The 288358-nt window shown below is 39.3% G+C and overlaps 3 protein-coding genes and 1 long non-coding RNA gene across 5 annotated transcripts; 3 read left to right on the forward strand and 1 right to left on the reverse strand.

Annotated features, from left to right (window-relative positions):
- Window positions 1-57100: 57100 nt before the first annotated feature.
- Window positions 57101-71942, forward strand: LOC124158541 (MICOS complex subunit Mic10-like). Of its 2 annotated transcripts, none has more exons than XM_046533681.1 (4): window positions 57101-57242; window positions 57421-57468; window positions 57548-57672; window positions 71684-71942. In XM_046533681.1, exons 1-4 carry the CDS (start codon window positions 57170-57172, stop codon window positions 71690-71692), a joined length of 255 nt encoding a protein of 84 aa, XP_046389637.1. In that variant the 5' UTR covers window positions 57101-57169; the 3' UTR covers window positions 71693-71942. The 2 variants fall into 2 exon arrangements, with proteins under 2 accessions (XP_046389637.1, XP_046389636.1); XM_046533680.1 differs by lacking the exon at window positions 71684-71942 and adding an exon at window positions 57776-57957.
- On the reverse strand, window positions 57944-90249 carry LOC124158542 (probable elongator complex protein 2). Its single transcript, XM_046533682.1, has 13 exons — window positions 90115-90249; window positions 89817-90003; window positions 89141-89266; window positions 88848-89063; window positions 88239-88478; window positions 84855-85078; window positions 82385-82537; window positions 79549-79732; window positions 77365-77499; window positions 71679-71844; window positions 69366-69523; window positions 65964-66327; window positions 57944-58120 (listed from the first exon to the last, which is right to left on the reverse strand). The coding sequence occupies exons 1-13, from the start codon at window positions 90235-90237 to the stop codon at window positions 57985-57987; spliced, it is 2412 nt and encodes an 803-aa protein (XP_046389638.1). The 5' UTR covers window positions 90238-90249; the 3' UTR covers window positions 57944-57984.
- A 393-nt stretch (window positions 90250-90642) lies between these two features.
- On the forward strand, window positions 90643-210909 carry LOC124158543. The gene is made up of 2 exons (XR_006864825.1): window positions 90643-90875; window positions 210146-210909. It is a non-coding gene; the product is annotated as an uncharacterized LOC124158543 (long non-coding RNA).
- A 68344-nt stretch (window positions 210910-279253) lies between these two features.
- Window positions 279254-281123, forward strand: LOC124158544 (piggyBac transposable element-derived protein 3-like). The gene is made up of 2 exons (XM_046533684.1): window positions 279254-279416; window positions 279513-281123. The coding sequence occupies exon 2, from the start codon at window positions 279514-279516 to the stop codon at window positions 281110-281112; it is 1599 nt and encodes a 532-aa protein (XP_046389640.1). The 5' UTR covers window positions 279254-279416; window position 279513; the 3' UTR covers window positions 281113-281123.
- Window positions 281124-288358: the final 7235 nt, after the last annotated feature.

Consider the following 288358-nt stretch of genomic DNA (forward strand, 5'->3'; position numbering starts at 1 on the left):
CTTCCCTTGTGCCTTTGTTTTTCCTGAATCCAAATTGGTCCTCATCCAAGTACTCTTCTGCTTTTCGTTCTATTCTTCTATAGATGATCCTATATCAACAGCATAGAGTGCAAATTAACTAATATAATAAAATTGAAAATTTTTCAAATAAGAAACGATAACGACTTAAGGACCTGTGTAAAAAAGTATGCACACTAAGTTAGCCATAGCTATAAAATTTTGTCTCTTTTAGGAGTAAGTTATTTGGCTAGAAACATTTTATGAGCATATAACGTGAATTCATTGAGTACAATTGAAACATAAAGTCGAATTTTATTCGCAATGAGCTAAAAGGAGAAGAAATTCCAATTGAGCTCGACCAGGAGACTCATACTGGAAGAAAGGATCTCGCTCGAAGAAAATTTATGAGGCGGCCTCGAAGAGAATGGTGTGGATTTGAGGAAATTAAAGCTGAATTAACACAAAGCGGAAGAGAAAGGAGGAGAGAAGCCAAGCTCGAGTACCTTACCGCTAGAGGACCGAAAGGAGAGATTTGGGGGTTTTTCGTGGTGATATAAGGACCGTTGGGGTAGATAGAGTGAGAGAGAAGGGCACGCAGCAGCTATTCCTTCGTGCGCTCACGAGGTTCGCTTAAAAATTTGCACGCGGAGAGCGCGGTTGGCACGGTGGTGAAAGTCAAGAAATTTCACCAAGGCAATGAAACTTAGAGATGTAATTAAATGAATGTGAGGGTTAGTTCTTTTGGTAGTTCCGCGCTTAATTTGATCCCTTAATTGATATTAAATGAAGAGGTCGTCGAAATATCCACAATCCTTTGAAAAATAAAGCAAAGTAAGCTGTTTTCACCTACATTAACCGCGTCTTCAATTCTTAATTAATCATGACCCTGATTCAAAACGGAATACTTGATTATCAAACCTTTAAATTCCAGACCAAAGTATAGAGACCGCTCGTTACTACAGCTTTTTGAAGCGCCAAAAATCTAGATACAACTCAGGTCATAATAAAACTCCGCACTGAAACTGGAAACGGGATTACGAAATGGCAGCAGTTATAAATCAGCTGTTAACACCGTGCTAAAATAACAATCTATACTGATTGATGGAAAAAATTATGGCCGGCCATTTGCGGATATGTAAACGTGAAAATTAATAGCTCATCAAAATCAACACGTTTTCTCGTGGGAGAACTCGTGAAAAAGTTACTACATCTACGTGAGTAGCGAATTAGCTGGTAAGACGGAGAATGGAATGCATTTGAAGATATTGAAGTTGCTGGTGGGTGAATTAACTTTGTGGAAGTTATAAATGATAGAATAAAGTAATAGAACTTTGTACTTTCCACACAATTTTAATATTTTACGACCGGTTTCGACGTGTTCTATGTCATTTTCAAGCTAGCCTGCGACGTCATTTTAAATAAAAGGCAGTCTAGCCTGAAAATGACGTGAAACACGTCGAAATCGATCACAAATTATTAAAATTGTGTGGACAGTACAAAGTACTTTTACTGTAGGTATTACAGGAAGATAATACGAGACGCTCGTAGACGCTCAGCCTGTACAGAATGTAGTTACAATGAACACAGGCAATCCTCAAGCACTTTTTCAGTGATTTTTAGATGGTGACAGACCTTCCGCTGTACTCTTTGCCACCTTCGATGCCCGGTCCATTTTCTGTCCGTCCCATAGCAACGCATGAAACAAGTATTATGACTTTTGTGCCTTCGTTGTTCGGTAAACTCAGTTTGAGATTCGCGTTAGATTTAGGTGGATAAGCAGTGCAATTAGTAGCATGCCTGACCGGCAATACGAGAACATATTCTGGTAAATAATATCTATTTAGTCTAAGTAAATGCTATCCTTACAGTAATTTCTTTTTATCCTTTTGCAATTCAAATTAACTTTCTGATCGTATAAATTCAATGCATATATACTATTTCACCGATGACGGAATGTTCCACAGTGGAAACGAGACTCCAGGGTGGGCTTGCAAGGTTACACTCCTGGGGCAGGGGCTGTAAGCGCGAGCTTTTCACCTCTGCATCCAGAATGGGGGAGGACGGGAAGGAGAAAGGAAGGAGGCGCCGCCGCGATAGGAGCCCGACGACGCGACGCCTCCTGGGAGTGGATACGGAAGGAAGGGAAGGGACGAGGAATCCCGCACCGTCACAGAGGTGGGCGGGTCCTGCCATCCTAGTGAAACCAGGCAGAGCCATTAATATTCTAACGACCTTGGAGGATTATTCCATGAGGAAGAATAATCCAACGATCAGATCGTTAGATACGGAATGTCCCACAGAAAACAATAAAGAAAGTGAGCATGGCATCCTACCGAAGTGTGCACGAAAAGACGGGTATCTAACTGAAAAGCAATCAATAAAACGCCAATAAATATTCCAAAAGATATTATTACCTACCTTCGGATGGTTTTGAATTAGGATTGTGACTTGATCACTGGAAATAAAGAACATTCAAAGAAATACTTTGGGTCCCGCATGCACGAAACCCTTTTCAAAATCAGCACATCTGTGAATAGAGCGGCGGATCTGTTGGTGGAGCGTGTCAGTGCAAAAAGCCATTTTATACAAAAATAGCTTTAAAGCAATGCTTGAGACACCAATTTTCAAAGGTACCAGGGTGTGAGACCCTCACGAATTGACACAATTAGTGAAGTAAAAAGAGAAAAAGGCCACAGACACAAATTCAGTCAACATTGGAGAAGATATCAAATCAAAATAAAAAGAAGAAATAAAATCAAAACAAATTTTTGTCATAATGATAATTCAAATTAGTAAAATGCCACAAACTTTAAATTACCCCGACCCAGGCTTTCACTGCGTTACGGTCATATTTTAAGTAAGGTTAAACTCGGATGAAATCTGGGAAGTTGAATAATTTCCATGGGAAGAGTAATATATAATAACTGACTAAATATAATATTCTTTTGAAAATACTATTACGAGGAACTAGTTCCCTTTGGAGCAATTTTTAGTCATAAGCAAAGTCACTTATTTTGGAATCTTGCTTTGACTTGAATAAAAAAATAACTCGCTTAGTGGCAAAAAATTGGTGAAAAGTTGTCAGTATTAATTACTGAATAGCAATACTTACTGTAACAATCTGTTTCGATACTCCCAGATACCCAAAGGAGGTAATGCATTCGCATTAATGATATCGGGAATGAAGATACGGTACATGCATTTTTTATCTTTCCTCTCCTTAAAAATATCGTAAACGACCTTTAGAGGGAAATGCCCTTTTTTGTTGGCATTGTTCCGGTGGTAATAGGAATGCGAAAAGAGGAATCAGATTTCAATTCACAACCAATGCCTCTGAATACATGCTCGGCAAATGACATCGCTTACCCCGAAAAATCATTTCGGCAAAGAAATAATCCATTGAGATACGACATGGCTACATCGTCACTTCAAAAGCGTCAAGATCGTTTGGGACCAAATGAACGAGACCACATGACCCGGAATGTGCTCTTAGCCGATCCTGCCAAAATCGTTTTCCAAAACTGACGAAGCCGTATGGGGAACAAACACAATAGCAACAATAAGGCACACAATGGGAGACTTTGCGAGGTTTTCTTTTCCGAACGGAACGCCGAAAGCAGACACGGTTTCGCATTGAGTCCGGAGGGGTTTGCCCGGAATTTACATAATCGCGGTTAAGTAATGGGTCGAGAACGCCCGTCGGATGCAAATGAAGTCCCTTTTTCGCGCATAAAGGCTCGAGCGAGACAGGGAGTGAAAGGGAACTGAAAGTGTTAAAGAGAGAGAGGCGAAAAGGGACGTAGAAAAGAGGGCGTAACCAAAGCACCCAGCGAGAAATAAATAGATTGATAGCCTACGTAACTAGGGAATACAACAAAAAGAGGTACCCAATGACAGCCGGGCAAATAATGGCATTGAAGTAAGGAAATAATTCATTAGAACTTACGTCAGGAGTATTGCTTCTTTATATCAGCGAAGCATGAACTGTGATAGCAGCAGAGAATTAAATAGAGTGGAAGTGTTCAAAATTCGGCACTACAGAATGATGGTGAAGGTAAATTGGATTGATCGTGAGAGCCATGAGGATATCCTAAGAAGAGCAGGAGACAACACTAGAGCTCTGATAATACTGAGAAAAGATGGAACAATTTTACCAGCCATCGAGTGTAGAGCTGCGCCATACCAGTTTAAATATATTTCTCCCATGATTTAAAAAAGATGCATGGCAACGCCGGAATTGTTAAAAAAAAAAATGCAATACTACGCTTGGAGAAAAACCGGCATTGTTTCTAAAAAAAAGGATTGTTTCTTCGTAGTTTCTTCCGAGATACGATTGAATGCCGTTTCGATTAAAATTTTTAAGAATTTATGCTCTTCTCTTGACATTTATGATAATTCTGGGCTACTCACTTTATATTTTATAGATTTGCGATTGAAAATCATAATTTCTTATGAAAGGCTGTTACGCTAATAATAGTCTTAGCACACGAAAAAAGTTAAGAATCGAAATTCTCTTCTCCGTTAGAATATAAATTCAAACATGTGCTCTGATATTGATGAACTGTTGCAATAATTATTATTTATATTGTAAAACGCATCTTTTTTCTGATATGCAACCATTGCAAATGGGGAGGGAAATTTTTACGTCCGAAAAGTCCGGAAAATAAAAAGGAAAAAAATAAAAAAGCATAAACATAAAATTTTTATAAAACACTGAGTTTCATTAAAAAGAAGAAATTAAAGGCCTACGGCCCCTTATATTAATAATTTTTCAAATTCGATCGATGAGAACGCTAAAATAAATTTTAGAGGAACATTTCGGACATTTAAAAGAAAAACGAGGTGCGTATGTGACATTGTATTCACTTTCGCTGAGACACGAGTCATTGACCAGAAAGTATAAACTTTTATACGGAAGTGATCGAAATTTGAGACGCAAGATTTTGCCCGGAAGGACAAATAAGAAAACGAGTACAATAAAACGTGGTAATAAGATAACAGACGCTCAAAGATTTTAATAGTTTATAGAACTTAAAGAGGAGGGAATGTTGAGCGGAGAGGCCGACGCCCATGGTGCCCCCGAGGGAGGGAGCGTTGGAGTTGAGACGGAAGAGCGGAGATTAAAGAGAGGCGGGGGTGGGGAGGAAGAGGGAGAGATAGATGCAGATGGGAGTGGTTGATGCACGGACGACGACGCCGGCTGGGTGATGCACGTATCGATTGTACGAGGCTGCACAGTGGTATTGCACCGCGGTGAACCGACAAATACCATCCACGCATTCCAACCACTGCGGAAACGCAACGTCCACATCCATCCATCTTTCTTAAGTATTCGAACAAGCCGTCTTTCACAGTCAACGAATTCGAAATTTTTGAGATTTCAATATACGGAGCACCTTATTGATGAAGGCACTTAAAAAAAAGGATTCAAATAAATTTATGAGGTTACGTATAAAAATTTTTCACGCATTTGTACCTTTAAATTAAAATTTCGAAAGAAGAGGATACTTTTTGAATGCTTAGGCTTTTAAATTGTATGTACAATCTATTTCTTGAAGATTAAACAGCTGAACAAATGGAGGAAAAATGTCAACGGTTATAATTTTTTTTGGCAAGCTGCAGATAAGAGCAAAATTTCCATAGATGACGCTTCGACAAAATGATAAATCGCCGTCAGGGTAAAGCCATTTGGAAAAAAGATCAAAAATTGTTAAAACTTCAAATTCAAGCATCAAAATAAGAAGTATTAATGAAATTTGATGGATTTAAACGCTTTTCTTTTTCTTGTATATCCTAAATCCCGTAAATTGCAACAGAATTTCATGTTTAAATAGGATCAAAGTGAATTGAACCACAGATACATGGCAGCTATTATAATAGCCATTATTAACTAAGCGAAAGCTTGTCTCCCCTCAAATAATATGATTCATATTTATTTGAAAAAAAGTTTTGATCGAACAGAAAAAATATTTTTCTAACGGAAATTGGTCCAACGTTTGAAATATATGTTAAAAAGCTACCATTTTTCCTGATGTCAAGTCAAAATGCACTGTAAGTAGGTATTTGTCACAATTATATTATCCATACTCAACTTACTTGTAATTAAATACAAATTATTGGCGGGTAGCTTGCTTTAAAAAAGAAATAGAACTATATAAGATGCATAACTATTTTATTTAATTTTAAATATTTGGCTAATGTATGCACTCTGTTAATTAATTTTACTTTTATATTCAATATATTTCATACATTTCGCCATCCTCTGATTCGCTGCAATAATAGAGAGTATCTTTAAGTGATACTTAAAAATATTTTGGATTATCACCCAAAACATCTCTCAAAACTATTTTATTTTCCTCATTTGATTGGTGAATGGGTGATTTGGGTAAAATGATTAAAGAATTTTAGTTAATGACATTCGAATATTTTGCGAAAGCATATCTAAGGAGACGATGGGTCTTGAATAAGAATATTAATATTTAACTCAGGAACTACTTTTAGATGACAAAAAATTTTCCTCCCTCACACTTGGCCAAAGAAATGGTAATGCCAAAGTTTACGTAACCCGGAGAATAAAAAGTAAATAACGCAATGAAAACTGCGATATTAATTACATTCATTCCAACATAGCTCTCTGCAAATATTTTAATAATTTACCGACTATTTTCAGAAGAAGCCAAGATTTTATTGAAAATTAACTTGGGCTAATGAGGTTCACCGGAGTACATAAATTATTAATAACGGGTATAAATTTTTCTCCTCAAAATGAACCTTAGCGTCTCAAATAGACTTTCGAATTATATTCACAAGTCTATTTGGTTTATTTCGTTGATGCTACTCACCAAACTTTTCGGTCTATATCTGTAGTATACTTGGTCTGAGATAAGAACTAAGCATGAACGTGAAGCTAGCTGCTATTTCTAGAGTTGCCCATCTTCATTAAGAGAAACCAGTGTGGTCTGGATCAATCTGGTAAAGACTATTATTTCCATCACAATCAAGTTTATTGGATAGTAACTGACACAAAAAAACCTGCAAGGGCCACGTTTTTTCGGGGTTATAGTTCAAATATTTGACTTTATGGCGAAAATATTTTGATGAAAACAGTTTTTTTTTCAATTGAAAGGCCATCTTCGAAATCATATAATAGGATAGTATGATGAAAAAATACGATTTTCTGATAGAATAAAATAAAAAAACAAACCCTCTTTAATAGGAAATCGGATGAGGTTCGGGGATGGAATAGCTTCGGGTTTAAGAGATAACTGAAAGGGAGACAAAAAAAGAAGGATCAAGGAGGGTGGAAAGGGTTCTTTTTTGTGGCGGACGTGAAACGAGAAAATGGGAAGGAAGAGAAGGGGGTGGTGCGGAGAGAGAGAGACTGTGGATCGAAAATAAGGAAAAATAAAGAAAGGGAGAGAGAGAGAGAGAATGGCGGAGAAGGATGTGGAGAGAGGAAGAGGGGGAGAGAGAGAGAATACGCCGACTATTGAAGATACGGTCGATCAGCATGGGATGTGGTTTCCGCACGCCACGGCATGCATACAAGTGGTGGAACGCCACCGCGCGTGCAAGAGCTGTCACTGGTGGCATTATACGCCCTGAAAGAGGACAACAAATCATTCCTGGCCCAATAAATATGAGAATACGCCAATGAAAAGGTCACGCCACACAAGCGATGCACAGAACCCTCTAGATTGCCATGTAATAACTAGACATGGTGAGGGAGTAGTGTTGGGAGTGCAGTGTAGATAGATGATGTCTATTTAAAACGTAAATGTTAGCACAATTGAATCCACAGCTTATCTTTCTAGTGGACTACATAGACCATACCTCAGTCATTCCAGTAGAAGCTTAGGCATTATAATTGAAGCATTATAAACACTCAATTACTGACGATGTTAGCTGATGTATATTCAAAACGTAAAATGTCAGTATAGTAAAAGCACCAGCTTATCTTTCCAATGGTTCTACGGAGAGTAGGCCTCATTCCTTCTTGTATAAGTTTTCACTTTATTTCCACTTTGGACGCATTATGATAATGACACATATAGACGCATTGGGTTTATAAAAAATTTCCGCACCACGGTGATAAGTGCCAAGCGATCCTTATTATTCTAAATATGTACAGTATATTAATTTCTGGTATGAGGAATATCACTGAAAGTTGTGAATTTGATGCACCGCATCATCAGGAAAATAAATTTCTGTTAACAGCCCTAGAATTTGCTTCTCTATCACCGTTACATTCGGATAGCTCTGCCCATCTTCGACGTGAGTGGTGACTTCTTTGAACCAAATCAAATGCGCGATGGATGACAACATGCATAGAGGCCGACCGGAAAATCCTACAATGTAATATTCTTGTTTTCTTGTCGAAATTTTTAATGGGAAAATCTAGGTTTTAAATTGTGTTCGGAATTAGATGAAATACATCTTCATACTACCCCGCGAGCCGCCACAATAGGTGTGTTGCGGAGGTTGCTAAGACACCAGCCGCCAAAAAATGAAAAGGAAGTGCTCTAATAAAGTTCCGTCTATCATTTACTTAAGTTTTTCATTGTACGGGGGAAAAAGAATTCCCATACCTATCCGTTCGGCAAAATATCTATCTTTATTTATCATTTTTGTTGGACCTGGAACTATTGTGGGGTTCCCATATAATGCTCTACGTGTCACTCTAAAAGATATGTTCGCAGTTGCTCATGCAACATAAGCCTAACGCGCAGCCTCCGAGTCTCTAGCGACTCCTAGCCGAATCTTTGAACATTTGTACAACGCCTTCAGTACACCGGTAGCAGTTTTTGACGGATCGTGCAGATTTTTGAATTTTGTTTATTTCACAGTTTCAAAGTCTTTTTGCGCCGGATCCCATATGCTTGCTGCACAGGGGCATTAAGGGCAAGAGTACATTTACTAAAATATTGTATTTGGGGCTTACTAAAAAAATTAAAAACTGCCGTTATTCATCAAAATGTAAGAGAAAAACAAGTAGGAAACTTGCCCATCACGTGGAGCAAGTGCCTTCCCCTCATGGGGCCAAATCATTTCCCCAAGAGTCCTAATCACAGTTTTCACCTGTAATCTCTCTCTTTTTCCAAAATATTTGTTGCAAGGTTCTTTCCTCCATATTTTACATTATTAACACATTATCCAATCAACGATTGGTGGATCTGAGTACAATTTTCACAACCTCCATAGTCATAATCACTTTTTCCGGTGAAGTGATTTCACAAACCGCGACTTGGTACTGTAACTTTTTACCATATTTTTAGATATCTTCACGTTTAGTTCCTGGGCGTAGGTGGAGCTCGTAAGAATTTCAGACCACTTGGAGTTTTTACGCCGCTTTTGCGCTTACAATGCTTTTGGATATGGACTAATGCTCTCAAGACAGACATATGCCTCCCGATGTTGCGAGGCAAAGCATTCTAGGAGGAGGAGGGTTGAAGAGGATTGAATGGACATGAATGTGCCAAATGAAATTTTTGGTTTTTTTCCCGGCGAACAATTGCAATAAAGTTTTCTCGGGTTTCGCACCGAGTCAGGTCCTCCATGTCTCATTCCAACGCGTTGCAAGGTTTCGATGAACAACTCGCCCGTCGTCATCAGGGATTCAGGTATCCAATAAAACGCTGGAGGGAGATATGGTGGACTTCACCCGGTGCGAAACCCGAGAAAACTTTACTGCAATGTGGTAAATGAGTTAGAAAGGAATATTTCAGGGTAAAAAGCTTCTCCACCTTCTAAATTCATTTTCACTCCCGGAGGCTCCTCTTGACTTCCATTTCATTCTCTCCTTGATTCGGATTCAACCTATTTGTAGCCAATGAAGGTAGGAAATAAACCTCTCTAAACTCGTAAGGACCAAGTGAGTAAATACCGCAAGTCTGTAATCACTTTGTTGCATTCCCGATTGTTGCTGCTTTCTCGAAAGCCATCCCACATAACATTGCTACTTGGTACTTGGTGAATCCTCTTCCAAAGAGGCATATTTACAGATAAAACGCACAAAAAATTCTTAATTCTATTAAATAAATTGATATTTTTATAATTCACAATCATTAAATGATATATTTTCCATTGCACATACCGTCGTAAGACGTTTACACAGAGACAATTCATCAATTTCTAGACCAGCTGCAATAGAATGTACGATTCTCTTATTCTCCTCCTCATTGTAGCTACCTCCAAATTTTGTTATCCTTATGCTTTCCAATCGGTTTTTCTCTCACAGTTCCGCATTTTCTTTCAATAAAATTATCAACAAAGTATGTTTAATATTTATGGCAGAAACAACGAGGTCATAGAAAAAATAATTCTATAAAGGGGGCAGGAGTATGCGGCCGTGGGGCAAGAGTCCTCATGTGGAAACTTGCCCCAGGACTCTTGCTCAACGGCACTTGCTACACCTAATATGCCATAACACAACCATGTGGTGAGCTGCGAACCAGCTAATTGCATGAATTTTTAGGCAAAGAATACATATAAGGGAACGCTTGGCAAACATAGTTGTTAAATAAACGCCCAAAGTACAGATAACAATTACACGGTTCTAGAAATCAGATAAAATTATTGCATGAAAAATAAAAATGAGAAAAACTCACGTTTTACTCTGTTCCAGGTGTTGCCGGACGAGTGTGAATCAGCACCTCTTATACTCTCCCATCCAAAAATTTTCCCACAACACGAATCCTAGCTTCTTCGGGGCTTGACCACAAATATTTCTTACAAGTAATCCCCTCGATAGGCTCGAAATGAGCGTAGGACCCAAATACAACATTTTGATCGAAACCTAGGTTATAAACATAGCAATACGTGAAATACCATTTTAAAGATAATAAAAAAATACATAAACCCTCCTTTTCATCCAAATTCTAGACGGTTTTTCGACCAAAAAGGAGTATAATGGGTTATATGATCGTTTTGAGTGTAATAGATGCATATCAACAGTTTTCAATTACTAAAAATAGTTCACCCCCCTGATGAAGACGGACGAGTCAACCGTAGAAACTTTGACGAAATATAAGAATCTTTAAAGACACTATTAGAAAAAATTAATTATGATAAGGGTAAAAATGTACCATAAAATAAAGAAGTAACCATCACCCTTTGATATTTTTGCATCCCTATTCACAATTTTAGTTCTCTCGTGAATAAATTTTTTTGTCTTGCAAATCATATAATACCCGTAAGAAAATTGAAAACTGATGTCCATTCTAAGTGAAAATAACACTAGTTAATGCATAAAAATTAATCAATGAAAGCAACAGCCCCTGAATACCTTAAAAAGTTGTCGCGTTAAAAATGAATGTCCTCATTTTATTAACATACTTAAATAGAAGCCTAGAAAAACAGATCTCATGATAATGCCGAATCAATATCTTTGCTTTGGGTTGAGGGCGGTTTTACAAGTGTATTCAAAGGAGAAAAATAAATAATCCCTAACTCAGGCCAAAAATGTTACAAAATCGTTTAACCAAGGCTTTTCATTCCCTAAAAATAATACCATAATGTTGCGAGCGTTATGGATTCAATAGCTTATGGTCGTTTTAATAATTAGTCCAAAAGAATGCGCAGGTTTGAGCAACCAAAAATTTCATGACCGGGATGCTGGATAGCATCAAGATACGAACTAAAAATAAAAGCAGAAAAAGGCAATTACATTACGGTTCTGCATCATATTTTCTCCTTTTCTAATGGGTATCACGAAATTTAATATACTTATATTCATTACATGACTGTCGATTGGCAGCAGATTAAAACCCCAGTTCTATTTTTAAAATGTATGAGTACAACAAGGGCGCGGGGAAATGAGAAAAGAGAAAGGTCATTCGCAGCTCACGGGGAGAAAGTAAGAGTACAGCTCATAGCAGCAGAAAGGGATGAAAAATAGATATAAAGCACCTACAATGGATATGCAGAGACCCATTCTGAACAAATGACCCGTTCGCTCAAGAAAAAAGACATGGAACGGCCATCAATCCGGTGCAAATATTCCAATCACGCATGCGCAGACAGAGAGAGAGAGAGAGAGAAACGACATTTTATATCCGCGCACTCACTCACCGCCGGCTGGAACAGACGTGCGTGAGTGAGAGAGACCGCAAATCGTTCCTCATTTTTTTCGTGTTATCCCATCTCTCGACCGTGGAGATCAGAGCCGCGCACAGACACACGCAGACGCATGTAGTGGATGCAGCGAGGGACCTCTTGCACGAGATCACTCCACCCGCGCAGGCATTTTCGGTCCGCTGGATGCATCATGCAAGCGAGCGAGGCCGGGAGGGAAAGAAACGGACGCATTCCACAGGGATGCTAGGATACCCACGGAGGTGGCGATGCTGCTGCCAACAGGAGGCAGCGATATGAGAAAAAATCTTGAGATAAAAACAACAAGAAAAACTCCGATAACATCGTCGTGACAACCGTCCCACCCCGTTCGAATTTTCGCATTTAAAGTTCTGTTTTGTATTTTTTTTTTCATGAGCAAACACACACTCTCTTGTGCTTTTTTCTGCGTTCCGTCAAAAACATCCGACCACGCCTCCAATAGGGTGGTTTCCTATTATTTTTTTTTGCTTTAATAGAAAGATTATTACTCCTGGAGTACGTATTTCACGCTTTTAGATTTTTAAATGACAACATCTATTTTTCGCGATTAAATGAAAAGTGAAAATTTTCAAGCGCGCGAAAACGCGACGCTTAAGTATGAATGACGGGAAATATCTCCGTGCGTCGTATTTCTGGTTCCCCCTCCCGCCCGGTGAGATGACCTTGAGGCGAGGCTTAGCGCTGATACGTCGCAGGATGCTAGCGGATAGCTGAGTACCTTGCTGCAAGGTAGCGCTTGGCTTAAAAAAGGTTTATTAATACCTTATCAAACGAAGAAAACTTTCCGAACCTAGCCAGTTTTAATAGGTGATTATTAAGACATGTTTCCCTGAGCTCTGTGCCTCATGCATGCATTGGTAACCTCAGACGATGTATAACTCCTATCCTCTCGTGTAGAAACTAGGTCCCTGTGACGTCATGCGGAGTGGAATCGCATTGGCGCCAATCTGGCCTTTTTCAAATGAGGATAAAATTTGACCCTTGCCATTCGTCAAAACCGGTATTTCAAAAACCAAAAAATTTGTGTATTATGAATACACTAATGGTGGGTAACGAATCGCAATCAATGCCTTTCGTTTTCTTTGATGAAGGAAACTACCCTATTGGAAGCTACGAGCGGGCTCCGGCCACGCACATTTACGTCTCCTCCCACGTCGAGAGTGGGCAGAAATAATGCATTCGGTTGCGGAATGGGGACGCGGCGAGGGTCCATTTCATGTTGTTTGGAGCGTGGGAAAGTGGGACCAGCCGGAAAGAAGAGAATCGCAACAGACAACCCTAAGACAAAAGCCGATTGGAATATATTACGAAAGCCTATCTATTGCGGCCGTAATAATTAAAGTATTCTACCGATTAAGGAAAGCTTCCATGGAGTATTTAAGCAATGTGGCAGTCTGGCAGTCTCCCTTCATGGACCTCCCTATTCAATTCATAATAAGATCACTCACTTACATTACATCTAAAAACTTCTATTCCCTTCCTTCCTCTCCTTTATTTACGCAACATTCTACCCTCTAACACTGCTTTCAACATCCTCTTCCATCCCAGGATTCGCTCCATACACACCTTCTGTCTCCTCTCATCTAAAAGCTGCATCTACTCACCCGCCATGTCTAGCACTTCGTCGTTCCTACTGATCTCCGTCTACTTTATTTTCTCCATTCTCCACCAGACCCACATCTTGAACACCTCCAGTTATCTCTGGTCCTCCCTCCCATAAAGTTATGTCTAAAATAAGATTGATGCTAAAATCTTAAAACACTCGGGAAAATAAAACTGGCATGTTTAGTAAAAATGTGCGAAAATGAATATTTCAAGCCTTTGTAATATTTATTCCTCCTTTACTTGTTGATCATGCCACCCGAGAAAATTCCATTTGTGCACGTCACTTCCTGCGAATTTTGCACGTAAATAAAAACGCATTGATTAGAATTGAAATCGAAAATTATAAAAATAGCGGAAGGCAGCAGGATTTTAATGAAAAAAGATAAGAATCGTAAATAGCTCCATATCCAATAACACTTACATTATTATTAGAGAACTCTACATAGAAACAAGGAATTTTAAGTTTTCATCACAATATTGCATTTTTAAGGTCATAAACATCCATTTTATCGGCATCTATAAATTTCTGAAAGTTAACAGAGGCTGAAAGTTATTTATTTGAGCAGTTTAAATAACTACCCACTATGTTTCCCGGATTAATTGTACGAAGCAAGGTTCTAAATTGACTTTCAAGTAATAAGTGTGAAAGGAGATGAAGCCTTAGATTGTGAATTTTAAACGTAGGCCTATGCTTTTGGCGTTTCCCGAAATCTTTTTCAGCTACTTAGTCTGCTCTCAAAAACAGACGAAAGATTATTTTAAAATGAAGAAGCGTGGGACTTGACAAAAATAACTCCGTAGCAACGTTTAAGACTGTGCCACCACGAAGAGAAATGACTCATATCATTATCCAAGCAATTACCCGCAATTAAAAGTCGTACAGTCATTGCAATAGGCGTCAGCACTCATAAACTTAAGCGGAAAACAAGTGCTACTGCCATAATGGAATTCAGTTTTCGCAATTCCGTGTTCTAACAACATGACTTTCTTCTTGAAAAGGGGGGGGGTTGCAAACTGCATATCACGCGATGAGTATCAGTCTCAGCAGCCGTAAGTGAGAGATATGAGGTTTCTTGAAGATATGAGGCATGAGGTTTCTCGCATAACCTGACATACATATCGAACACTCAACTATAACACACTCAACAACTTATTACAAATCAGACCAATTAATGATATATGTCGTCAATGACAGCCAATATTGCGCTTCAATATCAATCAATAAAATCAATTTTTCAAGGAATTAAGATGTAGGTAATAAATTTCTATCGATAGAAAAAACTGTCTCTCTTTCTAATGATTAATTTCAAGAGAAATTTGAGCTTTTATCAATACCTAATACGAGTTACGTCATAGAAGTTGTTTTGCACCAAGACTCGCTCTTTTAGAGACTTCAAATCCATAGTTACGCCAAGTTAAATAAATGTGAATACCACATTAATTCTGTGAAAAAGGTAAAATATTTACGCAACAGTTCAAATATGCTAGCGTATTTCATAATTTTGCGATAGACTAAAAACTCTGATCATCTTAGATCTTCGAGTAAGTTCTTGGTTTATGTTTATTTTGTTTAATATAGGTACTAAAATATGCGAGTAATTTTCAATTCTATAAGTTCAAATATAAAATACTGTCCTCCGAGGCATTAAAGTGGAACCTTAAATTTTGAGGGACATTTTCACGACTACAGTAGAAATAATTATGGCATGTTAAGTGCAGAATGAGATACTTCAATGAGGTTTAAATCAGTTGGATACATACTCAAATTCTAGATATTACGGAAGATTAGCGGTAAAGTACTGAAGACTACGATGAGACTAATGCACAAAAGAAAGTATAACGAAGTGTTAACGACACAAAATAACTGTGAATTATCATTAGATAGCTATGACATCTACGTCAAGAATGAAATCCATATAAGTGGAGCAATATTTGTAGTCGAGAGGGTAAACGCCCCACAACTGCATCACGCAAGAACATCAACCGGGGAATTGCTCTCATTAAAGTCTATTCTTGATGAGAAGATTATTCTCTTAACCCCAATAACTCAAGCAAAAAAAGCTAAGAGTAGGAACGAATACACTACTCTCGCCAAACGAGTTATTTAAAGTGTTTATCGGACTCTCCTGGACGTTGGCATAAAGCTTGGTGATAATTAAATAAACGTAAAAATCACATTTAAGGAATTGAGAAAAATAGCATTATTCAATTTTTCAGTTAATGAATTCCGATGATTATAAATATCAATGGCCAATTTCAAAATTTCCACTAACAATTTTAGATATTCAGCTTGCTAACAACGTTCAAAAGGCTAGTTTAAAGTATATCGGGACTAGCCGCGGTGATAACTTTTACGGGAGTCACCCGCAATGCACAATCGTGCGAAAGATCCACAGAGAAAAAACCATTCGCCTTGACCGGTCAAGGCGAATGATTTTTTTTCTCTGTGGATCTTTCGTTCAAAAGGCGTTACGCAACCCCGAATACTGACATTCTTTCTTCAAAGCTTGATCCCTGAGTACAAAACATTTAACAGTGTTCTCAGTGTAGTACTTCATTGACAATGATTTTCTTCGATGCCTTACGGAGGAAGAAAATTAGGAGCAACAATCAAAAATCCTTTCTTCTCTCTATGTATCTTTGGCAAGACTTTCGTGAAAATCTCCAGTGGATGGCGTTTTTCTAGAGACTCTTGATTGCATTTCAGCTTAGTTTATAATTTAGTTCATATTCGTAGTCTTAAGTCAGTTTATTTTTGCCAAACTCGAATTGAAAAGACGTAGAACAACGTTTTCCACCGCCGCGATATCATTGAACCCGCCTCGTGCGAATAAATAAAATGCATGACTACCTGTATCCAGGTAACAAGGAAATGGATTTTTAGAGTGACGAAACGGGAGAATACGATCGATCCACGTCAAAATATGGAATGTTAGAGAACCCACATATAACAAAAAATCGAAAACCCCGGAGCCTCTCCATCTCAGAAAAAAAGAGAATCTCAGCCGTAACGTCAGAGTGGCGAGGATGGAAAACCGTTGCGCTTTTATCCTCAGGCGTACGTTAGTATGAGGTTAGTGATACTCAAGTATCTTATTCCAACAGGATCACGGCAGCTTTTGAGCTAACCAAAGGAAATAAAGATTTTCCCTGGTTCCGGTATCTAGTAGAATGAATAAGCTCAGGCGCGTTTTAGTTGTTTGCTGGCCAAGGGTTCAACTAAGTGCCTCACGGTATCATAGACTCAAAGGGTCGTCTTTGCCATCACTAAATACATATCAAAATCTAAAACTATCGCACAAATTATCCGGGTCTGGTAAGCAAGGTTAATTTCAGAAAAGACCAGCTTTTCCCATTGAAATAAAGTTGTACTGATATATTTAAAACAGATCTTTGGGAACATTTACTTAAAACACATTTCCTTCATGGTGTATATATTTTTTCACTATTTTCTTGTAATTTCTTGATTACTTTCACTTAAGAAATTCACATTATTGTGAAAATATACTTCATAATTAAATTATTACATGAAGAAAAAGCAGTCAAAAAGAAGCAACCGAAAAGTTTTGTGCATTCAGGCAGTAATTTCAATAACTTACATCTAATATCTAATCCAAAATCCTGGATAACTGGAACTGGTATTGTTTTTTACCAATAATGAACATTAAATATTATATCAACTTATTTCTTAAATCTACTTTTACTATAAGTTGTTCAGAACTTGAAATTACTAGAAAATCACAGGAATATTCGAATATGAGCAAAATTTTTAGAGGAGATTTACCCTATCACTAATCACCACAGCGTGAATGTTTTCTCTTGCCCAAAATCGTGATCAATTAACAAATCCAGTGAATTAATAGATACAAATATTTTTATCGCAAAAATTTCTGAATTCAACCATTCAACGATAAATTAAATTACCAAATCCCGGAAAGGAGTGCCTTACTTAAGAAGTCAGAATAATCGCGGCTGGTAAATACAAACATTCTGAGTTGAATTGGCTTTAATATGATGGAGTGTCACGAATTCATACCAGCCAACATTAAGTCTATTCGTACTTGCAATCTCAAGCTGCAGCAAAATAACTTCAAGACGCATAATTAAATACATGCCTCCTAACGCGTGGAATGAGAATGCCATGAGAATGGAATCTTTTCAATGCACTGCACTCGCATTTCGCCGAAGTTGACAACCATGGGAATCACGCCTGTAACCCACACAGAGTGGAGAGACCCCTGACCCTTGGGTATCAAGTTCTGATTTTTTGTCACAAGCTGCTCACTCAACTGAATGCTTAACTGCCTCCGTCAGACGATGTCGCAGAAGGATATTTTTTTCACTATTGAAGCCGGGCTGCACTGAAGGCCAATCAACTACAAATGAAGGACTTCAGAGCATTTATTATTTGAAGATCACAAACGCCTCCAACAAATACATTAAAAGAAACATATTTTAAGTCCCCCACAGAAAATGTTGACGATAAAATTTGGCCTCATGAACGTTGGAACCTCTATGAAGGTGAAGTTCTTTTCGAGTAGGATATAAGCGTAAGGAAATGGAATATAACAGAGAGACTAAATAAAACGATTGAAAGGAAGAATTAAAATAAATATATGTAAATTGATAAATGCTTAAAATTAACAAAGATAGTATCAGTAGATACATATTCACAGATATAGGAATATTTTCCATATTCTGCTACTTTCCCAGGAGCTTCTGCTAACTGTATGGCATAAGCATTCAAATTCCGTTAATGAGAACTGAATTCAGGAACAGCATTGATTAACTTAGCAATAAGTATGGTAACTCAATTAAATTTTTATCGTGACTATATCATGAATATTCCTTTTCTCACGGTTTAGCAAAACAATATTTATATATAAGTTTTAATCTACTTGTTTTCTTCTCGAGGACAACTTTCGCTACTGAAGTCTTCAGGAATAGCATTGATTAACTTAGCAATAAGTATTGTACTGTTCACTCGATAATTTTTTTATGACTGTTTTATCAATATTCCTTTTATCACGGTTTTTCATAGCATATTTATATATACGTTTTAATCTACTTGTTTTCTTCTCGAGGACAACTTTCGTCAACAGGACACTGCAGTCTGTAGATAACTAAGATTTTTATTGGATTTTCCAGAAATATTGGATGGAAAGCCCAACTTTTTAAAAGGCATTCCGAATAGAATGAGGATTAAAGGTGAATAATCTGAGCCACCAAAAATGACATTTTCTTCGTTTTGACGAGGAACTATCCAAATCCGTTCTTTCATGCACATATTAACATCCTCTCCTCAACCTTAACTCCCTGAGTTCGATCGCTAGCCCCACACAAACACGCGCTCGCTGTTTGTCGAGCACTACTCGCATGGCTCGAGACACACTTCGCCCGGCAAGAGAAGAGCGACCTAAGCGGGATTAAAATACGGAGACTCCGACGGCGAGGGCTCAAGGAGCTTACCGGTGAGTCTTGCAGACGCGCCGCGAGCCAAACACTTGGGCGGAAGGATGAAAACGGAGTCGTAAGGATAGAACAAACACTCGGGAAGCAGCCGCCCGCGCCGCACGGCAAAAGGCTGTTTCCTCCTCGGGAATCGGCGGAGAGTCCATTTAACGCCATAACGGCGCTCTAATGCCCAGATTAATGCGTCGGGAAACAGTGTCGAGATAATTGGGTGGCTTTGAAAAAGGAGGAGGAGGAAAATGAAAAGAACCAATGCACTGAAAAGTTCGCTCGAGTGCGGAAGATTTCGAGAAACTACGGCGAACAAATCCGCACCGTCTGTTAGCAGCCAAACAAGAGTGCGATAAGATTTCACCGAGACAATCGCTAAAGGAAGTTTTCCGAAGGAGAAAGGAGCAGCGCGACATTATTTTCGGTGGAAAAAAGGGAGTGGGCTTAAATTCAATGGAGTTATCATTCATGAAACTTACGAGAAAATTAGGAAATCACTTTTTAAGTCATAATAGAACTTAGTGATGCAATAAATCGACTGGAAAAGCAACAAAAGCCAGGAAGAAGATGAAAATTGTATGTAATCCTCAGTTACGCTCATAGAATGTTTCACAGCTTAACATCTTCTTCGACGAAAGCAAAAACATGGAAAAATAAAACATAAGTCGATAAGTTAATCTCCCTAAATAAAATTTCCCCCAATAATATTAAGGAAAAAATAATGATTACTTTTTAAATTACGGACACAAGATATTTCATTATTTGCGGTTTAGTTATTTCTCCCAGGATATAATTTAGTTATTTCTATAACTTAAGCTTAACTTGTATTTTGATGTGGGAGAACGAGAAGGTTCCATTCTCTATTCCTTTCCTTATGAGCTGCAAAACATAAGAGAAACTTGATTTAATACGTTTATGCTTCCCTACCAGTTTTCTAACGAAGCTTCGCGAGTTAAAGTTTATTAAAAATAATTTTAAAAATTGGAAGCTATGAAAAAATGTTTTGGAGCAAGCATATGCAATATCCATGTATGTAGCATGTATCATGTATGTATCATGTATGCATGCATCATGTCATATATACATATATGATACATGCATGATTAGAAAAGCACAAATGTTGTCAACTAAATAAAATACGAAGTATATACCTACCAAAAACTTGGAGAACGAAGTAAACTTGCTTACACTTAATTTAAAGGCAAGAAATAAAGGAGGATTGAGCATTAAAATTCAGTATCAATATTTAGAAGTACTTTTCCGCTGAGTAGATATAGTTAGGGAAATACATATCCCAAACAGACAAACAAAAAATCCTCCAATGCGCCAAAATATGTCACTTTGCTCTATTTTTTTAATGTTTATGAGTCAAAATTCCAATGAAGCGTAAAAAATAGATGCAATATCATAAATAATTTAAAAGAAAATGGGTGAAATTTAATAGCCTACCGTCATTCTAGGATGTTTAACATCTCCCCCTTTCCTATGTTAATTGTAATGTGCATTATTCCGCCATTTATTTTCATAATACGGCCCAGTTCACTCTCTTTCATCTGATCGATAACGATTAGGTGTAGAAACAGTATTTGTTCTAGATCTATCGAATAAAGTGAAAGAAGCCACCTGTCAAGAGGATAATGCACTCAGTCCGCGGGCCCCAACGCTATCTGTGAGATGAACAAGCCCCAGTGAGCGAGGGATTAACCAAAAATTAATTCAAACTAATGGCCCAAGTCGCCCAAAATTTTCGTCGACTTCCTCAGGCAGCAAGACAAAACGAGTGCGAACAAGCACCCCCGCTGACTGAGATAAAGAGAAAATGACGTAAAACCGAGAAGGAGAAGAAGAATAAAAACGAAAATCACGTCAAGCACTCTCTCGGGTTTCTTCGCTTCCTTTTTCGGCCACTTCATTCCTTTTTCATTAAGGAAGGCTCTCGACTCACTTTAAGAGAGAGAGAAAAAAAACACGGGAAAAGCAGTCTCTTGCCGCCCATTCACAACAACTGCACCCAGCACACGAAGAGGGAAAGGCAGGGGAGAAGGGAGGGGATCGCGGCTGAATACGACGAGGAAACGTGCCAAACAAATGTAGGCACACTCACCGAAATATAAGCACCACTGGCAATTGAGATAAATTTACTAGCGAGAGGTACTCGTTGAAATTCAACGGGTAGCAAAGATTTAGCTATGACTTTACAATTTTAAAGCAATGTTTTGATGTTTACATACATTGCCATAGCCATGAAATTTAAAAATACTCCCAATGTTGAGACGACTGGAAAAGTTTTTTAAACACTTGGCTCGGGATTGATTTGATAAGCAATTTAAATATCCACAATTTTTTTTAGGAATGATGACTCCCATTTTGCTGTCATTTTGCAAAGATTTTGATACGTATGTAATAGCGAACACTTTTTGGTTCATGAACCTGACATGTTGCTTAGCTATTTTTGATTGTCTGTGCTGCCACACGTATCGGACGGCAGCCCCATTAAAACAGTGATCCTCTAAGGTGCCTTATTTCATTCTATTTTTGCTGCAAACCAGATTGTAAGTATATGCTATGAATTATGTAAATGGATGAAATGAATTCGCATATTATATTACTGTTTACGTTAAAGCAGACTTATCCCACCATTTATGCCATGCATAGATTGCGTACCTATATTACACATATTTCTAAATCAAGGAAAATATCTTGCCACTCTGGCTGCATTTCATTCATGGTCTTCTCTTCCTCCAATTTTAAGTAACAGTATCTTTCTATTGACCTGGGTTTTGTGAATCCCCCACACTTTTATGCGCCCTTTAATAATTAGCTCCACCAGTTTCACTCTTATGGTTAATTGATGTCTTTCAGAAGTATTCTTAGGAAAAATCAAAAAGAAAGTTCTTGGGGAAATTATTTTTAAAAGTTTTTTAAGGAATATGCACTGAAAATTTCACGTCTGTATCTCCATTAGCTTGGGCTTGGCGTTAATGAGTGAATAAGTCTTTCAGTCAGGATATCCTCCCTTATGTGAGAGTCGACAGGTCCTCAGAATATCTCAGAACTTGTTAGCAATTGATTTTCATGCCCTTCTTTACATTTCAAGATTAGCAAGATGGAATAACTTCAGTATCCCCTTGGTTAATATTTCGAAAATTTTAGCCATGACTTGTCGAACACGACGACGATTACAACTTTTTTGACGTCTCCAAGTAATACATCACAATAGGGTTAGCTACTATAGAAATATAAAAAAGAATAGCTTCCCACTGCCTGAAAAAGTGACCCAAAAGAAGTGCCACACCAAATCAACGAATCGGTTAGAAAACAGGCACATAATAAGCAGATGTAATGTGACCATTAATCACCACTTGACCAGAGATAAAGGTCAATATACCTGAAAATAATTTAAAATTCATTTTTTTGGCACAAAGTCATAGATTTTATGGAAAAAATAAAATCGTTTAAATCGCTTACACAATTTTTTAAATTACACTTCCGGGGTTCTCGATCCGAGGTAATTTTCCATTCAAAAGTACTCAAACTTTGCTGAATAAATCCGAGAATCCAAAGGAAAATTGTTTTTTCTGATGATTTGGATTGACCTTCGTGTAGACAAGTTTCAAATGAAATGCGACAGTCACTGAACGGCGATTAAGAGCCATGAAAGAGGCTCAAACTCATTCTTAACGCGATTCTTGGACAAGAGATAACCCGAGGGTTAGTGTAACTAATGAGGACTAATCGCTCTCGCTCGAACAGTCTTACTTGGCCTATCACTCGCTTAAAATCCATCATCCTAACGCTTCAATAGTATTTAGAAAAAAAAACCTAGTCGGCTTATAACAGTAGGTACCTTAAATTTACAATAAATCATCACCTAGTTTTCAAATTAAATATGAAATCAAATGTTGATACGAGTCTAAAAATCATATTTCAAGGTATTTCGTAAGTTTTAAATTAATATTGCATCACGATACTAATCTATGCGAGCAAGAGTGATTCGTCCTCATAATCGGATAATATGAAGCTAAATTTTACAGTTTGTTTTTTTATCATAAGATGGCTTGAAATATTTTTTAACAAATATAGATAATAAAATGAATAAAACCTATATTTATAATTTCAGAAGGAAAATGATTGGTTTTTATAATTCCGCAATAAAGTGTCCAGTAAAACTGTCCCATGTTAACGTATAACAACAACAATCAGATCAGAAGAATAAATTAGTTTCTAAAAGGTGTTTTGCGCTCAATTGTAATGGACTTTGACTCGTAGTTTTCCGCTTCGTTGATTTTCAGATGTCCCCATGGCTTCACCGCGACAGATTTGTTTGTTGACGACAGTGTCGCCGGTATTCCAACAAGCGACCTCAGGTCGAGAGCCGGAATGAGGCTTTTTCGACGACTCTTTATAGGACATATTGGCGCCAGTTCCTTCACGCTAGAAAATGATAGAATGCAATGGAAATTACCATGGCCACAAAGCCTACAAAATTAAACCATATATATTTTGGGAGTACTTCTACACTTCAGTGATGTATATTCATACGAATTGCTATGCGGATGGGACGGAGTGAAAGGGGTCCTATTGAGGGAGGTCCTCTCTTCATTCAACACGTGGTGCTTTCACGACGGACACCCAGAGGGTTTTTTGGGCTCTAAGAAGAGAGGCGGTGAGAGATAAAAAGGATGAAAGAAAATGAAAGGAAAGGCGGAAAAGAAACGAGAGGAAGACGACACCACGCACGCTTATTCATTCTCCTCGGCGACATCACGTCCGCCACCCATTCCCTCTCGACTCCTCAAAAACCCTCCCTTCCATTCCCTCAACCCCGGAACTCACGCATCCGAAGACCGAAGACGCATGCATGACCACCCCTATCGCCACCACTCGTAGCTGTAACCCTGAATCACACGATTATTTTGTTAAGTATTTGAGTAGTTGTACCTGTTGTAACTCAATCATCAATTCGATGTGCAGTTGTCTAATATGTTACCATCGTTATTCCTTTTTTTTTGTTCGTTATTCGGCCCATGCCTGGTCAGCTGTATCACATCTATTCTGTCTCTCTTATACGTTCTTGCAACCAAGTCTTTTAAAATGCTTTTCGTTTTCTAAAACTGTGTCACGATTTGTGCCACGGCCTATGACATATTTTTTCCGTCGCTTCCGGGCGATAGTTTCAGCGATCGCTCCAATAATGACGGAAAAATGACCGTCTCACGCAATCATTTTCCACGATAGCACCAAGGATGGAAATCCCATCCATTTTTCCATCACTCAGCACATCCTTTTTTCCTGACACTCTGTCGGGTGCCGTCTTTCACCCACTCAGAACGCACGGCCGCCAACACCGATGGTAATGCCGCGCATTCAATTGAATGACGTCTGTAAATAAGGAAAATGGCGTAAAAAGCGATGGGGAAAAGAGCGGTGAGAATGACTGTGTGATTCAGTAAATGGTGGTTCGAGCCATCAACCTTTTGGTAGCTGAGAATCTATCGCTGAAGCTGTCACTCTGGAGTACAGGAAAAATGATCCTGGTCTTTAGGGATGCAGGCAATCGGCGAAGTACTAATGATTATGGTACCTTTTTTACTTAACACAGTTCATTTTCAGAACAAAACTTAGCCACCTCAAAATATCAGTCGGAAACCAAGTCCAAAAATTGTCAAATCAAGATGGCGGAACATTGGCTACGCAAATCACTCGGAAACAGCGCTTCCATATATTTACGACCTCCTTGGATGCAGGCGGGATTCGGCATTCCAGCTTCCTTTTATGGACTACTCACAAGTATGTATTAAAGCGGCTAAAAGTATCTGAAAACTGTATAGGGATACTTTCTTCGCCAACAGTACATGCATGATAAGATAGTACAGTAAATTCTAGTTAGCAAGACCAGCCTAAATCACTCGAAGACGTGACCTCTTCCTTGCTACTCGTCCAGTGATTCAACCTGGATGTTATTTGGATGACTATAGATCTCTCTCGGCACAAAGCCAAGGCGGTAAAAACGTCACACATCAGAGTGGGGGGACTACTAACTTTCCCTATGCCACCTCTTGCTACGAGGCCTTAAGTTTGGGGGAGTTCGAAGACTTCATCCGAGATTTGAACAAGGAACCCTACGATATACCGCCAAATGCACTACACACTACACTACTAGGCTCCATTATCCTCGTAAAGATGAGTTTCATTCAAAGATTGGGCGACGAGCGCTAGCGATAAGTACTCTCTCCTTTACCCTCATCATACTCCTAGGAGTGATAACATTGCGAATTTTAATGCCATGAAACTTGAAAAAAATCCAAGAACCAAGTACCCACCCGATTCCGTAATAGACTCACACTTTTCTAATATTATCTACCGAGTTAAGACTTTATTGTAGCGAGAATCCAAACCTTACATTCAAGTCAATTGAGAGCATAGTTCAAGAAATTATTATTTTATTGAGAATGAGCTTTGGAATGGCATAAAATTTTGTAATTTGATAGGTTAGAGAATATTGACAAGTAAATAAGTCATAACAGTTGAAGGTTAGACAACAAGAATAAGGCCCAATCCCATCAAGACCTTAAATATCGTTCTTAACCCTTTCTTACCCTGAGCTGCTTCTGAGAGAAATTAAATTTCTAGACTCCTCATTTTAAAAATAGAAAAATTTTCTACTCAATCATAATTATTGTGGCAGCAGCATATTTCTCTATTAAACTTTACAGCACAAAAGAAGAAATAGTTTTAATCTTTCCTGAATAGAGATGAAAATGTATACATTTTTTATGTTACTTAGAAGCAACATTGGGCTATAATTGGTTAAGGGCGATTAATGCATCGATGCAAGCAATCAAAATTTACTCGCTGATATATCAAGCCAGAGCAGCGGTTCCCAACCGGTTGTATGCGTACCCCTTGGGGGTAGGTGCACGACGAACAAGTCGGAGGTACGCCGAAAATAATCGGTGATGGCTGACACCGGCAACTATGTAACTCTTAACCAGGAAATATGTATACAAAATATGCTCGTTAAATTTTTTGGGGTACATTATGAGTCATATATACATGTAGGGGGTACGGGAGGAAAAAAAATGCCGGAAACCGCTGAGCTGGAAACATGTCGGAGCAGGCGTGTAGGTATAGAGAGAAGGGAGAGCATGAATAAAGTAACAAAGTTAATTCACGCACTGATATGAGTCCCTGCCCTTTTCCAATAAGGGCATGTTAGTTCGATTCTTCGTTCATGTTCATTGTTCATAGATAGAGTAATTTAAATTGAATCCAACAACACTATCAAAGAGATACAAAGCTCGCGGAAAAATAGCCTTTAATTAAAAAAAAATATTCTAGTGATCCGGAAATGGAATATTTCCATTTCCAAAATATGCATAAACATGTTGTGGTGTAACGTCTTAGAATAGCCTGCTTGGTTAAACTACGCCTCGGGATTCGTACCTTTTCACTTTCAAGAACGCCTTAACCTTCCTTTTCCCCTTCCTCTTTGACGAAAACATCCTGATTCCACTTCCCTATATAATGGCACGGTGGAGATGCTATTGACACACACACTCACTTACTTGACGCAGTTACTCAGTCACCAGCAGACTCACCAGTGGTCAGTCAGCAATGTAGCCGTTGGTCGGAGTTGAAGTGCGGGCCGTATGGCCCGTGCGACCTAAGCGCCTTGCTACCCACCTGTGTCATCACCAGCAGCTGCTCTCCTTCCCGAGACTTTGGTAATATCTAAACTTTTGGCTGTTCAGGACGCACAAATTCATTATTACTTTATGTTTTTTCATTGAACTGATTTGGAAATTGGGATTCTGAATGGAAATAAACTTTGGGGTAAAAACTTTAAATACTTGTGTGTGATTAGACAATTCCCGACACCAAGGGCAATAACCCACACAATTTAAAGCGTGCGACCCGCGACTCAGGTGGCGGGCCGTACCCTTTATAATATATCCTAATATATCTGAAGAATTTTTTCATAAATCGGAAAACAGTTTTGGAAAAAAGTAGTAGTTTTAATTTATCAAGGAGATAGAAATTAAGGAAATGCCTAATCGTCGCCATCGAATAGTATTACTCGGGTGGAGACTGAATTAAATGAAGTTAGCGTGACCAATGGGTTAATTCATTTGGCGAATCCACATTGTACAAATTACGGGCGCTGATTGCCGCGTGAGAGTATCTTGCGATTTGATCGTTGGATTATTCTTCCTCATAGTATAATCCTCCAAAATTGTTACAATAGCAATGGCTGTTGCCTGGTTTCGCTGATTTTAGGACCCGCCCGCCTCTGTGACGGTGCGGGATTCCTCGTCCCATCCCTTCGTTCCCTATCCCGTCCCAGGAAGCGTCGTCGGGCTCCTATCGCGGCGGCGCCTCCTTCCTTTTTCCTTCCAGTCCTCCCCCATTCTGATGTGCAGAGGTAATAAGCTAACGCTTCCAGACCCTGCCCCCGGAAGAGTAACCGGCGAGCCCGCCCTAGGGTTTCGTATCCACTGCCGCGTGAGAGTAACTTGCGCAAATATTACGGACAGTAGCGTAATTTTTTCATCAAGCGATCGAATTTTTCATTGGCAACTCACCTTCACTGCGGATGAGCCAATAGGAAGTGGACCATTTCAAACGGCTGGCAAAAATTCCTGGAGGTTTAATTCGCCGTCTTTTCAACTTAGCATCGGAATTGAAACTCAAGAAGTCCTATGTGTCACCCACGCCAAACTAATGAAACCACTGCATCTGGGCCTTAAAGTTACGTCGCGCCGGTCTTCGCAGAATTCTTCGGAAGAATTTCATATTCCTCGCGATAAAGAAAAAAATTGAGTCACTAATTCCTCTGAAATCCCGAGAAAAAGAAACTAAGAACTTTTCTTAGCCACGGTGGCGTCGTTAAATCTTAAAATTATGGCTCATGAAATACTGAAGAGAAATTACATCACTTCAATCAATTCGTCAAGTTCCATTTCCATTAGAAGATTACTGCAAAAGACAGCGTTCATAAGCAGTTGAGTAAAGGAAACTGATTATATTTTCTGAAGAAGACTTCATAAAATTTATTAATGATAATTACGACAAAAAAACGCATAAATAATTCACTGGTCACCACAAAAATCTGGCAGCTACCAAAACATTTTACATGGACAATTTCACTGTAAATCTGTGATTTTTGTGTGTAAATCTGTGATCGTTTCCGTAGCTAGTTTTTTATTACTGCAAAACTAAGTACTTCGTTGTTCAATGAAGGCTGGATTTGAGCTCACATCAGTTGCTAGCGGTTACATGTGCTTTTTACAGTTTTCTTCAAAATAATCATGCATAAAAGTTAGTGCATGCCGACGACCTATTGATTCAAATAATTCATTCATAAAAATACATTTAGGTTTAGTTGTGAAAAATTATATATACATATATCGATGGCTAAGTTCTAACAAGACGTATCTCAAGAAGACTTTTCATGTGAGCAAGGAAACAATTAATTTCTTGTACTTGTACACTGAAATTAAAAACCAAAAGTTCATAAAACTGAAAAAGCAGCATTCATTTACAAACAAAGAGTTGTTCTTTGCTTGTATTTTATTTTTTATTATAACAATTTCTCTTATATACCTGTCTCAAACCAGTCGATTTTGAGACATGTTTTGCTAGAACTTAGCCATCGATATATCTATTTCATTCCAGGAGCAGTAAATAAGTTAGCATGCCTTTAATCTTTTTCAGGGGTATATGAAAATGTATGCCCTAGTTAGTGAGCTAGATAGAGTTTTATGCATGTGTATAATATTACAAGATCTCTTTGCAGCTCAAGGGAACTCCTTGCGCGACCTATTTATGCGTAGAGGCGTGCTGCTTTTCGCTCTGAAGGCACGAACCCTTTAGCCTCCGCTTCATCGCCAGGTACATACGTAATGCTCCCCGCGCGCTCCCGCCCACTCCTACCCCTGCCTTCCTCGACTATTCACTCAGCATCCATCACCTTCCACATCCTGGGATTTCAGCACACCTCATCCGTTCCATATCGAACGCGGGGGGAGGGCGCGTCATCTGAAAGCACTTATTCAATTTCCTGCCCGCCCCTTGCCACCTCCTTCGCCCTCCACCCGAGGGGAAGGTTCATCTCGTTATTATTATGTTTGCACGGCAGCGCCGGAAAGATAGGATTCCCTCCTGCCACGGCTAACATCGGTTAAGGGAAGTCGAAGGTCCCTACCTACTCTACCACATCCCTTCTCCATTTTCCCTCCTTTCGTGTCTCCGTGATCGTGTGTGAAAAAAACGAGCAAAACTCCGAGGAAAATAATTTATAGCTCACAGCTTTTGAATCTCTAAAGGGCGCCTGTACACCCCCATGTATAGTGACTCGGAAAAAAATACTCCAAATTTTAACTTCTCTAGAAAAAGTTGTCAGTGGAAAAACTGATATAGAGGACCTTATGGCAGTGGGGTAATAAAAATGCACTCCGTTTTATTCAGCATGAACTAACGCCGAGTTATGTCATTTTCAAGTTACTAATACGTGACAAAGAATCAATAACATATCATCACCAGATAAAGGCTTTAGATTGGACTTGGGAGCAATCTTTATTTATCTGTATTTCCCTGGGTTAAGGCTCAAATAAAAATTACTGTAGACACTGTTGTCCGACGTCTTGGAATATAGTCAACTTTTTATGGAGAGATATCAACTCAAAACGGGAATTTTCATTAAAAATAAGGGCTACATAGGATAACAAAGTATATTTTTTCTATTACGCCAAGCTTACACTAATTGGATTCAGCGATCGTTGATTATGCACATGAAATCTGCTCTCTTTCATATATTTAAATTTCAGAATTCTCGCGTTACTTTACGAACGCATCAAAAAACGCCTGCTTACAGCCGCATTTATAAAATCGCACCATTGTTGTATTTGCATAAAAATGGAGTATCTTGCATAATGCACGCAACTATTGACTCATATTCTGGGGCACCATTTGTATCACTTGGTCATTATCACCCGGTGGTGTAACTGGTAGCATGCCTAAGCAGACTTAGGGACAAATGGACCGAGTACAGATCGAATCAAATATTTTTATGGAACATTTTAGTTGCACTGTTTCTCCCGATAACACTCATCCAAACTCTTAGAATATTTACAAAAAGAAATTGTCTAGTTTTTATATTCGTACATTACTAGGGCAAATCAATAAGTCACTAAAATCGATATCTCAGTAACTTCTTTAAATGTATTTTCCTAATTCAAATATCCACACTAAATATTTATTCCCGAAATCCATTTCTTAACAAGTCCAAGATGGCCGCATCAAAGCCGCGTGATTTTTTACTGTAGCAGTCAACAAGTAACCTGTTGGACTAGGGCAACATAATTATGAAAACATCGTCCACCCAATAATTTTCCAGAGGCGAAATAGGCGAAAGTCAGTACTAATTGTACGCTGGGTACCCAACAGTGGATGTTCCATGCTTTCCATAATAAATATTCGTAACGTCGCAAACTTATGACTACCATTTGCGGCTGATTTATTGGCTTGCCCTCGCGCAACGAGCAATGATACGTGAAGTACTACTTCGGAACTTTCAAGTATCTATTATCTGCACACCCTTTGCAATGATGCTGGGAACGTTCTGAGGCAGGGAAGAAAAAGAGGCATTTTTGAAGATGAGGAGGGCGCCGAAATAAAATTCTCGTACCCTTAGCTGTTTTCGCCCAGACCGTCGGAGTGCGTTGATGGGGTTATTCGGTGGAGAGAGAGAGTGAACGCTTTTATATATGTAAGGGTGCCATCTAAAGAAGCCGAGAACGGTTCGTTGGGCGCGTTGAGTTCCCTAGCTTGCTTACCTCCGCCTCCACGGCGCCTTTGTGCACCGCGAGACGCAGCATCATCGCGTGATCCGAAAAAACTTTATGTCCCAGAGAATTCCTCGCGAGGGTTTTATTCTTTCGTACGAAATCGAAAGAGGAGAAATGATGGTCTCACGCACCTGATAGAGGGTTGGCACCGCGGGGTAATGGCCGTTGGTGTGCCCATTTCAAATCACGCGTTCGCCAAATGCCACGTGCAAACAAAGTTATACGCCTTCGCGACTGGGGTGGAAGAAAAAACACCATATAACTTACATCCATTCCTGGCTTCGAAAAATTCACTCGCGCCTTCATGATCTCCTACCATCTGGTGAAATCGTAGGTAGCACTGCATTCAATCAGAGCAGCCGGGTTTAAAGAAAGAAAGGAAGCAGACAAGAATGGAATATTTTTTAACGAAGCCCTGTTAAAGCGATCGATGAAAAATTTATTTTACCATTCAAAAATATTCTCTATTCTCAATGAAAATTATGCAAAAAGATTAACAGCGAAAAAGGGTTGTTTTTTATATACATTAGCGAAAATGAATAAAGGAGATCGAGTTGCACCAAAAGGATTAAAAAAATTTAATTATATCGTCACCTTCTTCTCTCCTAATTCTATTTCCATAAAAATAAACCATTCGACTTTAGAAAAGAGCAATAAAATGCAAATGAGTCAATTAAGGTAAGATAAAATTTATCATTTGTTAATTCATCAATGGAAAAAATTGCATAGACAAAACTCATATCTGTTCAGCAAATAATAGTATGGTGAGCTACCTACGTTGGTTTATTAAAAATTTCAAATAATGACACATTTTTAGTGCTTATGAAAATAGGCTATTTTGTGATAACAATCTACATTTCAAAGACGAACAAGAATCAATTACCTAAATATCCGACGTTCCTTAGGAATTTTCAATAAAATATTGAAAAATTCTATTTCTTTGAGAGCCAAATTATTTTGAACGAGTCGCTCAAGTATTTTAAGAGGGTAAAATTTGGAATTTCTTAACTGAGTGTACTTTGATTTTCTTCTCCGTGGTACCTTAGATGGCAAAAATACTAAAATCAGTATTTCCGAATATGTTCGTCGCAGAGCTGCTCAGCTAGATATAAATTATTGATGAATGAATGTTTCACAGGCACGAACAAAGTAGGATTGGTTAAAAAAGTGTCAGTACCTCGTACCCTTTCCGTAACCAGCTATTTTTATTATCTCTTTACACCTCAAGTTAAGCAATGTTATATTTCAGTAGGTGAAATATATACATAAGAATATATTAATATTTTTCCACTTTTACAAAAACTTACTATTAATCTTGGGAGGCCTGGTAACACGTATTCACTGAGCATTACACGCACAAAGTTTTATAAAAACGGAACCAAAATTCATTTTCTATGAGTTGAAATATGTTGGAATGCGGATATTAAAAATTTTGGTAAGGTGATGGATGAAGTGGCGCTTTCCCGGCGAAACTGTTGGAGTAAGGCTTCTTTCAAGATTCCAGCCAAATTATAGTGCTTACATTTTTAAGGTTAAACATTTCCTAAAGGAGGCGAATTCACATCTAATCAAGCTTGAAACTCAGAAATCCTCTATCTAAATGTCGATATGTTTTGCAATTATTTCAGTTTTCGATATTTTAACACTTTTGGAAAATAAAAAGGACGCATGCCATAAGTTTTATGTACAGTGTACACTGGTATTTTGCTATAAGGGGTTATGCATAATCTCTAATGTTTAAGCTCAGGCTCTCTTGTTTCCAATGATAATAGTGGCCAGCGAAGCTTTCATTTCCGCCACTTTTACTGTGGAAATGGTCAGAGTTATCTCATGTTTATCTCATTCACCGCATCATATTCTTTTGAATTTAATTATTTCCTTTTAAATTATTTTCACGAATTAATGCACTCACTATCATAATCATTGGAATAATTGTCTGTCTTTGCACGGGTCCTAAGTATGCTACGTGGGTAAAATACTGATCTTATTGTTATTATGTAATGTCACGCGGTGGGTGTAAGGATAGACGATATAGGTAATTAAAAGTTATCATGCGTAACGTTCTATGCCCCCAGTACAGCGGAAAAGTACAGCGTGTTTCTCCAGATGGGTATCCCATCACATGCAATTTGCAAAGAAAATATAAGACTGAGGAAAGCCGTACACGCCAAGCGGCAATGTTTTTTAGTATTTATTATTGGTAGTTAAGGAGGTGGATGAACGAAAAAGGCTATTCGGGCTTCCAGCCGTGTGGTCTCCCTCCATTCTGCAGAATGGAGACATTTGGCAGAATGGAGGGAGACCACCCGGCTGGAAGCCCGAATAGCCTTTTTCGAATATATTCGCTGGGAAAGCATCAGATTTTACTTCAGGTGGACGAACGGTGGGCGGACAGCATTTACCTTAGAAATTTTTGTGCTACAAGTTGCTGTAGTTATTATTATGATAAAAATTATAACGACCTACAAGCCTACATATCCATGCTCAAATAGCCCGAAATCTTTTCCAAAAAACGCTTACGAACCATCTCACCAACTATAACGAACGAGCACGATCGCATACGAAGAGCGCCTCGTGTGAAAAGTTTGAGGACCGAAGGTATTTCTAAATCTCCACCATCGTTTGATGCTTTGCGAGGGGAGGCGTCGCTTCCCCGGGAAAACAGCCCAAAACTCAGTCATCAGCCACGCCCAGTCTGTGTTAGAGGATCGATTCCCAAGCCGAAATATGGAGCAGACGGACGACTATTTGCTAAGAGAAGTTTGGCACAATCCGAACCCTCTCCGTGAGGCGAATCAGTGCCATAACTCGTGACTTTCACCCGAATTTCTCTCTTTCGCCTTTTTTCCACACGAGGCATTGATCGAGTGATGCCCGCAAACGATCTCACGTTCAGTAGCTGTGGGAGTGAGGCATCACATGGAGATCTCAATCTGAAATGGTTCTCAGGTGTAGCAAGTTTCTAGTGGTCTTGTCGCAGCAGGAACATGGTTTGCAATGCTTAAATAACTTTTCACGTCCTTTGAGCCCACTTTGACAAATGACGAACACAATCTTTAAGCAAAATCAACAAAAAAAACTTACGGAAAAGTTTGTATCGCAAACAAATAAAAGAGTTGCATTTGAAATACGGAAAAAAAATGATTTACTCAATGGGAAAAATAAATGTTTTCCCATACCTTTGTAAAATTGAAATCTCCTCTTCATTAATACAAATTCCAGGCAAAAAAATTATAAAGAAATCAAGGAATTCCATTCAGATTACAGAGCGACAAAAACGTGCCATTAAAGCTGGAAATCTTCGTACTAAAGTCGGTCAAAATACTTAATGCCTTTCTTACTTTTCGTTTTGCAGGCAAGTCATCGGCAACATATCCATATTTAATGGTAGGTGATTTGAGAGCATTTCATATTTTTGTGTAATGAGGGCATCTTTAGCCTGCGTAAAAATCCCTTGCTTTAAGAGGCACTGTTACTTACTCGCACTTGAGCAACCAAAGTTTTGAATACGAACGCGGAGAACGAATAAAGAAAATCATCGCAAAAAATGCGACGTAAAATGCAATTTTTTCCAACTTCCTCGTATCCTACATATCACCACCAAGCTCTGCCAAATTTGGAGATTACTGGCGAGATGTCCCAGTCAAGTATTTTTTTATTTTTAGCACTAGGCTCTGAATAACAAAAAAATTATCTCTACCACGGTCGGATGTTGTAGTAAATATACCCCATATTTACTCAAAAAGAATGCGAATATAAAAAATAATAACCGTTGTCAAATAAAGATATAAAAAAATGCTCAAGACTTATATGTTTTTAAAGTTGTAACCGGTCAGTTTAGCGGAAAACAATAACCCAAGATAGCCTTCTCTAAATTTGTATTTTTTAGCAATATTAAAAAAATGTTTGACGTTATATAATTTCCTAAGGACATCAGTAATAGAGGAACATCAATATTGTAAAACTATATTCATAACAGCAAAATTATATAAGTTAAAGCCAAAGTAAAGCCAAAAATATTCATTTTTCGAAGTTCATTAAGAATGGTAACGCATTTAACAGTCATATTCTGAGGCCCTTTGGCATATTTGAAAACGCAAAAAGGCAAACCGTTAAAAATATGAAATGTTTATTTAAAACCTGGTATATTTTTACGTTTTAACTCGATTCAAGACAGGAAGAAAAATATTTCAGAATCGTTGAAATTAATAGCATAAAATTTAATAATAATAATAATAATATGCCTTTATTCGGGCGAGGTTGAGACTAAGAAGTCCCCTCTTCCACCTAACCCCTCGATAGCGTCAATGCAAACATATTAAAAAATGCTAGACAAAAGTTTAAAATACAAAGGATATACAATTTTTGTGAAATGTCAAAAATATAAAAAACCATGTGTGAAAATTTTGTGTGGGAAAAAAATATGAGGATAAGTGTGTAGTAACCTTCAGTGAAAAAATCCTCTGCAGGAAAACGCCCACATAAGGGGGGCGTGAAAAACCTGCGAAAACCTACTAAAAAATTTAGGGATGCGTCGCGAAAATTGTCAGAAATTATCCGCGAGAACGGAATCGGCACTGGAAACAAATGATGGGGAGTGTTGATTTTCTAGAGAAGTGGATCGATTATCGTGAAGAAGATGCAATGGAAGAGCTGCATCAAACCAATATCCGGATTGATGACTGCTGATGATGAGAATGAACTAACGTGAGGACGCAAGCCTTGAACCTTTCGGGAGACTAATTAGGCCCTGAGATCGTCAACGTACTTGATGGTATCCGGCCATTAATACTGCAAACGCCCAAGAGGCGGAGCTCGTTAACGAGATTTTAGCCTCAATTGGCGTTTAGACAGTGCGCACACTGCGCCGGCCTAACCTACCTGTTAAGTACTCACTGCATTTCGTAGTACCCGCAGGTGTTGCATCGGAATACATATGTTGGTGTGCCAACGAACGATTAAAATTGAAAAATTTTAAAACGGGACTTACCTTATAGAGTGACACAATTTTCCCCTATTTCACGAAGCGTTTGCTTGTCATTTTCATCCAATTCCCAAAAACTACGCATACCTACTAATGCGAAAATAGCAAAAACAATGAGCGCATACATGCCACCTATTACTTTTATCATATTTCATCGCTTTTCATCAAACTATTCAAGCATGCTAACACGCTACATCTTGATCCTGCGATGTGAAAGAGTAGAAATTGCCTCAATGATGTCCTGCCAAAATATTCTCTTTAAATTAAGTCCTTCCTTAGCAGAGTTGATACGCTTCAATTCGAATAATTTACATGGCCTTTACCTAATAAAGGCTATTTTCTCTCTTATTTAAGATATGACAATACGGTATCTACCGTATTGTCATATCTTACGGACACTACCTTGACTAGATTTTTGCATAAATACCTCATTTTTAATATCTAATATAAAATATTTATAGCTAGGATTTAACGAAAAAGAACTGCACTGTGCTTAAAAACCCTTGAGTAGTTACTGAGAAAACGTCCGTTTTTCTAAAATGTCCCACCATTTCCATTTTTCACTACATTTCGATGTAATATAGACTTTCCACGATAAATGCCATATGTAACTTCATTTCATTTCAAGGAAATAACGGATATTACGTAGATACAAAAAATGAGCGAAAAAATGAGTGAGTGACGGTGATTTAATAATCCTGTACTACCGACTTTCAAGCACCGTTGTACACGGTTAGCGGTAATTACGGGTATCGGCTCACTAACTCCTTCATAGATAGTTGGAAAATGAATACACGTTCGCACAAAGAGCGAAAAATATCACTACATTTAATTTAATTACTGAATGCCATTTCTGAATCATGAGATCAATAGATGCGATAAAATTTATACTGCCAGTGCGCTATCTCCTAATTTTTCAGGAATAAATATGTAGAAATTTAAGCAATGACGAAAATAAACTGTGTTAAAACTTGGTTAGGCCAATTACACGCCCAGAGTTTGAATTAAGTGTTTCATGGCAAAAAATAATTTTTAAATTTTACAGTAAAATATTTTCCTCCTCACAGTATTACATTAGCTTAGGCAAACAAACCACAGATATTTGCAAGACTGAGTGCAAAAAGCGAAACTCTAAAAATAGTCCACTATTAGCATTTCAGATTTTTAAAAAAATAGCTTCTTGCAGAACATAAATGGAATGGTATATGTAAAATAGCAAGGAATGAGAAAAATTGCAATGCTTATTTTTATAAATCCACTCTCTTTTTTATGGCTAAATACAAAAATATTAATTTGAAAACGACTCTGAATGCTAGATCCAGATTAGTCAGGAATTGGAACTCTGGGAACGAAATATACGGTTTTAAGTTGTTTGTTTAATTAATTTTTCTGATACGATAGTTCAAACAAGTGGGGCTCATGACTTTCATTATATCCTAAAATTTCAATTACCGGACGCAAAATAAGGGAACCCTCAATCACTGTTTTTTTAAACTAAAAACGAAGTTATGCACGGGTAATTACTTTCACAATAAATTCTTTGGAAACCCTGTTCACTTTTTTAGCAGATACATTTGATTTGGTAATATGAGACATTACCTGCACCACAAAGAGCTAACATAACCTAGGATTGTATTCATGGACACTTTTCAATAAAGTCCCATGTAAAGCAAACGTACTGTACTGAGGAATTAACACATTGTATTTATATTCCTTGTTTGGATATCACAAGTCACTACGTCAAAATCCCCCAGAAATGTGAAATTCTTGTATTTTCGACGCATCCCAAAATATTCTTCACTTGAAAGAGTTAAGTAGGTTTGATGGGAACGATATCATCACCTCCGAACTGGTATTGTTATACCTTTTAGGGATTTTATATTGATACATAAAAAATAATTTAAAATAAAGAAAAACAGCATGCATTAATAGGGCGCTATAAAGACTTCCAATTAGCAAATTCTCTACGGCCAGCCGCATGAAAGATGATTACGGAGTAATGTTAAAAGAAAAACATCGAAGGCCCTCCACCAGATATTCGATAAAAATGTCTATAATGTCAGGTGCATGAACTTCGGTTCCCGAAATACTAACACGGATGAAATCGCAAGGGTAACTGTAAAACATGTCATTTCTCGCGCAGCGGATGATTAAGATCGCAGCTTTGGAGGGAGTGGATCAAGCGGTTTCTTGGCGCCTGGGAGGTATGCACTTCTCTTAACAAAACGAAGTTTTTTTTAATACGGTCAATTAATAGATATGAAAAACATTATTATTGTTAACGTATCCTACCAATTAAGGTAGGTTTCTATGGAGTATACAAGATATTTTCTGCCAGTTTCCCCTCCTTCCATGGACTTCCCCCTTCAATTCACAATAAGGTCTACTCCCTTTCATTCTATCCAAAAATTCTATTCTCCCACTTTTTCCAACATTCCACCCTCTATCACCGTTTTCAACATCCTCTCCCCTCTCATTATTCGCTGCATCCGTACCATTATCATAGTAAATTGAACTCGTAAAAATATAACTTATGTACGAAAACAAAGTTCATCATCGCCATTTTTGTATTTTCTCAGTAATTGTGAGTCGCCCGCCCTCCACCAATGTGTTTCAGACGGAAATGCCTCATTCTACGCTAAACTGCTTCTATATTGCATGACCATCAAAAAATTTCCGATGATGAGATGCGATCGTTGGAATCAGAAGCACAAACTAATTTTTTTAGTCTCCGCCGGGATACTGGACGTATAAGAATAATAATTATGTATTCTTCATTCAATTGCATTTAATTTCAGAATTGGTACGACCACTTTTTCAATTTCCCCGTTGAAAATTGACATACACTCGACGCCCAGACAGATTAAAAACCAACACAGGAGGAACACACGTGACTTGATGGCTGGAAAACAAACCCTGCCCCCAACGAAGCCCTAGACACACAGAAAAAACATGAAAAAGCGGGACAAATTTAAAAAAAGTTATTTTTTTGTAAGGAAAGCTAAAATCTCAACAGGCCTGCGCATGGTATTACGTGACCCATTTTTCCAAGTTCACTTTCATTAACAATTTGCATGAGATCGAAGTTCATCTAATTCCACAAAAATGATGCACACCCAATTTTTCCACGATAGATTTACAATAAAGCTCTAGCCTAAATCTAGCTATAGCTCTAAATAAATGGGATGAAAATTATATAATTTCCTGGAACAGTCTCATAATGTCGGGGAAGGCAAGACATTGAAATTCTAACCAAAGTTGAAAGGAAGTTATCTCAAAAACCCGTTTATCGACTGCATTAACGCCGTTTTACACTATGAATGATCATTCGCATGATCTTGCGAATGAGTATCATTCACTGTATAAAATGGAAATTTCCTGTCATTAGAATGGCCATTCTAATGAAATTAGAGCATGTTCTGTGATCAACAAACGTTCGAATCAAGGCAATCATCACGGGGATGAGGGGCGTATTCACCCACCTAGGGCTCGAACTGAAGCTGAAAAAAAATACATCGCGGCGAGATTAAGCGATCGGTATCAGACTAAACAGCTGCTCTGAGCCACATGCCTGGCTCTGTGTCATCCCTCTCATCCTTTCCGAAAGTATCAATGATGTCATGTGCACCACGTTCGCATTCTCCCACCCTTCATTGCGTCAAAACCATGACATCAACATCAGTGCTGAAGCACTTTCGCTGATGCTGATGACGTGATTTTGATCAAAATCACATAGCTATTAATAACTTTTGCGATGAATTATCCTTTAGCCGCGTGATTTTTAATGAATCTAACATAGAGAGCGCACGCAGCGTACATACGTGAAGCTATTTCTACACAGTAAACGAAACTGCACGTATTCCATTGCACCTTTTTCTCAATCGGGTGATCAATTATTATATATGTAGAGCAAGGGCTATTTTTTCACTTTGCATTCATGCAATCGCGGATGCAATATACAGCAGCACACGATACACATCTAAAATGCATGGTCGTACGTGCATTTGGCAGCTCTGGAACGTGCCTCGTGCAAAATGGGCTCGACGCTAAAAAACGGCCTGCCCCGTTCGATGAGCATGGCTTTCACTTTCCTCCGAGACGTCTTCGGCGGCAGTCACAAACCTTGACGAACACGGAAGACAAGGCGCCCGAGACAAATGGTCCGAGGGAGCCACTCGAGGGAAACAAAGAGCAAACGTCCACTCCGAGACAGGGATAGAGGACGCCTCGCGGCAGCAGGTTAAATAGAGCGAAGCGGGGCTCCAGCACAATGCCAATAAACTCCGAACCATCTTGCACCATTGCATAACTCATCCGTGCTTCGCTTGGTGGAAAAGTCAGGCATCGAATGAGACCTGCATTATAAACGTATTGTATGTTTTTCGATTGGAAGAGCGGAAACGTCGTGTGGAAGAAAAGCGCAAATTCTCAGGTATATATAATTTTAAAACGCATGAATGACGTACCACAAAATTTATTTTTGGAAGTGAAGTACGTAAGTATAAACTATAAAACATACGTCACGGCTCATTCTGAGATGGAGTACTCAAGAGGAAGGTAACATTTTTTAAACACGTACTTAACGTTAACAATATTAATTGGAATTCAACAGATACTAAAATAATCACATTTACACACCTTGATCATCTACCGAAAAAATACTAAATATAGATTTTAAAAATGTAAACCTTTTGACGAAAAAAAAATTGACCCAAAATTCAATACTCATATCGAAATAAATGTAAACACGCAAAAATATCCATTAACGTACAAAAAATACTACAATAAATGTTGTGGTGAGGCATGGGTAATTGGAACCTAAAAGAGTTATTTGCTCTAACCAGTGGCATAACTATAGTCCTATCCCCCACTAAGCATATTCCTTTAGGAATATGCACTGTGGGGGATGGAGATGCTAGGGAGAGAGACCCTCCCCTGGCAATGGGGGTTCCGGGAGATTTTTTGAAAAAGACATACCTTGTAATACATTTTACATCATGTTGGCACTTATAATTTAGCTTTAAGGAGATGTAGTTAACATGCGTAAAAAAAATGACAGCAGTTTTAAATATTTTTTTAATTTCTCTGAGGCTTTGGGGAGGGGGGATCTATCCCCTCGACCCCATCCCCCATAGTTACGCCACTGGCACCAACCAAACTCTTTATTATTCACAATATGCATACATATCACCACATGTGCCTAAAAAGTCTTTTATGATCTCACCCTCTCTCTCTTCTGAAACTGTTGATGGTTTGATTCCTGTAGCCCAAGCTTACTTTTATGCCTAAAAAATATCTCTGGTGCCATAGGCTCCGTTCTAATGTCAGCCAACTGTTCTTCAGGGGGAATGTATTTAAAGCATACAATATCCCTTTTATTTAAATCATTGATGAAATGATACTTCATGCCCACCAGTGGCGGCTTATGAGTCAAATGCTGGGAGGGGCACACTCCACCAGGGGTCAAAATATTAGAATATTTTGTGTATTTTAATGAGTTTTTCAGGCAATCTGCAAAAAAGCTGTTTAAAACGCGATTCATGGGCTTTAAAAACGATTAAACCTTAGATTATGGCATGGGAAATCAAATAGCCAAGTAAAAACATTGCCCACAATGCGGCAAAGTAACGTTGCCATTAAACGTTGTCAAAACGTTGCGTCAACGTTAACATTACAATGCAACATTTGTAACGTTGCTACATCGTTGAGACAACCTTCTCTGCTGCTGGGGTAGAGACCACTAATACAAAAAACAATCACTAACACTAAAACACTAACAATCACTAACTTGATTGACTCAACTACAACTAGGCCTATTTACATTAAAACAATTTACACATAATAAGTCAACTGGCCACCAAAACAAGGTATTCTGCAACACTGCAACACCAAGATTATACGGGCGCCAGGTGGCGTGGCGATATCAACTCACTAGATACATCGTTCTGCACATGCTCGGGCAGCGTCCCAAGACTTCCATAAGGCACAAGCTTAGGCGCGTCATAGCACCAGCAGCCCCCACCACTACCACTCTTCATATAACTGCATGATGATGTACTGGGACGTTCTGGCCAGCGCCCCACGGCAACAAATGCAAAATTCTCGTGCTATTTTTGCGTGTTTTTCCTAAATTTTCCATGAATGGGATTGAAAAAATACCTTGGTTAATGGATGCGTAATTAGATTTTAATGGGTAATTAATTTTTTTTCCTTTTTCAAATCTTTGGGAAGGGCGGCATCCAAGAGCCCTTATGGGCAAGCCACCACTGATGCCTACGTATTCCATTCTTTTCAGATCCAAACACTCATGTGCTTTTATGCATGATTTCTTACCCTTGTAAAGTTATTCTTTCATAAAGCATCACATTAATCTCAGAAAGGAGTTGCTTGAACCACATCATAACCTCAGCTATAGCTGTAGCTAATGCTAAACATTCAGCCTCTGTGGTGGTCAACAGCTACAGACTTCCACTGTCTTCTCCCCCACATTTCAGTGATGCCATAAACCTAAATCACAAAACCAGGCATTGATTTTTAAACAAAATAACTTGCAAAGTCTGAATTAACAAAGCATAGTTCAGGTTATTCATTCATTATTCTCATACAAATTCTGAAATCTAAGTTCCAGCAAATGCCATAAAATTATTTTCAGCCCTTCCCATTGTTCCTCAGTAGAATTCTTTTGAAACTAGCATTATAGATAATCAATTATACAAAGATCAGGCCATGTGGCCATGCAAGCATAAATAAGACTACCAATTAATCCTCGATAGTTTTTTTTTCCTATGATACATGGTTTCTCATTACCTATGTACTGCATGTATCAAATTTATAACTAGGGAGTTTTAAAAGATGCACATTTCTTCATTCTGTAGGTACTTAGATAGGGCTCTGTTTAGGTTGGCAGCCTGATAGAAAAATATCTGATTACCAGATCTAATAATGTTCATGCCTAAGAAGTACCACAGTTCACATAGATCTCTCAATCTAAACTCTCTTATTAACTTTTTCTTCAACTGGTCGATTAACATCTTATTGCTCCCTGAGATTAGAAAATTGTCAACTCCTAGGAGTACACAGGTGACATCATTACTGAAAGTTAGTACATAAAGACACCTGTCAGCTATACACTGTTTAAAACCCATGGCTTCTACAGATATAGCAAATCTTTTGTTCCACTCAATATAAACTCATATAGATAGAGGGAGTTCTATTCACTTTGCAGACAAGATTGGAGTTGAAAACCATACCTCCAGCAGGGTACATGTATATATGCTCCATAGATATGAATTCTTTACATCTAGCTGGTTATATGAAGATAACTTTCATTCCACAGAGAAGAGCTTTAAATGTGGGCAAGTGAGCAACAGGAGCATAAATCTCCTCACAGTCTATACCTTTCCAATACTTTCAAAGATTAAGGCATGGCAACTTCCTTTCCTGCCTTGACCACACTCTTGTTTTGAGGATTGTCAATCACACGATTCCCACTCTGTAGATGCTGGAAAGAAATATTGCCCTGGTCTTAGTGTAGTTGCTATATCATTGGTAACAAATCCTGAGCCGATAAATTCATCAATAATTCGAGTGGATTACTTCTAAAATCTTCAAAGAATGCATGACGGGCCAGGGCATGCAAAAATAGACATGCCAAGGAATGTGACTAAATGTGTTACCTTTGTCCCCCAAACCAGTAGTACTGTATTTCTCCGAATGCAGTCCCCCTCTGAGGGGAAAAGTTTAAAAAAGGCATTTGAATATATGTAGTCCCCCCCTTTACTTTTACCACAGGCATTTTTGGAAAAAAAGGGGGGACTATATTCAGACATATACGGTATTGATACCACCATAAGTAATGAGGTTAATCAAGTTCAAGGTGAAATAAAACGAGAAAATCCTAATAATGTTAATAATTTCATCAAATTAAAATTGAGACTTCGAAGGAGAACCCCACTGGCCATTGGAACAAAGCCTCCTTCAGTGTGTTCCCTGTCTGCAGTTCCATAGAAGACTAGTCTACGCATGTGGAGGTTTCTTCCACAGACCACAGTTGAGGGTTTACCTGATTTTATCGTACAAATAGCTGCTGGGATATAGAGCAAAGATGCAGACATTGAATAGCTAAAGGTAAGGGATAATAAATATGCTTCCTTTTGAGCATGTGTAAATCCTGATATCGGCAATTTCCTAATTGATAATGATATGAGGCCACAGGATGTTGTAGAGGACAGATTTTTTTGCAATGCTACTACAAATCCCCCATGTGGATAGACTTGCAAATGTAAGCACTCCATGGGAATGTACAATCCTTTAGTAATGAACTACAGGAACTTGAAGTGCTCATGAGTGAACATAAAGTAATGTTATGTGTAAATGAACACTAGTTAAAATAAAATGAAATATGTTCCATACAACTTCCTGGTTATCGCATTGTCAATGTTTTTTGCCACATGACCCCTAAAAACAGGGTTGCAAATTTATGGACGATTCTCTTGGCCACTCACCACTTAAAGATGCAAATTTTCCGAGACCGAGTGACAACGTTTTGAGTACAGCATGGATGAAATAATGAAAAATGGGTCGAAATCCATTGTAGTATCACTACATACATATATAGATCTCCCGACACTGATTTCCTGTTATTTCTGGACAAACTTTACCGTTTAATTGAAGAAATTCATTTTAAGAATAGCTACTCTAAAAATGTAATACCTGGCAACTTTTTGCAATTTACCCATGAAACTAGTGACAAAACAATTTTTTTTAGATATTCTTGACAACTTATGGAAAAAACTGGAAAATTATATTATGTAGTGTCGATGGATACCAACTGCTGGTTCCATAGGCACACAGACTTAGAGTATCCCAGAATGTTGAGAGCCACGCTGCCCGGTCCATAGGATGAAGGCTGGCCATCTGGGGGCTGAGGAACCACAACAGGTCATCCTTGGTCACCAGGGACTCTGAAGCTGGTCATGAGGATGGTAGAACAGGAAAAGATAAGTATATATATAAGTATAAGTAGTAGCAGAATTCTCATACCACAACAATTTCAGTCAACATTGAAATATTGAAAGACTACATACGTATGAACAAGGAAGAAATCACAGCAACTCCATGATGTAATCCCTCTTAACCCTCCCTTCCCAATGCCCCCTTTCCCTCACATCTGCATCCACTTCTGGCTCCTCATATGTACACTTCATCCTCCTCTTACACACTGTCCACATCTCTCGTGGCCTTTACAATAAAACTGTGCAGAACACAGCAAACTGCCACACTCCTACAAAGTAGCCCCCTGTTGGTCATGTGGAATGGCTTAAGACACCTAAATTTCATTTATTTATTCATTTCCATCCCACCGAAAACAGCTCTATATGGTCTTTCACATCAGGGTTATTAACATGTTAACAGTTTAATGTAACGTTTTCCTTTTAGTAGGCCAAAGGTTCGCTCTACCAAGCTCCGAATAGAGCTAAGTCTTTGACTGATCAACACCTGAGCATGGGTTAAATTTCCAGTGTTCTTGAATGGTGTCACTAGGCATCCCAACAGGGGATAAGCAGCATCCCCTACTAGGCACCTATCAAGCCCCAGAGCCCTCTCAACCACCAGCTTCTGACACAAAAGGACTGTTGTGGTAGACCCAGACATCATGCATTCTCCTTAGCTTACCCACAGTGATGCCGACAAATCTCTTTCTTTCATCGCAAGCACCCTACAGAATGATGGAATGGAATCTCTTCCTATTAATAGTTGATATGGTTTCCTGCACAGTGGCGCCGACTCCATGGGACCTAAGGGGGCCCGAGCCCCCTCAAAAATTCGTTATGGGTGTGAAGAAAAAATGTGCCAGGCTTGTCGATTTCCCCCTGAGTGTCCAGATATCGAGATTCGAGTTATCAGGGTTCTAATGTTGATCATATTAATCTTCTAAAATGCTTAAAAAAACTTAAAACTCACTACTTATAAAATTTTCTGGGGCAAGGTCCCCGGTTTGGGCCCCCCCCAATATTTTTTGTAAGTCGGCACCCGTGTTCCTGCAGGTAGTAGAAAAAGAATGTGGCACCCATTGCTGGCACCCACCACCCCAGGAATGCCCCTCGATCTGAGTAGGAAGGCCTAAAAAGTAAAGAGCAATAACATTAATGATTGCCAAATCCTAAACAACATCCTACACTACAATATGCTAAACAACAGCCTACACGTCCTACACTGGCAAGAACTCTGCCCGACATGAATTTAAAGCCTACTGGTGAAATTCAGCAAGTATTTATAGCAGCTGAACAACCAATAATAAATTTTTCTGTAAATACAAAAAATTTTTACAACTTCAAGTGACTTCCTGGTGAAGATGTAGTAGCATCGTATGTGAACCATTTTTCTGAGGTGAAAAGAAAAAAAAATAACTATAGGAGGAGTCGTACTTACCTCCTTTGGTTTGTCAGCTAGGCATGTTATCCATTACACCATCATGTCAGACGACAGTGAATGGTAAAGGTACCAATTTAAAATATAATTATGTACATAGCAAAACTTAAATGCAGCATTTAAGTTTTAAACAAACTTACTTCATTCAAGGTTCACATCCCCGCCAGCACATTATAAGTCATTGAGATAAGTTGAAAGGAAGTAATAAGGAAGACACTTATCAAGTAAGCTTGTTATGGGTTTCTTATGGATGGATGCCAAACTTTCAGCACTTCCGTTGATGTTGTTTTCATTCCATCGTTTTAGAGTATCAATTAAAGGATTTATGTATGAGAACAATTTTTCCATTCTTGGCACATCTATAATATGAGTAGAAATAACATCATATGGCCATAATTTGAAAATCATTCACATTTTTAAACTGAAGGCGAAACGATGGTCGTAGGAAAAACACATAATTTCACAAGTTTAGCGACGTAGAATAATATAAAAATTCCGGAAGGAATATCTGGTACATATATTGCATTCATCGGGTTATCAGACCATAAATTAAAATTCATAAATGTTATATTGTGCGGACCTTGAATAATTTCAGTTTTTCATGCACCTGCCAGCCAAGTTTTTCTACATAACTGGATTTTGAAGTGGTAACTACGTTATTCATAGTCACCAGTTGCCGTGGTGTAGAAGTTAGCGTTGTGGCGGAGCCCTTTGTTTCGAGCGCCGTCACCAAGGTCAGCCACCTGGCTGAGGTCATTGCCCTGGGACCCTGAGGTCCCTGCCGCTGCCACCAGGGTACGCGGGACATAGCGCCAGCAAGGCGCTGCGAGATTGAGATGCTAGAGAGAGGCTCACGGAATGGCAAGGGAGAAGGACTTGAGACATAGACGAACTGAATCGCTAACCATCCAAATAAACGTGGTCTGATTTACTTCCGTTTAATTTATGAAGTGAGGAGTGATACATATCCCTAACCCCTTCAGCGTGAAGAGCTATTGATGCGTAGGTCATACGATCAGTTATCGCTGTAATTAATTTTTTTTTCTTTCTGTCACAAGGATAAGGTACTTTTATCATGCTTTGTATCTTCACCAGCCGGTCGCTTGCAGTTGTTAATTTTTTTCTATTTACGGGAAAACCTTTTATCAGTTGTTAAAGTCTTATAAAGACTCGTTGAATTTCACTGGTAGGCTTTAAATTAGTGTCAGGATGAGCAGCGTAGCATAGTCCGCTGTACAGCTGCCTTTAGCACTCCAACAGAAGCGGCTTACGTTGTCAGAGGATATTTGACAGCATTCGTTACCTATTCTTCCCTACATCTTACCCTTGCCTTATATAAGCCCCTCAGCTTACGATAAGCTGCTTATCAATTTTCTCCGTAAGAAAACCATTACCCACACAGCACACGGACACCTTTCGGACATCCGGTGATTGTCCGCCAAGTGGCCTATGGACATCCTACGGACAGCCGAATTCATACAAAATGATGTCCGCTGCAAGTCCGCATGTCAGTAAAAAAGGTGGCCTATGGACGACCTGAAATTGTCCGCTCTGGACACCTTCAGGACACGTTTAGGTTAGGATTGCATTTTGTTCGATACTAATAAATAATAGGTCCAGACAAGAATTTAAATAAATAAGGCATCAATTTCATGCACAATATTTATTTGGCTTCTTAAAACAGTACAATGCCAGAAACTACATACGATTTATTTAACTTTCTTCTTCCCCTGTAACCTCTCCTTGGCGTGCCTTAGCCAGCTTTGGATGGCAACCTCCACATCCTTTTCAGGGGCTGTCTTGCTCTCCTGCACTGCTCCTGTAATAATGAAGTATATAAACATTTCATTGTAGCAAGAAATTGTATCTTGTACGTAACAAGCAGATTACATAAGACAGGACGCTACAGTCTTATTAGTCACATGTTTAACATTCTTAAGGTTTCAAAATTAGGAAACCTGTCCATTACAGGCTGAATACATTTTACAAACTTTTCTTCGACTTTTTCTTGTTCTTAAATAAGAAAAGATTTTGAGTAAAATTATTAATGTGTTAGTAATGTATATATTATGATTAAGAACATTTTTCATAGAACAATTGTTGAACTAGATTTTAATCCCAAATATGAGAAGACTGTTGCCTGTTAGACCCTGGTGCACCATCTAGAAAAAAATTCTTTGATCCATCCTTGCCAGACAGCTTAGTAGAGGTCTCGAAAAAGATATTGGAAAAAGCATTCAAATGGAGGATAATATTTCTGAACAATTGGTCTCCCCTTGAAGATTATGACTACACTAGAGTGAATTGTGGAGGTGAAGAAAAGTGTTACATAAGCTGGAGCTAAGGAAGACTAATGCAGAAGAGCTGAATATGATATAGGAGTAAAGGAAACTAGAAAATTTAAAGGAGGAAGTTTAAGTGAACTAGATCTCTTGGGATTAGTGTGAAAACAGCCACACTGATTTGGCACACAAACCACTTAGCTGCATTGGCCGAGATGCAACTTAAAAAAATAGAAAACTAGCAAAAACTTGCTGTAGTGAAGGCCATTCCATGATTTAGATCTCCAAATTCTTCCAATCTTAATAATTAAAATAGATCTTCTAATGTAGTCTGGTATCAAGGCAAAAGTGACAACCTAGCTCACTGGCAATATTCACATTTCGACAGAGACATAACAGGGGAATAGCAGCTAAGGCCTGCTGTGAGCTACTGAAATTTCTATAGCTCCTACAAAAACACCTACTTCAAAACATCTTAGTTAGCTAGAGCTACTAGAAAATAGTAGCTTCTGTAGTACTGTGCAACTACCATCCCTGTTGAATAAGTTATCCCATTCTTAAGTTCTACAGGTGCTATACATCGAACTTTTATAGAGCATGAGATCCTTTTCAACCACGTTTTTGGTAATTATACCTCCCATATGCAGAACAAAAATTGTTTTCAAATGTTTGCATTACTTGGTAGTGGAATCTGCATCTGAAAATAATACATAACAATACTATTTTCTCTACCTTTAGCATGGAAGGGTGAACCTTGTATTACAAGATGTTTAATAATTATTTAAATTTACTTTATATGAGCTCCCTTTACAGGAGCAACTTGCCAAAAAAGTATCCAGACCAAAATTATTCCTCCTTGCTCAAACCTATATAATAATCAAACGAATACTTACACCTCTCTCACATGCCTCGCTTTAGCATGTTCCAGCCAACTCTTCACTGTAACTTCCACACTAGAATTGGTGGCTGTATCGTCCTGGTTAAATGCAACATCTGTAAAGAATGAAGACAAATAAGTATACAGACAATTATAAGAAGAGAGACATACAAACTTATAAATAGAGATAGGAAATAAATAAAAATACAGATGAACTATTTTTATTCAACTCCACTACATGAAAGCTATAGTCAGTAAATGCCTCCAGGTAAATATATCAGGTTCACGAAACTCTACACCAAAATGTGTACCGATGGCTGTACGAAAAGATGCACAAGTTCTATTTTCTGGGTATAAGATTTCATGCAGCAGTTTGAGCAAATAAATGAACCATGAAACATAGCCTTAAGGTTTGTTTACACAATATATCACTTACAATTAGACCTTGTTTAGATTCATCCCGAGTTTCTTACAGTCGTCCTATAGTTTCCACTAAATTAAATGCATGGATGACTAATAGCACAGTTACTTAGTTTGTAGTTAAATTAGTTTATATTTTATTAGGTTAGCAAAGTGTAAAAAGGCTAAACATTGGTGGTTATCCTATCATAACATTATTGTTCTTTTTCGATGCGTGCGTAACTATACATATCGAAAGAAATCACACGGTGTAGTCCGATTTCAAAGAATTAATAATTTACGTGAAACCTATTAATCATACATGCGTGTTGCAAAATCCCCCGGTTACACGTAAGTACAATTCCTAGTTATATTTATTGCCAAGAACCCTACTTGATTTGATTTAGGAACGGAACCAAACGGACCGTCGGGACTTCCAACAAATTCAGCCGTAGCCTACGCTATCAAAACAACAGGTTCTATTTTATGCGCTAGCACTTACATTATTTCCTATAAGTTCTCGCGTACAGAGACTATAGTACAAGAACTTCCACTTTAAATTATATCATGTAAACAAGGAACAAAAGCGAAAATTTCACCATGAACAACGGAAAAAGACGCTACCTTTAGTTGCCAAGTAACGGTTTTACCAAGACGGTAATGTTGTTCCAAGCAGAGCCATATTTTTCCTCGAGATGTTACAGGCTGAGTTATAAGAAATATAAGGAGCATGCGGAAACACTATACTGCCGCCAGTGAACGCCAAGAAAAAATTATTTAGAAATCACATCAAACTTACTTGCAGCAGCATCTTTGTAACCGCCAAACCACCATGCTGTCTCCGGTGTTCCGTTCCGGTTCCTCTGTTGGAAAGGAGGAACGGAGGAATGTGGAGAACCATGGTAGAACACCTGAATCGCGGAGTAGCGGTAGATTCAAAATTCGTTCGCCACCAAAAAAACTAGAATTTCGATATAAAGTAAAGGTACGGCAGTACTTACCTTCTATCTTCTACTACTTCTTCTACTTGCCTATCCTTAAATTGGACAATTACAATTTCTAATCTGGGAATGAGGCCATCGATGCCGTGATAATTTTAGGAGAATTCTTACCATTAAAAATTAAAATGAATTTAAAGCGTTATGTTTCATTAAAATACTTTCCAATCAATCGCCTCTGAGATTTTTTAATCCCTAGAGAGTAAATATTAATTAATCAATAAGTTGAAAGAGTTCATTTAACCTGTAGGAATGGAATGTCCCCGAGACGGCTACGCGACGTCCGCAGGACATTGGTACATAATATAAAATTTCAGTAAAAATCGATAAATTCCATTATTCCTGTTGTTAATTTTTGTAAAAGTTGCTAAATTTAAGTAATTTTTATAATCATGAAAGAGTACGGGTTTATTGTTCATCCAACGCTTCTCAACCGTACAACATGCGGAAATTTTTAATTTTTTGAAAGTTTCTAAAATTGTTGCTAAATTTATTTAAACTTTAAAAATTGTTATAACTAATGTAGAGAGTCATAAGTTCGTTCAATTGTTGTTGTTTAACCCGTGAGGCATGTAGAAATTTTTAACGCTCGTAAATGTTACTTAAATTGTTGCTAACTTTGTTTAAACTTAATTAATTGTTATAAACAATATAAAACTTAAAAATAGCGTACATTTGTTGTTCTTAAACTATAGAAGCGGTAAAAATGTCAATTTTTTTTTTGTTAAATAGTTTATAATTTCCTCCGAGTCCACACTCCAACAAGAGGATTACATTTGGTTACCTAAAATAATCCTCAAAATATCTCTTCCTCCACGAAAAATTTCCTCTTCCTCGATCGGGAGGAAGTATTCTGGCTTCAGAAACGAGAGAGAGTTTTTTTTCTTTCTCCCTTCTCCTATACTCCCTACTCGGAGGAGGATCACGAGACTTTCTCTCGGAGTTCCTCCTTGAGGAGGTGAGTGTTTTAAGAGGAAACCAAAACTCCCAAACCCTGCGTAATGGGACACTAGCTGGACGTCCGCTGGACATCCGAGATAGGACAGTGTGCGGACGGATGGCCAGGACAGCCGGCGGATGTCCTCTGGCTGTCCTGAAAATCCGCGGACACTGAGAGGACGCGACGGACGCGCAGCGGACGTCCTCTGGCAACGATGTGCTGTGTGGGTAGAAACAGATAACTCTCTTACTTTGTGCTATCTGGGATATTCTGTCATTTTTTAATTTAATTTTTTTTCAGGTGACCCAATGAATAAATCATCGATAATAAAAAGTTTTCTTCCCGTCATTTTTATATCCTGAGTCACTATTTGTGTTAAAACATGTTTCTTTCTTATGACCGCGGTTTTGCCATCATTTTATAGATTTGAATGATTTTCAAATTGTGGCCTTATACTGTTATTTCTCATGGTAATCTGGAAGCGCCAAGAATGGAACTATAATGCCTTAATAAATACTGTAAAACGATGGAACAATAACAACTCGGGAGGTTCTGAAAGTTAGGCCTCCATCCTATCATTCATCAGGATGTTAGTCAGCCTGGCAGAAAGAAACCCATAAGAAAACCTATTTACTTTAAAAAAACCTTCCTTATTTTTCCCTTCCACATTATCTCAATGACTTATAATGTGCCAGCTGGGAATTTTCAGGATAGCCTAGAAAAACAAATTCTTTGGCTCCAGCCCCTTATGTCTCAGCTTCACAATGCTCCTCGTATACCCAAGCACGACACCTGAACACCCTCAATCAACAAAGTTACTCATCAAACAATTTCTGATTGAACCGCAACCCGTGTAAACATGCCTAAAGATGCTGCTTTAAAGCATGCAAGTTCAAGCTCAATGTAACAACCTCCAAAGAACATGGATTTTTCTAAAAATGTGGCTACAGTTCAGTCAGAGTGGAAAAATTATGTCTATAATTAACATGTTATGTACCTCTATACAATTCCTCGACATCTAGAAATGCTTCTTGAAACCCTCAGGTCAGTTTCTTCGTAATATGGCTCATTCCTAACAGGAGGACCATGCCGCTCTACTAGTTCACCGTCTTAAAGAGGGTAGGCAAGTTGAACGATAATGCCCATAATTTTGTTAACGTTCTAATCATCAAATAAAATCACCTGAATCATAGCCTCCATTTCAATAATGTAAAATTAATCTAGTGATCATGTGATACCTCGGGACCAACTGGTCACTTGGAGTTCGAACTGCCAATGAGGGAGCTATTAACCTGTACGACAAGGTCCTGGCATATGTCTCTCTTCATTTATCGCAACAAGAGGCACCTAAGAGGCTAATGCTCTAGGTTTAACTTTGCAGTGCTGCCCTGCCAAGCCGTTTGAACTTCAAGGGAGTACATATGCATAACTCATATTGCACTGCATTATGATTTGCATTTATTTGCATTGCAAATGTATTTGTAGTGATCCAGAGATGGAAGATTTCCATTTCCAAAATATAAATATGTTTTTGTGTGACATCTCAGAATAGCCAGCGATGTCAAACTATGCCTCGGGATATGTACCTTTCATTTTCAAAAACCATTAAACCTTCCTCTTCCTCTTTGTTAAAAATATCTTTGTTTCACCTTCCCTATATAATGGCATGGTGGATACGCTATTGGAACTTAGTTACTTAGTCATCACTCGAGACTGGTCACTCGTCTATCATCAGTGGTCAGTCACAATGTAGCTATCAGTTGGAGTCAAAGCGCGGCCCGTGCTACTGAAGCGCCTCTCTATTCACCTGTGCCGTCACCAGCAGCTCCTCTCCTTCCCTATACTTTTATAATATCCTAAATTTAGGATATTCTAGAGACACAGATTATCGCAAAAAATTTTTTTCATTTATGATATTATTTGGGAGTTTAAAGGGACATAAAATTTGGTAAAAACTTCAAATGTTTGCTTGTGATTATTCGCTTCCCGACACCAGGGGCAAGAACCCACACTTAAAACGTGCGACCCACAACTTCGGTCCTGGGCCACAACGTTACATATTTATGAGTTATATGTAGTTCATTGAAGTACAATAAGCGGCTTGGCAGGGCACCACTGAAGTTAAACCTAAAGCATTGACCTCCGTAGTCAGATACTCACTCATTGGCCTCTGCACCCAGGGACTCACTCATTGGCAAAGACAGTGGGTGCATTCAGGGGGAGTGATCACAGCTTGATCAGTGAGCAGACTATGACGCCACCGCTCACAGAGTGATCGCATTCCCCCTGGATGGTAAATGCTCTGTGAGCACTTCTGTGGGGAATTTGACATTGTAAATACAATGGCGTACGGTAGGCAACTTTAAATAATTGTTTAATGAAATAAATAGGGGAATAACTTGATAATGGCAGAGATTTCTGCAGACATTGTTGTTAATATAAGTTAGTTTGACAAAATAAGCATAGCGTTTTGTACTCTTGCTGTTTTAAGAAGAAGCTTACAGAACTATTAATGAAAGAATGAACCAATCATTATACGTACGTGTAGTATGTGTAATCTATAATACAATACCCAACTAGCACATTATAAGTCATTGAGATAAGGTGAAAGGAAGAAATAAGGAAGGCGCCCATCAAGTAAGCCTGTTATGTTTTCTTACGGCCAGGCCGACAAACATCCATAGTAATGACAAAATGGATGCCAAACTTTCTGCACTTCCGTAGATGTTGTTTTTATTCCATTGTTTTAGAGTATTCATTAAGGGATTTATGTATGAGAATAATTTTTCCATTCTTGACACTTCTATAATATGAGTAGAAACAACATCATACGGCCATAATTTGAAAAACATTTACATTTATGAACTGATGGCGAAACTACAGTCATAAGAAAAACACATAATTTCACAAGAGTAGGGTCATAGAATAATATAAAAATGCCGGAAGGAATCTCTAATATACACATTGCATTCATTGGGTTATCAGGCCATAAATTAAAATTCATAAATGTTTTATATTGTGTGGACCTTGAATAATGTGAGTTTTTCATGCACATACCGCAGCCAAGTTTTTCTACATAGTACCTTATATGTCTGAATATAGTCCCCCCTTTTTTTCCAAAAATGCCTAGCTGAGGTAAAAGTAGAGGGGGGGACTATATTCAAACATTTTTTTAACTTTTCCAGAAACTGAAGCCTAAAAATTAGGGGGGGGTGGGACTATATTCGGAGAAATACAGTAATTTGATTTTAAACTGGTAACTACACCCCTGACACTCATCAGTTGCCATGGTGAAGTAGGTAGCGTACAGTGCTGCGGATGCGAAGGTCATACGTTCGGTTGTCCCTGATATTATTTTTTTTTCTTTCCGCCGCAAGGATAAAGTACTTGTATTATGCATTATATCTTCACCAGCCGGTCATTTGCAGTTAATTTTTGTTTTAACAATTGTTAATTTTTCTATTTATGGGAAAATCTGTCATCAGTTGTTAAGCTCTCATAAAGATTCGCCTTACATTGCCTGAGGATATTTGACGGCATTCCTTACCTATTCTTCTCTAAAATCTTACCCTTGCCTTATATGAGCCCCTTAGCATACAATAAGCTGCTTATCAATTTTTTCCGTAAGAAAACCATAAGAAACATATAATTACACACAAAAACATATTTATATTTTGGAAATGGAAATCTTCCATCTCTGGATCACTACAAATACATTTGCAATGCAAATAAATGCAAATCATAATGCAGTGCAATATGAGTTATGCATATGTACTCCCTTGAAGTTCAAACGGCTTGGCAGGGCACCACTGCAAAGTTAAACCTAGAGCATTAGCCTCTGCACCCAGGGACTTACTCATTGGCCTCTGCACCCAGGGACTCACTCATTGGCAAAGACAGTGGGTGCATTCAGGGGGAATGATCACTGCTTGATCAGTGAGCAGACTATGATGTCACCGCTCACAGAGCGATCGCATTCCTCTGGATGGTAAATGCTCAGTGAGCACTTCTGTGGGGAATTTGACATTTAGCTATTGCTAGAGCAACTACCTTACTTTAAAACCGAGGGAAAATATCCTGGGAAAGAAAAGGGCACACAATTTCCAATATAGAAAAGTAATGACTACTTACATGATAGGAAAGAAATGATAACTTTCAGAATGCTATGAGTAGATTACAAGTAATAGTTACATTGTTATTTCAAATGTAACCATCGTAAGTAAAATATGTATATCTGAATTGTAATACTTACCAGTAACAGAGTTACTTTTAGTCAGTAACTCCCCAAATCTGCACATAACATATCTATAAGCAATTCACATGCTATTCAAGGGAGTAGTCTTTTGAATCCATGAATGGTTAAGGAAAGAATCGACCTTGATAGCAAGGAAAACCACCACAAACACTGTTAACCAACTGCTACATATATCTGTGTCCCAAAACTAGCCTCATCATTAGTGCTACATACCTTAAAGGAATGTATTGATAAAATTACTCGATAGGCTTGCCAAAAAACAAAATTCCCCTTTTCTGAGATGGTGATTATCATAATAGTTTAAGTAGATCCTTCATTTGCAAGTTCAGAAAAGTTTGCCTTAATAAAGCAAAATTAGCATTTCATGAAGGAAAACTTGAAATAGCAGGAGACTACTATGTTTTAAAACCGGGGGAAAATATCTCAGAAAAGAAAACGGGATACAATTTTCAAAGGCAGAAACCATTTCAATCATTTAGTATACACAAATTTTATCAGGTGTCTTAAAGAAACCTTAATTTGATGGTGCTTAACTAAGAATGACGCCATTTGAATCAATTATTGAGAATTGATACCATCTTCCGGCTTTGAGAACAATAAATACGCAAAATATGGGGAGAATATCTTAATAAATATCCTTAAATGCTCCTTCGCGAGACTAACGTGGCAGGAGATAATGACCGATAGTGAACTTACTGACCCAGGTTCTACTAAGGATTTCCTCAATATTGTACATTGACGCCCATCATGGTAGATACCATCTTAGTTGAGACAAAGGTATGAAATAGAGGAACAATGAATGTGCAGCGATAAAAGTTAAAGTAAGAAGAGTCTAATCAACCACGACTTCGACAAGAACTCAACTTTCAATTTAACCGCTTTAAAATGACTATCGATAACCGCGATAGAAGCGCTCTCTGCATTACTAGTAGCGAACTTGTTTTCCTTTCTTAACAATTGACTTCACCGAAAATGGCAAGCAGAAGCGAGGACGAATTAGGAAAAAAGTGGGATAGGTGCATAACCGATGCCCTCATAAAATTTGGTTCGTATTAATCGTAATAAAATTTCCCTATGTTTTGAAGTACTTAACTTTATCGCGATGAAACTTTGATGCCTGCGTCTGTGGCGATTTGTACCACACCGGCTCTTCTTCAGTTCGCAGTGTAAAATTCATGTATTTGTACGTAATTCCGTGTTAGTAAGGATTTTTTCTCTTGCAGCTGGTGGAGTAGTCGTAGGTGCAGCATTTTCTGTTGCTGTATTCAAACGTAAGTGAACATGAACGCTGATAGAATGCTTAAATTCCGAGCTAGAGTTAGCATTGAACCTGTATCTTATTTATTGTAGGGAGAAAATGGCCCGTCATATTTGGTACTGGATTTGGAGTTGGCATGGCGTATGAAAACTGTCAACAGGACATAAATGCAACTTTTAAAAGTTTGGCACCTGCTAAACCAGTAGTAAATACGAAGGTAGGTGTCAGTGGCTAATTTGGCCAGTACGTATAGTGAATGTGTGTGGTTTTCGTTGATTGTAGACCATTGTTTTCACCCCGTGTTTATGTCATTTTAATAGGCGAATCCAAAATCAACTGCCGACTGCGTAGATGGATCAGAAGCTTAGTTATTTTCAGGGATATAAATATATGGACTCTTTTAATGCATCGTCGATCTCGTGTGCATGTGTGAAGTCATGTAAATTAAGATGTAAATATTAGTAGGGCGCTTCAAAATAAAAAAGTGATTAAAGAACGTGAATTTATTCATCTCTGGGAGATTTTTATTTTACATTTTTAGGGTAAGGTTGTATATTTTAACTAGGTTATCATCACCGCAGCTTGCGAACTGAAATTCTCCTTCTGTATGATTTTTGTTTGTTGGACGGAATGCTAATCTTCTCACAGTTTTGTGGTGAGCAGATCTGTGCATTAGTTAAGGAAATAAAACTGAGTAAGAACAGTACACCCTTTTTATACTTGAGCGAACCATGGACCCTCGAGTCATACTCTTTGTTTTTCATCAACGATATCAATCTACATTGCTTGATTTGTCACTTGTCAGGATGCAACCCTAGGCTCTCACAATTTTGGAGATTCACTGAATGACTAAACGAACATTACTTTTTGAACAGCATTTACGATTTTCATCCCAGTGCGGAAGCTATGAATGCATCGTAAGCAAAACTCAACATGTGAATGAATATTCCTTATCAGCGTCCAGTTTTCTTGCCAATCAATAAAATACCACCTTCTAAACCCCAGAAAATGTTATGCTAACCGTGTAGGTCATTTATGCATAAAATTGAGTTACAGGTAGCTGTCGGCTAACCTTTTGACAAAACATGGAACATGTCATCTCATCAGTGATGAAGGAGAAATTCCAGGTAACAAAACAGCTTGAGCAATTATTTAGGCTGTGAAACTTTTACATTTATTCCATTGAGAGATACTTCATTCTCCTAGCAAATAATCGAAATGCCTAATATTTGAACCTGAGGGGAACAATTAACCTCATAAAAACAGTATGTCCTTGATAGCATTTTATTTTGATGCATGCCCTAAGGTGACCTTTTTCTTTATAACTATAAAATCATGCTTAAGGCTTTTTTTACTTAAACTGCGAACTAACACACTTGTGAGAGTGGTTTTATCTACCTCTAATGGATAGTTATTTGTCTTTAAAATGCTTTTAGACCTTAAAGATGGAGAATTTTTTGACTGGGATACATTCTATGCACAGTTACTCAATGGGAGTTAAAGGAAATGCAATCTCAGTCTTGAAGCAAGAACAATGATAACTCAAGCAAATGTGTGCATACCGAGAGCACCCAGACGACCAACCAAAAAACATTCATTGTATAGTCCCATGAGGCCTGCTATTCATGTGGGAAAATAGTGCATATGATCTGGTAGAATAAAGAAGAAAAGGCAAAAACAAGAAAAGTATGTTATTAGCATATTTATGCCAGTGTACTCTACATGCCAGCTTACCAACTGACACAGCTTACGTATGGTCAAATAAGACTGCTTCCTCTTCCATTCCTGTATTATAAATATAAAAAATTGCAACTCTGGAATTTTTAGATTCCACAAGTGGAATTATTTTATCTTTCTAATACAGCTGATTTTAAGACCTGAAGTTCCTGCCAGTGCTGATATATGTAATAAAATACCAAGTAATAATAATGGTAATTTAATATAGTATTTCTGGAGTCCTCCTTTTTGTCCTTATCTTGACGCTCGAGTTTGGTATGTAAATAATCATGAACAAATGAGCCTCAGGGTCCATCATGAGAAAATTACGCTGTACATATTAGTACCAAATATGATCAAACCAACCAAAAACCATTAATTATTTCTGAGGATGAAAATGTAAATGTGTGTAATGCAAGGTTGTAGTGGACAGTTTTTTTTCATTAGCTCAAACCGTTTGGTCATGTGTAATATCAAAAATGGTTTACCATGCTTTGAGGCCTGGTTACACGATACATTAACACGTACGGGTTAATGTCTAAATGTATGAATGCGAGAATGAACACCAAAATACACCGTGTAACCACCCAACTTGTGCGAATGCATGCACAGGAAATAGAACCTGGTCTCATTTGTTGGAGGAAGAGTTCTCGGGTTTCCAGCCGGGTCCTAGGGTTTTTCTGCACCGACGTTTCGAAGGCTAAGTCTGCCATCGTCTTCATATTCACCCTGCAGAAAAATCCTTGGACCCGGCTGGAAACCCGAGAACTCTTCCTCCAGTCTATTCACCAGGAAAACCTTAGATCCATCATTTATTCTCATTTGGTTCATGCATTCGTACATTTTCCGTTCCACCAAAGTCATTCCCACAAACATACATTAACTTGTATGTGTTAATGTACCGTGTAACCAGGCCTTTGTTGACAGAAAATATGAGAATAGGAAAATTATTTAAGAACTGGAACTTGCTAACCTAGTGGACAGTACATGTATGTATACATCACAATAAAGGAGTTATGTACAGTCACTTTCAAAAGTTTTAGGACAAAGTCTGTGGCACCACTTCTGCATCCTGGGAAATTTTAGTTTCCCTTACTCTTTTTGTTTTCCTTGATTACTCACTGAAAGTTTTTAGCTGGCGGGTGAAGATATTTGAGGTAGTTGTTACTTGCACATTGAACATTCTGTTTCGATTTCCGTCGAATTTAAGGTTTATTTCGTGTGCAATTACTCCATACTTGCTCTGGTTTTGACAATAGGTTTTTATAGTATGTATTAAAAGACCTTTCCCAGCAGCAGTTGCTCTGGCCTAGTGGAGTGCAAGTGTGACTGTGAAGGTGATAGTTTCCAGTTTGAGTCACCAATGTGGAAGTTTGGCTCACAATTTTTTTAATCGTTTATTTGCTTTGTATTTCTTTACAGGTATCAAATCATTTTAAATATGCTGCAACAGCATCAAATGCTATTTTATAACTGTAATGAGCCACATGATACTTGAAAATAGGGCAAGTGTGGTTTTATCCTTTATAAGAATGACTACATTTAAAAGACGAGGGATTCGGAAAAGAAGGTCAGCCGGTGGTTAAGGGCGGATAAAACCCTGGTGTTAGTTATTGAACAGTTTAAAGATTGGAGCAAGAGTCACACATTTTGTGTTATTACTAGAAACTTAGGTACTATTCTTTTTCGATTAATATCGACCTTAATTATTTGATAGAATAAATTTATTTTGTACTCTCCTCGGTTTTCTTGGTGCTGTGAGATTTGAAAACTTATTTGCACCTTCATGGAGTGTGCACATTTTGTGATAGTCAATATTCGTCAGTTCACATTTTTGAGCATCATTATATGATGCCTTAATTGATTTATACACAACAGCCTTCATAATGATCATTCAGAATAAGCCATAAATAGCTTTTATAATCATCACGTACTACTTTACAAGGGTTTCGTGTTGAATGTGTTCGTATATCTCCGAATATAGTCCCCCCCCGAATATAGTCCCCCCCCCCCCAATTTTGAGACCTCAGTTTTGGGAAAAATTTTAAAATGTAAAGGAAGGCAATTTTTCTGTGGTTAGCAAGTTAAGATTCTAGATTCGATAAAAACTATTATTTTCTGTGAAGATTAAGAACAAATCTGTTCACATATTTTCCATCACAACAAAATAACTATTCCTAAAACATGTTGTGATCCATTGCATGTATCAGTAATTTATAGTTCCTTAACCAGATGTAATGAAGAAATGAGAAATTTTTTAAGTATCCAAGGCTATTGTATTTTTTAAACCTTCACAAATTATTAATATTTTTGATTTCCAAATGACTACAGACAATGTCAATATATAAGCTTTAACTTAAAGCCCATAAACAGTATTGCATTTGGCCCTGAAACTTCCTTAGATCCAGTGTAACACACCCATCAAGTCATCACAAATCCAAGTGACCTGAAGAATTTAGGAAATCTAAATAAAATTGTGTTAAATAAATTATAAATATTATAAAAATATTGCTATCAAATGCCTGCTAAGCAAAACAATTAAACTACAGGACTTACAAATATCAAAGTAATAAAATTAAGAAATAAACTTTTTCCAACAAACATTAAAACTGAAAAAAAATTATATCAATTTTCAATGCCTCGTCGCGAATCATTGCATAAGTTACACAAAGAGCTTCTGCTCTGCATTTGCACACAAATTCGACGATATTTTCCTCTAATTCTTTGAATTGCCGCATCGAGACCCCCGAAATGACTTCCGCGATGTATTAGCGCTTTGCTAGCGCTGTAAATACTATGATTTACGGCGTATTCTGCAACGGCTATTTTTAAATTGGCATCGAAACTCTGTCTTTGAAGGCCTCTAATCTGCGGCAGGATTGATCCTCATCTTTCTACTTGATCCATCACCTCACTGTTGAACGTAAAATTATTTTTAATAAAGAAAATATCGCGGAAATAATTGCGAAACGTTATGCGACGTAATTTATCGATCCTATTTACCCTGACGAATTGAAGATATTCCTCAATAAATTGATTACACTTTCGATGCTGAGTCGCTGTATTTCGATCAAATGCAGTAATGCCGGCGCTTCTGGTTTAAAGTCGTCGATTATTGCGCCTTTTCAGAAACAAATGCATCACCTATTGCGCATTCTTGTTCTGTGAAGGCGGTAAAGGCAGTGGTTGTAAACACGAACCGCACGGACGTATAGTAGCTACGGACGCAATGAAATGCTAAATCGTCACGAAAGGTTCACTTTATCTGTTTATTTTTCGCAATTATTTAAATCGTGTAGTTATTAAATGAGCGACGGGTACATATACTATTGATTCAATTCTATTGTTCGATTAATGTAATGATAGTGTGTGTTTAGTTTTCATTTTAATTATTTACTGTTTTGCGTCATTAAGTGATCAGTGTCGATTGAATTATTCTAACAATTCTTTTCCAAGAAAAATTAGCGGCTACCCGATGGATTCCGTGAAAACGCATATTCGATATGCTATTTGAATCGGAATAATCGTATCTGTACAACATTTGTGGTAAAAATTGTCTTAATTTCCGGTAAAACGTGGCAGTATTTACTAATATCTCCGATTATAATCCTCATAAATATACTCAAATAGAAAGACTACGAGAACATTAGCCATTATGCCGTTATTTATTACTTTATGGTCACCTTTAGTATGCTAAATTGGATTACACTCGATTATAGTCCCCCCCCCCTTACTTTTCCGCGGCCATTTTTGGAAAAAAAGGGGGGACTATATTCGGAGATATACGGTATAAATTAATGCAACAATCCAACTTATCTCTCACAATGGATTTGTCCTATTAATCGGTCTGCTGAAAAAAAAACTTGTTGATTTTATACCCTAGTGTGAATGCAAAACCTAGAAGTCTTAAGATATCACCACTAATTATAGTGGCACACCTTTATATTGTCATTGAGTTAGGTCGAATGCATTTTCGAGTATTTCAAGCATCATTGTCAATATGATCATTAACGAATAATTAACTTTTTTATATTTTAGAATATGTTTCTGGAATTATTTTAAAATCAATAAAGTTTGCTTTCTCATTCTTGGTCTATTGGAAGATTTTTCAAGATCCTATTCATAAATTTTGTAAAAAAATTAATCTTTCTTTTAAATATGCAAATTAATAAGCACAATTCCATTTTTCTCTTTAATAATTTAAAATTTTCTTCGATTGAGAACATGTTTCTTGAACAAATTTGTGCACCCTGGTATTAGAACTTTGAATCCAGGTAATAAATCAATATGCATACCATGTCACCATGTTAATTCATCGAATGTTAATGCATGATTAGACAGTAATTTTCTAATCATAACAGTGAAATCTTGAATCGTGGAACTGCAAACAATGGCGAAGCGAGCAAAATAAAAGCGTATGAAAAGGCACATTCTAATATTCATTTTCACTGTTCTCCCTTTGACGAGTATTTATATATGTATTGGTATGAAAACACATTACAACTCTTTATGAACTATGAGTAAGTACTGTATAATAATTATGACAGTCAATACTTGAAAATCATAGATTCTATATGAATATATGATTTTCATGAGTAAAAAACCTGAGGATAAAAACCTGAGATTTCATCAAAGCAATCTTGCGAGCGTTCTTACTACTTCCCCATGTAATGAATTACGAAGTCTGTGAAAATTAAAGATTGCCATAGTTTTCAAGTGGTAAACATGGGAACAGGACCTGAGCACCATGAATAATGGAACAGCGAACTAAAGAAATGCATGTGGTTCACGAACCTTTCTGAGCTACGGAAGAGCAAAGGAGTCCAACCTGCACGGACAGATAATGGACATGGTGGAGGGTGGCAAAGCAGTTGCCTTAATAGCTGGGATGCCGAATTTGTCCAGGAATACTGTTTATTACTGGGTAAGGCATTTCAAGGAGGGCGACGAGTCGCTGATAGATAGGTGAAGGACCGGCAGACCTCGAGCCACCTACAATTTCGGGGCCATCAGGATTCATCTTTTGATCGAGGATAATCATTAGTGTCAGTAGAGTAGTTGCCTTATCCAGAAAGGCGCAATTTGGATGCAGCTACACAACAATTAGGAGGCGGGTGATGGAGCTTAGTATTCAGCACCACAAACCTGCCCACAAGCCATTCTTAATAAATTGACAAAAACATTCAAAGCTGTTATTCAGCTTCAAATGCTTTAGCCCAAATGAAGCTGTTATTCAGTGGGAACAATATAGTAAGCGAATAGGCTTTTTGATACTTCACCATTTTCGTTAATGAGAAAAGTTTTGCAGCATACTATAAGGAAGAATAGAATTTGTGGAGAACAAGGAACACATGAATCAGTGGTGCAGCGAGGGGGGGTTTTGGGGGATAAAACACCCCCCAGAGCTCAGAGAAATGTTTAAGTTTAATCCATTTTACTTAATTGGATTAAAATTACTAATAGAATAGTGTTAGGATTAATCAAATATCCCTCAGAAAGCCGTAAAACTCGCCATTTTGAACCATTAACCTTAAAAATTTTCTGGAGAAGGGCCCCCGCATATCCCGCTTACCCTGGCGGGTATGCAATACCCCCACACCCATATGTATGTTTGTGCCTAAACCCCCCCCCCCCCCCCCCCGCCTTAATTCTTAGCTGTGCCCCTGCACTGTATGATACAAATTCTTTCCTTTCCTTAACTATTAAGTCCTGAGGCTAATTTGTCCATCGCCTTGTTAATTATGATATAAGGTGATTCATAAGTGTATTAAATCACATGTGGTATATCTGCTAATACAGCCAGTGAACGAATGCTTTGAGAAATGGAATAATATTTTATATTGTTAAATTAGGTTATTATATTTCCTATTAAATTACCTATGACCCATTGAACTTCATTTACAAGGCACAGCTAAATCAAGAAAAATAGTTTAAGCTTTGCATTTATTTCTAAATAACCCAGAACAGAGTGTAGTTAATCATGAAAGGAAAAGGACTCTTTCTTGCTGGTCTTTCACGAGTATGTTAACGCCGAGGCGAGGTTATTATCCAATCTTTACCGAACCCCTTGCTTGAGGTTTGTAGTGCTGAATACTATGAATGACCCTTTGTCACCAGTGTTAAATGATGTGAAATTAAAGAAATACAAAACGAGTGAACGACCAGGAAAAAAGTGAATGTTTGCACGCGAAGGACTAGATCTCACAATCTTCAGCATCACAATAGCATGTTTACTCCACTAGGCCACCGCAAATGCTTTCAAGAGAGGCTTAATATATGTACAATACAAACCAACAGTCAAAACCAGAGCAAGTACGCAGAAAATGCACACGAAATAATCATTAAATCCAACATAAATCGAAATAGAATGTTCAATTTGCAAGTAAAATCTTCCTCCAAGTCAATATATCTTCAGTCGCATACAAAATACGTTCATGAGTAACCAAGGGAAACGAAAAGATTAAGAGAAACTTAAATTTCTCAAAAAGCATAAGTGGCGCAACAAACTTTGTCCTAAAACTTTTGAAAGTGACTGTACATCAAAATTGAATATAGAGGGTGTTAGTGTAATTAAACATACAGGCAATGTCCTCCTAATGGCATATCTGTTAGTGTTTTGGCTTAAAACTGTTTTAAGTCTAGCCGTTCAAGCAACATTTAAAGAGATTTTTTGCATAATTCCTATTTTCTGGCCTTGTTCCTAATTTTTTTTTGTCTTCAGCATAATCATTAATTGTCAACCTTTTTAAAGCACTGATTACTACTAGTTATTAAATCAAGTTCAAAGGATACTCATTATTTAACGTATTAAGGTGTTTCCAGCTCTTCTCAGTCTCATTTCCTGCTGTAGGTTGCCAACTGTAGACATAAATCAACCCTCCTTCTGTTCCAAGAGTAATCAAATACGCCTTGATATCTCCTTCAAACAAAGGCTGACAGGCAAAGGCAGCAGCCGTCACTGACTCAGGCAGTTTTAATGGCCACATTTTTGGATTTTGCCACTCATTGTCACAGCTCATTCCCCAAACAATGGCTTTGCCCTCACGAGAGCAAGTGACAAAATACTTGGAGTCATGAGACCATGAACAAGACCAAATGATTCTGGAGTGAGAACTTTGGACCTTTGGGCTGGTGGCTGCTAGTTGGTAATTTGTACCTGTGAAATAAATGATAGGAGATTTTCAGGTTCAGAATAAAGGCTGTGTTTATGATAAAGAAATCTTTTCAAAAAGGTAAAATTTGGCTACAGTAATTGAAAATTCGCACATTCACAGTCCTCTTATTAGCACCTCAATAATTGCCATAGAAATAAAAAAGGACCTATTTAATTTTAGTATACTTTACTTCGTTAAATTATAGCCATGGATGATAAAGGACACGAGCTTATTAGATAGGAATGACCAGTTTTCATGATTAATTTTAGGGGTATTGGAGATGTTGCTTGTACTATTTTTCTATAAATGGATATTACTTAGAGTAACAGATCAATACATGTCAAAAAGTGAAAGAGACAGCTTTGGTACCTTCGTAGGTGAGCAGAAAAAACAGATGGTACACTTCATAACTTAGTTTCATAGACTGGAGCTGCCTATTGCCAAATATTTGATATGATCCCCTTTAATCTTTAAAATCTATTATTTTCATTACAATTAAGTAAATGTAAACTAGTTCAAGAATAATTTATGCTAAAAAGTCATTCAAATTAAATAACTCTCATTTAAAAATTTGGTATCAACATCCATTTTTTCCTATCGTAATAAAAATTCATGCAGCACTGAACACCCATTCAAATTCAGCAGATGAATAGTATTAAAATAGATTAAGACATTTCTTATATAACTTGAAAGTTCGTCAACTGTGCTATTGAAAATATGCTACTGCTTCCACATTTGGGATTGAAAGGGTCTCCTGGCTGACAGAAGACTGTCGATATTTAAATTTTAAACTAAAATCATACACCTTCGAAAACCTTTCATTTATTGTTGCACGGAGGTTTGTTTGTAGATTGCTGACTCATAATCACAAAATTGAGATAAAAAATGTTAAGAAGACTTAAGTAATGGTCAAAAAACAAGTAAGGGTAAGGGGAGTTTTTCCATCTGTGGCAAAAAAAGTGAAAAGATAAAAAAAAACTATGAATAGGTTTGCTTGTTTTGGAGCATCTATGTTAGAGGATATTCCACTCCCTCATCTCACCCTCGTCCAATACTTCCATGGAAGATGGTCATGGCATTAAGGTAGGCTAGTCATCACTGAGGCTAGATCTTTGAGGCCATGGTTGGCACTTCTCCAGCAGTAATCCTTCACATAAATATTAATTAAATTCATGAAGGACAAAGTCAGGTTTATAGCATAACTTAATCTTTTAAATTAGTTTCCGGATATCTGATGGATACTCGCAAATAAAATTTTGCTTCCATCTAAATCAAGTGTTAAGTTTGAAAGTTCTGGGGAAAAAATAGTATGAAGCGGCCAAGTGTGCGGTGTTACAGAGTGCGGTGTCCAAGAATAGGAATGGGATGTAATGGGATAAATAGAATAGGAACTACAACAGCATAATTTTGCTTGAATTAGCATACTAGTAATAACATAATTTCCACTGATATAGTGCATGATGAAATTAATATGGATTGCACACAATAATTAGAAAAAGTAGGTATGTGCACATTACGTTGTATATCACACCTTAGTACACATGTAATTGTGCATCTAATATTTTCGATTTTCTTCCATATATGACAGTTTAGAAATTGGCAGATGGCGAATTTAAAAAAAGCTCCGACTCAATCTAGTAAAAATAAGACATTTTTCCGATTCAGTGCATAAAAAATAAAAATATATGGCACTCCATCAACAGACCTTGAAAAACAGTAGAACCGTAAAAATGCAGGCGAGTGTATTAGCATTAGACCCAAACAAGATGAAATAGACTGCAAACTCAAACAGCACAAATCACTAAGCTCGCACATTTCTGCTTAGAGAAAAGGCCTTCACAAAAATTCATGATATTGCACACAGGCGGGTTTAGGGGAGGGGCATGGGGGCACATGTCCCACCCCAGATGCTTAAAAACTGGACAAGATTTTTCATACAGTCGTCATTATGTTCGTTTTATTTTGCATATCACGGAGCCTCAATCAATTACCTTAATATTAATAACTTTCACATGAAAATAAAGAGAATATTTTCTAAAGTAATTGTTGTGTTTTGTTTTTTATCACAAATATGGGAAGACCTAGCCCCCCCCCCCCCCCCTCGAGAAATCCTGGATCCACCCCTGACCTTACACGCTCCTCTCTTGCTTCCGTTCGTATTCTCTCCAGTGCCTTGCTGCTAGGAAGGCAGAGTTCCCAAACACCAAGAGAACACTCTCCTTCCCCACCTGAGCTCCTACCCTCCCATGCTTTCTCAGGCCCCCCTTCCTCTCGCTGAGCGGATGAGCCATTCCAGTTCCCCCAACTTGCTGCTGGCGGTGACCTCCGACAGGTCGTGTTTTTGTAATTATTATTATTAAATTTATTACTTTACATCTGCATAATTCTTGGTTTTAAAAGTCGCATTAGAATAGTAACTTGGCTAGAATTCTTTTGCTGTGACTTTTTTTCCCCAAAAAAATACAATCAATCAACTACGACATGTAAAACTTACAATTTCCAATTTATGTCAATTTCGATAAGCTAGATAGAAACAATGTCGTAACTTTTATGTATTAGAAAAGGTTTCACATCGATAGTATCGCACTCATCACTCAAATTAGGAAAATTGTTTGGTGGAGGAATCACCTTTCGTCTTAAAATGAGAGAACTTAACTGAAAATAGGGAACTTGGGCCCTAATGGCTCACAATGACCGCACAATTTTAAGAATTAAGCAGGTTAAATTTCATAATAAAAGGGGACCTTGGAAACAGGCTAACCACCACACATGCAATGACTACATATCAACGCCACACTTCACTACAGTATAAAATGCATTCATAGCTCAGCCTTCAAGAGAAATATATAATTAGGGCCCACAAAGCTATTTGAATGAAGAATGACCAAGGTGTAAATTACATTTAGATGGAAGATTAAACTCTTCATTATTGGAACAATCAAAATGCACAAGAATTCTTGGTGCATAGTCAGGAAACTTTTTTAAATGACAAAAGGATTTTTCCTTCAACTTAAGAATATAGGCAAGCCAATTTACTCACAAGCATCACCAGATCCTTTTTCATTTCTCTCAAAAATACTCCAGCGTCGATCTCGGGAGACAGATAGCAAGAACTGATCATCAGGAGAGAAAGCCATCTGGGTAACTGTCAAAGAGTGAGATTCCAGTTTATGCAGCAGTTTCCAGGTCTTAGCATCCCTGAAATATCCAATACAGAATGGGCTAGTACACTAATTTGGTGTAATTTTTAATTTTTGGTAGTCCACATTAATTACCATGGGGAAAAATTCCCCTCGATCATTCCCCAGGCCTTGAGAATTCCAGGGCCTATGCAGACCACTATGCTAACCAGGCTCCATAATTCCCATGGTAATTTTACCAAAGTTAGTCACACTATGTGTTAGGCCCTTGAGGTTTCTCAGATTGGCGACACAATGAAATGTGGGTTTCCAAGAATCCACTATCAAAGGTAAATAAGCCATTTATTTCTTAATTTTAAACCCTGACTTTAGGCAAGGCCTGTTCTCTCCTACCAACAGATAATGAAATATTGGCATGGAAAAATTGGTATTTCCATTTCCCTCAAATTTTTGGTTGCATCACCCTGACCCTTTCATCAGGATTTTCTTTCCCTCCCATAGTCTAATGTCAATTTCCCTACACATGACCCCTCCAGCTTTCCTCTGTGTCTACTGTCTTATCTTCATTTTTGTGAAATTTTGTCAACAAAGCTATGATTTGGAATTCAAGATCCAAAACCATTAAAAGGGCAACAAATTAGAACTACTCCATTATCTTCAAAGCAAAACTACTTTTTGACTAGTACATACCAATAATCTGCATTAAATTATTGAAATATATGTGGTAGGTGACAGAAATCATATTTATGTACATTCAATATCAGTTTGACTATCTATCACTTTAAAGGTACATTACTGCAATTGATTTCCCTTACTTTTTCTACTATGCCTCAATTCAACAAAAAAACCACCATGGCACATGGCTTGAGAATAACTGGATGAAGAAGGATAAAATTGCATTTTTGAATCCAAAGCTGCAGAGTTGAATCTTGGCGTCAATAAAGATCTTAAATTTAACAGATCTGACTTAAGTTAACTTACATCAATCGTATGATTTTTGGAAACAACAGAACTACTCTTTGAAGTCAGAAGATAGCTGGAAACAACAGAACCCTTTGACTTCCACTGATCACATCCGGAACTTGGAGGGTGACCTTTCACACATAGCATATAGGAAAGACAGGAAAATCTATTTCAGAAAATATAAATGCAAATTTCATGGCCTAAATAGATTAAGGGGAAAGAACTAATGGATGGATTTGTCAACCGACAGGATTCAGCTGGCTGCCCCCCATTGCAGTTGGTCTTGATCAACTTCTTTCAACTTTCTATATCTTCCACCATTTTTTTAGGTCAAACATCATTTTCCCTTCTGTGATTCTAAGGAGGCAATTCCAATGTAATATAAGCCCAAGCCCAGTTTCCTGCCAATTTTTCTTTTCCGTTATCGGTTTTATTTACCCGCCCACTCTAATGACTACTGTCTCACAAGTTACTCAAGTCAGTCCACTTCACCTTTAGTATTTTTCTTCACAACAACATTTCATAACTTTCTAGATACCTTTCATATCTCTTTATTACTGCCCATGTTTTGCAGCCATATAACACCACACTATATACAAAACATTTGGCAAATATTTTCCCGCGCTCTATTGAAATTCTACTTTTGTTAGTCTTCTATCCTTCCAGTCAGAGCCAATATGTTTTAGAAACCTCAGAAGCACATCAATAACACTGTAAAATGTCTTTTCCAAGTCAAAAAACACACATACATAAAATGTTAACAATAATTAAGGCATGCAAATAACATCAGGTCACTGCAATTTTTTGGAGGCGTGAATGAATTCAGTTGTACTTTTTCCATGGGTTAGCAGGAGGAGAGTTTGAAACACATAATCCCACTATCAGTTATACTCCCATGTGAAATGAGAGAAAATTTAGAGCATTATGAATGTTGATGAAAGGGGAATACCACATACTGGGGAAAATATTTAGAGCTTTTACTGCTTACATAATCTTATGCTGATGAGCAATTCATTTCATGACGTTCTCAGCACCATTTCTGTAGCTATGAATGCAGTATTAACAGAGATATTATTTAACACTTTTATTTTCCTTCATGTGCAATGAAGTAGATACTCAAAACTGGGAGCTAAGAAATCCAAATTAAAATGTTTCTGATCAATTAAGGTGATGAATGAAATAGTAATACATTATTATTAAGAGTCAATGAATGATTTATTGATGTAATACTTCTGCTTTGTGTATCTTACCACAGAATTATTGAAGCATGCTGAGGGGATGTTGATTTGCAAGCAGAAGCAAGAATGGAGCCATCATGGGAAGCAGCCATGCAGAATATCTCATAGCCATGCCCATACAGCTTCTGAACCTCTGGCCACAATGTGTTCTGCATCAAATGCTCCTCTGTTGGCGGCTCTGTATCATGATTAGGAACAGAAGTTATTTTTGAAGTACCTTCAGTTACAATGACGTGTAGTGATCTCAAATAAATAAAAACTGACTTGATTATTTTATTAAGTGTTTTAAAGAAGAAAAATATCATTTTCACCATACAACATGACTCCAAGGATACATGAACAATAAGACCAGAGATCAAATGGAGATAAGAAAATTTAGGCCTAAGGTTTCCTGAAATGTGATCATACCTTATTAAATTTCACTTTGACTGGATAAATTAGCACACTAATTAAAAACATGAAATATGAAAAATATCAAGAGAAAGTACCAATTCATGGATACGTCAATGAAATCATTGGCTTTTTCAAAGAAATTGAAGTTAATGGAAATTTGCCAAGTTTCATCAACTTCATCACAGGATGGTTATTTTCCTGGTCGTGAAGAAGCTGCTCAGTAAACTGAAGTGGCAATAAACTACAGGTAACTTTTCAATGACTTATAAATACAAAAATTACAGCTTTTACAAACAGCAAACCAGCCATTAGCTGGGTTCTCCACAAGAACAAATTAAATGCTGTAATGGGTGTATCAGAGGATAAATCATTCATCTTGACCTGAACTTGAACCATGATTTTCAGATTTCAATCAATTACCAAGCAAATTAATATTTGTACCAAGGTGCATCTCTCTTCTCAAAAATGAGGGATTGAGTCTTGGATTCCAGTCAGGGTTAATGATGTCTTTCTTGGTAGAATGTTCACATTAAACTTATAATCACATGCATGGTAATGAGCTTATAAAAATTATAACAACGATAGAGATGGGAAGTATTGAAAATACATATGTACATGTATTTGAAATAAGTATTTTCAATAACATTTAAAATGTATTTCGAATCAAAAATACCACTTTTGAAAGTTTTTTCTAATATGTATGCAAATAAAACACATGTAATAAGTATTTGAAAATTTTAAAAGTTCAAAAAATTCAAAATATGTACATAATTTGTCAACTACTATCCTGTTGCCAACCCTGGGGCTTCTTAAAATTTTGATTATGTATTATTTAAGGTAATCATGGTAGGTTTTAATGGCTCATTACGTGAATCATCCCACCCATCATACTCGCAAAATTTAACTTATCACTTCAATTCTCAGCGAGGCTTTTTCACTCTAAACATTCTATTCCCTTCCTTCCCTTTTCCACACACCCAATATTCTTCCCTTTAACATTGTTTTAACTCTCAGAACACACTCCATCCAAACCCTCTTTATTCAAGCAAGAATTTCCCTCTCCCACCATGTCCAAACCTTCATTGATAATCGACTGTACTCTCTTCTTCTTTCCCCACTTCACCTTCTCCATTCTCTTCCGTACACACATCTTGAAAAATTCATATATTTTCTCCTTATCTTCTCACAATATTCTAGTTTCTGCACTGTGTAGGGCTACACTCTCGGTTTATTTATTCACCAGCCTTTTCTTTCAGTTATACAAGATCCTCTCATTAGAACTTTCCTATCCATTTATAAACCTCATTTCCTAAATTAATTTCCTTCCTGATATCCTAATTTGTGTTCATTTTTCCTCAAATAAACGCACAAACAGTGGAACTACTCCTCCAGATCGTTTTTCATCGTCTACCTTTATCTTAGATGTCACATTCCTTGCTTGTGATGCCTTAGAAAACTCGAAATCTTTGATCCTCTTGCAAATAAATCTTCATGCCATTTCCTTCACAATGTTTATCCAATGCACACACTAGCACCCAAAACCCTCTCACCTACTGTCTGATCAACATCGTTTATTTCATCACCCCACACTTTGATTGGATGTGCATACTTAGGCACCATTTTTTCTTCATTCTTGTCATGCCTTGCAAATGAACGCACAGCACATGGGGTCGTTCACTTGGACTCGAAATTGCAATTTAATGAAATAAATATGCAGATGAATGGGAAAGATAAAGTCTTCTCCATTCAGCCATTTTGTCATAACTTGAAAATGAAAATAAGAAAAAGTTTCCGTCTAACTTTTCACGAGTTAAAGATGACATTTTTAAGTTCTAGTTCATCAAGTCATTCAGTTTTGTTGTTAATGACAATGAAACACAGGAGACGCATCGCACGAAAGTGAAAAGTAGCTGAGAAGCAGTGAGTCGCTCGGCAAGTCAGTGATGTCGTGAACTTTTCAGCAAAAAGGGTAAGCCCATTGATATTTTGCCACAAATAACTCAAGAAGAAGGAGATGGATCAAAATTAGAAAAATATGGGTCACTTTATTCTTAAAACTCCATTGCAATTAACAATTATTAAAAAATGGTGAGCAATTCCATTCCACGTAGAGTAAGGAGGGGTGAGCGAATTGGCTTAAATTCACTTCTCGAACTCCCCTCTGGGCCAGAAAGCTTTGCATAACAATTAGTTTAACTAGCAGTTGCATTGCAATAGGTAAGAATTATTGCACCTCCCAATTTTGAGGAGTAGAATGGTCACAATATTGATTTGTAGAGTTATAAAACTTGACTTTCACAGAGCTGAATTATATTCACATTTTAAGAAAGAATTTTGAAGGTATAGGTAATACAATAAACTCTCATCATTACGAAGTTCACGGGACCGAAAAACCAGAGGTTTGTAAGAATAAACTTCGCAAAGCGTTTCTCTTAAGAATCATCGCAAAAAACATTCCTTGCCAAAATTCCTTGTCCCTTCAATCTCCCGTACGAATAGTTGCTGTGGAATAGCTTCAGAGTCATGTGTATTATATACGCAATTAAATTATCAACCCTTTCGAGACGGTGGAGTTCTCACCTCAGCATGACTGCTAGACTGAGCCTTAAGAGAATCTTCCATCTACTCTGTACAGAGCATTTTTGCAGGATATTGTTCAAGAAGGGTCTCGTGGATAGTTACGCACTCTCAGCATCAACCTTTTCCAATGCTTGCGAGCGGGGACTCCGCATTATCTCGGACTCCGAGGGTACATACTTGGGCTCCCTCCTTCCGGGGTTTATAACTCTACCAGCAGCATTGGTTTGCTGTCAATCGTACATTTTTATATGAATTAGCTATATGGTTAATTGTTGCTTGCACGTAAGTTGCAGACTTTGAATCGAATTCCTCGATCCATTCTGAGAATTGTGAAATTTTGAACGAAGCCCTACTGTCACTATTAATTCATTAACAATTTACTTGCGAGCGGGGACTCCGCATTATCTCGGACTCCGAGGGTACATACTTGGGCTCCCTCCTTGCTGCTCGAAAGACAAATAATTCGATTCTTAGTTTACATTTATTGAGAAAGGAACAAATATTTATTTCGAAAACTGGCTGAATGAACAATTGTATGACTGCTGTCCCTTACCACAAATATGGGGTAATATAAGATGAGGGGTCCAGCTACCTGCTCCCGGATTTCGGCCTAAGTCCCACTTTGTTGGGTCCCGAAACTAAGACTTCACGAACTCGTGACCGTCATACAAGGGGGAGAACAAGGAAACGTATATTTCCAGCATTCGTGCGCCTGCATAGGACAATCTGCGATGAAAATTTGCTGCTTTCATCTCCTGGGTCAAGAAACGTCCTGCCGCATATTTTTGTCATTAGTAGCAAAAGGAGTAACAAATGCAGTAAATCCTTGATATACGAATGAGATGCAGTCCAAGTCCTTGTTCGTAAGTTGATAAACCTATGCAAGGCATCGATAAGTGCGGTGTCCTGCAGAATGCAAAACTGCATTACAATGAGTTAACTCATGATTGTGACGAACTGATCAACCTATGCAGACGACGCGGCTGGAGCCAAAATAAATTCGCTCTCTGCAGGAAGGAAGAACAGGGAAAACGCTGAATAATTCCTGGACTTCACAATGGACTATTTGATACTTTGTTCAGACTGTATTCATAGTGCTACTTCCTTTACACCACACATATCTGCATCGCATCGGACAACTCCAAAGGTGCCACACATTTGAAATTTTGGTCTCCCCTTAACTTCTCGAAAATTCATATTTCTAGAAGTTAGTAAATCAAATTTTTACAAGAAAAGGACTCACTCTACGGCTTATTTATGAGCAGTAATTCGTTGGTCCCAACGAAAAGGCCTATCCAATCTATGGTAAAAGAAACATTATTACAATATTTTCGTTATTATGAAATTACGACTTCAGTCCTGGTCCCGGCAGTTACAAAATGAATTTTATTACGACGTTCCTCAAAAAAGCAACGGCATTTGGGTGGATATACACTACGCTACGTTATCATCATTGATGTACGTTTAAGTTCTCTTCTTGTACTGTGCCCAAGAGCGTCAACTTTGGTTCTTTCTTCAGTAGAAGATACTTCAATATGCACACAACATCACATAACAAGCTTCATTCCTGTGGAATCATGGTGACCCACTCATTAACACTCATAAATTGGACGTTAAGTTAGTCACCTTCCTACGCACACTGGATTTACGAACTTTCAGAGGTATGAACATTCGAAAATTTCAAATTTGGCGCCTTCAGAGTTAGCCGATGCGACACGACGTGGCGTAGAGGAACTCCCACTTTGGGCATAATCTGAACAAAGTATCATTTAATCTGGCGTGAAGTCTGGAACTGTACAACATATCACCCATTCTCTCTTCCTGCGAACAGCGATTATTTTCGGCTCCGGCAACTTTGCAAGCTAGATCAGTTTGTCACAATCGTGAGTTAACGCATGACTGTGATGCAGTGTTGCATTCTGCAGGATAATCACTCTCTTCGATGGCTTGTTTAGGTCTATCAACTTAGAAGCAAGGTCTTGGAACACATCTTCCTCGTACACCATGGACTTGAGCATAATTTAATCGCATAGGTGTATTATAAACTTGACTCTGAAGATTATAAAAGTGGGAGATTGAAGAAACAAGAAATATTGACAAAGTATTTTTTTTCCTTTCGATGATTCCTAAAAGAAACGTTCATACGAACTTCGTTGTTATGAACCTCCGGTTTTTCACCCCTGTCAACTTCATAATAACGAGAGTACTGTACATGACACTGCGTGGATACTGATGTATATCCTACTGAAGAAAGAACCATTATCCGGACTTGGGCACAGCCCACGAGGACTGGGACTGAAGTTCGTAATTTCGAAATAGCAAAAATTTAGTAATAATGTTTCCTATACTGTAGCTTCAATTAGCCTTTTTGTTGGGACCAATGATTTGCTTCGTAAAAATGAGAACTTCGTGATAGCGTAGTTTGTATTAATGAGAGTCCACTGTTGTATATTGTACTGAAAATGCAATTGTCTCCAAAAGCTTGTAATTTGAATCCTACATAAAAATTTTTAAGCGTAAGTTGTATTTTGTATCCTAACATAATTTAAATGAATTTTCCCCATCTTTGACCAAAGATTATCCTTCTCATTGAAATTGCATAAGAGGTATGACATTACCTTAATCATAGATGGATAGTTCAATTACATACAGCTGAAATGAAGAAATGTCATGACTCATGAACATAACAACAAATGGAAATTTTCACTTTTTCAGAAAAACATACCATACAGATCAACAGGCATGAAGTAGGGCTCTGGATATTCATTCTTCCCACTTGACTTTTCAGTATGGCCTTCATAAACTGCTTTGTTGGATAATCCAAGGGATGGGATAGATGCACCTTGGGGAGCAGTAATGACTAAATAAAGAATAAAAAATATGACATACAATTAATTTATGAATCACATAGAAGTAGGATATAGGTAATTCATACTTGGAACACACTACCAGATAACACATTTTGTGAGAAAGGAAAATATGAGATTAACTGCAGTATCAAGCATAGTTAATACCAGAATATTCCATTTCAAACACTGAAAGAAAACTAACACATTCACCAAAATAAAATAGTGTCACATACTAGTCTCAAAGAAATACATTTGAAAATTTCAAATGCCATTTTGCAAGAGAAATAAACATTTAAATAACTTATATAATTATTTTAGCATATTTACACAAGCTTCAACTATCAAATACCAACATGGTGAATAGAGAAATAAGAGAAAAAAGTCTTATTACTTACAGCAGAAAACTTCGTTAAAAGTTCAATTAGAAATAAAATAGAGTCTAGATTACCTGTTGTTTAACTAACAGTTTGTTCAATTACATATCCACCTACAACTTCACTTTTTGCTCCTCTAAAACACCCCTACTCTCCATTAATCACCCTTGTGTTATTTCTCTATTGTAACCAAAAATTATGCACCAAGAAGCTGAAGCTGAGGTGAAATACTGACCGTTGGATCTTCACTAAGGGCCAATTTTAATTGTTCATGATAATGGTATGATTCAGTTGTGGAATTTTTAATGTTCTGAATTCAGAAATAAATTTTAACAACAGAATGGAAAAATTTAACCCACTGTTGTTTAACAGCATTCATTTTGATGATTGCCCTGCCAGCAAGTTCAGTGTATTCTTTACTTCTTGGGCCATTTTCGAGTTGTTAGGATTCATAAATTCTCATGGGAAGAAGACTCAAGGCTGCTGTCTGGTTGTGCCTCAGATTAGAGATGAGAACTACCTAATAGGAGCCAGTAAACAGAATTTTCAGAGCCATGACTAGGCAGTTGGAGAAGTTCACCATAAAACTGAGCAATGATTTCAAATTTTATGTGGAGATTTATGACTTTGCAGTGAAAGAAAGGAAAGTGCAGAAGGGTGTCTCCTGTACACAGGTTTATCACTAGCTGGAATTGGAGTTACACCCTCTCCAACCTGCACAGAGTTACCACTTCTCACCAGCCTGGTGGTGTGACAGCATGATTGCCTGCCAGCTGACTTAATGGGAGCCTTGTGCTAATGCTTTCCAAACATTGTGATCAGAGCCTCGGGTACGATTGTGTTGCATAATCTCGAATCCTCATCACACAGCCGTTGCCTCTTGGGCTCCCTTTTTTATGATGCAATTGTGGTGTCTGTCAATTTAGTTTAAGAATCCACGTACATAGTGGTTTGACACGTCCTTGCAACCTACTTCCTTGATTCATGATCATACATCCATGCATCTTGCAGCCATTGATACTTGTTCCTCAGAAACTAGTGCATCAGATTGTGGACATCCCAAAATTTACTCAGTACTAAAAATAATAAATATTTGCTCAAAATTTTGTTCTTCCAATTTCCCAAAGCTCAACTATTAGTCGTCATCATAAAAGAATTCGTGAAATAAAGTTTAAAGAAAATAAGGAATTTTACAAAATTGAATTCATTACTTTCTGGGTCCATTGAAAGTTAATCTAAATAATTCAAGACAACTGCATGCTGTGTTTGCTTATGATCATAAAATGGACCTCTTTTTGGCTAAAAGTAAGGGTGGGAAAAAATTACTCCTGATTAGGGTAATAAATATAATAAGAGATATGCACAGTGAAAATCTAATCATCTCAATGATGATTAGATTTTCACTGTGAATATGAAATAATGAAAATAGTGGCAGGTTTGTGCAACATTCCATTGGTTGCATCAAGCAAGACACACTTTAAAAAAATTAATTTAGAACAATTTGAAAATGCCAGTTCGGAGAGAGAGAAATTAAAACATAGGGAATAAAAGGAAAATTCAGCCAACTAAGAGATTCAAAAAAATTGTCTCCTCGAGAGGAAAAGTTACCATAAGAGGAATTCAAACATATTAGTAATCTCAGATTCAAAAACAGTATTTATGGTGAGGGAGAATTGGTTTACCTACTTTCACTATTTTCTTCTTCCACTTTACAAATTCGATGAAAGTTTTCGATGAAATTTTTTGGTGCTTCAAATACTCGCCCCACTTTTTCTTCTGAACCAGATGCAAATTTGTAACGAGATAGAACAGCAATGCAGGACATGTCATGGCCATGAATTTGGGGGCGAGCAATTTCGTGCCAACTCTCCTGAAATAAAAAAGGACTGACGATAAGATACACTAATAATAAAATACACTAATAAATAAAACAGCACCTCACTAACACTTTCTTAAACTAGCTTTACTAGTGGAAAAGAATCAAGACCACATCACATGCAGCTACTTGTTGAACATTCAAATCAATCTCATTTTTGTCAGATAATGAATTTCTTCATTCAATATAGTCAAAAAGTTTCCAATCAAACAATTTTACACCAAGTAAACACTTTTTGATGCTGCTTCACACAAGGGACTTAAAACAACCAGAGGATAAAACAGCAGTATTTAAATTACTCCACCAAAGGTGCAACTGCATTAAACCAGGTAAAATGTTTCTGATACTATTTGGCAAAGGGGTGACATGATATGCACAAATGATTAACAAAGGAATATCCGCATTGAAAAAAGTATGTACTGGCAGAAACCTAGTTTCTGCCCAGGTGAGTTCTCTTCTTCAAACCATTTCAATAGGACTACACCCTACTTCCCAGGTGAACTAATTCCACTTTCCACTTATCAATTCCTCCACATCCAGAGGACAGAAGACACTTGGAGGAACAAAGGACAGGAGACATGAGGACCTCATCTGCAGACCCAAGGAATAAGCCACAGTGATGGAGTCATCACCATCCTGAATTCCCATCCCCTTCTTTCCTATACCTTAATCCTAGGGCCCCCTTCCAAATGTCATTGGTTAACATAAATGCAATGGCGTAACTATGGGGGGGGGATGAGTGGGGTAGATTCCTCCCCAAATCCTCACAGGAATAAAAAAAATATTTAAAACTATTGCCTATGTAGTTTTGACATTTAATAACTGCTTCTGCACGAAGTTAAATCTTTAGTGCCAAGATGATGTAAAATGTATTTTCAGGCTTGTCATTTCTCAAAAATTTTCCTGGACCCTCCTGCCTGGGTGGGAGGATCGCCACCTCAGGCCATCCCATCCCCCTCAGAGGATATTCCTAGTTACACCACTGCGTAAATGTAAAGAAAGAAAAGAGCCAAAAACACACAGTCGAAAATGATGTGAAAGCATCAAAATGCAGCGTAAAGTGAAACAAGTTTTTAAGAAGGAACTGCCAGATCATTTTCATTAATTATGGTCCGGTTCCACGGTATCACACCTGAAACAACCAGTTTCATCTACAGTAAAATTTCGATTTAAGGCAGTTAAAGGGACCAAATTATGGGCAATCTGTAAAATCAAAGTGTTTAAAATCAAGATTTGTGTTGAGGTGGAGTACACTTTTAAGGATAACTATTGCGCTTTATTTTTAGAACACTCAGTCACATACAGTGTTTGTCTGGATATAGTCCCCCCTTTTTTTTTCAAAAATGCCTCTGGTAAAAGTAAAGGGGGCGACTATATTCAAACGCATTTTTTTAATTTTTCCCGAAACTGAAGCCTCAAAATTAGGGGGGGGGACTATATTCAGAGGGGGACTATATTCGGAGAAATACAGTACTTTTATTAAGCACTGATTTATGGGTATTCATGCATAAAAAAACTTTCTTTTTCCTATAATAACTCATTTTGGTAGAACAATTTGTATTAAATGTAAATGTACATATGAACGAAATATTCACACTCATGGCACGTACAGCGAAATTTGATCAGTGTGTGGGGGAAGAAAAGGAGTGGTAATAGAGGTCACAGGTGTGAACGGTCTTCAATTTGGATTTTACTTTGATCCAAACCCTTCTGAAATATTTTATTCGCAACTGCCGCTAACACATTGATTATTTTCAATATGACCTTCACTTATCTCAGAATATGCATAGCAAAAATTGTGCAAATGCCTAAAGGCTTCTTTATGTCACTACGGGAAGAATGAACTGGCTCTGCATCACTGTCATCCATTACATCACTCTCTTCCTTGAGATCCAGAGTTGATGTGTTGTCAATTCTGCACTCGGTGCTCCTTCATTTGTAGCCAAGTCTTCAGTAAGTAATTGACGAAAACATCTGGGGTAATTGGGCAAACTTGATCGAGTTCTTCTAGTTCTTTAGCAAGTAGATCCAGTAATGATGGAGGACTAGATATGGTCTCCTCAGCCATACTGTCTTCTACCACCCCATTTTAAAAAGATTCCTTTGAAACAATGTACCATGCTCACGAGCTTGCAAGCTATGCTTTTGCATGCAGTAGAGTCCAAGGAGCCAGCTCTGAGATTCTAATGCAGTTTTTTAAATGAAGTTACATAAAAACATAGGTATGCATGATCAACATATTTAAAAGAAAGTAACTTGCCATTGTATTTTATCCTATCTATGCTGCGTACATAATGCTGGACAAAGTACGTGTGACACATAATCTTAAAGTTTTGTATGATTCCCTTGTCTGAAGGCTGTGTCTTACTCATGGTGTTTGATTCCAAAAATAATAATTGAACATTCTTCAGTTGAAGGCCACCCACACGAACAGGAGCATTGTCAATAATTATCAGTAAATTTCCAATTTCTCTGCGACATAGTAAATAAAGGAGCATTACACCAAAATTGGTCTTTTTCATGATAAAATTTCAGTTTACCATAAATATATACCCCTACTAATGCCACCCTCAAAGATTGATAATGTCACATTCTCTTAATGCTGTTTGGCTAAAAGTAAATCAGATAATCATGAATAAGTGTCACCTTGCCATCCTCTCTTTTCCATGGAGCATGTAACCTCGTAGTCTGGTCACAACTGACGGACAAGAGGAATTCACCCTGAGGCTCCCAATGAATATCCACCACAGCATTGAAATGGCCACCAACAGTAACTCTGGGTTCCCAGTTGGCTGTGTCCTGTAAAAATAAACATATTAAATGGGGTTTGTTCAAGACTCGCTCAGTGATTCAACCCTAAGTTTGGTTAAGGTTGGCTTATATAGGCGAAGGTAGCTTAATTTAATCACAGACTAATGAATATCATATACAGTACACTTCCAATTATCCGTGCTAATGATGGGGAGAGACGACACGAATAATTGAAAAACACGAATAATCCAAACTTTCACTTTAATGTCTGGTAATGTTCATAATTTACATAAAACAAACAATATATTATTATTTATGCAATTATTCTGTTATATAAGTGTGCTTCCCGGACTCAGTGAGAGCTTTCTTCGCCAGTTCACGATCTTTTTAGCGGCGATAACATGGTTGTACTTGTATTATTAATGCTCCAAGGCCTAGTTTCGAAAACCACACATCTGTGGCTGTGTGATCACAAATACATAAAAGTGATTAGCACTAATGCTTCAAAACCACCGCTCGACGTCGGAAACTACACTGTAAGGCACCACACCACGTAGTTGCGTCTCGCACAAGTTACCCCGGTCGCAACTGCTGCGTGCTGTGTATCCATGATCAAGGAGCACGGTCATGCACTGCGAGGCTCGGAAAACAGGAACACGGTTCTCCCCTGAATGCAGCTAGTGCGTGATTGCTTCCATTTTACAAAGGGGATTCCAACAGAAATAATAAGCCCGGTGTATCCTAGCATAAGTGCCGTAATTCCAATGATTTTGCAACTGATTAAAAAAAATAAAGATTGCAGAAAGAATTGAGCGAGAGTGAAAATCATGCACTGATAATCCGCAACCTGGATAAACTGCAGCCGGACAATCGGGAGTCAACTGTATGTATTCAGGTTAGTGTGGTCAGCCACTTTCCCTGATGGCTAAGATCTCCATCGCTCACTCTTATAGCAATACAGTGAAACCTCTATTTTACACTTTTGAATGGACCACTTACAAAAAGTGCAAAATTGAGGAAATTGTAAAATAGAGTACCATTGTTTAAAGACGGTATTGTTTGGGACCTGATAAAAAGTGTGCAAAATCAGGGAAAACGTAAAATGGGTGAATGTAAAATCGAGGTTTCACTGTATATGTAGGCTCTTGTGGGTCTACAGACTGTTGTCTTAAAATTTGAAAAGAAATTGCTATGACTGTTGTGGTGGAGCAGACAATTGACGGCAAGAGCTGAAATCCTTATCACGGGCCATTGCTCTCCTAGAAGTGAAAGGATTTTTCACAATGTGGAAAGTATATTATGCTGACACTTATCTGACTTCTTGTTTCTCACTGCCACAAAAAGGAGTCTTCCTTCAGTTTGTACACAGGATTCTGACAACATTTAATTTATATCTAGCATCACATTAGCCATTTTATTCCACTTCCTAAGCCCCATGTCCATGCCACATCCTAATCCATCTCCAATTTTTTGTGAGAACTTAATGAATGTAGGCTTTCATCACTATGTATTCACTTTGATGATTCATTAAGTCAAGATTCCCATGAAATAAAGAACTTGCTTTTATAATCAGGGCCGTGGCCACCAACCTCAGCAGCTAGCTTGCACACCATGAAAATGAGATGAAAGGCAACAACTATAACTGGCACCTTGTCCCACCCCTGGGAACCTCAACTGGCAGTGACAGATAAAAGCAACAAAGCTCAGACAGACTTGCTGATTGCATCACTGTTCTATGACTTTCCTATCAATGCCATGTCAAACTGAAATACTCAAGTGACCCCTTGTATATGAAGCACACCACATTTTTGACATTAACCAAAAGGAAAAATATGCAACCCATAGTAACATAACAATTGAGCCCCCAAAACCAGCACGGCAATATTGAGAATGGAGGAAAACATCTGTTTCTAGGCGACACTAGGGTCATTAGGTAGAAGCGTGAGAGAACGTTAGGAGAAAGTGAGAATCTGAGAGTTTTGTGAAAGACTTGATGGCAATCAGAAGGAAAGTGATGCGTGCTTGAAAAAGGGGCACCACTTGAGGGATTCTCGGTGGATATATGTGTGATTAAGGATCAGTAAGGGAGAATATATTGCTGATGTGTTAGGATGTGTCTAATTCGAATTATTGAGAGAATCAAAACAAAAGAAGGAGGAAAATTTTATGGCCAGCGAAGTGCGAGCCTGATGAGAAGTGAAATATTTGTTTGTTAATTTTTAATAGCAGTAGACAGGGGAAATTTCATACATGTATTGTGCATATTTTGAAATGCAGAAAGGAAGGAAAGTTTCATATGTAGTAAAAAAAAACTCCTTTCCATAGTAAGTATCCATATAAATTCATTCATTCCAGATGAACTAACCTTGTTCAAGTTCCACATGTGAAAGGATCCCTGTTTACTATATGCCAATATGCTAGTGCCTTCAGGCCCATATTTACATCCAAAAAATCCCATACTATTTCCTCCTATTTCTCCAACACGAACACTCTCCAACCAGACCCCAGACTGCGGTTCAGGTTCCCATAAGACCATTGATTTGTCCATGGAACAGGATAGCAGTTTCAAAGGCTGATGAAGGCCTCCATCTAAAAAAAAAAGCAATATTTTTGTAAAATCACCAGTTGTTGCTTTCTTGCCAAATCACTCATGTAAAAAGCTGTATCATTCTCCACTGCGCATAGAACAACATTGGAGTCAACGTTTGGAGACCAAGCTTCTCAATTAAGGCTTTCCATGTCCTATACTAGGACAATTTCTCAATTGCAGCCAATATTTTGTATAGTAAAGTCATCCAATCCACGTTCATCCCTTCCAAGTCATCCATCTAAGCATAAGGAGCACTGGACATATTGACACAAAAGAAATTCCAAACAGGCTCAGGCAATGGTCTGAGCTGAAAAAGCTTCAAATCAACTTAGTAGCTCCCTCAGACGTCATCAACAATACAATTCCAGACCTGAGGGGTTAGGTACTCTGTACTTGCAATTTTTTAAATTTTATTTTAAAGAAAGAGATCCACATACAGCATACAGTTGCCATTTTATAGTGGCCAGGTAACAATACATAAATTAGAAGACAAACAACTAATATAACAAGCAGAAACATGAATTAAGTTGACAAAAACAAGACAACAAGAGTCCTTAGGTACAAGCTACTTTGGTGACAGATAGGATAGGGAGAGGCTTATAAAGGATTTCAATGGAAGTGCAAAGGTGTCAATGTGTGGAGGGAGTGAGTTCAACACAGAAGCAATGTGGTAAAAAAAGAAAGCTTAGTAAGTGAAAGTCTAGGAAAGGGCATGTGGCTAAGGGGATGAGAGTGGGTCGGGCAGGGTGGAACTTTAAAGTTGATAAAAGAGAGCAATTCAGGGCAGTTAATAGTGGAATTGAGAATCCTACAAATATGTTTTAAATCTGCTGCAAGCCTATAGGTAGTGCGACTAGCGATGGAGAGGGAGGAGAGAATAGCATTAGTGGACATGCTACCTAAATGTAGAAATGTATTTTTTACTATTTTAGCCAAGAAATTGCTGTCACAGTCTAGGGATGAGAGGTTGGTTTGTGAAGAGATAGACCAGATGGGACAAGAGTAGGTAAGAATTGGAAGAATGATAGAGGGAAAAAAGTTTTAAGTGCTTGGGGGTCATTAATTTCAGTGAAACGGTACATTGAGGGACATTGCTTCAGACTTGATGGATTGTATGCGTGGGGGAAAATTTACTTTACCATCAGAAATAATGCCTAGGTCCTTAGATGTAGACACACGTTTCAGAGAGTGATTAATAATAGTGTAGTTAAATTGATGAGTGATCGTCTTTAGGGAAGGCATCAAACTACATTTATCTGGGTTTAATTTAAGTTTCCCACCAATTTGATGTTTATCAAACCAATTTGATGTCTGACATTAAGCATCCTGTAGGTCGTGGCAATCGGAAGGTTTTTTTAAGTTAATTGAAAAGTTTACAATCATCAGCATAAATTACCAAATTCAGACATAAATGAAAATTATCACATTCAGAGAGTATTTTGATCATTCATAGCTCAAAGTAACAATGAGGACATGATGCAAATGAACCATTCCCACAGAAAAGTCCTTCAAGAAAGCCATTACTTGCACAATGCATGCAGTCCCTAATTGAACTTTACAACATTGCCTATATTAGGCTCAGTGTAACTCTACTTCTCGCTAAATCTGTAACTTTGAGCCCAAAGTCGGAAATACAGAACAACCCTTCAGGCAGAAGAGCCAAGCAGCCCATTAAGCAAAAATATTTTTAAGGCTTCACAAAAATGAACTACAGATTATTAAATATACATTTTACTTAGAGATTTTACGAGACAAATGTGTGCAGCGATGAATTCACTTGATATGAAAGAAATGCAAAGCCTGCTGTACTATTGTGATAAGACCTTTATTGTTTTGGAGTAAATAATAATTGAAAATAGGCTAAGCACTGCTCTATGATTGGTATTACACATGGCAGTAAAGCAGTTTAATAAAACACTTGATGAAGCACAAGATATAGGATATTAAATATCATGATAGCTCTCCTAGTGTGCTCCCTAGTAAACCATTAACTTGTTATGCCAAGCATTTCATTTTGTGATTCGAACGGTATGTACAGCATTGCTGTTGACACAAAAAGATTTCATTAGAACCCACTTGAAGAGTTCAAGCTCATTAATCAACTTGATTGATGCTTCAATTTTCCAAGCAGCTAGTTGATTGATAAAGAGACATATTTCAGTCATGTGTGTCCATTGTATTGTGTCCATAAGTGGTTCAGCATCAAATGTTTAAGGGATATGGCCCCAAGTCCAACCCTCCAAATGAACCTCCCGAAAAAGAACCCCCTCTCCACAAAAACCCTCACGAAATACTTTTCTCGCTACGGCCATCCTCCATCTCTTCCAAATCTTGTTTACTCGATTCTTAGTATGCATTTGATTTGTAACATCATGTAAATGCAAAAATTGAGCACCAAAGCTTACACAGCAATATTTAAGAATGAATGAAAACATCTATTTCCAGGTGAAGCTGGAGCAAAGAGGTAGAAGTGAGAGTAATCGATGAAACAATGGGAGAGGGCGAGAGTGGGAGAGTTGTGAGAAAGGTTTGGTGGCTTACTTACAGAAGGAGAGTAATGTGTGCTTAAAATGGGGCATCACTTGAATGCTGGTCAGCACATTTGATTAAGGATCAGTGAGGGAAGACATATTATCGGTGTAGTAGTGTAATGTCTGCTTTGAATTATTAAGTGGCTCAAAACAAAAATGAAAGGGAAAAATGTGTATGTCCTGCTTAGTGCTAGCCTCAAGAAAAATGAAATATTTGTTTGTGTGGTATTTGGTTTACCTTGAAATGCAATATGTGAGGATAGTTATGTAAATGATGATGCATGATAAAATTAACAAATGAGGAGTAAGGAAACCTTATAACCATAAAAATTTGGCACCACCCCAGACCTTAGGAAGTATGACCAAGGATGAGGAGCACCTGCTCCTTCCCATAAAAACTGAATGTTACTGATATTTTTTTACAATGAACCTGTTAGAGCATGCTATGAAATGATTTTGTATATCCATCATCCCTTTTCCTCAAGATCCCGAATAAATATTACTCTCATTCCTATGAGAGGGCTGCAACTACCAAATAAGTTTTCTCCAAGTTATATCCCACATAATAGCTCTAGTAGATACAAAGACGGAGCTGAAGAATACACATATGAAAGATTGAAACACATACCAGAATCCACTTTCGGGTGCCACTGCAAACCATTGATCATTCCATCATGGGCAAGAATGACAGACTCAATGGCAATAGAAAAATTTAGGCCATTAACACAGAAGCTAATTTCCTCAGGCTTGTAATCACCACAATGATCATCATCTTTTCCAATTTCCCTTAAAACCTCTTGAGGGGACAATCGCCAAACTCTTATTACTCCTCCTTGATCTCCACTGGCTATGAGCAGTTCCCCTGCATCTATAATGGTTCAAATTTAATGAAAAAAATTCTTCAGTACCTAAGAGTAATTTTATTAAAAAACTTTCTGAAATTTTAATCATTCCTTAATCTATACACAAAATACGCTAAGGCACATTTGTTGTTCACTCCTGATTGATCAAAGAATTTTCAATGTCTAGTAATGCCAAATGGCATCTTAACAGCAAATTCTGCACAGAGAGAGGCAATACGGCTCATTTCAGAATTGAAAAACAAATCATATCCAAATAATTATTAGAAACTCATAAGAAAAATTATGCTAAATATTAATAATAAAAAATGAATCAGTTATCTCTAAACTTTAAAGGATAAGGTACTAGAAAAATGTATAAGGAAAAGTGACATTACCTAAAACAGTGACATCAATCGAGCGAACAAAATCTTCATGTCCTTCGAGTACATTCACCTTCACATATTCACCACTAATTTGTACATAGAAATAAATTTTACAGTCTGTATTTGCACAAATGATTAGAGGAATGGATGTCTTTGGTAAACAGCAAACACGAACTTCGAAGCACATTTCACTCTTTAAGTCCAAAGTTTGAGAGCTGACAATGTCATCTGCAAAAGAAAAATATAGATGTAGCCTTAATTAAACAGAAAAGAGAAACTTGAGGAATATATAAATAAATAAATACCTGACTCTCCAACATGCCAAATTTTGAGTGTGGAATCCAAAGAGGCAGTAGCAATGACAACTGACGAATGGCTATCCGAATCAAGAAATCTCAAACCATCGGCTATAATAACATCACTTTCATGACCTAAAAATGATATATAAACAAACTTACAATTACATAGAAATCATGGCAATTACCTTATATGCGTGACAATTTAATCCAGTCGTAACAACTAGGGAGAGCCAATGAACCAATAGTGCATTTAGCATATGGACTCTTCCGCTGTATGACGATTGATAGACAATTGCCACTGGCAGTGAAAAAGGCTATTAAACAATAGTAAATAAGAATCAAATTACTTAAGCATGCAGTGCCGGAACTAAAATCTTTTCGTAGAAACCAGAGATCCCCCAGAAAGCGCCCGTTTTGAAAACAATTTAGAATGCCGGTAACGGACAATGTACACTATGAAAGATAGCATGTAACATAATAAAGAGAATGGGAATTGTCTTTTCCAGGATACCATCATCTTAGAGTGTCCATCGGTAATATAAATGAATAACAACAGCATGAAATCCGTACAAGGCAATGCAGCAGCAAGCAATTACTCAGTGCCTCACTCATATGCGACAACTTGCACATCTTATACATGTAACAGCAAAATGTGAATATAAAATAAGAGCACTCAATACACCTTTCATAGAGCATATGACTTGATAGTGTCCATCATCATTTCTCCTCCACAGAGCAGCCGAGCAGTCACAGGAGGATGAAACAAATTCTATTTCCTTAGCATCGTTTGCTGTCCGTATCCATCTGACAGAATTTACAGGCTTGCTATGATTGCATAAAGTATGCGTGATGGATGCTGTATCACTTTTCTGCGAATTATTAACAAAATGTTATCAAAACAATGTAAACATAAGAGAACGTGAGCTAACCCAATCACGACTACACGGAATATGAGAGAAAAAGAGCAATTTGTAACTAACCTCTGGATCGTATATAGCGATACAATTACAAGATCCGAAGCAAATTAAGTTATTAATTCCCCAATCAGTTGAATGTCTAGAACTATTACAAGCACATGATGTGTATATCGTTTCTACCGCCATGTTTTTAAGTATGAGAAATTTGAGGTTCAAAAAACAAACGACGAACGATAATATTTAAATGGATGATTTTTGTCGAATTCAGCAATAAATTTTAGATGAAAGTGCCATAACAAAAGAAAATAAAAAATAATAAAGAATAGGTGCATGTTTTTCTTTTGAAGTCGTCTTTGTACCCAAAAAGTGTTCAAGAGTCCGGTCGTTGTATTAATTTCACCATTATAAGGAATAATCCATATAAAATTGAGAGTTTGAGATTTCTTGAAATCTAATACAAATATTTTACTTTACGTTTTATTCAAATAATGCCGATTTTGGAATCAAAATGGCGTGGAGGACTTGGAGTAATAATTTCTCATATAGAAGTCGAGCTTTCTCAAACTACCGTCAGATGGTGGAACTGTAGAAATTTTATTGAACATAAAGTCTGAACCTTGGGAAACCTCGCCAGCAGTGGTCGATAGTGAAGGGGCTTGAGGCCGGTGGGGGAAACGGTGTGATCAGATTGAAAATAGGTATCCTGAATAGCATTATGGCCGTGAAAGATGCAGTTAACACGTAAAAAATGCTGTGGATATACTGTGGACTGGTTCTGTCTCTCTTTGGAGCGTGGGCTGGGACCGCTTCAACATCGAAAAGAGGTTAGTTGCAACTTAGCTCGGTGTGTATTTGTTACCGCCTTTTTCCCCGTCTTGGATGCCGGGGATGGAATGATCCAAGTGAAGTGCTTTAAGAATCTGGGTGTCGATCCCGTGAAAAATGGGAAGCACAGGTGAATCCATGTTTTCTGCCCGGAGGATTTTTTTTAAGAGCGACCGTCTGCATTCTCCCGCCACTCATGTCACAGATTGCGATCAGCATCTTCAACTCGCTCCTCTTCGTGATGTTGATCTGATTTGTCTGTTCAGATGACTCAGTCATAATTCTCTTTTAAATATTGCGGCCTAGTGCGTATTCTTACGTTTTTTTACACTCCGTTGAATTTTATTCTCCGTAAATATACCGCGCACCTCGCTGAACCTGGCGTGCGGCACGGCGGTGTTTACACGTCTGCCCGAAAATGTGCGCGACATAAGGTTCCAAGTTGGTACCTAAGTATGGCTTGTCTTCCTTTATTCTGGTAGATTATTTGATCATCTGTGTTTAATGCTGAATTTTCGGCCAATTGCTTTGCTGTTACCCGATAATAAAGAGGAAAATTGGGCTGAGTGAATGGGACCGTGTAACAAGATGATTCTGTGGTATAAGGCACTGTGGAAACGAACTGATCTGATGTTTTCTTTTATTCCTTTTATCATGGACGTTGTAATGGATATTTCACCTGGAGATAATCTGAATTCATGAACGAGAAGGAGGACCTCTCATATTAAAAATATCGCTGCCCTTCCCGGAAATACATATTTTTATGGGTAATCTATTCTTGGTGGTTATTTCCCTTAGATATATATTGTAGCCATTGGTGCAACTGAAGTTAACTTATGTTCATGATTTGGATTTTGCCGTTGTCATCCATTTATGTGTGTTATCGGCTTATATTTTGGTAGATATAGCGTTAGGGTATCGTTCTATCGGTGCCTTGTTTCCTCCTACTTTCATCTTGAAATGATAAGCATTACATTTCGTGGATATTTTCTCTAGAGAGCTTAAATGTATCCTTTTAAAATGATATCTGAAATCGATGCAATGGAAGTAATTATAGAAAATTCTATAAAATGACACAGGTAAATTTTATGTTCTATTTACTTTCTTTCATGAATTTTTCTGAATTATAAAAAGACTTTGTTTCGGATGAATAGAATATGTATACACTTGCATCTACGAATCGGAAGTTGAATAACTTGGAAGTTATTTCTCTTTATCACTAATTTGCTCATGTGTCTGGCAGTTCTGTCGTTTAGGGCAATTGAAAACATTCATTAGGTACCTAATAATTTCTTTGTTATTGCATGCCAAAGACAACAGCAAACCTAGGTCATTGCTGATTAAAGAGAGCGCATGGTTATACAAATTGTGATTGATGTCGTGAAATTTATCGTTGAGTTCTGTTGCGCCAACCTTGTTGCTGATCCTGATATTTCATAGTAATGCCATCGATTATTACATGGCGGATCTGAAGACTATCTGAATTATTACCTCAGTGTTTGGGTAAGGTTCCATATTCGATTTTATACCCTAAATTTAACCCTATCATTTAGAGAAATTCAGTTTCTCGTTGAGTATGAGCCTTCAGATACGTATAAATATTCGTAGAATCATGATGTGAACACAGCGCAATCTGGGACGTACTAGAGCGTCGTTTTGGACTGTTTTCCGCCGTTACCCCAGTAACCGGGAAAAGGGCGGTTGCTGCGAGGGGTGGTCCATCATTTCAAATGGGGGTGGGGTGGGGTAGAGGTCTTTCACCATTCATTCGTGGGCCACTTTACGGGGATATCAGCCATACTAAATGAACTGTAGTATTTAGCTTTCAGATAGAGGACGGAAATCTACCAATTAACCTCAATTTTCCTTTTATCTTATTGTTAGTTATTAAATCCGCGTATAATCAAAGTAGCGAATTTTTTTAAAAAATTTGATAATTTAATTCTCCTATAAACATTTTACGATTGTTTTGTTACCTTTTGGAGGGTGAAGAACGTTTTTCGTTCCGTTGATTTTAATCCGCAAATCATCGTACCGATACTTAGCCGCTGGATAACAAAGAGTTTTTTTCCATAACTTATGCGAACTTGCCTTTTCTATTAAAACTTGTAGCCGATGCGAATCCGTGATAAGCCCCACTAGTTTTAGGAGTGCATTATCCACCGTTCTCTGATGTTTTACTTTGAAGGGGAGAACAATGGGAATTTTTGGTTGTGAGTACGTGTCAAAATGTGTTTCGGGAAAATAGGAAATTCATTCAGTTCGATTCGGTAATTAGCGAGAGCTCGCACCAGTACCCGAAATGATTTTTAACCTGTTTTGCCGCACTCTTCCCCCGATGAAATATTTAGAGTCCTTTTAGCGGGAAATTCCCCCCGGGCGGATTCTGGCTGGCATCTTGTGATTGTAGGTCGCATTTGGAGCACCCGGCCAATGTAGGCAGTCTTTCCATCACCCCTCTCGACAAGTACCTACGTATTCCTTTTCCATTAAGGGTGGTTAAATTATTCATCAGCCTTCTAACTAACTTATCGCATGGCTTAAAAGCGCACTGCTGGACAACTTTGCCGATGGAATCCGTTTTTCACTCTGTCTCCGGAGATATATGCTGCCTGATATTCGCGTCTCCGGTGGATGAATTCATAATTGCTTATCAACGGCGCGAACTCGTTAAGGATTAGCATGGATTCCCTCCAGATGGTGATTAAAGGAGCTCTGTAGCTCATTTGATTTGAATGTATCGTATTATTGGCCGGGTGTTTTTGCAAATTCGATTTCACCTATCAAGAAGGATGGCAAGTTTTTTGTTGCCTTCTGATGGAATTAGTGTTGTCTTATTTTTTTGCAAGAATCACCGTGCACTTCCCTTAATCATCCCTCAATATTTTCAAAAGTTTCCTAGCTGTGTAAGTTTTAGCAGTTGGATGAAATGAGACAGCAAAATGTACTTTTCACTGTTTTGTTAATAATAACTACGCTTCGACGTTCGTTCGTTTCGACGCCTAGCTTGTTATTTCTATTTAAACGAATTATGACGCTAAGCGTCGAAACTCGTTATTATTTTTAAACCTTTGGACAGTACAATAAGTTTTATCATTTTTTCAGCATGCTGTTCCACAATATCTCGCCAAACACAGTTGGAATTAGTAGATGGACTCTTTTTTTTAAAATAAGCATTGGCTAATATGTTTCCCTGACTATCGCAGTTAGTATTTCAATTCCTACACCATCTCGTGCAGTGGTTCTCAGTTTCTGAAGGTAACTTGCTGTTTGGGCCTCCAAATATCCTAGTTGACCTGCCTAAATGTGAGCGAAATCACAGACATTGCACCACGTGTTGAGGTTGGGTTGTGAAATCCTATATTAGTACCCTTAAAAGTGTAATGCAGCTGCCAATTGACGAATGAAATTCCGGGCAAGAAAAATTCATTGTCACTTTTAAGTTTATGAAATAATTGTGAGCATAGTTACCTCGATTTTTGTTAAACTTAGCTCGGATACTTAGTGCCTGTTTCGATCAAAAGGCATAATTGTATAATATCTCGTTATGGACCTGTGCTATGTATTTAGTGATACAAGTATTTCTGAATTACTGGTTATCTCCTAACGTTAGGTTTTCATTAAGACCGTTCTCTTGGAGTGTCAGCTACATGCCCCTTCTCTGATTATTAAACCTTGCCAATAAGAGTACATTTAGGTCTCATAAGAATGAAAAGTTCGTTGTGGGCGGTGCCGTGCAAACAGATTTAGCCCTGTCTCTCATATTTATCTTTGAAATAATCTGACAACCTTGAGGAATTTGCAAAAATATGTCCGTAAAATCTAACGGCAGTGTCCCCAAGTCCTGAAGTGTATTCGTCGTAAGTGTAAGCGATGACTGCCCCACCCAAATTAGTGGGATGAGTTAAAAAAAAAATTGTGTACCGTGAAGGTGCGATGTTGTGATTGGGTTTCGAGGCTGAGAGTAAGCATTGGGCTACATAGGGACTGGTGGATTAAAATTTTCAATTACTAGTCTCGTTGAGGGGCAATAAACAAACAGGGTAACGCTTCGAAGACCTCGCTCTCTGAAATCCCAAATGATTTAGCGTCTCATGGTGTAAACATTCGTTGAGTTTATTCTAGGTGTCCTCTATTTCACGTTTCCTCAAAATCTAGCTGGGACAGCTCGTTTCATATGTTTGTGATTGGAGTGAATGTGTACTGTATGTGTAGCCCCTAGATTGGTGGGAAACTGTTATGAAAGGATTTATGTATTGACTGATAGACTGGAGAGAAGTAGGAAGGAATATGTAAGAAAGTGAGTAACAGGAGGAGATGAGATGGGAATCTTTATCACTCCTCCATTTGCCGTGAAAATAATTGAGTGATCCATTGTAGACTTTTCCTTATCGTGAGCCATAATTTTATTGATGGAGGGCATTAGCGTTTGTATTTTTCTCTCTAAATTAGCTAATTTTTCGGATGATTGTGTGTATTAAAAAGAGAGGAGAATTTAGGAGAACTTAAAAAAAATGGGGAAAAATTATTCCCACTGACTACCCTGTATTTTTTCATTTATAGAACATATTTGTGCCACTGGACGGAGATATTGTAAGTTGGTGAAAAAATAAGGGAAAAGCGCGGAATTTATTTCGATGAAACGTAAACCACCGTATGTCCTGTTTTTCGTATATTTCTTTCGATCTTATTATGGAGATATATGAAGGTTTTTGGCTCGCATTCCTGGTCATAATCTTACCTAACTATCCATTAGAGGAAATAATTCTGGCCGGCCACCGTTTACAGTTCACTGCAGTCGATGTTATTTGCATCTTGAGATAATTAGACAATAAAGTGAAATCTTATGAATAGTAAACATTTTTTTATAGTAAACCATTACTGAAATGTGCTATAATTATTTTGCCTGTGGTCATAATCACTTCCAAAGAGCTTTTCGGCGGATGGAGGTGCTGCAAATATTTTTACCACCCGCGTAAAAGAGGTATGAATGCGCCATTTTCTCCGGAGATGCTACTAGCAGCGATATTCGTACTTTTATTGTGCTAGAGGACTCGTGTAGTAATTAAAGAAAATGTTGTATATGTACGCTAGAGAGTAACCTTTGCGTTCCGCACCCTATCTTATCATGTGCAAATCAGGAAAGCGCGCAACCCTCACCATTTTCCTAATTAACCTCACCAGTCTTTTTGGAGAAACGGGGTGTGTAGGTACAATTTTCCTTCCTAATTGAGTAGAACGGCAGGAATCCGCCCGTTTTATGGTGATGCTCCCAGCAGCGATATTCGTACCTTGATAGGGTTGGAGATCCGGCGTATTAATTGGGGAGAATGTTGTATTTGTGTGGTGGAAAGTGACGTCTTCTTGCCGCATCATACGCTATCGTGTGTCAGTCAGTCAGGAAACGAGGTACGATGATGACTAAGGATTGCTGAGTGCGTACTCCTGACCAGAGGCCTTCATACCCTCAAGGGGGCTTTTTTGGGGAAACGTGGTGGGTATAACTTTTCCCTCCAAGTAAAAAAAAACAGGAATTCGCCCCGTTTTCCACCTATCGGGTGTCACTGGGTCATGCTGATTTATTTCACCACTCTGCTCTCTCGCGAACGTGTGTAATCGATGTGAGTTCCTTCTTCCCCGAGCGATTGATAGGCCCACCGTGTGTATGTCTGTGCGATGCTTCCAATTTGTCTCCGCCCCCATCCCCCTCCCCTAGTGATCACTCGTGAAGCGCCAGGGATTCGCCCCCTCCCACTCCCCTACACCAACCCCCCCCAGGTACGGAGAGAGGGGGTTGGTGTAGGTAGCAAGAGGGTGGTGTGGGACTCGAAGAGATAGGCCGCCTCCTCTCTCTCTCCGACCGGCCCGGGGTTGCCGCACCGCCCGCCCTACCTGCTCCCCCGCAGTTCCTCATCCGGCTCGTTAAGGGAGGCGCCCGACCGTAAGTTGGTTGGCCGTCGAGTGAGAAGGGGGTGCGGCCCGGCGTCTCTCTCTCAGGGGCCTCTTTTGCCACCCCCGGAGGAGTCCCCGTGTGTGGCAGCCCCCGAAGCGTCCATGGCCCGGGAGGCGGTGGGGTTGTCGCCGGACAATGGGCTGCTCCATCCTCCGCGGCGGCGACGACGACGACACGAGTGAAGCAGTCCGCGAGGCGTTGTGATGTCTCGGTGAGGGCCCGTGATACCTTCTCAGTAACAACCGCCGTAAGGGGCATGCCGTCGTATGCCGTATGGAGATGTTCTGAATGCACTGTTGAGCCTTTGGGGATATTTTGTGAGCCTATTTCTCTTATCAGAGGCAGAGTACCGGTGAGCATAACGCCATCTTTCAGTGAGAGCAACTTATCTGGCCCCTCTGTGGCGAGCAATTGATACTACTAAGAAAAGAACGGACGGGAGATCTTTGTAATGATCTGGAAGGACTGTCAGCATGGTCACAATGCTCCGTTAGATTTTTAGATTAGAATTTTTTAGCCTGATTCACTTAAAGCATAGCAAGTTTTGGTGAGAATATTATATTTTGTCAGTGAAGTTATATTCAGTTGTGTTTGCATGCGGCCGGCATCAATTTATTGTGGACATTTAAAATAAACATCTAAACGAAGTTAATCACTGTTGGTGCTTAAATTCACAAAAATCCTCCCTCTCGGTGGGAAAAGCATACCCAGACGGGAATCAAACTCATGACTTAAAGTTTGACAAAGGAGGACTTCGACCTGTCGCTACCACGGCAAATAAAATATTATTCGAAGAAGTGTGTACGCATTCGTCTTGATTTGGAATAGTCTCATTTACTCTGCCTGTAATTGGGGTCATGAAATGTAGATGTATTTTGAGGCACAGTGTATGTTTTTTTTTTCAGAATTTCAGCTTGAATTCTCAACTTAATATTACGCTTTGCTTGCTTGTGGTCTTTCTTAGTTAGAACGCCGAGATATATTCGTCGGAGGCTGAGAATTTTCATAGTTCACCCTGGTTAGGAGTCTTTGAGACCAAACTCATATTGGAGATCGTATCATCGAGTTCGAAGATGAATAATACGCTTTTCTCTCTTCCTAATTTGATTGGAATCCTTATCTTTCAAATTAAATTATTTTTGTGTTATCTTTCACTAGTAGAGCTAACATTTCTTTTGCTTTGCTACGTATTCAGGTGATTCAATAATTTGAATGTCCGTGCCAGTAAGATTTCCGTAACCATTCCAACGTGAAAATGAATTGATGTACTTTAATGCAGTGGGAGGGTCGCCAGTTTCTTGCGCTTGAAAATGTGTGCTAGTACCCAACTTTGAGGACAAAATGTGGAATTTTGTATTGCGGTGAGTTTGGTTTGAAATGACTTGATTTGAGGTCTACCAGATTGGTGGCCTTAATTATCTGTGTAGGTTGTTACAAACGAGGAGTTGAAAGAAGGTAAGATAAAAAGTCGCCTCAGGTATTTCAAATGATAAGTAATTATTGAACTATTTTCATCGAACGGTGGAATTAGTAAATAAATAATATTTATAACAGCTCAAAACCCCCGAAGCTATGGTAACGATGGATTCGCTTAATTTAGTTCGTTAGATTCAATTATATGGCGTATTTGATTCACCAGCAGAATGACACCAACGGTGCCTCGATCTTACCGAGTACGCCTCGGAAATGAATGCCAAATTTTTGGAAATTTTCGCTTCTTACCGATGCGACGGTTTTAGTGAAAAATATCGTTTATATAAGTTACGGAAGGGCAGTATTAGCTACGCTATCGGCTGGAAGGTTTTTCTTTTATTATATTCTGGAAAACATTTTTGTATAGTGCCTTAACAAGAAGCAGAATAGGGGTTTTGGGACGACAATTGTGCGGATAAGATCTCGATAGATTTGAAGAAACCGGGGTTGGCGAACCGTCGATAGCAGCGGTTGTGGTTAATGTTCTTGCCTTCCGGCGGGCGATGCCGACGCCGGTTCGCTTGGAGCTCTCTTTTGCCTTCAAATCCTGATTACGAAAATTGAACTGTGTGTTGCTCTTTTCAACATGCGTAGTTCAGTACCCTGCACTGCAGTTATCATTCCTTACGTCTCAGAAACAACTCTACACTTGCATATACAGGAGTGCCTTTTTGTAGGCCGCCCAACTCCCTAACCTTATTGTGTTTACTATATTGTTACCGGGCAAGTATTAGTAAATAGAACCGTATGAAAATCATCTTTCGGTCACAGCAGGGTATTTATGCGGAAAAGGAAACGAAAAATTAATGACGCTAAACGATAACACCTTGGATTTTGGAATAGTTAAATATTCTATGCTTTACCGTGCATTAATTTATTTGCAAGCGTCCTGTTTTAATGGTGATGTTTCTGTGGACTGAGTGATCTTCCTCTTAAAAATATGTGCTGCTATAAGGTACTATAAATATTTTATGCTAGTGGCGGTAATATGCGGAAAGAAATAGACGGACGTATTATGTGTAATCGTCGTAGAAGGTACTACTGGGTCCTTATGTCTTAAGTACGCCGCACTATTCCAGACTGCATAAATATTTAATTTTCCGGAGTCGTTTTCTTCAACAATTTAACATTTCTTGTAGAGTTATCTAATTCGTTAATCCTTCCGCTGAAATCTTTGTAAACGTGTTACCACGTTTTTATTTCATGCCAACCATCAATAAATGCCATTTGGTCCAGTTATTTCATCATCTAACTTATGACAAGGAATATGCGAATCTTATTGTTTAATGCTTAAAAAGACGTACAAAATATTTCAGTCTTTTATTAACTTGGTCAGTTTGTAGGAACATAATAGTTTCCTTAGGCCTATATTCGTGCAGGATTTATTCATTGTCATTAACTTATTTGCGTAAATTGATTCTTAAAAGCTTTTAAAAATTATCACAAGTTATTACCTTGGGGAAGCTGTGGTAAATAACTTCTTTTTTTTAGATTTTTTGACATTTAGTACTGATAATTTAGGCCACCATTCACTGGCAGACTTCAAATTAATTCAACCTAAACATAACCTCAGCTGTACAAAATTCCTCTTCCACAAAGAAAGATGAATCGAACAGTGGATGAAAACAAAAATCTCTCGGTTCTGGCCTCGTTGAGCATTTATCCGTTTTATTACTTCAATGATGCGTAAACTGTAATTGATGATTACATTTTTTTCAAAGCGTGATATTATAATTATTTAATTGCTGAACAGCCGTACTACAGAACAGTTAATAAATCAAGTGTAGAATAGAGCTTTCGTAATTAGAAATTATATTTTGGTCCTGCCCTTGATTTTTGCTCGCATTGATGAATTGGTTCAGAGTTCCGTTCGTGCTGATGCTGATACATCTGCCGTACTCTGGTAGTTTCCATTCCTCAAGCCGTCGTAGCGGGGCCGTCACCTCCCGTTTATTTCTTCGACCCCTCTCGCCTAGTTTTTGCCCCATGTCGCACTGGTTGTCGCCCGGGCGATCCCCCGACCCTCTCAGCGGGAACTCCGCTCCCGGCGACTGGCTGCGTCTGCTCCGACGGCCTTCAGGGGATCCTCCTTTTTCGCGTCTTTTCTGCTGGATGGGGGTGCAGTTTGCAAAATTGTCGTTGGGAGCGAGTACCTACGGTGAGCGGGTCCATCGGGAGTGCCGAATTTGAGCGGGAAGCTCGCGGCTTTTTTAAGTGCTGTCCGGCGGAGGCGGACTTTGATGATGTTGTTTTTAATTTTTCCCCCTCACCCCTCCCATCATTGTTCGCCGAGTTTGTGTCACTGGAGTTGATGCGGCGTGTTAGTTTACTGTCGTAACTGGGTCATTGTGACGGTGAGCTGGCGACTGGTTTGGGGGGCCACCTTTGGGACAGGGATTGTCGTTAGTGTGTCGTTTACTCGACTGCTTGGTTTTTTATGCATTTTTTCTAATTTCACCGTCATCAATCTTTTATTTTTTCCTCAGTTCCTTGTTTAATATTTTTGTTACAATATGTGTAGAAATTATGATAGTAGTCTAGTTTTCTCGAGTGGCCAATTTTTGTCGGATGTTCACCAAATTTAGGATTTTCGCGTATTAATTTTTATACTATCTTGTATATTATGTTCGTTTTGATTAATTTCATCTATTGCAGATTTATGGGTGATAGTATACTTTTCATCAGGTTTTATTTATTTTCTTCTTTTCTCATGCATTTGTTTCGTAATCAACAAACATCATTGGCCTGGAAATGTCGCAACGTATCGTAACAAATAGGCCTTAGTGAGATATTTCCTTCTATATATGAGAACATGTCCTGATGTAGATATTAATCCTCTTTTGAGTGTAATTTTTTCGGGCCATTGTAACCACCTACCTTATGAGCGCATTTTTCGTTTTCGTCGACGTTTTGCTGAAGTTCGCCCATAAATCGACCTGCAAAATCCGCTGCATCTTCCTTTTCTCTTCAGATTCGGGAGTGTTACACCAGAGTTTATGACGCGATCGAGAATAGCCAACTGGTGACAACGCTCCCTTAAATTTCAATGACGCATGTGCTATTCAGTGCAAATACGCGATCTTTACAACGAGCGGACACGAGCCAACGGAGTCGCTTCCCGCGAGTTTTGACTTGCTTTCACTATTCGCTAGTTACATGTGTTACTTGGACGATGGAAAAAGAGACTAGGTTATTGGTGTAACCCATCACGCATTACATAATCGCTATCAGGATGATTTTTATGAGTGAAGGAGAATAGCGATATTTCATCCTGATAACGTATCTTCGATTTTGGCGATTTGGTGAATAGACTGGTCCGCTATTTATTCAAGGTTCCCACTCAATCTTGAAAACCTTGAAGCCGTGAATAAACCATGAATTTCGTATAGGTACCGTGAAAAAACCTGGAAAAAGCCGTGCATTTCGTCCTAAAGCCTTAAAAATCTCTCAATCTTGATTTTACAATCGCAGAACTACGATTGACAAATAAAAAGAGAAATGGATATTTCGATCACATTTCAAGGTCAGTCATGCGCAGACATGGCCACGGATTTATATGGATACGTATATTTGAAGCGCGATTATTGGTTCGTGTACCCTGATGACACATTGACCTGAAGCCTGTACCAAATCCGGAAGACTGGTAACCACAATGTGTTCAGGGGTCCAGGGCGGGCCCCCGCAAGGATACGCTCTCGAGGACCGGGAACCAAGTCTGAGACTTATACGCCCGAGCCTCTCGAGAGGGGGAGGACAGATAGAAACAAAGGATAGAGGCATCGCCGCGATTAGAGCCCGACGACGCCTCAGGGAAAGGACGGGGAAGGAAGGACGGGACGAGGAATCCTGCACCGTCACAAAGGCGGGCAGGTCCTACTATAAGCGAAACCAAGCAATATGCAATTAATATTCTAACGACCTTGGGGGATTATTCTACGAGGAAGAATAATCCAACGATCAAATCGTTAGATACTGGTAACCACAGTGTTCATTAACACTTGAGAAAATTCAGACACTTCTTAACTTCCCTTGCACCCTGGTCCCTCCATTTTCCCACTCACAACCTTTAGCCGGACCTGAATTTTGCAAACGATATGTGACGTCAGGAGAGATAGCACTTTCATTGCTGCGTTTGCATTCACGGCGTCTGTCGCGCTTGTTAAATTTTTAGTTAACGTGCGGCCTATTATTGTTACGTGATCAATATTTCTGCCTAAGATGGTATATCAACACACCGTGAATTTGAAGACATTTAGACCGTGAAAACCTGGAAAAACCGTAAATTTTATAATTTAGACTGAGTGGGAGTCCTGTTATTGTAACTAATTAATTGGATTGATAGATTTAATAACTTCGGCCCCGGGTTGTTCTGGTGGCTGCAATTTTTCATCCTCGAGCCCTTTTGCATCCTGGAGGTGGCGTAGACTATTAGACGTTGTTGCTGTGAGGATCCTTACAGATGAAATCCGTTCGCTGATACCGGAAGAGGGCAGCGAGGCATCGCTTAGTAATGATAAACCTTAGTCACATGTGTGCATGCTCGATTATTGCTGGTTGGATAGTATTTTAGGGTTGAGTGAGGAAACACAAGATGAGGGATAAATGAGACTTCACATATTCGTATGCCTAACTTGGTGGCATATTTTTAGCGCCAGTGACTGGTTGAAGGTCAAAAATACTGGGATCAAAATTAATTTAATGGTATAATATCCATTACTTTCAAAGTACCTGTACGCCATCGTGAATCGGCTCTTTATTTTTGGGACTTGTCAGTCTCGTGCTGTAGTAGTTCCGCATTTTCTCGTCTTTGATGTGCGTCATATTAGATTCAGCTTGAGTTACGTGATGTTGGGTGGCAAATGAAGAGGCTTACCGAACGTATGTAAGCACTGGATGTGTCTCGGGCTTCCACTTGGGTTAAAAACTCCAACGTAGTTAACGTAACGGAGAGCGTGTTGCTCATCTTCTACAGGGCAGTCTGATGCTGTACGGGCAGCCTGATGGTTGTTCGATGCTTGCATCTGACTGTCCCGAAGACGATGAGCAACGTGCTTTTTGAGACGTTCGCGACGATGGAGTTTTTAACCCGAGCGGAAGCCCGAGAAATATTCAGTGCTAGTGTGTGTTGATTCAGGATGGTGGTGATGGGTCAGAAGGCGAAGTATTTCCTCCGCTGCCAGCCAGGGCGTACAAGATGCACTTTGTTATTCGACATTAGGATGGAATATCCATGGAGGGCCTATGCCAGATTTTCCCTTGGACGCATATGCGACCTTCTCGTCTTGCTGTGTTACGGCTACCCCTCCGTCCAGGCCTTCTCCCAGCGGACGGGGGAAGGGCTTAGTAGAGGGGAGGGACATGGGAACTTATTCCTTCGTCCTTCTAAGCTTTTATCGTGAGCCGCGGCATGTTTCGGGTTGGATGACGAGGCCAGAATGGTACGGGGGCTCCCCTAATGAATGGCCGAGGCCTGACCCACATCCAAGGGCCGGCCAAAGAGTGCAGTCGGGCGATAGGCCGCCCTCCTTCCCCCGACCCAACCCAACCCAACCCCACCTTCACTCCCTCGCCACTTTCATCTCTTTTTCCCTGTGTCTCATTCATCCCGTGTGTGTGTTTCCCTTGCCATGTGGATAATTGCGCGGGCCGTCATTTCGAAAACCTCGCGTATTGTTTACAAAGCGTAGCTGTGCAGCTAATCGCCGCTGTGTGTAGTAGCGTGGGCCCGCTGCCTTCCTTTATTTAGTAGGTTCCGTCGTCAGCGCGCGAGTCCAAACAAATACATACTTGATTCTGACTTTTCAACCAAAGTGTATTGTTAAAAAAACTGCTTTTGTTTAAGAAAACCTTATTAGTTGGAAAGGTAAAATTGTATCCTAGGGCATGCAAGTTAGTCTTGCTTTAGTTCTGAAGTTGCACCAACCAGCTGGCAAAGGTGTTCGTTATATGCGATACATTCATTGATATTCTGCCCGCGATCGAACCTTATTTTGATTCAAGTCCTCATGAGGTTTGCGACCGCTTTGGTACACGATGCACGTTCAAATTTATTTTTTTAAATGTATCTCATTTCAATCGTAATAGCTCATGAACGGTTCATTAAAGGATGGAAGAAAGTGTTAACTATGAGCAAGTTAATTGACTCATATGCTTAAAATTACATTTTAATCGATTTTTAACTGCCTTTCGCGCCAGAAAAAGTGCATTTTAAACAATTATTTGAAATAGTTTATTCGTTTTTTATCTGTTTTCACGGACGTAGTCCCGAGGACTACCTTAATGCCTACTTGTAATAAGCATTGTCGTAAAGGACACCTTTCTCCTTGTGTTATCCATCGTGTTTGAAATAATACTTTTTCCACTTTTGAACGTGACCTTAGGAGAAGTGATTGTTAGTAAATGAAAATGCTGTGTCCTTAAATAATTTGATCGTCCCTAAATGTGGGATAGCTATTAACTCACTTTTTCTTTGTTCCCATTTAAATATTATTTACTCCACATTTGTTCAATGTTCTTTAACCCTTTCTTACCCAGATCTGCTTTTGGGAGAAATTAAATTGCAGCACTTCTCATTTCAAAAAAGTGAAAAATTTCAACTCAATCATAATTATTGCAGCAGCTACATATTTCACATATTAACTTGATAGCATAAAAGAACACATAGTTTAAATCTTTCCTGAATAGCGGTGAATTTAAAATGTATACATTTTTGATGTTACTTAGAGCAACATTGGGTTATAGTGAGTAAATGCACGTGTTTCTGTACTTCCCTTTGTATCGATTTCTCTTTTTGTCATTGTTAATGAGGATTGAGGCTGTCTTACGTAGGTACTTATATTTAGTATCTAGGTCAATCGTCTAAAGTTAAAGATTGTTTAATGATCAGAACTGACCTTATCAACCGTGTATGAACGTTTTTACACTCCTTGCCTACATTATTATTTATTATACTTTTCGCGTATTATTTATTCTGGTATGTGTTCATTTTACGCGTTTCGTGCAGTTTTTGATAGTTTCTTTTTTCTTTACTTCCTTGGAATACAGTGTAATTTTGCCGTCGGCATGTTTCTTCTCTCTGGGGTTTTATCGGTGAGTCTTTTTTATCGTCTACTGCATTTATGACTATCGTGACTCCAGCTTTACAAGAATAGTTTGTATATGGGTTATGCATTTGATGATAGCCCTGAAAGGTCGTCCACCTGATGTTTTGTAATGCAGTTTCTTGGAGTTCTGTAGCTTCTCAAAAGTTTCGCTGGTTTCCCGGTATTAACCATTGCGACCATTTGTGTCCGTGTCCTAGCTCGAAGAAAAGTAGACTAACGAGGAAGCATTTTCATGTGTACGCTCTTGTTCTTGTGAACCGTTAGTCTATGTCCTTCTTGGCTCCCTTCGTTTACAACACCGTAATTTCTCCTCCGGGTATCATGGATGTCACCGTGAAATAGCGTTACTTCCTCGAACTCTGAGGGCGTAACTTTCAATTTCGACTCCAAGTCTCCGCCTTAGTTTTTTTGTGATGCAGGTTCATTTTGCTCTAATTTTTTCCCGAATATTATTTTCGTTATCTTTTTAGGTGATACTCGCGTATTATTTGTTCTAGAACATAGGTTTGGTCATCTTTCCATTAATACGTGGTTCAAGTGATTTTCTATATTTCGTCACTTTCCTTACTTATAACTGTCAATCCATCAGAAGCCATGAGTGGCGTCACAATCGCTTTTAGCGGCCGTGAGTTCTGATTTGCTGAAAGACGGTATCGGCGGTGGTTTCAGTGGCGGAAAGAGGGAGGTTCCGAGGGCTGGGAAAAGGGATGGGATTTTACATATCCAGAGCAATCGCGGAAAACGATTGCGTGAAACGGTCATTGGACTGAACGCTGGAGCTAAAACTCGGAAAGGGCGGAAAAATGATCGTGTGCTTTAGGCTCTTAGCCGAGGTCTCTTTGGATCCTTTCGTTAAGAGCGGTCTAAATCCGACGCCGGGTTTCTCTCCGCACTATCATTCCCTACGGCACAAATGACCTCGGCTGTCGATTGTCTCCTGAAACTACCACGCCATGCACTTGGGGACTCCTTTATCCGTCTTTCCATCGGTATCGTATCTCCTTGTATATCTTTCTCCCTCCTGTATAATCGTATCCCCTCCCACCCCCTACCCCCCTCGTTCCGTGTGGTTCCGCAATTTCTCCGGCCCCTGCCACCCTCCCATTTCCTCCCTCCAGATCGCCCTCCCTCCATCCGTCGAAACGTCACTCACCCGCGCCCTCCCTCTCTCTCACCCGCCGCCACTCAAAATCCCCGGGCTCGTCGCTCGCATCAGTCGAGCGCTGGCTCTCCTCCCCGCCGCTCTGCTGTCAATAGCTCCCGCACCCGTGCACCAGCCAAGAGGGAGCAGGGTGCGGCAGCAGGAGGAAAAGGTCTCCCTCCTGCGGCTGCAGGGTGTGCCGTGCTCCCATAAACAGTTCCTAAGGGAATAATGTCATTTCCATGAAAATTTCAATTTGTGCTCCCTTGCGTTACCTTACTTCATCGACCGCCGTTAAAAAGAACGTTGGACTTTCCATCTCCTTTCGGTGATTCAAACCGAAACTAGAATCGGGAATCACCGTACTCGAGTCCAAAATTGATTTTTTTTGCCATCTGATGCTCTCCACAAATATGCAAAAATAATGGCTATTATGAAATGTTATGTCATCTCTATAGGGTCCCACACGTTATTTAGAGACTGAGGCTCAAAAAAATGACAAATTTCCGTAGAAGCGTCGCTCTCATCTTTCGACGGTCGCAACAATTGATTTGAATAGGTGAGGCTAATGGTCTCTCTGAGCCAGGCACGTAAAAAAGGCTAGAAATTTGCTTTGGGAGGTATGCGGGTTGCTGATACTGGTATTCTGTTGCTAATTCGCACGCATTGGAAAGGCACATATTTAATAACTAAGCATTTTATAGTGATGAAATTTAAATTTAACGTTCTACATTGACAGAGATCAGGAATTGTAACTTTGTCGAAAAATGCAGCACCAGAGGATAGGTGCTCCTAGGCTAGTAGTGTCCTCAGCAGGTGTACAGCGGGTAGTCGCTACAAGGGAAACCATTTCGGAGGGGATGGAACCCACGAAGGCTACGGCTACGTCTAATTGTAAGCCATGAGCGTATGAATATATGTATCACATTCAGGGTGAAGGGAGCTTATGTTTTCTATGGGTTACCTAATGCTTCAAGGGTTGTTGTTTGGGGGCGTTCGAAGGCTTCACTCAGGAAGCGAACCCATGACCCTTCTATTGATGGGCCTATGTTCTGCTCTCAGCCACCCCTTTCCCGGTCTTTCCATGCTATGTCATTAATGTCGTTTGAAAATCGCAAACTTTCTTCAACTTCTAATGGCTGTTTGTCTGTATGTAGAATGTAATTTTGGTGACAACTAGAGTATAAATATCATTTTAACAAACTAGATCATCTGCATGGTGCGTCATTATTCAAGAGTCAAGTTAAAAATGAGACTTGAGCTGACCTCTCTGTACGTTTTTTTGCTAGTTATTGGCAGACAAGTCAATGTATTTTAGTTGAATGAATAAGAGGGGAAGCTAAGTTGAACGTACAGGAAAGTGAGATATTTTCAAATTACAAGCAATGTCCAAATTCTTTGGGAAGTTATAATTCTTTCCAATTCGAGTATCTAAGAATTTCGTCAAGGAAAGAAAAGCGTGTTCTAACCATGTTTTTGCCAGAATTGTTTGTTATGACTTGCGCAGCCGCCTCCGCCATTCCAACTGCCGAGGAGCAAAGGACCCCACAACCTGTCCCTTTCCGCTGTCCTTATCTGCCTCAAGGGGTTTTCCGCGGGGCGGGCGTTCTAGGGGGAAAAGGGGATCTGGATTGAGGTGGGGTTCGACCGAAAAGGGTTAAGGGGGTGAGGAGGAGGGATAAAGGGGTGTTTTTATTTCGTTTTCATTTTTTTTTACCTTTGTGGAGCAGTGGGCCGCGCAGCCGACTCTCAAAAGGACCTCAACTTGCCCACCCCCCTTTCTCCCCTGTGGCTGGTCTGTTCCCTCGTTCTCTCCTGTCTGTCTGCGTGTGTGTGAGTGTAGGGGTCGCAAGCGACGTATTTTAGGATTTACGGCCTTATTTTCTGGTCGATATGCCTTGTGTCGATTGGGGGTGCATTATCAGCATTAGGATGCGGGTGTCGCCCCCCTTCCTACCCACCTGCCAAACTCTCTCTCTTTCTCTCTCTCTCTCCTCTTGCTCGTGTCTGCACTTTTCTGGCGATTGAGAAGGCTTTGAGCGTCGTCAGCGTGTTCTTCCTTTCATGTTTTGGACCATTCTTTTCGCGGTCCACCTCGCCTATGCACTTTGGACACGCGAAAAAAGACCATTTGGTGAAATGCTACTCTGCCTTTGAGTCTCTGCTGCGGCTGCTAAGCATGTAAGAAATCCCGTTACTCTTCATCAGAGATGGGCGCAGCTGATTGATTTAGTCGCCGCCAGCGCCAGTTTTGAACATTTCGTGAACCGATGTGCATTCTCGGTTGGAGGCAATTCAGGGTTTGAAGCGACGTTTCGCTTTCTTTGTGGAATTTAACTTTTTTTATGTATATAATTTCCATACAGTGAGAAGGTTTATTCGTGTTCATTACCCAGTTATTTCTTTTCTTGCCATATGACTGATGTTATTTGAGTCGTTACGGAATAAATTATGCGCTATTTTAGACGTTATACATTAATATTAGATTCATGTAATATCAAATTGTCATGTGGTATTAACGGATCCATGTCGCACCGAATAAGTGCGCCCCACGTTTTACCCGGAATTTCTTAATTCTTGATGTTTATATCCAAATGGGGGTTAACTAATGTGTCCCGTTTCCCGTGCAGCTACTAATTATTATTTGAGATGGCATGTAAGCGAAGTAATAAGGTTAATCGACAATAATTACTAGAATATTACAATTTAAGGATTGCAGTATTTGGATTTTATTTTTGTTTGTATATATATTTGTATTTATCATAAATTGCAAGCCAGGGTATATACTTTACTTTCTCCAAATATGCTTTTTCATGCGACGTCTTTCAGGTGCAATAGTGACACTGCATACTCGCAAGGGCGGCTCGCGGGCCTCCTTTCCACTCGCGCGAAGTTTTTCCGATCGCTGGTCAGCTGATGAGAGCGCATATCGGCCAATGCGTATCATTTATTCGGTATATTAATAATCTCTCACATCATGGTGGTAAAAAATATAAGCACGTCTAATTCTAGGGGCTTAAATAGAATATTACGGTATTTGGGTGGCTTGAGGATATGTTTTAAATCAATGGAGTAAGCACTAAGCATTGTCTTCTCTTTCTTATTTTGAATCCAGGGCATATATATTATGGTTACTCTTCCCTCGCATCTTGGTGGACTAGGACTACGACTTGTATTTTCTTCGAGATCTTAACTACGGTAGAATTGTAGGGTTCCAATAGGAAATGCTGTCCTTTCAAAATGTTGGCATATTATGCATAGGAATGTGATAATTCACGTATTATGACTGAACAAGGTTTTCTCAGGTTTCCAACCATATGAGATTGTTCATTTTATCCACCTTGTAAAGGTCAGTATTATTCCCTGATGACGAGGAACGTGTCGGACCTCGAAACGTTGGAGAAAATGGGCCCACTCACCCGATTGGACACCCCAGAAAACCTTATTCACCTATTCGCCGGGAAAGCACCAGATCTTTCTTCATTCTCTAATGATGTTGGTAATAACTTTAGTGCACCTTATACTGGGAGCGTATTATATACGCAGCGGATATTGAGGCCGTTTTACACGGGACACGTAATTGCACAATCTGACGTGTGTACGAAGGCGCAGTCAAAATTGCGACGTGTAAAGCGATGAATTGCTAGAACACGTGCGAGAATGCGTGGACGTGAGATGGTAAAATTTCTAATTTCGTTCATGCATTCGCGCAATTCCACGTCGTTTTAGTAATTAATGCAGTTCTAACCTGCGCAATTCCATGCTCCGTCTAAAACGGCCTTTACGGTAATTCGAATGCGGTGCCGAAAAACCCTTCAGTCCGTTCTGCTCCCGTGGTGGTCAGTCTGAGGAGGGTGGGTTATGGCAGGGTCCTGCCTCTTGTATGTTTCGCTGGTGCGCATGTTCTTTCTGTTCCTCTTCTTCTTCTCGTCTGGTACACGGGGTCGTGCTGGAGGCAGGGGAGGGGGGGGGGGGCGGAGACAGCAACTTCTCCTCCCAGCATCCCCGCCGCGTCTGTCCGGAGTGGACGTCTGCTCCCGGTGTCTGCATTCAAAAACACGCGTCCTCTCACTCTAACATACATACCTGCCTCTAATCCCTTCGCCCTCGTCTCCCCTCTGTCTTTCCCTCGAGTGGGGTCCGCGCAACGGACCGCTCAGATGCGCCCCTGGAGGGCGAATGAAAAAGGGGAGATTTTTTTGCTGGTGGTCGCTTCGGCTGTATCGTGTCCTAGCTCGGAAAGATAGTTGGGGGAAGTCCTGCCGCGGCGATTTCGTTTAAAGTAAATAATTTATTTAAAATATTAGATAGTTCTAAAGGTTATTTTTAAAGATATTTGCATAGGGACCAATATTCAATACTTTTTGTTATACGTTACACATGCCTCACTGTATCAGCTAATTTAGCCGTATGTTAGTGTTGATAGGTAAGGATAGAACTCGCGCCGAATTAAGCCTCCGATGTGTGAATAGCGCGCTGCGTGGGCGTTTGAATATTTTCTTCCCGGACCCGCTCTAATAATTTGCATTTCGTGGCTTAACAGTGGAAGATGCGTCAAAATGCACGAAATGTTGTCCTGAATGGCTGTAACTCGGAAAATTCTATAGGAAATTACTATGATATGTTAAATTCGTCGATTTGTGACCGTCCCCCCACGAATTGGCCGATGAGCAAGGGTCAGCGGTTCACCTCGTGGTCACGAATTTTTTGGCCTATTTTTGATTATTTCCACAACTTTTTCATTGGGCCAGGTTTCATTAAAAAATCGATTTTTTGATCCGCCCTACCAAGTGTATAAATAGGTGTAGTATTGTGTAGATATGTTTTAGATTCTTCAAATATTGTCTTTTTTTCTCTCTCCATCTATATCTCTTCCTCGTGTTGTTTCCCATGATGTGGATGTTCTTTTGGCCGGAGCATTTTTGCATCTTTTAGTTGAGCTCCCGGCTGTTTTCAGGGTGAGACTAATGCGAAAACCCGTCGGATGACAAGGCCTGGATGGATAGAGAATGATGGATGGGCCTATTCCGGTGAAATTGGTACTGCCGGGCACATTTTAACCCGGGAACCTGTATTCATGAGCGTGTTCTGAGAAAAAGGAATGGAAAATGCATGAATACATTTAAGAACATGTCCCCTTTCCTCTCTGAAGCGTTTAGACTTGCACAGTTTTATGTTCGCCTTGATTTTTTCCTAATTTATACCTCTTTTGTTATTATCCATTTTAGTTGTGTACGTGAGTGCACGTATTGAACTGCATATTTTACCCGTATGAATGAATATTCTGTTTTATTTTAATCACTGGATAGGTCTCTGTTTTTACATATCTATTTTAAATTAATATGACTCATAACAATTTTTTATGATAAAGATAAGATATATTTCGCCATTGTAATTAGAAAATTATTATCACCCATCTATGTGTCCCTTAAATAAACAAATTCTTTTCGGTGGCATGATACCTGGGAGCGGTTGGCTAGGTTATAGGTTGTCGTGGTTATGTTTTCAATTGAAATGAATATAGGGAGCTTTTCTGACTAAATCTTGTGGAATTCCAACGTACAATAAATTAAAATTACTTGCAATTTTCCACAAATTCTTTAATTTCACTTTACGGTCGGTTTCATTACATTGTGTGTTTACGTCAGATCTGACACCTGTCAACCTAAAGATAGCACATAATATGTATACTGAAACTCGTCATGAAGTGATATTTAAGTATTTGTGGAAATATTCCAGCATGTTTTAATTCACTATTGAAATGAAATCATTTGATATCAAGGTTTTTAACTTCGAAATATTTCCTTACCTGATATTTGTAAACTACTGGGAGTGTGGTATGTTTTCACTTTGTCACTAAATGAAAATTAAGCTGTCATTTACATACTCACGCTACACGCTATTTAATTTCATGATTTACGTTTATTGGTTCCATTCCAACTACAAGCTAAATGTAGGTCAAACTCGCCCGATTAAATGGGGGGCAACCCGAGACTTAACAAATGTCTAGCAGTCACTCAACCTTCGTTACTTTCCAATGTTTTGAAGGATGTCTTTATTGAATTTCAATCTGGAGAAGTTCCAAACGAAATCTCTTGCAGTTACTAAGAGGTGTTTTCTACTATTCTCTGCGCCTCATTCCCGAATATCTTAGGGATAAAGCCTTGCTAGCCGAATGGGAATGCATGTTATGGTACGTTTGTCACTTTTTGCATTTTACTTTCGTTTCTCATATGCCCAGGTTTAATGACCACATTTGGAATAATCACAGGCTTAGCGTTAAAGGTAGACTGCCGATTGTGCACGAAGCTGGTTGTTATTATTGTCCTTTTTTGTTTTTAGTCAGTCTTTTGTTTCCTGGTTTCATTATTCTCGTTTTGTACGTCCTCAGTTTGTTCCTGAGTCAGATGGAAAGCGTTTTATTTGACCCAAAATACATATCTCGGGATTTAAATCATTCGTTTTTACGACTGTTTTTGTTTTTCTACATAGAAATGTCCTCAATATTATGCAAATGGAGTGCATTATCTGAGCGAGGATAGAAAACTCCGCAATAAATCTATTCAAACATGGCCTGTTGTAGGAATGAGCGGAGCTTTTGGGGATAAACCCTAGTTTCGAATAATGGGGTGCCTTATCGATCCATCGGATGGAATAGATTAAAAGAATCAAAATTCGATCTGATGAATGGGAGTTCATTTTGCATGCAGTCGTCTTCCTGTCACGCACGTTCATTTTATTCAGCGAATGCAGGTCTAAATATAGCTGTGGTAATCTGTAAATCGTGCACTAAAATGAATTGAAGAAGGAAGCGAAATTTTATCCAAACCGAGAAGTTCGTGAAACAAAGGAAATGAGTCCAATAGAGTGGGTAGCCTAGGGTTAAGTTACCATCGTGCTTTATGATTGAACCACTTTGATATTGCAATAAATTTGTCATACTTTGGTGTGAAGAGTGTCGAGGAACTGTATTGAGTTTCAGGAGTGATCCCAGGTTATACCGGCGGACATCCAGGAACATCCTCTTACTTAGTGCGAGGGGAATGGAATTGCTCCCCTATCTTGAATGTGTCATGCACCTGTGGCTTAGTCTGGGGTGAGCTTTACTCCCGCCTAAAAAAGGCCTTTGAGCTGAATCCGTAAGTAAGTAAAAGTAATCTTACTCATTTACAACAAACGTAGAGACATCTTTTAAAATGTCTCATTGATAACGCGAAGTAATAACTGATTCGTCACGTAATTTTGATTCGTTGTTAGTCCCAGAGTTATTTTTTGCATAAACCATTGTATTTTGTTGTGTATTAATCTTGTGCGTAGCAGCAGAGTGATATATTTTTGATTTTCCTTGAAAATAGTATTAGGCCGGACATTGAGTCCTAGATTCGGGGCTATGTTATCCTTAGTGACAATGTTACGTATTTTTGCTTGAAGAAATTTACCGCCTTCGATTCGAAAAAAATTAAGCGAATTAAGTGTCAGAAATTCGATTTTCATAATTTTAAATCTACGCTTTTCAGCTATCCATGGCTACTCATGCATCATTTATTTTTGAAAACATATTTCGGTTTTAGTTAAATTTAGCGATGCCTACGAAAGTTGTGTGGTAAGGTACTTCTTAATTTTAATATGAAGGGTATAGTGTGAAATTTCATCGACATTTAACTCAACTGTATTTCTCTTGGGTGGGAAACCATTCATGATATCGATTTTTTTTAAGCCGGCGAAGCAAAATCGATCGTAGAGAAGAACGTACAAGAAATGCTTTGTGGCGTGCAGTTCGTTCATAATCAATCAGAATAAAAAAGTATTCCGCTTGCTGAAACTAGTGCACCCTTTTGGAAGGAGGCTTTACGAAATGTGAATTTCCTCTTTCCTCCTCTCTGCAGTGTAAGAAATGAACCATTGGCAGGTAGGCCGCTGCTGTCTCTCGGTTGGAGAGATATATCTAGTGGCAAGGTATTTGAGTCGCCCGTCACTGGCTTGGCGGGATACGTGGAAGGAAAGCAGAGGTTGTGTGTCTGTGAGGTGCCCTCCCTACAGTTACTACCACGGAGGTGTAAGAGGCGCGCGCAAGTCACGTGACTCGTGCATACGTATCGTCATTTCCCGGGAAATTCCTTCATTGTTCCGCTGTTTTGCCCATTTCCTCGGGGCCGTGGCTTCAACCGAGCCTCCTGATTGGCTAATCCGTGGTTGGCGTCGGGGGTGCATTTTTTTTTCAAACAATTCGCTCCTTTTTTTAAATTTCTTTGTTTCTTTTTTCTATTTCTTTCTGCCGTTAGAGTGTGGTAGAAGAAGCAAGGGTTGTTTGGTTGAGGGATACGTGTGTGGGTGAGCCTCGGCTTGCGTATATGGCTCATCTCGTTCCTCGTCTATGTGCTCGTGAGTGTTTGTGTTCCGAAGGGAAGCCAGTCTCGTGTATCCCGGTGACGTTCCGATTCCTGTCCGCTTTTCGTTTTTCTTCTTTTTTTATTTCGCTCTCCTTCACTCTCCTGTTTTATTTATTTTTTTATTTTTGCTCGAGCATCGCCGTCGTCGCATCACAAGGCTGGAAGGGAATGCAGCGCCCACTTTTTGTACCTCATTTTTTCCCGCCTTGCTTTCTCCGTATCTTTCTCTTTTCCTACTACTCCCTTCTCCTGATTTTACTTTTTTTTTAGATATTCGTAGTTGTTTTTTTCGTTTGTGTGTTGTTTGTTGTTGCTTCGCTTTTGTTTTCCGCTCGTGATGATGGTCGTCCTCGGGTTGTCGGGGGAACGTACTGGGATATGCGCGGCGGATGGTAATTTGTGCCGTAGCGGGGCGGGGCAGCTCAAGAGCGTCGTTATTTATCTAGGATGATAGGACGCTCTCGTCTGTCCGTGTGTGTGTACGGGAGCATGCTGCATCTTATCGTAGTGGAGGTCTAGTTTCAATCACCACAAATGTTGCATGGCGGTGCATGACCACAAATGTTGCCTCGCGCCGTAGCTAGATATTCCGAATGCTTTAGCGATTGCGGTGGAAACATAATCAACTTCTTCTGTGTCGTCTGCTCCTGGAATACGTGGCAGTAATGACAACCATTCTAAAATGGCTTGGGTGAGAGTATTCTCATTAGCTTTTCTTTTAAAACATGCCAGTTTACATTTATTTTACCACTAACTTTCCCTTCGGCATAATCATTAGTCCATAACTATAATATTAGTTATTTGACCAACTGCTGAGGTCATTTGAGCCTTGAGGGAAGGGTAGGTAGGGAAGGCTGGAGAAGAAACCGGCGTCGGCATTAATCAGCTATTAACGAAAGGCGGCAAGGGGACCACGACTTAATGTCCCGTCCGACGGACGGAGTGTAAAGTGTTTTCGTAAAAGAATGTGATTGCTGTATGGAATGGCGAAGTCCATTTTACTGTAAGTATAATTGATTCAATCATTTATAGACGACATCAGAGGTCATCAAATGCGTTTGATCGGTCGTTATGGTTCATATTGTGGTAAATAATGGAAGTATATGCTTCTTGATAAGCTGGCATGATTGTATTTGTGGTTAAAAATAATCAGTTCTTTGGATTTGCGTTCACAGTTCGCGTATACAGTACATTTCTGATGTCTATGAGGGAAGTATTTGGTGAATATCATCATTGGCGTAACAAGGGGGGCTTCTTGGGGATGTCATCTCTCCATCGCTAAAGTGAGTTGTACAGCCAGGTTAATAAGAAGAAGGCCGTTGTATTGTTATAATTTTGCAAGCACAAGTAAAATTTTCCATATTCGGCGTATTGTTTTAATGTTATCACATAGGAAACGATGGACGTCTCAACGCGAGAACAAGGTTCAAATGGCGTGAGATTTCTACACAATAATGCTTTTAGATAAAATTTCTAACAGTGTCTACCTGCTGTCTAATTTGAAAGGTGAAAACGTGGCGACAATCATTTTGTATTTCTTATGGAGGCTTCGATTCAATACAAAGTTTTCGAGATGACGAGGATATAATGGGACTTCAGCAGTGAGTGGAGAATTCATCGCAGCACAAGCCTATGTAACCGAAGAACATCCGATTGCAAAGTATACTCCCTGTGAATTTCCTAGCTTAAACCTTGCTAAAAGTGCTCCATGTTTAGTTTCTAGAAAAAAAATTGCTGTGGAACTACAATAAAATTCTGTATGTTCTTTAACTTTCCGACACGAATGTAAGCTATTTAAAGAGCGTTTGAGAAACCGTTTTCTTAAGCCAAATCTACCCGATTAATACAGTAGGTCTGTCCAAGTAGAAGTGTTGAGCGCCATGATTCCATATTGCAACTTCAAGAAATGTTACCTGCTATCCACGAGACTCTAGAAGAAGTTTCACTGTGTAAGCATCTAGAATCAGCTTCGATGGCGTCGTAGCTCTTTTGTGCACTTTGTGCGCCGTGTACTTTGGAGTTCATCCTTCATAATCAGTTTACAGGTGATGGGTAAAGTATTTCACTTAAGCTTGTCTGTCAGTTGCTTGATCTTGGTGGCATGGAGGTAACCAACCTTTGGATGCCATTAAAATGGTTAACAATCTTATAGGGATGACAGAGAATAATATCTGACGGTTAAAAAGATTTTTTTAATATGCAAACTATCGGAGACCAGGTAAATTTCTGAGTTTCGCAATAAAAACCCCAAGATGAGTAAGAAGACATTCAGAGGCGCTTTATTGAAACTGACACTCCTGAATCGTATTCTAAGATTTCTATATGTTTGCTATTTTTGGATCGCTTTCTAATGAACCTAATCCTCAGTTTTTAAATATTGAAGAAGTACGGGGAATATTTGTGTATCTGCTTGGAATGAAGCTCCTAAGTTGCCCACTGTCCTTAGGAATCCGCTCTAACAGGCGACTTGCATGTGGCAAAAGTCCCTATTTGGTCCATTTTTACCTCTGCCATCGCCACCCAACTCCTTTCCCCAACCCGTTTTTCCACACCCTCTCTACGTCTCCTCACGAGCCCCGTTTCCTCCCTTCCCCTAAGGCCTGTAATAACTGCGCCAGCCAGCCGAACAATGCAATGCCACCATCCCGCGACTCATTGCCGCTTCAATATTGGGGGAACGGATGCAAATACTCCTCCTTCCAAAACCCTCTTCAACCACCCATTTTTTTCATCCGTCAATATTTTTCCCGTGTGCTCCGTTAGATTTTTTCCCTTCTTTTCTTTTTTTTTATCATTCCGTCATCGTCTTCCTCAACCCTTTTTTTATTCCCGCCCATTCCAACCCCCGCGCGCATCCAAGAGACGAATGCAAGGCTCATCGGGAAGAGGCGAGATTGGATAAATTTTTGCTTTTTTCACCTCTTTATTTATTTCGGGGGCTGTGGGTGGTAATTTGCGCCCCCTCTCTTGCCGTTCTCCTCTCTTCATCCATGCACCGTTCCTCCCCTGATTTTTTCCACTCCCTCACCCACTTGTCCTTCTCGCTTTTTTTCTCTCTCCTGACCGCGGTAAGAGATCTTGATGGTCTGGGTATTATTCGACCGTGAGGAAGTGGAGCTGTGATTTGGTGGTGCACGTGGGGGAATCTATACCTACGTTTCTGTGTATTCGCGTGCCAATCTGGGTCGCCATTTAAAGTGTGCGGGATCAGGTAACACTACGCCGGACACTATTTTTTTTCGTTTTTGCTCTTCATTTAGGAGTTTTCGTCCGTTCAATTCTAGTGGGGTCACGGGAAAGATTTGACCATTCCTGAAAACCACCGTCGAAGTCGTCTTCAAAATGTTTAAAATTAAAATGATTGTCGTTCTCATATGTCATCAATGCATTCTTTCAACGGCTCGGAGATTGAAAATCCGAATCAGATAGAGCGCGTGGTAGATTTTGTTCGAAATGAAAGATGCTCTTCTGAGAGTTCGTCAGGTTTTTTTTATTTCTACGTTTTACTACTTAGGTTAAGTATTTTAATGCGGTAAGCACGTCTAAGTTCATCATCTGTAGTTATATAAGTTTATTTTCAATAGAAACCAGGCATTTATCTGAAAATTATCACCCACCGCTCGTGCTTGGACCCAGATCGTCGGAAGGACTTCCGTCGCTCTAAACTCTATTCCATCCTAGGATATCAATGTTTTCTCGCTAAAAGAGTAGGTAGTCAAAAACTAAGAAAAAAATGAACTTCAGTGATAATTATTAGATTCTATTGTAATTGCATTAAATGTGCAAGATGACTCTACAAAGGTATATGATCATCTGCAGATATCTGTATTCCTTGGTCATCACCAACAAGGGTCAAACAAAACACAAACGAAAAATTTGCTCCATCCAATGGTATGCAAAGGGGCGCAATGAAAACATCTTGGCCCCAACGATATATTAATTGGTTTTATGGCTGTTAAGCATATTCAAGCCTTCGAGATGTGGGTGTGGAGGAGATTGTATAAGGTGAAGTTGACGGATAGGAAGTGGAACAAGAAGTTCATGGTGGGCTAGGGGAGTTTTTTTTACGATACACTAAGGAGACGGAAGTTGTGCATGGGGGGACTAGTGAGAGGGAAGGGGATATCGTTAAGATCCGCGTTAAATAAAAGCGTGTCATAATATTGAGGGGAAAGAAAGAGAATCGGGAAGAATTCAAAGATAAAATGAAAGGGCCTAGGCCATGTTGTGAAATTAAGAGATATATCCAATCTGGGCTGGTTCAGCTAAATCGACAAACGCTCCATGTAAATCTACCTGAATAGGTAGAATACTTTAAAAGTGGATAGTCAACACTTTAGCGCGGATAGGCACGTGCGCTAATTAGTTTGTGAAGCAAAATTTTCATCGCATGTTGGGCGGAAATTTTTACCTGCTCCAGAAATGAAGCGTCAATCTCGCATTATCTCCTCGTGTGTGTGTGGCTTATAGCGTTTCAGCACAGTTGTCGCAACTGAGGAGAGAGATTTTCGGCTGCATACGGCAGCGGATAGACGTCTTAATCACGACATCTAATATTCAATTCCGCGGACTTGGTTTGAACATCGGCAGTCGATAGGAAATTTCAATGTCGTAGCTCTATCGTGGGCGGGCCGGAGTGACGTGTCTGTAATTGACGTTTCCTGCCTCGGTAATTCGCTCGGCGAAAATGGCACTGGAAAATAGGGATGGGGAGGGTGCGTAGGTATTTATGGGTGGGGGAGACCATCTAATGGGCATGCGAGAGTGGAATGGGAAAAAGGAGGGGAAAGGATCGTCTGATTTTTCTGCAATGAAAACGCGCCCCCCCCCTTTATCGTTATTTTTTTACATCTGTGACCGGGTCGTAAAAAAACTGGGTCTCCCCTCCCCCCCAGAAATATATTTTTTTTCATCCAGCGACTGCCCTAAAATTTGATATTTCCGTTTATAACTTGTCAGGCCCTTTCATCTTGCTTGCTCAGCGGTTGATATGGCACGGGTAAACGAGACGTTTTGCATAGCTTGTGACAGTTCGTGAATTGTTTTTCCATTATCTGCGTTGGCGTTTGTTCGTGGTCATAGTGGTTGTCCCTTTGCTGACTTTTTAGCTCGACGTCAAAGCGTACTGTGCGATGAACATGGTTCTGTTCTGGTTTGGAAAAAGATTTACCGCCCATAATTGCAGAGATAACGATATTTCTCTGTTCTATCTTCTCGCAATCACTCATTTGCTTCCTGAGTGTAAAAAATGCTGTTTAAAATGTGTTATTAATCAGGATCGTGAAGGTATTAAGTTTCCTGTTAATTTTTTCCTAAATGTAGGTTATTTTCAGCTTCTTTTACATTTCATAGTATTCACATATTTGTATTTTGCCAGTTTCCTTCTTGAAGATCTGATCTCTTTCACACTGACATGTTAAGCATACTTGCTTATGTGATAGTAGTTGCGTCCGTCTGAAGGTAGGTACTGCTTTAATCTCGGTCACCTGCATTGAATTGTTCAGATATTCCTATTTCGTCTGGTATTGATAGTTTTAGAATTTGAACGAATTGAAGCAGTGAAATTCGATTGTCTTCCTCTTTCCGATTGGCATAAAGGCAGTTAATTGTTGTATTAACATTATCCTTGCCCAAATTTCGCTTCCATGATCGCGATGTGCAGGGATAGAGAGAGATTTACTTCAGAAGTCATCCATTTCTGTTCATTGATTTTTTAAATTTAAGTCCTATATTTTCATCTTCGTACCGTAATATTTATTCATAATTTCATTAGGTGCTTAGTTGGGAATAAATAGTTGAATCGTTAGGGTGCCATTGGAGCATTTTACTGACTTCTCTTTAGTCAAGATACGGGTCCTTGACATTACGTAAGCACATATATTTCTCGTTCTGCTCCGGAGGGTTTTCTGTTAGTGGTATTTCTATGTTGTTCAATGACTATTTTTAGATTGTAGTAGTTACCAGGGACTGTTTAAAAGGGGGATGCAATTAGACATCATTGACCTTGTTTCACTTACCATCAGCCACCAATTACAGGTGTCGTGTTGCTTTGAATTTCAGCGCGAGGTGAGAACATGAGCTATTTATTTTATTGCGCGGAAATCACCGCAAAGACACAAAGATTTTTTTAAGGGCATTTTAACTTCCTGGAAAAATGACTTTCTGTGGAGCTTACCGTCCTAAAATATGGGTATAGCATATCTCTAGAGTTCACTCTTCTACTGGTTGCTGCCTGTAGATCAGTTTGGCGATCGCGTTTTTTCCCTGTGGTTTTTGATGAATTGGCGTGCACTTTTTGAGAGCATTCGATGGAATTGGTTTAGCACTGCCAAATGAAGCTTTCCGTCAAAAAAATACACATCCTCTCGAGGATGTCTGAAATCAACGGGGTGCCATTTATCTTCCCTGGGTGGCGCGTTATCAATTTCCTCGGGCCAAACGGCTAAGTGCATCAATGCATTGCCGGAAAAGGCTTGGGCGCTTTGGTTTTGCGTGATCGATCGTTTGTCGCATCGGTTTCGGACTGCGAAGTTGGATCCTAGAGGCACTACTATTTTGTTTTTAGCCGGTGGGGGGAGGAATCCGTTGCGCGGATTATATGTTTCTGGGTTTTAGTAATCCTGGGCGGGATGTTATTTGAAAAATATCCGACACTATTGGGTTAATGGCATGGTGACCCAGAATTCCTCGCTGCCTCGTTTTCCCGTCCTTCCCTGCTGGACTGAATGCATCGGTGCATTGCTACGAAGTGTAGGTACCAAAGCATGTCATTAGAAAACGGGCAACCACAATGCGCGTTGCTTGAAGCTCAATGGAAAACGTGTGAAAATGCTGAGGTATTTTAATTTTGCATCAGTATCAAATGTTAATTTGTGCGCATTTATTTTTATCGCGTTTCGCGGAGAGAATTTTAAATTTCACGTTCGTTTAGTGGGAAGGAATTATAATTGTCCCTATCACTATATTTTTATTCATAATCCTCGTAAAGCATATGCAATATTTATAAGCATATGTAATTGTGTGTCCCCATCTATGTCACCAGAAGTTCGACTATAATAAACATTCCTTATGCAAGTAGTTACTTTTTGAATTACGCATGTTTTTTTATTTGATTTCATATATGATAGAAAGGCTATTCATTAGATTTCCCCTGAGTGTTTTAAATCATGAGTGGCTAATTATTCTAACCTAACCCGGTGTCTTCAACTCTTCCTTTATCTACCTTCCTTTCTCTTCCCTGGGATCTCAAATTACATTTAATTTATTCCTTGTCTTGTACAATAACTTTTCCATTACTCCATCTGTCGATTTAGGCCAAAGAATATAATGCCCTTAGCCCTTATGAAACTCAACCCTAAATGAATCGGAGGTATCGTCCGGATTTCAGCATTAAAGGTTTCGGCTTTCCTTAAGATCTAGATGACACTCAGGTAAACTGTTGTCAGAATCGGTCATCAAACAATTGGCTCTTGAATCTTAAACAGCCCGTATCTTCGGAAAGATTTTATCCTCGGCATACGTCGTGATAGCTCAATATATCCGTTTTTCATTGTAATGTAGCTTCAACTTAAAGAGTCGGAAATTGCAGTGAAAGGTGTCCTTTATAAAATCAGTGATGAAATTTTATCATTCATTTACCGTGCCATTTGTGTCCTTAGGCATTTCATACCTTTTTAGAAAACTCAATTTTATCTAACGAACAGGAATGCACATATTTCCTTCACTGCACAATTTTTATAGTATCCCTATCCACTCTGTTATTGCCATTCGCGGCATTAAAATGAGTTTTTGTTATTAGGTATTATAAGGTATTTAGTAAACAATAATATCTTAATTGAACTTAGCTGCTTTGCCGGTTATATAGTGGCTTCAAGAAATAGTTACCCCGACGCTCTTTGATTTTATCAACTTGAAATTGGTTTAGTTTTCACGAAACGTGATCTGCGTGTGACAATTACGTGGGGCAAAGTTTTGGAAGTCGTTCTATGCTTGTAGTACTATACTGTATGTAGTTAACTCGTTTTAATGGGTAAAGTATGTGTACATACACACACAGAAGGGGAGCATGGACCCTCGTGGATAACAAAATGTGAGCCAGCGTCGCTCGTGGTCCAAAAGTCTCGTTTCGGTTCTCTCCCGCATCTCTCTTCTATTTCCTGTGGCGGATTTTAATTGCTGACCCATATCTAAGCAGTTTGCTCGGATGCACCGTAGGGAGAGGGGGGAGGGGTCTGCGTGAAGCCGCTACGAGAGAGAGAGGGGGGGAGGGTTAGACTAGGGGAAAGTGGGGAGTTGGGAGGGACGGGGGTTATGAAGGACATCATTAATCTCCGGGGTCTCGTCTCTTCTCCTCTACTGCTATCCGCATTATTTCGTCCACCGCGCCGCGAGACTGGTGCGGCCTTGGGTGCTGTCTGCTCCCCTTCCCCCCCTCCCCCTTTCGGCGCCTTTCTCTCCGGATCACGTCTCCCTTAGGGTGCGGTAAAGAGAGATACAGAGGGAGGCTGCGCTGCTGGAAATATCTCACTGGTTTTGTCCTGGAAGGAGTGTAAATTTATCCTTCTCTGGTAGATGAATTAATTTCATTGATAATTCCAATGAATTTCTTCTGTACTTGGTATTTTAAGCAACATTAAATTTAAAACAAGCCATTTTATCCAGCCATTTTTTTGTTTTCACCACCATTATTAGTGCTTGGTTATTAAGGAGTTCAACATTCAAAAAGTTGAGGCGTAGAAATTATATTCTTCAGTCTTACACATAAGAAAACAACAATTCTATTATCGTAGGGAATTTGTAATTTACAAGAAAAAAAACAACACATTGAATTTAAATTTGTAAACTGATGTGAATTTGGTTGGAAATTGTGGCAATATTTTATTGACTTATGGTGTTCAAAATGATAAAAGAATAACTAAATGACCAATTGGTGAGTTAAATATACATTGTGTGCATTGTTATGTCATTGTAAAAAGTATTGCAATAGGATGTACTCATTTAACCACTCATCAATTAATATTGGTATAGCCGCTATTTATCTGATTCATTTAGTGCCGCGTAGACTAATTAATAACTTGATCATCGCGAATATGTCATGCAGTGTTATTTTTAATATGTGAACGAACAAATGGGACTTTTTTTTGGACCATATTGTCGTGGGATTTTCCTTTGCAACTGGCGGGAGAGTAGACTTCGCCACAAATATTTCCAAGAGGCTGTTTCATACTTGAATTAGCTGCAATTAACGTTCCATCCACATGCAATCAATTATGAATAACATGGTGGAGGCTTCACCTGATTTTGATGCCGGAACGTCAGGGCCAGTAGTTCAGCGAAGGGGCCACATCGTCCCTGGAACCTAAACACCTGCGAAGCCCCTTGAAAATAAGTAAAAATAAAAAGTGAACAAATCGACGAATGGAAATCGTGAACTTTCAGAAGATTGTGGAATCATTTAGAGAGTAAACGAGATTGCTCTTCCAATGCCTATACGCATGCGACAGTGAAGCCCGCGTTATCTCTGTCACTGTTGGGAAAATAGAAGCTTCACAAAAACATTTAAAACATTGAGTTATGGAACAAAAATACTGTCATTTAGATATATTATAGTACCCTCGAGTATAATTTCTTAAATTACACAGCTCTATTAGCCGCATGCTTTAATTTTAGAAGAGATTGCAATATGTGATGGCGCGCCAGGTATCTTTTTAATATTTGTAGTTCCTGGTTCAAATACTTCATGGAAACATTATTTAATGAAAGCTCAATGAAGATCTTCGCAGGTAAATGAAGCTTTTGTTTCATATTTTTCAGTTGGTGGCAACTGGTTCAATGCAATATCGTTATTTGTAGCTCGTGCATACATTATTTTTCAACGATAGACCATGAGTGACAAATAATTATCGTTAAAGTGTCGTACCGCATCGGTTTTACACCTCCTCTTCGACACAGTTTCACCTCGCTATTCTCTATTTTTTAGGCCTGTATCACATTACTTATTAGTTTTTGTGTCCCTTCCGAACGTTAGCTCCAGTGATCGCTCCAATTATGGCGGAAAATTGACCACTTCTAACAATCATGTTACGCTATTGCTTCGGGGATGGAATTCCCTTCCCTTTTTCACTTCTGGCAACATTCATTTTTCCGTCGCTGAAACCATCGCCGTCTTTCAGTCAATCAGACTGTACGGCCGCTATCAGCAATTGTAGCACTACACTTGACGTTTAATTGAACGACAGTTGTAAAAACGGTAAGTGACGGAATAAGCAATGGGAAAAGGGATGATGGTAATGACCGCGTGATGCAGAAGGCCGAGCGATCACTCCTTTTGTCTCTGAAAACCCATCGCCGGAGCTATTACTACTCGGAGGAACGGAAAAAAATGATCGCGTTATTCTGGCTTTATCGTCATCTCCGGAGACGTTTGTAGCTCTACTTGGAATCCACTAGGGTCAGCGGTGTCTCAATAAGGTGACACAGCATTGGGAATCTGGCCCGAATGAGGCTTTAGCTTAAATCCAATAACCCCTCTCTTGTCGTATTATTTACGTCTCGGATTCTACGCTGGTATTTTTCAATATCCTTTGGTTTACCTCTTGATCCTTGATCGAGTATTTATGGTTTCCCCTTCCCCCGCTATTTTCCCTCAGCATCCCACCTCTAAAAAAAATAGAAAACAAAAATAGTATTTGCGCATATATAAAGCTGAAGTATCATCTGTCTCACAGATTTTAATTTTTACAGACTGTTCTGAGATACTTAACATATGGTATGGACACATTCTAATATGAAAACTTTTTCTCACGATCCTAATAATTTAAATTCAAGTTCAATATATGTAAATATTAACGTTTCATGGCTATAAAATACTTAATTCTCATTTGAAGATTATAATTAAAGAAAACTCTTTACCAATCTTTAAAGGACATGCCAGTTACTTAGGTTTGTGCTGATACCTTCCTATTGTCCGATGTTCTCTTATAAAATGAATGAAATAAGTGAATGCGTATATCGAACACACGAATGCCACCCGGGCTGCACAATTTTGAGGATATGGGCTGAAATTCCTAGTCTGCACGGTATGCATAACTTAGGTCTTAACTATGACCTTTATTAAAGCCCATAATTATGGTATCAATGACTTACTGCGCTTAGATACCCATATTATCTATCATGTGATGTAGTTTCGGTACTCATAATTACAAATCCATTAAGTAGGTTATAGTTTGTCAGAAAAAATAGCTGAAATTTGCGCAGTATAAGCATATAATTTGAGTTTTTATGTTTAAACTTCACTTTATCACCATAGCATTATAATAATTATTGCTATGAAATATGGTTTTGAGGTGGACGTGGGTATAAATATAAATTGTCGGAAGAAATTAAAGCCATGATATAAATATTGTAAGTCTTTTAGGGAAGGCTCAATCAGTTATGCAGTGTGAAAGTCCCTTTTCAATTTCGTCTTATTTTTGTAAGAAAATAATTTCAAGTAAAAACAGACTATTTTATGTGAAATTAAACATCTCTAAATGTAGCTATCTATTTTCATTCTCGTCGACTGTTTTCATTCCATTCTTCCTTCTGTCCGTTCCCCATCCTGCGTTCTCTTCCGCTCCTCCCCTTGAGTTTGTTCCTTCGGCCTTATAATCACGTGATCGGAACTTTCCCCACCCCCCTCCCTCTTGCGTCTTCCCCCGACCCTGCTCCATTCTCCGTTCCGAGGGCAAAGTGGGACATTGGCCAAAAAAGGGGGAAGGGAATCCAGCTTAAGGATTCAGTGCGAGTCCCACCATTACCTTAAAAGATTTCCTTTTATCATCTTCCTTTCTCCCTATTCCATCCCCCCTTCTCGCCCCCCCCCCCCCTCCCCTGCTCACTGGATCGCCTCCATGATTGCACCCTTTACATGCTTTATTTAATAGACGGACGATTTTATTTATTTTTTTTATATTGTAACTGGGTCAAGCTCTTTTTATCACGTAGGCTGCGGTGGGTTATAATTGTTTTACCGATATGTGGCTTGGTCCTCCTCCCCCCCCCTACCTCGTCTTTTTTATCATATATTTCCCGCGTGGCATTCTGTTGGCGTGTTGAGATAATAACCGTGTTGGCGGATTTCTTTGGTAACTTTTGCCGCATTCAGGGTTTTTCCCGTCTTTTCCCCAAATACGTGTTTAATTTCTTTTTTTTTTTCATTTGGGCGTGGTTTTTGGACTGGTTGTGGCTAAGGAATACGTGCTAGCCGATCCTTGATTTCAGTAGGTGAGGTGTGTTTGTGGGGAGAAAACTTCATTTTATTTCCTCTGGTCGCGCTGGAGACGAAAGGCTCATGTTTTTTTCTTCCTCTCTCGCCGACACCTTTGTGATATGTGAACGTGATTGAGTTGGCACGAAAAAGCGTTCTCCCCCCTCCACCATCCCTACACGTTTGCACTTTGCCCGTTGCTCTCTCCCCCTCTCTCTCTCTGGCTTATGTGTGCATTTTCGCGCATACATCGGCCGATTCCGCCACAAAAGGAGCGAATTGGTCCAATTTTCGTGAATCTGTCGCGGGAGTCGATCATTAGTACCTACTACGCGTTTTCTCGCTGATGGATTGTGCTTTTCAAAAGTGCATTTCCATTCGCTTACGGTGTACTCTCTGCTCCCTCCTATCTTATGCATTCCCTTCGAAAAGCCGCGAAAAATTGCCTCTCTCTTGTTTATTTTTTTTCTGATTCAATTTGTTGCAGTAAAAAATTATGGCTTATATTGTCAATGAATTGAAGTGAATTTTAAGTTTTACTTAAAGCTACGTTCTGTCTGGTGTTGGCCAGTTGTTAGATCCGATATCATGACGTCCGGCATTGTAATACCAGTATCTAGCAATATGTATCAATAGGCAAGCAAAGGGTATGTAAATATTTAATGTAAGGAAAATTTCAAATGCACCATGAATATTTCCAAAGTAACGTTCACTTATATTTTCCCTTTTTTAGCTGTTCTGGAGTGTTCTTTTTTTATTTTTTATCATGGATTAATAGATCTATGTCTTGAAAAGATGAATTTCCCTTATAAGACTAAATATTCCTGAAATCAAGCTTGATTTTCAAAATATTTCCCCTTTGGCTTTCGTTTATTAGTATCATTATCATACGATACGTATTGGAACTAAGTCGTAATTTGACCTTCGACTGAATTCTTAAGTTCAAGTAGATGATTTGGCGTATTAACCCAAAAAGATTTTCAATGCGTGGAGCAGCAGTACATAATGTGTATTATGTGCTGCTGCTCCTCAAATTGAAAATCTTTTGGGTTGGCATAAATACCTGCTGAAGTTTACTCGACAATATGTGACGCTTTTGGTGGTAGTTAGTGATGAAATATAGGTTAACCATATTTTTTTATTGCTTGGGTCTACGTATTGATTAAATCCTGGAAAATAAAGAACTCTTGCCAGGCATACCTGGATGAAAATTGTCATAAGTATATTCTGTGTTAGTGGAGGGTTTAACGTATAAAATACTTGCGTGCATGTTTTTAAGGTTGTATTTTATTCTTCTTAGAGCGAATTTTACTTTGCTTATATCTGGCAGGATTCGTTGTATTCTTGTAAAAAAAATGAAATGACGATCGCGCCGCAGAGAGTTACATTTTACATATGTACCTACCGTGGTCGAAGGGAAACTGCGTTTGTGTGAATAATATTTTGGTAGTGTTCTAATGCATCGTGGTTTACTTTTGGGGTGTGCTTGAGCCCGAGGGCCCTGTATAAATAGACTCCCTCCTTTTCTCCATCCTTTCCTCGGAAAAGGGCCGAAATGAATAAGCACATCAAGGAAAGGAAACATACTCTCGCTAAGTCCGGGAACAAAGCAAGCAATCTTTTAGGCGCCTCGCGAACTTTGTAAGTTTCTGCCGGAGGAGGGCGTTTTAGGAAGCGGGGATGAGATAGAAAATAAGGAAGGAGATAAGAAGGAAGATGGGAAGAGAAAGATAGAGGAGAAGCAGTGGGAGGCGGGGTTCGGGGGAGGAGTGGTTAGGCAGAGAAAATAGCGTCCACTGGGTCTTCCAGCGGATTTTATTTCCTTCCGAAGTTTCTGGAAAGTGGTCCCGTTGAAGAAAAAGAGAGGGTTTTCCTCAAGTTTCCATGTTCTCTCTTACCGACCCATCTCTTCAGCAGACGAGTCTTTACTATCTTCTTCGTGTCTCTATCGCTACCAGAGGTCTGGGTAATCGCGTGACCAATTACATTTTGGCATAAGTATCAACTCTAGTCCCTAGGGCTACTTTCATGGATGAGTGAAAAATACCTGTACGCGGTAGCATAGCATAGAATTTCCTTAATCGTTAGTACGGAGAATGTTTTTTTCAACCCTTAGAATGCCGGGGAGCGCTATCGGGCTCCTCCTATCTCTCGCTTAAGGTGTCAGGAGCGCTGTCGCGCTCTTCCTGCAATGTCACTCTTAGATGCTGGTAATTAACTAATCATACAATTGTCAATATTCATTTTATTTTAACATTAAATATTTTCTTCAAATTATAAAAATTATCTCATATTACCAAAAATTCGTCAAATAATATAATAAAAAGGTGAAACCGCATATGATAAAGATTTCCTGAAGTTTTTGAACATATACCTTTAATTGTTTTTTAGACCTAATTTTTTCCCCTAGCCTACTGCAAAATCAGCAAAAATGCCTCTGCACTTTTGGCGTAGTACCTAGAAAATCGGATGGCACTCAGAGGGTTTAACACTAACACTGAAGGTGTCGGTTCTTATAATAACATTACTATGCGCCTCTGGCCAGTAAAAATAATTGACCGTGAATGTTTATTCATTGCCAATAATTCAAATTTGGCAGTCATTATAATGCTAAAATACTAATGTAATCAGAGTAATATTTTAACATTGCATTATCTTTCATGGTATGAGTTCTTGTACTGCTTTTATACTTACGAATTCCAGCGAAATGCTACCAGTGACAACCGATAGTGCGAAATTGTCTAAACCTACTTCACAGGGTAATTTGCCCATGGCTACTGATTAACAATGCCCCTGGATGAAATTTTTATGCTTGTTTTCGAATAGCGCAATACGTAGCTTACCTGCGTGGTCAAAAATTCGTGAACGGTGCTCATTTTATCTCTATCAACTAATTGAATGTATTCAGTCACATACAGAAATCATTATCATCATAATTTTCCGAAGGGGGTTGAGGTTCTAACACCATTACCTTTTGCAGGATCACCTATGTGATCATGTCATGCTGGTACCGACAGGTTCCTTCAGGGTCGGTTCACAGTTGAAATGATTTTTATGAGACTAGAAACTAACTGGGAAGCTTACAAGATAAATTTCCATATAGATTTTTTTTGCGCCTTAATTACATTTGCGACAAAAATGAGGAAAGTATTCAGATTATTAAATTAACTGGTTAGGATTACGTTTACGAAAGTTCTTTGCTTTTACGGTTTGTATTTTGATATATTCTCTTGTAAATCTTATACGGTTCCAGTCAACTTGTCATCAGTATTTGATGCGTAAAAACAACTCCTAATTTTATTAATGTGATGGAAAAAATGGGATGAAGTAGCAAAAAAAAGTAATTGAGAAAAAAAGTGGTCCCTTATTGCTGCAAAATTGCATGTTGAGAAATTGTTTTTCGGTTAGGATTAATGTTGTCTAATATACCATTGTCACGATTACCATTGGAAAGAAAAGGATGAAACTTTGATCTTGCGATGTAAAAACGAATATTAAATATTCGAATATTCATTAAGTTCTTGTATATTTTTAACAAGGAAATGAGATTTTGAAGTATTCTAAGAGTTCTGTCAGCTGTCTAATGAAGTCGATTTTTTTCTTGTGTTCCTATAGAACTCCCAGGTCAATATTAGTCATTGGTGGACGGAGGTGTGTTGAACCTCTTTTCTTCTGTAAATTGAAGTTAACTGCTAGCTTTAAGCAGGAGACGGGTACCTAGCGTTTCCGATACAAGTGTCTTTAGACTCGTTTATGGGTAGGCAAGAGTTGGAAATATGTTCGCGCATCACCAAGTGAAACAAGGATCAGCTTGATCTTTAAGACGAAGATCAAAGCTAAAGTGATGTAGTCTTTCCCAGCCTGTGTGAGGGTAACGTCAAGTGAATCTAGTGTAACGGTGACTTTTAAAGTGGTCTCTCTCATTGGTCAAAGTAATACCGGAGTAGAACGAGTGTTAAACGACTCAGCAACGGTGGATGCAGAGTCATCTGAATCTTCCGAGTCATGAGAAAGCGTAGCTTGTTTAAAACTTCATAAATGTAGCATTTCACCACTTAATCGTGAAATGAAGTTATCCCCGTATGATTGAAATTCTTCTTCATTATTGGGGCCGATCGAAAAAAAATTTTGAATTTACCATTTATCCTATCGTGTGGAATATTTTAAGTTTCCGAAGATCCCTCGGGATAAATATTTATTGCTATTCTATTCTTTTCTCTCTTAAAAACAAAAACTCTTGGAATCCCAATTTCGCCTCTATGGTGAAACTTTCGATTCTGTTCAGGTTTACCAGTTCGTGACCGAGGGCGAACCGCTATTGGTCACTCTTAAAGGAACTGAGCGTAATCTACCCCATACTTACTCTTTGAGTTCTACCCTTCATTTGTCGGGAAGTCTTTGATGTGTCAACCGGATATGCCAAGTGGGCACAAATGCCTCGCCTCACATTTCGCATTCCTCTCCGCCGACCTTTAACCCTTCGAGCGAAGAGTCGCGAGGAAGTTACAGGGGAGGCACTACAAGGTGGAAGCCTCAGAGGGGGGACGAGAGAAGGGGTTAGGGTAATTTTTTCCCCTCCCCTTTTCTTTCTTTCTGAGTGGGAGGCGTAGTTAAGAAGTTGAACTGCGTAAGGAGATGATTTCGGATCCGGGGAGAGCGAACGTGAGGAGAGACGTTGGGGACCGTTCCGAGAGGGAAGGATACGAAGAGGGAGGAGGAGAAAGAGGGAAAGGGAGGGAGAGAGAGAGAGAGACAGGCAGATAGAGAGAGAACGAGTGCGGTGTGGTTTTCGGGAAGTTGGACGGGGAGTTTAAGGGTGGTGGCTGTTGATGGGTCGGGGGACATCTTCAAGTTTGGGTCGGGGGGGGAGAAAGGATTTGTGGGGCGGTTAATGTGTTCAGGGGTGGGAAAAGGGGATGAGTGTCTTGGGTGGACCAAGGTAGGGGGGGGCATCTATAAAGGAGGGTTGGGGAGGAGAAGGGTTTTGAGCGCAAGGCATGCGTGTGCCGGAAAGCTCTAAAAAAGGGGAGTTGGGTGTCCCCAAGGGATGATTTTTGCACCCCTTCCGTTTTGTGGGGCGTGTAAAGGACTGGGTTGAGTAGGGAGGCCCCGGCTAGCTGGAGAGGAGGTTGGGGGTGCGATGGAGGAATGCAAGGGTGAGGGGTTAGGATGAGATTGAAGGAGATGTAAGTACGGCAGGAGCAGGTCGCGTGAGTGACAAGGGGTGGGCCTCGAATGGCGGCGGATTTATGGCTCCCAGGGACCGCGCCTAACTTACGATCCTTAAAAGGTGTGCGTGCTTACGAGCGGAACCAGAGCGACTCCGTGGAATAGAGATCACGACCAAATCTATACGCTCTAGGCACTTCTTGTTTGTGACAAAAGTGAAAAGAAACAATCTTCACTTCACATGATTTGTCCAACCAATGGATTCCTCGGGGAGGAAGTATATGCATGTGCGGTCATGCGAACGATAAAATTAAGTGAATTAAGGACTATTCCATAAATAATTTAATTATGTCCACTTATTTCAATGGCTTAGGGTCATTATCAAGACTAACAGTGCTCATAATTTGCGAACAAGCTCTTAATTTTTGTTTCGCTATTTACTTGTTGATTGTGGCATCATTTATTACGGTGAGAAAATATATTAATGCCATCGCCGTTTTTCCTGATAATGACGCTAAGTCGTTGAAACTAATGAACAGCTTTAAATTATTTGTGGAACAGTTCCTTGTTTTTAATAACTTTTCTTTTATCTTTTTTAGCCTCTGGTTAATTTCTCTGACAAATTTTCAGACTTTTCATTTCCTTTTCCAGCCTTCAATCTAATACTTACCACAATTTATTATTTATTTCAATAAGCCCGCAGTGAAAACATCGTCCGTTGGTTATAGACAGTACGAGCCCTAAATTTTTGTTCCGCTATTTATCTTTTGATTTTTTCATAATTTATCTACGAATACATATAATTACGGCGAGGAAATCAGATAATACCAGGAAATTTATATTTGTTGACATTGATATGACACTTAGCGTGCATTTTCAGTTGAAGTGGTGGTGAAAATGTTCATGGCAGTATATTTTACATCAGAAATTACGGATGATGGAATTTTGCTGTATTTAAGCAAAAAAAATCAAATTTCAGTACGGGAACGCCGTTCTTCAAATTGCATTCCTTTGGATATCTATGCCAGAAAAAATATGCGGCAATTTAATGTTGGGACGTTATGAGCGATGAGACCTTTATACCCTGAGAATGGTTTAGAGTGGTATACAACGAACTAGACTGGTACTTAATATGCTTAACTATTCATAGAGATAACAATAGTTTTAGCTGTACTTTTTATGCCCAGTATAAATGAAACTAGATCGAATTTACTACATGTATTAGTCACAGACCCGATTTTATATAGATATCAGGAAGTACGAATCTGATCTTTTTACGATTATTAATTTATTTTTGTCTTCATTTATTTTGTCAAGTTGGAGAAGCTTCTCGCATGCGGTTTCGCATTCTCTGTCGCAATTCGTGTCCTAATTACGATCTGAAAGGTAAGAAGACCCATTTTCCACTGCGCTGTCTAATACCTCAGAATTTGCCACCGAATTCGTTAGTCCCCTTGTCATTAGCAACCTTTTCTCCAATCAGGATTAAAGGCAGTCCTTTGCGAACTCTAATCTCGCCGTATTTATTGGCTCGTTTGTAGTTGCGTCTCTTTTCTTCCGAAGCATTCCTGGGGCTGATCCATTACGGAGGCTCAAAAAGGGCTCGGGATTGTCTCGGTGTGGATGGGAAAATCGTTTAGAAGCCGTTAACGAAGCAAATTAGGCCCTCCTAATTATGTGTTAACGCGGCATAATTCATGATGAGGCTGTTATTGTGGTCTTAACTTCGTCTGTGTGAGTGAGGTTTATTTTCTTTTTCATAATTGTACTATAAGTTACCCATATCATTATACCAAATTCTAACGCCCATAGAAATGTTTTCGAAAATATTTTAATTGAATATCCGTTTTCTTAGTCGAAAAAAATGCTTACACATCGCACTAATACGGTTTATCACTTCTTTTTCGCAACTTATTACGTTTTACATTCTAGTTTATTCCTCCCTGGTTTTTCCATCGCAATTTTTATCGTGTTCAAAATATCATATAAAAAATTAAGAAATGTAAAGATGTGTGACACTGCGATTTTTATAGCTATCAGCAAAGCTTTTCAGGCGTCATGAGCATGAGAAACGTCTTAGGAATTGAACGTGTTTCATTGCCACAATTTTCAGCGGTAGAATCTGAATTCCCGCTCTCATATATGTATGCGTTGTTTTCTATACAAATCTTAATCGGCGTCGAGCAGTGGTAGCTGCTAATCGATGACAGCGAAGTTATTCAATGGAATTCAGTTTGGGTTGAAGTTGAAGCACAACAATGTTTCATTTAGGTGCAGGTTACACGGAGGAAAAAGGTTCAGCGATACCTCACGTACAGCGCTATATAATTATATGCATTTCATCCGGCAGTAGGCTCACATTTACTGCTGCACGCGTCTTTTCCGCTGGTATGAGATACAACCCTGGCTGCGGTATCCTTGAATGACCAGCTTTCGTTGCATGATGGACCGCCGAGGCTCCTCACCTAGCTCCATGAACCATAGTGATGTTGCCGTGAGAATTAATTGAGAACCTGGATTGCGAAGGATTCTGCGAAATGGATGGAAAGAGGAAGACCCTTGGTTCGACTCCTGATCTTCGTGCATTGTCATCCATGGCATTTGAGCCGAATTCCATCGTCGTTCTTGCGGCGGATACGAAATCAACACTGTTGGCGTGAATTGGGACGAGGTGGGACTGAAAGTGGAGCATTGGCTGGGCCGAGGGTCGAGGCCGAACAGCAAATGGCGGTGTGAGGGAACGTCGGAAGTAGGGCAGGGTTCGAGGGATGGAACGGTCCCTTCCCTCCCAAATCCCTACGAACCCTTTTCTTTTTTTTTACGCCGAGCAACACCCACTCTCTCTCTCTCTCCCCGAGGTCTTCCAGGAGAAAGGGAATAGAATAATGCGATGGGGAGGGGGGGGGTTGTTCTCCCGACCTTTTCTTTTTTTTTCATTCTTCTTCAACTGATGTGGGGGTGTGAGGAGCGGTGGTCTAGTGGCATTCCCTGGTGCTCTTGAGCTATCCTACCTCCCCCCACTCAGAATAGTGGTGGAAGGGGGTCGTGAAATGCGTGTGTGTGGGTTGGAGGGGGGTCAAGGAGGGTGAGGGAGGAGTTAGAGGGGTGAGGGACTTGGTTTGTGTGAAGTGTGCGTTAGTTCGAGGATGGGTGTGGCAGGGTGAGATAGGGACTGGAGGGGGATGAATTGCACCCCGCGAAATATACTGCCGAACTTTCGGCGTGCTGGAAGTGAGGGTGGGGTGGAGGGGAGGGGAGGGAGGGAGGGAGAGGTGGAATGGACTGTGAGGGTTGCGCAATGGAAGGGAAAGTAAAAGAGTTGGGAATTTCATATGTATGTCCGTGAGCATAAGAGCGTAGGTTTTCTCTTCGCCGCATGCATATTATTGGACACGTTTTCGTTTGTAATTATGCAGATCCCTCTAATGCATTAGCGAGGCTTCTGGGATTGCTTTTACTTCCAATTCTCATTCACACAGTCTCATATCATACCTGCATATTACGAGAGGAATTAGGCAATGTTGATCGTTGCGCGGAATATTAATAAGTTGTTATTACTCCCATCACCATAGTGTTACATATATTCACCGTTAGGAATTGATCGATGAAATATGCTTTAATTTTCTTGCTAAATTACTATCTTAAGCTTGTTCCATTTGGGCACAATTCATTCGTGTTCCCTCCGGAAATGCTGGCCCATGTTTTTATTCGCTTATTCATCTATACCCACGAGCAATGTGTACCTAATTATGAATTTGCATTCCTCAATTGTTTTCCCAATTAGCGGGTTGTGTCTGTATTAGATGTTCTTGTTGACATATTTTTAATTGATTCCTATATTTTCGACGTATGAAATTCTGCTAGATTAAATAATTTTGTTTCAAGTTAAGTGTGGTGATGTTTCGTAATTGTGTAAAATTCCTCATATTTATTGTTCTGAGATGCATTTTCTCGGTTCTGGTAGATGCCATGGGTGATGATAGTTGCACCGAAAATACCTGCTTCAAATGGATAAAAAAAATGTTGACGTTAAATGTTACATAGTTATGAGTTGGGATGGACGCCTTTCCGATACGTTCGGAGCTTCGGAACGATAATCCTTTAATGTTTGTAATAGCATACTCTTTTATCCACAACCGATAATTTTTTGCCAAAACCTGTCTATAATGATGATTGTGTTCCCTATAATTTGGTTCTTTTAGGTTAATGACACAATATAGTTGCAGTAACTCAGTATCTTAATCAAATCTTGTGATCATCTTGTGATCACTTAGAAAGTCGCATATCCAGTTTTCTACTGTTTCTTTTTACCTGCATGGCTGTATTTTGTATGTAAGTTTATTATGAGGTACGGTGTCATAATTCAATGGGATAGTTGTTGCCGTATTAAGTACTTAAATTACGATATTAATTACGGTACATAACACATTGGGATAGCTGTACGGCCTGCGTAAGAATAGTTCCGCCGTGCGTATGCTCAGATTAAGGTCGAGTCCTCAATCTTGGCCCCACTCATGAACGTTGTGCGATGATGGAATTTCAAAGTCTGAGTGATCACCAATTCCGTGATAGATGATAGCGCCGTCAGCAGCCAGATAATGCTACGAAAACACTGCTGCTGCTACGACTTGTAAACGAGACTTCAAGTCACAATGGTAACGAAATATTCAATTATTTTTTTCCTTGGCTTCGATACTTCCTACGTTCCCTGCTCGCGTAACTGATCCCACCCTCACGCCCGTTTGCGTTTCGCCCGATTTTCGTTCGAGATCGTTTACACCCTCTCTTTCCCTCTCCTATTTTATTATCGGAGACCTTTCGCTCCATCGAGGACGGTGAAGTGAAAAAGAAGAGAAGAAAAAATAATGTCGCGACGTGCCTCGATTCTTTTTCGGCCAATTTATTCGCCCTCGTTGGTTTGTCCGAGGGCGTGCCCGTGCGACCTGTGTTTTGCGGCGGCACTTCCAACCTTGTGTGTTTTTTTTATATTTTGCGATCCGCTTTCCGGTCGTCATTCCGGTTTCCTTGAAAATTTTGTTTCGAGTACCGTTGCATTCAAGCCAGTGAAATTCATGAGGCCTTATTGCGAAATTTATAAATGGAACTAGCAATATATATTTGTGTGCACTAAAAATTAGTAACACTAGTGCCAGTCAGGATTTTTTGAATTAGATAGGGCTCAATGCGGCTTAGGTATCTGTAATACATTATTATGTTTATAACTGAGATTGGCATCAGTGGAATTAAAAATGTCTCAGTAGTATAAATGTTTTTCGTATTTATTATATTTTGCTCTGAACTTGGCCTCTCTCTAGCAGGCACTAATTCTACACTATTTAAGGTAGCGAGACACTGTTAATCACTGCGTAAATATTGGTAATCATCTTTGAGTATGCTGATATATATCCCAGCATTACTCGATGTTTGAAAAAATTTGAAAAATCTTTTCGGCAGAATTTTTTAGGCTGCGGAACATGGTGGTTGGTGTAGTAAAATGCGCGTTACTTAAACTACGAATTATTATATGGCCAGTCGTATGGTGACTAAACGAGCTTTAGGGAGAATACTATATTAGCTATATTAACTATATTAGCACCCAAGGCATAGCTTCTCAGTGGTGACGTCCATTGATGAATTGTATGCAATAATGTGGTCGTGTATAATACAATAAAACTTGAACAACCTTTTGTAGAATGTCGTAACGGAAATTCCTTCAATTTTTAAGTTATGGGTATTGTAGCCAGGTATATCGTGGATTTATCTACTTTTATGTTTTGATAAAATATTGTAAATTAAAATTTTCAATTATAAATTTACTCGTCCCTGTGTGGCAAGTCACTCTAACGTCATTTAAATCTAAAATATCTTTCTCTCTTGCATGGTTTTCAAGGTATCTGCGAATTGTCTGTCATGTGCAGTAACACTGCATATTGTTGCTTTTTTTTTTTAAATGCAAGTGAAGTTTACGTGAGGCAAGCGAAATATTGCGGGTTACGCGATGACAAACTTCAAGCGTCTCCGGACAATCCCTTCGGCTGTTCTTTCGAAGATGCGAATCCGTAGCATGGAAACGATTGGCTCGGAAGTTATTCAATAACGCGCCAATTTCACGCCCTGTTTTGCCGTTAGCGGAGATGGATGTGTGTGCTTGCGCACCTTTCATCCCCTTTCACGGCGTTCTGCGCCTTTAACCGGCAGAGGTGAAATTCGTCGGGGCGAGAGGAATCGCGCGCAGATCCAGACGGCGGCAGGTATACCTCCCGAAAATTCGCATTCGCCGTCTTTTGCGGTCTTTTACGACCCGTGCCTAAGTTCATTAGGATCGTGAGACTGCTCAGTTTTGGGCGTTATTAATAGAGTCCTCAGCGGCCCGAAAGAGGAGATGCTTAAAGTTCTTGCTGGCTGGCTGTTGCGCTTTGGAGATGATTGTGGCGTGGATCAAGTGTCGCTTTTATCATTTCCACGGGAGTCTAGCTTCACGTTTTGTGGAAAATTCTCGTTAAGATTTCATCCGACTGTGCCAGCGCAGCTTTCCGTTCATACCGGAATGCATATTTCCATCATATTAAGGAAACCTTTCTCAGTATCAGTGGAGAGAATCAATCCAACCCTTTTGAAAAGCTTTCCTCTTCTATCCGGAGTTTTTGAGGCGGCAAGTATATTCATTGATCGTTTTCGCTGCAGTGCTAATTAATTTTTGGTTGACAGCGTATCTGATGAAACTATTTGGTCTGAATGAACGTGGATGTCGCTCGCTCGCTTAGTTTGAGGTAAAAGTCCTAAAAATATGTGTTTCAACAGCTGTTGATAATTCATGTTTAGCGAAAAGGGTCATTCGCAAAACTTCTGAAATATTCATAATTTATGCGTGTTCAGCCAATGTAACATGCCCCGTCGAACATTTTCCGTCAAGGGATTACTAGTTCCAATAGTTTTCGTGCCACAGAGAGGCCCCGTCATGTGATTTATACACTGCTTATGCTGTATCGTCGTCTTCAAACAAGCATTCCATTATTTTATCCTATATTTTGCCACCGTAAAAGAATGATGCTAAATCATAAAGCATTGCATCCGTTTAAGCACATCCGATAGTGATTCTTTTAAATGGTATTTTAATGCTACGTAAATATTTGTCGCAAGTAATAAATTTAAGTGGCTCATACAAAAAATGTTAACTAGAGACTTTCCATAAATTCAACTGTCAAAATATTTTGCCGCTTCTCGAAATTTATTTCAATTCTCATACTTTTGATTTGTCCTCCTCAATGAAATGAGATTCTTTACTGACATTTAAATATCGAAGTAAATTTTTGTTAAAATTAGCACTATAAAATGCCTTTTCGGAACCAGAAATTTACCCCATTCCTCGCGTTAGCTTTTTATGTGCAAACATTCATTTTTCACATTGTTTTGTTTGCTGACTTGCGCCCAGTTATGGCCATAACAGGATTCATTATGTAGTATTTTCGATTAATGTCTGCCATTTCTGTTCAGAACACCCCTAACGCTTATTCGCTGTGGTGTTGTCTCTTTCCCCTGCAAGTTGTCCCTAGCGCTTTTTTCTTCGTATTATCGCGGCGTCAAAAAATAATTACATCGACTTCTCCATTGCCAAGTTTCTGTCAGCCCTCGCAGGCGTCTTGTTTTTGCTGGAACGTGTTTGCGAACACACAATCGTAATCGTTAAAAACTCATCAATGGACCGCTCTATTCGGCTTGAGTTGTTGGATCACGCCTTTTTTCCCCCCGCTGGCCATGACATCGCGCATTAGCGCCTGCTTTTTTTTACCGGCATCCCACACTTTTTTCCTTCGTATTTTGATTTTTTGTTCCCCTCTCCCTTGGCGAAGTGGAGACCGAACTCCTACGGGATGACTCCCAGCGAACGCAGTTGGGGATTGTCTGAATGGGCCTTACAGTGACCGAGTTCCAGCTCGACTTAATGTGTGTTCGGCTTATTTTTCCTCGATTGTAAAGTGTATTTTGTCACGTGTCATGTTTCGTTAAAGGCAGTAGCTACATAGGGACCCAACTTAAATTTTGATACAGTGAATATATGAAGACGATTTCGCGGTAACGTTGGAAATAAAACGCTACCTGTGCTAATCCTGTGGTTTTCTGCAGTTAAATTTCTTCTTCAGTTGATCGGTTAATGAGGTAAAAATCCATTAAATTTTATAAGGTATTAGTTAATGTCGAATACACTTAAGTTTTTATCTTAAATTAATCGATAGTATTTACGATCTATCCCGGAAATGATTTTTTGTGTCACGATAACCGTTTTCTATTTTACCCAAGTATCTTTAATTATATATAGCATAGGGTTTTCAGTGTATATATTGATGAAGGCTGTGCTGAAAAGAAAAGGACGAAATTCCCGTGACCTGTTTAGCAGCTGCAGTTTATTTGATGCGACATATTGAATTATTAATACTTACTGATATAGATATACTGCAGGTATTGATATAGATATACTGCAGGTACTGCCTACAATTTCGAAATAGCACAAGGAATGACTTAAACTGACACTTGTGAGTGAAGAGCTTCGTCCAAACAAAATAAATTTTTTCTCGTCGCGATGGTGTTGAGACAAGGCTTTCGTGGACTGGCCTGACATATTCCAGTTATTTGCGTTTTTATTTCGCTTTTCTTACTCAAGATTAACGAAACTGTATGGAATCGTTCCAGCTTCTTCCTTCAGGTTGAAGTGATTCCTTAAGCAGGAATTTGTAACGTTTGCGATGCATTGGAACAGATATCTCTAAGACCTACACGGAGGCCATCATCACATGACCTCGCTGAATTCCAGGTCCGCCGGGAGTGATAATTAAAGAGAGATATTATGTTGAACAGATGAAGAAATTCATTTACTCCCCAAACGATAAAGGACTTAAATGAACGCCATTCGCAGCTCGGTGGTCAAATCAATCCAACGCGCAGTTTTTTAAAGTACGTACGGCTAATATCTTTACGCATAGCGAGACGGATTGCGGAGAATTATATGTAGGAACATGTCATTCTTGAGAAAACAACGCGGAAGATAACCCTAAACACCAGTTTTTTCCATACCACTCTTTCCTCCTATGGCTATCGCTTATTGTTCGTGAGAGCGGTGCAAGTTTTAAGGGACCCAACCCTTCAGATCTTCCTTTAGTTTCAGTCCCTTGGCCTATCTCCTTCGCTCTTCTAGAGTGAGTGCCTAGGACTGTTCCGGACAGGTGCGGTGCAAGGGATCGGGTGTGTGAGGGTGCGGGAAGTGCTGCGCAGAGAGAAGGGCGTGGATGTGTGTGCTGGGAAGGGCGATGGATTTAGAGGGGAGCACTATGTCCCTGCTGCTGAGGAGGGTTCTTCAGGGTGAGGGATGGCCAGGGACGGATTTTAGTGGAGTCGCAAAGGGGCGCTGAATGAGCCAGGGTTCGCCCCCCCTCCCTCTGCACCCTTGTCCACCCCTCTCTCACGCTCTTCCAACTTCACCCTTTCCCTGGTACCACATAACTACCCAGTTCCGAGGCCGTAGCGACGTAATCATTCTCTCGAAGCATTGAAGAATTGCGCGATTAAGTTGTTCAGTAATTTTTATCGCTGGAAAGCTGTAGGTAAACCGTAAAGCCGTATTCAAATGGCTTTTTGATATGCTTGTAAATTATGAAAAAAACCTAATTGTTAAAAAATGAAATGAAATTTTTATGCAAGCATGTTTTTTTGTTTAGTGCAAAAATTTCACCCAAAAAATGTTATCATTTTAAACTTATATGCACTCGGACGGAGGTGCATGAATCTCACTTTTTTTAAGTCTTGCGGATTGAATGGTCATAGCCTTATGCTAGAGATAGCTTGCATACAACTTCAGACTTGGGAGTGAAGTGATTAGCATTTTCTAAATACAATGATGCCTTTATTCGTTGAAAAATATTATAAATAGATACATGATCATCATCTTGGTTTCATTTTTAGATCAGAAGCGAGTCAATACATTGGTTTAAAATAGAGAAAATCGATTGAAGATTTATCATTCTTTTTATTCTGTTGGGGTACACTCCGTTATTAGTCTGTAGTTTCGTGTTTCCTGATATATTTTAAGTCTTGTTTCATTTTGTTATACCTCGTGATATCTCTCATTTGCGTCTATCGAGAAATGTGAATATCGTAATTCATTAATGAAAACCATATCTTTCTTGCTACTTATTGTCGAGTGACCTGTGATTCTTCATTATGAAATATCGGCCCTCATTCTCAGCTATTATTTATTACCCATTTTCTGCGCAGCAGTTCCATGCCTTAGCTTGCGGCTGTAGTTTTTTCAGAGTAAAGTGTAATGTTACTCTTATTACTCGATGACTCGGGAAAATTTCTATTTATGTACCGGTTTTCTTGCCGACCAAACTTTCTTAGCAGTGGGGACGATAGGTGTTCCGTACTGCTTCTTGAGTTCCGATTTCGAATCCAAAATACTTCGAACAGCTACACTACGTCAAAAAGTTGGAAAATCTGAGATGGATTGCATGGTCCGAAACTTCTCAAGGGTCCTTCTTCTTTCCTAAGTTTTGAGGCCCTAGTAGAAAAGTTGATGAATAAAAGAATGGTTTGCCAAGTTTCCAAGGTCTATGGACACATCTCTGTATTTTATGGTATAATCTTCGTAAACTTCTGCGGTGTGTTAGTTTATTCTGGCGTGTTTCCTTTACTCCTTCAATATTATGCTTCCTGAAATTGATTTGGAATCAATTCTTCTCATGTGAATGGGTCTTTTCGTTGATTTATCCCCTTTGATCCTACTATAGTATTTTTTCCATTATCTTATTACCTAGATTGTTGTTGAAGCATAATTCTTGATAATGATGTCCATATTTCAGTTATATTCTTCTTAGTTGTGCTCTTTTTTCATAACCTCTTTCTAACGTTCTTTCCTTTTCCATAATCATGAAGAATAGCTAGATAGATCGCCTCCACTTTTCTTAACTCTCTTTAAATAATTGCTGAATTTATGTTTAGCTGCCATCAACTGCTACGGCCACTGTTGTTTTCTTTGTATCTCCTATTTTCCCTCAAATACCATTATTCTGTATCTTTATTTCTTTGGAAGTCTACAATCACTGTACATGCTTTCCGTTCTTAAACTTTTCTCTCACAATTCTACCTAAATATAATCAAAATGCTATGCAAAACGGCAGATAAGTTATTTTAGAATCCTAACATGAGATGTCTCCAATTTCCTTTAATTTTCGTAAGTTTGTATAGTTTATGAGGATATACTACGTAAAATGGATGAGGTTTGGAAACTTTTGGGGGCGACGAGGAGAAGGAGGGCATGTATCGAGGAATTGCTAAGTGGGAAGGAGGTGCTGAAGTCCATGTTGGAGGAAAGAATTTGAAATAATCGGGGGCTTGGAAAAAACAGAAAACGTTCAATGGATAGAATGAAAGAGAATAGGCCTTATTGAAGACAAATGAAGGAAATTGAATGTGGAAGGGGAGAAAGACCTCGCGAATTCGGAAAGTGTTCCAAGTAAACGTACGGGCGAAATACCTTTAGCAATAATTTATTAGTTAACTTACGAATAGCACACCCAACATCTATGCTAACCTTTTTTCTCTGATATTCCTCCCATCGTAGTTGAAGTGTGTACCTCACCCGTGCTTTTTCTTCTGCTGTTTGCCAACCTGATTCCCTCTGCTCCCTCTCCATCCCTCGCATCCAGTGGAAAATTTTCGTTTTCCTCCGGGAGAGGGAGCTCCAAATGAGGCCAGGTTGGTCCATATTACTCCGCATCCACCTGCCCCATTTCGATCACATCGGTTTCCCGCCCAATCGAGTCCACTACATCTCCCCGGCAACCATCCCTCTCTCCATTATTTCGCTTTATTCTTCGCCCCCGTCCGAACCAACGTTAATTTCCCAGCTCTCTCATTTCCTTTTCTTCCTGTTCTCTCGTACTCTCTCCCTCTTCCTTCCCACGCGTTTTTCTTCTTTATTCTCCTTCTCCCTTTAAATGCGTCCTCGCTCGCGCGTTTTCTCCTTCGCCCGAAAATGACCCTGGGAGATCCAAAGGTGTAAGATGGACTACACGCACCTAATAAAGCCAATTTTCGCCCTGCCTCCGAAACCCCCCCTTTCCCTTGTGACTCACTTCCTACCCTCCGCGTACTCTATTCCGGCTTCTCTTTTGTGTCATCCCTTTAGAAAAACCCACTCTTTCGCACTCTCTCTTCCTCCTCTCTTTTGTCTCCTCCGCATCGTCCATCTTTCATCCTCTTCCCTTCCCGCTAATTCTATTTAATCCTTTTCTTTCGCCCTGACATTCCCCCATCCAATCCTCACGCCCATACCCTTCCCCGGCGCTCCTTTAAAAACCTTCCCCTGAAATTCCCCTTCCTATCCATCCCAACATAGCCTCAGTTTCCTCTTTTCACCTGTCTTGTTTTCAATGCGCTTCTACCTACGTGACCTATCCATTCTCACTCCTATCACTTCTAGTAAATTTTTCTCGAGACTTTACATGAAAAGGGTTCCAATACGTGTGGCGGAATTGTATGGTCTGTGGATGTGCCTTTGACTCTTCCAGGCTACATAGACCTATATGGGATATTCTTGGTTCCATCATCAAATGAGGTGGAAAGAAATATTTTCATCATGCAAGGGTGTGCGATCTTACATATACATAGAGTTGAAATAAATGTTGCCAAGTATGAAGTTGGCATTAATTAAAAAGAGCGTTCATTACATTTTCATTTACTGAAGTTATTTTTCTCTTTTTATCTCTATTTTTGAGCCCTTATCTCTTCAAGTGCATACCAAAACAAAGAAACCGTCTGACCAGATCTATAAGAATGTGATCACCTACTCATAGTGCTCTGAACTTCCAGGTTTTCCGATTTCGATTCTCATACTCCAATCGATGTTAGATCAGTGGTGACGTGATGCCGAAACGGCTCCTTATTTTCTCAAGTTATTCTTATTTCTCTCATTTAAGTAATTGGAAGGAGAACCTGGAATTTTGGAATACTTTTTGGCTTCTAACTGTGCCTAAATTCCTGTGGTGTCTAAGGCCGAAGGAAATGCAGTGCCTGTGGGAACGTTGATAAGTGTCAAAATTGATCGAAATGCAGACGTCTACGCTTGTACGTTATATATAATGCTTTCAAATACTATTTATCCATTAGTAATAGCTAATATTTAAAGCCAATTGAATTAATTAATACTGAAAATCGACTGAAATTATTGTTTCTAAAAGTTTGTGCCTTATACTAAAAGCCTTAAAAGTGCACTTATTGATGATTCCATTGAGCTACAGTATTTTATTCTAGCTCTTAATAGAATTGTTTTCATCCATCATTCCCGGTCTGCCTACGTCACGTATCTCTCTTTTTCATAATTTTCTTCGAAAACCTTGCCATGCACCCATATTTGATTCCTTCTGTATTGTTTTTATCTAAGCCCTCTTTTGACTTTTATTTTGTTGAGTATTTTTGGTACCCAAGGATCTGCATGGACACACTACCCCGCAATAAATAGGCATGTTGGGAGTGTTAGGACACTCGCTATTAACAGTTAAGAAGGAAATGCACAAAAGAAGTTTTGCCTAGCATTTATTTAAGTTCATTATATTGTTCGGAGGATAAACGTATCCTCATGCCTATCCGTGCTGCAAAATATCGCTCTGAAACTATCGTTTCTGTTGAACCTTGAAATATTGTGGGGTTCTAATGTGTTGTTCTCCAAGTGGCTCTGAAAGATATCTATTCTCAATTGCTCAAGCAATCGCAGACAAGCGCGCAGCCTCCGATTCACTAGCTGCTCCCGCCCTAATTCGTTTAACATCTATGTAACTCTTTCTGTACGCCTGCAGCAGTTTTAGACGAATCGCGTCTTTCGGATCGGATCCTTCCTGAGGCAAGTGGACGGGGTTGGCATTGTATAATATTATTGGCATTCATAATGGTATAAAGAAGCCCTGAATATTCCATGGCCAGCGGATGAGGACTGGTTTCGTTGGGGGACGTAGGCAGGGTGTGCGTGGGGGGTTGAGGAATTACCTTCTCTCGTCCGCTCTCTTATTCTTCTGTTTTCTGTCCCTTTTCGGTCCCTCCTTTGTCCATTCTTTCTCTCTTCCTTTCGACTCTTCATTCTATTTCCTCCTCCACATCTCCTGCCTCGTGGCTTATTAATCCCTCGCCGTGTCCGAGGTCGGATCAAGTTTTGTCGCCGTCTGTGGAAATTCCTCATGTTTGGGTCTTACTCATGCCCTTTAATCTGCGTGGAGTGCAGGTCGGAAATGTTTCAGTAGTAGCAAAGATATACAAAGGGACTGCACGAGGTTGTGCCCTTTTTTCTGCCTAGGATGTCTCCGTCACGTCCCCCAGCTGTCGTGGTCGTTTGCGAGATATCTACGTTGGACTAAGGACAACGCTGGATATTTTTTTCTCGTCCGCGCCGTGACTTGTCATGATGTAATCGGGTTAAGACCCGTCCCCCGTTTAGATGGAACCGTCTGTGGCTGAGACATTACTGTCAGGACATGTTGTCTAAGTGACTGCTCTCTCTGCCTTCAAACTGAAGTACTAGGAGACATCCCCGATCACTCGACTCATCAGATTTTTATGCTCAGCTGAGGTCTTTAATAAAATATAATGGCAATTATTTTTAGGTTATTGAATAATTTTAACACCAGACTTGTTTTTCACAAACATAACAATTTTTTTCTGAACAGTAAGTGGTACAAAGTGGCCTTACTCGCCGACGCACCATATTATCTAATTACAACTACTCAGCTTTGCCTTGCTCTCTTCCGGTAATCAACTTGTCCTAGCCATAATGTTTTTCAGTTACAACTTACAGTGTTTCTGAAGTACGATACGACTTTATTTCCGGAATAAACCCTCATATCGGGGATTTGTTATCCGAATGTTTTTTTTTCATCTTTGTCTTCAGTATAATTGTGCAAAGAGCATTCGTGTTTCTACGATTTGGTATGACGATGTCATAACCTGTGACTCACAAGAGTAAATCAGGGATGGTTCATGGTGTTAATGTATTGGAAACACTTTGGTAATCTTTGATATTTCAACGCGTAGGTATTAATTTTAGTATCATTAGTGGCCTTGCAAGTTTTTATATCGCAACTGAAAATGGTTTATCTAACATCTTATACGTGCTAGTAGGTCGTACGCGTAGTTTGTTGGTTGAGGTATTATTATGTGGCTTATAGTTTGAAATCCTGGTTTAAAGGTACTGGTTTAAATCTGATAAATAATCTTATTGATAAATGAAAGTTGTCCGAATAAAGCTAATTCAATACTTTTTGTTTGCTATGTGTTGTTTTCGTGATCAGAACAATTAAATTATCGGGCACATATACATCAATCTAAAAAAGGTTGATTGCATTTCTACTTAATAATTTCTTAATCGAAGTTAACTGTAGGTTCCTGAAAAGCTACATAGGATTGAGATACTTATTTTACTTTGCGGTTGTGTTCATTTTCTTTAATTTTTTTATTTTCATTAAAACTAAAATATATCACGGGCAGTGCCTCTTCTATTCGTGAGTCAACACGCTAAGCTTTCCTGAGCGGCCCGGCACTCAGATACGCGCTCAACTTTGGGCGCAACTTGTGGTTCCTAGGCTATCCAAATGACTCAACACTTGGCTCATTCCGTGAGTAGGTGAAGCTCTCTCCTCCTCTATGTTGTTAAGCCTACCGAGATTAGTGCTTTATTGCTGGCATTGATTCGCTGCAATCCGATCACCGAGACCATTTCCTTGATCTGAATTGTATCCGAGGGTTTTGGATTGGGGTCGACGCTCCTTATTCTCCCAGATCCTCTCCTGAAATGGATGCATTATCTATCGAGTTCGATTGGTTGAATGAAAACAGACATTCGTATCCCTAGAGAGGGTGCAACGTGGAACTTTAGAGGAGAAGTTTAAAACGATTTAAGGCTCAATATTTAAAAATAAATCCGTGCACAAAAACACAATTTACGCGTGTGACATCCATTGACATTGGGAAGCAAAACTAAAGTGCGTAAAATGCCGATTTTTCGATGAACGTTTTTTTTTTTAAAATCTTCAATTATTACGCCAGTGCAAATCAGCCATTGTTACCTCATATTCATATTCTAGATTTATGATTCACTCATTCACTCAGTGATTCGACTCAGAGTTGGTAAGGAATAGGCAATGTAAGAACTCCTCCCAAACTAAACCACAGGCATGTGAGTGTCACTCATTTGTCCTTTCCCTGATTCACCTCGCTTTTGTTACCTGTAAGCGCAAAAAAAGAAGTCACATTTCGTATTGTGCTCGGAAACAATTAAATACCATTTTAACTAAATATTCAATATCAGTGATTCAGAAATGTATTCATTTTTAGGGCTTAAAGAAATCAAAGTGAAATTCAAGAGAGTTGAGATATTGATTAAAACACGGTAAATTTTTTAGTATCAGTAAGACAAAAAATATAAGTTTTTAGGTTTGAAGAAATCGCAACGATCACTGGTAAGGATAGAATGTTTTGAAAACATCAGAGAAGAAAAAAAACGACAAGCAAACTTACATGCGGGTTTCTAATATCAGTATAAACTTTCATCGAAGGGATTATGATGATTTCGTGTATATCGCTAGGGAATTATAACAATCTACTTTTTTTAGTAGAAGCGGAAAAGTGTTTAAATATATACGAGGTGATCGGTAGAATCGGGAACTATGCGTGTATTTGTAGTCCCTGGAATTATGTATGAGTAGTTCATGGACGGGTTCGTAGTTCCAACCAGGAATATCAAAATATTTTATTTCAAATTCATTTCACCTAAAATTTTGCCTGTTCAACACCTATTTTCTTTTAATTGTGGTGAATGTTATGAGATGCCGAAGTAAGAATTCATGAATTTAGTAAAAATTTTTTATTACTAAGCGTAAGTATTAAAATTAGGAACGTTAAATAATGAATTATTATGAAATTATTTAAAATTATGGAAGTTATTTTGGGTGTTTTATAATTCTTACCTATCGCAGTAATCAGTCAGAATTTTAAAACACCTGGAATTTTTTTAAACTTCCCCTGGAAAACCCGGAGTCATGCATGTATTTTGCTAATTGGTTAGCTGGACGGACTGATATATTGGTTTGTGCTTGTAGAAATTGAATGAGAATCTTTAAAGGAGAGATGGTGGTCGGTAGAGGGCTGAGCTTTCATCTCGCCGCTCGGTCTCGTTAAGCGCACGAGGGGATTGAGGATATTGCGTCCAAATGACGCAGATTGACTTGGGGATTGCGCTCGGACCAGATTGCGCCGTTCAATGCGCTTAAGTAGCCGTGAGGTCACATCGGCGGGCGACCGGGCCTCCGCTCACAGCCACCGTTACGGTTACGGGTAGCTATGGGCCGCCAGCCACCTCGTTGGGCTGGTGGTGCTCCATGCAGCGGTCATTGATGGCTTCTCCATGGCTCGACCCTGCCACAGCCGTCGACCCTGCCACAGCCGTCGGCGCCTGCTGCATACCCACTCACAGGGCGTCGATTGGCATTAATACATCGACTATTTTCCTATTAAATTTAATATATGAAATGAACATGTGTTCAATATTTGCCAGATTTTGCTTTGGGGCCATTTTAATGTGAAGTTTCAACGAAGTACATATTCCGTCGTAAATAGAGCCATAAAAATGACTTATTTTAAGGAAAAGATTATAGCAATTTATAATGGTCTTTAAAAATGTTACTAATACTTAATTCTTCGTTACTAATACGACTTGTAAAATATTTAGTAATACTTGACTCGACCTCTTCTTTAGAATAACGTCTTCTTATCATCAATCTATGCAAAAAGCTAAGAAAGTGGTAAAAATTTGCTTACTTATCCATTTGAAATTATTTTCCTTTAATTTACTCAATAAATAAGAAAATGTTTACTAAGTATTCCTGTTAGATTTTCATGATTGGCAGCTAAGTTCACTGTTTAACTTTTGAACGGCAATAAATCTATCATCTACGGCATTATTCTTATACCGATGGACACCGACACAGCAATGCACAAATTCACCCTGATCACGCTCATTTGAAGGATCAATGATGTTTTATAAATACTCTGAAATAGCACTGTCGTACAAACCGAGTTCTTATTACTAAAATGGTCGTAGCTGGTATTTATGAGTACAAAAGTAACTCCGGCACATAATAAACATCTTTTAAGAATCTTAAATTAAGCGAGTATCAGCGATGGCTCAACTTATTTTTAAGATCCGCCCACTGTGCTGATTTTCCTCCTCCCACGTCAGAAGCTGTGAAGTCCCGTTTTATTAAATTTAAACTCTTTCGTTCCCAACCTTCTTATCCTCCTACTCACCTCTCCAACGCACTTGAAAAGGGGCCGCTCTTATGAGGGTAGTGTAGGTAGCAGGGAGAGTGAGTTTGATGCTGGTCCGGGGGAGGGAGGTAAACCCACCCCTCCAATAACCTTTTCCCATCCCTCCCTCCCTCTGAAATTTCTTCCCCGTCCGATCCACTTCCTGCCGAACCTCGGTGAAATTAGAAGGGATGGGTGTGGTCTTCATCAAGGGCCTCCGAAGGACGGAGTAATGTGATGATATTTAAGGCTGTTTGCGCGGATAGAAGGGGTGGACTAGGGTAATCGTGAAATCCAAGGCACAAGTTTATCCCAGATTTTCTCCTGTGCCTTGCCGCGTAACTCATCATGTCGTATCTTCTAGCTTTACTTGATTTAGATGGAAGTAACAGCTTTGTAATGTTTTCCCCTGTAAATGTACCAAAATATGTTATTATTCTCTGGTATCAGTTGTTTTTGTGGGAAATTAAAAATTAAGTTTAAATTATAAGTAAAGATCATATCTTTTTGTGGAAATCTCATAATGATTGTACAATTTTTTCAGCGAAAACGACGTTGACGAATGTCAATATCTCATTTTTGGAGTGGGGGAAATGAACAGATTCTGATACTGAAATACATTATGATCGGTAACATGTGAAAGATGTAGTGATTCAAAGAAACTTTCTTTGTACGATTAAGGCTTGGTTAAGGTATAGTTTAGGCAGAATTATAGGTCTGAAGGAGCATACACCAAACATGTCGTCGGGATATACACGGAGGCGAAATCCTTGGTAAAATATCGTATGGCTGATTGGGATTAGGGATTACAGCGAGGGTTGATTTGCTGAATATTTCAAGAACAACTCGACGGCCAAAGTATGAGCTTAAACGTGTAAGTTATCTTGAGTGTACTTGATGGAGGCAGAGGGAAGATCAGGAGATGGGCGTAGGTTTTGGATGAGGGAAGGAAATTTGGAGGTTGTAAATTCGTTGGTAAAAGGCTTTAAACCGTTTGGCTCGGGCGTTTTCCCCGTCCCCGATGAAATTATGTTGATCGCAGGCGATAGGGCAAACGGTTGACTCTCAAAAGACGCCAGTGGGGAGGGACGAGTTGGCAAAATGACAAGTTGCGCCCCCTCCCCATGTCGCCATGTCCCCAAATAGCAGGTGTCAGGACAGTTTCACGAAATGGTTCATGCATGGAGGGGGTTAGGATGGCTAAAGCCTAAGGCGAGTTATTGTTCGTTTTAGTCTCTGGTTTTCCTTATTGAATTGAAGAGAGTGTTTAATGCTATCCTTATTGCGTGACAAGAAGAATGATTTCATGCTTGAGTTCATCCCACAGAACGTCATCGTGATATTTATTGAGCTCTCGGGGAAAATGTGAAATTCTACTTGGAAGGAATCTTCGTTTTCTGTAATTTAATATTCTATAGTAAGAATAGGATTCATACACGAAATAGGAAAAAGTGAAACCGATAGTTTGAAGACTCTTCACTTATGATTTTAGGTCTATAACATTTGTTTCCAAATATTTATGAGTGGAAATAACTATTTAATCGATATATTCATTACTTTACTGATTTTCAGGCTTATGTTTACTCGATGGAGTAGGAATTCAGCGTTTATGCGTAAATCTAGGTATCTCGAAAAATCATAAGTGTGATCATTCATTAACTATGTAATTATCATCTCCCAAAGGGATATTTCTATTTCATCTATTACTTTCTATTCGGGTCTATAATTGATCGACTTTAATCAAATCTTGCCATGACCTTTGCTGTGATGATGAATGCTTAGAGAGACAAACTCTAAAAACCACGATCACAATAGTCTTATACCCCTCCCTTGTTAGGAAGGAGCTGATTCAAGTGCGGCAGTTTAATACATGTTTGTATCTTAGTGTAACTCACACCAAGTCTAATGCATTGAAATTAAAGTCCAACATTGCAATGGAAAAGGATATTTTTGGCAGCCTCATGGTAACCTGCAAATTGGCAGTAAATTTTGATGTAAACTTTATTTCTGAAAATTAGGTGAAGAAGTTAATCTCACGAAAATTATGTTTTTGTATCAGTTCATTCCGTGCTTACATTCTCGTGTTCTGAAGTTATGTAATTCATTTGTTAGCTACATTCCTCTCTTTTTTTAACCTTGAACCACTCTTTGCTCGAGCTTGTGAATCCACTCATCTGTTACTAATATTATATCTTCATAATGGCAACTCAATATATCTTCTTGCTATTAATCCAATTGCGCATATATTATCCCCCCCTCATGGACGTACTCGTCAAAGTTTTAATTACATTGAACTCTTAGACCTCTCAGGAATCGGGCAGGATCATTGAAAAGGGTTGGAGTAGGTACGCGATGGAGCTTTCTTCAAAATGGGAAATGCATTTGCATTCCGAGGAATCATTGGTAAATCAGCAATGCAAATTACTCCCGGGAACGGAGTGCTGTAATTTGTCCCTTCTCGTTAAGCAACGATATCGTCCTTTGGCAATTTTATTATTTTTTGTTTATATTTCGGCCAAGGCTCTCTTCTCAAAGGAGAAAGGGAGTGCTCCCCCTCCGAGAAAGGAACTTTTGGGGTGGTCTTTCGTAATTCTGGGGTGGAGGGAAGGATTTTTCTCGGGAGTGAAGAACGATAGATGTTGGGTCACTCAAGAAAGCGCTCTGCCATTCAAATAGGGACTTAACGTTTGATAAAATTCGAGGACCTCTCTCTAAGTGCCTCATTATGGCGTCTTTGATGTTCTCATTTGTCGGTTCGGCTGCGATCTGCCGAGAGAGAAAAATGAGCCAGCGGATATTATTTATGTAGGCGAAATTAATGATTTCCTTCCGTTCTGAATATCTCTCTTTCTCTCTTTACCTTTGCGTTTGAAAAGTTGAGGGGGAAATGGTCTGTGGAAATGAAGGTAGGAGCGGGAAAATGTCTCCTAAGGCTCATTCATTTGAGGACTCGACTTAAAACCCTTCTCTGCCTTTTCCACCGTCGCATCCTCCTCCTAATTGATGAAATCACACCCATCTTTCTTGCCATGTTACCTTCCTTACAGAGGCTTCACCAAAAAGCAAAGAGAGTGTCACTTTCATGTAAATCTCATAATATGATCCTCCAATTATTATACATATCCATAATTCGATCATAAAATAGGTTCTTAATACTAATTTCTGTGGAAAATTAATTTCATAATGCTGTTTTTGTTGCTCTTCTGGCGATACAAGGAAATAGTGGAAAACAGCTAAAATGTAAATGTCATTCTGGCTTAAATCAAATAGAACTTCCATTGTAACGAAGGAGTCTTACGGAATATATAAGGTATTGAATACTTTCAATGATATGTGCGAATTTGGTTTGTTGCAGTAAGCAATTAAATCTGTTGTTAAGTTTATTTTCACATTAAAGAATGTTTGAAACGAAATCCTTATTTGTTCATAATACCAACGGAATCATAGAACGTGGCTTTTGCTTTTTATTGAATTTTTGCGTAATTATGTCCTTCCTCAATGTTATACGATTATAGATATTGTTTGTTGTGTCATGATGTTTATCGTGAATCTCTTTATATTCATCTTTGAACGATAAAAATGAATTTTAACCTTAATTGCCAAAAACATCATTTATATAGAATATTTGGAACGAATGCATTTTTTCGCGTGTAAGCACTGTAAATCATTTTTATGTGGTGTAAAGTATTTGAAATTCTTGTGGGATTATTTTGTTGACATTTTACATGTCTTCTCGTGGAATAAATTTAACCAATTGTTTACGAGTTGTTTTTTTGAACATGCTCATGAGATTGCTTCAAATATTTTGAAAAAGATCGATTTTCTCTTCTTTAGTGATTTTATGGGTATATCATACGAGTTTTATGATTGCTTGTAAATCTCCTTCATGGTCCATGTTATTGCGAACCATGCCTTTCGAAATGTGTATTTGAAATCCATTTCTTTAATTTCTCTTATATATTTCTCCTCTCGGTCATAATTTTGGCATATATTTTGGGGGAAATTTGGGTATTATCTGTGATATAATTCGATATCAATTTACTTCATGAAGATTGAAGAATACGGTCTATTTTTGTCTGAAGTCTGTATGTTTAGTCGAATATCCTCTCGCGTTTGTAGACGTCGTCTTCTCGGGCCTACTCCAATATCCCTTGAAGAGATTTCGTAACTTTTCAGCTATGAGATTGAAACTCGTATCCACGGGTACTCAAGCAATGCTGAAAACTCGGAAAGAGCTTTAAGAAGTAAGATTTGAATGGACCCTAGAGACCAGCTGCAATATGCCATCAAAAGTTAGTTTTTTTTTTCAATCGGATGTGATGACTATCGCTAACCCGGTGATCTAATTTTTTTTTTTTTAACCTTTTAAGCCATAAGCATTTTTGGATGGCACTTAAACGATCCCACTGCTACCTCCGTATGCATTATGGGATTTTAGAGATCCAAGAATGAGGCAAACGCTTAAAAACGATGGTAGTGATTCCCAAGTAAAGATTTTCAAGTCATTCAATGGGAGAATTTGAGAAAGCATCCTATGTGATGTATATTGGCCGATTGATACATTTTTCGTGGATCTTTGTTTTTGTTTACGACTCATTTTCCTTTTCTCTGAACCGTATAATCTTCGGCTGAGCGTAGGAGTCAAGCCTCGTTCACAAAGACTTAACTTCGCATAACTATGGAGTTGAAGGGATGGTTCAAATCAACTTAACTTGGCGTAATGTCACCTAAAAGTATAATTGCAGTCCATTAATCGTAGGTCAAACCGTGTATCAATGAACATGCTGATTTAAGAGAGCTTTCGATACTTCATATGACTGTCAACAGACCCTAATCCCTTCCTCGCCAATTTTCCTTCCAGGCTAATTTTAATAGAGTACTCTTCATAAATAGTGACTTATACAATTTGAGATACTCCCTTTTAGTAATTGGGGAACAATAGGCACACCTCCCATATGCTCGACTCCTAATTACGATAAGTTACATTTTTGCTAAGAAGACCAATGTTTTGCAAAAAGTGTACTATAGCATCAACTTATATTATCTATATATATAAAAGAAAGTCGAAAATCGTGTTAGTTAGAACACTTATAACTCGAGAACGGCTGCACCGATTTCAATGAGATTTGGTTCTTTGGATTCGTCTCAGGCGGGGTTAACATATAGGCCATTAAAAAAAAGGACAATTTCACAAAAAAAATTCATCTCTTTCCTATGGACATGCTTTTAGGAGTTATAGTAACACAACAATTGATAAGTCGGTCAATACTACAAATTAAATAATTTGTTTTGTTTTTACCACTTTAATAACTGAATTTAGTAACAATACAACAATAGTAACAAAACTGTTGTTTCTCAGAAGGTGCTTGACGCAAGACATTAAACCCGAATGTGTAGGGCTCACCGTGGTGCGTTTACGCATGCAGTACGTTTACGCAGTGCATTTTTTCCAAACAGAGATACTAAAACTGGCGCGCCTTAAGTCATTTAATGCGAATGCTGCTTCATAGGGGCTTTTCTTGCACGATTTTGAGCATCAGTCAAGCGTCGGTCTGGGGTCGTGTCAACCTGCCCCCTGAATGGGCCAAGTGTATGCAACAGACTTGGACCTAAAAACATTTTTTTACAGCTAATAACGCAAATAGCCAACAACTGAATGCGTATAATTTTTATTTCATGAACTCCTTTATTAAACCACAGTGCCCAAAATTTCTTAAGCTAAAACGTAAGAAAATTTGTTGAAAAAAATCCGCGTAAACGTGCTCCGATTCACCCTATGTAGATTCAATAAAGAAAATGTCTTTCTGACAAGTAATTTTGGTACTCATTTACGTAGTTTTATTGAATTTGTATCCATATATATAAAATATATGAATATAATAAATTAAACATGATTAATAATAACGATACAGCCGCTCTTGATTTATAAATGGTGTAAGTAAACTGTAAGTTCATTGATTGTTAGGCGGTACGAAGTTCGCCGGGTCAGCTAGTTATATTATATATATATATAAACAACATATATTATTAGCATCAACATATAGCGGCTTTAATCGACATGGAATAGTCAATATTGAGAAAATCACTAATTTCTCTTAATGGTTGCCATTTGCAAAGAAGGTAGTAAAGTACATCGGCTGTTAAATGAACCACAGAAAGTTCTCAAAAATCAATTCGATGATTAAATCATGTCCTTAGATGTGATTGGTGGAATATTTCACTAGTAGGCCTGGGTGATATTAAGTCATTTTATGCCAAGTTAAGTTATTGCGAAGGGGACTTATATTTGGGATGATGAGGAATTCAGGGGAGGAATATAGGGTAAGGGAGGAAGAGGGAGAAGGGGTGGTGGGGATGTAAGGAGAAAAGTACCCCTGGAAGAAGGATGGGATGGGGTATCGGTGGTTCCCATGGGAACCGCTTCGGGAGTTGCTGCTCTGCCATTCAGGTCGGGCGGTGTAAATTGAATGGAAGGAACAGAATTAATATAATTGGGGGATCTCAACGGGCAGTGGGCGAATGAGTTTGAGGGCGGAAAGAAAAGACAACTGGAGGAAAATCCGCGAGTCGTATGATGCTTCAGGAAAGAGATCACCACGACGAAGTGGGTGGGAAGGTTTTTTGCGAGTTGAAATGGCAGCTTAGCTAGTGCTGATGATAAATGCTTGACGTTCGAAAATGCTTGCGATAGTTTACTTGGAACCTAGAGTCTCAGGTTATCGTTTGGCATTTTTCTTGGAAGGAGGATGGAGAATATATGTCAGTTTTCATTCTCCTTTTACCTGACCTCATCTTAAATCTCAGTTTTTGTGTTTTTTAGATAAAACTCCCTCTGAAATGAGACTTTTAAGTTTTTTATTTATAGCTTCATATAACTGGCTAATTTTTACATCAATATACCATCCTATATTTACGGTACCATCAATTTTAGTTCAGACCGTAATATCATTGTACAATAAATTCCAATGATTTATCGTAAAGGAGTTGTATGAATGACAGAGGTTTCTCATTTTAAAATGTGATTATTGTATTCGATGGGAACAACAATAAATAAATTTTATCGACTGCTATATATTTCAATGATTTTTGTTCAAAGCATATGGGTTCATGTAATCAAATATAAAAACTTGTATTTTTGTTGTGAGTATAAATGTTGTTTTTTCGGAATGTTAATTGAGGAATTTTATGGGCAACCATTTCTTTTATTTGCGTGGGGAAAGTCATATTTTTTATGTGGCATAAGTTTTAATTATTTTTGTAAATATAAGGAACTGCGTCAAAGTTGAATGATATATTAATGCTAATTCTTTACATCTCTGTCATGATTATGTTATTTTGTTTCTTAAAAGTCTTCATCGGCCTAAACATTGATTAAATTTGCATCATTACCTCTCTCTTCTAATGATACCGTATCAAACCAACTTATGTCGCTGGTGCAAATACAATTTCAAAGTTATTTCTGTGCATGGAACGGTAAGTAGTGTATCGCTTGCCTCACTTTTTTAAATTCACTTTTCTAGCCGGGTTTAAATGCGATTGCGCTGTCATTTTAGGCCGAATATCTTGCATCATATGTATTTTTATTCGAATAAAACACGTCAATGCGATGGTTTTGAGCGTTAAAACTTCGATGGTGGACACTTCATCGCTCGTAATGCAATTGCCTAGCGGGTTAAAACAAGTAAACTCCTTCTTTTTTATATGAGTGGCAAATCAAGCCAAGCAAGCTCAGAAAATGATTTTGTGTATCGTGTGAATTGGATGAACGAGGCAGGATTCTGATATTGGTCGATGCCCTTGACACAGTTATGTACCACATGCGCTTTTCGGCGTCACGGTTTGATATGATGATGCATTCCATTTCGTAAAGTACAGCTCGAATCGTGATAAAAATTCTCATCGTCATTCAATGTCAACATTTTCAAACCTTCTATACTGTACTGTTGGGTGTTTGCTCGTGTGGGCTTATTCCTCCTCAAATGGTATCTCATTAGCAAAGTTCAAATAAGACTTGTTTGGGCGAAGATATTTAAAATGTAGAGAACAATTATTTTCCAGCGTGGCCTTGCGATTAAGGTTTTCAGAACTTGTTCCGGATTATCATGGGATTGGATTGCAACAATCTGCACTCCATAGTTACCCCCAACGGTTTACAAAACAAAACGTAAAGGAAAAGTTCGCTCCTTGCAATGATAGGCGAAGGAGCGCGATATGAACATCTTGGTGCCAGCAGAGCCTATTTTTCTCACCTGTAATGGAATAGATTGAGTGTGTCTATGGGAGATTAATAAGCCTAGGGGACGCTTATGGAGTTCAAGCTCTCTTCTTTCTCTGGAGAGGTCCACTTTCACTGAACGTGTCGGGGAAGGATGAGCATGTCTTGATAGAGCGGTGGCAGGCAACCTAAGTGCCAACCCCCTCCCCTTTCTCCCTCCCAACCGCTTAATATACGCCTCCTCACCCACCTCAAATTTTTCTCTCAGCCCCTGCGCCGGCCAGACAAGTACACCGGGCGCAGGCAATCTTCCGTCGCTGGGCGCTACCCTCGAGGCGTCAGGCTTACTTCATTTTTTTTTCGGGGTCCAGGGTGATGTGTGTTGGGGTTTTGAGTGTGGGGAAGTGGGGATTTATGTTGGCTGGCTGGTGTGTGCGAAGATTGAACATGGCGGAGTCGGCGAGATGGACGGTGGAGAGGACGCGTTGGCATTTTTTTTATCGTGTTTGCTGCCGTGGGAGGGGGTTGGGGGGAATGCGTGCTAGTCCCCGGAACCGAGGGTTTCCTGTCTAATTTACATTTTTTGCATTTATTTTGTTTTATTTATTTTTTAAAAATTTGATGCGTGTATAGGGGTCGCGAAGGCTGATGTGTGCCAGTGCTCACGCGTGTGTTTACATCCTTCTTTCGGGGATCGGGTTGGTGTGGTGGCTAGAGTGTTGGCTTCCCACCCGGCGGGATTGGGTTCAAATCCCGGCGGTGGCAGAGATTTTCTGAGACTGCCCGATCCCTGCTTGAATGTTGTGTGGTGGACATTTCTAGCGCAACACTCCGTCCGCCGGATGGGACGTTAAACCATGGTCCCCTTGGCGCCATTCGTTAAGGGCAGGCTAATGCCGACGCCGGATTTCTCTCCACCCTTACTTACCTACCCTTCCCTAACGGCGCCAATGACCTCAGCTGTCGGTCGCCTCCTCCAATACCATACCTATACCATCCTTCTTTTACTACTCTATTTTTCAAGATTTCGATTTATTTCGGCTTTTACCGAGAATATTACGATATAGGATTCTACGATCGGCCATTATATGTGATATACATCTACATTCTACCCCGTAAGCCGCTTTGATAGACATCTTAGGACCCAAGCCGTTAACAAATAAGAAGGGAATCATCAAACGAAGTTCAACCTAGCATTAATTTAAGTCTTTTATTTAGCGGGGAAAGACAAATTCTCAGGCCTTGAGCAAAATATCTCTTAATTTATCCTATCTGTCAGACCTGGAAATATAGTGGGGTTCTCAGATGTGGAATTCTTTTCATGCTATTACCGTATTGCATATTCATTGTTTTTTTGTTTGGTTTGTATTTGGGAGTTGCGAAAGTTCTTGTTAATTAAAGCTCCCATACGTTAAATATACATTAGCTATTTCTCTTTTTATGACATTTCCATTTCTATTGCTTATCGTTTTTACTTGTAGTTAAAGGGTTTTCGATAGTTTTATTATTTATTTGAAATTTTACTTTTATTAATTTGTTCCATGCCTAAAAAACTATGCATAGCATATAAATAACGCCAAAAGTAATGAAATGTAATACAAAGTAATGATGAAGTAATTAAAGAACCTGGATAGCGTACCTAGTGTTCTGCGCAGTGGCCCGGAAAGTCAAAGGTCCGTGGTTCGATTCCCGGTCCAGGCGATTTTTTTCTCATGGCAATTCTTGTATAGTGCTAAAATTAATGTTAAGGATAATTGAAGTAAAATGAAGTGATTAATTTATATCCTAGTCGTAATATCTGTAGGCCTAAGCCTAGGCATCTCTAGGCCTAGGCATCACTGATTTGATATTCAAATTTCCTGCGCTTCGCATGTATTTTGATTTCATATTTAATGCGGTTGAATTTTGTGTGTAGGGAATCAGCCAAAATCCTTAAAATCGGACAATTTTTGAGTGCATATAAGTGAAACATGCCTCACTTTTTCTGCGCATAATTCTCTGGCATGCATACATAATCCTGTCCCTCTAGTCTCTAATAACCCCTCTGCCTCTTCTCTAGTCTCCTCCGGTGAGAGCTGAAGGTTAGTGACGAAATGGTAGATGAGCGGACGGGGAAGGAATAAAAGGGAAAGAGATTAGATCAGGGCTTTCGGGGACTTGTCAAGAGTTTCTTTTTTCGTGCCGGCAGGGCATGGGGAGAGAACCAACCGAGGAAGGACGAGGCATGTTAAGGAGTTAAAACAAAGAGGAGAACCTTGTACGTGTTCTCCTGGTCTGTTTTTGTGTCGGTTGAGGTTTCATGAAAGGAGAGTTGTAAGAGAAGCTTCAAGAAATTGTAGACCCTCTTAGGGTTTAAGGACATTTCAAGTCCACTAGAAGTTCATAGTTGTTGAATTGATTTTTACATGCTGTTTTTACGAGTAATGGACCATCAACACTTAAAGTCAAGACAAAAAAATCATTCAATGAGTCATTCTGAACGGCAATATTTTTTACTTTCATTTTCTATGCAAATTTTACCACAGTGTTACTGTATTATCATTTTGTCTTCCAAAATGTCTTCTGTATTCCACGAAGTTTCTTAACTTCCTATATAATGCAATTGTAGGCCGACTAGGATAGAAAGGAAGATTTTTATATTCACTCCATTTTCTACCTATCGCCATGAAAGAAGAGTTCCCAAAAGTTGAGTTGAGAATGATTAACAATTGATTTCACGTTTTGTAAATGATTTGGTTATGTCTATTTTGAGCCTCTCAGATCCAAACGGATGGATTACCAAAGTCGGAATCGAATTACTCTTTTGACTTTATTACTATATCCCTTTTCCACGATATCTGCTTATTTTTTCTATCAATGGAAAGGTGAAGTTTTGCCTGGGAAATAAAAATCACCAATTTGCTGCTGAATTGGTACTGCCTTCTACATTGAAGATCGTCTCGATGATGGAAGGTTACGTGATTACAATGGTATTTAGTTCGTTTTTTTATTTTGTTAATTTTATGAGGCTATTGATATCCGCACTTCTTTCATTAAATGATTCATCTCTTCGTTGTGTTAACTCAACTATTTATGCCTTCTACTATCTCGTATTTAAGAAATTCGAAAGTATTTATGAAATTTAATTTTTTTGTGGCTGATAAGTACCCAGGTATTTTATGCCAATGGTTTAGTGGCTAGTGGTATTTTATACTCACGCTAGGCAGTATGTTTCACTCCTTTCTTTTTCATGTTCTTTCTAAATTTTCCATCTAGTATTTCCTTTATTCACTGGATTTCCTTTTTTTCCTCTTTTTATACCTTATCTCTTTATCGCCCTTTCCTCTCCGAGGCGTCTAATTTGAGCGAATACGTCCCGCCCTGCTCTCGAAATTCTGTTCCCCCGGGACTCGGTGGGAGTTGGATGGGAAGTAGATGTGGGAAGAGGGATAAAGAAACTCCAGGGTTATCAACAGGGTGGTGACGGAACTTGGAAATCAGGGAAATCTTGGGATTCTGTGGAAGTTAAAAAGATAGAAAAAAAAACCTTGGGAACTTGAGAAAATTTGTGAAAATTAAGCTAATATTAGGGAATTCCAATCTGATCTCCCCCAACCTGACCCGAAAGTTAGCCGAGCTCCTTCCCGATTATCATCAAATGCCTTTTGCCTGATTTATTTTTGAAATGTAAATGACTTGTGCGCCGTTAGCAACGGATTTGTATGTCTTGTGTCAGCCAAGGAGGGACACCAAAATACTAAATAAAGCCAAACTGAATGAGAAATATTTATTTTTGAGCCATCTTTATTTTTGATGCTTTGCTTTTATTACTTAAGTAAAATCTCTGGCAATGTCAGGTTCAAAATTTCTAAACCGGTCAATGTTTTTTAGGCATATTTAATAGTTAAAGGTTTTAATTTTCAGTAAAATTATCTTTAATATACGACGAAACGAATGTGCCTTACTTTATGTTCGAAGCCGAAAATAATTCAAAAAGTGTTTGACAGCAAAGATTTTTGCATCATCCCTAAGAGTTTATGCCCTTTACATGGGGTCAAATAGTTCATGCCCTTATTACTATTTAGGGAGGTTAAGATGAGTGTCGTACTTTCTGCCCGTACTTCTCTGTCGGACTTGGCAAAATTTTTAACTTAATTAATTGTTTTCCCATTGCAGTGCGCGAGCAGCTGTTTTCCTTTAAACACATTCCATGAGAGAAGGAATGGCGAGTACATGAAGACCGAATGAGGGAATTATTTTCCGGTCAGAAGCGCGCAGTCCCTTGTGATATAGTCAATTGGCAGGTGTGTGGGTCGGTCTATCTCTCACTCGCGACCAGTTTCGTATGGCGAATGACCCTTTCCATTGCTACATTCTCGTGTGGCCTCGCATTACCCTCTCCAACGGAAACCCTACCTTCCATCGCCTCATTCTCTCACTCTGCTTCCCTCCAGGGGTACAAAGGGAGCGGGAAAGGGGAAGGTGTGGGTAGCTATACAGCGCTGCGTCCGGGCATTCGATTCGGCCGTTATCCCCATCCCTGCACGTCGGGCGAAAGTGTTTGTTGACGCTATGTTATCGCCTCCCGCGGCCGTATATTTCCGGCGGGCGTAGTAAATACCTTTCCCGATGTGGCCTCATCACCGCAGTCCCGTGATAAATCCCCCTCCGACCGTTCTTCAGCGATTCTTTTGTGGAGACGCCGGAATTCTTTGAATCACAAGGAAATAATTCAGTGCAAGATGCAGCCCTGGCCTCAATTCCACGCATATTTAGACGGGATTAATTATTATACGGTCATTCATGTTAATGTATCAAAGCGAATGTATACAAGAAAAACTTTGATATCTCTTGATACTATTTTATCCTTCTTTTACCCCTTACATATCAATATGGCTACTTCCACATCAATACCTTGTTTTTCTCTGTGTAACCAAGACTCCAACTTAACACAAAACACTACAAAAGGAAATACAACAAACAAAAAATGAACTTCAGATTATGAAACACTGAAAAAGAATGGAAACGCCTATAAAAACACACATAAAAGTCATGCCGGTCAATCAAAGAACATTAATCAATATAATATATGAGAAATAGAAAATTCTTCATGATCTCAGAAATGCAACTGGCGATAAACCAGAAATTTTCATCTTATCTCCTTACATAGGGATAGTCTAAATAATAAATATAATTATGCTGTAACTCTAAGCATTGTTGTTAATCTCTCTTAAGAGCGTAAGAAGAGTGAGTATTCTGTATTTTTTGTTCATCTTCATGTGAAGGCGCTACTCGACCCCGGAACATTTGCACCTTTGGTCAACTCTAGCTAAATAATTATTGACTACAAAGCAGCTCCCCTCGTCTCTCCTCAGCCAATCACCCTTCTTTCCATCTCCCGCACCTAACCACCCGTACATCGTCGTGGGATTTTATTCAATTTCGATGTTTCAACTCATGGGATCTGTTTCGCACCTATGAATCGTTCTTGCTGTCCGTTCTAAAAGGATTGGGTGACCTCAGGGAATCAGTAAACCAATATGAACGTTTTGTCCCCGAGGATAACTCTCAATAGCTTACTCTGGTCTACGCTTTACTGGATTAAAACAACAGGGATACTGGATAGCGGCTGTGTGATTGTCGAAACCTGATCCTTGCAACGAAGCTATAATGATTTTCGTATACTCAGTGACTTCTAGAGAAACTGAAAGAAATCAAAGTTTTCATGGTAGCTATACTTTCAAGTACAATAAATCGCTTTCTTCAATCAATGGGATTGTAAACTTCGCTATAAATAAACTGTCTGATACAATTCGATATCGATGTTTCCATAAAATAATAATCATGCTTGTGCGCAATCGTTTTTGAAGCATCAAATTCAACTTATAGCATCTCATATATGACTTTGAAGCATGAAAATAGAAAAAAAAGTACTCAATAGTTTATGGACAAGGAAGAGAACAAAAAAATAGAATTTAAAGCAAATACGGCTATCGGGGATCGGTTAGATTGGAATTAAGTTTTTTTTCAATTGTGCCAGTAATGGAGAATCTTGATAATTTTGGATAAGTGGACCCATTTTTGAGAGGTAGCAAAATTAAAAGAGTTTTGAAATTTCGAAGATCGGTAGTGTACAGTGTGTAAGTAATTATGATCAGCTCTGTGAACCATATTTTGCAGTATGTATCTATTGGGGAAAAAGTCGGAATTGTACTAAGGGACATCGTACTCAAGAAAGGAAAACTCGAAACAGGCCAATTTATATTTTCTTTGAGTTTTAGAGTCCATCCACGAGAGCTTGCTCAAGTGTGTTGTTATACGGTTACCTTTCCGGAGGTCATCGAAGAGTTCCCGAGGCGCTGAAGTTTATTAAGTTTTGTAGGTAGATCATATACAGTAGTTATGTAGTTCTAAACTGCAGTCATAAAACTTGTGGAAAAATTGATGCGGAGACAGGTTGCTTTCGTGCGTGAACAGGCGGGATATTTTTTATGAATTTTTAATCTATGGAGAGTTGCGTGGACTTCATCTGTTAATGGCATTGCATTATCGGAATGTTATAGTATGTATAAACGATTTTAATTTTTCCTGGTGAATACTTCTGACGAATATTTCTTGGGTTTGCAGCCAGGTTAATGCTTTTATACAAGCCGACGTTACGGTAGACGACAATTCACAGTGTGAAATTGGACTTCCATAAAGTAACACAGCCTTGAGGATGGGAGATAAGTCGTCTCCCGAAACGTCAGCTTGTATAAAAGGATTAACCTGGCTGCAAACCCGAGAAATATTCGTTTTAGTATGTATGCCGGTGTGCCGATACTATATCTTATGTCGGAATGGTTTAAAACATAGCCCATGGTTGGGAATGAAGCGTTTTTTGTGGCATGGACAATGTGAATTTTCTGGTGCTGTGATTCATGTCGTTCGGTTCATGCGATGTCTCGTTCACCGTGAACGTTTCACTCATGAAGAACTACACAGCTCTAGATCATCCCTCGAGCCCAACCAACTCTCCCCCCCCCCCCCCCCCCCCTTCCCTCGCTGGTTGGAGTCAGAGGGGTCTCTGACCTTCCTTGCTTGGCTCGCGGGGACTCGTTTTCTGATCGATCGCTAATTACGGCCGGATTTATCCCTTCCCACCCTCCCCTCCTCCCCGTCCCCCCCCCCCTGGCTGGAGCGGACGAGAGAGAGAAAAAAAAACACGCGCGAGTGTAATAACAAAAGCGGAGCGCAAATGCTGCTGGGAGGAGGAAAGAGAAAGAGAAAAAAAAGTGAGCGCGCAACGGCGTGAGAGACGGTGAGTGAGGGCGCTGGCAGCAGCAAAACAAGGCGCAGCGGCGGGCGAAAAGGATCAAGCGTGGATTTTCTGATGCTGAGCCGTGACGGCTATATGTATAATGGGGATGTTAATATTGGCGTCATCTCGCGTCCTTATTGCTATAATACCAATATCCCCCTCTCCCTCTCGTTTGGACTACATTCATGCATGCATATTTATGAATCACATGCGACAGATCCCTAAAAAAAATAAACCTGAAAAGATACTAGATTAATTTATACAAAAATGGCCGATCCTGTACTTGTACATCGACTGGGCACATGGTTTCTCCTGTAACGGGGCCAAAAAATTGTATTAATTTTTTAGATAGCCAACCGTTACGTTATATGGAAGTTCCCACGTTTGTGGAATTATTTCCCCAGTAAGTCTGTGACATAAGTGTCATTTTTGCTTTCATTACCGCGTTAAGTTAGCCTGTCATGCGTTTTGTATGAATTCTGTGCCCGCTGAATGAATTACGTTTATTTTTTAACTATGAAAAGCTGTTTTTATGTTCAAATTTGTCGAGAACGCCGAAGACCTTTTGCAAGAGATTATGAAGTTAGTGGAGGGAATATTTAATTTTCACGAGAAGTTTCCACGCCCATTTCCTTAACTGATTAATGATCCTATTCATGCAACGATTTTTTGATTGATTCAGAACGGTATACATGGTATAGCTTTTAATATTAGATCTTGAGGGGTGAGAAAACAATGGTTTTGTTGGTTTTTATTGTGCGTTATCGGTTCTATGGCGTGGTGTATATAGAGGTTTCGCTCCTCATTCTTAAGAATTTTCGTTGCTCATGTGTTTTATAGGGAGCGTGATATCCTAGCAGGTAGAGTGGTTGACTGTTGATCGAAGGGTCACGGCTTCTAGTAGTGGGTGAAGCCTTTTCACACCCCAAATCAAAAGTCTTCCAAGTGCGAGGTGGCCCAGGTGAAGGAACTGTCCCCCGTATCCCGAACGTGTAAACTTCTCACGCCTGTGGCCTACTCCGTAGTGACATCTACGATCACTTAACAAACCAACGTCGGGTTGAGTCATTAAGTGAGTGAATGTGTTTTATATTTATATGCGTCTTGGAAATGATGTTTGTCGGCCTAGTGGTTCCTTCCTTTCTGTTGATGCTAGGATGATGCAGAGTGACACTACCGGAATCCTCTATTGGTTATCAACCTCAGAAAAAGTTAGGACGCGTTAATATTTATCGTGAAAGGTGCGAGCGCATATATGGTCTGCATTAGGGGCAAACGTGTTGACAGATGAGTATCACACGCTATACTCTGTTGTGGCAATTTGAGCGTGAATAATTCCCTAACTTCGTTGTTATTAGGTGCATGTCATGACCAGGTTTGAAAATGTTGCCTCTCTTGTTCCGGTTTGTGATGTATAGGCCGTCACAGTTTGTTGAATTTTACCTAGTCTACATCGTTTGTCACTAATTTTCCACGTAAATTATGCTCGGGGAGTGAAGTGAGAAAAAAATAGGATAAAAAATTGAAAGCAAAGAACTTCGTTATGAATTTAAGTTATTTTTTTGTTTCCATGTTTGCGATTTACTATCGACGTGATTGCAATGAAAGGAACTTCATTACATCACATTCAGCGCTTTTATTCGTGCTCAGAGGCATGTTCAACGGTCAAAGCCATGGATTAAATTTTAAAATAATCTGACCTCATTAGTTCATAATAAGGCGCCTTAAATTATTTTTAATGCCTTATCAGTGCATGGAATGATAGCCGATCTAGCACGGGATATGTTTGGCCCCGTAATTTAATGCTATTCACCACATGGCCTCTTGTGCATGATTAAATTTCCCTGGTACGATGAAAATGTTTTTTGTTTTTTTTTTTCAATTTTCCAGCGTTTAAATCAATTTTAGTTTCAATTCATGATTTTGCTCCGCTCTTAACGCTGCGGTAGTTGTTAGTGCTGTGAATTTCATGCATGAATTGGCTGCTTGAAACAGAGATTACCACTGCCCAAAAGCTACCAAATGATGGCAAGGCACGAGTATTTTCATCCATGACTTGATTTTTCCGTTTATTCTTATTTATTAAAAATCCAGCAGCTGGATTTTATCCTTCATTTCACATCAGTGGAGATATTTAAAAATTGCTCTTTTAAACTGTGGATGGTTGCTAATTGTTGTTCAGCGTATGCCGGGTGATTTAAAAGAGCTGTAGTGTCCATGTTTAGATGGAAACTGTGTAAATATTTATTTTTATCCATTCAATTGGCTGCTTAGGAATAACTTAAAAATTGGAAAAACTGATTACATTTTTATATAATTATGAGAGCAACCCAAGCGTATTATTTTAAGCACAGGCGTGATGTCTGTCCTTTGCTGCTGAGGCGTATAGTATTATTGTATTTTTCTGATATTTGGTTTTTATGTGTCTGTTAATCAGATATTTTTTCACTCATTCGTTTCTCCCTATTTATTGAGATCATCAGTGTTTTGTTTTATATCATCCCTTGTCAATTTTGATGTGATAGAGTATAATATATAATGAATGTAATTTTTTCTACTTTCAGGTGAGTGTTTGCCATACCGATTCCATCAGTTGAGAGTACTCTTTGATGGAGAGGCTGAAATCCGTAAGTAGAATGAGGTATTCCCCCTATTCCGAGACTAGCAAACGTACGTTAAGATTAATGATAAATATTAGGAAAAGTAAATACTCTCCCCTGAAAGTTTAGCTGCAAGGAAAATAAATCCTGTGGCAATATTTATTTTTTCTTGTGGAATATTATGGTAACGGTAAGTCGGTCACATACAGGCCCACCTGTTATGCGTGGCGTTTACTGGTTTCCAACCTTGACTGTAACATCGTCTGCCATCGTCTGTATAACGTTTTTTTATGTACACATAATTGACCCCTACATAGTTGATTGTAGAATTAGAATGATAGATTTAATATATTTTATTGATATAAATATTTTTTTTCGAATTAATTTAATTTTGTCTAGCAGTTAATTTTTTCGGTATGGCTGTTAAGAAACACTCTTTTCTCTATATATCTGAAATGTATAACTGGGATAGAAATAAAGATATAGTGTCAGTATGGTGTTCTAAAAATGATTATCATATTGATATTAATTCACCTTCTTTTATTAAGATACATTTAATGGTACACCGTAGTAAATGATTTTCGACTCGTCAAAGGAGAAAAATGGAAGAGTTGAGATGAGCAAAAACGAACGATGATATTCTGAAAATGCTTAGTGAGAAGAGGTAACTTGTTTGGGAGGCAAGTGACGGGGGATGTGGGTGGAGAAATTCTAAGCTGGGAGGGAAAGTGTTAGGCGAAAGAATGGGGGTAGACGGATGTGAGGAGTAAGGGATAGGTCTCGTGGATAGAATGAAAATAATATGGCTTATTTTGAATTGAAGAAGAAAGTTCTAGGTGAAAGGTATAGGCTGGGTTATTCGAAAAATGTTCAATGCAAGCCTTAACAGCCAGAACACCTAAAAATAGTTCCGCCGGAAAGCGAGGGAGTTTTTTCATGAAAATTCCGTATCAATCTAAAAAATAACTCACTACTTCGTTAAAACTTTCGTGGATGTTCTGCATTATAGGTAGTTATTGTTGGGACTATTCTACGCGTCACTGAAAGGTTCTTTTGAAAGAGCGTTCGGAATTGGCCAGGAAACGTTGGGGCCACCCAAATAGTGACGCAGAGAGTTACCTCAAAAGGTTTTAAACTTTAAACTCGTCTTGTTGTACTTTGTCGACTGAAGTAAGAAAACTCATCTTTGACAACTATTAACTTTTATTTAAATATCAGAACACCTCTGCACCTATCGCGACGATTCGGAAAAATGTTTATTGCGCCTAGAATAGAAATGTCATTGATATGAAATTTTATGTTAGTACTCAATAGCATCAGGATTGTGACGAAAAGAAAATGGTAGCTCTTAGCTTTTCATTCGTGAAATTGAATTCAAACCTTTCACAAAAGTTACTTTCACAAAAATGTGCCGGCATTTTATTCATAAGCTTGATAAATATCTAGCGAAAAAACATATGCCTTCAATTTACCTAAAGTTTTGTGTACCCTTATTTTGAATTTCAGCATCAATTGATTCGATTTATGAAATGAAAAAATAACCCTGCTTTAAAAAAATATGGCAGTGTATCGTATTTATTTCTAGTTGTTCAGTCACTGCAAGTCTATCATGAGAAATTAAATATTTCTTGTCGTACTAAAATATTTTCATGCTTATCATAGGTGTCCCTCATTGCTCATTATATCATTATTGAGGACTTTTTTTTAGACCTTCGAAGTTCATCCGAAACTTCCGCGTGACATTATATATGAGGAGGATGACAACCTGGTGGGTTATGACGATTGTCTATGCTACAAGTTTTCCTTTGTTGATTGATAGCTTAGGAGTATGAGGAAGGAGAGCCATTTGTATCAATCCATTTGTGGGGGCGGGCCAACGGGTTTCGACTTCCCCGGCCATCGACTTGGGTGGGAGAGGCAAAAAAAGAAAAAAAACAATCGAGGGAGGCGGGGCGCATAAACATCCGACGGACGCGATCCGGGAGGTGGCGAACACGCGAGAGGAGCGATAAATGATGGATCGGCCCTTATCTCCCTCTCGTGAGCTCTCCCATCTGGCGAAACATTCGCCACATGCATGTTTCTTTTTGCTCCCATATATTTATGCCAGGATTATCTTATTGATGTGCATTCGCCGTTACATTCCACGGTCTTCGGTGAGACGTTGTATGATGGCTTGTGGTAATGCATGAAAAACATTAAAATTAAATGCAATTGCATTTTACCACAATTATTTTATACGCAAGACGCGTTTCTGCCCACAGAGCCATCGTCTTGTACAAGACCGCAATCACGATCAAACAAGGGGTCTGGAAATTCTTAACTTACTGAGATGGGGCTCCATCCAGGACCAAGACTTTACCGACAAACAACTTGTACGAGCCACTAGTCTTGTATTAGATGATGGATCAGTGAGCCGAAACGTATCGCACGCATTCAAAAGTGGAAAAGTGCAATTACATTTTATTTTAGTATGTCGAACTTCCTCTATACCACGCCTGAATCGGCTGGATTTATGCATGGAACAGTAAAAAGGTATCGTAAATGCCCACTAGTAACGGCTGTTTTAATTATGTGAAAAATCCTTGGAGAAAAAAATCATTCGTCTTTACCGGGATTCGAACCCGGATTCCTCGATTGCCGTACAAGTGCTTTAGCCAGTTAACACAGGGGAAAATGACGCCTCGGGAGCGCATGAATTTTTTCTCTGTGGATTTTTCGCACAATTTGTGCATTGCGGGTGACTCCCGTTAAGTTATCACCGCGGCTAGTCCCGGTATACTTAAATACGGCTGTTTTAATGTGGTTGACCTCTGTGTTATTTATAGTACACCTAATAACAACGCTTATACATAGCCATGCTAATTTTTATTGCGTCGGTGTGTTGACCACGATCACTTTCTGCACTAGTGAATACAAGCTTTCCTTACATCGTCATTTCTAAATCTCTTCCACCCCGAAGAGGTATTCTTCGCGTAGTACTTTTTCGGTGTTGGCCGTGAATACTTTATTCGTGATTGCTGAATGATGTAAACTGTTTACCCGAAAATTATTTTATAAAATCATTTCATGGCCAATAAAGTTGATTTTCGAATAGATAGCTGTTGGCGTTCTGGTTTTGGCCTATTTGCCTTTCTTTGGATGCTCTTATTGCGAATAAGTAGTCCGTTATTGGAATGGAGGATGAATTTCACTATCACAACGATTACGATGCTGTGTAAACTCCCGAAATGGCAACTTCGCGAACAATAATAACAAACAGTAATGGTTGAATAAATAAACAGCTCGCGCAGATATATACGCAAGGAAACCTGTAACGTAAATAAAACATTGGAACAAATATAATTACACAATACTTAATAGCTACTTTACTAACAGATGTAAGTTATGCTTGTGCAAAGCCATGCGAATGTGGATTACATGGTTGTGTTGTGCGATCGCGGGGATTGGTGGAGTTGGCCTCTGGAGGCTTTTCTTCTCAGCCGCGCGCGTCTCCAATCTGAATCGAAACTTGATCCCCTCGGGGGCGTGGAAGACTTCTCGCTCGCCCCAATTGCCTCTTCTCGTCATTCCCCCGTGGGAAACTCAAACCTCTTTCACCCGCTTCAACCTCCCCTCCCACTGCCCGTGACAACCGACCTATTCTCCAGGTCTTGCGAGCAAGACTCCGGGGCTCTCGCGCTGACGTCCGCGGAATGAAGACAAACGACTGTCGTTATTGGCTCTTGTTTTGTCCCGCGTCTGCGTCCCCTAGTCGAGGAGGATGGTGGCGCTGATGGCGGTTCTTTCCCATGCGCCTCTCCCAGATGGCGAATTAGGACGCCGGCGTTTGTAAAGAGAACAGGTCGGAGATGTTTTCTGTGGCCGCGTGGAAGGTGCCTACTCTGGGTGGATAGTGGACGTGAAAGCACGATGGCCACGTGCGTGTCTGAATCGCTGCGTCATTAAGGCTAATTCCAATGGATTTGAATCAATTTATTATGCTAGCTTTCGCCGGTGTTAAAGACCTTCTGGTCGTTACACCACCCTTTTGTTGCTCTGCAAGGGATAATTTGGTTGGAATTCTGTTAACTAGTCACCATTGATCCCCTGTGTGACACGTAGTTGTCATCTTGCCTTTCTAGTACTGAATATGGTTCCTTAATATTTGTCTCCTCTTTTGTTTTTGCCTTATTCAAAGGTTATTATAATAGCGGGAACCTTGTAGACTCAATTCTTGGTAGCGTGATTTATAGAAGTATATTTGTGTGCAATAAATGCTTTGGTATCAATAAATGCAAAAGCAGAATGAAATTTCTTGTATGATTGTTGATTTGAAAGGGAGCTTGTCTAGACTTACAATTAGTCCGATCTATTCTCTAATAGATATTCAGTTAAATTGACAATATAGTTACATATGTACGTTAGGATGAAGTAAATACTTTTGCTATCACTCCGTACTTCCTCTTTAGGAAAGGGGTTGAAAACTTAACTTTAATACATAGAGTACTATACGCTTTACTGCATTCGTAAAATCATTAGTTATGGAACATTTCATCTATAGCTATACATAAAAAAGAAACTCAATGACGGAAGGCCTAATAAACATTCCACTTTAGTCCTTCCCTTCCTCTCAAACCTTATTTTCTTGCCATGTTTTCCTCAGGTTATTTACTAACTTGCACCATTAATGGCCTTAATGCCAGTAGCTCTATATTTATCATGTAAAGCTCAGGTTTAAGAATTATGATTATCCTCGCAAATCGCTTGATTGAAAACTTCAATCTTATCCAGACTTCATTTTCAATGCATTTCGGCGCGGACATGAATGTATTATTCACGTAGTGGTTGAGTATTATTAATAGGCGATAATTATGTTTGTTTTGGTGATAGTTACCTTATTTTCATTTTTAGTGGCAAAAGGATTATGAATAAATATATTTTATCTAATACACGAAAATTCCAAACTAATATATTACTTTTTCGCGACATTTTCTCTTATTATTCTCTTTAAAAATTTATTTAAGTGTTTAATATAATTTTCTTTACAGACAAAGTTTAACCACCGGATAGTTATTGACTTAAGGTTATATTCTGTTTCTCAAAATCATTTATTCCTCATCGGTTACTTAGCCGTTTTTAAGAGCCGTATATCCCTGAGTAAAAGCTCGCTGATTCAAGGGGTCTTGTAAATTGTCTTGTAAGGGGTCTTGTGTCATTCAACAATCTTCGAATGTTCGCTGCTGTCTGAGTTTGCCATTCTTTCCCTTCGGTTCCATTGTAAAAGCGTGATGCGCACGGATTTAGGCCTCTTTGTAGTCGAGCATCTCACACGTCGAAGGCAATGGTCAGTGCTTCTCTTCCAGGTTGTCTGCCTCTCGGAGGTGCTTTTTTTACTCGATCCCTCTCGTCCCAAAGTAATGCTTGTTACTATTTCGTCTCCTTTACAAGCTTACGTAAGTCCAGCATCTCAGCATATTGCGGTAGAAGGCGTCAAAGATGGAGTATTCTGAGACGACTCGTGAGGCGAGCCACCCATCTTCTTCTTCTTCTTTAGAGAGAGAGAGAGAGGGGGGGGATGACTTCCCGCCTCGCCGTGACGAAAGGACCCTGGGGAGAGTGTGCTGAGACAATTCGGGAGAGAGGAGACTAGGGCGATGAGGGTTGGTTTGCAGGCGGCAAAGCTCTCTCGAGACGCGCAGGAAGAAAAAAGGAGCGGGCGGGCGTTCGTTCGCTAGGCGAGTGCCTCCCTCGTCTTTCATCTCTCCTTCCACTCTCCTCTCCTCCTCATATCCTCTTTGATGAGCTGTTGGCTCACTAGCTGGGTGGTTTGTTTGCGAGCGTGTCTACGACGGAGATATATGTCGAATGTGCTGGCGTGCAGCCTCTCACGCTTTTCCACTCTCCATCTTTATTCTCATCAACATTATCTACATCTGCATTCTGCCGCGCATGCCGCCTCAATAGACGTGTGGAAGGAATTTGGATCCCGGTCGTTTATGAATAAAAAGGAAATGCTCCAACGGAATTCCGCCTAGCATTTATTTAAGTCATTTATTGCTCGGGGGGAAAACGAATTCCCATACCTAAACGTTCGGAAAAATATCTCTCTTAATGTATCTTTTATATCAGACCTGGAAATATTGTGAGGTTCTGATTTAGGGTTCTTTTCACGTTATCACCGTATTGCATATTCCTTTCTGTATTTAGTGCATATTTGGATACTACGAAGGTTGCTGTGTATTTCAGCTTTCATGCGTTAAATTTCAGTAGCTATTTCACTGCTTTCGCGAACGAAGTTCCGCCTAGCATTGATCTAAGTCCTTTATTGTTCAGGGAAATGAATTCCCGTTCCCGTATTTTCGGCAAAACATTTCTCTTAATTTATCGTTTCTGTCGGACGAGGAAATATAGTGGGGTTGGAATATGATGTTCTTCGTGTCGCTCTGAAAGGTATTCGTTATCAATTGCTCGAGCATTATAAGCCTAGCGCGCTGCCCTTGAGTCTCTAGCTGCTCCCAGCCTAATTCGTTTAACATGTGTGTATCGTTTTCTTTACACTCAAAGCATTTTTTGACGAATCTGCCCGTATTGTTTCTATCATTGTCCCTGAATATTTGCGCTCAGCCTTGAATCCGACACACTGGCTCGTTACTGTTGCAAAAGCCATTCAGATATAGGTGTTGATCCAATACGCTCTTCCTTGTAGTTAAAAAAGTTAGTATTTTTATCATGTTAGTGGGGAAATGAGCTAAATATTTTACCCTGACATCTTGAGCGTTTTGGGAATCATACTATTTTTTCCTTGGCATTCGAGTATAAAGTATGTCGTCTTCCTTTCACACCTTCAACAGTACGTTTTTATAGCTTTTATCGAATATTTGTATTTCATCTCCTCTGACACATTATGGCGCGGTGGTAAGTTTTCATTGCAAGAGCTCATCTTTTGTGGCAAAAAAATATCAAAACTTTTTTCTAATAGAGGTATTCGTCAATTCTTACCCCCGGCTATACCATTAATTGTTATTTTCAATATTTGAAATAGAGATTCAAGTAATTTTATAATTTTTCCTGGAGTGTATTTATGTTTTGTTTTTAATATATCGACGTATGATTTTAGGGGCAGCATAGTTACCTAGTGGATAGAACTTTGCGCTTTCGTATAATCGCAAAGATCGAAGAATTTCCAATCTGAAGTCTTCGGGCACTGCAAACAATAATGAAAAAGATGCAAGGTTGACTAGGTTAGAACACTGGCGCCCCCATGCCTTGAATGCATGAAATTCACACTCCCGTGGGTTAGACTGGAGTGAGCCCTCCCCCTACATTGCCAACGTCCATGTTGAGTGAGTCAGATTTTTATTTCAATACCCTTTTAGTTCGTCCTTTATCCTCTCCTCAATCTTTTGGTACCGGCAGTAGATTAGAAGGTTCATATTTTAGACGAATTCCATAGGTTCCAGAGAACGTGGCTGTTTTATCTCGAATCTAAAAATTGTAAATTATTGCTGGTAGACATGGGGTGAGCTATCGCATTTTATTCTGTTCATTTACCTCTTGTTTATACAATTAGTGGCTATCTTTTCAAAATATCGACTCTGGAATTGTTTCTGGCAGACATGGAGAGATTACCGTATTTTTCTGTTTACCCACTTTTTGAGCATTTAAGGTAGTAGATTCACTTTCTCTCCTGAAGTCTCTTTTTTACCTATTGACGCTTACTTGTTTATATAATTGTCACCGCGGTCTCTTGACATTGGGCCGGGCGTAGGAGGAGGAGGAGGTGGTTGACGTCCTCCTCCTACGTGAGAAAGTGCTTCGGATGGCGGGGAGGGGGGCGTGCGCGGGGGGGGGGGGGGCGGGTGTCGCTCCTCGGCGAAATTGAATGAAGAGGCGGGAGAGAGAGCGAGCGAGCCTTTAAGCGAAACCCGGCTCACCTCGCCCGTGCGGTTTTTGGGGGCGTAGAGGTGGAGGTGGAGGCGTAGGGGTGGGTTAACGAAAAGGTGAGAGGAACCGTGTACGACTCCCTCTCATTTATATTTACTTATTTTTATTTCGTGGATTTCGGTGGGGCTTCGCATGCTGGCGATATTCTCGGGCATGGCGGAACAGACGAGTGGGCTTTCGGGGGCGGATTTTTGTGTGTGGGAAGAAAAGGAGGGGGTGTTGGAGAGGGGGAGGGGGGTTTGTTTCTGGATTATAAGAAGAGAACCCCTGAAAAGGAGAGTGAGGTTTGGAATGCCACTGGTTGAGCCGTGGGGCGGTCTGCGAGAGAGAGCGGCGGTGCTACGCGTCTCGACGCCCCCACCCCTCTCCCCTCTCTGCCCCTCCTACACTCCCCCGTACACAACCAACCCTCCTCCGCCAGTCGGAGAGTTGGATTCTGGGAAATAGACGGCGAACAGAGGCGGTATGGAGAGCAAGTCGGTGAAAGAGAGAGAGAGGGAAAGATCTGCGTTGAGAGCTTAACGTGCGGACAAATGATGAAAGGGGTCCCTCTCTCATGAAGGTTTATCTTTTTTTTTTCCTTCAAGCGGGTTCCACGGACGGGGATGAGGTCTATTAAGGGCTCTGTGAGGAGGATGAGGGGGTGAACGCGAGGGGTGGGAGAGGGAATGGGGTGGTGGAAATAAGAGAATGCGAGAAGGAAGAAGATGAAGGAAAATATGTGAAAGAGAGATTTGGTGGGCTGATAGGTGGCGGTTTCGGTTTCGAAGGGTATTAAGGAGGCCCTGTGTGCGTGGCTATCCGCTTGTATGCGCGTGTGGTTTTGGAGGTTTTTCCAAAAGAAACGAGCGGCTATGTGAGGTCTCTCTGTGGGGACAGACCGAGTGAGAGGCTGGGAGATAGTTGAGACCAACATATATTCTAAAAGAGACTCCTTACGTCCTGCTACCTGCTGAATGGGATGGGCTGAGGACATATCCACTCGCTGTGTATCTCTTAATGGCATCACTGAAAAATGTTGACTTTGTATATTGTCAGCGGAAGTGAATTCGGGGTATCCACTCAGACCCCTCTGCCAAATTGCGCGCTTAATTATCAGCATTTTCTGTTTATGCTATGTATGAATGAAATTATTGGTTAATAAGGGTGGGGCCGATATTTTTAACGAAGTGGCTACTAAGTAAACGAAATGGTCATGAACGTCGGAGACCTAGAGATATCTTATCAGTGTATCAGAGTATCAGTGACGGTGATTTAGAGGAAGTGCCATGTATTTTTTATTCCATTGGTAAAAATGGCCTGTAATTCTCGTAGAGATTTACTAAAATTATCTTCGAACCAATTACTTTCAACCCAAAAATGATTTTGATACTATCGCATTAGGCAAAATAAGCACTATTATCCTTTGCGTATACTTGAAAAAACCGCTCTTCACCAGTGGCTGTTAAAGCTTGGCTTTAGGGGTATAATCGAGTTGGAAGGTTTATTTTTTCTTTGGCGGGCATTGGAAATGAATTAATTCTATTTATCAAATCCGCCATGGTAAGGAATATGGTCTGATATCAGGCTTATAAACATTTTTAATTGTCCGTATTGCTGCTCAAAGCCTATCTTTCTTCGCATCCCTTGGTGATAGAGATTGATACAGCGATGAAGGGTTCCAGCTTCTCTTTTTATACGTTCCTGAGACATCTTTCCAGCGGAGAAAAACACCTTTTAGAAAAATAGGTAATTAATATAGCACAGGGAGTGAAACCGGCAAATCAGTTTCCTATTCTACTACATTATATTAATATTTTCCTAGATGTCTTATCTTAGAAGTTGAATACTTAGCTTAGTAACTCAAATACGCAGGTGAGCGAGTAGTACGCATCTTCAAATTTGTGTGCTTACTTTTATGAATATATAATTGTGTGTGGTTTTATTTGGGGATTTGTATGGAGTAGGTTGAATGAGAGGTGGTTGAAAAGACGGGAGAAGTGCGCCAGGAGGCCTGGGGGGTGGTTGGTAATTTTTTTTTTTTTTTTTTTTTAGCCTTTCACCATCGTCGGATGAAGATAAAGTGTCTGAAAGAGGGAGGCGAACAGTGTATGTGGTGTTTGCGGCTTTCCGTGTGCGTCTAAAAAGTGGCAACTTGTTTACGTGTTCTTGCGCTGTGAGGAGAGGAGACGGCGGAGGAGGATTCGTGTAAGGAGAAGCACCGCCACGGGTTTCGGTCCGACGAGTTCGTTGGGAGATTTTTCGGATGGGTTACGTTACTTTCCCCGCGTTAGGGCCGGGATTCTGTGTGGATGGTGGACTGGCTTGTGTGTGTGGGTGATTCTGTGTGTTTGGGTTCCTTTCGGTTGCTTAGCTTACCTCGATTACGCCTTTGGGGCTCATGTGATCCCCAGAAGAGTTCCCCGTTTGTTTATTTGCCGATGCTTATTTTCCCCGGGCATTCCGTCATGATAATGGATTGAGGCCTAGCAAAGTGTAAAACAGAATCCGCCAGCCGAGAACGACTTGCGAGGCTGTCGTTGCCCAAAGTGGGTTTCCACGGAATTCCGATATAAAAGAAAGTCTTGATGTATTCCGAGAGGTACGTAGGTGTTTACCGCGAGTGTCGACTTCAAAGCGAATTGCCTTCCCCCGAATAATTCACGCGCCATACGGGTACAACTCTTCTCTGAGAGTCACATTGCACAGTGGGCTGAAATCGAAAAAAGCTGGCCAAAAATCGCTATAGTCTTAAGTACTGCTAAATGAGTGAAACTTTTTCGAATCTGTTATTGTATAAACACAATGAAACTTATTTAGGATGATTTAGTCCAGAACATTGTTTAGGAGGTTAGTAAAATTTAAAAATAGGGGAAAGTTATGCGAAAACCGTAGTTACCAGGGGCAAGTCGAAAATTTTGATATGGGGATATCAAGGGAAAAACAGAAATTCTTCCATATTCAACTATGTTTAGGCTATCCAGTAACTTCTCATAAGATATTTGATGATTGAAAATTGCTATTGAGTCTTTTAAACCTGAAATTTTGGTCATTGAAGAGTAATAATAAAAATGAAAACCATTGACAAATATTTGTATTGAAAATTTCTCAAAACAAAGGTGTGTTACATTTAATTCTATTCTGAGCCAGAGGATAAAAACTCCTCATATTCTAAAATATTTTTGCTATTCACCATAAGATTTTTTATCTCCTCTGGTAATTTTTTTACTTAACGGGGAATCCACGCAAAACAAAAATGAAAGGATCTGACGTAAACCGAACTCTATGGAAAAGGTCATAGTTTGTGGCAATTATAGAAACTTTTCTGGTGTGTTTTTCGCGAATTCCATGGAAGTTGCTACATTTGATTCCTCCAGTAAAGTAGAACTTCGCAGTTTTATCACTTTTCTAGGTTTAGACCTTCCACTTGCAGTGTCGAAATGTTGTGACGGTCTTCCACGAGGAGTGCTTTCAGTTTAACCTAAAACAATGATAAATTACGAAATAATTACAATTCACGAACTAAGGCAACAAGGTATGAAATACACGCGCAGTTGTAAATGCGTGCAGTACATATTATCATTTATCCGTAAACATTAGCATTCACCTGAAGGAGACGAACATGGGAGATACTTTAACACACTGTCAGGAAGATTTATTGGCTGTTTTAACCAAATATGATTCAACTTCAGAAATCTACTATTCACTCTGGTGCACGCATCCCACTTTCGAAAGTATTGATGAAAAAACACTTTCTGAATGAGGGCCGCAAGCAAAGTTTTTAATTTCTCATCTCCTCCCAAAAAAGTTTTTAGTGTAAAACCTCCAGTAATAACGATTTCTTCTGCTTGATGGTCCCCCTTCTATTTACCAATATCAAACTATGTAAATCTCTGCGAGTTTTTAATGGTGTATCCATAACTGGGGAACCAAACAGTAAACGTCCTTTGGCACACACTTCAGCAAGAAATACTGAAGTGAGACTGATGCTGAGTACTCGGCTAGAAATGAGCGTGCTAATCGCATGGACTGCATGTTTTGGGAAAACCTAATTTGTAGAATGGAAACACTTGCACGTGTTCAAAGTAAAAGAACAAATCTGGGTGCATAGGGGTAGCCGCCGAGGACAAAGGGCTTGGAGAGCGCGCGAACCGTTAGGTTTTTTACCATCCGCACGCGGATCCTGCGGAAAGACCCAGGGGTATAATCGTCAGAAGAGGGTACAAACCATAAATAACAGCAAATAACAAGTAGTTTAGTACAATGCACTCGCAATTTAGGGAAAATCCAGTCTCTCAAACGGACTACGACGCATGTCATCCTAAGTTCCCGAGAGCATACGCCGTGTATTGCGGGTCATGGGGCGCGACAACCGCCCTACATCATTTTGCTTTACCACGAAAAAATCAGAGGGGAGCAAGTTGGAGCAAGATTTTTCTTTTCCGACTAATAATATAGACTTCAGTCTAACTCCTGGTGTAAATATCTTAGGAGCGGCAAGCGGCGGTAACTACTTTTATCCTAGCATTAGGTAAAAAATTAACGAAAAACAGTGATATTTTTAAAAAATCATAAAGTTAATAAATAACAATTGACTAAAACAAAAGTTAGCTCTTAATTAACTAAAAAAGTGGCACTATCAATAAATATCCTCAAAAATTCCGAATTATTAACTGTTTTCCATTGCATGGGGAACAAACGTTGAACTTTTACGCATAAATCGCGCGCTCACGATTTCATAGATTTTTATTGATTTTTGGCGAGCTATAAAAATTAAACAAAAAATTTTGACAGAAAATCAACTTCAGTTTTACATGCCCTGGATCTTCTAAAATGATAATATATTATTCCCGGTTCGAAATGAAAAAGTCGATATTTTGATTTTTGGCCAGCTTTTTTCGATTTCAGCCCACTGTGCATTGTTCCCTCTCGGAAATAAGCCAGCTCACAAATTGTGCGTAATTAGTTTATTGGTTCCTGTTTGGTAGATGCAATTACCTTTGATGTTAAAAAAACTAATGCAAACTTGATATTTGACTTCAGATATATAATTTGATATTAGATGAAAAAATACGCTGAAACTGTGAAAGACAATAATGATGAAAGTTTTCATATTACTATTACTATCTACAGACATATTTAAACCGTGGAATAGACTCCCTGTCGCTTATGAGATTTTTTTAGCAAAATTAGCCTCACTTCCTTGTAATTACATTTTGTGTATTCACTTGGAGGCATTGCTATTTGTGGAATTCATATTGCTTTCGCTAACTTGGATGGTGTCATAGGAGACGTAAATCATTTTATTTTCATCAATTGCTGTTTCTGGTCTCCGAATCAAGAGTAATTTCCCTACAGTTGTAATAAAAAATTCTTTCATCCATTCAGGGAACGAATCCATTCCGATATTTTGATTTTCGTTAGGTCATCATCAGCCATATTCTCTGTGTATTTTGAGTCTTCAAATTTTGTCTGGTTGCCATGCCATGCTTTTTGTACTCAGTCAGTTTCGAAAGTATATTGTAAACTAGTAGATGTATGTAAAATATAATCACTGTCTCAGACTTAATTGCATATTAGTTCGTAAATGAATTTTGTTATTATAAGCGTAGGTCGTTCATGATATCATTTCTATCTAAGTACCTTTATTCTTCCTCGTCCTAGATACTACAGAAGAGAATAATATAGAATATGTATGCGGCGCCGAAAGAAAAGGATGCCACTGGAGAGAGGTTTCTGTTTCTGTAACTTATTATCTCTCAGAACATTGAACAATGTCTCATTTATTTTATAAGGTAACATACGGTGTGATCTCACTAGGCTGAATAGAAAGGTATGTTTTCTGAAAATGCCCTCGTGGCAAAGCCATAGAACGCCTGTATTGGGTTCTACACTCTTGGCGTCCGGGCGTTGTTTGCTGTCGCAAAGAGGGTGCCTGCTATTCATTCTTTCCCGGAAGGCCGTTTCTTGTATGGGATCTCGTTCTTCTTCGAAGCGGGAGCGAATCAAATCCAGCGACCCATTGGACCGGCCAGAAATAGCCCAAACATACTTACTTCCTCCTCTTTTCCGCCTCCGACAATAATTCCGTGTGCGTATCCTTTTACCCGGATGTCGCCCCATTCCTCTCTCGCACCCCCCTCTACTCGTCCCCAAACCTATGTGGAGACCTCCCTCCTCCTACCTTCGCATTCAGGGCGACAATATCGCTCGACGCATGGTTTCTCTCTGAATGCGTAGTCTCCTATTTGTTATTCCTCCGAGGAAAAGAAGCCCATGGATTCATTTATCGTTCCTTGGAGAGGGGACGCGGGTTAACGAACTCTGACCGCTTTTTGGTCTCGTCGAATACTTCACGTGGTCAGGTCCGGTGGACCGCGTTACATCAAAAAACAAGGCTCTCCACACCTCTCATCCTGTGGCCACTTCCCTCCAATCATCCCGGGTTTCCATTCATTGCAGATCTTCTATTATGTTATCCATCCGCCTTTTCTTCGGTATTTCTTTTGGTCTTCTTTCCTCTTCCCTCCGTGCTTTCTTTTTTTGAGACCCAGCGGGAAAGATTGTTATTGTTTTTCCAACTTATGTTTATATTTCTAAATGCGTTATGGTAACAACACGGCATAAGATTCATGGAGGCTATCTATTTTCATCACTTCGCGAGCCAGCTTCTACTCTTGCATGGAACCTTATTATTTGCTTATTTAGGACATCTGTCAATATTCATCCTTTTCATATGTCCTATCCTATCTAATATCCTGCTTTTCAATTAGCCCAATATCGCATTATTGCTCTATAATGTTTACATTCTGAAAATTTAGATTCAGAAATGCAGAATAATATTTGCATGAAAATATCTCAGCGGGTACTATTCGATTTCCGGGGTGAGTGAAAAGCTAGTCAATTTTCAGATTTGCGCCTGCCGCATATGATACCGGGGAAAAATTTTGTGCACTTGATTTTATTTACAAGTTAATAAATTGCAGGAAGAGAGAGGAAATGAATTATGCAATTCGATTTTCAAGTCGTCATTTGTGTAGATTTTTGTCGCCAAGAATCCAAGTATTGGTTTCATTCAGCTCTCCGTTCTATTTACCTATAAGGTAATCGCTTGTCCTCTATGTATTTCGTATCTTCCATGCCGAGGAATACGTGTTTCATATACTTCATTCGAGTTCTTTTCCGTTTTTTTCCATCAAACCCACTGTTTAAAATTTAATCGTGATAGCGTACTAAAATGGCTATTGACTGTTTCCCCATTATTTTGAGATAGTCTACCAGTATACGGCCTGTTTGCAGTGTGACCGATAATCCTAGGTTATCACGCACATATGGCTGAAATCCGCTGTCGCAAAACCTAGTTTCACATTTACCTATGATGGTAGCATTTCTGCATATATCCTGTAGTTCCAACTTCAATGCGTACACGTGTGGAAAGCGGGTTGCGTCACTCCATTGCCTTCTTGATGCTTTCTCTTTTTGATGCCCAGCTAAGAAGATCCTCATTGTTTTCCCTACTTATATTTAGATTTCTAAATGCGTCTCGGTAACAACACGGCAATATATTTATGGAGACTATTTATTTCTGATCATTTCGCGAGCCAGCTTCTAGTTTGTGGCTACTAAATTCGTCTTTTCAGACGTGCGTATAATTTTAACATCGTTTTGCATTTACCCTCATGAATTTCCAATTCTTTCTTTACCTATTATTGTTTATTAGTTTATTAGTAATGATATCCCCTGTTCTGAGATATCATTACTTTTGCTTTTTAGTTTCAATTATGGATTTTTTGAAGCATGCTTATGCGTTTCTTTTTGGAATCGCTCTTACACAATGAATTTAACCTTGCATATGATGCCAAAATTTTTTTAAATAAGGTGCAAGATATTTTTATGTTAAATTTGAGTTCTTCTATGAAGTAATTTTGGTGATAAACGAATTTTAGGAGTTTCTAGATGCCTTGAGCTGTATATCTTTCTGCAAGGAGAGCTCATTGATCATAACGTGGCTAATCTATCAGTGACACTCACTGTCATCGTGAGCAAAGATGGATAGAAAGTGGGAACATTGAATTTACTTCCCACAGCTCTCATATTCTCATTTTTCTCGGGAATCGTGACAGAAAGGATGGGCTGCTGTCGCAGTTTTTGGGAGTTTTTGACGGGATTTTAATCTCGTTTCCATGTCAGAGCCACGTGACTTGAATTTAGTCTGTTATCTGCGGGAAAAGGAATTGACTCTGTGGAATTATTTCGACCGTATCTCGACTCGAATCATCTCGAATTCCTTGTATAAGTGAGGTTTCCGAGAACTATGTATTCAATGATAAATGATGAATTCTTGGTTTGCTTCTTCTTTTTCGCACGTACATCTTTGAATTCGTACTTTAAAATAGCGATGCTACAATATTGAATATACTGTGCCGGTAAGGGAAACCATCCATATATCTAGATGCAATAAATAGACACAATTTTAATTTCACTAGCTGGAGAAAAGTTTTGAAGGTGTTGGAGTTTTATATGTTTATCTAAAGGTTTTGGACTTTGGCAGTGTGTAGATGAACTGATATCTAAGAGTTATTTGAAAGTTTGTTACTGATTTTATAACGAAATCAGTCAAAATTATGTGCTCATGGTGTTCTGTATCACAATAGAATTCACTATCGTAATGAGAGAAAACTATATAAGACCATATTTTTCCACTTTTCGTACTTTTTTTTACATTGAAGGGGCCCTGAAGTTACGAAGACGAATGGTCTTGAGCTAATTTTGATAGTTGAGATCTCGTTGAGATGACGTTACTCTAATGAACAAACCGTAATTGGTCTCTAGTTAATATGTCCGCTCACATCTAACTAATCATTCCGGGAATTGCATATATTTAACAAAACTCATTGACTGGTGAAAACCGAATGAACGCGTTTTGCGAAAAGCAGTAGAATAAGGTGTATCATTTTGTTTTGTTGCCCATATGCCCGCTCTTCTTCATTTTTATGGATCTGTCTCTCTACAGATTTCAGCTTGCTGTTCTCCATCGCAGTCATTCCTGAGCACTCCTGAGCATTCCTGTATCAAGCATTCCAAGCCTTCTTCTTTTTTTATCTATTTCACCGTCAATGATTCTTCTAAGGAGGTAATTCTGGCGTAGTATATGCCTCAACCAAGTAATCTTCCTCTTTTTCATTTCTCTTATCAGTTGCCTTTCCTCGCCTATTCTCACGACTACACCCTTGTTTGGTGAGTCCACCTAACCGTTAAAATATTTCTCCAAAATCACATTTTTCTATATACTACTTACCTTTCGTAACTATTTTTCAGTGTCTATGTGGGGAACCGTGGTAGCCTAGCGGTTAGAGCGCTTGGCACATGATCGACGGGTCCCGTATTCAAATCCTGGGTGAAGTGTTCGTACACACCTAAACAAAAACCCTCGAAGTGCGAGGTGTCACAAAGAAAGGAACTGGCCATCCTACCCTGAATGTGTGATATTCACGCGCCTGTGGTTTAGTGTGGGTTGACCTCTACCCTCATCTATCCAAACAGACTTACGGGTTGTATCACTGACTATTGACCGTGTTTAGCTGCCGCAGCAGACCACACTCCATACAAAACATTTTGAAAATTGTTTCCTGAGCTCTATTGAAATTCTATTATCGTTTATATGCCCTTAAACCTTCTCAGATGCTTTTTTTAGCCATTCCTAGTCTTTATCTTACTTCTTCCTGGGTACAACTTCTATTTTCCGTCTCTTAACTTCCGAATCTCTGAAACATCCGCATATGTCTCTCTAATCATTTGTGGGATTGCGTAAACGAGGCTTGCTGACTGGAGGAAACAGAATTGAGCGGCTAGGGCGAAAAAACATTTGACTCGAGGCGCCTTCGTCGTTTTGTCGGTGTGGAATGGGGATGAGTGTGCCCTGGGGAGGGTGTGAGCGGCCTCAAAGCGAGGATCTCGTCTCGGAAAGAGACCCTTGGGCGGGACTAATTCGGGTGCAGCAGCGGAGGGGGAGAGAATGGCTGCCTTGAGAGGGCGGAAGAAGTCATAAATAAAGGGCGGTGGGGAGGAGGCGCTGGACGTGTGACGAGGGGCGGCTCGGAAGAGAGGCCTCTTGCAGGGAGTGGTGATTGAGACGAAAGGGAGACGGAATCAACGTTTATCACACGCCACACAAATCATTGTTTTTTCATTCAACGGTAATGTAACGCAAAGGTTTGCCTTCCGTTTTATTACCTTGTCGATGTGTGATTAGAGCTGAGCATTAAATGTAAGTGAATTCCTTAATTGAGGCGAACGTAAATGTGGGAAAAGTACTAAAATGGTTAATCACATTGCGTTGGTACTACGAAGTTTTTTTTTTCATTTTTATGGATCTGTGGTTTGGTAACTTTCTCAGTACGTATGGCTCAGAAATCCTTGTCTACTATGAGGACTTTTGAAGAGGAGCTTGTAAGAGACTCGTGGAGAGAGCTTTAGTTCAAACGTAAGAGAAGTAATCAACTTTTATCACTCTCCCGCATCACGTAAATCATTTTATTTTCTTTGAAGATAATTAATTTATTCCTTAAAAATGGCTTTATCTGTAACCACCCATCTGACGTTCCATTGGAGCTCAACGCTAAATGCGAATACCTTCATTAGTGTTAATGTATAATTAAAAATGGTACTCAATAGATGAATAATATTTTCATTGTGCCTTGAAGATTGTTTTCTTCTTTTCTGGATGCTTGTTGAGGAGCCTTTTTCAATACGCATCGTACAACAATCCTATTCCATTGTTTGGTGGCATACATCGCGGTACTTGAAATTTTATTACGGTTATAAAAAATGCAGATATATTATTGTACTTCATTAATTTCTCACAGAATTTTTCTGATCGATGAATTGTAAGTGCTTGAAAATAGTCGCGGGGAAGGTAATGTGTCAGGTCCAATAGTACGTCCATTAACAGTATTTTTGCTTTCAACGCAATTTATAGATAATATCTGCACGCTGTGAATAGCGGAATGAAAGCTTATGAAACTACATTTATTTATCTGTCTACTGGTGTATATTTTATCCTGTTATCTTCAAAATAAATAATTTATTTCACCATAATTGCAAATCCCAGTAATTAATGAAACAGTTTACCCATTGGAATTAATTTTATAATAACTGTTTGACTAAGTAAACTCCTTACTGTAGAATTTTTGCCGTAATGACGATTATTTTTCCAAACGTGGCATCGGCAAACAAGAAAATACAACACCAGTTTTGGAGAAAATCGAACGAAATCTTCATTGATGTCCGCATTTATGTGTGCACACTGTTCGTCGTCTTAGGCCATAAGTATTATGATTAATATCTTCGTTTAAGTCGGCAAGCGATGGGCGTGGATACTGTTGGCAAGAAGGCGGCGGTTCAGGGAAAGGTCGACCCGTAGGAACCTTGCGATGCGTAGCGAGAGTTGTATGAGGCTTTCTACGGTACATTCCGCGTCTCGCGACACGGCCATTTGCATGTAAACACGTCGTTGACGCATTTATGCGCTCTCTTCCGAGACGATTCCGCATCGCAGACCTCCTAAAAGGTTTGTGTGTGTGGCGTCGGTTTCTGTATGGCCAACAGTTTACTTGTCTGTGTGAGCGATCCTTCCTTCTTCACCACGTCCCTGAGGGCTAAGCAAGAAGGTGTGGTAGAAACGGGAGCGAATGGGCGTATTCGCAAAGATGCCTTGAGGCGCTTGTGAAAGTCCTGTTAGGTGGCCTGGGTGGTCGGGAAGAAAAATTCTCTCTCTCTCTATCTCTCTCACTCACGGGAAGCAGTTCAAATTCCCCGTTTCAGCTGTTATTGGTTGAGGGAGGGAATTTTCATGAAATTTAATATTGAACTTCTCAGTTCAGATGTATTCATTTCGAGAAATGTGATGCAGATTTGATACAGTTGGACATAAGGTTGGGCCGAAAAATTCTTTTTTATTCTCGGGATCACATTTTTTCTATACTCGAGTACTGTCTACTTATGACAGGGTCTCAGAGCTGAATTTTTTCTCTCATCGGATGGGATTAAGTACTGTCGTCCTCCTCGTGAAGTTAAAGTTAGCGAAAAATTAAGCTGAGTTTGAAGACAAACACCTATGGAGAAGATATTAGTACAAATAAGCCTATCTCGGCAATAGGTAATGTGCATTGTTATTTCCAGCTTATAAATACGAAATTTTAAGATTAACTTAAGAATTTTATGGTTTTTCGTAGGATGAGAATGGTCAACAAATGAGTGTAGTCAACCGTTATACCACCCAAAACGCCTGGCTATGCGAATTTTAATTAAACTGAGATAAGGTTTTTCATGAATTTTGGCTTCATCAGATGGAAAATGGCTGATGCCATACGTGTAAGAAATACTTGATTATTTTACGCAAAAATAATATAGCTACTGACCATGGTGTGGGACCGCGTGTCACGATCAAGGTCAATCAATGAAAAATGTTTCCTGTCAATTAATAGTGTACTTGTTTTCACTCTTATATTTTCTAACATTTTTTGTTCTGATCAAATGCCTCAGATGTTGAATTTTATTGCTAATTTACAAGTTATACAGAAGCCTCGAGCTTAAGAGGGTAAGTTTTGGTTCATAGAATGAAGTTTGGTGTTTTTCCAAAACTTTTTTTAATTCTTCAAAACAATAATATGGCATGACAAAGGAAATTTATGTTGTACATCAATCAGTTGTTTGGTTTTCACCCGAACTACTAAAACCGATGTTTCGTTTTTACAACATTCTACAAAATATTCTACCAATTATCAAGTTCCTTGTGTTGAGGATTTTGCCTCCAATTTTAAGAGCAACATATACTTTTGGTCCCTTGTTTGGCAGGGACAAAAATATCGTCTTGGATTCGTGCAGAAGCGTTACACCTCTTTTTCTCTGTTAGCATCGCAAACAATTTGTGCTCTGGCCTAGAGAGTGAGCGAGAGGTGGCGTTAAGGGGGGTTGTTTTATTTTGTGGAGCGGGAGTGGGGGGGGGGGGGGGAGAGAAAGGAGGGAGTGAGAGGGAGGGGTGGATGTTGCAACGCCTAGGTCCAGAACTCAGCGGCTTCGGCAACACTGATTTAATGATTTTTGTCTTGCTGCTCTGCCCTCCTCCTCCTCATCTCTTCCATAACCCTTTTTGACATGCGCACTTTTCTCCTCCTCACTCTCTCTCTCTCCCTCCACCACCGCCCATAAATCTCTCTCTCTCTCACTCTCTCCGCTGCCGTCGCCCGAGGCTCTCCTCGCCTTTCTCCGCGCTATGCATACAAGCAAACACGGGCGAGTGGCTACCAGTCAAAGTTATCGCCCGATTGAGGCAGTTTTTACGCCCCGAAATTGGCATCGTCTTACTAGATTCGTTATAGGTCTAAGCTATCATCTTTTAGTCTTTCCTATAATATATCTCGTCTAAATCTACGTTGTGCTCCCTGCAGGTGACCTTAATAAGCGTGTTGCTGTTGAAGAAGATTTTGGTCTTACTAAATTCGTAATAGGTTTAAGCCATCATCCTGCCTTGTAGTCTTTGGAAAATAATTATATCTAAATCCATATTGGTACTCCCTGTAGGTTGCTTAAATAAGCGTGTTGCTGTTGAGCAACATTTCGATCCAAAATTTGCGAAACAAATCGTAAAACAAATACATCTAAGTCTACGTCGATATTCCCTGCGGGTAACCTTAATAATAGTGTTGCTGTTGAGGAAAGTTTTAGTTAGAAAATTTGCACCGTCTTGCTAGCTTTTTAATGCCTGGTAGCTATCATCCTTTTTGCAGTCTTTCGTAAAACATTACGTATACATCTTACGTAGCGTTATTCCCGCAGATGACCTCGACAAGCGTATTGCGAGGGATGTAAGGACACCTGCGGTTAACCTGAAAAGAATATAGGTTTTATTAATTTAGTTGATTAATTATTTATTTACACCAATTTTTATTTTTGGTTGCTTCACGGCCTTGTAGTTTTAGTGTCTGGCAACTAATCCAAGGGCCTTGTTATTATATCCCATTTTCCCTTTTTCGGCCCATTTTGAACTCATTTCCGATGTGTTGACGCTCTTGATAGCGAGGTATGGTATGAAACTACCTGAATTCCTCTAAAATGGGATTAAATATTAAGGCTTCCGAGTAACATTGACTCGGAAATCTCGAGGTCGAAGGCCACGTTGATTACTGTAAAAAATTGTAAAAAAGCTATCGTCACATCTATACTTTACTGTCCGATACTTCATTAAAGTTTCCGGCTTCGCGTCGCGTACTGCAATCAGTTAAGATTTTGGAACCGATTGATGAGTTATCAAATGCGATATTATTTTCTTGAAAAATGTAGAGCTATAATTATATTTTGCTGTTGTACCTACTTTTATCTGAATAATTATTAATTCGAATTTTTAATTGAGTTCATAATGTATAGTTTACCTTGCCTACGGCTTTTAACCTGTGCAATGTTCCTTATGAAATGCAGCGCCTCCGTTTGTAAATGTTTACCGATGCGTAATGTGCCGCCGTTGAAGTCCAAAACCCTTGTTCGATTAATCCTACAATTTGAGGAGACGGGACCCACATGTCCGGGTCGAGGGGGCCGGCGAAAGACTCAAGTGACTGATGACGAACCATTATTCGGAGGCAGTGTATCGCCGCCCCTGTGGAGTGTCACACTCGAGTTGAGGGTTAGGGTTTGGATCGTAGACCCGCCTTCGGCAGGAGAGAGAAGGGATCAGAGTAAGGGAAGAAGAAGTGTTGGGTGTTGGTAGAGATTTGGAGTCGGAATGGGAGTGAGACAGGACTGTGGCGCGGGTTAAATCCACTGGATTTCCAAACGAAATATATAGGACATATCCCATCTCCAGAGTTCTGCTAAGTTGTCAGTGTCTGTTCAAAAATTGGATGTGAGAGACGTAAGGGGATCTCATAGCCTATTTCATCGAAATTTAAAGGGAAACGAGTTCATCTTTCTCCTTCCTGCTAGGGCGAAGTTTAAACTGTTTTGAGTTAAATTCACTTAGTCATTTTCTCCATGTTTAATACCCCGTTGCCATATGGATACTACCTGTCATTTTGAGCTTAAGAGGCTCTTTAAGAAAACACGCACTCCTTTTTACTGTCGAATTGTCACATATGTTATTGAAGCTTGCCTTATCTTCATTTACTTAGTAGTTTATTTTTGAAGCCGGTCGATATAACTGACGGTGAGAGACGGGTGCGAAACGGAAATTCAATATGAACGCGAACTGTGTGTACACGCAAGTAACATAAAGTAAACAGGAAATGGCATTGTATACATTATTTAAACTGTACTTCATCCAAAAATATGCTTGTACCTACTGATGATTCATCCTTTCTGTAAATTACAAGGAAATCTTATAAAAGTAAACTGGAAGTGTTATTAAATAGATTATTTTAACTACCCTTCACCAAAATAGTGCTTTCCCTTGAGATTCATCCTTTCTATCAAGGTCACTCGTAGTAATTGAGCAACGTCAGATACTATCCTCATTACCCCTCAGTGTATCAATGTGGCTACGGGTCAATGTGAAGAAACAAGTTGATGTATCACCAGAATATTTCACTATATTACTAAAGACGACCAATATCTTCACAGTCGCAAGCTGAAATGTTTTTGGTCGGAAATGGGTTAAAGTCAAACGCCTTTAAAAATCTTATTTCAAGGGGTTCTTATGATCGGTTGGGTTCAACTGGTAGCACGATATCATGAGACAATCTTGATGGCATCATGCCTTCTCTTAATCTTCCTTTCGTTGGTTTTGTTTAAGAATTCTTCCTTGCTGATGGATTTAGTATTTATATTTTGCGGATGCTGAATTTTGTCTTAAATTGTAATTCATCTGTTGTAGGCAAAACTGAAGTTAATATCCATTGATTTGGTAAAGTATTCTTAATTCTGCTCTATCGGTGAAGAAAACTCTTTTCATAGGCATCCCTGGATGCGCTTTTGAGTACTCCTTTTTCTGGATATTTTCCACGTTTCATTTTAGAAGTAAAACATTATTCAGTTTCATCCTCTTAAAACCTACCAAAGGGTAGTCCAAGGGCTGGATAATATTTGTTTTGTTTATAAACGTTAACACAGAATCAATTCCTGTTGAAATACGCCGGCCTCGGCGGCAGCGGTGTCCTTGCCTGCCACACAATAGGCGCGCACAACAATCGCCTGGTTAGGTTGTCCCTATCCAGGGCATGGATTTTCGTCTGCGTTTAATTGTTAAAAAATCCGTGTAATATGCCAATAGTGCTGTTTTCGATGGTACAGGAACAAATAAAATAAACAAAAACAAGTGTTATATCAGCAGAAATTATTGATTTTTTTCTTATTCAGAGAACCAAGGGGAATACTAAGTGGAACCTCCATTCCATCCCTTAGGAAGTAGATTCATGCTGCCACTTAAGGCGCATCTTTATCGGATTTAAAAAATCTCCACTGCCTGGTGGTGAGTACAGAGCAATCTAATCCCCCCCCCCCTATATTTGTCTGAATGGTATTTGCAATGCGAGGAATAACATTGAAAATTTGTACATTCGATAGATCATACTATCACGAATATTACTTTCCGTTAGCAGCTCTAATTGTAACTTGTTTCTTTGTGGAATTGGGATCTCTCTGTAAGTCAGCGACGCGTGTGGCGACTAACGGTATCCCATTCAAACGGTAGGTGACAAATCACCTAGAGGTCGACTGAAGAATCTTCTATTGTTATTATACATTCGTACCGAGAACTATGCTGATGATCACAAGTTAAATGAGAATTTGCAATACCTTCGCAGGATGCATTTGAACACGACGCCTTTTGTTGTTACAGCAACATTATCAAGTATTAGTTAAACAACGAAAAGCATCGTGTTGGAATAAATCATGTGGAAATATCGCAATGTCTCATTTAACTAATACTAAGAACATCCACCACACCGTGCCGCATTTCGTACAAGATATGCTTATGATGTTGGGCCTTGTTTTACCTTGAAAGCTCCCTTTCGATTCCTTCTTTTTCGTTCACCAATCGTCGCTTATCCTTTCAACCTCCGCCGCTTAGGGGATCGCTCAGTTTCCTCGCACGCTCCTTCGTCCATTCCTCTCCACCGGCCAGCGCAGCACTCCTCCCCAAAGGCCATCCTCCCCAGAGCTCTCGACCGCTCGCCTCCTTCATCCTGTCCCATTGCCCACGCCATCCATTTATCCGTCCCAGATACATCCATCCTTTCTCCTCTCTCATCCCTCACTCGAATTCCTGTCCGTCCCTACCCGTTCACTACTTCTTCTTCTTCTCCAATCCTGTACACGAGTGTCTTTTTTTTTTACCAGTCCAAGCACCCGATTCTTCTACGTCACACCACGTGCACCAACCGTTTACGGATTCATTCGTCTCTCTTATTCGACTGCGTTATCCTCTTTGCCCCTTGGTGTGCGTGTTGCATTTTTTTCAAGATGGTTTCCTTGTGGAACCATTCCCTGGATGCCGAGTGAATACCAATGTGATTTGAATACGTTTAATTCCTATTTGTGACATCGAGACCGTCTTCGTATCATTCACTCAAGTGATTCAATCCTGGTCTGATTAGGTGAGGTTTGGAGCACACTTCAGACTAACCCATAGCCGTGTTTGGAGTTCACACATTCAGGTTAGGGGGCCAGTTCCATTCTCTGGGCCACAGAGCACTTGAAGGATTTTTGAATAGGATGTCCGAAGACTTCACCCGGAATTTGAAGCCGGTATCCCACGATCTGGTATTCATTTACGAGAAATCATTGGTAGATTATTTAATAGGAATAGTTGAATTCCAATAATATTCATAAAATATCAGTTAATAAATATTGTTTATCGAAATTAGTTTTTCAATATTTAAGCTTCAATTTATAGGAATACGATCCAGAGGTATTCTTGGATGCAAGGCACCATTATTGTAACTTTTCCAAAGATACATCTACCGTCATTGGCTACTATATTTATATTTGAGACGACTACTACTACGTAAAAGTTTAGTTTTTGGTCCAAAATTTTTGAAACAAATCAGGATGGAAGATAGATATTGAAAGAAAATATTTTCCCGCCTACCTCGCGACCACCCAAGCGGCACACACACATTGCCACCCCCTCCCCCCTGAGTGCCACGTGCATTCCCCCCCTTCCACCCTTGGATCCAGAGCGGCGTGTTTCTGCATCACTTCGTCGTGCAGGAGAGGGAAGTGACAGCGCTCTCGACGCCCTCCCGCCGAGCATATCTCTGGGAAATGTGCTCGCGCCCGGGAGACGGCCCAGAAATGTTCCCTTCGCAGTGACTAATAAGTATGCACGTGCGTTACTCAAGCTGTCAAGATGTCGATAATGGCGAGGAAAATTTCCGTTGAGCACCGCCTCATTTTATTTTCCTCTCGATTACCTCCGATACGTCTTTTCTATCCCCATGAGTCTCTTAATAAGCATAACCTTTTAAATAACCTTTGAAATTACCTTCGAAACTGTTCGAAAAGACATTTAGGTACTCTTCGATACTCAGTTTTAATTCTTCCTGATCTCCCTTTACGCAGAGTTGCAACAGCACCGTCTCACTCTTTTCGCCATTTCATGAGAGTTTGTCGTCAAGGTCAAGTAGCCTAAATCCCGAGAAAACTCTACACTGCTGAAATTACCTTGTGATGATGAATATATGCGCTGTCACTCACTCACTACTTCAACAGTAAGGTTGGTTTGGTTAATTGAGGGTAGAGAACGCCCTGTACTTGGCCTAAGGCGTGTGAAGTTCACTTTTTGATGGTAGGAGGTTAAGTTTCTTTCCCTGGGCCACCTCGCGTTTTTCTTGGGTTTTCATTTGGGGTGACTGAAGGCTTCACCCCGGATTTGCACCTGGGACCCTTGGATCAGTAACTAAGTGCTCTACCCAATAGGCTACCATGCGCCCCATATGTATTTCGTTATACCCTAAAGGGTTTTTGGTACGGTGCGATTATTCTCTAAAATTCGGAGTGCTATACCGTGCTGCACGTTTATAAAAAAATGATGTACAGGTGAGCACACATTTCGGCGGTATTTTCACTTATACAGGATGCATTGCTGTATGCAACTCATTACTGTTGCACAAACATGCTTTATGAGAAACACAACGCAATATGAATGAGACGTGCTTGTGTAATTGAAAGCACACCATGCGGGAATTTGCGCATCCCTTGTTTTAATATTTGTTGAGTCGAATAATTTTTTTCTCTGAATTTCATGCTAGGTTTACCTAAGGAGTCATAAGACAAATAAAATACGCATCAGGTAAATTTATTTCGGCAATCATTAAGATGAGTTTGAAAACGTTGAGGACACTGATCAGAATTTGAAGGTACCGACCGAAGTGTCTTTTACTATGATTATTTTTTTAATTCATATGTGATTCCATAATATTTCGCTGAATACTCAAAAATTTTCTGCTTACTTTGTTATATGAAATTATATTTAATATTTTACTTTTCCCTGCTAGTCTATATGACCTCTTGATCTTCCCAGATCGATAGCTCATTGAAAATTTACGCACCCTAAGGTAAGGTGTACGTTCAAAGTCTAAGCCCTTATCGACCTTCCCATCTTCAGTTTATGGTGAGTTTACTTTGTGAAATTTTCTCATTTTTCAATAAATATATTGATGACGTTGTCTTTTCTGCACACTTTAATTGGTACAACCTCGGGCCCTTTCAGAACACTAGCGTCATTTTCATGAGGAAATACAATACATAACGCAAAATATTCTAAATTTGATAACATTACTTTGCCTTGCTTGCTTTGGCTACATGAAAACCTCATGCTTTGCCCGGTTCGTCAGATTATTGTGCATTGACGTACATGGAGAAAAATATTTTATTGTAGTTACGTATCATATACTATCACAGGAAAATTCGTTTGTCAACATAGTGACAGCAAAACTCATAGTAGCTTTGACAAATAGCGTCTGCTACCTTGAATCTCGAGGTACTCGAGCAAAAGTCATTTGCTATCATCGGCACTGATGACGAAATTTCTGCTGAATGCGTAATGATTTTTTTTGTAAATAATACACCTCCGAGTTTTTCTGGTAATTCAACATTTATTTGTTACATAAACAACGTAATGTCTGCCATTTTATGGCATAAACTTAAAAACTAATGAATGGCTGTGGAGGCTATCTCTGGCGAAGGTCTTAATACACTAGTGCCTCTGCAAACACTAGACCTAAACCTAACCGTCTTTAGCAAGAGACAAAATCTTGAGTATTTGTTGCGAATCACAAAAATATTTTTTCCCGTTTTCTCTATAGAATGGTGAATGTTGGGAGACTACGCCCCTCTCACTAATTCTCAGCCTCCCCTTTTCACTCGCTCCACCCCCTTTCATTCTCTCTCTCTCTCTTTCGCAATTCCTCCGCCTGCCCTCGCCCTTCATTCCCTCCACCACCCTGCCCATTATCGCCCCGGGGCACAGTGAAGGAGTGTCACGCCCCATGTGCCGTGTCACGGATTTAGCGGAGACGAGCGGAGCTGTGGGAAGGGGGAGCCGTGTGTCGAGAGGGGGTTCGGCTTGTTTAGTCGGTTTAAAAATAGTACCGCCATGACCCTTTTCATGAAGGCACAGCGTTGCCTTGAATTAAAAAATAAAATGAAGCAGCGAAAATTTCGTCAGGTCGAAATGAGAGACTTCGTTCTAGCTCCGTCGCCTAGAGGAAGACCCGCTCCATCATGCTAATAGGAGTTATCTGAGAGTATGTTTTGGTGGTAATTATTTTTATTTTCCTTCCGGTGACTAATTGGAGCGCATTACTTTCGTTGCACTGTAGAAACGTTCGGTCTTGCATGAGATGTGTTGTTTTATTTCTAAAAGGAGTGATTGTGGATGAAGATCCTGTGAACGACACAATGTCAATGCTGGCGGGGGAATGATTAATGATTTAACGAAGCGTATCTCACCTCTTAGATAAGGGTGGGGGTGTAACCGTTGCATGAGAGAAACGATAAACACATTTTGGGTAATGTAGTTTAACTCATGCATCCAGTCTTGTTAATCTAAAGCAGTTGAGGGTAGAAAACAAGATTTATGCAGACGATGAAACGAACTGAGATGTTATAGAGGGTGGCTGCTCACGTCTTAAGGCTCAACCGCGACCTAGCTATTCAAATGCAGGACCGAACGAAAATTTAAGAGCCATATTTTGTTAAATTTTATTATATTTTCTTAACGTAACGCGGTCAATTTCCGCTGCTTTCCTTATTACACATTTTTAGTTCTTTGAAACCTTTTAACAGTGAAACAGACTTCAAATAAATTCACATCGTAAGTGAATGAAGGTGATTATTAAAAGTTCAAATTTAGCTTCATGTAAAACGTTTTTGTTTCGTATTTTTTTTAAGCCGATGAAAATACGTTTTTTTATATTTTATTTCTCTCTATACTCCTCGTTGTAAACAGCAACTTTCACTCACTCATTCCTTGCTGAGTGTTGGCAATTGTTTTTTTTCCTATTCTCATAGGAGATGTCTTGAATGAATATGTATCTATATTGTCGTCATTTGACCGTGGGGAACTTTGAATTTTCATATTATCTGGAAATACACTTTGTGGCATAGTAGACATTTTCTTGTGCCAATTTATCTCAGATCCAGCCAAAAATCTATCAGTGGCTTCATTCGTGCTTTTTCATTCCTTGAGCAACTGGATTTAAAAAAAGGCGATCTGTTTTCCTTTTCCCGTACTGTTTTCTTGCATAGTTCACGTGGGGGATGAATAAAAGAAAATAAAATAAGATTAACATATTCTTTGTTACCCATTTGATCAAATTTGTTTACTCCTGTAAAAATAATAGGAGATCTGCTTCGTAATTACTGTACCAATTTTATTTTTAGTAATTTGCACCTGTAGTGGATGCCATGAATTGGATGGCTTCATTCATGCATAAATTTTGCCTCTCCTCCTTCGCTCCCCGATCCCTCATAATTTTCTCACTCCATTCCCTGGAGTCACAGGGAGATTACACCCATCTGTTCCCCTTCCCTACTTTCGCATTCCCTTTCCCAGCTTACCCTTTCTCCGCATAAACGCCTCCCCCATATGTCATCCTCTGCGGCTCGGCCCAGGGATTTGCTCCACCCACCCCGACATATCGCGGCTGAGGTCGGTATGTTAATATTTTTTTTTGCCGAGCCCGGATTTAGGGCAGAGGAATGCGTCGGCTGGAAGTAGTAGTAGTAGTAGTAGTTGGTAACCCGTGAAAATGCATGTTTTCGTTTTTCGGAATGCTTTAAGGTCGGACGCACCTTGAAGGTGTCGTAATTGAATTGTTTGCATGCTGTTTTTTTTCGCCCAGAGTTCTACTTTCTGGAATACCTGTGTCGGGCTCTTCGTCTCTGCATTGCTCTCGGCAAAGCTTGATGTGTGGTTGTTTTGTTGTTCTTCCGCTGGTTTCCGAAATGAAAAATGGCGCTGAACACACGCGTTTAGGGGTGGCTGCAAACAGAAAACAGAGATTTGTATTCAAATGAATTTCCATGTGCAATGAGGGAGGGGAACATTTTTCGAGGTGGAGGGAATTCGCACTGTTTTTGTTGGGAGCGGTATATTTCATGTTTTAATTTATGAATGCACCTATGCATACGTCTTACTGTCTTTTGCATATTATTAGGAAGCTCAGCAAGTATGAAACATTGTTATACATGTTCCATTTCTCGTTTCTGAATTAGTTATACTTAAAATAATCTTGTTGCGTGCCTGACTTTCTTCTTTCAACCGGCGTACATAGAGACGGTATCAACACATCAAATAGGTTTTTTGTTTCGGATGCTAAATAGTGATTCATTTCTTCAACTTATTTTCTCTCTATATTTCCACATATTATGTTTTATGCTATTTTTTTTCTTTATTCAACCTGTTGAATATTTTCCTCGTATTGTTTTCGGTGTGGGATCACGTTCTGTGGTAGAGTTTAGTGATTAGAGCTTCATTTATGGTTACCAAGTAATAAGCAACTCCATTTGTGATGCCATACCTGATTATTAAATGCCTTGTTCCGGTTCGTTGATCGCGGTTTATGACATTTTTCGACTCCCTTTATGTCAACGTTACGTATTTTAATGACCTATGTGTAGCTCAGCCTCCAGATTCGAAATACTATGTATGAATTGCATTTTTTTCACCCCGTTCCTATAAAAAATTCGGGTTCATGAAGTAAAAGTGGGCGCAGTTTACAGGATGAAAGTTGGCATTCACTCACTCATTGATTATTCCCGAAGGTTGGCATGTTTGGGTGAGTGTAGAGCTCACTGTGGACTAGGCCTTCGACGTTAAAATTTCGCACATTCAAGGTATAGGGCCTCTTTTTATGATTCCTATAATGTGCGAGCACGATACATTTCCTTTTTCCGAAGGCCCAGTTGGTACTTCGTGGCGCTGACGTAGGCAAGCATAGTATTATCCACGACCCTTTTGTTTTCACTTGTGAGAAACCGTGACTTCGTTCCTTCGTCCTCGCATAATAAATATCGATTTCCATTAAAAACCGACCCCCCCTCTCCCCCATGAAATGAATCATCTCTACACTACGCTCTTCGTGTCTCCATCTATGCGGCGATATTTCACACGCATGATTTGCTGCCCCGATTGTCCCTCTCTTGGGTACAGCCAACCCCCGTATGCCAGTACGTTTATTTTTTATCTTACCTCCCAGCACTATTCGCCAAACCCCAACCCCTAGCAGCCCTAGGTCCCGCAATAGAAGTAGGCTCAGCAAAGCGCCACCGAACAAGCACAGCCGGACCCGGACAACGGGACACCCGGGCATTAATCCGCGTCCATTCCTTTCGGTGCCTGTCGCTAAGAGTCTGCTGTCGTGTCTGGCCGAATCGAGAGCGCCCTTTATTCCCCCCCTTTCAGCCCCTGCGGTTCTGCCCGAGGACAGGAGGGGAGGCCGGAGTTTAGCCCTGTGTTCGTGTCGTGTCATTTTGCAATCAGACCGCATACGTCATCTTTAGAATGTCGTGCAAAAGCGACCATAAAATTAGGTTTTGCCAGCATTTTTTTTTCGCCCTGTTTGGTAACTATGGTAGCATTTCCGCCAAAAACAATACGTTCAATTAATTCCAATGTTTCAATCTTGCGAATTACAATTCTTGTCAATTTTAGAGTAAAAGATATGCAATGACTCAAATATGTAACTATGGTTTCACGTTATTTCTTTCATACTTAACACTAAAGTTAGGAATAGCGTTAACTGGAAAATCACCTCTTACCATTAGAGGACGCATATCTCTAGCTCGAACGGTCTGTTTTCGTAACGCACCCACTACTCTTGCTGTCGATAATAAAGGCGCTCCTCTAGACTCCGAATCTCAGAGGAAGCGTCATTTCTTTGGTAGATATATTTATTGAAGAAAAATTTAATATGTCTATGAATTCATGACGTTTTTATCCTTGCGTATGGATATAACATATGCTGGTGAAGAGGTCAGCATAGATAAGTTCCCATTGCGAGTGTATTTCTTTGCATAGCACTCATGTTGGTCAAAGGTCTAATTTTGGATGGATTGTATTGCTATCAGTATATTTAGTACGTCTGTTGTAAATTGGTATCCATTATATTCGGATTTGATGTCGTTTCCATATGGTGAGGAAGAGACTATCTTCCTAATTACTCTTTTCGTGAATCGTTCTTCTCTCAATATTATTCGTAAAAATAAAACCTTCCGGAGACTAGCCAGTGGTGAATCATGGCTTATATATCGTCCTATGTAGTTGTAGTGCGTAAATTCAACGGGGAATAATGTTTACCTCAGATTTTCTGAGGCTTTAGGGAACAATATTAGTGTAATGTTGCTATGCATACAATGTTTCGACGCAAAACACTCGTGCACTAAACTCCACTGTTTTGAGGTAGTTTTTTTTCATTTCGTGGAGGTTGTTAAGTATCCAAGTAATAGTTTTTTATTGTAAAAATAAATTGACCATATTAATTGATAATACATTTTAGGGCTCGATAGAAGAAGAAGGGAATTTTTGTACATTTTTGCTGTGATTTTTTAAATTAAATTCCTTGATTTTTTTCGATAGTTTTTTTTTCAAGGAGTAATTTGCTACTGTCGGGGCCGTGCATTAAAAACACTATCTGCGCATTTTCGAGCACATGCTGCAGTGGGATACCCTTCGTTCCCATGGTGACCATCGTTATTGTAATAGAGAAAAGGCGTTGTTTTACGAAAATTCAATCTGGGTTACTTATCTTAGCTAATTATTGTGCCGGACGCAGTGAGTCACGTGTTATCCATAGACCGTGTTGCCTTCGACATGGCCATAATTGAATTTCCTCCTTTGTTTGTGCCGGTAGAAACTACTTCCGCCTACTCTGCCGCGCGACATATCTGGCTGAGTTGGGTGGTGACGCGTGTTTATCAAACGGGCGCGAAGAGTGAGGAACATTTCCGCGTTCAAGCCAATAATCCATTCCCATTTGCCCTTTGCGTCCTGTCAACGGCATTTTTGATTAACGCAGGTGAGACATTTGCAGGGATTTGATCCGAAGTCAGCGATGGCTACGTTCCTGTTTAGGGTTATTGACGGCGATAATGTGTATTCTTGCAAGTTCTGCCGATGGCAGCTTACTCAGCGTAACAATACTTTACTGCGTGTAGCCTTTGACGCTGTCACGTCTCCATATCAGTAAATTAATGTCCATCGAGACTGCTTTCCCTAGTCAAAGTCCTCCTGCATTTCATACTTGCTGGAGGATAATTTTTCAAAGAGCTCACGATTCCTTTTTGTCTGAATTTTCATCTATATCATCATCCAATTACTTTAATGGAGTCTTCGTCTCATTATTGAGTATATTATTATAAATTATTTGTTGTCATGCCTTATACTCAGTGGCGGATCTATGGGGGGCTTAAGGGGCTATAGCCTCACCCTTTGGTTTCCAATTTACACTAGATAGAATGGTAATTTTCTTCGGACCCCCCACTAATGCTGAGAGGTTACCCCCTACTTAGCCCCCACGTTGTTCCTTTCCTGGATCTGCAACTGGTTATACTCACATACCAAGAGAGAATTTTGAAAATATTATGTTAATGTGGTCTTATACCCTTTGCCTCTAACTACTATCATTATCTTAACGTTTATTATATCGAATTACGTTTTATGGATTTACTTTTTTCGTAGAATTTTCTCTAATGTCATTTATAAACTCTATGAGGAACCTCGTACTTATTTTGTTGGAATGTAAAAAACATTTTGGAAATATGTCCCTGGAAATATTTTAATGTTCCTTTTTGTTTCGTAACAGGTGATAGGTGTTATTATATGAGTCATTTAGTTTTTGTATTTCGGTGCGTGATCTGTATATTAGGCCTGTGATATGAAGGACATGTAAGCACCATGTTTTTTCTGGCAGTTTGCGTCCGCTGAACAAATTCTGGAAAGGGTGTACGTTTACTCGTCTACGTAAATAACGAATGCTGCACCAGCGAGGTCACGAATGATGTTTATTGCGCTCTTCGTTTGCCTGCTGCAGAACACTGCTGGCCGATGAGTTACTGCAGCGATTTTGTTCAATGAAGCTAGGATTGTTACAGGAAAAAGACAAAAATTTAAAGCTAATACCATGTGACAGAAAAATATATTAGTGCCATATTTATAATATATTTTGAGCATTGGACTTCATTTCCCGTGTCTTTATTTATATCCATGTAACATGGCTGGTTAAATGGAATTTTAGTTTATCCGAGTACGTTTATCCGTAATTAAGTTACATGTTCATTAATTTCAGCGAGTTTTTGATTCAGGAATTTAAAATTTGTCACTCGAAGTCTATGTTTCCACTCATATCGACAGAGTTCTTTTTGTAACAAGGTATGATATTAATTATAGTATTTTACCCACTAAAGTGTAAATATGTTTAATCGAGATAATTTATTTTCCTCGGCTCTTATGTTTTTGCCAGATATTTATGTATTTATGGTAATTTTAGTTTTAAAGTGCGTTGGATGTTCGAGTAGTAGTAATTAATGATACAGCGTATTTATTATATCTAGTACATCATGCATAAGGTGGATAAAAGTATCTTGGTGTTGTGTGATCGCAGAATTGGGAACGGGATCAAGGGAAAAGTATTTAAAACAATTGTGCAGCCAGAACTGTTTGGTGGCATCGAAACCTGGCCTGCTAAGAAGTCCATAAGAAGAAAATGGATGTGGTGTAGATCTACATCTACAAAGTACCCCGCAAGCCGTCTAAAAGGCGTGTGACAGGGGGTGTTAGGACACCAGCCATTTACAAATAAAAAGGAAGTGCCCAAAGGAAATTACGACCAACATTTATTGAAATCCTTTATGGTTTGGGGGAAAAACGAATTCGCATATCTATCCGTTCGGTAAAACATCTCTCTTAATTTATCGGTTCTGTCGGATATGGAAATATAGTGCGGCTCTAATATTATGTTCTCCGTGTCGCTGTTAAAGATATCCATTCTCAGTTGTTCAAACAATATAAGCCTAGCGCGCAGCCTCCGAGTCTCCAGCGGCTCCCATCCTAATTCGATCAAAATCTGGGTAAAGGAGATTAGAATGCTGAGATGAAGAAGGATGGGAAAAAGTAGAATAGATAGGATTAGGAATAAGACAATAAATGAGACGGCAGGAGTAGTTGAAATCTCAAGGAAGGCGAAAGAGAGGAGGATGCAATGGTTTGGTCATATTTTAAGAAGAGATGGAAGTATGTGGGGAACAGAAGTCGAAATTTTTTAGGTAGAAGGGAAGAGAACGAGGGAAAGGCCTAAGAGAAGATGGAGGGACTGTGACGCTGAGTGTTTTAGTATAATTAGGATTTTTGTGAAATTCCAAGGATATAAATCACGCATATGCATGCCAATTTGATCATGCGTCCTGCAGTTTTCGGCAGGTTACCCAACCGTGTACTAGTAGATGATGTGCTCCCGAGTATAATATAATTATATTATTTTTTTAGATTTTATGTTTTTCTGAGCCATGCGTGGCTCATGAGAAGGTTCTCAACCCTTTAATTTTTCTCATTTTTGCTATTAAAATATTCATTCACCTAGTGATAATATGCATAGCAAAACATAAAAATTACTTCGGTATTAATTTTATCGATCTTCACTAAAAACACAGTTTAAACGTGCTTTAATAAATTTGTACCGGTGCACCTGTCATCACATTAAAAAATTCGTTTCTATTTCTTCTGATTTCTCCACTCCACTGCATCATCTCACGTTCCATTCTTGACGAATAATTCATGTACCCTTGTCACCAATAGCTAGCTACAGGTAGAATTAGTTATCCATAGGATACTACAGCAATGGTGGCGATAGATACTTTTTAATTCTGTCGCCAACTTGAGCTAGCAACAGAACGGACGCCCTTTAATATGATGTTGAAGCCGCGCCCCAGTTCTGTGTTGCTGTCCCTTTCCCGCACGCCGCGCTGCCTGCGCCGCACACGAGAGGTGCTCACACTGGGTTGTGGGTGCGGCTAATCCCTTTTCAGGACGGATTTGGGACACTCTGATGCGCCGTCCGTCGATGCATCCTCCGCATGTGTTTACACGATCGGTCACACGCGTCCTGGACCACGCTCTGTCCCTCTCTATCCTTGTGTGTGTGTGGTCGTGTGACGAGAGGGGGTGGGGGAGACCGATCCACCCTCTGAAATCACCCCCACTCCAATGGCCACCTCGAAACGGTGATATAGTGTTGATCACGCCGGGCAAAGGATTAAATTCGCCGGCAAATATCTCATCATTAGCCGGGATTTCCCCATCCTCCCCCGCCCCACTCACGCACCCCCACGCCAACGCTCTGGTCAGTGGTGCAGAGCAGGTTTTGTGCCGCCGGGGGCGGACGCCTAATGTGCCCCACTCTCTTTTCTGCAAAATGTGAATTTTCTTATAGACTCCAAATAAATTCACAAGATTTATTACAAAATCAGGCATATCGACGCGAGGTAACCCGGAGTGAAAAGAGAAGTTTCAGTTTGTCGGTTTTGAGATTAAAGTAATGTAACATTCGAAAAATTTATACCCTATTGTACCCTAGTGCAAACTGAAAATCATCGAGCATAAATAATAATTTATTTTTTAACTTTAGTGCGTGTGTGGAAATTATATAAATGCGAAACGATCCAGAACAAGGAAAATTGTGCAAACAGTTTTTCCGCTGCTATTTAATTCACGAAAAAATCAAAAGCTGCTAATTACTGCTTCAATTTGGTAGGAAAAATTATTCCAGTATCAAATTAAAATATAGCATCAAGAAAAAATGTTTCCTAGTGTTTGGTGTAAAATAATGGATAATTATCTAATGTTGCCGTGTAATTACAAATAGCGTCGCATACTATTATCTTTCAAAGATGTATAGGAAAATTTCTATATTCTTTTCAAATAATTGAGAGTAATTTTATAGAGATGTTTTATCGTTGACATTAAAGTTCACATTCAGGTGCCTCTGTGCATCGCTTTCGCTTCCCTCTCAGAAGCATATTGCACGCGCCAGTTTCCCCACTCCCACTAATTTTGTCTCTCCTTGTCCTCCTCTCTAACGCATGTACTTGTTTTTTAGTCTTTAGCACGTGCCATTATTTCATTTTTTTGTCGTCGTTTTGCTCTGTATCCCGTTGGACGGAGCGCGGCAGAGGTTATACCACACCATTCCCCTTCCTACCTCCTTCCTGCTCGTCCGTGCGATGGCGAAAATCAAACTCGGCGCCGACGTTTTTAAATCGCGTGTGTGTGTACGTACCGATAGTCACGCTGCTCTGTGAGTGTGTGCGCGATCTATCATCTGCACGGCAGCGCGGACCAAACCGCTACCTTTTTTGCGTGAAAAGTCGCTCTTCTCGGTCATTTGCTCGACCCGGTCGTCCATAATAATCTTCAACTCTTTTGTTTTTTTTATTTTTGAATTTTAACAGCATGGGTTTTCTCCGGGTCATATGTCATATCTTTCGATTTCGTTCGCTACATCCCGCGAGTACAATGTTTTCTACCTTTTGGTCTCTTTCCTCGTAAATATTCTCGTGAGATTACGTTTCTGACGGTTTAATTCCATGAGGAGGAATAAAATCTGCTTATAGAGCAAGTTAGCGGGTCGGAACATGTGATTTATTTCACAAAATTTGCTGCAGTCTACCCCTTAACTTATCTTGTCGCATTTTGAATTTATATACGGTGGGTAACGGTTAAAATATTTACGCTGGGAATGGAATTGACTTTAATTTGATTAAGAGCTTGTTAGAAGTTACGATGGAATTGTTACTTTAATCTTTTATGTGGGTACGTTGGTGTATTTCTTTCAAATTTCACCCCCTCAGAATAATAGAAATGCTATTCTTTTCCATCAATTTTAGCCCTCCAAAGACGTGCTCTTATGATTTCCAAATATTACCATATTTAAATCAATACAGCTCCAAAGTAAGTCGCAAATGTATTTTCCCAAATGCCATTCTAGGTTTTGTCTTGTACAGTTACGACATTTAGGTTGAAATTATTTTTTTTTAATGTGAAGCAAGGTGTAAGCGCATTATTTTTTATTCTCTGCTTTACTTGATTGCCCATTATTAGGCAGGATATGTCTCTTATCAACTGTTTACTTAGAAATAAGTACCATTGAGGAGGATTGGGACAGTCCATCCTCTCGGGGTTCAAAGCCCGGTGGTGGCGGATATTTTTTAAAGACTACCCGATTCCTATTTGAGTGGTTTGTGGAGGGTTCTTCTAGCACTGCACCCCGTCTGTCGGATGGAACGTTGAGCGGATATTACCTTGGCGACCATCGTTTAGAGCTGGCTAATTCCGACGCTGGGTTTCCTCCATTCTTCTTTCCCTTTCCTTCCTTTATAGGGTTAAAGACCTCAGCTGTCGGTCGCCTGTTCCAATTACAATACATACTGTATTTCTGAGCCGTAAATAGTTGCCATAATTCCTATGCTTGTCCAAGGAGAAATACCCTTTTTAGTGGCGCAACTACCTGAAAAATGTGTTCATTGATAATCCGAGCAGATGGAAGTAAGTTAAAGAGTTGACTTCGATCATTTAAGAGGCAGCTGCTAATTTTGGCAAATCTCCTAGGACTGAGCAACATTGTGGAATTTCATTGAGTTTTCTCCGGTTATTTTGAACGAAAACCTATTTAAACCGATCACGCGTCAATGGTTTTTTCCCAATAGCATGAAGGCATGTACTTTTTAAGCGCTGGTAACCAATTTTGTTCATTCGCCTTCTCCGTTGAACTGATCCTGAGCACTTGCCTTTTTCCGTCGTTTACTTGTTGCTGCACAAGCTATAAACTTACGTTTCCTAAAGTTAAGGTTCAAAGAAATACGTAAAATTTTAAAATTTTCCCTCGAAATTGCTGAAAAACAATGATAATTTTATTTTTTTAAATTTTGGCTAAACTAATAAGTCGCTGAAAAATAATGAATTTTAATCCTCAAATATCTTCTTTTTTACATTGCAGCTCCCATGTATGTATGTGCATGGAATTGTTCCAATAAATGGGGCTGCTCTTAAATATAGGCATAGTGCACCGCTCATTAACCGGAATGTACTTTATTTTGTTTATTTGTGAAATTTTATTCCAAGTGGCTCAATAAATCCGTTTGAAAGTTAAAAATTGAAACATCCTGTAAATAAATTCATTTTTGAGACCTCATTGTTGCCCATGTTTTCCGCAAAAGTAACGCAGTGACGTCTTCCTTGAACTGCGGCGTAGATTGAATCTAACCATGAACGTGTGTGTTCAGAAGATGCGCTTCCTCCTGTACGCCCTTCGCAATGGCTTTTGAATTCTCGCCCAAATTCCACTCCTATCTCACCGAGGAAGGCAAAATTAATTTTGTTACCTTGCCGAAAGGACCGGCGGCATTTCGGAAAAGAAGCATCCCCCAGCCCCGCTTCGTCGAGCGCACACCACGGCGTGATGGGGGTTTGGAAACTAGGGGAGTAGGACTTTGTTTAGCCGTCTTGGAAGGGAGGGCATGGTGATACATGGAACAATTGGGTGGCAGGGGGTTATCATTTAAAAATTTATAATTAGAATAAAAATTGCTACAATTTGGCTGTGTGATCGGTTAGTAACAAATACGAAAAAATATATTTAGTCCAAACTACAAAATATAAAATGCTAACCACAAAATTAAAAAGGCCCTCACCATTCAATTACTTCGGCTTCGTTGTAAAAATCTGAGTATCAATTGGGAAGGGCTTCAGAGTTTCCTCGGGTAAACCATTCCAAAAGATCCCCGAATTTGTCGAAAGGAACTTTTTAGCGTATAGGGGAAATACATCGGCGGCTCTATCTTAAAATTATGATCCTTCCTCGCCAAATAACTAGGTCCTTTTAGCCTGTTTGATAGGTTCCTCCACGCATAGAATGCTATATAGATACCATTAATTCGTGATTCTCTCCTCCTTGACTAGTGTTCTCCAAACCAAAATTCTTACAATCTCTTTATCACTTGCCTTTCAATGCTTAATAGTTTATGATAGTGATTCGTAAGTATATGGTCTAAAATCCTGAGGTATGAAATAGGGTCGTTGACTTTCCCGGCGAACTAGGTGCTAGAATTTGTCTGGGATTCTTTACCGAGTCAGGTTTTCCATTGCCGACGTCTAAATGCTTCAATAGAATATTCAACCGTCAGCCATTAGAATCCTAACCCGGTGGAAAATCTGAGAAAAAATCTAGCATCCTCAATTATGTTTGACCCAGTTTTTCCATTCATCTCTCCTATCAGGTAGCCTTATCATATATACGCATGTATTTTTTATGTACCAGTTATTATCTCATTTGAGGTCTTCATTTATCTCATTTGAAAATATTATCTTTAACAGTCCAACATTAAGCAGGGCATTGTTGATTGTGTCGTTCCTCTTACGTGTGAATTATTTTTAGGCTAATATTTCATTTGGATACATTCCTTCGGGCTTACATTCTTAATTAAATAATTAATTTCTCTGGTTTCGAAGCACTGCAGCTACCTTTATCATTTCAGCATCTATGTCATGCGCATCGCAATAATTTGTTATTCTACTGATTATCGATGGCCATTTTGAATTGAGGAGCGATGGCAATACAACGTAAAATTTATGCATTTGAAGGAAATCATTGACTTTAGTGCCAAGAGAAATGTTTCTACCTGTCCTATATCGCTTTTAAATTCATTCAGAGCTCATGGAATTTTATTTTAACGTTGTAAATTAACTTTTTCGTATTAATGCTATACTTGTACCTTCTTTATGGTAGCCACGTTGTTTTTTTTCAGTTTACTGTTGTGCATTTTTTCACTATTTTTATACATGTCTTTTATATTTTTACTTATTTGTCATAAGTATTATGTTTCGTGTAAATGTTATAATTTTATGCTTAAGTTTTCCTGAATTTTCTTTGTAGTAATTTTCTTTAATATTTTTTTTATTTATTTTTCAGCATTCTTATAACCGGAATGGACCTGCTTAGGAGTAGCATTAGGGCAGAGTTTTGATATGACGCCATGGCAGTTGCGCAATTTACCTTTGATCACCAGCACACTCATTACCTACTGTCATACCTAGTACCTCTACCTTAAATCCAAATATGATTATCCCCTTATCATCCCCTTTAATTATTTGGAATTCAAATTAATCATTTTTCTTGGTATGGTCCGTATTTATTTCAGATAAATGATGTTGCTGTTAGAGTCAATTACTCTTTCAAAATTTAGTCCTTTCCGTTTAGTACCATTAAACTCATGGTTTACAAGTAACTTTGGATCGATACTCAGTATTTACTTTATAATTAGAACGGATCTAATTCTTAAATTTAGCACATTTATGATTTCAGCTTATTTAATTCAGACTCATTATTTTGATTCATTATATTGTCTGCATTCAATAAAATTTAACTATCTCATATATTGCTAATAGAATATTGTTTCGCAAGAATTAATGAAAAAGGAAAGGTCCCCTATGTATTATTATCATCAATAAGCTCTCCTTTGTTCAATTGTGGTTGTCCTTAATTTTTCGATTCTTAAAATGCTGTTGTAAGCCACGATCCCCACCTAGCATGGTCATGCTTTGCTTCATTGTGAGAATGATAAGTTGCTTTTTATGTTTCTTGCGTGTCGTAGAAGGGCCAATGTATAAATAAATTGCATGAATTGATGCCTGTTAAGAATACATTAATGAATGTTAATAAAGAATGAAAGAGTGTTTTGCGTTCACATTTATTTTTCATCGAGGATATTATATACTTTCCCCTTAATGTTACCCTTCTTCTTTCCTATATGTGGTCCCTCGGTTGTCTTTATTTTACCTTGTTTATTTTGAATGCATATTTTTTCAATAAGTTCTATTACTCATGCATAAAAAATGTTCTATGACTTTATGAGGTGTTAACGGGAATTCTTTCATGTAAGTACCCTGTTTTTCTCCTCATGATATTTCCCTGTGGAATCTGAAGTTTTAGTGCAAAGCATACTGTTTTTGGCAGAAATATTTCAGCTAGAGTCACTATTTGAGGAATTTCTTCCGTTTTAGTGTGATAATCAATATCAATAACAAGCACTATATTTGAAGGATATAATCGGCCCCATAGAGAGACGGAGGTATCTCAAGTGTAGCGTTCGATGAAAACACAAGGATTTTCTTAACTGCCAAAGATTTTCATGCCTTCGAAAGTGAGTTGAGTTTAATTTATCAGGCAGTATTTCATGTAGAATTTTTATGTGTACATGTTATTTGACATTTTCATGACAAAGGTTCAAAATCATGTCCACTTCATTTGTCCACTTTGATGACCTTCACTCCCTCCATATACATATAACGGAACTTTTTTGAGCGTAAGAAAATGTATGCAATCATTTAATTTTTTGTACATTTTTATACATGGAACGATAATCGAGCGCATTTCTCTCACGAGGTTGTAAATAAAATTGTTATTATTCTGCTGTTTTGTACTTAATTTCAAAAAAATAATTTAATGGTTCACGGAATTCCATTGTGTCAGTTAAAAAAAATGATAATTCCCGTAATTTAGGATTATAATACATAAGTATTCCTTTCCTCTCTTTAACTGCCAGTTTTTTTATTATCTATGTGAGCGCTTGAATGTATTGCCTAAACTAATCCTTTTTTTCGCATACTATTCCTCTAGTATGCATTTCATGTTCACCTCACCAACTCTAAAAAGAAAATAAACTTTGAGTTCTTAACGGCTAGTGGGGAAAAATACCAGACCCCATACTATCCCTTGCGGTGCTCCTATTGCCTTGCTGTGGCGACATTTTCAACCGCTGCGCCGATCTTTTCCCGTATTCCTTCTCGTCACTATTTCTCAGACGTTTACTGGTCCCCGCTGTATTTCATTTTAACGAGCCAGTAATACATTACGTGATTTATTGCGGATCTAGAGCGTGGTTTTTTTATTGCTACCTCGCGAGTTATTTCCTCCTGTTCATTTGTTGTATTTATTTCGGGAGGCTTGTCTCCCGGGGACTATTTACGCATCAATTTCCTTACCAGTGGAGTTTTATGGCGGTGTTGATATCGGCTCTTGAGTCTAAATCCAGGGCGAGGTCGTGCGGGCTTTCTGAGAAACTGCTTTATGTAGGCGAAGAAAGACGCGAGCGAAGGCATGAAAAGACGTTGGCAGTTAAGAAAATCCCTGTGTTTTCATCGAACGCTACACTTGAGATGCCTTCGAATGGGGGATTCCACCGTCTCTCTCTGGGGCCGATAATATCTTTCAAATAGTGCTTTTATTGGTATTTGTCATCATGGTGACAATACTTAGCGACTTAAGGGATCAATTATAAATTACTTATTGTTGTTGTTTTTAAGCTTTGTTTACACGTGATATGAAATATTTTCAGCTATATTTTTGGTTCCAAAAAATAGTTATCAATATTTCAATTTAAAATAGTTTGATGCGATGACTTGCTCTTAAAGTCTGTTCAAACTATAATGCTGGCGTCACAAACTCTTCCTCTAAATACTTACGATGAGGTGTCAGAACTTTTGTGTGCATAAGCTTACAGGAATACTTTCCCATACGATGTGACTGCGTGGAAGATGGCTGTTACATTAGACTAGCGAGGAATATGATCAGAGATGCTGACCCAAAACCCGTAACCCTTGTTTTCGAGTCCTGGCCAATGTCTTTTGGAGAATTACCGCCATTTGTTTATTTATATGCCTTTTTTCTAATGCTCTCGGTGTACTTGGATACGATCTTAATGTAAAGTTTGAAATATTACTAGGGTTTATGAAGTTCTTAGGCATATTAAATGGATCCTTACGGCTGTAACTCAAGTGTATGTCTGCGTTTGGGTCTTGTTTAGAATTTGTCCTTGAGGCAATAGTGTGGATTTTTGAGCGTTTGCTGTGGGTGTATTGAGCGTCTTTTATGTGCCCTCGGGCAAGTCTAGATTGAAGGAAGTCAACGGAGGATATTCGCTGGCGCTGATCACTCAGCCTTTGACCCACATTCGTATTTTCGATTCAGCGGGATGGACTGGCGAAGGTCGAAAATGCAACGGTCATCCATCAAAGAATCTGAAGGCACATGGACTGCCTCTTCCCTCATCCTTTGGCCTAGCGGACTTGCCTAACGAGAAGGATATTCACTGCTTTCATTACCATGTCATGATCTCTAACGTACAGCATTAGATATCCGTCTTCCCTTAAAATGCTATAATGGATGAGGCATTGAAAATTCAGTTCCTGGATATGGCACTATGTCGGGCATGAACGATGGCTTTCTGCAATGGGTGATGAATCGTTAGAGATTTTGTATGCATAGTTAGCCCCAATGCTATTTTTTTAATTAAGAAAATGTGTTGGTTTTAGGCTTTCATTTTAAGCAAATGGTTTCCATTTTACTATTCTCAGATTAATATCGTCGCTGTTCATACTTCCTTTGTATACAGGGTGCGTAAGGCTCGACTCTAAAGCCTCACGAACTTAAGTGTACTTTCTATATTTGCTAGGAATATAGCCTGTATTTTGTTCTGAATCTAGGCATCGGTGGCCTGGTGATATATGATTCGTATTCTTTTAAAGTAAATTCTAGATACACCTGAGCAATCGAGCGCACAATTGTACCAAGGGACTTCTCTGTACTTCGCAAAATTTAACGAAAATGTTGAATGGTGGTAAATTTTATTTATTAGATTAGGTCTTATTCTGTAATTTTGTAGGATTTATGTCGCTTATTTGTATTTGCCAAAAACTTAACTTCACAAGTGCCGCCTCTGAAATATCTCCTTTTTTTCATATAGTTTCCTTTTGCACCATTTTGGTGTCTAAATTCAACGGCTGGCTTTTATTTCAGGAACCATCACAAATTTATTTTTTTGATAGTACTTTCATTTTAAAATTACATCTTTTGTTAGTGGGTTGTTTTTAGGCTACTTCTTGATTTAAAAAACATCTTTTTAGTATAATACGAACTTTATTGACGTTATTCATTTTTAGATATATTTCACCGTTTGCGCGTGTACGTGAATCTTATTTTGGGCTGACGGCAATGAATTGTACACGGCCCATAGGCAATTGTGTAGCTTTCGCAAATCCTTGATGAAAACGATTGTTTTGATACTGGAAATTATTTACTTGGGTATATTTCCGCGTTTAACTTGTTTAAGAACGAAGTTTTTCTGCTTCGGAAACACGTTTTATGCAAAATTTTCGAGTAAAAAAATTATATTGTCCTTTATATTGGGATTATAGCGGTGGATTGGTGGGTGGAGCGCTTGGCTGGCCATCGGTTGGTCTCAGGTTTAAGACCAGGTGATTCCGTTGGACACCCTTAATCGAAAATGATTTCAGTTTTAGGTGTCAGGAAATGATCCTGAATTTTTGTAATTTACCTAGATGTGACGTTATCTTGGTTTAGTAGTGCCCACACGTATTATAGTCACCTTTCGGTTGAAGCACCGATCGAGTGTTGGTTATAAGAAGAACGGAACACCGTTAATAACTTATTTTTATTCGGAGTTAATGTTTTCGTAGTCTTCCGTTGGGTAGTCTTCTGCTCTTATTGCCTTGCAAGCCATTTCGAGCATGTTTTTCGAAAAAAGGACAAATTCAATTGGGAAATTGAGCTTTGCTGTCGGGTGCATTTGTTATCTGCAAAGAAAGCACTGCACCAAATCAGCTAGTTTCACCTCGGATGCACTCAGATGACTAGGGAAGGGCAGGGCTACTTCATAAACTCGCCGCTGCGCCTTGGAAGTGAGTGAAGGGAACGGGCAATATTGCAGCGCGGACAGAGGCTGGAGTTTCTTAGCAATTAATCCTGCTCGCCTTGTTTGGAAAAGATATTTGCAAGAGCGATCAGGTTTTCATCTCCGTGTTTCTCTTTCCTGAATAATTGAAAAATGAAGAAGCAGGTAACTTCGCGAAAATATATTCAGGTCCATAAAATCTAGGTCGGTAAGTAGGTACTATTCGTGTTTTTCTACAAAGCTGACGCGATGGTTTTTTTTTTTTGTTTGCCACCAATTTGTCCTTTAGATTCGCCCTACTGCGCCACGGAGATGATGTCAGAGATCACTTCTCATGCAACTATTATTCTATTGCTTAACTCGGATGTCATTTTCAGTAGCATGTGTTGTGGCGAAGCTATGAAAACATCTCATTTGGTAATTTTTCAATGGGCCATGGGTTCAAGTTTTCTAGTTGTCTTTGATTCAAACTTGCGCTGTTCCGTAAAGCTGTGGATGAAAAGGCATGCGTTTAAGATGAACTTCTAAAGGGATAAACAAACAATCTGTAGCATCAGGAGCCCTCAACCTGCGGACGCATTAAGGTACTAGCAATCTTCGACTTAACATTTTTATCTGCAGGAAATTATTGATCTGAAGAACATAATGAGAGCTGTTGAAAATGCAAGTTATATTCCATTAAATGAGGTTAATGTTGTTGCAATAGACAAAATAAAATCCTAATAACTACCGACAATTTCCATAAAAACGAAGCTTACTACCTGAAAAAAAAGTTACTCGGCTCACGATTAAAACATCTTTTCTTTCGAATTCCGTTGCCATGGCAGAGAAAATAAAATGAGTAAAGAGTTAAAATAAATATCCCCGAATTTATAAAAAAAAAAACATTCGCTCTCGATAATTCCCTGTTTACGCACCGTAAAAATCTTTGCGCCCGAGTGCACTGCCTGCGAAAAGCCTCGCCAAGGTATCCGTCACTTAATTCGCCGCATTCATGTCTCCTTTTTGCGCGCTCGGTATCTCAAATCCAGGACTCGTTAATGCTCCTGCTCGCGGAGTTGAATGTGCGAAGCAGGTGTTGGGAGATGGAATTTCCAAGATGGCGGACCCGTGAGGGGAGGGAGGGACGTGGGTGGGTGAGGTATGCTAAGCGCCTTAAAAAAATAAACGAATGAAAAAAAAGGAGACGGGCGTTTGCGGTTTTTTCCTCCCTCGTATTTTTTCTCTCCCTCACCGTCTACTAACACAGCATCACTACCACTGGACCCCGATTCCATTCCCCCTGGGATACGTCCCCGAGATTTGTATTATTTCTGACTCTTCTGCCGGCATTTCGCTATTTCCGCGGGCATCATCAGATTTTGATGGATAGGAGGATGCCTTTTTATTGCTTACATTCCGTAGAGGGAGCGGGGAAGAAGGCAGGGAGCTGATGGACCCCACACCCCTCCTTCTTTTCCTCCTCGGCGCGTCGGTTAGAAAGTCTGCTTCATCGCAGGGCACCGTTTTAATCTTTTATTTAGTATCGACCGTGGTGTGGAGAATCTGAAGGAGGGAAAGAGAGAGGAAGGCCTGGCGAATCGAGGGAGAGAGAGAGAGAGAGAGAAAAAAGAATGTTTTCATAAAAACGGACCAACGCTGTGATCCCGAGGCAGCGCTGCTGCTTCTGTTGCAAGATCACGCATATCATTTCAAAAATGAAACCTGTCCCGCGCTCTTTCTTTCTTTTTCCCCCGATGTCGTTTATTTGACGGCTGGAGGAGTTTCATGTAGGTATTACGTGCGACCACCTATTGATGGCGATGTGAACTCGTGAATCCTATCATATGGCGTGCACTGGATCTGCGATCAAGATCAAAATAAGAAAGGCCTTCTTTTTTTCTTCTATTCGCCCTTCCAATTCGACGCGAATGGATTCGAGAAGAGTGTCGTGGGAGACAAGTCGAATTGTTATTTTAAGTGTTTCAATGTCGTCCCATCCTTTTCGCTGAATCATTTGCTCTTTTACGCCTTCTCTGCGCACGCTTTACGGAGCGCGTACTGGCACTCTCCTGTTTTTCATCCAACTGGCTCAAAGGAAAATATTTGCTCTTCCTCTATGGCAGAACGTGATTCTAGTTTCGCCGTCTCTAGTCAACAACAACTACGTTTTCATTTTTGACTGTGCATACTCGTGAAATGTATATAATTTCGAACGCGAATCGCAAAGGCCACCATTGAATTTATATTTTTCGTACTGGTTGTATTTTCTCTCTCACCTCTTTTTTTTCATTTTCCGCGATCGCAAAAAAAAATATATTTTTGATAACACAACGGCGCAACCTCTCCTGACTGTCGGGCAACCAGCACATCTGCCATGCAAGGAGGAACGTTGCCTGGATTCGTTGCGCTCCGCTTTGCTCTTCTGCTTTTCAAACGAATTCGGTCTCCTCGTTTAGTCACACATTTCGCCTGCCTCGTTTCCCTCATCGCCAATCCAGATACGTTGAAGAAAAAAATGAATTTCTCCCATTCTGGTCTGATCCCACTTCCACCAACACCTTCGAGCGACACCTCGCGGAGCAATTTTGTTTTTCCAGCGCGACTCTGTGGGACCCGTCAACTGCGGATAAGTATTTCCAGTCTTTATAGGAGGTGGTGGAGGCTCGTTTGCTGTCTTTCTTCGAGGGGAATGCGGGTTGGAAAAAAATGAACAAATCAAACAAGCCAAAATCGCGAGACGGTGGTGGGATAATAAAGAGCCAGGATCTTTTTTTCTTGTTCTCAATCCCGATTCGTGGAGCCAATGTTTTTCCTGTTATCAGGTTCAGTTACTCGAAAACTTTATCGACGACACGACATATTCAAAGATAAATCGATGATTCGATGGATGGAGCTTTGAATTCAACCATAAAATTTCAATATTGAACGAAATTGGGTGTAACTGCTAATTAGCAGTGATGGAATTTAAAAGTGCATGAATGTCCTACAGACATACTCCTCTTCGACGGTAGTTACCTAGCTAACCGAATAATCGGTTTCGGAGACTTTAATTCATATTTCAATTGGCTTCAAGGCATAAACTTCTAAATTTCATCAGATTTTGACATTGAACGCCCTGGTAGACACTGCGCTTCTATTTTCAACGGCTGTTATTTCCTTTGATAAATAACTGTCCAAATACTAAAGATAAATAACTAGATACTAAATATAGATAGATACTAAAAGATAAATAACTGTCCAAAAGTTAGCATTGGTAGCAAATGAAAACTACTCAATAAGTTGCACACCAGGTGAGTGAAATTGCTTATGTTGAGTTGGAACACTGGGATGCGCTACATTTAAATTAGTGCGAAACCGCTCCACAATATTTTTACCAGCTCCTCTAATTTGTATGAGATTGCATCACAAAATATAAAGTCCTTAGATCCCTTGAGGTAGTTATTCACCTCATTATGTGCTAATTTTTCAATCGAAATTTGAACTCTTTCCATAATAATATACATGGGATTCGACAGTGTTTGGAGGGCCCAGACGGGCTTCAGTGTAGCTTCAACTGTTGTGCGGTGCATAGCAACCAGCATTCCATTGATTTGTGTCCTCAAAAATTGCACTGCATAAAATAAGTAACTTTGTACGCAGTCACTTTTCCCTTCAGGGCGTGCAGCGATAGCCAATGCGTCTCTCTCTTTTACCTTTGCCCTCGATTTTCGATGGCTGAATCTAAACGATGGATTCGTCCGATAAAAGTGGCAATAATTCCGGTTCAGAGTAATGGTTGTGAGGTTATACACACCAGGGATGAAATTAGCCGTGAAGAAATCATCTGGCTTTGCCTGAATTTGAACCCGGATCTCCCGATTGCCAGACACGTATGCTGCCAGCTTGACAGTTGCACCACCAAGTCATCATCTTCCACGGAAAATCCTGCTTAATGCAAATGATTTTTTTAATGGAAGATGTCCCTCCTTAGTGTGTAAAACTCCGCAACCATTGCTTCTAACCTGCATTATTTTCGATTTCATCTGTCAAATCCATAGTTTAGATTTAGTCATCGAAAATCGAGGGTGAAGGTAGACGGACCTAGCAGCTATCGCAGGGTGCCCAGGAGGGAGAGAAGTCTTTGCATAAGCGAGCACACCTTTATCTAATTGACCGAGCGCGGGAGTGGGAGGGCTGGGTGTTTGAGGGTGTTTGGTACGGTTTCAGCGGGTGGGGGTAATGTGGAGGAGGAGGCATCTGGGAGAGCAAGGGAGGGGGAGAGCGCAATCATTGTTCAGTGGCGTAATATGACGAGGCCGTAGCGTTGAAGACTCGCCTCCACCTCGCCCTTCCGCCACGCCTTCTTTCCCTCCGCTCCCGTGCACAATATCCCTCCTCGCCTTCTCTCCCTCCCCCCTCTGCCTCGCCTCGTGCCCCGGCGAATGAAGGACGGGTGCTCCTCTCGCTCTGCGCTATTCTCTTTTTTCTCTCCTTCCTCCCCAGCCTCCGCTTTCTCTCTCCGCCCTCCACACTTCCTCGCACCCGCCTTATTCACCAGTGAGCTCCTCGCTTGTTCTCACACTTCATTTCTATCTTTCTCCTTCAAAAGAAAATCTCCACGTTGGCCGTGTATTTATTTAAGTAGTAATGTTAGAACGGCAATTAGTGAAATTATCGAGAAGAAAGATCTGGGGCTATTCCGGTGAATAGACAATGAGGTTTTCTCGGGTATCCATCCGGGTGAGAATATCCATTTTCTCCAGCGTTCGAAAAAATGGATACTTTCACCCAGAGGAAAATCCAAGAAAATCGTATTCAGTTACACTAAAATTTTGCAGTTTTCAAAGGTAATTTTCTAATAATTCCAGTTTTTCTATTAATTAAAATATTTTTCACAATGAAATTATTTGAATAATTAATTGAGGTCATGGGCTCCGCCCGAAGTTGAACTTTTCACTTATGAATGTATTTCTTCTTCAAGAAAAAACGGATTATGATAATTGGTAAGGTGTAGTCAAATTTCATTACCATCGCACGCCTTTGTTATTTTTAGTTCATACAGTGGTCAAAAGCTTGTTTACAAACACCCATAGCAAGGCTTAACCCCCTAACGTGATCTGAATGCCCCCCCTTTCCCGTACTTGGAAATTGTGAAACTTCCACTCCCTTAGTTAGATTCCGGTTTGAGCTCTGCCTACGCCTATCCAAATCTGCATCTCTTCTGGCCCCGAAACACTGACATTGAGAGGATGATATTTAAGTGGGTGATGGTCCTGAAAATTTCCTTCTCCTCCCATCCTGAAAAAGTGAAATTCACCTAACTCCGGCTTAGCCCGGGGTGAGCCCTACCCTCACCAACCAAAAACTGCCTTCGGCTAGAAACTAAGGGATTTTTACGAAATCCTCGAAGTACAAGGTAGCCCAACAACCCCACCATGCTACTTTGAATATGATTAAATCACCCTGCTGCGATTTAGTCCAGGGTGAGCTCTCGCTTCACCTATCCAAATCAACCTTCACTTTGAAACTCAGGGTGAGTGATTAAGCCTTACGACTCATATCTTCTTTTCCCTTTCAATACATTAGGGTTGTCTTCTCACTCCATCCCCCCCTACATCGCCTTCCCCTTCCAGCCCCACCCCTACCTTCAATCCCTCCCCTCCATCCCTTCTCATCACTTTCCCCTCCTCCTCCCCACATACTTTCTCTCTCTCTCTCTCTCTATCGCTCACCTTCCCTCTCTCGCTAACTCTTCTCCTATTTTCTCTCTCTCCTCTCTTCGATCGATGGGCGTGCCTCTTTCTCCTCCTCTCTTTCCTTCACTGACTTTTTTACCTCGCTCACTCCTCCCTGCCCCTCCTCATTCCCTCTCCCCTCTTCCTTCTCCATCTCTCTCCTCACTGTTTTTAAATCCTCTCCCCTCCCTTTTTTGCCTGCCTGCAAACACATTCCGGCGCAAAAGATGACTGGGTGTATAAGGACTACCCCCAATTTTTCTAGTTGGAGCGTATATCTTTGGATGTGCTCATTGCACTGATTTTAAATTACTATTGCTTGAACATCACTGCTCTTGCAGTTTCATATGATCATTCCATGCGAGGGAAATGCAGGCGAAGGAGTTTGGGTTGAAGATAAATCTAAAAAAACCAAGGTGATGTGAGTAAACTTCGAAGTTTATATAAGTGTGAAACATAAAGAAGTTGTGTTAGAAAAACAAGGAAATCTACCGTTACCTGGGAACTATGGAGACATACGACTAGAGGTGTATTGCAGATGTATAAGTATTGGTAGCAATGACAAAATAAAGAAGCCAGGAGGGACAAAATGTTATGCAGTAAAAGCCAGGAGCTGGGAAAGACACTGAGTGTTACTCATGGAGTGTTTTCATGCACGGATGTGAGCCGTGGACATTTGGTAAGAGGGAAAGAAATGAAATAGAGGCTTATGAAATGTGGGTGCATATAACGATGGAAAAAGCAGGTTCTGAAATGAGGAATTGTTGAGCAAAGAAAAAAGGTCTAAAGGAAGGAAGTGAAACTGGTAGTACCTTGTGATGAGGGAGAAATGTATAAAAACTAGATGGGGCAGTTGAAGGAGAAATATAAAACTGGTGGATGAGGTGAAGGTCAACAGCCATGAGGAAACAAAGAAGCCAGCCCGGGACGGGAGCGGATGGAGACATAAGTGGTGTGCGACACTTGCCAGCTGGCAGCATTGAGATGATGATCATGATAGTGTTGTATATAATTCTTAAGGCCGCTATACAGGGTGAATGGTCATGCAAATGAAATCATTCGCCGTGTATTACGGAAAGTTAAGCGAATATACAGTCATGCGCATGATTATTCAATGAAAATTAGGACGTGTTTTATTTTTGCTCGCATGATTCGGTGAATGACATCATTCGCACTGCCGTCAAGATCATTCAGCATGATCATTCACCGTGTATAGCGGCCTTTAGGAATCGAACAAGTTGCAAGGTAACATTATAGCCAATTCAATGATTTACTTTTCAAAATTAATACGGTAATGCGGATAATATTCCAAATCAAATACTGTGTGTCTTAAAAGAATTTGAATGTTGCTGCTTTCCTTAGTCGTGGAAAAAATTCCATGAAGATAATAAAACCCTAGAATATAGGTGTCGGAATTTATATCGACATTCAAGTGCTTGGCCTTGAATATCACGTAAAAATAGACGTAATTTTCTCCAAGGCAATTGCGTGGCTCAACCTTAAAGCAAGTAGAGGGTGGGTGACGTTACTATTTGAGTACCGTTACACCTCCAGCATATAAATGGGTACGCTGTGTTGTATCACGTGACTTACATAGAACTAGCGATTGATACACTATTGCTGTGCATTTTGGAGCCATGAAAATAATCAGCTTTCGTTGGATTTTTTTAATAGAATTACCAAGTACTATATATATTATGTTATCTTGATTTACGCCTAAATTTAGGAAGCCTATGGTAACCATTGTACCCTGCGGAAAAGTGTCTTGCCTTAGGTGAAATGAGTTTAATTTTTTTAAATTTAATAGCTTCGTATATCGTCCCAGGTAAGAATCCTGTACGTTTATCCCATAAACAAGCAAAGCCGCTCGCGTGTTAGCTTATTTTTATGTTTATGATGACTTTCCCTATATTCCTCCTTTGTGTCATTTCCTGTTTTGTCTCCATCTAATTTCTTTCCACTCCTGTATATCTCTCTTTATTTTCAACCTCAGTCACCACATTAGAGTTCAATACCCCGTTGAAAGTTCCGAGTTATCCATGCGTCATTGGTCTTTCCAAAAGTGGAATGCGATATTTGGTCTCTCTGACGTGTTTCAACTCGTCCGTTGGAGATATCCTTTAAAGAGTCTCATCGAGTCTGCTAAATGACTCGAAAACGTCGCAGTGAGGGTAACTTTTGCGTATCATTCAGGACTGGGCCTGTATTGGTTCCTGAAAATCATTTCTACCCTGTTAAAAAATCGAATGGAAATGTAAAGGCAATGTTTTAAAAATTTTGGATTGATTTTTCTCGTCTTTTTGCGTTTTCATTCAGTTTTTTGGACATAGAAACCTCTGTTATTTGCTGGTTGGGCTGCAGATATTCTATTCACGGTTTTATGATTCTCTCCCTTTACTGGATACCTTAAAAAATCATTCTTTACTTACCATGCTTGATCTTCCGAATTTTTATCTAATAAACCTCCTGAATGAAGTTGATTAAATTGAATGCATTAAGTTCAATTTCGATTAGACTCTTAAGAATTTCTCAAACAAACCTCTTTCATGGCCTGATTTTCTCCATATTTATGGCATACCTTTATTATTTGCTGGTGTAAATTTGTAATGCTATGTCACGCCGCGAGAGAAAAGAATTGGGGTACTATGATCTATTATTTTTGTAGCATTTTGTTTAATGCCAATGGGACGACATATTTATACTTAGACGTATAATGATTATTGAATGACAGAAAACTGTTTGTGAATATTCAAAATAAAAAAGAAAGAGGTGTGTTATATTCAAATCTGCTTGATTTCATTAGGCCGTTTAACTTTTGTTCTAGGGTTAAACGTGCTCCCCATTAAATTAACCGGGCTATGAATACCGAGAAAACATTTTAAAACAACTCTCTAGATCTCTTTTCTACAAATTCGTATTTTTCGCTGTATTTCCATGAATTCCAAAAGAGGCTATCTACAGGAGACTAGGGCACGACAAATCTGAGATTCATGTGGTAGTGCCCTGCAAAAAATACGTAGGTTTGGCAATTAATTAGACTTAATTCTTCCCTATTCCGAAGTAATTTCACAGTACCAAAAAATGTCCCCGTTTGGAGGGAATGGATTGATGCGAGTTTTAAATCGGAAGCAAGGTACATTTGGAGGAAAAGGATTGAATTAATAGAGTAGGCGATGCTGAGTTAGAGCTGCTAATGTTTACTGGCGTGATTGTTGAAAACTTGGTGAATATTCAGTGCCAATAAATACCTACACGTGATTCCTCTCTAAGCACTGATAATATATCCTTGAGTATAATGTACCAATTATTCGATTACCGTTAAGCTCGCGAATACGGCAAGATGCTGTTCATGAGTTAATAATCGGTTCAAAATGACTTCTTTAAAGGATATAGACTAAATCAATGATAACTTTCCCAGCGTTTATGCACGTGGATGGTAAAGACATATTAATGGAATCGCTCCATTGTTTTGAAGAGTTACGAACGGAAATATGTTAATAGTGAGAAAAGCGAATGCGAACGAATGCAGACATATTTTACCAACACGCTGTGCATGCATATTTTATCTATCTCATTGCATTGTGAATTTTTCTGCCACTGGATTGATTGTTCCTGTCTTTTTCGGAATTCAGAGGAAGCTGATTTGCAGCTTATTTAACTAAAAAGTCAAAAGACGTTCAACATAACTTTCTCATCCACAAAAAATATCAATTATAATCCTAAAACTCCTTTGACGTGAGCTGTGAAACCCGAAATTTTCTGTGCTTCATAGATCTGTATATCGGCTCCAAAATTCCATTCCACTAATTTTCGGAATTCAAGGTTCTAGGTATATAAAAATGCAGTTTGTAGTTTCAAATGAACGGAAAAATAATTTTTACAATTATTTTAACGATCAAGTGACCTCCTACAGAGGCACCGGAAAATCTAATATTGTTACACTCACTACTGTCGTAGGATACCACAGAGATGAGGGTGTCCTTTGAGTTGCTCACCTAATTGTTTTACTAAAAAATTAATGATAAAATTAGTGAAAATTGCTAGAACAGACTTTTTGGCGGCACCCTCAATACACTACTTTTGGACAACTTTACTTTGATTCGCCTAAATACACCCTTAATCCTCCTAAAATAGCGGTTACTGACTGAAACCAAAGTGTGTTCTGGAATGTGAATTGAGCTGCAGTGTGCATAAACTCCGACACCTCCCCTCTCTCTTTCCAAACGCGACGTCCTTCACGCTCCGCAGTCGTCGTCCCTGGCTATCTGTTTCTAACTCGAATGACTCTTTCTTCTTCTTCTACTTCTGGGCTCGTCCCATCGCGCTGCTGCCCGCCCGACACATCCATCCCTCTCCTCTCCTCGCTGTTTACAGCTCCCGCTTGTCCACACTCACATCTCCCGCCTCGCCCCTATTCTCATCTCCACGCCTTCCGCACATACCGCCCGCCCCCAAAATATCCCTCCTTCCCACTTCCCACCCTGCCTGCACATCTCATCCCCGTCCTCGGACGTTTTATGTCTTTTTTTCCCCATCTCCCTTTTCTTTTATGCTCTCTCTCTCTCTCCCTTTTTCTCCTCTTTATTCATCATTTTCCCTGTCCGCACGTCCGTCCAGTAGTCTCCTCTGCTTCTCCTCCTCCTCCCCTTTTGTCTTGTATCTCTCTCCAGTCGTGTAATTCTTTGCGCGCCGGCAGGTATTTTTGCCGTAAAAATGCTCGGAGAGTGGGAGAGGGGGGAGGAAGAGATCGCTGGAGTGAGAGGGTTTAAGGGAGTGTCATGTTGGGGGGGGGGGGGGGGAGGAGGGGGAGATGCATGAGAAGAGAAAAAAAGGTGTATTTTCCAACACGGCTTCCCTTACCTTCCGTCTTTCTTTCTTTCACTTATTTTTTTCTTTTAATTCTTCCCCGTCGTAACTTCTCGCAGGTGCTGGTCCTCGTCCACTCGTAATGCACACCCGAAACGTTATCGCTCCTCCGTCGCGTATCAAAACAACTTCGGCTCCGACGCGGCGGATGGCCATGGGTCACACCTGTGAGCTGAGAAAAAGTAGGCCAGAATCATTCATATGTATTTAAAAAAAATGTCTTCATAGAAACAACAAATACAAAATATTCTTACACGTAATAAAAGGAATCTGTAGTTGGCTAAGGACTTGTCAGCAGGTGACAGCATTTATATATGTAATATTTAGGTCACATTTACCATTTTTGCAATACTCAATATACAATAAAATTGGAATTGAAATGCCCAATGTACAATAAAATGTAAAGTAAACCTTTTTATTCGTTGACAATATTTGTAACTTTATCCGTATTTTAACTCCTGTACAATTTTATCTTTTTAATATTATCATTCGTCAATCCACCATCTTTTAATTTTCGCCTTAATTTCATTTCTTGTCGTAATTTTACTGAAATCACGTTATATTCGATATATATTGCTTTAGGTAGTAAGACTTCGAAAGTGTTATTTCCATATACTGTATATTGCAATGGTGAAATTTATTTTCTAGCTGTTTGGAGATTTTCATTCTCACGTAATGAACGTGGTGATATTTTTTTCTGCTTATTAAGTTTCTTCATAAGCGTCGTTGAAACTAAAGTTTATTGTAGTATTACTTTTACTTGGATAGTAGGGACAAGGTAATTTATGAAATCACTCATATAAAATGGCCTTAATCATAGGAGAGTTCAGTAAAGCTGAGATTTTTTGTGGAAGTCGAAAATTATTGTTACACAATTTGATTGTAAATACTCTTCGTGCAGTTGAGCGGGATACCAGAAAATTTATTTTTACATAAGTTTGCTTTGGATTTTGTTATGTCTGTTTTTTCATAAAATACAAAGTAAGCACTTTTGAATGTGCCAGATGAATTTGCATTTCTGATTTGTATGTCAAATCAGAAATGCAAATTCTGGAATCAGAAATGCAAAATCAAAAAACAAAATCTGGCTGGAAATTCGTGGAAATTATTTAAATTCAATATTACGTACTGAAAAAGTATGAATATATTATTGTGAATATTTTTTAATTTTGCTGAAAACAATTTCGAATGCTTAAATGAGATGAGTCAAAGAGTGTAATCCATTTTCTCTATTCTGAAAGGATATCTATCGTGCAGAAAAAGTGCCCTGGGGAGAGTTTTACTATGCTCGACTTTTCGGGAAGAAGCTTAAAATATTCCCATTATCTCGCATACCATCCTTTGAGAATTTGATTTTTGTGTTTGCTTAGCCAGGTAAACTATTTTGATACCTGACGTTCTAAGGTACGCAACTTAGCCAAAAAGTAGGTTCCTTGCTTGTGTATCGCATATTGAAGATCTTATCCACGGAAGCCAGTCTCCGTTTAATATACTGAATCAACTCGTTGGAACTTATAGATACGGTACGATCTTTATTGCCATAAAGAATTTCATACCGCGCACATTATTGAAAAGATATAAATTTTGAAATATGTAGTTATATCAGTAAAGAATAGAATAGAAGAAAGGGCCTTTGAGACCTGGCAAAGGTGGAGGGAGCGAAAGATAAATTGGACGGGAGGGTAAAGGGGCGAGGTGATGTAGCCCACGAATAGTAAACTTTGGAGAACCACATGATAGAGAAGGACCTAATAAATTGGCCATGTCATAAGGCACGGTGATTTCGTAAGAATTATAATGGAGGGAAAATTGAAGGAAAAGTTACTCCAGGAGGACCTGGAGATAATAACTTTGGGCAGGCAAAGGACTGCGTGACAATAAAACATAATGGAGCCAACGAATATAGTTAGAGAAACGGAAAAATGGAGGGTTTTAGTACACCAATCTTAGGATCTGCAATAGTCTCGGAGAATAATTAATTCATGAAGGTCAGCAGGAATTTGGCGATTGGGTTTACCTCTCTTCCTTCACTCTTGCCTGGCTGAATAAAGTTGCGCCTGAAGACAACTCATGTGGACGACGCCTGTTGTAGCGTCGTTAAAATGTCAGATTATGGTCATCATAAATACTTCAATTCTTTATCATGAGATTCCGCGGATTCGTGGCTTAGAAATTCAAAATGATCATAAAACCGGCGCGCAGTTATGAATGCTGGAAAGTTTCTTTCAGTTTATTTCTGGTCGTCTTCCATGCAATAGGTACCCACTATTCCCTTCGCACGTTGCGTGTCGTCCTTCCCGACCCGTCGCCTCACCCATCGTCGAATGAGCCAGTCTCTTCCGACATCCCAGAGGAAGCTCGCAAGGTTTGCCCACCGTCGGAGCAACCAGCCGACGACCCACGTGGCTACAGTTTTACTGTCCCTCATGCGAGACTTTATCGCCCGGCTTTATTAAGCCTCTCGGCGGAACTCGTTATCAACATTGCGCGCGCCCCGTTTCTCTCTTGTTTGTCTTTCCCCTCCCTTTTCCATCTCTCTCTCTCTATATCCTTCATTCTATCTCTCTCTTTCACACACCCCCGTCTCCTCTACTATCGAGGATTCCAATAATAGCAAACCGTTTCCGTCCCTCTCCTCCCCTCTCCACTTTGGCGGCTCAAGAGAAAATCTTTCGCTACTGTTGTGTGAGCTTTACGGGATCGAGTCGGTGCATCCGCATGTTCCCGCCTCCACAAATGTGTAGAGAGAGACAGGTGGACAGATGGGCGTGAGCCCAGTCGATACAAGATGGAGGATATTCCAGTTTCCTTGGAACATTTTCTCTCGAGTTACCTTTTTTATATCAGGGGTTTGGGTCACAAATAATTCCTGCTTCTTCAAATACGCATTTCGTAGGCTTGCTAATAAGAAATTTAATTATGTATAAATTGTTTTGTTATAATGATTTCTATTTTGTTGCTATGACGCATTGATTTTGATATTTTTTTAATAATTATAATTTTCTGTGCATAAACTTGACTTGATGCTAAGATATTTTCTTTCTTGTGGTATTGTATGCATGCGGCGGCAACCACTCCAAAATAGGGCTCTTCTGGGGGGCTTAATTTCATTCTATTACATCTAATGATTATAGTATGCTACGAATTATGTAAATTAATAAAATAATGTCATAAATTACTAAGGTTCTGGTGGAGGAAAACGAAAAGACTCGGATTCAAATGAATGGGAAGGATTGTTTGGGTGGTTAGGTGTAACGCTAAAATAACTCGTCCATCGTTTGCGGATTGTAGGCTTGGCGTAATTAAATGCTTTGCCTCGGCGATGTATGAACGGGCGGCACTCTCTGCCCTTCCTTTAATTTGTGAGAGGTTTTTCAACTATCGTCCAAAGTTGGAGATATTTTTCTCAGCCCCTTTGATAAGTCAGGGAAATTTTAAAAAATTGACCAGTTCTAGAAATTGGTTAAACATCAGGAAATTGGAAATAGAAAGTTGGTTTGAACCCTGAGTGCTGTATATTGTTCCACTGTTAGTGGTTTTCAGTTTCTCCTCAACACTTATTTTGCTTTGTAAGTGAGCCTTCATGCCAGCCGCCATTCCTGCTTCTCTTCTTCCATTTCTCTTCATGGACTCACCCCATTTGACGAGACCAACTTCTCCTTTCCATGTCTTCCACCTAAACCCTGCAAAGGGAAGCTCGATCCTCGTATATTTACCCTACCGTCGGCTGTCTGGATTCAGGAATAAAAAACCCCACGTCTTCTAGTCTCTTAGTGGAAAGTAAGAGAGGAAAAAATGGAGTTTTTTTTTCTTTTCTCCGCCGATTTCCTCAGTGTGGCTACCTGCCGCTTGTGGTCGTAGGGAAAAACTACATGTGTAGACGATTTTCGTCATTTTTTCCCCGGCAGGCGCGAGATCTTCATGTTACTCCCAGCTCGGCGTGGGTCGCCTTGGGGAAATAATGGTTCCAAGAAAGGATGCGAGAGTCTCGACGTCATAAGCCGAGAGCAGGAAAATATCCAAGAAAGAGGAACATGACCCCACGCCAAAGATTTCCCCCAATCCGTGCCCTTTTGTGATCGCTAATCCCGATTTTCTCTCCCCACATTACAGTTAGGCTTGCGAAATAAACATGTCGAACATGAGTATGAACTGTTTGAAAAAGAGGAAAAGTTGTACTTTCCAACGTGATGGATTTTCGTTTCTTAATGTATTAAATTTTTATATTTTTAAACGGTTAAAAAGACCCGTCGATAAATGGTGCTACAGCTTGGTTTTGTTAAAAAAAATTTAATTTTTTCCGACACATTTTGTACGGCCATGTAATAGTGGCGGAATATCGTGATGGTCTTCCGTATTTTTCCTCGTGGATGTGGGATATGGTTTTTTTTTACGTATTTGTGGGCTTTTTATTAATGACATCTGACGATCCTGCGAGAAATTTCATTTCCACACAGGGTATAAGTTTGGGCGGTATATTAATGCCGCGCCTGTGGAACGAGAGCGTCCAATCCTTGCTCTCCCGGCCGCACGGAAACTTCGACCGGGCGGCCGCGCCACTGTCGAAAATCCCTTTTGTCTTCGTATCTGCCGTCACATGAATGGATAGGAGCATATCGGTCGCAGCATCTCAATAAAGGAACCGCGTGTCCCCGGTGGTTTTGCGCTTGTATTTTTTTCGAGGCAGGAAGACAAGCTTTGGATGGCGTAAACTCGATAATTAATTTCAAAATCCATTTATTTGGGAACAGAGGAACTCGAATCTTTACCACAGCTTTTAACTACGCCCCAGGATTATCCGAGTATATTCGTGGCTGTCGATAAAATTAGTTGTTCCCTCGAAATATCGGTTGCATGATGTTTCTCTTTGTAGCAATCGAATTCAAAGTTTGCTCGGGTTGTGCAATACTGTGTGCATGTAAGCCCTGTGATTTTATCCTCAGCTCTCGGTTAAACTTTAAATTTTCATCATTTTTGTACACTCCTGCTATCCATTATTTTCTTGTACGTATAAATGCTTGCGTAGTCGTGGTTTTCCATCAATTTTCGTGTTGCAATCATAGATAAGTCTGCCGTTGAGAGAAAATTTACATTAACCATAAAATTAACCTGACAGATAACTTCTTGAGATGTTGATAACTTTACTAAAATTCTTTTTTATAATTGGCCACTTCATACCGTTGATTTGACGCATGAAGAAAGTAATTTCTTTAGTTGTCTTAAAATGTTATTATAACCCTCTCTTTACTTTAATTCATCTAAAACGTGTTTTTACGATTACTTGAAAATTATTTGGCAAAGAAGTATTACACGTTGATTTAATTCAGCAAAATGAGAACGTGCGTTTCGGTTCGAAAAAAATTCAAGTGCTCTTTTTCGGTTCGATTTATTCCTAAATCCTAGCGGTACATGCAGAACCGATGCAGCTTGGTTTTTTGTTGTGAATATATAATTATGATACTATGTTTTAAATTTTACCTTGCGTTAATGTATTTTATCTTGGATATATCAGTTTGAAAATTGATGTGATGTGTCAAACTGTTCAAATAGGTACATTTGAGTGGTTTACTTGAAAATTTCCCCTAAAATTCATCACCTTTACTAAAATTGCCCTTAATTGATTACATTGTACCTATATAGTTATCTGCCGTGGTATTTGCTGTTTTAAGGAGGTTTAGACGGAATTGACCAATTCGGAAAAAATTTTTCATTTATTTGCTCAAAAACATGGATGACCTATATTAATTTGAAGCTAGAATTCGCCAATCGTCTTGTGGGAAGATCTTCGGCTGAAAAAGTAAAAGAAAGGTGCTATTTCGCAGTCGTCCAGTCTCACCTTTAATATGAAGTGAGCATATTGAATCCGGCTCTGAAACACTTAATCCGTGAACTTTATAAAATACAAAATACAACTGTGTGATTTCTCAAAAATCGCTACAGATGCAAATAAAGCGTTACACAGTTGTTAAACGAAGCCTCTAGAGACTCGGAGGCTGCGCTAGGCTTAATAATAATAATAATAATGTCGTCTTTATTTCACAAGCGAATTTTAGGACTAGATAGTCCTCTCTTACAATTAACTTGTTTGACAATCACATACATCCATGCCCTGGATGGTGGTCAAACCACCCAGGCGGGATTCGAACCCGCGACCTCTAGGTTAGCAGTCGGGGACTTTACCCCGACGCCACCGAGGCCGAGGCTTAGAGTGACACGGAGATTATATTAGAATCCAACTATAGGTATTTCAGGTCCAATACAAATAATAAGCTAAAGACCTATTTCGCCGAAAGGAGAGGTATGGGAATTCGTTTTTCCCCGAACAATAAAGGACTTTAATATTTTGAATTGTCAATGCCCATAAATATAATGGACTAGGGTGGTGCAGCAATTCTTTCTAGCTTTTTTATTTTATATTTTTCCAGAAACTACCTTTCTTTTCTCTATTTAAATTTTCCAGAACGCCATTACAGGTGTAAGCGCATTAAAATAAATGCTCTGGAGGCATGGATGATTGATTACCAGTAGCTAAATATTTAGCATGCATCTTTTATCTAATACGAAAACTCCGTCCTGTTTCTCCTACATCTACCATATCATAATTTGCAGTTTAATAATCAAACTTAGATTTTGTCCGTTTTTTAAAGTTATCTTTCACGTTATATAACATTTTTTTCAACCGTCACGGGATTGTGAAATGAAGTTGAGCCGCAAACGTAAAGCAGTCCTTAAGTTTGAAGTCTTCTCGGGGTTTCCCCTGGTTTCAATCATAATATATATGAGCATCTTTTCAAAGAACGACTCGGTTAATGTGATCATTTTAAATACAAAAAAAATAGAACTCCTCGTTTCTACCGGGATCCCCAAGAAATTTACGGCCGATTAGGAGAGACTTGATTGTTGTTACTGATTTTACTTATATCTTCACGTTTTTTATTCACGCAAAAGAATACACTCTCCCTGATAACGATAGATGAGCCGTGCGTAGAAACGTTGGCGGTATTAAGGGTGGAGAAATCTTCTCCGGCAGGCAAAGCATTCGAAGTCATGACTTTTCCTGTGCATCCGACAACAAGACAAACTCGCAACCAGTCGCAGCGCTTGTCTCAAAATTTCTGTACTTTAGAATTGTATTTTATCAACCTAAACATCCTTGAAAATATTTGTTCCTACTGCCATCAGATACCTTATCTACGAAAAATCGTAGAAATTTCCTTCCTCATTGGATTTTTATTCTTTTCTGTTGAAACATTAAATCATGGTTTCGCTAGTAGTGGGCCCTGGTCGCTCTCATAGCGGCGAGGGTATTCCCTCTCCCTCCCTTCCAAACCTATCCCTTCCTTGGAGGTGTCGTCGGGCTCTCATCGCGGCGATGCCTCCTACACTTTTTCCTTCCTCAGTCCTTCCCCTCTTGAGATGGCGCGGGCGTAAAAGTCTCTGACTTAGTTCCCGGTCTTCGAGAGTGTACCTCATGTGGGCCCGCCCCGGGTGTCCGATTCCAATGATGGAGTAGGACACGAATGTTCCGATAGGGTATCCACAAGTTGGCTTCTAAATGTGTTGTCATCCAGCTCGTATTCCATTGGGTTTACAAAAGTCGCCACTAGCGCCGCTGACGGACTAATTGATCGGAGTTTCACGAGGAAATAAGGAAAAATTAGGGGTGTTAACCGAAATTTGTACGCATGATATTTCAGATCTATCCAATTCATAACTTTTCTATGCTATTCCTCGAAATTACAAACACATGTTCCCCTGCTAGCGGGCCCGCCCTGGGTTTCCAATTCCACTGCCATCGGATGCCTAGGGTTAAAATTTCGTGGTACGATTTGTCTCCACCATGTATAATGATACAAACGAGTGGGAATCCCGAGAGGATTTTACGTAAATGATTCGCTGCGAAAGAATCACGTCATTGCCACTGAAAACCCTTTTTCGTCCCCAGCCTCCTCCAACTACCTTCGAACCAAGGGGTTCATTCCCGCCTTCCTCTCCTCACGACACGTCCGTCTTTCCCCACTTTCGCCCCTTCCACCGCGGCGGCGTCTCTGCCGGAACACGCGCCCCTCCACGCGCCGTCTCGGGCTCCGCCGTCTTCACTTGTTTTCGGCCCTTGCCCCGCCGCGCCTTTCCCACTTTTCTTTTTCTTTCTATCCCTGACTCTTTCTCACCCTTTTTCATCCTCCCCTTACGTTTCCGGTTTGGACTCCTTGGATCGACACCGCGGGAAGAAGAAAGTGGGTACAAGAACCTGTATATGAGGGTAGTATGGAATGTTAAGTTAGATTCAACTTAACGTAGACGCGGTGCAAAAATTAACCATAATCTCGTTCTTCCGTCATCGTCAAAGCTAATGGACATTTTAGGTCGTAATATTGACTCGCAAAATTCTATCTTGCACTACTCCAAGAATGATAGAGAGTATTTTATTGTGCGTCGTGTATCCATTGCATTCCAGTGTCTCATGATTTAGAAATGGCATGCTGATAGTAAATAAATAAAAGTTAGCACTCTAGCTCGTATGCATTTCATTATATTTGGTTCTATACAACAGTTTATAGCTTGATATTTGATCCCCGAAACAAACACTAACCACTAGACGACCGCGACACCTGTTTTTAAAATTGGCATCCGATCGTAAATTATTTTTGTCACTTCCATTTTCCCCCCAAAAATATTACATTTCCATGTCAACACATTCCCTCATCCAGAAATTGTGCTTCGATTGTAATGGCTTGCCAAATCCTAACGAAGATAATTCAAACACTTCGAGTGCTCCGTATTTAACTCTTAACCCTACAAGTAGAAGAAGGAGTAAACGTATATTTCCTGCCCTGAATGTAATTCACGCTGATCACCTGAATGGTGGCACACCATGGCATGTCTTACCGAATGGAAATCATTGAGGGAGACACGGAGAGCTTAATATTAGAGCACCACTATGTTTCCAAGTCCTACAGAAACGATAAATTAATAGAGATATTTTGCCGAACAGATAGATATGGGAATTCGTTTTTCCCTCAAACAACTTTAATGAATGCTATTCGTAATTTCATTAGAGCACTTCCTTTTTATTTTTAAACAGCTGGTGTCCTAACACACCCTGCCACACGCCTTATAGGCGGCATGCGGGGTATTATATAGATATAGGTAGATTATATAGTCCTGATTTAATTCCTCGGACATGTTCTAATGACTTTCATGCGGATGATTAACCTTAATTTTCCTCTTCCCTCAGTTTTTTCCTTCATGTGTGGCACCCTCTGCTGCATTGAGGCTAGGCTCAACCATTCACTCGTTATTTTACCATTCTGGAACCAGCTCGAATTGCACTGAGAAATGACAAGCTGCGGGTATCCAGTCTCCAACTCTTGAGACTCAAGAGACGAAAGTGATACGACGAGTTTGAATTTCTCTCATTCGGATTTTGCTCGAGGATATCACAGCATTAGAAGGGAAACCGATTTTCTGGCTGGCCGAATTTGGCAGCTGAAGCGTTGCTGAAATACTTTTTCCCCTTAGTAGAAGCTAAAATCCTTTAAGCCTTGTACAAGATAATAATTTATTGATTCAGGCTCCAAAATAAAGGAGGGGTTCATGAACAGGAAGGAGATTATGAGAGAATCGTCACATAAGAGTTTAAAGAAAAGCCTGGTGAAGAGTCTGATTTGAATTGTAGCGATTTACAGTGCGGAAACATGGACACTTAGGAAGGAGGGCAAGAGAAGACTGGTGGCAATCGAGATGTGGGTGAGGAGAAGAATGGAGGCGGTGAAGTGGACAGAGAGGAGGAGGAGCGACGAAGTGCTGGACATGGTGGAGAGGCAGCTTCTAGATGAGATGCTTAGGAGACGGAAGGTATGGATGGAGCGAGTACTAAGCGAAGGTATGTTAAAAGTGCAGTCTTACAGAGTAGAATGTTAGTTAAACGAGGGAGAGTAAGAAAGAGAATTGGATATTTAGATAAAATGAAAGAAAGTGAATTTAAGAGGGAGTTTTATGAAGAAGGAGGAGACTGCCAGAATAATTCTTAATTACTCCATGGAAAAGGGAGGTAAACAAAAAAATCGTACTGTCTTCTTATTGTCTGATTATGACTGCGAGGCAGTTGAAACACGTGTTGTAGAGTTTTTAAATTAAAATGAGTGGACATTGAAATATATTTGTGTATATTTTCACCATCTCTTTACGACATCTCTCCCGAAAAAGTAAACTTGTATTCCATGGAAACCAACTTTAATCGGTAGAATACTTTTGTAAAAAAATCTGGTGTACATAATATCTGAATCTATCTATCAACCTTACCAGTTGCGAGTTCTTTCTGCTCGCTTCCTTTAGGAACCCGCTCACTGCCCCTCACCCAACCCCTCCCCCCCCACTTCCCTCCCCCGCCCCTTTTCCTGTCTGTCTCTCAAGTTCTTCGACCCGTGACTTCGAAAGGGTTTGCCCATAAGACACGCCCAGAGGCCGCTACGCACGCCTCACCCTTACGTCCGGCATGTTAAAAAAGACACGTTTTCCCTTCTTATTTTCTTCTCACTGCCTCCTCTTCTCTTTTCTTCTGACCCTTTTCTTACTCTTCTGCTCCGCTGTAAGTTTTCGCGTATACACTCCTAATCTTTCTTCCACTCTTATCAAATGTTCTTCATAGCTCATTCATTTTTTATCCACGTTTCTCCTGCCCTAGTAGAAGATGACGTAGACCTTGCATAATATTTATAGCTCGAATCCTGCGACACTTTGATGGTTTCAGAGAATAAGCAGCAGCATTGCCTGATGCTAGGGCCATGGCCATATGTTCCTCAGCAGGCGTTATATTTATGTTTTATATTTAGTAATATTTTTTGTTCCTCAGCAGGCGTTATATTTATGTTTTATATTTAGTAATATTTTTTCTGAGGTCAGTGTTCAAATTCGGCCACGCTCATTCACAAGAGTAGTGTATTTTTTTAGTCTCTGCTATGCAATACTTATTCAAGAATGCCCGAAGATACTCAGCATCCGAGTTAAGTAACATGAACTATTGTCATAACTCCAAACTCTGGTCTCATGGGAATGAATCGGTGCAGTAATTTTTCGGTCGCTCCTGCTTACACTTGTATCATTTACGGATAACGACGTTCTTCACAGTGTTCCTCTTCTCTTTTCCTGTTTTTGTTCCTCAGTTCCAAAACTCATCACTAAATACTTTATTACGAGTATTACGTGATATGACATCAATGGCGAAATGTTTCGAGCCACTCCAGCTACCTAAAGTCAAAAGCCTCGGGTTTTTGTGGTTTGATTGTCCGAGGGTTGCCTTGACAATAACAGAGATTGTTTCTGATAAGTAACGGGTTGGATCCATCCGGTTACGCTTTATTCGAATACGTGATATGAATTGAACAGGTTTTTGTATTTACTACAATATTCTTATCAAGAAAAAATGGCAGTAAAACAACGCTCGTATTGGTGTTCCTCTCGAAACACGAATGTTTTTTTCGCACTTCACATACGAAAGAACAAACATTTGCAAATTTATAAACAAATGCAACGATTTATATCCACCAAATATTGAACAACCTGATAGCGTAATTTCAACCTTCATTTTGATCGAATTAGTCGCCCTAAGACTTTTTTGAGTGCAAAAGCAAATGCAGAACTTGTTGTATATCCTGCATCTAACAGTTTGAGTCTGTTCTCATTTTGATTTTTTTTTAATTTTTCTTTACGTCGTCATTTTCCCAAAATATTTTATGATTATGTACCTTCCTCTGCAAATATTGGAGTCCATTTAGGGAGACCATGTTTGCCGGGGACAGCAGTAGTCAGCTCAGGTTCTTCATTGGACTTTTGCACTTCTCCGTTGTCTCCGCGACTCGTTTCACTCCTTTACCTGCTCATTTACCCTCTCGTGTTTCCCTCCTTGCATCTTTTCCACCTTTCCCTCCCAAAAATCCTGTGCCTCGTTTCGCTGCCGAAGACAAAAAGAGTGCCACTGAGAGCAGTGAGGGTGGTCCAAAATGACTCGCTCTCATATTGTCTGCCCTTCTCGTGCGCACTTTCCTCCTCTCTCTCGCTTTCTCTTCCACTTTTTACGTCTCTTTCGCCTCGCTTCTTCCTTCATCGACCCTTTCTCACTGTCTGCCCCACCCCCCCCCCTCCACACCATCCCCTCCATCCCAATGCTCTCGCTTTCTCATCTCGGTAGTTCCTACTGCTCTCGCCGTTTCTTGGGCCAAACTTAGAACAAAAGTTCTGGGGAGGGTATTACCACAGTAAATAATGTCACAGCCGTGGCGATATAATATGACGTTTCTCTTGTTCGAAGTTGTAGAAATCAATGTGTCTTCTTGGTTTCTTGGCTATTCATGGCGAAATCATTTACTTTTATTCGGCACATAACTTTCAGTCCTTGAACTTCTGAATTACGATATAAAGAATTTGATGCGAAGTGTATTTTTATGTCGCATGACTGACACCTATTCTGTCATCAGAATAATTTATAAAACTTGGGAGGAAAATATTAAAAAGTCTTCTATAGCCTCAATTTGAAAAAAAAGCATTGATATCTCTTCTTAGTTTTCATGAAATGTCATTTCATAATTCTTTTGCAATAAGTGATTTTACTATTTAGTAACCTAAAGGATTAATTTTTGAATTATCATTGAAATAAATACGTCAAATTGATGTAATTCGCGATAATAACCTTGTAAGATTAAGATCATTGAGAAGGTTAGTTATTTTTTATTGGATAAATATCAGATAATATCAGTGATAATAGCCCCAACGTTTACGTGGATATAAATATACACTGTTATAAGAATGCCTTTCGAAATGATACTCTTATGCACTACAAATATCCTCACTATATCAGATTCTTTACCGAAAATATCGTCATGTAATGGTTATTGAATGAGTTGAGTGATTTAAAACAAAATACATATATGCCTATTAGGAAAAAAATTATGTAATTTTACCTAGCACCATTCACAACCAATTTAAAAGTTTCACCATTTTGGGTACTCAGTCATTTATTTACCATTGGGTCTTTCTGTTAGATGTTTTCATTGCCCCTCGCGTCTTCTTGCAAACACCACAACAAGCACTTTCGTCGCTCCGATTCATGGGTTTCCAGATGTGATAACTGAGCCGGTAGCTACATTTTTTACCCCGGTGTCGTGTGGTGGTTCCCCCGTGGCTCGTTCTGCGACTCTCCCAATTTCCTGCTCTCCGCCTTCAACACATCTCCCTCGAGCCTGCGACGAGAGTTTTACAAGCATGCTATCTTACTATTCGATTTTCATTCCACCATTTTTGGTTTCGAGTTTTTTTTTATCTTTGCTTGATTTTTTCACTCCTATGATGACCCCCAAAATCACCGTTTAATGGATATTCGATGAAAATTGGCGTCATCCCACCCGTGTTGTCCATGAATAGATCTGTGCAAACGATGAAATGAGGCATAAATTGGAATCGACGGTAATTTTTATGCTTTGACAGTACCGAAAGGTTCGAATTTAAGTGGCTGTGAACAAAGAGAGGAATAAGTTATTTCCTTACTTGTAATTGCAATCAAATGCTTCCAAAAACTCAAAGGGAAATATTTCCGTGCCCGAAAAACATTATTCCTTTATCTGTTGTTAGAAGATATTCAATGGAAATTATCAAGGAGCTGGATAACTGACTTTTAAAGTGGTATAGCTCACAATTTTGACCACGATGTTGAAAATAGTTTCTCATTTATAACTAGGTTCTGTCCTCTAAGAGTTTTCCCAATAACCCCACTTTGCTTGCAACTTCCTCCTCTTTTATTACATTTTTAGGACTTACTCCCCTGACACTGCATAAACTTTCACAAGTATATTCTATTCGATTCCTTGTTTATCTTTTATACTTCACAAACTTAGCTCATAATGCCCTACGTAATATGTACATGCATGTTATCATTATAAAAAACTTTTGTGACATGTCTACATTATGCACTATGGCGTCCATTATTCTAGTCTCTGTAAAATGATGACAGTAGGGATTCATTGGTTTATATATATTTTATAGAAAACTGCAACAAAAAAGCTATATAGATTGAGATTTTTTTCGGATGAATCATCATACCCTTTCAAAAAAAGTATAATAAATATTTCATTCTTAACAGCTCCCATTGAATTCAGCCCGGATATATATAGAAAATTTCTCCGTGCTCATAAATCCTTCTCCATATCTTTGTGTGGACTTTAATGGTTCCGTTTCATCTCCATTACTCACATGACTTTCAAAGAACATTTTCCTCCTTTTCTTAGGGACTCTCTATCGTAACTTTAGTTAACTTATATAAGTAGGCTTTATAGCAATATCGTAGTAAATTATGGGATTTAGATCTGCTATTTTTAACTGAAATGGTGTTAAAATAAACCTTGTAAATAATAACTTTAGAAATGAACTAATTTGGGAGTAATTTCACAGTCAGATTGTACATAGGATATCAAAATTTGTATTGGAAAAAACCTTGCGCACCAGTGTCACATTCTTCCTCGTCCTCTGCTCTGGATTGGGGGATTTTATAGTGGCTATCTCTTTTGCAGAGTCGTATTTCCTTTCTAAATTATGTCAATACCTTTTATTATAACTAGATCTTAATAGAAGGGCTTTCTGATGTTCATAAAGATATACTTGAGAAACTCCCGCTGCATAGTTTCACTAAGGACAGGTTATGGCTGTCGAGGCATTGTCATCGCTCGATCAAAATAACAAATCTTTATCAAATTGGTTTATGTCACGATTTTCTGTAAGACAATGAAATTGGTTACCAACCGATAAGCATATAGGATTTCTATCATTTGTGCTTTACAGTTTTCAAAGACTGAATCTGAAGTTACTGTGCAACGTGTGTCGCACAGTAACCCCAGATCCGCACATTAGGAGTGTTTACATGTCTACTGAGGTGAAAAGTCGATTCATCACTGAAGACAACATGATCCAGAAAATCATCATCGTCATGAAACAACATTTCCATTATAAAGTTGGCAGGTAATCCGTGGCCTGTAGGTTTTAGAGGCTGTAATAACTGTAAACGGTAAGGACGCAGTTGTAAGCGTTTCCTTAAAACTTTCCAAGCAAACTTTCAGTCTTTGCAAACTGTAAAACACAAAACGCTTTCTGTTCACCAGTCGCCATCTTTACTGCTACTACCGCTTTCTAGCGGATCGCGGCGGAAACATTTCACAAACATGTGCATTGTCGCTAAAACAATAAAACTGTTTGAGTTGATCTTTCATTTGACATATAATTTATAACTGTAAGTATAATGTATTAAATATTATAAAGCGTTAAAACCGCGATATTCATTTATAAACACCCTGTATATCGGGAGACCGCATGAACCGCTAAAGAAGGGCTTTTCGGTGAGGCATTTTTTAAGTACCTCCACCACTCCAGAAATTTTCCTTTTACATTAATCCTCAGCCGAAAATCTTACTCTTCGGAATTAGCCACAAAATATCAGCAAAAGGTATTAAAAATGAGGAAAATCGTGCAAAGGGCGGCAAAAATAGCTCTATTTTGGAAATACAATTGCCTGGATGATTTTTTCTAATTGGTTCTGCTTGTCCTTTTTGAAGTCTTCCCACATTTACGTCACCGACAGGTGGAAATAGCTCTTGTTCTTCACAGGGCGAACGTTAAGCACCTCTGGTTCCTAACATTTACGTCATTGGCAATCTTAATAGGTGGTGATAGAGGTAATCTATTTTGGTCACGTAGTCAAGGTTTCACTCGTGGGTTGATTATGTAATCGTGTAGGTAAATGAGTCTCTAAGTAGTTTGGTAGTTCCGAAATGGGTTGAATCGATTTATCGAGGCAAGTGAAATGTTATCGTGAGCGAGTCTTTTGTCCCATCCACTTCTCACGTCGCTCGCGCCTCCTTCTGTCTCCTTCTCGGTCCACCATTCTCGCCTCCTCTCCCTCAACTGTTTTTCCCTCTCGCCCTCCCACTCCCACACACTTCCCGCCCCGTCGCCTTTTGCCTCCATCTTGTGTCCCCTTTCTTCCCTTCCCTCCCTCCGCACCGCTGCAAGACCTCTCCACATTCATCATGTGCCCAAGGAGTCGAGGGTCTCCGTGCCTGCGTGCCCTGAATCCTCGATATATTTTTATGGTGTTCCATTTCGGCGAAATATATATATTTTTCTTTGCTCCCTCTAACCCTTTGTGGGGGTGGTTGGTTGTGTGGGGTGAAGGGGGTGGGAGGGATGGGAAAGGGATGTTAAGGGTCTGGGCTCTCGTGATTGTCTGCTCAGGTGATAGCTTCTCTTAAAGAGGGCGAAAGAAATCCAGAGCTTCGCTTGACTTACGGCTGGGACGGAATATCTTGTTGCGTTCTCCCTTCCCTCTTCCTCTCCTTTATTCATCTTTCTCTTCTCGCGACTTTCTTTTATGCCCCATGCAGGAACTTTTCCAAGCTATGTAAGAGTGATCGCACTAGAGGCGCACACTTAATCGGTTTTATTTTATGTGACCAGTTCCCAGTACTGTAAAAAAACACTTCTTTCTTGTGAGGTTTAGAGTTCTTCTGAACTTCCGCCTATTTGAATCGATTTGAAACTAAAGCTTAAGTTTTGTTATTACCTTATGCAATTATTTATAGCTGATTTATTTTATAATAAAAAAACTCATGCCGTTAACCCTTTATAACTCAATGTCAATTCTTAGCAACATCAAAAATGTTTAAACTTTAAGCTCTATTCAGGAAATATCTAACCTACCCATTATTTTGTATTGTAAATTTTAATGATGAAAAGGTTAGCTGCCTCGTTAATTATCATTGAGTGTAAAATTTTCAAGTTTTCAAAATGAAAAATCTTGAAATTTGATTTCTTCCAGAATCAGTTCTGGGTTATAAAGGGTTAATGTATTATCATTCATTTATCGTCTTCTGTTTATTTGTTTTCTAGTAGAACATTTCCTTCAATATGTGTCGTTCCCATTGTCTAATTTTCTTTCTGGGAAACTCTTAAGATAATGTTAATAAGTGTGCTCACGCTATTTTATCAAACAGCACATATTTTTGGAACGAATTAAAAAAACAGGAGCTGAAAGCATGAGCGCAAAGTTGTTGACTGAGGGAGGATGGGGAGGTGAGTTCTTCTCGCTGTGGCAAGCGAAGCCATTACTGATGCACTCCCATGAATACCATTACCCAATATCGCTGGGCTGCAAATTTCAGGAATTTTGCTTCGGGGGTTCGGCGGTTGGGGGTGGGAGGAGGGCTAAGAGTGGGATGGGGTACTTGAACGGCCCTGCATCCATCGCCGAGGTGGAAGTTAATCAGAGCTCATCGACCAGACGCGGCGCATAGCTGCGATATTAAGTACGGAGCAACGCTGGAAAAATGTGCCAAAAATGCATTCAGTCGCGCTCACAGCCAAATGTAAGAATTCCGTGTTAATACTTCATGCGATAGTACCGAATTATATTTATATAACAATCAATTCAAATTATGGCTTATCCCTCTAAGCCAAAATACTATTGGTAATCATATATTTATCTGCAAATGCATCAACGGATGAAGTTTGCCATGATAAAATATTTGACTTAGCCGGGATTCGAACCCGGATCTCCCGATTGCCGGTCAGGTGTGTTAGCCAGTTACACCATCAAGCCATTTTTTCTGAGCAAACTTCGGGTTGGCTTTAACCGGACAAGATGCTGATGTTACAAGTCCACACACTGGCACATGTGGCGAAGGTTACTAAGCCACTGTCGGGGGAAAAACCCTTATTTTGTCGCAGGTCTGCGACGACGAATTTCTAAGCACTGCAGAAACAAGTGACTTTGTACGCAGTCACACGCACGGGTGCAAAGTTAAATACACCAACGGATGAAGTTTGCTCTGAAAAAATATTTTACTTAGCCGGGATTCGTACCCGGATCTCCTGATTGCCGGAAAGCAACTTACTTTCAGAGAATTCGATCCTCTCCGATAAGTGGTTGATCTCCCAGCTCATGTTATGCCCGTTAGCTTACCTCAATCGTTGAAGAGGCTGTGAATTAACCCTATAAAGTACAATAATCTTTTCAATATGACTGAATACAGCTATGTTAATTCATTTTACAATTATTCCCTCATGTTTAGTGAGCATGAGAATGTTTAATGTTTTTACATAGATTTCGAAAATTCATTTGAGCCGCAACCCCATTGCGCCAAGCCCAAGAGACCCAACCAGACGCAATTTTGGCGTTATGGGAAAAGGTCCTTATGCGGCTTGGACGTGAAAATGTGAATTCTGAGTATTTTTTCGCAACGGGAATTTTTTTACCAGATTTCCTGGCGTTCTAAGTGGTTAAATGATTTTCTTAAGTCGTTGAATGCAGTTTAATCGTGGAGTAATATCAGGTATTTAAATCCGCGTTTTCATGTTTATTAATTCAAGTATCTACTCATTTTTTGGATGAGTCTTTAGGATATGGTATCACCTTGATTACTGAATGGGATTTAGTTGTCTAAAAGGTGGAGTAAGCTTCTGACATAAGGGTAATGGATTAAATTCACGAGAAAAGACTCCAGACACCTTAATACTAAATACCAGGCGGCCTTTCCCTTGGCTATCTACTTAGTATTTCAAGAACTGGTATGGTCTTTTTATCCTGAATGTCTGTTTTGCTATTATATATATATTCCACTAAGTCTAGGGTGAAATTTAGCCTTCCGTAACCAAAACCAACTTTTTAGTTAGAACTTTAAGTAATTTATTCCAACATTGAAAATTGTAGGCTTATGTTATTTTATCGCTTTGGCATCGGGCCGAACAACAATTCTTTGATAACACTGATCACACAAGTTATGGTAATGATAATACTTCAATGTTCACGCTGGTACGTGCACCACGAAATGCATATTTTGAGTTCAACCGCTTTATTGGGTGAATTTTTTTAGAGAAATATGAGTTCCCTGCGGTGAAAAAGGGACAAGCAGCAAAGGAGAGAAAGTGATGGAGAAAGTATTTGCCCCACTCCCTGTGGATAGATATCTGAACCAGTTCAGGACGCCATTTGCCCATTCACTTTCTCTTTTCCAATTTCTTTTTCTCGCCCACTCTCTCCGTTTTATACATTTTTTTCCCTCGAATGCTATCCGTTCCCCCGTAGCTGAGCAGGACGATGGAAAGTAAAGAATTGGAATCGGATGACCGCAGTCCTCGCCTCCGCGACCCCTCCCTCCACATTAATCTGTATGCTGTATCCGCAGGGTCACCACAATCCTCCATTCTCCACCTCTCTCTTGAGCGCACTCTCAACGTTGCACCTTTCGGTTTTCTTGCGAATCGGGATTCAAACTCGGATCTTCCGATTGGCAGGTCAGGTATTCTGACCAAGTCCGACCTCCTATGTTCTTTACCTCGGACCGATGTGTAGCACTTATTTTTGAGTTGTTTTGGGTTGGATGTGGCTGTGACGATTAATGGGAGAGGGGCAATAATGAGTAGCAGAGGGGAATGGAGCAATTGTTGACGGCGCGGGAGGGAGAGTATAGGGAGTTGGATTGTAAAAGTTGTGGCGTGCGGTAGTGTCCTGAGTTTTTAACTTATAATTTTTTTTAAGGTGTAATAACATATTTGTAAAGATGAAGAGGAAATAAAAAAAAACGTTGAAAATGTTTATATTAAACCTTTCCTTATCTCTAGTTGTAATCTTTATAATTACCTGCAGTTATCTATAAAACAATTATCTTCTCTGTCAATTTTCAAAGAAAAGCTATTTAATTTTTACTCCTGTGAGCACTAACGTCAATAAGTTTACTTTGTTTTTATGGTATGCTGCTACAAATTATCTGGGAAATTTTCGTCTCATTTCTCCCTTCCTCCTGATTGTGACTGTATGTGCTTAGTTTAATTTGACTTAAATTGACCGTTTTTACTTCTTGTTGCCTAGAGAGTTGTTCCAGATTTATCTTTATTGTTTGAGCACATATTGTTATTAGTCTGAGAGGCCTTAATGTGTAATTTCATTTCAGTTTTAATGAAATTAATTTTGAAGCATAACGGTTGTTTCCTTAACGCTCCCTACGCTTTTATACACCCCGATTATCCTAAAAGCGATATCTCCTATTGGTATATGATTAGTATGGCTAGTATCCTACAGTATGATCTTATCTTATCCTTTACGTAGCTTGGAATATAAATCATGCATTTGAGCTAGTTGAGATAGCTTCGTTATGGGAGTTACGTGTTTTTTTGCCTGGCTTGTTAATGCTTCAGTAGTGTTCCAGCATATTCAAAAATAATATTTAGTCTATAAAGCTCATGTCTTGATTAGATTTTATAGGATTCACTCGTGGCATTTTTCTGCATCGTTTTGTCGAAGATTTCCTAAAAATATCTTTACTTGCAACATTTGTAAGGAAGTCATTTGGAAATCTTCCATCAAAAAGCCAAAAACCGCGCAAAAACTTTACTCAAAAGAGAGCTAATTTTTTTAGCCGATCTCAATTTAGGTGTTTCCCTATTTACCTGTAAACAATCCTTTTTCTTACTCTAGTAGCCAATGCGGTGTGTCCACTGTTGGTTATTTGGATTGTGCAAGTCTCTCTCTCTCTTAATTCTCGAGTCCTCTTCCCGCACCACATCCATTCACTTAGGAATCTTCGACGCTCCCGGCGGCTGTTTACTCGTCCCCTCTTTTAATTCGTCCCTCCAATCTTCTCTTTTCGCCGAATCGACTCTTTCCAATGATTCAAATCGATTAAAGGGCAATGTTTACGCCCCTTCCGTGCACCATTGGTCCTTTTTTTATACTTTTTTTAATACGAGTGGGAGAGACCCTCTATTTTACCCTGCCTCCTCCCCCCCCTCTCTCTCTCTCTCCAATCAATTTATGATGCTCCTCTTCTTTTTTTTGAAGGATATAATAAAAAAGGCGCCGCTGGTACAGAGGCAATTAACTGCTTTATATGTTTTTATGATTGTTTTTGCCGTAAAAATCAGGATGTAGGTGGCACATATAAATAAGTAGAGTGTTAATTTAGTGCCGCAAATGTAATTTTACTGCTCAGGGGAACTAATTTAAGATTTCCATTGCACAGGGGAGTAAATCTCGGAAAATAGAGCAACGCAAATGGGTTATTCCACGGAATCGTTATTTTCACGCCACTGGGATATTATATGATAAAGTTACGGTTTACGACAAATAAATTTCTGGCCTAGGTTTTATCGTAATAGCGGGGAGATGTAATAATCAAAACTAAGGGCTTTATAAGCGTCCGTGCTTAATAATCTTATAACAATATCATCCCTTGAAATTCATTTATAACTGGCTTAAAAGCAAGAGCTTACCAATTCAAACTGTGTCCTATTAAGTTTATTATTTTTGTATATGATTTTCCATGTGAACAATTTCTCACTTGTGCCCACCTACGAGTCCTTCCTGTAAGATTTATTATTGGATGGTCTACCGTTATTTGCTAAAGAAATATTTAGGCATTGCATAGATAATCCTCATAAAATCTCTAATGTCGATCCTAGACAGAGCTCAAGTTGTGTAACGAATTGTTTTCATCTGAAACAATTTTAGTTAGGATCATTCTCATTATTTACATTTTACAGAAATTCTAAAACATCAATACCGGATCCAGTGAAGTAAACGGTAAACGGTAAAATCTTATTTAGGTAAACGAGATTCGAGCTTTTCTTAATTTTACATATTAGTTTTGAATTAAAACTAGCCCAGCACACCGTCAGCATAATCTATAGGTAATCCTTAAATCGATCCTAATGTTATGCCTATCATTTTTCATACCGTTATTAAGCTTTTGTCCCCACTTCTAAATTTGAATTTGATAAACATATTATGATATCTTCATCGGAATACAATTTTGCAAAAGTAACTCAAGCATTGAGTGAGTGTGTATGACTAGTATTCGAATATTTTACTTCAAGTAAAGTATTTAAAATTTAAGATATACCATGCTTTCAAAGTGGTACACGCTAGTTTTCGTCTTTGAGTATATTCATCAGAAAATACGTGCCTTGCCAATGTAATATGGGGAAGCTCGTGGGCAGATTTTTCTTGTGGAGTGGAATTTGTCGTCAGTGAATCACTCAGTTCTTCATTTATTTTCTTTGTTTTCAATTTTAAACGTGTTCGAGGAAATGATTACTGCTGAATGCCTCTTCAGGTAATTTTCGATTTTTTTATCAATAGCTAACGTTTCCCCACCCGTGGTGAAGGCTTACAGGGAGTCTTATACCTATGGTTAGGTACCCATATCTTTCCGGCTGAAGCTGTGACTAGTTTTGAAGTATTTGATGTTTTCCTGGGGCAAAATATTGTTGTAAATATTTCCCAGGCTTCCTTGCAGGTTAGGCTCCATCTGCAGATGCCTCGGGGAATTTTAATGTTCCAGCACCTTCATAGACCAGCCCTGAAGAGAATCGTAGCGTATTACATCGAATCGTTGACAGATTTGGAGAGCCCAATCCGGTCAGGAGCCAGAAAACAATTCATCTCATGGGTAGGGAAAGATATTCGACTATCATAGAACAGGCTGGGAGAGAATGGAGTTACTGGATTGAATAAAAGGAAATAGAACACACTGGACAATTAAACCATTATAACCCAATGTAGCTTCCAAGCAACATCAAAAATTTATAGATTTTCAGTTCTATTCAGGAAAGATTTCAATTACATGCTCTTTTGTCCTGTAAATTTTAGCAGCGAAATACGTAACTGCCACAATAATTATGATTGAATAGAAAATGTTCACATTTCTAAGAGGAAGCATCATGGAAGAGGAAAGTTCCACATTGGATGAGGACAGGCTTTGATGATTCGCAAAATGATCGATTAAAGCTGCCGTAAACGGTACAATTTCTATCATTAATATCACTTACTCAGTGCTTCCACCCGAAGGCTGGCTTGGATAGGTGAGGGTCGATAAGTCACAGGTGTGTAAATTTCACACATGCAGATAAGGGAGCCAGTTCCTTCCCTTTCGAGGATTTTGAATTGGGGTGTCCGAAGGTTTCATCAGTGATTTGATCCAGGGAATCGCCTCTATGCCTCGATAAGCAACCAAGTCTTCTACTTACTCGGTTACCACGTATCCAGTTATACCATATTTTACTATATTTCATTTTTATTGGAGGAAGTCTACTTAGGACTTCACAATTAACAATGCCTTAAGTCTATTTACCATCACTCTACTCACAAATGTCATTATCTATTCCTCCTCTAACCTCCGTGCCGAAATTTCTTTCCTCAAAAAAGATATTAGCTTCCACTTCTGCTTAATACAGTCTTCATACGAACGTTGTTTCCTCTGCATCTCCTCAAGAAGTTTGCTCTCCTCGCCCACAATGGCCAGCACATTCTCTTTTCGCGCGATTCCTCTCAACCGGTAGAATACCTTTAATAATGGTAAGAATGATGATACATATTTCGCTATGGCTGGGGCCTGGTCACACTAATCCCCCCGCAATGCCGCCTTAGATCCTGCACTATATAGTAGCAAAAGCCTCAAACGCCTGCGACCCTCCATTTCATATTCTTCCGCCTAACTCACCTCGGACACAACGCGTAAACCGTCGCCGCCGGTTCCACTTTTAACTACTACTGCCGTTGCTTTTTCCTCACACCCTTTGCTCACAGTCCAACCTCCCATCTAAGCCTTCCCCCTTCACTCTCTCGAGGGTAACACTCTCGCGGTGTGACCACTGCTATCTCCGGCCAGGCCCATGTCCACCCTCCCCTTGCATTTCCACCGCTCTCGACAATAAATTATCCCGGGCGATATGCTTGTGAATATGCATTCGGGTGTACTTCTCCCTCTACCTGGGCGTCCACAAGTGTTCTCTTTCCTACCGCACTCCTCTCTCTCTCTCTCCCTGTCTCTATCTCTCTCTCTCTCTACGTCTCCTCTGCCGAACCCGTCCTTCTCTCTTGCCACCTCTTTCATTTCAACGTCCGTTTTGGTGGTGGTCCAGCAGCAGAATTGTCCGCCCGAATTATTCTCCATTCCTCTCTTGTCGCGGCGTTAAAGTCCTTCCCCATTCTTCTTGCTTCCTCCTCATTTTCATGTTCCCTAACCCTTTTTTCCTCCCCTTTATCACTTCATCCTCCTCTCTCTAACAACCACCTAATGCATTTCGTAAATTTAAAATTCTCAATTCGAATCCCTTTAAAAATTATAATTAAATTCAATTCACTGCGAATGACATGTTTTTGCTCTCGTTCACTATATGGAATTTAGGACAAGAATTTCGTCTTATTCGTCGTAATTTTTAAATTTAAAGTCAATACAGCCCACTACATAATTTGTGGTATTCTTATATTTCTCTATTCCAAAAGGAACGAATTTTGGAGCAGAGTTATGGAATACTTAGTTTACTTGAAAGAATACTTCAAGAGAAGCTTATCTCTTTCCTCCATACTCGACGAGAACTCCACTTGTGTCACACAAGCCAAAAGGTACTCCGTACCTCATTGCGTTCGACCGCCCTTCAATTCTGCAATCGCTTCAAAGTAAAGTAATCTTCTATTTTTCTACCTTTTCTCCGTTCATCCACTCTTATTCCGCCTCCCTTCCTTCCTATTATCACACGACTGAACAAATATGCGGAGTGCTATGTTGTCAGCATCTTCTTGTCGATATTCCTTTCGCAGTTATACAAAATTAGTGCTAGAGTTGCAGCTCCACGGAACAATTGATTTTGATGAAAAGATTAACCTAATGTATCCATTGATCTTACCTTTATTAGGCATTTATTAGAGAATCATTTTGTGTTTTTAGGGGTCTTGGTTGCCGCTACTCTCCAGTGTATTCGTTTGGTTTTATAAAATGAGCTGTAATCCGTGGTAAAAAAAAGTCCATGAATGTTTGATAACCATATCGCAGTGCAAGGAAGCTCGTACTTACTCTTGTGCTTTAAAATCCAAAATTCCAGAGAAGATATTTTCATTTTATCCTTCCTAAGAGTTGGGGAAATCAGTACTATTTGCTTTCTTCATTTTGTTTTTATCTAAATAGTTTCCAAGCCCGAATATTTTATTCCTATACTGAAACCAGCTCTTGTCGTTCGTGCGTATATTATGACTGATGGATTTCACGTTGCGGTCCTAATTTGAGGTTTTTCGTCATCGTCATTGTGTCTCGACTGAATAGCTTTTTGGATTCACGGGCCTTCTGGAATCTTTCTGTTACTTGCAGTTAAGCATGAACTTGCCTCTCTTCGATAGCGTTTAGTATTTCGTAGATACAAGCTGGGAGCTTTGATCTGCGATGCCAATAAAAAGAGGAAAGAGGAGTTTTTCCCTCGTTAAATTGACCACATCATTTTTTACCGTTTCGACGAGCATAGTTTTCCGAAAAAGCAGATCTTCTCATCCACGTAGGCATATTCAGCCTCTGCAAAAAGCCATCGAACGCTTAAGGTAACTCAAAAGATACGTTTACTTTCATGCATGAGCATTTGTGTGCCAAAGTAATCATTATTTTAAAATATGTAACAATCAATTAATGTGTAATGAGAGTTTTCCACGCATGGGTTTTTTCCTTATGTATGTCTCTGATATTGATTTCACCGCTAAACGCTCGTCAAAAATTCATCTCACTTTGTTGGAATTATTTTGAATAAATAAAACTATCGCATGAGTACTGAAAAGGAACGAGTTTTCATTTTTCGTTGTTTTGCCCTCTTAATTTTTTTTCTTTCCGGCTCCAGCATCTATTTTGAAAATTCATAATTGAGCCCAAATTGGAACCCCAATTTAGCAGTGGTAGGTATTTTTTTCTGTTTTCAATTGGTGTCCCTTACGAGTTTCAGAATTTCTGAGTTTCAAAATGATTTTTGTTTTTAAAGAGGGTGTTTACGTGAAATATTGCGAATAGTCAATTGTAGAATATGTGAATTGCATCCTAAATCAACTCTTATTTCGGTTGGTTTTCTGTCGCTACAAAAATATTTGAGGCCGATATACTCATCGGCAGAGCTGGAAAATGATAGTATTCCCTTTGAAGTTCAAGAGACTCTAAAATAACGCGGTGGTACTTAAAGAAAAATCATAATTTCTGTGCATTCCCTTTGTTTTCTGATTCTACCTTGCTCGAATACGAGCAGCAGAAAGTCCGAAGACCTCCAAGGGTATTTATTCCTTCCTTATTGTCCTCCTGCTCCCCCCGTGGGCATCATGCTAACCGAATTTTCGTCTCTTTATCCTTTAAAATCCCTCCACCATCCACCGTCGCCCTGTACCCATCTCCTCTTTTCCCTTACGCTATACCTGCGTTTCCCCGTCCTTCTCGACCGATTCGCCTCTCCTTTACGCCCGCTTCGTCCCAACCCCCTGAGGGGGCCTACGTCCATCTCTCAAGCTATCCCCAGCACACATGCCATCCCTACCCCACCCCACTATACCTGCTGCTGCGGTGTACGGATCGCTTCCATTTTTTTATTCGGCCTCCCTCGGGTCCTTCGGTATCCTCCGTGTCCGGCATTCGGGCCTCTCACTCCCCCGCTAGCACCCTCCTTCACCCTTCCCTCCCTTCCTCGCTTTTACCCGCGCACATATCCTTCTCTTTCTGTCTCTCCCGAGTCCCTACTTTACTGGAAATATCTCGCGGGAATAATTTCATGGGAATGGAGTTATTTCGGGATTGATGTCCCCTCGTCGCTGTGTGCTCTGATGCTCTTTCTCTTTCCTCGTGCCTATACCATCCAAACTCTTTGCGTAAACAATTTCTCCTGCTCCTTTCCCTGCAATGTGAAAATTATTTGGAGAAAAACATGAGAATCATTGGCACTATTATTGTTTATGAATTTTATTTTACGGGTTCTATAAAACATTAACATCAACTAGCTTTTACAAAGATTATTATTGGATCAGTACGATAAAATTCATTACCAATTATAATGCTAATATTCTGACTGCATTTTCCAAAAACATTTATTTACGAATTGCCTCTCATGGAAAGTCCTCTCTAGTCATTCTGCTATCATCCGATATTTTTTCATTCTTTTATTTTACTGTTAGTGGTGCAATTCCAATTCCGTTCCTTATTCACGAATGAGAAACGGAATTTGGAGTTGGAACGGAATTGGATAAGGAATATCTGAGGCCCCGAAGAGAAGAGACCCTGGCAAGGATAGAAAAACCGTCAATAAACAAAACATCCTTGCTACTCCCATTAGTATTCTCTACTTCCTCTACCGCTCTTTATATTTTCAATTTTATCAACTTCTCCGATGGCCTACGCGCAGGATGCGTCTGATGGAGGCGTTTGCGAGCCTTTTTTTTTTTAAGGTTTCGGGCATTGAAATTCTCAGGGTTAGGTGAGGAATCCGGGGTTTAATTTTTATGGGAGTTGTCGACTGTACCGGAGTTTTGTTTCGCTGAGGAGGGTGGGGAGGGGGCTGATGGTTTGTTGGGGTCGAGAGTTGAAGGTTCAAGGGATTATATTTATTGTTATTATTATTGCCACTGTGGCTCCTCTTGTTGCGGGTTTTCGGTCCTCGCATCCTCGCCATTGTTTTTTTATCGCATTCCTCGCCATAAAAAAGTTTTTGTCGCGAGGAATTGCGCGCTCTAACGACGGTCAGGCGATGCGTTGGGAAGGAAAGAAGGGGCTTCATTTGTTTCGGCGACCAAAATAAATGAATAAAAGTAACCGCCAATTTTCCTTACTTCCGTCCTATTACTCCTATGCGTGATCAGGTGTGAGTTTGTACTCATTCCGCTTGTTTCCCAAGGCATTCATAACGTCATGCAGCGATAAAGGATCAGTCTTTTCTAGAAAGCCGTAGATGCCACTATAAAGTAATTGTCCAGCGTTTTTCTTTATTTTGGGGATAGCTATCACATAAAAGAGGCCTAATTTTAGGTGTGGCTTTACAAATATTCATTTCGTGTTTTTTTCTCCAAAGAAGATGTGTGTTGTGATAATCGAGAACGTTTTTGGAAGTTACCATCCGTTAAAGACATTTTTTTTTATTCTCTAGCATTTTTAATGGGGTTGGCTGGCTGAGTTTTAACTTATGTTGCATTTCAGTGGCACCCATTTCTACTTATTTCCTTTTCACTTTGGTTGGTGATTCTCATTGTTGGCATTTTATGATAGAACTGAATTACACATTTCCTGAATCGAGTTAATGGTTTTGTTAGGATGATATATATTTAATCAGAAATCTAATCAAGCAGTAGCTATCAAGGACAACGATATACCTATTTTTAGCTAATTCTAGGGTCTTAATATTATAATTTATAATTAACGAATTTGTGGTGCGCTTTAACTCTAAATACATGATTCTTGTATATTTATTCTGTAATTCACCGTAGCCATCCCTAGTGTTGAGTTGTTTTTACGCAAGATAGCGTGTATTCAAGAATTAGTGAACCTCATGACTCATTCATCATTCAGGATGAAAAAGTTAGTATAGTTACATTTAAATCATAATTCCTCAACTTTCATATTTTATGTATTTTATGAAAAAAACCTTGCCTAAACCTTAACGTTCATTAAATTTTGTCACCCACCGGTAGGAGTTAAGGAGATTACGTGTTAAACCCATAATTAATTGAAATTTCGATTAGACAAGCCGCGTGCAGGAGAACGAATTTGCGTTTATTTTTTGACAGTTGTCGGAATCCCCATCCCTCTCAAACTATACCTCATGAATTGCAAATGCTTATCTCCATTACGGCTTTTAATGTGATAAGGCGCTTTGCTGCAAAATAAACATCGGGATAAACATTCAAGGGACGCGACGGCATCGCTTCTAACGAAATTGCGGCCGGGTGGCCAAAGCCGTGAGGGTTAAAAATTATATGTTTGTGTCTGTATGTGTATATGTATGAAATATATATATCATACATATGCATGTAGGGGAATGTGCACATATGTGGCTCATACATATATTTCACTGTGCCTTTTTCCCTCTCTTCCCATCCCTTGGCCAGAGCAAACGAAGCCGTGTCGGCGGAGGAGGGCAGCAGGCATTTGGCGCCTGAAATATGCAGAGAGGGGGAGTATGAGGCTATTTGGCGGATCGCTAGCCCGAGGCAACAGTTCGGCGATAGTTTCTTCGTTCTCATCTCCCTCGCCTCCGACCGCACTAACTCAGACCCAAATGGTCTCTCTCCCTCCCCTAGAAATCCTACCATAACACATTCCTCCCCTACCCACTCTCTCCACGTCGGAGCTCGTGCATCGTAAACCCCCTGTGCACACCGTATCGCCGTGAGTCCACGCGTGTCTAGCTGCCCTACCGCTTGTGCAGATTTAAGGCCGCCACCCGCTCTATTCGCCTCGCATTGGGCGAGATATGTTTCTCTCAGCGGACGTCCTACATGCGCCCTCAGGGTGACTACCCCTCTTAACGGTTGAAGGGGATAGGCAACTTTCAATGTTCGAGAATCTGAAGATTTTAGGATATTCTTGAATAAAACTGAAGACATTAGCGCATACCATTATCTTGCCGCCCGCAGTAATATTTTATTGCGCCCGTCTTTTATTTGATTATTAACTTGCTGAAAATTCTTTGCTCAGTCTCTGTCTTATACGAAGGCAGAAGTTTGTATATAGATACACGGCGAGTGCCGCGGCACAGCCAATCACTGGATTTGGAATTCTGAATGCTTGCTAACATCTTGGAAAAATAACCATATCCGGTATGAGCATTTAATTTGTTTTTCGAGTTGCTGGACATTTTAGAAACGCTTAGAAGTTCCCCGGGGTCCCGGAGAGGAGGGTAAAACCAGAACATGTTCAGAAAAAAACCGTTTGAATACCACCATATGTTTCTATTAAGTCTTGGTGATGATGGCCGGTGATATTGTGAGCGGATAGGGTACTATCATTATAAACAGATACTTCCTTGAATAATTGTCCATAGCTTGGGCCTTCTTGACCTATAGTTCTTTGTCATATCCTTTATGAATAAAAGTATAGCAATGTCTGAAGTACTTATTTCGTGTCTTGTGCTCCTCAAATGACTTTTCCTTCAATTTTTCCCCACGTAATTGCCATGTCGTAAGACGTATGAAACCCATTGTATCTTCTATGGCTTTTGTTGACTCACAACTCCATTTATTCTCCTATTCCTCAATATATTTAATCATATATCTTTTTATCCATCCATTTTGTCCAAAGAGCATGAGATGTTCATGGTTTATAAGCCTAGCCACGAATTGGTAAGAGTAACACTAAGGTTAATTTAATGGAATTAGCGCGGAATGGCTTTAAAAGTCCGTCGAGTTTTCTTTGAATAATCGTTATTCACTTTTTTTGTAGTAAATAAATGTCTATCATGATTGAAGTTCTATTCTATGAATGTTGTGGCAAAGGAAGTAAAGCAAAGGAACTCGCTCTGACTTTCCTTTCTTGCGTATCGCCGTTACATTTAACTTGCTACGTCAAGTATGCGTTAGAATTATCGCGTTAGCCGTACATTCCTGTTTATTTTATGGCGTTTGAGAGTTTACCCTCGTAGATAAATTTGTTCATTTGCTCTTTGTCGCATACTCAAGGGTGTCTAATGTTATCAGTTCATAGTTACCAGTTACTGAGTTACGTTTAATCAATTAATCTCAATCTTTAGCGTATCTCCTATTGATATCATGTCATTTCACATCGTAGTTTTCGTTACCTTTTTTTGAAAATTCCTTTTGTTATGGATGTGTTGCTATTGAACACCTCAGTAAAATATTCAGTTGGAAGCGCACTGCGCAGGGAATTACGTGGCAAAATACGCACAAAGGCAGAGCACGGGAAGCGAGAAGTGTTCCACACAAGATTAGGCGTATCAAGACGTTCGGGGGATGCTGGGGATTTTAGTGGGAGGGGGCCGATGGAGGAAATATGCTGTGTCACACGCGGGGTGGGAAATTCGGATGGAAAGAAGGCGAGTGTACGTACTCTGCTCGGACTCTCACCTGCATGACAAAGCGAGGGTCTCGGGAGCGCAGAGAATAATTAAACAGCATAGGATAGGAAAGGACGCAAGAGACACGGGGTGGAGAATACGGCGGGAAGTTGGAGCGAGTGAGATTGGGCGTGAGTGGTTAATTAAGTAACATCATTGGGGAGAGAGATGTAAATGAAGCGGACGGTTGGGTGTGTGCGCGAAGGTGAGAAGGAACGATCGGGAGACGAAGAGGAATGGCCGAGGAGAGACAGAGAGGGAAGGAGGAGAAAAAAAGCGAAACGAAATAAAAGAAGGATTTCTGAAGGGCTCGAGGATTAAATGAAAAGAAAAAAATTAATAATGGCGGGGCCGATGGACGGAATACAAGATCCCTCGGGGGCGACGTAGTTGAATTAATGGGAAAAATGACCGCTTTTCGCTGAATAATGTGGTCCAACGCCCATCAAGCGGAACACCTCCCTTCTTTCCTCATTTTTTTGGTCCAGTTCTAGCAGATCGAATAAATCTGAATATTCTCTCTCTCGCTTAGATATTTTTTGAGCTGACTCTTTGCATTCTGATTCCCTTGTCTGTGTGTGTGAATTTATCGATTGTTAAGAAATCCTAATTAGAATTTGAAACAAAATCACGCGTAAGCGGATGACTAATAGAAATACAAATAACGCAAATTGTTATTTACGAATTCGGATTTTTTTCATGACAGCCGTGACATTAATTCAAGAATTTCACTATCGCTGAGAGTATTATGACAGAAAAATTTTTGCAACATTTTTGAGAGTGAGAAAATGAGTATTTCTTCGCAGTGGTCAGTAAATGCCTTAATTATGTCAACTGAATCTGCCGTAATGAAATGACTTGAGGACCCTGTGATTGAATGATTGTTGTGGGGGTTAGTATAATTGGATAGACCTGAGACGGCGAAGTGCAATTTTTTTGGGTTGACTGATCCTGGGGGGATAGTGGAACAGGGCGAGGCGGAGTGACGGTGAGCCGTCGACAATCGAATAGGAATGAGCAAGGAAAAAGGACTGTCGCCTAAGGCAAATGGAAAAAACGTATTTCCTTCTCGGAACACTCGTACTTCCTCCTTCGGGTTAATCGGTTAGAAAGGAGATATTGTGATACTCAAGTTGTGCATCTAGTATACCTATTATTCAAGTATTGAAACAGAACAGTAGGTAATACCAGAAAAACGTTTTGACCTTTGGGCCGATGCGATGAACGAAATCGCACCCAACATGACCACTCTATTTGCACTAAAATACAATAGAGAATGCAAAAATCACGCATTTCAATACATATCCAGAATAATTTTGTTCATGATATTTTCTGATTTCTCATAATTTTTTGGTCCTCCAACTTTATGGGCCTCGAGGCCCTGTTTCGACGCTGTCTGTCCACATCAGTAATAGTAAGTTGGCGTGCAAGGTGAGCATTCGTCCTATTTTTGAGTCATTTAAAACATATTAATATGGCTTTTAAGTCTAGGGAAGGGTAAATTCGTGAAATTATTGCCTCATTTTTGCCTGAAACGTCAAAGTCAAGAAAACTCTTGAAATTTTCAAAAATTTATGTCCCAAAAATTTTAAGTTAAAATTCAATCATGATATAGGTGTTATACAGATTCAAATAAGTTTTGCACGGTAAATTTTGTGAATCATCACAGACTATATTTCTCCTTTAGGTATAGAACATCCTCCCTTTTCCTGGCATTTCTATCCTGCGTGATAATCTTTCAGAATAGTTTATGACCAATCTTCGTGCGTGTCTACCCTTGTTTTCTCTCATGCTAGGGTCAGGGGCGCAACCAGGAATTAAGGCACGGAGGGGGTTTAGGTGCAACTAATACCAGGGTGTGTGGGGGTATGGAATACCCACCAGGATAAGCGATAGGTGCGAGATTAATAAATTGCGGAATTTTAAGAGAAACGGTTCAAAATGGTGAGTTTTACGGCTTTCTGAGGGATATTTTATTAATCCTTACACTATTCTATTCTATTAGTAACATCAATTCAATAAAGTAAAATGGATTAAACTTAAAAAATTTCTGAGCTCTGGGGGGGGGGGGTTTAACCCCCAAACACCCCCCCTCGCTGCGCCACTGGCTAGGGTAGGAGAATTTCTAATCCGAAAATCGTCGGATATCAGCTTACATTACCTATAACATTTTGTATAACTATGCGGGAGGGCTTATCTGCCCTTCCGCATTAAAATACCATTGAAATAATTCGCATTAATGCTAATTCTCACATGAAAATGTTTTTTTTTGTTTTGTTAAGCATTGGTCGTGGCTTGTTACAGCTAGGAGTCTTATGTCAACAAACGTATAGAGGAATTAACAAAAACTGTTATCGCATCTTATTTTTAGTACATTTTGTATTTGAGAGTTTATTTTTAGGGCAGTAACTGGAACAGCTTCATGTTTGAGTCGAAATTTAAAGAAACCAATGCTTTATGTTTTTTGTAGCCCCCCGTTGAAAAGGCCAAATAGTGTTGTTCCCGGGGTGATAAATATTTATTATAAAACCATACAGATTTTAAATCTTTCAAAATCATTGACGATCTTACCCACTTTACCACCTGGTTGGTATTCTCTTAAACGCATTGCGTGGGAGGTGGATAGTTCGGAATGGCTGGACGAATTTACGTGTGTGTGTGTATGTGGAGACAGAAGGTTTATCCCTTCCCTGAGGGGGATGGGCGAAGGGAAAGGGGTGGGGTGCGTGTGTGAGAATGGTAAGGACAGAGACTAGCAATTTGGTTCTGATCGATGGCTGGACATTCGGCCCATCCGAATACCTTTATTTACGAGGATGATAGGCTATTAATACTCTACCCCGCCCCCCCCCTCTCTCTCTCTCTCTCTCTACACCACCCTTTCACGAGTTGTCCCTCCTTCCTCCAACGGTTCTCACTCCCACTAGCCTTATCCCTCCGCCACACCCTCTCTCCCCGTATGTTTGTACCCCGCCTACTCCCCATCGGGTCCGTGTACTTTGTCATCTTGCCGGCCGATGTACCGCCTCCCCCACTGCAATTGGCAAGATGGACGTTTATACCCTGATCGACCATATCCATACTCCATACCGTTGCAGTAGTAGTACATACATTTCACGCGCTCCCTCCCTCATATTTATTTATTTATTTTCATTGCACACGTATACACCCACTCCACAAGGTCCACTCTTTCCTTTCGGGCAGAAATAATTCTGTTTCAATCGGTACATTTTAAGTTCTCTCTCGCCAGCTCACTCGCCAGCTCTTCACTCTACGCCTCCATTCTACCATTTGTTTCTAATCCAGGACCGTTCATCTGTTAAGTTCCGCTTCCCTTTTTGATGCTCTTTTTTTATTGCGTTGGAACAACCGAATGCGCGAGACTTGTTTTCTGTTCGCTCCGTAGCCCGGTTCTTTGGTATTTTTTTTCATGCATTACAGCCTGCACACTCAGTGATATGTAACCCTTGATCGGGTTTTAGTCCATGTCATTTTTTTCATCGTAAAATTTCCTCCTGTACTCCATGCTTCTTTTTTCCCATCATTGAAAATCATGCATCCAGTTGAAAATGGAATGCAGATGAAAGATTCAGTCTCTCGATGGCACTGTTTTATCTATTTAGTTCCCCGAAATCACCTTTATTTATCGAGCCTATTACTCGAAGAACATCCGATGAATGTTTGATTTGAATCCTTTGATAAGTTACGCAGTTCCACAATGTATCAAGGTACAAGTCGGACATAACATTTTCAACGGGATCACGCATAGATCCTAATCGGGTTAACGTCATCTCCAGCGCAATGTGTCAAAAGTACATTTTAAAGATCCAAAATTATTTTGATCGTGGAAATGCATTTGAATCATGGCTGAGAAGCAAAAATAATTCAAATAAATTTAATCAAGAAAAATTTTTAGAATTTGAAAATATGTATAATGCCATAACTTTGCTTATATATGTAAAGAAAAAAATCTGGGATGTCTACGCGGGGACTTTGCTTGAAAATTTGATTTATATTCCAGTAAATTTAGGATTTTGTGCTCAATATATTTGTTAATTTATAGCATAGTGCCTTATGTCAATAAGCGTGCAATGGAATTGAAAAAAAATACTACATCGTATTTTAGTACCCTTCGTATTAAAAAAAACTTATTTTCACGGTAGTAGTTGGAACAGTTTCTTGTTTTTGTTGGTATTCAAAGGAATCTATGCATTACGTTACATCGGTAAGGTACCATTATGTGCTCTGAAAACTGAGCAGATTAAAGGGATATTCTCTTCCTCATCTCCAAATGGTATTTGGTTAGCCGGTAAGGTTTTGAGGCATACTCATTAATTATATTGATATAAAAACTTTCATAGAAATAACATGGCATTAACGAATTTATTTCTCTTTTTGCAGGTATGTTACTGTGCAGTAGATGGAATGCCTGCTTCCGTAAGTGTTGACCAGATGAGTTTTAAAATATATAAAGAGTCTGAGAGTCTGTGACTAATATTTTAAAGTTTTCACGGAATTTAATCTTCTCTAACGTGCAGTCTTGAATAAAGGCGTACCTAAAAATTGCTGTTTTCTTGAGCTTATTATAATTTGCGTGCCCCACGGTAATGCCTATGAACGAACAAACATTTAATCATTGTTTCTAACAATAATTTGATTGAGGATGATGCCTCTAATGATTATTCAACGATTTAGAAATAAAATAATTTTTTGGAGATGAATAATTACAATACGTTATCACGTATACGTTTGTTCTAAATGAATTTAAGATATTCATTGGAGAGGGGATCGGAACGTTGCCCAGTAATTTTTAATTTCATTTACTGTTCGAGAGAAAAAAAAATACAGTTAAATGTTCGGCAAGTTATACATCTTATTTTATTGTTTCTAATGGACCTGGAAGTTTACCGCGGATCTATAAAATGTGATGAGCTTCATGCCACTTTTCATCTGTTAAAAATTGCTGTAGAAATCTAATGCCGGAGGTAATCCTCTTGCGGCTTCCATCCTTATCCGTGTAAAATCTGTGCTGCACTCTCGGATCGCTTTCAATAGATGACGTAGCGTTAAGGCGTTGAGGCGTTTCTTAGAAAGTCATTCGGAACATTCAATTGGAGCAGATAAATGCATCAGAAGATCACTCATTCAATTTTATAGCTGAGTCAGATCTACGAATTGGGAAGTAAAAAAGATTCGCTGGGTGCAAAATTCATGTACCATCTTGTCGGCGGGTGAGCCGGATGCTACCCAAAGTAGAAGGAAAACTATTAATTAGAAGTAGGAAGTGGTGAGACTGAGTCGTAAGATCTGCGGCATATGAAATTTTGGGTAGAGCTTCTCAGACGAGGAATGTGGGATGGGTTATATGATTCTTACGGAAGGATATAATACATAATACTGCGTACTTCAGTCAAGTTTCTGTAACTCCGTCATTAAATTTAATAAGATTGCGTCTATCATTGAACGTCAAAGTATCTCAATGGCTTGCTGGGCTTTGTGTGGAGTAGGAATAAATTAATCAGTATTCCCTGGTAAACCCGGGGAGGTAAATACTGTATTATACTATCAGTTATGCAAAAATATCTCTTAGGTATATACTTTTATTAAAAATAGGCAGAAATATCAATTTTTCAGTGAAATTGTTTAATTTATCTAATGATCGCACTTTTAATTGCTTTTAAAATTTTCTTTTTTGAAAATTATATCATCAAATTGTGCAAGAGATATTATTTAAATATTCTCACAGAAGGTGCAGATAAATTATTAAATTAAATACGACATAGAAGATTAAATTTTCGAAATATCCAAGCTCACCTGTAAGTCAAACTGGGGAACAAGAATAGTCAGTGTATTCGGTGGGTTAAATCTTCCGTCTCGCTTCTTAAACTGTCATAATATAGTGAGGGGGACTGGCCACCTTCTCCTGGATTGGAGTTTAGTGCAGCAGCATTCGATATCAGAGCCAAGGACGGAGGGAAAGGGAAGAACGCGTAAAACTTAATAACACGTGAAGGGAGCTTGGCGCGCAATCGGTTGAAAGGATTTTGAATGGGTAAGGGAGGGAGTAGAGGGGATGGATCGGGGGTTGCTTGACTCTTCTAGGTCTTGGTTGGGGGCAGGGCTAAGAAGGATAGGAGAGGGGAGAATGGCCTTGTTTTTTTCCCGCCCGAAATGGATGGAGGGGGAAGGGGGAGGGGCTCCTGGGCTGCTGTTGCGGTATATTACGTGCATTCTTCCGACTTTCTTGCCGCCAGGGGTCACCACAGCTCCTCGTTTGAACCGAAGGTCGCCAGCAAGTTTTTGACCTCTTTTTTTCCTCTCCTTCCTGCGGTCGTCATTCTCGAGTGCAACGCTTGAGCGAATCCAAGATTTATGCCACCACGTGTGCTGCCCTGAGGTGACGCTGAAACTGATAAAGTAGTCGTTTGTAACTTTGTTTGTAATAGTGCGTTATATAAAGAAATTATTCCTTTCTGCTTGAAACTGGGTCTAGGTTCACCCAAAGATTCAAAAAAATTATGTGCTCAATATAAAAATTTTTAATACATTTTTTTCGAAAATTACTACTTTCATCATTGACATCCTTCAGTGCCAAAAATATGTGTTTTGGGTAACCATTTATATTTTAATTTCCAGCAGTTTTAGATGATTTGAGCGATATTTCTACTTATTTATTACACTAATATACTTACGTAATAACCTGCAACAAGTGAGCTGAGAATGCTACACATCTTTTACACGGATAAGGTCCCGAGCCGCAAAACATCAATTGGCTAAGCTCTTGGTAAGATTTTTAGCGCAGTTTCGTTTAAATACACGGTTACATGAAGCGCAAATGGAACAAAAATATTTTCATTATATAATGTCTCGAGATGTAGAATGTTGAGATCTTATTTTCAATCATGATTCCCACAATATGTCGCAAGTCATCTTATTTAACTATGGAAATGATGTCTAAAATCATTTAGAAAATTAATTTTTTTATGCATTTGAACGTTGTCATGGGGAATAACATAAATTTCCGGATTTCTGAATGTAACTTCAAAAACATTCATATGAAGGAAAGCCCGATTTTAGTTAATACGAGTGGTTACTGCACGTGCATACAATTAGACGAGTATACTTTTAAATTTCGTAGAAAATAATTTTCCTTGGTCTCTCGGAGGATTTTCTTTAAGAAGAAATTTGAATTCGAATACATGTGCTTCAGAATTGTTCCATCTAAACGTTGCACGTGTCTCGTATCTATTTGAATAAATGGATAATTTGAGGTATATTTTTAGGTCTTCGGCCTGCTCGCAAAATAAATTTTGTGCACTATAATACTGTACTTAAAATGAAATATCGTTAAAAACTTTTCTTCCTAATTTTTTATTTCATCAATTTACGGATAAAAAATTGCTGGGGGATCAAATTCCCTTACTAAGGAAAATCCAACAACTAGTGGGATCGAATTCAGGCATAGTAGCACAGAGCTATATGAACGAAAAAGTTTTGAGTTAATTTTGATGAATTCTTTCGTTTCAGCGTATGATTATTTCTTGAAGTAAATTTAGGGAGTAGATTAATTTTCTTGACGATATCTATACCACGAATATTACTTTTCTAATTCTTAAAAATATTGTCTTGAAAATATTTCGGGTAACGAAACAAAAACGAATATTACAGTAATTTCCAAGTTATTGCATTCCGATTCATTTACTTTTCTCAATTTGCAATGGCATGAATTTTCACGATCTCAAAGAAGGTGTGGAATATCTTTTGTATTTGTTTGCATTATTCATGGTTACAGTTCCTTTAAGTCGATATCAGTGAATTTCAGAGCAGGTTTACTGAACAAGGCCTTCGGTTGTGCTTAGTATATACTGTGGCCCAGAAGTGGAATGCATTCTTATTTAACTAATTTCGGAGGAGTGACTCCTACTTAAAAACGGCAGAATGATGTTTCAAGTCATTACACATGCAAATACTTCGTGCTCAGTCACTCGCACCAGTGTCTGGTTCTAGGGTTTCAATCACCAAAGATTAAATATCCGTTAACAGAAATTTGTATAGCCGGTAACTCACTCTTCGTTTAACCGCCGCTTATATTCAATTAGCGGGATGAACGATGCTAATGAAAAGTATATCATACTTTGACCGCCATTTGGTATATCCGGGTTCAAGTCCCTGTCAAGTAAAATACTGTTTGCATGGATAATGATTTTTCTTCTTTTTCATACCGTTTTTTTTGCTCTAAAATGGTTTTCCTTCTGTCCAATGGAACGATTTGTATCATTACATTTACGCCTTTGCGCATCGTTAATTTATGGTTCAATTGGGAGTGATAATACAACGTCCTTTCTCGTTTAGGAAATGAATTACATTTGTTTGACTTTTCCTATCATAACTTCGCTGAATCATTTCACTCTTTAGCAGTCGAAAACTTTTTCAATGATCTTGAGCTGTTGTTATACTTAAAGTGTAACTGATTGGTTGTTGAAGGAAAACTATGGAGCACATTTATTTTTTAATTCAACAAAGAGGTGTAAGCGGTGATACGCGAAACGAATTTATGGGCATAAATGGTGCTTACCCTTAAAATAGCTTTTAAAATGTAGAATTAATATCGGGGATAGGACGAGGGAGAGGAAAAGAGGCTTGCTGACAAATGTGTGTGACTTGGCGGTGATGAAGAAGAGCAAAAAAAAAACAGCGAAACACTGATGGGAGCGTAGTTTTATATTTTTTTCCCCCTCGCTCCCCTGGAAATAGGCCAGGAAGAAACTGAGGAACCTGAGTCCCTTCAGTGCCTCGCGCGCGTGTTTGTTTTTTCTTCCGAGGAAAAATAAATCGGACTGAATGAACTGGGCGGCGTGTTGTTGATAGAGAATCTGAAGGAAAGACACGGTGGACTAAAGAGGAGGAAGAGGAAATGAGGGAAGGCGGGGGAGGAGGGAGGTGGAAGAATCAAGACACAAGAAACGAGCGGGAGGGGCTCGAAAGGGGGAAAGACGGGAGTTTAAGGTTGGTGATGGTTGGGATAGCATGTAGCGTGGGCGCGTCGGGATGAGAATTTGGGAACGGAAGGAAGGAAGGGAGGAGATGAAGACTGGAAGAGAATAAAAAAAGGGAGGGAACGAGCGAGGAAAGCGAAAAGAGTGGCGTCCGTGGTGTGAGCCATTAATTACCGCAATCATTTGTCAGTGTCCGACACCTCGGCAGTCCAGGGCCCTGTTGGGCTTCGGGGGGTGAGTTTAGCGCGGACGAGGGTGGTTGGGAGGAGTGGGGGAGAGAATGACGGTTTCGACGAAAGAGAGGAAGGGAGGATATGAGAGGAGGCGAACAAAAAATAAACGCAGGAAAGAATGGAGGAAGAAGAGAAACAGGAAATTGCAGCGTGGGAGAGGATAAACAGTGGCACTAGGGGTTAGCGATTCGGTGCGTAGGGAATAGGGTGAGCAGTAGACATGGGAAACGCATAATTTCCTAAGCTGTGACATGGTAGCTTAAGGGACATTGCGTAAACCTCCGATCACAATAACTTTGCTTATTATTACCAATACCAACAAGTGCCAATTGAGCTCAAACATTACAAAAATTTGTAAACGAATTTTCGAGGACTTTCCATAGTTTCTAGAACTACCAACCGGCTTTGCTATCTCTTGTGCTGTCCGGTTGAACAAAGAAAAAATAGAGCTCTTTTCAACTACGTCAACAACGTCACATTAGGCCGAGTTATCCTTTTATGGGTCGTTGAGAACTACCGCTCAGTCTTCAAAATTTCTATGCTGGTAAATAATACCATTTCAATTCAAAGTGTTATGAAAAAAGCTCTCACTGTCGACCAAAGGATTGTGGGTTAAAATCCCGGCTAAGATTTCCAGTTCCTCAAATGCTCGTGACTCAGGGGAAATACCTGGTTCCCTACCCTAAATATTATAAATTCATGCACCGTCACCTTAGTATTGGTAACATTTGCATTTCTCTTCTATCCAAACGACCCTAAATGTTTTACCTTCGAGTGAGTGTGTGTAAGGTTCCTTGTATTGTGGTTATCTCTTGTTGATTTGAAAGTGTTAGGCACACAATGTGAAATGAATGTAAGATTTGACATCTGATTTTTCCACCACCCGAAGGAAATGAGGCATATGTGAAATACTAAGATAACGTCTTACCTGTTAGTTAAATGGGCATCCTAACACCTTTTATAGGCAATGAAGTTAGTTTATCAAGAGTAATGTCCAATGTATAAATTGCTAAAAATATTAAACATTTCTAAATAAACCATCATACATATTAGACAAATCTATTGAAATCAAATAAAATAGATCTGAGAAAGTTGGAGAGTAGTCATACTGAAGGTCCATGTACATATATGGATTATCGGTAATGATTACATTAAGTTTGACCAATTTATAGCATGTGATACTTAATCAGAGCTCAGAGGGACATAAAGAAAACCAAGTTTTATGTCAAATTTGGTTGAAGAGCATTTTGAGGCTGGTGAAATGGTGGAAACCGCTCTATTTCCGCCATCTTGAGCCCCAATGAAGTTGGCTCTAAGAAGTGAAAAGCTGTCACATTGGTGGTTATACGATTTTTTGATGACCAAAGCAGCGTGAATAAAACATTATTCCCTAATTACAAAGAATTCAGGAATAAGAATTTTCAAATGGATGAGGGTTGTGCGACTTCAAGGTTTAATTGTTTTGTTTTTTGTCCTCAAACGCATCGATCTGCATCGGGGGAGACAAGAGGTTTGAGGGGGAGAGGGGATGGCCGGTATATATGTGGCCGTTGCCCCCCCTGGGCGTAAGAAGGGGCGTGTGGGAGACAAGAGATTGTGAGTGAGTGAGGGGACAGCGTGTGTGGAAGTGGACGAGATGAGGACAAAAGAGGAGGAAGATATTGGTCGACTCAGGTGGACTCAAGACGAGGAGGGAAGTAATTGTGGGATTTGAAATGGACATGTTGGGACTTACTGCTGGGATTGTGGGGAGGGTTTGTGCGTGGAGAAAGAGGCTTGGAAACAGACGACTTGAGACGACGCTGGTATTAGAAACCGGGAGCCCTCAATGCTTGGCATTATCTTCGCCGGAGAGAGACTCCCACGTAGTGATCTGCGGATGAACAAATCTTCTGAAAATTTACGATATATAGCAAGAAATCATAGCCAGCTAAGCTCTAATTATATCATTTGAATGAATGGGCTCGTTTCTAAGCAACGAAAAAAAATCGAATTGCACAAGGGCGTGCCCAGGATCATAACTATGGGGGGGGGGGGGGGGGTGGCTAGCCGTGGTCTAAGGGGATGGCAAGCCATAGTCTAGGCGGATGGGGGGCAAAGCAAATTGTGACATTAGTTTATGAGGTTATTTCCTTGAAAAAATAGTTTTATTAAAAATACATATCTTATACTGATACATATTATTTTTCGTGGGTTTAAAGAATATTTGTTGAATTCTTTCGTTTCAATTCAGTACTGATTTTGCTTAAAGACTTTTGCGATTTTTGCATGGGCATACCCAGCGAGGGGCAGGGGGGGGGGCAGCTGCACTGATTGAAAGTTCCTATTTTTTCTCTTGAAACCATAAGGAGTAGAAAATAGTTAATATAGAGTGTAAGCTGCTTAGAGTAATGCATTACGTTGAGTACACCACTTAATTTATTACTTTTTTATCAATACATTTTGGGAAGAACGAAGAATTCCTGCCAAAATTAAAGTCGTTTTCTTGTTAATTGGTGTAACTCCTGTGTACTTCGGTTAATTTGGGTATAAATTCATGTTTGAAATACTCTTGTTGCAAAAATTTTGAGCTCTTTTTTTAACCTTAACCAACGAATTTGTAGACTAGGAATGGTTTACGGAGAATATGCCACGTATTGGATTTCATGTACTCCGATTCCACTCGTTCCAATTACATTCATTCAATGCCTCGCTTTCAATTCCATTCCTTTTCCTCAGAAAAAAAAACTGTTCATCTTATTTCACTGGGAAGCAAATCGTTTTATGGGATTACTCACGCCGATGACAAAAGGATGAATATGAGACACTTCCTAGGGTCGGAGAAGGGTCTGATGACTAGGGTTACGGGGAGTGTGAGGGCGAGGGGAGGGGAAGAGAGAGGGTTGATTTTTGGAGGCGGCGAGGAAGTCGATTGGGGATGTCGCGAATTGGAAACTCAAGCCGCGGAGTCTCTCTTCTGTATCGAGGGAGAGACAAGAGCTGAATCAACCGAGGTCGGTTTCAGTCGCAGCGACTAGAATTCTGAAGGAGAGAATCGCTGTTCCGCGGATCGTGCGGGGAAATGGGGGGTGTGGAATCCATTCTCTTCGTTCGTGTTTACGCGCCCGTCGTTGGCGGGAGGGATATGAAATGTGCGTGTCAGGAGAATTGAAGGACTGATCGGGGTTGGTTGGTATCCGATGTCTACTTTGTTGCCGTAACAGCGGTTTACGGATGGCGGCAGTCGTGTTGTTATCGGTTTAATGCGAAGGGTTTGCCGTGGCGCGGCGTTGGCGGCGCCGGTGTCGGCGCGGTCGGCGGGAAAATGGGTTTATAATGGGCGGGAAAACGTACGTGCGGGGATAAGAGGTTATTGCGAAGGAATTCCCCCCCACCCCTTCCTAACCGCCCCGGAAACAATGGAGGAAAAAAAAAATAAACGTGCCAGCCATTTGCGAGGGCGAGAAATGTTTTGATTATGTGGGGGCGTGCATTATGGCTTCCGTTGATATCCCTGCGATTAAAGTCTCTTCGGAAGGCATCCTCCTCGAGGTTATCGTAACTGAATCAATATTGACCTTCTGTCTGTCTCCTTCGGCACTTACACCAGCGCGTTTACTCCCTTCGCCTCTATCATGGCAAAATGGTCGGGTCGGCTTATCCCCTTCTACTTTGGAGACATCACGAACTCTAGTAGCAGAGTGTACACACGAGTGTACGATGTATTCCTCCTCTTTGGAAGCAATAGTCACTTTCCCTTGTAATGTCAATCCTTTAGTGACCGCAGATGAAACTTCACATTTTCCATTTTGTACCTAAAATTAAATAAAGTGTCTCGTGGCTACCATACATTCAATACTTGATGACTTAATAAATTTCAGTTCAGTTTTCAGTGAAACTAAAGCATTTAAGCTATTCTGTTATCTCATTTCCCATTCTAATTTCCTCATCATGCACATTTAAGTGCAAAATAATATTAAACCTAAGCACTGAAGTAGGGTTTCCGAGGAGCTAGTGTAATGAAGATTCAGTTTCGAGGAAGAATCTTCATTTTGCAGAGACTGATGCAAAGAACTCAGATTCAACGCATTTTTTATATTTCATTTCTTTTGTTAAAAAAGTTACCAATTTACTGTTTGTTGTTGTGGTGTACATTATTGTAATACCGCGTTGTTAGTGTTTTTTCCAGATTAAGAAAGAGCTGCAGCAAACGATCGTAGAAATTTATCAAGAAAAACGCGTAGGTTCTACAAGCGTATGTAGTTATCTAACCGATAATGTAATTTTAAAATCATCCTTGCTATTATTTTTGGGAAATATTTTGACCTTTCGCGAATTTATTGTTATTTTTACGCACCGTTGATTCCTTATCCAAGGAGTACTTTTGCAGATATATAATTTTTTCCTTGCACTTCAGGGTGTGACTAATAGTTGTATATTTTCACTGGTTGGATTATGGCTTGGCATCTTTTCCACCAAGTCTAAATTCTTATTCAGCCAGCTTATCCGTAATTTTGATAATCGCTGGGCGTGAGATGACGTTGCTTTGGTAAATGAAGTCGTAAATCGTTGCGAATGGAGTTGTAGCTTGAATTTGGAGTGAATATGTGGTCCGAGGTTAGGTAAATGATAAAGTCATCTGAATTAATTGCTTGTGTTTGAACTCGCACTTTATAAATGAAAATTGAAGGAGTGGCATTGAACGATATATTGTGTAAGTAACGGAGTTGATAAAAGGGATGTTAAACGAATTAGGTCAAATACTAACGAACAGATCAGTCGCGACCATTTTAGTCAACGCTTGGCTGTTGTTTATTTCCCATTTTAGAGAGTACGGGTCATAATTCCTTCAGGGATGTGATTTTTCAGAGGTCCGCTCTGTTGCTTAAATTTTACGAGTGGCGAGAATTTCAAGTAAAGCACTCATTCCGTACAATGAGACGTTAAGCCATGGTCTTCTTGAAGACGTTCGTAAAGAATATGCTAATGTCATAAACATATCTAGAAGCCGCTGATGCGGAATTCCACTATATGGGTTTATGAAGGACTTGCAAAGATGAAAAATAAGATCCGAGAACTTTGGAAAATATACACATTAAAATTACGTCTTGATGACGTTCGATGTCTTGAAACTCCTTTTGTAATTTTGGTTGTGTAATGTTAAAAAAAATATTATTTTATCAAGGGGTTGGATTGCAACCCCTAACACTCTTGGACTTGTCTATGGTGCCGATGCCAAGTTTCTATCTTACTTATTCCCTTCCCCTTCTAAAGGACAAATAACCGTTGGTCTCGGTTCATCATCATTCTTCTTCTTCTTCCTTCCAGGATTAGGCTACTAAACCTGTTCCGGCTCCACATCACCATCTTTTCCTTGGTTCATCATCATTAACAGTTATAAATATTTTTGACAATCGTTTCAATCGGTTTGACACAACTCTCCGCTCAATTATTCTATCTAATCTCTAAACGCGTTAATTCTTCTGACTTCTACTCTTAATCATCTGACCTATGTATATCATTCGTGGTCTACCTTTGTCGCTCTTTCATTCCGCCTGTGTTTGAACGACCATTTCCATTATATCACCCTACCTCATGAAGTGGCCTATTTAAATGTCCCCTCTCCCGCACAAGATTCCCAAAAGACTTCTCTTCCTTACTACACTTATTAAAACTTCCCCATTACTCACATTGGTTTAGTTTTCTTCATCAAAGAAAACGAAAGGCATTGATTGCGATTCGTTACTCACTATTACTGTATTCCTAATATACAAATTATTTGGTTTTAGGAATGCCAGTTTAGACGAATATTAATGGTCAATTTTAACCGCATTTGAAAAAGGCCAGATTGGCGCCCATGCGATGTCACTCCACATGACGTCATAAGGACCTACTTTCTATACGAGTAGATAGGAGTTTTACGTCGTCTGAGATTACCAATGCATGCATGAGGCACAGAGCTCGGGGAAACATCTCTTACTGATCACCTATCAAAACTGCCTATGGTCGGAAAGTTTCCTTCGTTTGATAAGGTATTAATAACCCTTATTTAAGCCAAGCGCTACCATCTAGCTGGGTACTCTCCTACCTGCTAGCAGCCTGCATTGCTGCAGCGCTCAAAGCCTGGCCCCAAGGTCACCTCCCACTGCGGCAGCGGGAACCAGAAAGACGTCACACGCGCTTTTCCCAGCATTCATTCTTAGCCGTCGCGTTTTCGCACGCTTGAAAATTTTCACCTTTCATTTAATCGTGAAAAATAGGCATCGTCATTTAAAAATTTAAAAAGCGTGAAATGCGTACTCCAGGAGTAATAATCTTTCGATGTAGGCAATAAAAAATAATAGGAAACCACCCTATTCAGTTAGGTGGGTAAACTGTTCTCGGAATTCCCACCGAGTGAATTCTTTCAGAACGGCCAGCGTTTCAAGCTCCGTCTCGGTGCTCATCATGAGGGCTGAATGTTGGTTTCTTTAATTTTTGGTTGCTAAGTCTCATGGTTGCATTAAATGTAGTAAATTAAAAACTATTTTAAAAAATAAAATAGAATAAAAAGAATGATGCCAGTTCTTTTTTTCACTTATATGAAACAGTCTATTTCCTTATGTGACATTTTTTTTTATAAATAATGTTCTATAACAGTAATTACGGAATAATATGGTCAACTGCATCATGATTGGCTATCTCTGAGACGCTTGTTTACCCACATAATTCGTCGGGGAAGCATCAATTCATATTTCATTAATTAAGTTAGCCATTTTCATTCATTTGTTATATTATCATTCGGTGGCCTATTCCAAGCAGACTTTCTTGCGAATCCAATTAAGCAATGGAAGATTCAGTGTTGGGTGTGCAACAATTTGAAAGTTTTTGTAGATGGGAGGTCACGTGTGATGGCGAAGAAAAAAGCCCCAATCGGAGAGATCGATTCCATTTTCGGAGTTGTTATTTTTTTTGTTTTCCTCGCCTGGAGTCGCAATCTGATTCGACCGGGTCCCATTACGTTGGCGCCAGTGCGCGATCCAGGAATTCAGTTCGTCCGATGGATTCTCTCTCTCTCTCTCTCCATTGCATTTCTACTTTGCGCCTTAAACACGCCCAAAGGGAGCGTTTGCGTGAAACAAGTGGTAATTCTCTCCACACAGCTCCCCCATCCTCTCTCAATGGATTCCGACGACTGCGATTACGGACGCCAACGGTGCAAGCCGAGCAATTTGAGCATCATTTGCCACCCTCCCCTCCTCTCCCTCTCTGCTCTGCTCGTTTATCGCGTTGTTGCCTTTCCTCCTTCTCCATTATCGACCTTTTCTCACCTTTACTGCTACTTATATATTTATCTTCGTGCCTGCCATTGCTATTCAGAAATGATTAATCGGATTGATTTTCACGTATATGTAACTTTTTAGCGTTATTTTGTTGATATTCCTCGTATACTTCCGTATAATGAGTCCTAATCACTAGTTATTGGTGTGGAATTTGTAAAACTGCAGAGTCGTCTTTTAAATATTACAGTATAAAATAAATTAATAAAAATAAAAATAATATAATTTAGCCTCTGTGAACTTGCATCAAATACGCTGAGGCACCGCATTTTTTTAGAGGCAATATTTAATTTCTCTGGATACTGGTGGAGTAAAACAAAAGGCTGAAGTGGTTTTTTTTTCTTTCTCGAAGTAATAGCGGTTAAAATCCTATTTCAGAGGTTCCTCTTAAGGTATTCTGGAAAAAATTCTGTGAAACATAACTTTGTCCTTCATCTATGGAATGAAAAGCTGTTTTCATGTGAGATTAACGGCTAGATAAAATTCGAAAAATAATTTAGTAAATTTGTTGTAACAGTGACGGAATTGATTGATGCAATCCTAAGGCTGAGTTACATTCTGAGTGTTTTGTAAACAACCCCATTAGTTGCTGGTAAGTAGATCATGCTAAGGAATTAATGTCTCGTTTAAGAATTGCTTGGAAGGCGTAATTATCCACTAGTAGCGCTTGTGGCCAATTTTATTTTCCATTAGTGATCTTAAATCCTTCTGTTCTCTTATTGTACGTGGATGTTGTTGCCATTACAATGAAGAATGAGTGATGGAGTTACAAGTGGTTCGCGAATAAACTACGGAAGTTAGCATTTTAAAAGTACATCATCATTTTGTGCTTTTGGATTTTGTGGACACTGTGGCAGAGGCAAAAGAGGAAAGAGATGGAATTCAGAGGAAAAAGATGTGTCGGTATTTCTAATGGTAGAGCAACTAGCGTGAATTTGGGAGAACTGGATTTGAAACCCTAGCGAGACAAAGGCAAAGGCTATGTAAAAATGCGAGGGAAAAAATACCGTGCAATGTCTGTAATACGGGTTTGTAGTGATTTCAACACACCCAGTGATGCAGCGTCCTGGGCTGGCAACCCCCATCGATGATTATTCTGCATTAAACGAAAAAAAGTGTTTTTGTTATTTGGTAAGTACGGGTGTGTCTTTTTTATTTTTAGATAATCCGAAGTTATGTTTTGCTACGTAGCCCACTCTCTCACTTAAAGAAAACGGAGTCCGGTATGGAAATAAGGTGGGTAGGGCGCGCGGCGAACTTATTGGTACTCTTCCAGTAGCTGTCTGCTACAATGTCGAAATTTAATTCCTGAATTGGCATCATAAAAAGTCTTTTTGCGAATTGTTTTTTTTTCCACTTCATCCGACGATTTAAAAAATCCGGCCATTTCACGGCTGCATATGTTTCAGATTACCTATATTGCACTATAACTGTTTTTTATATGAGGGTTATATATGATAACGATTGGCGATGTGCTGGATATAGACGATGTGGAGAGGCAGCTTCTAGATGAGATACGGAGGAGACAGAAGTAGCGAGTAATAGGCGAGGTGGTGATGTTGATAACAGGGTTGGAGGGTAGAATTTTGGGTGTACGAGGGAGAGGAAGGAAGAGAATAGGGTTTTTAGATGAAACGAAAGGGAGTAGGTCTTATTGTGAATTTAAGTGGGAAGTACATGAAGAAAGGGGAGGCTGCCAGGACACTCCTCTAATAATCCATAGAAACGACTTTACTCGGTAAAATACGTAGTAATACGTATATTTGTAATCAATAGTAATTCGTATACTAGTAATAACTCATTGTTGTCAATAGAATAATATTCATAGACTTTGAAAGGCCATTCAATACCATTCAAATTATACGCTGTGCTATTTCAAGCATAGCCAAGTCCTAGTTTCCTTTGGCATGGATATCATGACTAGTACGTATGGATGGCATGTTTTGGTAGATTGCCTTTTATCAAGATGTCACGGTAGGATTCATGTCAACTCCGTGGAAAAAGTATCAGAACGGAATTTAAAAACCTCTTTACAGGCGGAGTATTATGGGTGGTCGATTAGTTCCCGAATCACGTTCTGACATTCGGATTTTTCAAGAGCCTCGTTCAATTTATTCTTCTCGTAGCTTTCATTAGCGGGGGATTTTTTTTATCCAGCTGGACATTCGTTGTCGGCTCAATTCGTCTGCATGTCACGTTTACCGAGGGAAGGACGTTATAGGTGTGACCTCTGGGATTCATATTTTTGCCTAGCCGAGAATGGCAATCCTGACGACTTTTTAAGCTGAATGAGGCTATACTTTCTGAATGTAATATAGGCATCAAAATATTTACCTTTATGAAAAAAAATTTCAGTTAGATATGTGATACAGATGAAATTTGGACTGCCTTATTTCATAGCAGCAAGGTGGATCATCCTCCGCCTCGGCGGAACGCTAGTAAGTTACAGATCCTTGATTGGTCTAGTATTCATGAACGAAAAAGACTTTGGATAATAAATTACTCATACTCGTGATGGCATGATATAGAATATACTGTCGCATAGAGATTTTTGATGGAACTCAGCAAACATCAGTGGAAATCTCAAAACATATCGGTTTGAATTACAAATAGGTAGTGCAGCTTTTTATATGAATGGCGTAATGCATTTATAGGTATTGTATTTGACGATAAAAGAACAAATATGTGGAGCTAATACGTGATATTTTATGAAGTTGCGTTGAATGAATATTGGCAGACTATTAATATTTATTAGTTTTAATTTCCTGAAATTCAATGCAAAAATAAAATGGCGCCTCTTTTAAGGACTATGCAAATTCATCCTTCGGTTGAATTGAACTGAAAGTTTATGTGCATCATTCACAGGGTAGAATAATGAAACGGGAATTCACGATGATATGCAGCGCCACTTATCGTCGTTTCACTGTGTTTCCAAATCTCTCAGACGCACTTTTGATTTGACAGGTGATCGATTTATTTTAGTAATCGAGTTCAGTATGCTTGTTACCAGAAAGAAAGAAAACATGAGATTTAAATTTAGCGCATTTAGCACACCATTTTGTGATTTTACTTTTTGCAAGTTTCGGAATCGGTGGATCGATTGAAAAATTGCGGTAAATTATTATATTTCCGAATGCAATCATCATTATTGTCTTGATTGATGTTTTATGTTAATCATCAGTGGTAAGGAGCCCTAAGTCAACGACTGTAATGTGATATACGATTTGGTTCTGTTAATTTCCCCTCACATGGGGATATAGGTTCATAAATTCATATTAGTTTGCGTTAAATGATGTCTCTTCGCTTTCACTTGCTAACTCATTGAAACTGTATCATTTCTTCTTTCTCGATCCAATTGTGGACCAAGTGAATTAAAATACGAGTGTGAAACACAAGGAAGAATGCTTTGGTTCTTATGGCGATTTCCGCGGTTGTACCGAGATCATTTTTAAGGATAGAGGTGACTCAGTTGTGACTTATATTAGTTAATTGAGCTAACTCAATATGGTAGATATTAAAAAATCATATTTAAATGCAAGTGCGATTAAATGCAAAAAAATATAACTTTTCAACTTCCATAAGTCGCCATAACAAATGCAACGCGTTTCGGAACGTGATGATTCTTGATATTGTGAAAAATAATGGGAGACTCAGAAGCTCATTTTAATGTTATTATTGACGAATATCTTTTTCCTGGAATTAAAGTATAAACAGAAACTTGCAAGAGGAGCTATTTCCATCCTTCGTTGTGCTTTCTGAATATATATTTACTCTCCTCTTTTACTCCACGTCATCTGAATGCGCAAGAGGCCGTGAAAAAAGGCTTGGAAAAATAGATGTTTCGGGCTGGATAAAAAAAATTTTCCTTTTTATTTGAAAATCTATCCTCCTTTCCCCCGCCCCCTTTAGCGCACGCCTACCACCACCGAGACTATTCCGCCTGCGTCATCCATTGGTGGAGCGTGTGTATCTGCAATTTCAAAAAGAAACCGTTGTATAATTATGCGCGAACCTTGACCTCTTTCCATGAACGTCCTGAAAAGGGTTTTCACGTTCTAGTTTTTTATTTCGCGGCTGAAAATCGTGGTGCGGGGAGATATAATGAAAATATACCACAATTATTCTCCCAACGATCCCTTATCGCTGAAGGACGCTATGAAACATAGTTGCTCTCGGGGTGTATTTTAGGAAAAATGAAAGAAATGGTACATAAAGAGAGAAAAAAAGATCTAATTGTTAGCGAGCATGGAAATGCTCAAATGGGGAACTAAATTCTCCGCAGGCTCCTACTTGAAAGGAGCATGCAGTAATAAAAGGCAAGGATATCTTGAGGATGAATTGATTTGCAACAATTTTTAATGCATTAATTGTGCTAACATTAAACCGCTGTTTGACATAACCTCTTGAACTGATTTTTCCTTCCGCCGTTCGGAAGGATAGCGTTTTTGACCTGTAAGGGTCCCGAAAACCTCTCGTGCGGATAACATGGAGTGCTCCAGGTCACAATAACTCGACGAGCGTTCTTTAAAATTAGACCAGCTGCTTAACCCAGTGCGAATATCGTTGTCTCTACTTCAGGTGAAAATCATTCATCGCCTCTATTTTTGAGTGTTATAGCACTCACGTAAACCCGGATGTGAAAGGTTATCCACGCTAATGGCTCTTCAATAACGTCCTTTGCTTGGAGAATTTGGAAAATGACATAGGTACCTAATTATGTGATATTTAGCAATGGAAATGAGAAATAGTGAACGTGAAAGTGGGTTCGTCGTATTGAATTCTGATTGTTAAGACTTTTACCAGATGATAAAATAAATATTAGTCTATTTTATTTGCTTAATGTTTATACATGCAGATGGAGTGCCTTGACCGGTATAATTTCCTTTTATTTAATAACAACAAAAGGTAAGCATTGGTATTGGTATGGGTATTCCCAGTTTGCGGATTCAACTTTAAAATAGGGGAAAAACTGATTCAATACATGATAAAACGTATGCTAATGCACATATTTGTTTACTATAACATAATACGTTATAATAAATGTTTCGTACACTATTACCTAATGATGTACAGCTTATATAGCATATTAAATTTTTTTCTTATAGTTGTCAGAATTATTGATATTGCGTAAAAATAGGGTCTCAATTGTCAAAACATTTAAGTATCTCGAGAAAATATTTCTAGGACAAATTTATTGTCTGGACCGGGTATTAAAAATGACTGTAAAAAAAAGCATAAAAGAGGAATCTTTACTATACCACAACTATTTACAAGTGCGGAATTCATTTTCACTCTAGGCTAAGGGAAGCGGATGTGCCCTTCATAGCGAATCTTTGAGTGCTCGTTTCTTTTATTGGCATGTTAATAGGCAATATATCCGTTTGGAAAGGCTTCAGCAAACTTTTCACGGGGTTATTGGTCCTTTCTCTCTGTGACAACATAAACTGTGTTTAGTAAAGGATAGGATTCTGAGTGGGGTAGGTACCTACCAAGTAGTTAGTGATAGCTGCCCTTCAATGTAGGGCCATCGAGGGCTCATATCACCTTCGCCCTGTGGTTTTATGTCCAACGCGCGTGTAAGAAAACGAGAGAGACTGAAATTAGTGGAAATGAAGATTGTTTAATTCTAGATTTCATTCGTTCGATATAACAGCCTGCAGATGTTTTAAGATTTTATGGCAATCTTCTTTTAATTTTTTTTCACACATATTTCAGGAGAAAGGTATGTCCATATGTTGCTTATATCAACTAGCCTATTTCGCTCGACTATGTCAGCCTATCGACTGCCTATATCGCTCTTCTTATGCTAATAGTTTGGACATTTCTTCTTTTGTATATTTTATATAATTAGTAGATTCAACGTATGCGTGGGTAAATGGAGCCTTTTGAAGTATATCCTCTTCGGTCCCCTTGTCCACATATGTGGACGGCCGGTTTATTATTAATTCACAGGCTAGTTTCTTCCAGTAGAATATTGTACTCTTGTACGCATCTGTGGACATACCTTTTTTTGAATTTTCCGCCTTGACAGCGCCAATTCTACATACTAGAAGCTATTTATTTCAGCATTTGTTTTCCAGAAATCAAAATGGCGGCCACAAATAAGCACATGGGAAGTAAGTAAACTATATTTCCGCTAATTTTCACTGGTTCATGTTGAATTTTTTTCTTTTAATGTAATCATTATTTATACTTATGATGGTAGTCTGTTGTTTTTCGTGCGACCACCAATTATTTTTCTATCCTTCAATTAACAAATGTACACATATGTGGACATCGGGTTTAACTTTGCTGTTTAACATGCTATAGGCCTCTCTGCTGATGACATTTTGGAAATGTTAGGATATAGTGATGTGGATATTCCAGGGGAAATATCTAGTGGTGAAGATGAAGAACATGATTTTAATGAATATTTAGAAGAATATTCAAGTGAAGATGATGTTCCACTAGCATCACTCCGTTCACCGAATTCAGAAAAAGGCACTCCGAAGAATAAAAAATGGACACGTGACAAGTGAGTTAAAGTGCATTGAATGATACTGCATGCACTTATGAATACATTGGTGATAATAATAAATAAGTAATCTGCAAAAAATTGTACAACTTACAGGATGCCACCATATGTACACGACGTAGAAGATCTCTTTTGTGAAAATGAGGAAGGGAGTCAAAATTTCCTCGATATGTTTTTCGAGTATTTTCCTCCCAGCTTTTGGAAAAGTGTGGTAGAACAAAGCAACCTGTATTCAGTACAAGTAAGAGATCATCGCTCCATTAATATGACCTACGATGAAATCATCAGATTTGTTGGCGTGTCCATTTTGATGGGTTCACTAAATTATCCGCAAACAAGGCTGTATTGGAGTAGGGATTTGGCCGTTCCTCTCATTCAAAAAGTCATGTCACGGGACAGATTTTTCGAGTTAAGGAATCATTTACATTTCGTTGACAAATTTGTTACTAGCGATAGCGATGACAAGTTACAAAAAGTAAGACCGATACTTGATGCCTTTTTGAAAAAATGTCACATGCTACCTAGATCGAATGAACAATCTGTAGATGAACAAATGATTTCTTTCACTGGTAGATGTCCTAATCGACAGTATGTACCGAATAAGCCACATCCAGTAGGACTAAAAAATTTTGTTCTTGCAGAAAGAGATGGTCTTGTTCTTGATTTTCATATCTATGTTGGAAAAGGAACCATTCCTGATAAGGACATGAGGGAGCTTGGTCTGGGCGCAGGAATTGTGAAGTTGCTAACGAGGACGATCAGCCATTCCATCATCTACTGCGACCGCTTCTTCACTAGTGAAAAACTAGGTGATTACCTAGTGGCAAATAATTTTAACCTCTGTGGTACTGTCATGAAAAACAGAGTAGGTGGTGCACTTAGTATTTTGAAATCCGACAAAGAATTAAAACGGGGTGATTATGACGAGGTTCTGCGCAGTGATAAAAAAATGTGTTGTGTCAAGTGGCAGGATAGTAAGGCAGTCACTATGCTATCTACTTGCATAGGTAGTGAACCCCACTCATCTTGCTTGAGATGGGACAAAACAGAGAAGAGGAAACGTGAAGTCAACCAGCCTCTAGTTATAAAAAAATACAACCAATGTATGGGAGGAATTGATCTTTGTGATCGACTTCTAGCATATTACTCTTCTTCAATGCGTACCAAAAAATGGCCTTTACGGGTATTTACGCACTTTGTTGATTTGGCTATAGTAAATTCCTGGGTAATGTACCGCCGAAATTGTGTGAAGGCAGATGTACCAAAAAGAGAAATTGCCTCACTTTTGCAATTTAGAACTCGATTAGGCAATGCAATGATTCACTTTGAATCTGGAAGGGTTGAAATCAGGGAGGAGATCCAAAAAAAAAGAGGCAGGCCATCAAAATGTAGTTCAATTAGTCCAGGCCCTCATGAGAGTTCTAAAATATGTGTAAATGAAGAAACAGGCATTGAAGATCAGCAAATTGACCACGAGGATCAAACCCAGCAAAAACGTCGAAGAATCATACACCCTGTCAATGACGTCAGATTTGACAGGATAAATCATTGGCCTATTTTTAGCAATGACAAAAATGCATCACGATGCAGACACTCTGGCTGTTCATCAAGAACTAGGATTAAATGCCAAAAGTGTGATGTATACTTATGTGTGAGCCTCAATGGCTGTTTTCAAAAATTTCATACAAGGCACTAAACATGCTGAAAGAAAACAATTGTTTTTTATTATTTTAAGATTGTATTATGTATCATAATAATTGAACTATTTGATTTGTACTAAGATTTTAATTACTTATGTGCCTTTATTTTAATGTCATTGTAATTCATACTTGACATAACTGTTTATTTGAGAAATATTAAAAAATAAAAATTACTAAAAAAATTATTTATTCTTCATTTTGTTGATAAACTTTTATATTTTTATTCGTGGTACAATTTTTTCGCATGCAATAATAGTATTTGATCAATTAAGTAAAAAAAGTACATATATATCGCAATAAAAAACAGAAAAGTATATTTCACAATCTGCATATATGATCCTCATGTCCACATATGTGGACATAGAATATTTTAACAATTATAGAAACAATTTCAAAAATACTTCCACACACAATGTCAGTAGTCTCATATGTGCTAAATATTAGCAAGGAAACATTTTTCTGAGAGCCAGGTTTTTTTCGGGACCGAAGAGGATATATCGAGCCTTTATGCTTCCATATATTGCATGTACTAATCTGCCAAACTTTTGGCTAGCCAATCGAATGTTATTGATACCGTCATGGACTGGAAAGTGATCGTATGTTTTTATCGTTCCTATTTTATTTTTAGTACGAATTCATGTTTTAAACGCCATTTAATGGATTTTGAAACAGGCTCGTTAGCGAAAATTAAGTGGATTTTATTTCCAAAAGTAATTGATAACATGCAATTGACTTAATGGTTAATGTTGGATAACCATGTAACAAGTTGAATGAAGTTTGCGTAAATTTAATTTGCTCTAGAATTGACTTAACTGTTTCATTTGTTTTCGTATATTCATTTCTCATTTTATCTAAAGCATGGTAAGGTTTATGAGGAAAGATATGTGACCATTTATAACTCACCACATGTATTTTCTATTATCCCTCAATTCCAGGATTGGAATTCCATTCCAGGAATTGAGGGATATAAGAGAGAGAGAGAGAGGGACAGGGAATTCTGGAATTTCAATTCATTGTGTGAATGAGATGTAATTGACTTCTTTACTAGGTGATCTAACTTACCTGTTTCTGTCAAAAAGTTGGCTGGAATTTACATTTGAATAAAACTGGAAACGAGTTATTCGTGATAGGATCCCTGTTATTTCCCTGGATCACCTTCCACAGCAAGCATTTTTGTTTGGGAGTGGTCTCCCATGGATTTGAACCCAAATATTTTGGATGAATTCTTCAACGTAGTACTTCAATCAGTATAGCGTTTCAGCTTATAATTAATTAATGAAAGTGGAAAAGAACCTTATTAAATTTCATACCTTTTTCTGCCAACTAGTGGGGGGGGTTAGATAGGTTGGAATTTAAAAAAATGACTGCTGACGTGGTGTGGGCCATATGGTGAGGGCTGGGAAGGAAGACTGGAGAGAAACCCGGCGTCTGCATTAGCGCTATCTCAACCAAAGGCACCAAGGGGACGGAAACTTAACGTACCATGCAAAGGGGGGAGTGCTGTACCTTAAGTGCTCAGCAAAAACCACTCAGGCCGGGATAGGAGAGTCTCTTATAAATCGAAATATATCCCGTCGCCTTGATATGATCTTGGAACTCAGTGTACAAAGTCATCACCAAACCAACTAGATCCCCCTCTGTCATCTAGAGAAAAAACAGATAAGTACCTAAGAAAGAAACCGAAATCTTTCAAACATCGATTCAAAGAGTGGAAATGCTCACACTGGCATTTCTTTACACTCCTCTCCCGTTGAGGCCAAAATATTACCGGGTCTGTTCCGCAGGATTCCGCGGGCCAAGGAAAGCGATCGGAAGGGCTGAGAAGGGGCTGAGGGAGGGAAGGGTGAGAATTTGAGGGTTAGATGGATGGAAGCGGAGGAGTTAGTGATCAATTGAGAGATCTGAGGGTGGAGTGGGGGAGGGGAGGGGGAGTGGGGCGAAAAAAAATAGATGGGTGGGAATGGATGGGAGAGCTCGATAGGGTGACTGGAAAAAAGGTGCTGGGGAGGGGGGAGGAAAAAAAAGGGTTGGGAAGGAGATGGAGCTCGGCTAAAATTGGAAATGATGGTGGGGGTGAATATAAAAAAGTAAAAGATCTAGAAAGGCCTTTTTTTCTTGAGGATTCCATAAACTAGTTTGGTGGGTAACTGAGAGGAAGAAGAGAGTAGAGGGTGGAATGAGGGGGCGCTGTGGGTGGAGATGGAATAGGGGAGTTCGGATGAAGAAAGGAGGGGAGGGAATCAGGATATATATGTATAAATATAGAAAGAAAATGGAGGAAGAGTTTGTTCGAGAAGGTAAGAAGGAGAGGGGGGAATTAAATTCTTTTTATCATCACCATTTTATTTTCACTTTTTAAAGTTTTCAATTGAATTTTCGGGTGCTTCGAGGTCTTTTTTTCCTCAATTTCATTATTTCTTTCTCTCTTTATTCTCTCCCCCGCCTCCTCGATGCCTCTTTCAGTCTCCTTTCCTTCCTCATCGAACACCGCCACCGTTTCGGCTGCGGGGTAAGCGGTTGTCCTCACCCCACCCTTTGGAACCCTTCTCCTTTTTTCTATATGTAATGCCACTAGTGGAGTGAGAGGTGTTATGAGCTCGAGTAAAAACTTATGAATAATGGCCCCTCTCTCTCCTCCCGTAAACTTGCACCACAGTTACGTCTCCGGCTGATTATTTTATATTTTTTCAAACTTGTCCCCCACCAACCCCCTCGGCTCCTTCCCAGTGCCTTCCAAAACTGTGTTTCTCTCCTCCTTGCTCCAACTTGTGATTCTCATTTCATATACAAATTGTAAGTTTTATTCCGCCAGCTGTATTATGACTGTCTACTTGAATCACTTCCACTTCCTTCAGGCTAAAATAAATTTCTGAGTGTCGTCACGTGCTGAGATTATGGAATCGTTTCCTTTCACATAAATTTCTCCTCGTGGCAACTTAAAATATTTTTTAAATTTATTTTATCCTCCAATATCCTCCCACGCAATTCTGGAAACAAACGAAGAAAATGAGAGAGAGCGAAATATAAATTACGAATGCCTACCTGTTTTTTCCCGAGTGGGCTTATTATGTTGATGACGCAAAGTCGTGAAATGAATCCCTACATGCCCATTTTTCTGCCAAAAATAAATGAACAAACGCGGAAGGAAACTCGGAAGAATCACTGCCTATAGTGAAAATATCTGCGGAAGCCTATATGGAAAGTATTTTGTCTTCTGTTGACTGTAAATCTATGCTCAAGCCAATTGAATGTCATAGAATTTTGGTGGAACTCTAAAACTTTTCCTAATCAGCAAAGTGATTTACAGCAACTAGCGTCAGAATATACGTTAATAATATTGCAGCATTAACCCCCAAATTTCATTGCTTTATAGGCCAATTTTCAGAAAATATAAACTTAGGCAACAACAGAAATTCAATAACCCACTCTTGGAAGGCCCGTCGTAGCATTAATGAATCAATCCGTTTACCAAGAGAGCAATGATCATGATTAGTGTAATTAGAACAGTTTTAGATGCGTTGCATTGGTAGCCATAATTTTAATATCTTTTCAAAAGAGTTATCCCATTTATCATTTATATTTTATAATATTAAAAATTTGGTATTGCTTAGAAATGGAACTCACTTTTGTGGATCCCATATTTTAATTTGCTCTCTCAGAATATACTCATGCTCTTGTCTGCATATGGGTTGTATGAGTAAAATACCCGATGAATATTCTTGTAGCGATTGGTTTGCGTGCTTATAAGGAGAGTAGAGAGAAAAACGGGTTAGATCAAGGGTCTGTAATGTATAGTGTTGTGCCATTAATTTAATCTCTATACCGCTTTCTTGTGTTCAAATAACATCTCCATTTAGTCTTTTGTATCGTTGTAACCTTCAATATCCCTTTTCCCGCTGAAATTGCATGAATTCAATCGAACCGACTCGAGAATATTTCTGGTTCTCGCGTGACCTCAGACCGTGATCGCACCAATTTTTATCATTTTTTCACTACGCCAGAAAAATTTATTTCTCAGAAATCTCGTCGGACTTTCGTGTTTATGAGAGGATTGATATTTTAACTCTGTAATCATATCAAACAATGCTCATTCAATGGGACCGTAATGTTTCATTGGGGAGAAAAAGTGAAATGATACGACAAGGCGGTTGAGGGGGGACAAAGGAATCCGTTTTTAAATGCTCCTTGAAATTAAATGCTGGCGTCTTGGCAGTAAAAAGCCTCTCAAGAGCAAGAGTTAACTTATTTTATTTCTCGATGATCGGATTCATGCGAAAAAAATCCTCATTTGGTCGTGGATTTCGATTTTGAACGAAGAAGTCAGCCCGTAATTAACAGCTTGCCTGGGTAGTTCGCATTTGTCTTATGCCGACTGGAAATAAGAGCGAAATGGGGACATAATAGCCATGCGACTCAATCAAAAAAGCATTAATTTCAGTTTCAATGAGATTGAAATCCTTTTGATGATGCCGCTGCTTTTTTGTTAGGTATTTTCAACAAAATTGCCAATATATGTATATATTTAAAACATTTTAGAACATTACTTCAGAATCGAATTCTGTATATAGGATACACTTTTGCACTTGTTAAACTGTACGAAGAGCATATAGTTAGGGGAGAACATGTGAAAAACTATTGATCACTACGTTAGTCTTAGGGAAGAAGCTACTTCATCTGTTCGATAAGTTACGATCTAACACTCATGCTTGTTCATTATCTGTATTTTGTTTTCACCAAGATCTTGAGTTATATGCTTTAATTCGTACCCCTGTGAACCATTCATTTTCCATTTGGTGAAAGTACTTTATTTAACTTTTGGGTAATAATACGAATAGCTTACAGGCTTATGCATGTTCCCTGATTAAAGGAATATTTCTATGGTCAATTTGATGGGTATAAATGGAATAATAATTAAATTGTGGTTAATATTTTGTGTTGTGGGAACTCTTCGAACTTCTGTATCCAAACCTTATAAACCATGGCATTTTGGTTTATTTTTATTTTTTTCTCATTTCTGTATTCAATTTGTAAGATTGCTATTTACAAGCGATTACTACGCGAATTGCTTTAAAGCTTAATTTAATACGTCCATGGCGATGTATAATTAAATGGAGTGGCACCATTATGCAAATTAATTTTTAGCTTTGAGAATACCAGATTTCGGCTTTGTTTCAAATTATGATCTACATGGCTTGATTAGGTACAAGAGTGCACTTAAATTAATTAATGGGGAATCATTTTCCACGATGAAAACTTTGCAAAACGCCAAAAGATCTGAACTCTGTTGGAGTCTCAAGGCCGTGAAAATGTTGCGCGTACCGGCATGTAGCTTATAGCAAAGGGACCTTGTTAGGGTCCCAGTAACACCGCATTTGAAGCAAGCAAAGCTTTGCTTTTTCTACGGAAATGAACGAAAATGACATTTTAAATACAATTTGAATTCACTGTTAATGTAGATTGCAAAACAAATTTGATGGAGCAGTTGAGTGTGCTGCAGGACTAGTTTTCCAAACAAAACTTCAGGATCTCACAAAGTTACATCAAGCTGTAAAGATTAGAAGTACTAAGTTAGGCTTTCTCAGATGTTTTTTTGATGCTTATGGGTTTGTGATGCGCCTGAAAAATTCAATAAAATTTTCACGAATCTGGCAGTTTCGTTTATTAATCGATTCCAAATTGGTAATCATAATCGAAAAAGATATGTAGCAACCGCATTCTTTATATTAGTTTTTTATTACCTGCTCTTGTTTTCAACCCATTCATACGGATAACTCTCGGCGTCGACGATTATTTCATAAAGTTTACGCATCTATGTCATTAACATATTAAGCTGGTGTTAAAATTTTTAACTGAACCTCAATTTTTAACGTTGATTTGTGCCTTATATTGTAGATACGTCATATTCATTGCAAAAAAGGCCTAGTGAAGGTATAAAAGTATACCGAAGTACCGAAACGTTGGCCCAAAGTTTTGCTTATAATTCTTGAAAACCTGCACTCCAAGACACTAATCAACAATATTTTTTTGGCTTGAAAATGAAAAAAGGCGTAAAATATTATTGCTGAAGAAAAAAAGTAAAGCGTTGCAAAAATCTATAAACACAAAAGAGATAACATAGATCTGTGAAATAGCCGATATAAACAGAGATATCGATGGCTAACTTCTAATAACACGTATGTTAAATTCGGCTGGTTTGAGACGGGCATCTTTAACAAAGTGTAATATCGTTAAAAAAATAAAATAAAAACAAGAAACAGCTGTTTGTTTACAAATGAATGCTTATTTTTTAGTTTAATGTACTTTTGGTTTTTAATTTCAGACGATAAGTAAAGAAAATTAAACGGTTTTTTTCTCACCTGAAAAGTTGCTATTTTTGAGATACGTGTTGTTAGAACTTAGCCATCGATATATGTATTTGATGTGGCAAGAAGGGCGTTCATTGTTACGCAGTGATGATAATTGACACAGGTCGCGAGGTGGCCATACACTCGTGGATGCGGTTTCGTTGGACCATGTCCAACGGCAATCTGCGTGGATTCTCACGGTTGTCTATTTCTCGGTTACCACGGCGTAAGGTGCAAACTGTGACGCACCTTCCTATCATGTTTACTTCCACCTATTCAGCATTATGCGGTGTGAGCTGCTTCCTGTTAACTAAATATCCATACGTACCGTGTCATCGATCACCGTTCTGATTTCTCTCCCTTAATGAATAATTTATATCTCCTCAAAATGACAAAATGAATTGGTAAAAAGTACGTAAATGAAAAAAATAAAGATTCATGGATTCATACGTTTGAAGTATTGCATTATACGGATTATAAAATATTAGTGTTCAATTGAGGAAAGGAACTGAGGGTAAAGAGCTCATTTATCATTCCCAACTGAGAGTAAAAAAATTTAATTTTGAACTATTTTATTCATTCATTATCATAAAAACGTTTGCATATAGTTTTCGAGAATTTCCTGTGCTTTTTAAAAGGAAGCATAAATATTTAAGATGTGTATTTATTTTTATCATTCAGAGCGATATTTCTGGTCGCAGGACGAATTTAGATGCCATGTGGAACTGCAAAATGGACTAGCTTTCCTAAATTATATTGCTTGACGCATCATAGCTTCTTCAGATCTCTGCCAAAAATATTTATTTCGCGAGTTCCATGCGATAGATTTGAAGTTATCGTAACTCCCAAATACCTGTCTTCATCTGGCGCCTTTATGTTGACAAAAACACAATCGTAT

Source organism: Ischnura elegans, chromosome 5, assembly GCF_921293095.1.
Source record: "Ischnura elegans chromosome 5, ioIscEleg1.1, whole genome shotgun sequence".
Classification (NCBI taxonomy): Eukaryota; Metazoa; Arthropoda; class Insecta; order Odonata; family Coenagrionidae; genus Ischnura; species Ischnura elegans.

Excerpts from the sequence above, each read along its gene's own strand:
- LOC124158541 (XM_046533680.1), top strand. The coding sequence starts at position 57,170 with ATGGCAAGCAGAAGCGAGGACGAATTAGGAAAAAAGTGGGATAGGTGC. Across the intron at positions 57,469-57,547 it reads TTCTGTTGCTGTATTCAAAC|GGAGAAAATGGCCCGTCATA; the intron begins GTAAGTGAACAT and ends TATTTATTGTAG. Across the intron at positions 57,673-57,775 it reads AACCAGTAGTAAATACGAAG|GCGAATCCAAAATCAACTGC; the intron begins GTAGGTGTCAGT and ends TCATTTTAATAG.
- LOC124158544 (XM_046533684.1), top strand. The coding sequence starts at position 279,514 with ATGCCACCATATGTACACGACGTAGAAGATCTCTTTTGTGAAAATGAG.
- LOC124158542 (XM_046533682.1), bottom strand. The coding sequence starts at position 90,237 with ATGGCGGTAGAAACGATATACACATCATGTGCTTGTAATAGTTCTAGA. Across the intron at positions 85,079-88,238 it reads GCACCCGAAAGTGGATTCTG|ATGGAGGCCTTCATCAGCCT; the intron begins GTATGTGTTTCA and ends TTTTTTTTTTAG. Across the intron at positions 69,524-71,678 it reads CATGCTTCAATAATTCTGTG|GGATGCTAAGACCTGGAAAC; the intron begins GTAAGATACACA and ends TGGATATTTCAG.